The 285062-nt window shown below is 44.8% G+C and overlaps 11 protein-coding genes, 1 long non-coding RNA gene and 1 pseudogene across 42 annotated transcripts; 8 read left to right on the forward strand and 5 right to left on the reverse strand.

The window, feature by feature from the left end:
* Positions 1-13972: 13972 nt before the first annotated feature.
* On the reverse strand, positions 13973-76465 carry KIAA0753. Of its 14 annotated transcripts, XR_010153189.1 has the most exons (21): positions 76347-76465; positions 70723-70883; positions 63832-64456; positions 60474-60580; positions 59238-59300; positions 58611-58826; positions 56513-56723; positions 47671-47900; positions 45743-45909; positions 44098-44214; positions 42949-43038; positions 42639-42728; positions 36135-36213; positions 34992-35075; positions 31920-32105; positions 30731-30812; positions 26310-26430; positions 25579-25803; positions 16776-16819; positions 14399-15689; positions 13973-14105 (listed from the first exon to the last, which is right to left on the reverse strand). XR_010153189.1 is itself a non-coding variant. In XM_063799515.1 (20 exons), the coding sequence occupies exons 2-19, from the start codon at positions 70813-70815 to the stop codon at positions 16801-16803; spliced, it is 2805 nt and encodes a 934-aa protein (XP_063655585.1). In that variant the 5' UTR covers positions 70816-70883; positions 76347-76465; the 3' UTR covers positions 14149-15689; positions 16776-16800. The 14 variants fall into 14 exon arrangements, 11 of the variants coding, with proteins under 11 accessions (XP_063655583.1, XP_063655585.1, XP_063655584.1 ...); XR_010153188.1 differs by lacking the exon at positions 16776-16819; XM_063799515.1 differs by lacking the exon at positions 13973-14105 and having other exon boundaries at positions 14149-15689.
* LOC129137653 (collagen alpha-1(I) chain) lies at positions 72371-76128 on the reverse strand. The gene has a single exon (XM_054670772.2). It carries the CDS (start codon positions 76024-76026, stop codon positions 72490-72492), a length of 3537 nt encoding a protein of 1178 aa, XP_054526747.1. The 5' UTR covers positions 76027-76128; the 3' UTR covers positions 72371-72489.
* Positions 76466-76685: 220 nt separating the features above from the next.
* TXNDC17 (thioredoxin domain containing 17) lies at positions 76686-78834 on the forward strand. The gene is made up of 4 exons (XM_511988.8): positions 76686-76937; positions 77464-77545; positions 77956-78031; positions 78659-78834. Exons 1-4 carry the CDS (start codon positions 76793-76795, stop codon positions 78725-78727), a joined length of 372 nt encoding a protein of 123 aa, XP_511988.2. The 5' UTR covers positions 76686-76792; the 3' UTR covers positions 78728-78834.
* A 1153-nt stretch (positions 78835-79987) lies between these two features.
* MED31 (mediator complex subunit 31) lies at positions 79988-87271 on the reverse strand. The gene is made up of 4 exons (XM_523838.7): positions 86974-87271; positions 86075-86152; positions 85699-85795; positions 79988-80369 (listed from the first exon to the last, which is right to left on the reverse strand). The coding sequence occupies exons 1-4, from the start codon at positions 87269-87271 to the stop codon at positions 80177-80179; spliced, it is 666 nt and encodes a 221-aa protein (XP_523838.5). The 3' UTR covers positions 79988-80176.
* Positions 87272-87385: 114 nt separating this feature from the next.
* C19H17orf100 (chromosome 19 C17orf100 homolog) lies at positions 87386-88946 on the forward strand. The gene has a single exon (XM_063799523.1). The coding sequence runs from the start codon at positions 87386-87388 to the stop codon at positions 87740-87742; it is 357 nt and encodes a 118-aa protein (XP_063655593.1). The 3' UTR covers positions 87743-88946.
* A 1759-nt stretch (positions 88947-90705) lies between these two features.
* Positions 90706-98419, forward strand: LOC750581 (polyunsaturated fatty acid lipoxygenase ALOX15). 5 transcript variants are annotated; one of them, XM_054670783.2, is made up of 6 exons: positions 90706-90791; positions 92699-92889; positions 93188-93464; positions 94234-94394; positions 95384-95527; positions 96670-98382. In XM_054670783.2, exons 3-6 carry the CDS (start codon positions 93374-93376, stop codon positions 96922-96924), a joined length of 651 nt encoding a protein of 216 aa, XP_054526758.1. In that variant the 5' UTR covers positions 90706-90791; positions 92699-92889; positions 93188-93373; the 3' UTR covers positions 96925-98382. The 5 variants fall into 5 exon arrangements, with proteins under 5 accessions (XP_054526758.1, XP_063655591.1, XP_063655592.1 ...); XM_063799521.1 differs by lacking the exon at positions 90706-90791 and having other exon boundaries at positions 92780-92889; positions 93131-93464; positions 96670-98419; XM_063799519.1 differs by lacking the exons at positions 90706-90791; positions 92699-92889 and having other exon boundaries at positions 93181-93269; positions 93348-93464.
* A 21521-nt stretch (positions 98420-119940) lies between these two features.
* On the reverse strand, positions 119941-149066 carry SLC13A5 (solute carrier family 13 member 5). 4 transcript variants are annotated; one of them, XM_016930585.3, is made up of 13 exons: positions 148933-149066; positions 148435-148551; positions 142260-142388; positions 141874-142010; positions 139111-139289; positions 138210-138378; positions 136247-136369; positions 130992-131207; positions 129366-129466; positions 128338-128456; positions 126069-126230; positions 122755-122892; positions 119941-121560 (listed from the first exon to the last, which is right to left on the reverse strand). In XM_016930585.3, the coding sequence occupies exons 2-13, from the start codon at positions 148534-148536 to the stop codon at positions 121429-121431; spliced, it is 1707 nt and encodes a 568-aa protein (XP_016786074.2). In that variant the 5' UTR covers positions 148537-148551; positions 148933-149066; the 3' UTR covers positions 119941-121428. The 4 variants fall into 4 exon arrangements, with proteins under 4 accessions (XP_016786074.2, XP_016786076.2, XP_016786075.2 ...); XM_016930587.4 differs by having other exon boundaries at positions 142260-142380; positions 148933-149040; XM_016930586.4 differs by having other exon boundaries at positions 142260-142277; positions 148933-149034.
* A 29299-nt stretch (positions 149067-178365) lies between these two features.
* LOC107969091 (large ribosomal subunit protein uL23-like) lies at positions 178366-178841 on the forward strand (annotated as a pseudogene).
* A 5445-nt stretch (positions 178842-184286) lies between these two features.
* On the forward strand, positions 184287-204501 carry XAF1 (XIAP associated factor 1). 11 transcript variants are annotated; one of them, XM_054670786.2, is made up of 8 exons: positions 184434-184743; positions 186980-187115; positions 188508-188564; positions 189248-189443; positions 190995-191080; positions 199486-199827; positions 201036-201137; positions 201968-204501. In XM_054670786.2, the coding sequence occupies exons 1-7, from the start codon at positions 184712-184714 to the stop codon at positions 201078-201080; spliced, it is 894 nt and encodes a 297-aa protein (XP_054526761.1). In that variant the 5' UTR covers positions 184434-184711; the 3' UTR covers positions 201081-201137; positions 201968-204501. The 11 variants fall into 11 exon arrangements, with proteins under 11 accessions (XP_016786870.1, XP_054526761.1, XP_054526762.1 ...); XM_054670787.2 differs by having other exon boundaries at positions 201059-201137; XM_063799529.1 differs by lacking the exon at positions 201036-201137 and adding an exon at positions 190726-190877 and having other exon boundaries at positions 184679-184743.
* On the forward strand, positions 187126-188091 carry LOC104002775 (collagen alpha-2(I) chain-like). Its single transcript, XM_009431703.3, has one exon. The coding sequence runs from the start codon at positions 187234-187236 to the stop codon at positions 188029-188031; it is 798 nt and encodes a 265-aa protein (XP_009429978.2). The 5' UTR covers positions 187126-187233; the 3' UTR covers positions 188032-188091.
* A 529-nt stretch (positions 204502-205030) lies between the features above and the next one.
* Positions 205031-216535, forward strand: FBXO39 (F-box protein 39). The gene is made up of 4 exons (XM_001168177.6): positions 205031-205130; positions 208647-209749; positions 215659-215835; positions 216189-216535. The coding sequence occupies exons 2-4, from the start codon at positions 208727-208729 to the stop codon at positions 216315-216317; spliced, it is 1329 nt and encodes a 442-aa protein (XP_001168177.1). The 5' UTR covers positions 205031-205130; positions 208647-208726; the 3' UTR covers positions 216318-216535.
* A 12255-nt stretch (positions 216536-228790) lies between these two features.
* TEKT1 (tektin 1) lies at positions 228791-261079 on the reverse strand. The gene is made up of 8 exons (XM_523837.8): positions 260464-261079; positions 259008-259214; positions 247973-248138; positions 244621-244749; positions 243948-244091; positions 241647-241869; positions 229560-229756; positions 228791-229044 (listed from the first exon to the last, which is right to left on the reverse strand). Exons 2-8 carry the CDS (start codon positions 259195-259197, stop codon positions 228837-228839), a joined length of 1257 nt encoding a protein of 418 aa, XP_523837.2. The 5' UTR covers positions 259198-259214; positions 260464-261079; the 3' UTR covers positions 228791-228836.
* Positions 261080-265966: 4887 nt separating this feature from the next.
* Positions 265967-280598, forward strand: LOC134808937 (uncharacterized). Its single transcript, XR_010153195.1, has 3 exons — positions 265967-267060; positions 270962-271106; positions 280253-280598. It is a non-coding gene; the product is annotated as an uncharacterized LOC134808937 (long non-coding RNA).
* The last annotated feature ends 4464 nt before the right edge of the window (positions 280599-285062 follow it).

Genomic DNA, 285062 nt, shown 5'->3' on the forward strand with positions numbered 1-285062 from the left:
AACCATCTTGACTTTGTTTTAACCTAAGGTGCACATGGTAGGCTATCACAGGACTGGTGGTACAGTGCTACCCCACATGGCATCTCCCCCCAGTCTGGGCACAGTCTATCATTGGTCCCCAAACCTCATTCCATTCCTCTCCTCCAGGGGTCTACTTTGAATTTGCACATTTCCCAAACTACTTTCATTTTTTTTCTTTTCTTTCTTTTCTTTTCTTTTTTTGAGATGGAGTCTCATTCTGGAGTACAGTAGCGAGATCTCGGCTCACCGTAACCTCCGCCTCCCAGGTTCAAGTGATTCTCCTGCTTCAGCCTCCCGAGTACCTGGGATTATAGGCGCTGGCCACCACGCCCAGCTAATTTTTCTATTTTTAGTAGAGATGTGTTTCACCATGTTGACCAGGCCGGTCTCGAACTCCTGACCTCAGGTGATCTGCCCGCCTTGGCCTCCCACAGTTTTGGGATTACAGGCGTGAGCCACCACACCTGGCCTCCCAATCTGCTTTCTAAAGCTTTTCCCCATCTGTGTGTATGCATGAGTGTTACATACTCGTGTGTATGGATTTCAAACATTACGGAATGTCACCATGGGGACAGCATATTCTGCTTCTTACTTTCCCTTTTAGTATTGTTTTTTGAGATGAATCCACATTAGTATTTGTAGATTTGGCTTGTTCCTTTTGACTGCTGCATACTATTTGGTTGTGTGATATACCTCATTTTATTTTTCTAATCTCCTCTAAAGGACCAGTTAGGTCTCATAGTTCCTCGCTGTTACAAACGGTGCTGCAGCAAACAGCCCGTGCACTTCCTGTGTTCCCATGTGAGAACCTCTCTGGGGCTCTCACACAGCGTTGGAATTGTCGGGCCATAGGGAATTCCACATTCCGCCTCCCTAAATAACTCATCGCCGAACTGCCCTCTCGAGAGGCTGTTCTGCTGGTCCCTTCATTTCAAGGATGGTAAACCCCAAGCCCAGAGCAGGAAAGTGAGCACTAGTTTTAGAAACCAAGAGTCTTGAGGCCGAGCATGGTGGCTCATGCCTGTAATCCCAGCACTTTGGGAGGCCGAGGCGGCGGGCGAATCACCTGAGGTCAGGAGTTCAAGACCAGCCTAGCCAACATGGTGAAACTCCACCTCTACTAAAAATAAAAAAAAAATAAAATAAAAATTAGCAGGGCATGGATGGTAGGCACCTGTAATCCAAGCTACTGAGGAGGTTGAGGCAGGAGAATTGCTTGAACCCAGGAGGCAGAGGTTGCAGTGAACCGAGACTGCACCATTGCACTCCAGCCTGGGCGACAAGAGTGAAACTCCTCCAAAAAAAAAAAAAAGAAAGAAAGAAAGTGTCTTGCAATCTACCTAGGGCTCCCCTGGCCAGAACACTCCAGGGCCCACTGCCTCTCCTCAGAGTCTCCTGCAGAGCCAGCAGGGTGGCTGCAGTCTCACTGAGCAGGAACCTCTGCCCTGGGATAGAAATTTCATCTCTCGGCCGGGTGCAGTAGCTCACGCCTGTAATCCCAGCACTTTGGGAGGCTGAGATGGGCAAAACACCTAAGGTCAGGAGTTCAAGACCAGCCTGCCCAACATGGTGACTAAAAATACAAAAATTAGCTGGGCACGGTGGTGGGCGCCTGTAATCCCAGCTACTCAGGAGGCTGAGGCAGGAGAATCACTTGAACCAGGGAGGCAGAGGTTGCAGTGAGCTGAGATCACGCCACTGCACTCCAGCCTAGGCGACAGAGTGAGACTCTGTCTCAAAAAAAATTAAAAAAAAAAAAAAAAAATTTCATCTCTCTCCTCCAGTTTAAGTGCAGTGGTGCCCACCACAACCCTCCCAGAAGGCAGGGGAGAAGAGTGGGTTGTATGAGCTGATGTCGGCATGGAAAGGCATCCTGTGCAACAACAGAAATAAGTGTTGGTGCCCCCCAACCTCCACCCCACTATCACACATTCACATGATGAAAACTCCTACTACAGCCCACCCTGCAGAGACGGAATCTGTGCCATTGACCCAGACCTGAAAGTGTGCTGTTGCTGACTCCTAAGAGAGGACCCTACACTGCTGGGAGCACAGGCAGCTGCTGAATAAAAGCTAAGACAGTCGTTGTGGGGAGCAAGCCTCTAAGAAAAGGTCATTCTGGGCCAGGCATGGTGGCTCACGCCTGTAATCCCAGCACTTTGGTAGGTCAAGCGGGCGGATCACGAGGTCAGGAGATCGAGACCATCATGGCCAACATGGTGAAACCCCGTCTCTACTAAAAATACAAAAATTAGCTGGGCATGGTGGCGAGCGCTTGTAATCCCAGCTACTTGGGAGGCTGAGGCAGGAGAATCGCTTGAACCCCGGAGGCGGAGGTTGCAGTGAGCCAAGATGGCGCCATTGCACTCCAGCCTGGGCAACAGATCAAGACTATGTCTCAAAAAAAAAAAAAAAAAGAGTCATTCTGTTCTTCCCTCCTTCTCCCCGATTCCGGACTTTGTGAAAACCTTCAGATCTCTGATGGCTTAAAGCTTGTAGGGGAGAAACCCCTTCACTTATTAGGAGGCCATTCCAGTTCTTTAACTCTACCAGCTGGGAAGCTCTTCCTGTTGCCTCTACTTCCCTCCTGCTGTAGAGCAGCAGCACGCTAAGAAAAATAACAACCGGCCGGGTGTGGTGGCTCACACCTGTAATCCCAGCACTTTGGGAGAGCGAGGCAGGCGGATCATGAGGTCAGGAGATCGAGATCATCCTGGCTAACATGGTGAAACCCCGTCTCTATTAAAAATACAAAAAAATTAGCCGGGCGCGGTGGCAGGCGCCTGTAGTCCCAGCTACTCCAGAGGCTGAGGCAGGAGAATGGTGTGAACCCGGGAGGCGGAGCTCGCAGTGAGCCAAGATCACGCCACTGCACTCCAGCCTGGGCGACAGTGTGAGACTCCGTCTCAAAAAAAAAAAAAAAAAAAAAAAAAGAAAAGAAAAGAAAAATAACAACCAGAAGAACAACAGGAATAGATATTTGCTGAGTGACTATTATGTGCCTGGAAGTGTTTTAAGTGCTTTTCACGTGTTTCCTCTTTGAATCCTTATAGCAACATTAGGAGGGAGGGATTCTTAGAACCATTCCCATTTTACAGATAAGGAAACAGGCTTAGAAAGGCCTCACAGCTAATAAGTGGAAGAGCAAGTATTTAGGTCACACAGCTAATAAGTGGTAGAGCAGGTATTCAAACCCAGTCCCTCTAATGTCCACACTCCTGCCTTCGCCACGAGAGAAGAAGAAGACAGGAAAAAATAAGACAAAAACCAGACACAGAAAACCAAGAGGCTGAGGTTCTGCCACTAAGTGCTGGTGCAACCTCAGGCAATTCACCAAAGCAAGCCCCTCCTTGTCTATACAGTGAGCCTGCTAGACTCACCGGTGTCCCTGAGCCTTTGGGGCTTGGCTGCGATCCTATGGTTTTCCTAATCCCTGTGCGAGGTGCCCTGACAAGTAGAGGGGGTGAGGGAGGAGCTGAGTTGGCAGGATTCTCCAGGGCCCAGAGGCAGCTGCCTTTGCCTGGGCAGGGCCTCCCGAGGCTATCAATGCCTCCCTCCTCTGTGGCTGCCAACCTAGTATCCCGGGCAGATCTCCCGGGGCTGCTGGGGCTATCTATTCATATTGCAATTTGAATGCTTCTGGTCAGAATGACTAAAAGGCTGAATTTTACAAGGGTTTTGAAAGTGAATTGACTCCACTTATTAAAGATATACTAGATTACACGCCGAGTGAAAGGACACTCTGGGGACTCCAGGCATCGCAGCCTTTCACAAAGACGGAAACATCCCTTTTCGAGCCATTCCTGGTAAACCACAGTGGGAGACATTGCACCAAGCAGATGCCGATTAAATTACCGGCTGAAGGACACAGTCCATCAGAGAAACATCTTGGCCCAGAAGGGCCACTGGTGAATGAAGACGCAGTTCCAGAAATCCCTTCTGGTTGTTTTATGTAAATCAGTTTCTAAAGGCAGGAAGGCAAAGGCAAAAAGGTAAGTATTCCTGGGAAGCCCTGACCTTCAGTCATGCAGCTTATAAGGGGGAGAGAGGAAGAGAGGTGTGACGGGTAGGGAAAGTGATGGACAGGGAGGGGCACACAACTGCTCTTTGTTTTCAGGTTCAGAGCACCTGGGGAGGAAGTCTCAACTGGGTGGGGGCTTCCTCTGTGCAGATGAGGAAGCAGAATAGCTGGAAGGATTTCCTAGACTTGGAACCTGGCGGCGGAGGAAGGCCCTCCCGAATCCACGGGATCCAACCCCGGCACCTCACTGTACTGATGGGGAAGCTCAGCACTGGGTAATGAGGGTGGGGGGGAGTCAAAAACAGGGCATTTGGTGGCACAACTGGGACTGAAAGACAGTCCAGGCTCTTAACTCAAGGCTCTCTCCTCCCACTCTCCCATGGAGATGTAGGTGGCTGTCCCTGGCTTGTGTCGGTAAGTCTTTCCTCTCTCTCTGTGTTGCCCTGAGAAGCATCCCCTTCCACCCATCGCTGTCAAGAGAAGCAGCAGCATGTAGCAGGTACACAGATCGCAGTTGCTTGCAGATGTCATAGAAGGTCCGGGCGATGTGTATGCAACACCAGTTGCTTCCCTTTGTAAGTAACAGACACAGATTCAGTCTCTCTGAAGCAGAAAGGGAGTTTATTGGCAGGCTATCGGGGTCTCAGAGAATCAGAGGAGCCTGCAGGGATAGGCTTGAAAAGCAGATGGGGCTGGACACAGTGGCTCACGCCTGTAATCCCAGAACTTTGGGAGCCCGAGCTGAGCAGATCACTTAAGGTCAGGAGTTTGAGACCAGCCTGGCCAACATGGTGAAACCCCATCTTTACTAAAAAAATAAAATAAAATAAAATACAAAAATTAGCTGGGTGTGATGGTGCATGCCTTTAGCCCCAGCTACTCGGGAGACTGAGGCCAGACAATCGCTTGAACCTGGGCGGCAGAGGTTGCAGTGAGCAGAGATCACGCCACTGCACTCCAGCCTGGACAACAGAGCAAGACTCTGTCTCAAAAACGAAAAAAAAGAAAAGCAGATGGGAACTGAGGCTGCTGGAGAAGGCCAAGAACTTTCTAGAAAGCACAGCAGTCACCTTTTAGCAGAAGGACTTTAGTCTGATGGCCACTCTATTTGCTGTACACACCAGCCCCTGAATGAATGGGTTATAAAGAAACATCAGTTTTGAATCACTCATTCCAGCCAAGCATGATTAGCCAAACCTGGGACATGCATGCCCCAGCTTCCAGGTGTGGGAGACAAAGATTGAAGGGTCCTATCTTGGGAGGCAGAACCCTGTATCCACATAACCATATTCCAAGGGCATGGAGAGTGCAATAGACTTCTGAGGGTTGGACAATTCTCATGAGGGATTGCATCATGAATTCCAAATGACTTCAACAGTAGGGGCTGTGTCATCACACCTACCCAGCAATCCCCCCAGAGCTCACCCCAAGACCCTAGCCAAAGTTAAGGGTTCCAGAAACCTTCAGAAGGGTGCAGCTGCCTTTGTTTAGGGGTGTGTGAGCGAGGGACTTTTCAGCCACCTTGATGGGCACTCCTCCTGGCATGAGGACGTGAGAGCATCCTCTGCAGGAAACTGCACAGAAGGGGCTGGGGGGTCTCCCAGATTGATCCCTCCCCGCCTCCCAGGGAGGAAGAGGCTGATGGTCCTCCCGTAGTGCTTTCCTGTTGGGGCTGCTGCAGGCTGTGTGCTTTCCAATGTTTCGACATTGCAATATTTCATACTTGGGAAGTAAGAACAACCATGATTTTCAGAGTTCTATTTCTTGACATTCTATTTCAAGCTGTAGAAAGTAATACTTAACAAAAGCCTTCTGAGCCTAAGATGCAGTGAGGCTCCACTTGGGGAAGTGGATTTCTGCTCCCCTCCGTACACAGAGGGGAAGAGTTATTGGACATTCCTGGGGTGGGGGGATGAGGTTTTCTGTTTTGGTTTGTCTGGGGTTTTTTCATGCATCAAAAGAGAGCACCAGACTGGGAATCAGAGGACCGCAGGCCTAGTCCCAGTTTTGCTTCTGATTTCCTGTGAGACCTGTTTCCACTCTGGGTTTTTGCTCTCATTCACAGAAAAAGGGGTAGTAAAGCCTCTGCCTGCCTCGGAGATTGGAAAGTGTATTGTGACGAGGACACTGCTAGGTACATGAACTGTTCTAGATAGTTGTTTTTGTTTTTGTTGTTGTTGTTTGTTTTTTTTTTTTAGATGGAGTCTCGCTCTGTCGCCCCGGCTGGAGTGCAGTGGCGCGATCTCGGCTCACTTCAACCTCCGCCTCCTGGGTTCAAGTCATTCTCGTGCCTCAGCCTCCCGAGTAGCTGGGACTACAGGCATGCGCCACCATGCCTGGCAAATTTTTGTATTTTTAGTAGAGACGGGGTTTCACCATGTTGGCCAGGCTGGTCTCGAGCTCCTGACCTCGTGATCCACCCGCCTCGGCCTCCCAAAGTGCTGGGATTACAGGCGTGAGCCACCTCGCCCGGCCCCTATGTGTGTGTCTTTATTGAAGAAAGGGTCCACAGCATTGTCCAGGTTTATAAAGGGGTCCTGACCCTTCAAAATAGCAAGAACTCCAGTTTTAGTCAATTCCTTTGTTCCGATGGGAAACAGGCCCCCTAAGTCAGTGTGAGGAGCCTGGGGCTTTCATGCCTAAAGCTGTGAACAATTATCTGAGTTAATTAAAAGCTTTGGCGGCCAAGCCAGCAGCCCCCGCCCTCATGCCCAGGCGGCCTCTGTCACACATGCTGCAGGTCACAAGTGATGCATGCCAGTCCGAGGCCCCAGCCCGGAATGGGGAGCCCACTACGTGCCCCTCCAGAGGCTACACCACGATCAACATGGACAGAAAGAGCCCAGGCCCCCAGGCCCTGCCCGGATTGTCCTCGCAAAGACCCAGCCACCCTGTCGGCCCCGCATCTGTTTCAAATCCCATGCCTGGGATTTCTTTTTGACATTAAAGTAAATGTTGGCCAGAGAGCCACCTACAAGGGTGACGAAGGCTGCCGGCTTCTCATTGGAGGGCTGGGAGGAGACTCTGCAGGTCTCTGAGGACTGCCAAGACTCCTTCATCACACTGAGCAGATATAAAATCCATTACCAAGAGCTAATAAATGCGGGGAGGCCGGCAGAGGACATGCCCGCCTTGCTGGGAGGGCACACACTCAGGCCAAGAACAGCAGGCTCTCCAGGCACAGCCACTCGCCCTCCGATATTTGCCCCTCCTGCACGCACCTCTCTCGGAGTCCCATTGTTCTCGATTCAATCATTTGGGCACCAATTCTGTTTCTCTTTGACTATAAAAGCCCATGCCTGCAGACCTCTCTGCACATTTATTGTGCGGCTGGAATTTGTGACGGATTGGATTTCAGAGGAGGGATTGATTAAATACAGATGGAGCACTTGGCAAGGGCCTGGGGGTCCTGGTAGACTCCCCCATTTAGAAACAGAATAAAGATTAGAAAGCGTGAGCAAGGGCAATCCGAGGTAAGTCTTGTTTTCAAAGGGAGGGAGGGAGGACAGGATGGGGGAAGCTGTCTATTCCTACTCAACAGCATCTTCTTGAAGCTGGATGAAATTCTTTGCCTGGTGGAGTAATGAGCTGTTGAGGCCACTCCTCAGTGCCTCCAATGCATTCAGCCTCCTGGGGTACAGGGTGCTCTCCTGCTCACCTGTGTAGGGCTGAGATGGCAGTGTGGATCTCTCGGCTCTGGTAAATACCGCCAGCACCTTTACTGTCTAATCGCACTGTGTTCACACCTATGTCCCCCACTTTCAAGACTTCACACTTTGGAAAAGCGTCAACTATCTTTCAAGGCCTAATTCAAGTGCCACCTCCTCCATGAAGACCATCAAAACCACAGCCCTCACTCAGTAACAGTGAATCGCCCCTTGCAATGTACAACCACAGTACGCTAGCTTCCCTCTCCTCCTGCTTTGTTTTTATTCTGCTTTGAAAAGGTCTGTGTCTAAACTCTCTTTGCATTTCTTTTTTCTTTTTTTCTTTTTCTTTTCTTTCTTTTTTTTTTTTTTTTTTTTGAGACAGAGTCTCACTCGGTTGCGCAGGGTGGAGTGCAGTGGCATGATCTAGACTCACTGCAACCTCCACCTCCCAGATTCAAGTGATTCTCCTGCCTCAGCCTCCTGAGTAGCTGGGACTACAGGCGTGTACCACCACACCAGGCTAATTTTTGTATCTTTAGTAGAGACGGGGTTTCACCATGTTGGCCAGGCTGGTCTCAAACTCCTGACCTCAAGTAATCCATCTGCCTCGGCCTCCCAAAGTGCGGAGATGACAGGCATGAGCCACCACGCCCGGCCTCTCTTTGCATTTCTGTAGTATGTAGTGAACCTTACATGAATGGTAATGCAAATTGAAAACTGTCTATGACCAGGCGCGCTGCTTTTTATACGTGCAGTGGCAGCTTGTGCCTGTCCAGTGTCAACTCCCTCCGCTTCAGGTAACAGGGTCCCCATCTTCCTCGGAGGAGCTGCCTGCCCCACGTTCAGTCCCTGTAGCTGAGATGATGCTGATCCATCCCCTTTTCCGGGGGTGGACATATGACTCCCATTTGACCAATCAGAGCATATGGATTCGACGGGAGATGGGCTTGTTACTCAAGGTGGGCCAATCAGAGGCAGAGACCAGTAACCCAGGGGCATTGGCTGGCTCTCTTGGGGATCACGGGCTCTTCTTTTCTGCTGTGATTGCTAAATAGAGAGAACATCAGGCTGAGGCTGCTGGGCCCATTTTGCCACCACGTGGGGAGAGGCTGCCTGAGAATGCTGCCTTTGGGAGGCAGGTGAGGAAACTAGACAGGAGCGCTGGGGATACTGGCTTTGTGTAGGCTGGCCTGGGTGCAGCAGAAAGTCACCTGGGGAACAGCACTGCATGGGCACAGCCGGCCCAGAGACAGCCCAGGCTAGGGCTGGTACTGGCACATCCAATTCACAGTCAGCTGGCACAGGCGGGCAAGGCCACAGGTGAGACCACAGCACAGCATGCGGCCGCTACCTGACTTGTGCCTTCAGAGCAGAGCCCCAGCTCCTGGCAGAAGACTCTGAGATGGGGGCCTGGCCAGCGGCAGGCTGGATGCCAGGGTCCAGGGAGCAGCTCTGCAGTATGCTGGGAAGAATATCAAATCCATAACGAGACCCGGTGACAACCACTTTCCAGATGGGAAAATCTGCACTTTGCTTGGTTTCTGTTTCATCTGTAAAATGGGATGATACTCTGTATTTCAATGCTAGTGTGAGATTCAGATGAGGTGATATAAATAAAGCACCTAGGACACAGCACCCGAGCAGTGGGGTGATCACTACTCTGTGGGTGGGGTTTCCAGCCCCAGCAGGAGTGTAGGGGCTCAGGAAAGCAGACCCTGATGGAGTGGCTAGAAACTGAGGCTGCAGCTCAGCTCTGACCTGGTCACCGTGCTGGGCCATGTTAGAAAGTGAAGCAAGGGCGTAGTAGGCGCCTGTAATCCCAGCTATGTGGGAGGCAGAGGCAGGAGAGTCACTTGAAACCAGGAGGCGGAGGTTGCAGTGAGCTGAGATTGTGCCATTGCACTCCAGCCTAGAGGACAGAGCGAAGCTGTCTCAAAAAAAAAAAAAAAAAAAAAAAGAAAGAAAGAAAGAAAGAAAAGAAAAGAAAAGAAAAGAAAAGAAAAGAAAAAGAAAATGAAGCAAGACATCTCAGTCCTCTTTATATGCCCAGAACTAAGCACCGCTGTGCCCGGCGAAGAGCGGGACCATAGAAAATATTTGCTGATTTTTTAAAAAATGGAGACTGCCCTTATGTTTGACATCTGCTAAGATTTCCCAAGCCATCTAAGAATCATCTACTTGGGAGAAAGATCAAACTGTGTGGCAGAATGGAAAGGCTACTAGACTTGAAGTCAGAGGACCCAGGTTGAGTTCTGGCCCTGTCCCCATGTCTGCATGACACGGAGCAAGTCCCTTAATTTCTACAAACCTCAGTTTCTTCGTCTGTAAAATGGGGCTAATACTTCAACTACCCCATAAGGACGCGGTCCAGTTTAGAAAGTTCTGGTGGCACCGGAAGCCCTAGAGCAAGGGCGTCCACTGAGGCAGCCCAGGCGGACCAGCTGGAGGGGGAAGCCAGATGTGTATGTGACTCAGAGCAGCCAAAGGCCAGGCCAGGAAAAGTGTTGCCGAGTGTCTAGTGTGACAGGTGAGGCAAGGAAAGACACAGGATTGTGAGCGGGAGAGAGAGTGCAATGGGTGGAAGGAGGCCAGGGACACACTTCGGAACCAAGCCTGCGTGACAAGCTGAAAGGTTCCCTCTTACGAGGTTCTCAGTGGGGAGTCTAATAGGTAACATTTATTGAGCACTTACTGTCTGCCCAGCGCTATTCTAAGTGGTTTCATGGGCATTTCCCTTATCCTCACAAAAACCTTGGGTGGGTGCTATTTTTTCATCCCCATTTCACCTATTAGGAAACCAAGGCACAAAAATCACACAGGAATTTAACTTGTGGCTCAAATTCTTAATGAACTGAACTACTGTTGGTATACAAAACAGGAGTGGTTATAGTGATGTAAGGAAAGAATATATGTAAATGCATTTTATAAATTGTTAAGTGCCAGCTAATACGTGAGCTGTTGTTCAAAGCATTCAGGGAACTTTTTTGACCTCTAGTAACTCTCCAGAAGCAGTGCGTTGGCTAATTATGGTTAAGAAAAGCCAAATCTCTTATTGAGCCTGGCCCTGGAGATGCCACTCTCCCCCGGGAGGTCTTTAGGGCCACACAGGACGGTGGCTGCACAAGTTTGGTGGCCAGTTTGATCTCCACGGCTCCCTGGACTCCCTGCTTCCTGTATGCACTCGAGAAATCAGTGTCTGCTGAGGGCTTCCTCGGTCAAATTCAGCTCAGGCTTAGGGACCACTGGGGCTGCAGGGCAGATGGCAGAGCCGATATGTCTGGGATCTGAATGCTCCTGCCCCTCGTGATCGCAGCATTTCAGAGCCGGAAGTCTCCCTAGAATTCTCCCCAGTCCACAAGACTTGCCAGGCATGGATAGAGCTATCTCGGAGCACTGAGGGCCTCCCTGTGGCAGGTGGCAGGAACATGCTGTGGGCTTCCAGGACACAGGCACGGTGACCTTCTGCAGGGCTCTGCAGGCCAGGAGTGAGAGGCCTTAGGCTGACCTCACCAAGACCCACAGTGAAGACACAGGAACGATGTGTGGGTGGGAGATTCTGGGGAGCCAAGCCGACCAGAAGGGAAACGCATGACTAAGTTCAGCGGGGCAGGCAGAGAGGAAGTGTGGGGGTGGAGGAGGCCGCAGAGCAACACAAGAGGAGAGATCCCCAGTCGGGAGGGTAAAAGGGGACGGGGTGGAGGGCTGCAGTGAAAGCAAAGGGCCAGCAGTGACCAGAAGGGGTTTTAGAGGACATGGAGGTGGACGGGGTCTCAGCTGAGATAGTATTTAAGGGTGCTCTTTGGGGTAAAGGTGCCCCAGAAACGACTGGGTAAGACCTTTGAAGGTTCTCCAGAAAGGATTTTGAGGTGTTGGAATGAGTGGAGGGAGAGATAAACCTATGAGACCCAGAGTGTCATGGGGAATGACACCACCAGGGAGAGAGAGGACAGCACATGCGAGTGGCTTGGACTCCCCAAGGGGAGTAGCCAGCTGTGACAAGGTGGGGGGCTGGAAGGCAGCCTTGGTGGAGGGAACGGATGGACCTAACTCCAGGCCACAGGCAGAAGTCCAGTTGGATGGATGGAAAGCGAGCCAGGGAAAATAGTAAAAGCCTGCAGGTCTGGTTCAAGGAAAGGATTTCCAGGTATATGAGGTCAAGAACAGCCAAGGGGACTCTAAGGAAAGCAGCAAATAAAGGATAAAGGGGTCATCTGGGAAGGCAGGTGCAGGCTTGGGGAGAAGACTGGGGAAGGTGGAGCAAGGTCCTGGGCAGGCTGGCAAGAGGGGAACCCAGCACTGGAGCTGAACCGGGAGGGGAGCCCTGACTCTGGAAGCCAGCTGTGCACTCCAAGTGGGGAATGATCCTGCTGGGTCTGTTGCCTGAGTTCACTTGGGCCTGACAACCAGCCCAGGGTCCCTATCTGGGATTTCCTGGGGCCCTTACTGAGGACTGATAGGAAGTACACAGGACGTCAGGTGGAAGCCCCTCCAATCCAGGCCCACGTTATTGGACTCAGTCAACATGCCAGTGTGGAAACAGATCTGAGATCTCGGCTCCTGAACTAATGGAGCTCAGTGGGGCAAGGCCACTGCCCTTCTGCTGCTCTTCAAGAGCCCAGAGAACCAGGAGCCCTTTCACAGGCTGGCCCCTCCCAAAGGGCACTTCTGTGGTGATAATAAGCCCATGATGATGTGGACACCCCTGAATTTACAGGCTCTGCAGGGAATTCTCACTACTGTCTCACGTTGCCAAAATAAAGAGAGCTCCTCTCAGAAACACAGAAGCGTGATGGAAACCTACACTGTCACAGAGAGCACAGGGGACTTTCTGACTTGGACCCTTCCCCTTGCTGTTGGCCCTGGGGCTTCCCTCAGGCCCTTCCTTCTGCCTTTCAGACCCACTGGCCACAGTGCAGTTCATGCCTCCACGTCCCCCACTCCCCCAACACACACACACACACACTTGGACCACCTTCAGGAAAGCAGGAACCGTGAGCCCAGGGAGGAAGTGGAGCGAGGAAAGCACTTCTCTCCTCACCATCTCTCCTCCAAACCCCAGCACCGGCGGGCAGAGGGAGAAGGGACCACAGTGCTGAAATAGTGACAGAACACAAGAGGCAAGGGGCTCCCATGCACATCCTTCTGTCTTCTTCTCCAGTCCCTGGGCCGCCCCAGCTTAGTCCCCAGGAGCACCCTGGCCAAGGCTCGCTCAAGGTCAGGAGCAGCATGAGGCTGAGGCCCATCCCCTGCTCTAGGAGGAGGAAGCAAGTTCTTGCCATCTGAGCTGGAACTGCAATGGCAGCAGTACCTCCAAGATGGAATTATAGTTCTCAAATGGCATTCTATCTCGGGGTCACAAAAGGACATCATAGATTTCTGTGGACTATATGAGATGTGACAGACCCCCCCGTGTAAAATCAATCAGTCTGCCCTTCACCTTTCATTAATTCAGAAGAATTTACTGAGCACCAACTACAAGCTAGGCAGGGTCCCTGCCCTCAAGGAGCTAAACAGACTAGAGGTAAGCACAGAAACAGACAGAAATCCCGTGTGACCAAGCTGTGCTGGTGGAGCGCTCGGAGTGCATTTTCATGTCTCCGTACACTGGGGATGGCCTATGCAACACAGAAACACTGAACTCGTGTGTTTCTGCTTCTGAAATAGTACACGAATAGTTCGTGAGAAAGCTGAAGGGAATTACAGGATGATGCGCGGTCAGCCCTTGTTCATGAAGAACAAAAAATTCTAGATGTCTGGGCTGGCTGCGAGGCGGTAAACGGGAACTTTTATATTCTAAGGATTTAGCTTCCATTTGCAAAGAAAAATGTTTATTTCTTGCAGTATATTTTTGTGTCTTTGGAGAATGCTCTGGCTGTGGATGTTTGCGATAGGCCAGGGATATAAAGTTGACACCTGGACACTGGGGCTGGTTGAAGCTCCACCCACATGAGTCAGAGAAAGGCAGATCCACCTGGTGGGAGGAGCAGGAGAGAGTGGGAAGATCCTGAAACAAGGCAAAGCCTGGGCTCGGCCTTTCAGGACACAGGCTGCAGCAGGAAGTGTGAGGAAAGGGACTGCTCCAGCACACGCTGAGTGGGGATAGGGAAAGGCAGGAAGATGCGCTCAGGTGAACTCCAAGTTTGTTTGGTCAAATTATCTCCTCCTGTGCCACGTTTTATTCATCTATACAATGGGAACAATGATGCTCTCCACCTCACAGAGATGAGGTGAGGATTAAATAAGTTACTACATGGCAAGCACGGAGAGCAATGCTCTAGTAGGTGCTCAATAAATGTTAGCTTTTATTGTCATTAATTTTTTTCTCAGGGGGAAGGGGTGGCAAATAATCCACTATAGTCATATCACATATAAAAGTATTCTCAGTGGTTTCTGTAAATCGCATTTCACTTTGCCTGTGGGAAAAAAAGGAGATGTAAATTATTTCAAATAGGCACATACTTTAAAATATTGGGTTTATTTTAAAAAATCAGCACAGTACAAACTGCCACACAAATTACTTCATACTAGCAACAACAGGTGCTCCTATTAATTCAAGTGTACACATTTAACTCCCCAGGTTAAACACCTTGTAATTTACCTTGAAGCTCTTTACATTCTGAAGTTATATAAAATTAAGCAGGAAAACATTAACATTAAATGAAAATCAATTTTGCACAAATAAGTGTGATCAAGCAGCTTAAATCACCTGAAATTCTTGTACTTCAGAGAAAAATCCCAGATGACAGCACTGGACAGGTTATAAAGAGTTCCCTTATTCCCTGGGGGCGTCTCAGGCATTCTTTCTGCATGTTTCCTTCACTGAGCCTCAGGCTACGAATTGAGAGAAAGTCTTTCCAGGCAGTGGCCTGATTCTTACGCACATTCCGTTTCTTTTTCTGAATTCAGAGTTTCTGAAAACACAGGCTTTTCTCTTGGAAAACATGATCTGTAAGATGTTGGAGGACCAGGCTATGATGGTTCTTAAGTTTCTTCCTTTCTCTGGGGAGACACAGAGGTCTTCGCGCCATCCATCTGTTCCCTACTCCCACTTGGGGTTCCTTTGTGGTATGAAACAGAGACACTTCTGACCTCATCGGAGACACAGCGAGGTCTGTACCTTCACCCAGGCACAGGAGAAGGCCTGGTCCTCTCCTGATTCCTCAAACTTCCTCTGAATCCAGAGAAAGTTTTTTATACCAGATTGTGTCAACGCACAGCAATAAAATATGCTGAGGAACTAAAAATGTGAAAATCACCTAGGAATGGAACGTTGAAGAAATGCGTGTCTATTATTGTGCACTGACAGCCAGGGGGTTCCTGTTTGGAATAAACTGCAGCAGAGGAGAGGTTTGGCAGCACAGCCAGACTGTGCTCTCCCTGAGTCTACAGCCTAGTAGGGCCAGAGGTCCCGACAGGAAATTGCCAAAGATGCAAAACAGGGGCCCCGCGATGGGACCAGCTAGTAGCCGCACTTGTGTTGGTATCAATGCCAGCAAGGGTTCAACAGCAACCTGAATCCTTGTGTGAAATATACGTATCGATTATCTTTCAAAACATTTTCATCACCAAACTGAGCCAGAGGAATGAACATGGTATTTCAATAGGAAAAGTACACATTCTGAAAATATTGCCATAATCAAGTTGTGTTGCCTGGGCACTGATAAGTGTGATACATTGCATCATACATTTCCAGAACCATTGCCATGACAAAAGAAAATGCCAAGTGAGGATGACCTCCCCAGCACTGCCTTCCTTTCAGTGGGCAGCACCTTCTGGGCCCGGATGGACAGCTGAGGATGAAAATTTCCTGTGGTCCAAAACAAAGGGTGGTGCCATCCCTTCTCCAGTGTGACACAACGGGCCTCGCCTCAGAGAGCCTTTATGTAGCAGCCTCTAAGAATTCTGAGGTGAACACAGCTTCTGCATAATCTTCGCACATATCCTGAAGTTCAGCAGCCACAGCACCCAGAGCTTCATCTACCAGCTCTTCTGAAAAGCTGGAAGACAAACAACACAACTAAAGGTATGTACAAGGCCAGGCGTGGTGGCTCACACCTGTCATCCCAGCACTTTGGGAGGCCAAGACGGGCAGATCACCTGAGGTCAGGAGTTTGAGACCAGCCTGGCCAACATGGTGAAACCCCGTCTCTACTAAAAATACATAAAATTAGCCGGGCGTGGTGGCATGCACACCTGTAAACCCTGTTACTCAGGAGGCTGAGGCAGGAGAATCGCTTGAACCTGGGAGGTGGAGATTGCAGTGAGCAGAGATCACACCACTGCACTCCAGCCTGGGCAACAGAGCAAGATTCCGTCTCAAAATAAATAAAATAAAATAAAGGTATGTACAGCCATATATGGGAGCCATTCTTTTACTCAGCTGTGGAAATTAACAAGTCAATTCTGAAATCTAAATGGAAATTCAGAAGGCCAAGAACAGCCAAGATACTTTTTTTTTTTTTTTTTTGAGACGGAGTCTCGCTCTGTTGCCCAGGCTGGAGTGCAGTGGCACCATCTCGGCTCACTGCAAGCTCCGCCTCCCGGGTTCACACCATTCTCCGCCTCCCGGGTTCACACCATTCTCCTGCCTCAGCCTCCTGAGTAGGTGGGACTACAGGAGCCCGCCACCACGCCCGGCTAATTTTTTGTATTTTTTTAGTGGAGATGGGGTTTCACCATGTTAGCCAGGATGGTCTCAATCTCCTAACCTCATGATCCGCCTGCCTTGGCCTCCCAAAGTGCTGGGATTACAGGCATGAGCCACTGTGCCCGGCCAAGATACTTTTGAAGAAGAAAAACAAGGTGAGAGGCCCTGCTCTCCTAGACAGAAGGATGGTGGTGCTTAGATCCCAAAGTCCTGCTAGAGGGACAGGCCTAAAACATACACAGGATGGACTTCATCCTCAATGTGTTTGAAACTAGAGGCGACCAGAAACTAACCAGCTGCAACCTAGCCCCACCTCTAACAGCTGCCTGACTGGCTGACGGAGGAAGGGGTGTGCCTTCTCTGTAGGAGACGGGGGAGGACACTAGGGGACTCTGCACGGGTGCTCCTCTGTACAGACACACACACACACACACACCTTCATTTTCTGAACGGCACAAGCTTCATATCTCCCAAGTAGCCCTACAAACAAGGACATTCTCTTAAATAACTATGGTACAATTATAACAATTATAAAATTAACATTGATACAAAACTATTATCTATTCTACAGGCCTATCTATCTACAGGCCTTATTCAAATTTTGCCAACCATCCTAATAATTTCCTTCAAAAGAAATTTTTTGCTAGTCCAAGATTCCAGTCTGGGATTCCATGTCGCATTTTGTTGTCACAGCTCTTTAGTCTACTGTAATCTAAAATAGTTCTTCAGTCTTTCTTTGCCTCTCATGACCTTAACATTTTTTAAAGAATAAAAGCCTTTTTTTGGGGGGGTGGGGAGAATATCCCTCAATTTGGGTTTTTTCCTTAAGATCAGATTCAGGACATACGTTTTTGAAAGAGATGCCACAGAAGGATAGTGTGTCCCTTCAGTGCACCATGATATCTATTTGATATCCGTTAATGATGTCAGTTAATTTTGCATCACTGGGTTACGGTGATGTCTGCCAGGTTTCTCCCTTGTAAAGTTACTGTTTTCCCCTTTGTAATTAATAGGTATAGTGGAGGGAGATACTTTGAGACTATGTAAACTCCTGTTTCTCATGAAATTCACCTAAATCAATTATTACAGGGTTGCCAAACACGGATTTTCTACTTCCGTCACTTCTTCTCCATTTAATAGCTGGCATTCTACTGTAATGAAAGCTTTCCCTTGTCCTTTACTTATGTATTCATTCCTATCAGTTTGGCCTTATAGAGTCTTATTTTATTGTATAGTTTGTAATCCATTACTATTATTACGTATTTTGATGCTTGAAAATGTCCTGGATTTGGCCCGTAGGCGCCTCTTGGGAACTCCTGTGAACTCTCGACATGTCCCCATCTTTCTTTGAGCACTTCCTTTCTAGCACAGTATGTCTGAGGCTTATCTTACATTTTTCCAGCCCCAGGCTTATAGTCAGCCATTCTTCCAAGAAGCCCTCGTGCCTCTTCATCTGGTGCCTCTTCACGGAGAATGGTATTTAGAAACCAAGATGTGGGTACCGGGTGTGCTCACTGCTACTGGCATCTCTGCTTCTGGGCCTTCTCAGCAGACAAACTAAGAAACACCCTGTATCTATTTCTACGTCTATAAAAAACCATATATTCATCCCAGCCTTCCCCTAGAAACCTTGCTCCCATTATTCACAATGTACTTACTTATTTGACCAATCCTAAAATATAGAGAAAATAGTTTTCAACTATTAACCCATGCCACTGTATAAAAGAAACCTACAAACTAGAATCCAGTTATGTGTTTACAGTTCTTTTTGTCTTTAGCCAGAGGTAAAGAGTCAACATACTGTGTTCAAAAGTTATTTAGGCTTCATGCCATTAATGTGATTATATTATTTATTTGAAATACAGTTAGGTTCATGTTTCTGTTTGTATTCGACTTAAGGCCCCCGCCCCATCCCTGTTGACTAAGGGGATGTATAAGAAACATTAACATGGTTTCAAAAGTCAGAGTTACACAAAAATGGTAAATGCAGATAAGTTTCACTCCCTCTCTCCTATTCCTTCTACCCCATTCCCACCCAGTTTTTGTTTTTTCGCTAATCTGACAAATCTTTTGTCTTTTAATTGGCATGTAAGGTCCTTTTTCATTTAATGTTATTCTGATATATTTGAGTTTATGCTTCTAAAATAATAGGTATTTTCTATATTTGTCTCTTTGTTCTCTCTTCTTTCTTGGTTTCCTTTAGATTTTGTAATTTTTAAACTACATTTGCTCTTCTCTATTGACTTGGACATTACACACACTTTTATGATTCTTTAAGTGGCCACCCTGGATTACAACAAGTATCCATGACTTGACATCTAACATTAATTGATATTCTTACCTTTTTTCCCATACAATGCAAGAACCTTAGAATACGAACTCTATTCCCTTCCTGACTTATATTCTTACATGCTATTGTTACTGTATATTTTAAACGTGTGAGTACACATACACACGCATCCATAAAACATCAGTATTGTTTCATACAGCCAATATTCACTTTAACCTACCTATTTACCTATTTTTAAAATTCATGCCTCCCTATATTTCTGACCTTCCATCTGTGACTGTTTTCTTTCTTCCCCCAAAATACCCTTTTTAATATTTCCTACAGTGAAGGTCTACTGCTAATTCAGCTTTGTTAGGAAACTCTTTTCTCACCTTGCCTTTTGATGTATCTTTCACTGGGCTTAGAACTCTAGACTGGTGGTTCTTTTCATTTGGAATTTTAAAAGATGCCAGGTCTTCCAGTTTCCACTGTTTTTGTTTATCTTGATTTTTCTTCCTCCAGCCGATTTTAAGATTTTCTCTATCTGTGATTTTTCAGCAATATTAAGTATGGATTTCTTTTTATTTCCCTTGCTTGGGGTTTTTGGAGCTTCTTGAATCTACGGCTTGATGTCTTTTGCTACTCTGGGGAAGTGATGGCCATTATCTCTTGGGATGTTGTTTGTGACTCGTTTTCTCTCTCTCCTGACCTGAGATTCCAACAACACGTTAGACCTTCTTACCTCCTCTATGTCCCTTTCCCTCTCTTCTTCACTTTTCGTTTTTGTGTGTCTCCAGGAATCACTCTGGATATTTTCTTCTGTCCTATGTTCCAAGTCTCTAATTTTTTCTTCTGTTGTGTCTAATTTGCTATTGAGCCCAACCAATGAATTCTTCATTTCAGAAACTTTATCTTTCATTCTAGAATGTCCATTTGGATTTTGTTTAGTTCCCAGTTCTATGCCAAAGTTCTAATTCATGTCTTTTATTTCTATGAACGCACTAGGCACAGTTATTTTAATGTCTGTGTCTGATAGCTCTAATGTTTGTATCTGCCGTAGGTCTGTTCTTGGTATTGTCTTGTCTCTCTGTTGCCTGGTTATTTTTCACCATATACTAGACAATGTATTCAACAGTTGTAGAAATAAATTGATTCCTAAGATGATGTTATCTTCCTCCAGAGAAAATTTATGTTTTCTAATGCATGGTGCCTGTGGGGCAGTAACAATCTAGAATCACCTCAATCCAATCTGAGATAATTTGGAGCTGAGTAGAGTCCCTGAGAAGGCCTATTTACATGCAGGTCACCTGTACTTCCAGAGTGCAATCTTTTAGGAGCTCAATTAAAAGTAGGAAAGTTCACCAGGACAATTCCCCCACTTTAGCAACCCGTGAATTCCAACCTCTGTCCTCTGATTCCAGCCTCTGTCCTCTGTTCTGAAAAGGCTGTCAGAAGTGCTGCTCATCTCCCTACAAACTGACTATCCAGTGCTCAACAAAGGGCTAACCTCCCCAGGGCTCTGTCTTCTCCAGGACCCTGGCCCAGTTATTCTTCATTACCTAGTTAACTTCTTGATGCCTTCAAGAATATAGGTTTTATTTTTAATACAGCTTTTCTATTAACAGTTATCCTCAGTGGGAGAGGTGGTCCAGATTACCAAGTGCGTCATCACTAGAAGCAGAAGCGATTACCTCGTTTTTATGTTTGCTTCACTTTCTATATTCCTATCACTAATTTATACCCAAACTGTGAGAGAAATACAAGGGTACTTCTGCTACATTCCAACACATTAGGTACTGTATCTGTTTTTCTTCTTCTTCCTTCTTTAATCTTCCCCGTTCTGCATTTCCCCTTGTGGAACCATCCCCGCTGGAGTGCTCTTTCCCACTACTCTAATCTGGATTAGTTCTTTTCTATGCTCACTGAAAAATCTTGTCCTGGAAAGGTTTTTGCCATTCTTCTGGAAGTTCCACGGTAGAGTCTAAGTTTACTAAAACTCAAGTCTTCCTCTTTATGTACATCTTGCGTTGGTAATTTAGATCTTCCAGTAGCATGTGAACTAAATTTTTAAACACTTTGCCCACCTGAAAATGTGTTTTTGTTTGGAGTGCAGTGGTGCCATCTCAGCTCACTGCAGCCTTGATTTCCTGGGCTCAAGCAATCCTCCCACCTCAGCCTCCTGAGTAACTGGGACTACAGGCATGTACCACCATGCCCAGCTAATTTTTCGTTTTTTGTAGAGAAGTCTCACCTTGGGCTGGTATCAAACTCCTGGGCTCAAGCAATCCTCCCACCTCAGCCTCTCAAAGTGCTGGGATTAGATGTGAGCCACCATACCCGGCCCTAAAAATGTTTCTATTCTATCTGCCCTTATCTTTAATTGATAATTTATCTGAGCACATAATTCTAGGTTAAATTTTGGAAGTAGGCTCTAATATCTTCTAGCTTCTGGTGTTGTTATTAAAAACAATATGCCATTCTCATTTCTGATTATTTGAATGTGTACAGTTTTTACCCTCTGGAATCTTTTGTCATCTTTCTTTTCCTTATATTGAGATGCTCAAATTTCCTTTTCATAATGATGTGCCATGGTGTGTTCTGTTCTATTCATTTATTCCTTCACTCACTCACTCACTGACTCACAAGTAGACAACTGATGAACCCTTTCAATCTAAAGACTAACAGTCTTCTGGGAAATTTTCTTATAGCATTTCTCTGATAATTTCCCATTGCTCCTTTTTCCTTTTTCCCACATTCTGGAACTCCAGTGATTCAGATGTTGAATCTCCTAGAACGGCTTCTAATTTTAAAAATATTTTCTTCTCTATTATCTAGCTTCTTGTCTTTTTATTCTACTGCCTGAGACATTTGACATTTTCTTTGGATCCTTCCAGTGAGTTTACTTGAGCCATCATGTTTTTAATTTCTAAGAACTTTCTTTTCATTCCCTGGAAGTTCCTTTTTTATAGTATCTTGTTCTTGTTTCATGATATAACAGTTTCACTTAGCTCTCTGAGAATATTAATTCTAGTCTGTTTTTAATGTTTTATTCTTCTCACTGTATTGTCTGCTTTGCTTCCTCAGAGTGCTTATCTGATATAATAGCCTATGTATCTTTTATCAAATATCTGGTCATCTCAGCTGTCCGCTCATTTTCAAAAATAAGAATGTCAACCAAGCCTCCTATTTCCTGACTCATCTATTGATACAGTTTGTATATTTGTTCCCACTCAAATCTCATGATGAACTGTAATCCCCACTGCTGGAGGTGGGGCCTGGTGGGAAGTGTTTGGATCACGAGAGAGGATCCCTCATGCTTTGATGCTGTCTTCATGATAGTGAGTTCTCATGAGATCTGGTCATTTAAAAGTGTGTGGCATTCTCCCCCACCCCTTGCTTGCTCCTTCTTTTGCTATGTGATGTGACTGTTCCCCACTTTGTCTTCTGCCATGACGGTACATTTCCTGAGGTGTCCCGAGAAGCCAAGCATATGCCAGCACCATGCTTCCTGTAAAGCCTGCAGAACTGTGAGCTAATGAAACCTCTTTTCGTTATAAATTACCCAGTCTCGGGTATTTATAGCAATGCAAGAATGGCCCAATACACCTACATCCATGCATTCATAAGCATCTGATGCTTCTAATTCCTGAGTCTCAACCAATGTTCTTTACAGATAAACTTGGTTCTTGCCTTCATCCTCATTAGGCACTTAGCTTTCTCTAGCCTGCTAAGTCAGTCACCATTGTCTAACTGCTTTATGGCTTCCAAATTTTTATTGATATTTCTTGTTTGCTGTCATTGATGGTTTCATGTGTTTTATTCATTCTTGTAGTGACATATAGTGGGATAGAGATATAGGAAGTAAAGAGAAACATATACATTCATCTGTCCTTTTCAACCAGAATTCACTTGATTGTTTTTCAAGCCAGGAATTCTTAAGAGTTTGCTTTCAATAAGAGCACTGTCACCTTAAGCCTTTCCTTTCATATCACTCTTTTATTTGCATTCAGTTTATATCACCTGCTCAAGCTAATTGCTGGAACAGTGCTTTTCTTCAGGTATAAAGAGGAATAAAGACATTAAAAGAAAGGAAAAAACTCAGCTTTCTCCTTACCCACGAGGCTTTAGATGAAGTCAACTGTCTTTGGATGCTTTTTAAAGATCTGATCAATATAACTCTCATCTTTGGAATATTCAAATCATAAACTAAAAAAGAAGAGATAGTGGCTCATGCCTGTAATCCCAGCACTTTGAGAGGCTGAGGCGGGTGGATCACCTGAGGTCATGAGTTCGAGACCAGCCTGGCCAACATGGTGAAACCCTGTCTTTACTAAAAACACAAAAATTAGCCAGGTGTAGTAGCCAGTACCTGTAATCCTAGCTACTCAGGAGGCTGAGGCAGGACAATCACTTGAACCCAGGAGGCGGAGGTTGCAGTGAGCCGAGATTGTACCACTGCACTCCAGTCTGGATGACAGAGTGAGACTCCATCTAAAATAAAATAAAATAAAATAATAAAAAAAGAAGAGATAAAAATGAAACAGAGCTAGACTCTTCATATGCACTGTCACTTGGGGTCAAAGAACAGCAGAGGAAAATATTGTAAAAATCCAGGCATATTTTAATAGCTCTGTCCTCTACATTTTAACCTGTTATTCTTTATAGGCTGAGAGATTTTCCCTACATCCACCTAACAACTGTGAACAAAATGTGTCATTTGATCAGGTGGTAAGAACACACAGGGAACAGTCTATCTTCCTTGGCTTGCTTTTGGGTTTCCCAATATCCTGGGGTTAGCCTAAGCAAGCCAGACAGGTTACAAGAAAACGAGTACATATGCTACAGGAGCGTGTGTTAACAAAAGGAAGCAAGTCGTGTTTACTTCTTCTCTTCTCCCAGATAATCCTTCAGAAAACATGTGAAGACAAATTTGTGTCTCTACCAGAACAAAGCATCTTATATACTTTGAAGGGTACTATCATATATACCAAAGAAAAGTCTCAGGACTTCAGGGTCAACCTGAGGGCTTAAACACGAGTGATTATCCCTGATCCCACCCAAAATCCCACTTAAATACAAGGAAATAAATAAACAAATACATAAATCTACAAAAAGAGACACACGTGGGTGAGAAATGCCCAAGATTTTCAGAAGATAAACGCACACAGAAGAATCATAACTGATTTAGCAGCATAGAGGGAGCTGAAACCTAAGAGTCTGTAAGTGGGGGTGGGAGGGATGCCAGGCAAAAACAAGCTGATTTGTCCTATAAAACATCGTGAAGGCTCAGGAAGTTAAGAGTGCTGAGAATCATGAAGGCAGAGTGCAGTATGGGGTAGAAAATGAGGAGACTGGCTGAAAATTTGCAGAACAAGCTGTTGGACTGACACACTCCACCCCTATTCGCAGCTAAGTGACAATCCCTTCCTCACCCCCACAAAAGAAGGAAGGTATATTCTTTGGAAAAAATAAACCAGTAATTTTAAATTCAGCCAAGTAATCAATCAAGTATGAAGGAAGACACTTTCACACTTGTAAGTTTCAAGAAATTTCCTCCAATACACAAAACAGGATATGCGCCATCAAAATAAGAGTGTAAACCAAGAAAGCGGAAGACAAGGGCATCAGAAAACAGGGAATCTATTACAAGGAGACGTAACCTAACAGGAAGGGTGATGAGGAAGGGAAGCCCCAGGATGAAAACCATCCAGTAGATCTGGAGAGCAGCCGCCTGGACTCAGGTAGGAGGAAAAGGGGTCTCAGGAGAAAAAGTAAGGGTGGGGCCGATCACAGAGATTAACTGATACTTTTGATCCAGACAAAAATTATATTATTAGAGGCTGGCTACTGCGTAGGTAAAGTTAACAAATATATAAAATAACTAGCAAATAAAAAGAAATGCAATCATAGTACACTACTACGCTACTATATAAATGTAATTATAGTATACTACTTAGCTCAATGATGAAAAATATCTTGCATGTTTGTAACAAGGTGATAACTTGTGAGGAATTTAAATGTGGGCCCTGTTTAAAAAGAATAGATTTACACCTATCTTTTAATTAAGTATTTGTACATAAAAAAAGGGCTACCCATTCTTCAAAATTTAGTAGCTACAGGATCTTGTTTTGTGACTCCACAAAACTACCTTACCCACATAAAGACAGAAGGAGAAGGGTTAAAGAAAATGTTGCAAAATCAGAGGCCTGCTACTGATAAAAGCAAATTTGTCCCCACCAAGAACATGCCATGGTCATGGCTGTTTCCTGCCCAGGAATATTTTGTGTTCTCTGATGGGACAACATTAGCATTAACAGCAACAGGAAATCAGCTCTAACTGACTCCTGAGTATTGTACTTCTATTGTTAGGGGCTGAATGTCTGTGTTTCCCCCATATTCATATGTTGAAGCCCTAACCCCCAATGTGGTAGTATCTGTGGTGGGGCCTTTGGGAGATAATTAGGTTTAGATGAGGTCATGAGGGTGGAGGTCCCTCAATGGGATCAGTGCCCTTCTGAGAAGAGGAAGAGACCACAGTTCCCCTTCTCTGTCACTTGAGGACACAGCAAGAAGGTGGCCATCTGCAAGCCAGGAAGAGGGCCTTTGACAGACACTCAATCTGCCATCACCTTGATCTTAGACTCCCCAGCCTCCAGAACTGTGAGAAATACATTCTTGTTTAAGTCACGCAGTCGATGGTATTCTGTGATGACAGCCTGAGCTGACTGGGACCCTCTGCCTAGAAAAAGAAGGCTGCAGAGCACCCCTGTGGATGGCACCGCCTGTGCTGTTTTACGGTTCCCTGTGTCTGAAAATAGAGAGCCTGTCTCCTAGCCCAAGAACAACCACTGAAACTCCAGGGCCCAAAAGCATATGGGATAAGACCTTGGCTAATGCTTTCTCCAGCTTTTTCTAAGTCTAAAATTTCGCAATTTGGTTCCTAAACAGAGGACCGTAACATTTTACTGACCTTTCAGCTATCAGCCACGGGTTGAAGGAGCCTACAGCCTCATGAGATATGATCCGAAGGTACTGCTCAAAACGACTACAGTAGTCACCGATGCTGTGCCGCATACCCGGTGGGACAAAGAGGGGAGCTCGGCCTTCTTTCTGTTGAGAATCTTCGGCTAGGGAGAGAAGAGGGGCCTCTCTTTTCTCTGATCCTTCCTCTGTTCCCACACTTTCATCCAGGGAACTGAGAACAAATAAAAATGATGAGAGCATTCAAGATCATCTGCAAGCAAGACTAAACTGTTAATTTACCCTCATGGTTTGATAGCCAAAGGCTCATCTTGATCTCTCTTTCTCACAATGAACAAAACTGAGCAACCTAACACCATGCATTGCTTCCCCTTTTCACGGAACCAACCCTCAACATGTGGGACTATCTGTCCCTTAGACAACAGCATTCTTAAAGCAAATCGTGCAGTAAATATCACTACAACCCACATGTACTGATGTGATGCTTTCCACATTAAAAAAACAGCTAAATGTTATTGAATACGGAAAAGCTCCTTAAAATGCAACACACTCAATGCCCATCTTGTAAACATGCTATTTACTCAGCCATCTTGGAGTTTGGCAAGATCTTGCTCAAAGGAAGAATTTCTGTCTGTCTTATGGGAACTGAAAGAATTCAAAATCTAATAACATCAAAGGTGACTGACTAGAATGAAATCAGAAAGTGTCTTTGCCACTTACTTGCCATTACAGGGCCTTTCTAACATGATGTTCACGGCTGGATCCTTGCGATCCACTGTCTTCGTGATTCTGATTGGATGAGGAGACAGAGGCTTTTCACTTATTGCTGAGATTTTTTGGTCTAGAAAAGGAGGGTCATAAAATGACTGCATATAAAGAACAGTTGGTGTCCATTTTAGAGCTGTTCTAGTGGCCAAGAACCTGAGAGCAAGTTACATGGACATCTCTTAAGCACGACAGGGTTGGCTAGCAGTGCAATGGGAAAATGCTCATTTTAAATGCAAAGGTGAATTTATATGTTACAAAGAAACCAATGAGGAATACGTTTTAAGAAATAATGAACTCGCTCTGAGGAAGGTTTCTTAAGGAGGTCTATGAAAAGCCCCAGGCTACATGGCTTCCATTAGGACCCAGCCACCCACTCAAGGAGTCTTAAGCAATTGGGTTTTTTAACCTTTAAATGCTTTGATTACTGAAGAAGAAGAAGAAGAAGAAAAAAAAAAAAAAAACACTCACACCTGAACACTTAATTAGTTGATTTAATTTGTCTCTGGGCAATGCTGAAAAAATCTGCATGATGATTGTCAAAACATTAATTTATTAACTATAACTTGCAGGCTTGACAGCTCTTCTGAGTGTCAGATTATTTATAATTTTAAATGTATTTCAAGTGTAGGAGGAAAATTTGTCCTTTTCTTAAGTAGGGAGCATCTATATGTCAAGCGACTTGGCTCACATTTATATGCTTACGATTTCTTGCTGTCAGACAGAAGTACGATATAAGTCAGCTTTTGTAAAACTATTACTGAGAGTGCAATCAAAATTTCAATTGTTCTCAGAGGGGATAACAGACACAGATACTGCACAATGAAAAGATCACTTTAAATTGGGTTTTGTGATGAAATTAAACAAACAGAACAACCAGAAACAGAACTCTTACTACGATTCCATGATTCCAGAATGTGTCCAAAACCTCATTTCAGTTCTTAGTGTCCTAGAGAGCTCCTTTTAAATGCATACCTAGACTCTCGGCAGAGTCACAGATAGTGACTAATAATTTAAATCATCCTTGAAAAAAGAGAACACTAAGTTCTCTGTAAGACTGTCTTCTACATGATGCAACCTAACTTTGTGGCCAGTGGCCAAACCATCAGGGAAACGAATTGCCCTCCAACCTTTACCTTTCCTCTGCTTCCACACAGAAAGATGCTAAAATGCCCAAGGGCTGACTAAACAATGATGAAAAGGGCCCTTGCCGGGCCAGTCCCATTCTAGGCACAGTGAGGAACACACAATGACAAACTCTCTGCTTTCAAAGAATCTGTGGCTTAGTTGAGAGAGATGAGACACCTTCACAAATACCTCGAACACATGGTAGGACATGCCAGAAAGTGCTATGGGTGTTCACAGGCCAGGAAGGGAACTAAATTCCAGTGCAGAGATGCCAGGGAAAGCACAGGCCGAGTAGGATCATTGAGCCTGGCCTTGAAGAACAGCTTGACTGTTATGTGAGAATGAAAATAGAGGCTGGAGGAGGATTGAGGGGAAGAGAGAACAGCAGTAGCAAAGCACAGAGCACTTGAAAACAGAGAGCACACAAAAGCTAACACATTAGTGTTTTGTTTAGATGGCCCATCTTTTGGTGAAAATTTGAGAGGGAGAGTACTTTTTCTAACACGATACCTCCAAGTCCTATTTTACATGATGACACGCGACACAGGCTGCTGTGGTAAACCTTCCATCCCCCATTTCCTTTTGTCTTCATGAGGGTAGTACTCACGGCGCTTACATTCCTTAGAGGTAATGTTTAACCACACTTTACTCTCCTTTTCTAGAGTAAGGCAGTAACCGATAAGCACGAGTCAAACAGAATTTGAGTAACGTTTCCCAGCCAAAGTGATGACAGTAACCTAGCCATTGCAGCCCAAATACATATATATACATTCTGAAAAGCGGAGGAGAAAATCAAAAGTCTTTTCAGTAAATGGAACTAGATCACATGGACATCCATTAGGAAAAAACAAAATGAACCCCAACCTCTACCTCAAATCACAGGCAAACTTTTATGCAAGATGGATCATAGACCTACACATAAAACTAAAACCATAAAGCCTCTAGAAGAAAACAAGAGAATCTCTTCCCACTTAGGAGTAGGTAAAGGTTTCTTAGGCCATAGAAAGCAAAAACCACTCAAGAAAGAATTGATGTTAGACTTTATCAAAATTAAAAATGTCTGTTCATAATAAAACATTTTTGGAAATAAGCAGCTGAGCCCATTTTTTTTCCATGGGAAAAAAAAAAATTGTAAAACCTCTATCTAAGTAGACTGGTGGCTGCCAGGGTGGGAGAAAGAAGAATGGGGAGTGAGGAAAATGTTCCAGAATTAGTTGCACAACTATGTGAATATACTAAAAACGAAAGAATTGTACAGTTTAAAAGGGTGAAATTTAAGTATGTAAATTATCTCCTTAAAATTATTTTAGAAAAACAACAAAACAAACAAAAACATGTATCTGGAAAAGAACTTGTACTCAGAATACATAAAGAAGTTCTATGACTCAAAAAGACAAGCAACCCCCCAAAAAAACTGACAAAAGATTTTGGACGCTTCACAAGGGAAGATATACAAATGCCTAATAATCACCTGAAAAGGGGCCAGGTGACGGGGCTCATGCCTGTAACTCCAGCACTTCGGGAGGCCGGGAGCAGTGGTTCACGCCTGTAATCCCAGCACCTTGGGAGGCCGGGAGCAGTGGTTCACGCCTGTAATCCCAGCACTTCGGGAGGTCGGGCGCAATGGCTCACACCTGGAATCCCAGCACTTCGGGAGGCCGGGCGCAATGGCTCACACCTGGAATCCCAGCACTTCGGGAGGCCGGGCGCAATGGCTCACACCTGGAATCCCAGCACTTCCGGAGGCAGGGCGCAATGGCTCACACCTGGAATCCCAGCACTTTGGGAGGCCGGGCGCAATGGCTCACACCTGGAATCCCAGCACTTCAGGAGGCCGGGCGCAATGGCTCACACCTGGAATCCCAGCACTTCAGGAGGCCAGGCACGATGGCTCACACCTGGAATCCCAGCACTGTGGGAGGCCGAGGTGGGTGGGTCACCTGAAGGCAACATGGCGAAACCCTGGCCAACATGGCGAAACCCTGTCTCTACTACAATTAAAAAATTAGCTGGGCGTGGTGGCACACACCTGTAGTCCCAGCTACTTGAGAGGCTGAGGCAACAAGAATCGCTTGAACTCGGGAGGTAGAGGTTGTGGTGAGCTGAGATTGCACCACTGCACTCCAGCCTGGGGAACAGAGTGAAACTGTGACTCAAAAAATAAAAAAAATCACTTGAAAAGGTTCTAAATATCATTATTCACCTTCACCAGGATGGTTACCACAAAAAAGACTGATGACACCAAATGTTGGCAAGGATGTAGGAAATAGGAGCAAGGCCGCTTTGATAAAGATTTGTCAATTTTTTATGAAGTTAAACACAAACTAATATAATGATCTGGCAAGTTTGCTATTAGGTATTTATCCAAGAGAAAAACTTAAGATATACACACAGATTATACACATGAATATATTCATAGCAGATTTATTCCTAATAGCCCAAAATTTAGGAGCTGAAAGAAACAAGGAATAGATCCTTCCCTGGAGCCTCCAGAATGAACTTGCCAACACCCTGATTTCAGTCCTTTACCACTCACTTCAGATTCTGACCCCCCCCCCCGCAGAACTATAGGAGAATAAATTTGTGCTTTAAGCCACCAAATATGTGGCTTAAACTTGTTACAAACTTAAATTTGTTAATAACAGCAAGAGGAAATAAGCAACACAGATTTAATGTATTTATGACATAAATATAGTATTTATAAAACACTATGGTGAATGAAAGAAGTCTAGGCAAAAGAGTACACACCGTATGACTGCATTTATATGAAACTCTAGACAATCAAAGCTAACTCAGAAAGCACAGTGGTTGCCTACGTGGCGGGGCATGAGGGAACTTTCTGAGGTGATATGTTCTATGTCTTGATAGGGGTTTGCATAACAGACATGTATCCAGTTGTCAAAGACCACCAAATAGCACAGTTAGGATCTGTGCATTTTATTATCTGTAAATTTTATCTTGAAAAAAAGAGCCATAAGTAAATATTAAACTCTAGTTGATAATAAGCATGCTGAATATTTAGGGGTAAAGTGTGCTGATATGTGCAACTTTGAAATGCGAAGATAAGATGAACTGATGGATGGATAGAGGGATAAATAGATAGGTGACAAAGCAAAGAGAGTGAAATGTTAATTGTAGAATCTAGAAGGTGAGTATAGCAGTGTTTACTATACAATTTTTTCAATTTTCTGTATGTTTGAAATTCTTCAGAATAAAATGTTAGGGGAAAAACATGGGGAAACACTCACCATTGTTTTCTTCCTGCATCCAAAGTCGAGGATCAGCATATGCGATTTTATTATATCTTTGACGAACAGACTCCTGGTATTTCTTTAAAAAAAAAAGAAAAAAGTTTAATTTATGAGAAAAAATGAGTTTAATTACAAACCAGAACTGGTAAAGATGTAAAAGTTCAGCAGACACAACTGATACGGACGTACTGCCAGACATGGGCATCTGTCAGGCCAGGAAGTAATTAGTTCATGAGACGAAGTCTAAAATAAAATGAAGCAATTAGCATAAAGGCAATCTAGCCCAGCACTGGCCACTAGAAGCTGCTGCAGTGAGGAAATGTTCTATATGTGCCCTGTCCAATACAGTAGCCACTAACTACTGACTCCTTAGAGTGTATTTAATTTTCATTAATTTACAGTTTAATAAGCACCTGCGGCTAGTGGCTACTGTTTTGAGCACCCCAGGCCTAGACAACTATCACCAAGGGGAGATTTCATGACTGGGGTAAACTGCGGATCTTTAAACTTTCAAATCCAAAAAAAAAAACATTGTTTTCCTTCTAATGTTTCTATCTAGCAGCAAAGCAGAAATTAGATTTAATCATGGTGCGATGAAAAAGAAAACGCTGAATTGAGAGTCAGGAGACCTGGATTCTCGTTCTGGCTCTGCCAGGATTTTTTTGTGACCTTGGCCATGTCACTTACTTCCTTATTGTACCTCATTTTCCTGCACTGAATAATCCAGGGGTTAGGCTGGGTGAAGCAGTATCACAGAAATTGAAGAAGATAAAATTATCTGTGATTTGATAGGATCACACTCCAGCTGGGAAGAGGAGGCAACTGAACAGTACGTACAAGCTGACAGATGCAAAAGCCTATGATTCCATTTGTGGGCCCAGGCCCTGGTCTCAGGGTCTTTGGAATTACACATCAGTGATATCGGGCGATAATAATAATGGTCACTTACTGGATTACATGGCAAGCAGTGCGCTGAATACTCTATGCCTCTTTTTATCCTTAAAACTCCCTACTTATCAGAGGGGTTGACGATACCAAGGTCATACGGTTAGTTGGCAATAGAGCAGGGATTTAAAACTGGGACTGTGTGACTCTAACAGATGAGGCTGCAGAGGCATGAGGAGAAACTGCACTCGGCAGAGGCCAGCCCTCAGCAGCGAACCAGACCCGGAGCCCCAGACCTTACCTCCATCTCTTCCATTCGGCGCATCATGATCTCCAGATCTGGGCTATCCTTGCTGTCCTCAACGGTGGCTAAGGTTTCAGACCCCAAGATCTTAGCATGAGTCACAGCCCAGAGCTCACTGGCAGAATCTTCCAAAAAATCATCAAGCTGACGAATGTTGTTGGATTCAAAATCAACAGCTGCAACCTACAAGATGGGGTGGGGTGGGGAGGAGAGGCATGGGGTGGATTAGGGGTGGGAAGGCGATATAATGAAAACAGAAAAACATAAAAATTATTGTTAATCATAATAAACCAACAGCATACAGATCCAAATGGCAGAGTTTCTATGGTAAAACAAGATTCTCCTAAGTCAGTAAGTATCAAAAGCAATAACATCAGAATGATTTTTGTCACAGTCATTTAAATGATAGCATTAACCAAGTAATACCATTATTGTCCATGCAAATTATCATTATCATCTGTGTTTCCAGTTGGTAGAACAAATATCTTCCTTTTGCTACATTCAGGAGAATGTCCAATATTTTACACGTCACACATTCCAGAGGATGTAACCATTCTCTTTTGGTGCAGTGCTTCTGTGAAAACGTCTGCTCATATGACATCACAAAGTTCAGGATTCTGTCTTTGAAACTCTGTACCTATCATCTGGGAGAGCTCTACCAGCCTTTCTTGACCTGGTATGTTGTACATTCAAAAAGCATTTTCCAGTTTCCAAAGCAATTTTACATGCTCTGTATTTCTCTTGATTTGAATGTATGTTTATAATCTGCCCTGAAAGAGGCTTTTCCAAAGAATGTTTGCTGGGGGAATTAATTATATCAGGCAATAGGATGAAATATTTCTAGAATTAAATTCTGGTTCTGCCCATTCATAAGCCTGCAAATTTGGGCAAGTTTACTTGACCTCTCCGGGCCTCAATCCTCTCATGTGTAATATGGAAATAATCTTGTATTTCAGAGCTGTAGGGATTTCATAAGAGCTTGCACGCTGAGACACTTAGCATAGTGCTCGGCATGAAATAAGACACTCAATGAATGGTTACAGCTACGGCAATTTAAGAAACCTTTAATGATTCACAGAAGAAAACATGTTAATGGCCAACAAAGATATGAAAAAATGTCCAACTTTCATCAAAAGTTAAAGAAATAAAAAACTGAATAACCAATATAACAAAATTACAAAAAAATCAAGAGACAACCAATAATGCTTGCATGTGTATATTTTCCATCTATAAAGAATGGAACACCAAAAATACTATGTCCCATTAAAAAGGATAAGGAAGGTCTCAATGCAATGATACAGAAAGAGCACAAAAATATATTATAAATAAAGAAGCAGAGTATAGAACAGCATATGGCACCTGCTTGTGGGGAACTTTTCATATACTTCTTCTGAATTATTTAAAATTTTGGCCATGTGTATGTATAACTTTTAATTCTAAAAGAACTCATACATTTTGGAAAAATATATATTTCATGTGCCAGTTCAGTTAATGACAACAGTAGCAGCAATAGACAGATACGTTATAATGGTACCTTTACAAGAGCTTTTTCCTGATATGAGAGATAATCTTGCCTATAAGTAAATCTACAGAGAGCTGTATTTTACTTGCAAATGTCTCCTCCATTTTAAAAATGAGAACACTGAGAATTTGTGTTCAAGGTCTCCCAGCTCTTTTATAAGTTAACATAGTAAAAACAGTTTTCTTCTTCACCATGCCAACTTTGATGAGTTTGTTTGCTTTTGTTTGTTTTCATTCAGTTCTTTGTAAACACTGACTCTTGACGGTGCTGCCTGGAATACTCTGCAGTGAAGCTGCTATTTAACAACAGCCCAGAATTCTAAATACTACACAGAGTTACTTTTCTGTTTCAATAAATTGTATTAAACATCATGTAATGCCTACAAAATAATTCTAATATACAAGGCTGATCATTCCTAGTATACTCAAACATGTCTATTTCACTGCCAGCATTCATAATCACTTCATTTTCCTTTCATATTAAAGTGCAGTATGGAGTGGCCTCTCTGGGTTAAATGTTAGCCTTACTATTCCTCTAGAAAAAAAAATATATCATTTAGTGGCCAAGCTGCATGAAACACCAAGCCATAACAGCTGAATTTGTAATGGCCAAATGTAGGCTTTTAGCTTTCAGTCTTAGAAGCCTCACCTCACATCAGATTATGTCATAAAACCTTGGTACGATAAAGTATAATCACAGAGATTATGAAAATACGTTACAGCTGAAATATTGCTTAATAATCAGAATAGGGACACATTCTTGAAATCTACCTTCTTCCTGCCCTTAAGGTCACTGGGCCAATGGAGCTTCATTCCAATTTCCTTCTGCTCTGAAACCTAAGAAGGAAGTTGGAATGAAGCTTCTTTTCTTTGCTCTGGGCAATTAAAGCTATAAATATTTTTCCAAACTCCACAAAGATTAAATGGATGCAACTTGCACCTTCTGCTCTGCAGCTCTAAGCCTAGGCAATGCAGAAACATTTCTACAAATATTAAAAACAGGTCCTCCAGAGGAAGAGTACAGAGTGGACAACAAGAAAATGTGTTTTTATTTTTCTCAAATGTTCTCATTTTTTTCCTGGGTCACCTTTTTCTCTCTGCTAGACCAGATACTGGTCACATATTAGGCACTCAAAACATGCTTGCCTAACAATAAATATTAGGTCCCAAGTATAAAGAAAATTAGGACAATAATGAGTGAAACTAGGCTGAATGAAAGGAAATGAGGGCAGGCAGCCATTCTTCTGCCGCAGGCCATCAACATTCAGGGCCACACAGGGCACCCACACTCTGTTATCCAGAGGAAGGATAGAGCCACTAACAAAAACCTGTGGCTCTAAGATTTTTGTGCTCTGTTTGCAGGGATGACCTAAGTCATAATACTAAATATACACTGGAAGAATTAACATGCCAAATGTGAAAAATAATATTCATACTTCTTGAGTAGGATAATCTAGTGTTTGCAAAGTAATCTGTATTTCATTTTCATTACAACTAAAGATGTTATCAAGCAATAATACCAGAATGCCAATATCACACAACGCATACCTCCTGTGCAGGCTGGGCTTTCGCTGTGTTTACTGACGAGCCATCTTTCAAATGAATATTTGCTTCTGTAGTAGAATTGACTCTCTATTAAAACAGACAAATACATTCATGGAGTATAAAGACTTATAGCTCCTATTAGTACAAATGAATTCTATTACCAGAATGACTTGTGTGGAACTATTCATCAGCTTTAGCTACATTAGGCTTTTTGCAGCAATTCAAAGCACTTTGTCTTCATGGAAACAAATGCCATGTGTTGATCTTGGCTTTCCAGCCTTTTTCTTCCCTCAACTCTGTAAACATTGTCAGAATAGCTGCATGCTTTATGCAAGTCATTCAACTTCTCTGTTCCACAGCTTCCTCAATGATAAAATGAGGAAGTTGAACTACTTGATTTCTTTTTTTTTTTTCCAGCCACTCTACAGCTCAAGACTACTTGACTTCTAAGAGTCTTCCTAGTTCTATGCTACTGAGATTTCCATGGACTCTAATACAAATTTAACATTTCTCTAACTAAAAATAGAGAAGTTCAGTGGCCTGTTTAGGGACCCCGAATGTCATTCATTCCATTTAAATTTATAATATTCTTCTGTGGCCTCATCTAGTCATACACACAAGATTGCTTCTATTTACAGGGTGGAGCTACAGGGTCTGGCTATAGAATTGAGCTTACTGCTTATGGGAGGATGGCACAACCTCTTGGTGGTACCATCTATAATTTCATCCTCAAGAAAGTACTGGATTGTGCACAGAAGCTGTCCTAACATCTCTCTCCTTTGGAAAAATAGAGCTCATCATTCCAAACCACTGAGGTGAAAAAACACAGCATTCGAGTGAAAGCTGCTAATGGAACACTAACTTCACCAACAGATCTATTTCATTCGGAACAGGGATTACAATCCCAACTTGTTTCCCAAACTAAAATCTCAACTTTCTCAAAAGGAGGACTTTCCCCTTGTCCCTTTATCTCTAGCCCTTTTCCACAATGGAGGGCATATCAGTAGTGTGTGGTGGTCTGGGGGTATCTTCCAGATGCCACAGAGACACTTAGCCCTATAAAGGATCAATGAGACCTCTGCAGCAACTCATTTTAAATCCAGAACTTCCAAAAAGCAAGCAAATGAAACGAACTAGATAGATTACCTGGGCCTTGACCAAGAGAGGCTTCAAACGATCCAGAACTGCCTCCTCTACCTTGTCTGCTAAGTGGGTAGCAGAATCACTATTTAGAAATAAAATTGAAAATTAAAATCAAAGGCAATAAAATATCCTATTTTGCATATTTATTTGCCACTCCAGGAGAAGGCAAATAAAATGACCACGAGCTTCTCTAACCGTTCATGGCCATACCAATCTCCTGGGGATCTTGTGAAAATGTAGATTCCAATTCAGTTGGTCTGAGTAAGGCCTGAGAGTCTGCATTTCCAACAAGCTCCTAGGTGATGTGACAGTGCTGTTCCTAGGCCTTACTTTATGCACAGGGATTTAGGTAACATCTGAAGTGTGAAAGGCACTGAGTACACTTTAAAAAAATAACGGTTGCCATTAACAGCTAAAGAGGGTAATCAACTAAACAAAAGAAACTAATTTTGTTCCCTCTCCAAATCCCACTAAAACAACCATAGAGTTAGCTTTACACCCACAAGGATAAGGAAGAAAAAAATGGTGCTGGAAAACAAAGGACAAAAGTGATAACTAACTTAGCTGATCTGAGAAAGCTGACTTCTCCCATCCAAGTACTAACCAGGCCCAACCCTGCTTAGCTTCGGAGATCAGATGAGATCGGGCACATTCAGGGTGGTATGGCCGTAGACAGGAAGTTGACTTCTAGGGCCAGTAGTGGGAAAAACTAGAACCCACACAATTTGTACTGCTGACTTAGGCACATGACTGGTAGTACCAGGTACATCTAGGCCTGGGCTAAGCTGGGAGGGGGTGGCTTAAAAACTGACGACAACAGCCAAATGATGTTTGAGAAATTAAGACTCCTAGATCCCTTTCCCTACTTCACACAACTATACAGCCGCCTCTTTCCAACTCTAGGAGAAGTCTGATGGCTCATTCTTTGTGTGAGGGTCTCTTGACTAGGGGCACCCAATCACAGTTGAGGCTGTAGGTACCATACTGAAAAGAGGCAGCGGTCACGTATGCAGGCTAAATGCTGTGTTATTAGACTCACAGCCCTCTTCCCCAACTCAGCTCCTAGGAAGCAACATCCTGATCTTACTCTCTGGGCCAAAGATCAGAAAACTTCTCTGGGCAGTCTGACCCAGGCCAAAGGAAAGACCTAAAGACCAACATAAGTGTCCTTAACAAACAGTCCAGGTGTTACTTTCATCAGATGGTGTTGGAATAGCCAGATAGCCATTAAAGAAAATGAATTTCGACCAGTATTTCATCTCATACACAAAAATTAATTCTAAATGGATAACAGACACAAGAATAAATGGTAAAACTATAAAATACTTAAAGGAAAACATAAGAGAAAATCCTTGAGACACTAACATAGGCAATGATTTCTTAGCTAGTTCACCAAAAATGACTAACCAGAAAAGAAAAATTGATAAACTGGTCTTAATCAGAATTTAACACTTTTAGTCATCAAAAGACACCATTACAAAGATCTATGGGCAAGCCATAGTATTGCGAGAAAATATCTGCTGCACACATATCTGGCAAGGGGCTCATATCCAGAAAATACAAAGAACTCAAATCAACACTTAAAAAAAATTCTAATAGGCAAAAGACTTGAACACACACTTCATAATAAGCACTAGAAAAGGTGCCCAACATCATTTGCCTTCAAGGAAACACAAATTAAAACCACAAAGAGATACCACCACATTCTCACCAGAATCACTAAAAGACTGACAAGCTCAATTGTTAGCAAGGATGTGAAACCAATAGAAACGAACTCACATGCACTGCTGATGGGAGTATAAAACGCTACTACTCTGGATAATGCATATGGCTCATTTAATAAAATCAAACAACTGCCTATCCTATTACCCAGAAATTATACTCCTAGGCATTTACCCAAGAGAAATGAAAGCATATTTCTACAAAAAGCCTTGTGCAAGAATGTATGTAACAGCTTGATTCATACTAACTATAAATGGGAAAGCCCAAATGTCAATTCACAAGAGAATGAACAAACAGAATGTGGTATATTCCCACAGTGGAATACTACTCTGCACTAAAATGGATGAACTATGCTGATACACACACAATGTGGATGAATCGTAAACATTTTCTTGAGCAAAAGAAGCCGGACACAATGGGGTAGATCTTGATGATTCTATTCATATAAAGTCTGAACAGGCAAAGCTACTTACAGTAAAAGAAATCAAAGCAACTGCCTCCGTGAGGGATGGGGGTGTGGAGTAGAGAACGACCAAAAAAGACATGTGGGTACTTTCTAGGTTGAAGGACAAATTATCTATCTTGATTAGCGTTTTGGTTACCCAGGGATATGCATTTGTCAAAATTCATTGAACTGTACCTTTAAGTTCTTTGCATTTTACTATATGTAAATTATACCACGATAGAAACAATTATTTAGAAAACTAAAGTACTAATTCCAACCCACATACTCTGAGTTTTTGATCGGCAATCACTCCCCCTACGTTTAAACATGAGAAGATAGCCAAGATTACTAGGTATCTGAGGAAGGAAAAAAAAGATTATGTAGGTCAAAAGGCAAAGGAAATGTGTTAATATATTCAGAAAGAAAACAGCACTGTATCCATGAAAGAAGGACAGGCGACCACTAAGTAAGAGATATTTGGAGATATTTGGAGAATATAATAGAGCTCTCAACATTTTTAAATTTTAAAATTTAAACACTGGCAGAAATGACAAACTCAATAGGTTAAATGTTAAAGTTGGAGGAAATCTCCTACTGGGGGAGGGTAGGGGTAGAGGTAGAAGAGGGAAAAGAGAAAGAAAATAGGAAAAAACAGATAAGAAAATCAGAGGACCAATCAAGGAAGTCCAACATCAAAGAACAGGAGTTTCAGAAACAGAGAATAGAGAAAACAGAGACAAGAAAAAAAAAGTACAAAATAAAGCCCGAAAACTTCTCAGAATTAAAGGAAATAAATTGCCAGGCTGAAAAGGTCTACTGATGAATGAAAACACACCCATAATAAGTCCTATCATTATGAATCTGAGATACCCTGGGGAGAAAGCAGAGTCTGTGAGCCTCTAGAGAAGGATAAAAAGCAATTCTGATTTCTCATTGGAAACAAGACAATGAGCAGAAATGCTCAGATTTTTGCTTCTGAAGAGGTTGAAAAATGTACTTTCCCCTCTTCTTCCTGTTAATTACAACTAAGAATCCTGGACATTAAATATATGCAAACATAAGAGGACTCGGAGAGAAGTAGAGAAGGCACATCACCTAGGGACACTGGGACCAAAAGAATGACAGAGCAGTGAGTTCTTTGGGATTTCTCTTTGCCTTATATTTCCCAGAGTAGGTACTGGAGAAGCCGGCAACCCAGAAACACCAATAGGCACAGACAAAAAATAAGTCTCCAGTGCAAATAAAGTCTGCTCTCTCTATCAAAAGGACCAAGAAAGGGGCAGCCTAGAAAGATGGAAAACTTAGAAAATAATTGCTCTACTGCAGCCAAACACTGCAGAAAAACCCATGGCCACATGCCAGCAAAGACTGAGTGGAGAGCAAACAAGTACATGAAAAGATGTTCAGAGGCCACTATACACCCATCAGAACGCCTACAAAAAAGCAGAGTGATACCACCAAGTGCTGACAAAGATGCAGCACAACTGGATCCCTCAAACACTGTTGGTGGGAACAGACAGAGCCACTCTGGAAAACAGTATGGCAGTTTGGAACAAAGCGAAACAAAACATACCACTAGCATACAACCCAGCAACTGCCCTCTGGGCATTTATCCCAGGAAAAAAGGAAAACTTATGTTCACACAAATACTTCTACACAACTGTTTGTAGAAACTGTATTCATAATAGCCCCAAACTGGAAAGAACTCAGATGTTCTTTTTTTTTTTTTGAGACAGGGTCTTGCTCTGTTGTCCAGGCTGGAATGCAGTGACATGATCATGGCTCACTGCAGCCTCGACTTCCCAGGCTCAAGCGATTCTCCTACTTCAGCCTCCCAAATAGCTGGGACCACAGGTTCAGATGTTCTTGAAGAGGTACATGGTTAAACTATGGTTTGTTTGTATCCACACCATGAATACTACTCAGCAACAAAAAGGAATGAACTACTGATACATGTGATGAGCTCCATGAATTTCCAGAGAATGATGTAAAGAAAAGAAGTCCCCAAAAGTTACATACTATACAATTCCACTTATAATAACACTCTTGAAATAACAAAATCATAGACAGGGAGAGCAGATGAGTGGTTGCCAGGAGATATTTAGCCAAGCAGTGAATGGGGGCAGGAGAGAAGTGGGTGTGGCAACATGAGGGCTCCTTGGGGGTGGGAAGGTTCTGTATCTCGACTATACCAATGTTAATATCCTGGTTGTAGTACTGTGCTGTAGTTTCCCAAGAGGCTAACATCTGGGGAAATTGGGTCTTCGTGTGACTCTACGATTACCTCACAATAAGAAGTTTAATTAAAAATTTCCAATAAAAATAATCTTCTATACCCAGTAAGGCTACCAGCAAATATGAGACGGTTTATCAGCTAATAAAGACATTTTCAGACTTGAAAGGTCTGAAAGGATTTACTTCCCATTCATCCTTTCTCAAGAAGCTAAATTAACCTATGCCTAACCCCAGCCCTCCGGGAGGCCAAGGCAGAAGGATCACTTGAGCCCAGGAGTCCAAGACCAGCCTGGGCAACATAGTGAGACCTTGTCTCTAACTTAAAAAAAAAAAAAAAAAAAGCAGCAGCTACATTAGCATGTGCTCCATCAAAACAAGCAAGTAAACTGAAGAAGATTACAACACAATATGGGAAATGGGAGGTCTAAGCCTAGATTCCTGGCTTGTCTTGCCCCTTTGCTGATGAAGTTTCTCCTACTCACTGCAGACCTGCTGTCTGCTAAGGATAGTCATCCCATCCCCACAGTAGCTGACCAGAAAGAGCTGAGAAGCCGTGCATTACAGCGCAGCCCCTCTCCTGACAAGGCTTCCTCCCGAAGTCCAGTGGACCTGGCTCACCAACAGGCCCTCCAGATGGAGGACGCCCTGTGTGTGCAGGACTCACTCCCGACCCTGCTCAGTGACCTCCTGAGAGGGGCACCTACAACTCTCATGAAAGCACAAATCAGATTAGGATCCAGGCTCTGTTCAATCTGTCTTCCCCTAGGAGTCTTCATCTGATACTACCAGAAACACTGCCCTTTCCATGTTCAGCTAGATTTGTGCCTGTTTCTCAGTTTTCAAAATTAAACAAGATATTGTTAGGGATACACACATAGTTGACAGATTTATGAAGAAGAGTAATGAAAAGATCAACACAAGAATCAGGACAGTGGCTGCCTCTCGGGGGAAAGGGGATGCAACTGAGGAGGGATACACTGGAAACTTCTGCAGCAGTGGCAACGGTCGATTCCTTGACTTACGATGGTGGTGCGTGGATGTTCATTCTGTAATATTTTGGATTGCACATGTGCATTCAGTATGTTCTTCTATATGTGTGATATGTTTAATTTCTGAAGTAAAAACACACAGAGGAATAAACGGGACACAGAGGATGAAGCTTTTGCTATATGGCCCAAAGGACAAGTGGGTAAGAGTCACAGAGAATCAAACTTCAACACGGCCTGAGGTCACACCTTCTTAGCTATAAATGACCATGAAATGTATTCCCTCTGACAGTAGTGACTATCCCATCACAGAGGGTGTGTGTAAATATACTGGACAGTTCCTTGGTGGAGATAGTAGAGAGGAGCCAAAAGCCTCAGTTGGGGGGAAAAGATCCTTCAAATCCCAAGATTCTGGGATTGTATGACTTGAAATCTTTACTACAGACAAAAAGTCTTGGCCTTCTAATGATAAACCCACAGCCCTTCTAACCTGACACTGAACACTCCATCATGAATGGTGACAGAATGCACAGATGTTTCAACGTGTGTTCTGTTAATGTGACTATAGGATGATTTATTATCAGAGTTGGAAAAATGAGGTAATTGCAGCAGCAGCTGAACTAAATCTTTTAACAAGCTTCTTTATGTCTATAGTGCCTATAGTTTAAAAAACACTTAAGGAGTGAATAGAAAAAGGGAACCGCATTTGAAAACCATAGCCTGCACTCAAGCTAACATGCGAAACTGAAGTAGCTATATGTTGATTCACATGAGCAGAACATGTATGTGCATCATACTCATCTTCTGCCCTTAGAAGGACTGACATCTGGCTAGAGAAAAGTACCTTTGAGGGTAGTCCAAACAAATACACATAAGACTCTGATCTTTCAGACAGAACTTCTCTACAATTACAGATTTTTTTCAGTTCTCCTTCAAACTCCACACAAAAGAAGCATTTCCTAGCAAAAAAATATGGTATAATATACAGGTAGACATGCAGCTATTCATTCATTCATGTAATGAAGTTAGGCCTTAACAGTCCAGGTTGGTTGCTAGAACTATCTAGACCAATTAGAACAGGCAAACATCCACTATTCTTCCTAAGAAGCAAACACATACCTCAATTGTTGGAGTCTATACATTTCTTCAGCTTTGAGCTCATTCAGTTCCTTTGTTCTTCTAGAAGTTTCAGCATCAAGCCAATCAAGCCTAGAGAACAGTATCAAGAGTCACCCCAACTCTCCTCAAGGCAGAGTCGGGGCTCCCTTGAGCTCCAGTCTTGGCTCCCCCCTTGGCTTCTTAAGTGACTTCACAGTCTTTTAAGGAGGCAGAAGTGTAGCTAGACCTAAATAATCTCTATTTATCATTAATGTATAGAGATGTAGAATAGGCCTGCTTACCTTTTCCTAACTCAGGAGCAAATATTTACCTCTGTTTTTGCATGTTGTCAATTTCCTTGGCTTTTAACTCTTCTAGTTCCTTCAATCTTTTGGAAGTTTCAGCATCAAGCCAAGCGAGCCTAGCAGACAGTCAAAAGAGTCAAACCAATTCTGCCTCGACACTGCAGGGTGTCATCATCACGGAAACAGACCAGAAATCAGGACCACTGCAGAGCAGAGCACCAATCCAGGCTCTATTAAGCTACTCAGTAAGTAACATAATCTCTCCGTACCCCTAAAGCTCTCTAGAACGTGTTCCATGTCAAAAAACATTAATGCACAACCCAATGAGAACCTGTCTCAAACGTTCTCAAGAAAACCAGCTATCACTTGGACTTGGGGTTTCTTATTAGACTCAAACAAAACCCTTGCTATATCTTCAGGTTGAGACAAACAATGAGCCCCCAGGAGCCATATAGGCATGGTGAAGTCAAATAAAAACAAAAGGGAAAAGTTAACTGTGAACAACTCTGCTGTATGTAAAAGTGCTTTGATTCTTTTGGTTTAGGATATATGAATATTGTCAAATTATTTAATGGACCGCTTTCATTTTTGTTTTCCCATAACTGTAAATGAATACACAGAAACCTGTTCTCACTGTTCTCTTCTTATGGAGTGTTCTCACCTCATCTCCCATATTGAAATCCTGCCTGTTCTTCAGGTCCTAGTTTAATTTCCATCCATGAAGCCTAGACCTCTGCAGCCAGAAGTAACCCTCCCCCGTTTCTAAACTCTCAGTTCCTAGGTTACATACCGTGTTCTATCTTAAATTATAGTTAATTACATAACTTCTCTATTGACTATAAATAAGCAAGGGCTGGGATTATGGCCTATTTGCCCTTTTTAAAGTCTCCATAGAGCTCATAACACTGTCACATACAAAACTAGCAAGTGATATATAATTGACACGTATATAATTTATGAATGAATAAGAAAAAATAGAAGAGCTCACTATAAGCTATATAGTTTGACCAAAAAGTTTAATAAACTACATTTTATGTATTTATTCTATTTTTTAAAATAATCTACATTTTAAATAACCAACTTTAAATGTAGGAAAGAGAAGAAAGGGTTCACTTCCAAGTCTATGTAAAAGGAGCTCTTTAATTCTCAAAGATCTGAAAAATACCAGCACAAACCTGGCTGCTTCATGCTCAACAGCACCTGTCAGGTGACTCTCCTCTTGAGGATCTTCTTGCTGGAGAGGCTCTTTTGTGGCATCTCTGGGGCTAGTTTTCACCTTTAGCCATGCGGCACTGAAATAAATGGAAAAGCATACCTTTGTCATCATTCACTCCGTATCCAATGACTCATCCAAGTAGGTGCCAGCTCAGAGATGACAACAGCATTAAATTAATGGTGATCTGTAGCACGGGGCCCTACAGTAGAAGCTGAATGTGAAGAAAAGTGAGATCCTCCCGCACTCAGGCACAGTGTCAAAGGGCAGAAATTCTCCTTTGCTTCAAAGAAGCCATCACCGTTTTAAATGAGAAACAGTGATCAATTACAGAATATTGGGTGAGTGTCAACAAAACTCTGTTACAATATATAGATTTGGATCACTAATTACATTCCATATTATAAGGCAACTCTGTATCTTTATAAGGCCTAACAGCACTGTGAGCCTAGAAGCCTCACCCACCCTCCTCTACCCACCACACATGCACTCTAAAAGACAGTCCATTGTATATTTGGTTTGTAATACAAACTTCAACCATTGAGCTTACCAACTGAATGTAAATCTCCATATTAATACTTGTATACAAAAATACAGAAAACAGAATAGAGTAATAAAAACAAAAAAAGCACATTATGAAGTCAGAAGACCTGATTTTAGGTCTGGCTGTTACATGAATAAGACATTAAATTCTCTAAACATTGTTTCCTTAACTTGAAAATGAGAGTGGATGGATGAGCACGGCCATTCCTTCACACTCATTCGGAATCTTAGGGGGCTTCTCTTCCACCGGGCTGCTCACCCTGACTTCTGATGGCTCCAAAGACAGAACCCTGTGGTCACCTATCTTCTCCCTTCTCCCCTGACATAACTGCTTTTTACTTCTTTCCTTTTTCTGTTCCACCTCCTGGTCCTTTCCATTGTGTTTTCAAAAACTACTGCCTCATGGCAAACGAGCTCCCGTTTATCTTCAACTGATTCCCCTAAAGATTATTTCCACCTAACTGGACCCTGCTCCTCTTCTCTCTAACCCTGTGAAATGGCAGCTTCTCATTCTAATGTGCTATGAGTGAGGATGACAAGACAGTAACATCAACATTATCCTAATTGCTCCCTGCAGCTAAGACAGTGTTGGTGAGATCTATATAGTTTTATAGTTCATAATTATCTTGACTTAGAGTTAGAATTATTTTAAAATATTTATTTACTCAGCAAAGATTTACTGAATGCCTACTATGTGACTAGCACTGGACATTCAAATATAAAAAAGAATATAAAAAAGACACAGTCCCTGGCCTCAAGTTACTAGAATCTATTGGCAGAAGAGACAAGTGAAGGGAAGCCCCCCATCTTCCATTCAATCACACATGTCCCGGTGTTGGGGTGGCCCATGGAAGGGTGTTCCAACCACAGTCAGGCAGAAGAAGGAACCAACAAGCTTCCAGACAAAGACTTCTCATGTATGACTCACCCAAAAAAGGATTTCTGCTTAATGGAAAAAATTAAGGCTACTACTTAATTTGCTCCTTATAAGCTACAGGTCGCCTTTGATATATGGAGGAAAAAGAGAATCACATACACAAACGGTCCCTTGAGTTTTCACATACCATTTAGGAGACGCTGGTGGGGATGTGGGGTTTGGGGGTATCCATGGTGCCTTGTGGTCTTTCACAGGCTGCCGGTTCATTTTTAATCTGGATGAAACTGTTGTCTGCTGCACTCTGCTTTTACTGTGAGGTTGGCTTTGTCTACCTCTTTCAGCTTTGCAGAGTCCCTGTGAGAGATAAGTAAGAATTATAAGGCCACACAAATACCAAAGAAACTATGGTTTAACCTCTGACTCACTGAAGCTCCAAGTTCTCCATGTTATTCATGCATCCATTCGGTAAAACCTGAGTAGAAAGCACTGTGGCAGAAATTTGGGGGGGGTGTAAATTTCATTGAAACAACCATGGTAGGGGGCGGGGGGTGGAGGGTGTAGAACTGAAATCCCTGGCTCTGCCTGACACCTTTAAACATATAAACAATATATAAAATATATTTTTATTTATTCACAATTTGTTTCCTAATTAAACAAAATAAATTCATACCATATTGTTAAATTATTTTTCTTTTTTCTTTTCTTTCTCTCTTTTTTTTTTTTTTTTTTTTTTAAGAGACAGGGTCTTGCTCTGTTGCCTAGGCTGGAGTGCAGAGGTATGATCATAGCTCACTGCAGCCTCAAACTCCTGGGCTCAAGCGATTCTCCTGCCTTAGCCTCCTGAATAGCTGGGACCACAAGTGTTAGATACCATGCCTGGCTAATTTTTTATTTTTTGTAGAGCCAGGGTCTCACTGTGTTGTCCAGGCTGGTCTTGAACTCCTGGGCTCAAGTAATGAGTAAAACATTCTTCATAAAAATACTTAACCTCTCTGGGCCTTAGGTCTAAATAGAATGAATCTAGCGATTTAAAAAATGTTATCGAGAATGCGGGCTGTCTGTGGAGAGGCGCACCCATCTGAATTCCTACAGGTTCAATCTTGACATCTCAATGATTCATGGTCGCCCCCTGCCATAGAAGTTTGGGAAGAAACAGACTTGATCCTAATCCATTATCTGTCAATAACTTGGGATAACTGCTAACTCTCCTTTTCTGGAGGCCACCTGAAAATAAACAGATTTGCTAAAGAAGTCTTTGGGCAAGACCACCAAATGTCACTAATACAATAAGGGTATTCGACCAGGAGGTGGTCTTTTGGCCAGTTTTCCACTGATAGGGCCATAAGTAAGTTTTAAACAGAAGCTTAAAATATAATGTAGTTTCAAATCAAGTTGTACCCTGCTGGCTCCCAAAGCCATATTAGAAAGCACTCACCCTAGGATGCCCTTTTAATATGCAGTAATTATTATTGATCGATATTTATCTTTAGCAGGAACTAATTTTTTTTTTTCTTTAAGACAGGGTCTTACTCTGTTGCCCAGGCTGGAGTACAGTGGCTCGATCACAGCTCACTGCAGCTTCAAACTCCTGGGATCAAGTGATCTTCCTGCCTCAGGCTCCCAAATAGCTGGGACTACAAGCATGAGTTACCACATCTGGCTAATTTTGTTTTTAGTAGAGATGGGGTCTCACTATGTTGCCCAGGCTGGTCTTAAACTCCTGGCCTCAAGCAATCCTCTCGCTTCCCAAAGTGCTGGGATTATAGGCCTGAGACACCACACCCGGCAGGAACCAAATCTTAATCCCCTCAAATCTCACACTTCCAAATCAGAAGCAGAAAAAAAACTGAATTTTAAAATCTCCTGCCCAATTAGGATATTGGTATCATATTAGTTAGGATCTTACCAAACCAGGAATAGAAAGAATTCTCTATTCTAGTAACAATATTAAAAATTGTTATTTTTTTGTTAAAATATATAAACAACTTAAATAGCCAGACTCAAGGACTGCAGCATCCAATTGCCTGAGAACTGGCTCCACCGTATACCAGTTTATGTGACCTTGACAATGTCAGATTAACACAAATGGGCCAAAAGAGAGGAATGATTTCATACTTGCTGTCTTGCTGGCACCAGAGTATCTTTCTTCCTAAATGGCACATTCTCAGTCACAGGCTTCTTTTTCACTGCTTTTGTTTTTGCCACGGCTAACACCTCGTCTTTGAAGCTTGCACTTTGGTCTAGAATAAATGGTCCTTCTTCCGGAACTATATCCGCATCTAATACATCAAGCTCACTCTGCAACCTCTGGGTCTCCGGAAGCTCCATATCGGGCTGATACTTATCTACATGGAAATTTTTGAAAAACAAACTGAGGAAAATGCTATTCAAATCAAATTGCTGAGAATGATTATCTATACACAGATCGGCTCCAAATACCTATCCTAGCCCTGCTGAGAAGCAGATGTTTTGTTGTCAACATTGTTCCTCCTCCTATGAATATTACTGCAGGTTTATAAGCAGAAACCTAGGTGTCACGGTTGACTCCCTGAATCTTTGCTATCATATTTACTCATTTACCTGGTCCCTTTGATCCTAATTTTAAAATAGCTCTTACATTTATCTCTGCCCTTCCTTCCCTTTTGCTATTACCCAAGGTCAGGATTGCAGTATCCTGTGACTGGAATAACAGTGTCTCCTAACTGATCTCTTGTTTATCTTCACACTGTCTTCTGGCTACCAAAATTGTGCTTCTCAAATGTAATATTTAAATGTCACTTCTGGCCAGGGGCGGTGACTCACGCCTGAAATCCCAGCACTTTGGAAGGCTGAGGCAGGCGGATCACCTGAGGTCAGGAGTTCGAGGCCAGCCTGGCCAACATGGTGAAACCCCATCTCTACAAAAACTATAAAAATTAGCCAGACATGGTGGCAGCCACCTATAATCCCAGCTACTCAGGAGGCTAAGGCAGGAGAATCGTTTGAACCCAGGAGACAGAGGTTGCAGTGAGCCAAGATCATGCCATTGCACTCCAGCCTGAGGGACAAGAGCGAGGCTTCATCTCAAAAATAATAAAAATAAATACATACATACATAAATAAATAAATGTCACTTCTATACTCAAACCCTTCAATGGGTCCTAATTTGATGGAGAATAAAGTCTGAACTCCATATAAGACATTCAACCTGCAATGGGAAAGGAAATAAAGCTGTCTATTTGAAAATGAGACAATACAGAAAATCAAAGAGACTTTACAGACAAACTATTACAGCTGAGAAGAGGGGTCAGCAAGGTTTCTGGATATAAGAAGACGAAAACATAAAATCAGTATTATCTCCATATATCAAAATAACTAATAGAAAATATAAGAAAAAAATCTCATTAACATGACAACAAAAACTACAAGGCACGTTGGAAGAAATCTAATGAAAGAAGTACAAGGCTTTTACAGAAAAATTTATAAGGTAAAGGACACGAAAGAAAATCTAAATAAATTGTTTTCATGAATGAAAAGACCATAAAGATGTCAGTTCTCCCCCAAAATAATCCATAATTTCAAGTGCATATTCAATTAAAGCCCTAACAGATTTTTTTTCAAGGATCTAAATAAGTTGATCCAAAATTCATACAGAGTAAAATCCCAGTAGCCCAAATAATTTGGAAGAACAACCAACAAAGTGGGGAGTGGATGGAGGCAGGAGTCTAACTCAACCGAAGATAAAGTCTTAGTGATAAAACATTAAAGGCAGTGTGGGAGTGATGCAAACACAGGCAGAAATCAATGAGACATCATGGATGTGACAAAGGCAGCATGATAACTCAGTGAGTATGAACTGAATTGTTCAAAAAACAGTGCTAAGACCACTAGCATCCACAGAGAAAAAAATAAAACAGAATCCTTGCCTCACATTGAACACTTAAAGTTTAAATGGAATGAAGGCCTAAATGTGGAAAGAAAACTTTAAAACTTTAATTAGAAAATATAGCAGACTATCAGTATAACACCAGGGCAGAAGAGACTTCCTTAAAGCTCAAATATAATACTGACATATTTGAACTTAATTGGACTAAACTACAACTTCCATTTGACAAAAAGATATCCTTAAAGTCAATAGACAAGCCAAAGTCCAGAAGTAGATCTCTGTATAATTAACATAGGACTAATATCCAGACTATATAAAGAACTTCCACAAAACTATAAGACAAATAAACAATCCAATAGAGAAATAGACAAAGAACAGAAACTGGCAATTTAGACAGAAAATCTGAATTGTCAATAAAAATATGAAAAGATGATTGACTTCACTAGAATCAAAAATATTCAAACAATGAGATATCATTTTAAATCCATCAAAAGATGTGGAAAAACAAGTACTCTCACAGACTATTAGCAACTTGATTGTTCTAGTAAAGTTTAAGATTCATATACACTGCAACCCAGCAATCTCACTCCTAGGTATATACTCAGGCTAGAGGAACTCTCACACGTGCACAGAGGAAGCCAGGAACACAGATATTCACTTCACTTCATCATTGTTTATAAAAGCAAAAAACTGGGAACAACCAAAATGTCCATCAATAAGAGCTGAAAAATAAACTATGGTATATTCATATAAGGGAAACCTATACAGCAGTAAAATTAATAAATGAGAATTCATGTATCAATGTATGTATCAATATGAAAAAACCTTACAAACGTAAGTGGGGGGGTAAGCAAACTGCAAAATGATGCACACTGTAAGATATTTACATAAAACAATACTATATATGACAGATACACAAGCAGTACAAATGTAAAAACAGAACTCGTCTATAATAGAATAACAATAGTAACTTCTAGTGAGGGAGAAAAGAGAATGGAATGAGGAGAAAAATACAAAAGGGGCCTCAACTGTACTGCCATCTGGTTTCACTTTCCTCAGTTTCAGTTACTCCTCATCAGCCCTGGGTCCAAAAATATTCAATGGGAAATTCCAGAAATAAACAATTCATAAGTTTTATTTTATTTTTGAGACGGAGTCTTGCTCTGTTGTCCAGCCTGGAGTGCAGTGGTGTGATCTCGGCTCACTGCAACCTCTGCTTCCCGGGTTCAAGAGATTCTCCTGCCTCAGCCTCCTGAGCAGCTGGGATTACAGGCATGTGCCACCACGCCCAGCTAATTTTTGTATTTTTAGTAGAGACGGGGTTTCACCATGTTGGCCAGGCTGGTCTCAAACTCCTGACCTCAAGTGATCCACCAGCCTCGGCCTCCCAAAGTGCTGGGATTACAGGTGTATGCCACCACGCCTGGCTAATTTTTGTATTTTTCAGTAGAGATGAGGTTTCACCATATTGGTCAGTCTGGTCTCCAACTCCTGACCTCAGGTGATCCACCCACCTCAGCCTCCCAAAATGCTGGGATTACAGGCGTGAGCCACTGCGCCTGGCCCATAAGTTTTAAAATGTGTATCCATGCTGTAGATGCTCCCTGCCTGTTAGTCACCTAGCAGCTGTCTTGGTGATCACAGCAACTGTCTTGTATCAAACTGCTTGTGTTCAAGTAACCTTGAACTTGACTTCGTAATGGCCTCAAAGAGCAACTACAGTGATGCTGGCAATTCAGATATGCTGAAGAAGCTGGAAAATGTCCCCTTTAAGTGAAAAGGTAAAAGTGCTCCACTTAATAAGGCATGTTGGCAGGTGCCTGTAGTCCCAGCTACTCGGGAGGCTGAGGCAGGAGAATGGTGTGAACCCGCGAGGCGTAGCTGGCAGTGAGCTGAGATCATGCCATTACACTCCAGCCTGGGCAACAGAGCGAGACTCCGTCTCAAAAAAAAAAAAAAATCTAAATCCTCAGTCTGTAATTTATTTAACTCCCAAGCTTATATACATCAAAGCAACTCTGACTGTAAGTCCTGTTACCTTTCTAGTAATGATTTGCATAAAACAGCATGTTTCAGGAGTGAGTTTGAGGACACTGCTGGTGGTGGGAAGGGAGCCACCACCCTCATTGCTGACAAGTTACACTAATGCAATCAACCAATTTAAGAACAGTTCAGAAGCTGCAAAAAAACTGCACCAGCCAACTATTATGTAAATCACAAGACAGCTGATCAAATCAGGCTCAGGAGTATATTCCAAATGAAGAGTACACAGGGAGGGTTTTCCATCCAAGTGGCTCCCTAGAGTATTTTTTCAGGGGTGGGTGGGGAAGAGGAAACCTTAGGAAATCAGAATGGAAGAATAGGGTAGAGTGATACCTAAAACAGAAACAGGAAAATGTAACCTTCTGAAATCCAGATAAGGACAAGAAAAAACAACAAATATAAAATAAAACTAAGAGGGCTACCATAATCTTAAGTGTTTTACTCAAGGTTCCCAAAGAGTGGCAGAGCCAAGTCTTCTGGCTTTCGGTCCCAGGCGAGTCCCATTCATTCTGCCTTGTCAGGGCCCATGGAGCTGTTCCCCATAAATACATTTTCCAGAGAACTTAAGTTTACTTCTCTATGGCCATGTAAAACTACTTTTAAAATAGCCACCAAAGATTTGTTTTCTTAGTTAGAATATGCCTAACACAATCTAGCATTTTCTTAATAACTTGGTGCTATTATTAAGAACTAAAAATGCCACCTTACATTTTTACAGCAGTTAGCAATTAGATAATTTGCCACTTACAACAACTAAGTCAGTCACAAAACACAAAGACTATCCTTCCCATTTTACAGATAAAAAAATTAAGATTCAGGCTGGGCGAGGTGGCTCACACCTGTAATCCCAGCACTTTGGGAGGCCAAGACAGGTGGATCACCTGAGGTCAGGAGTTCGAGACCCGACCAACCAACATGGTAAAATCCTATCTCTACTAAAAGTACAAAAAATTAGCTGGGCAGGGTGGCACATGCCTGTAATCCCAGCTACTTGGGAGGCTGAGGCAGGAGAATCGCTTGAACTCAGGAGGCGGGGGTTGCAGTGAGCTGAGATCGTGCCACTGCACTCCAGCCTGGGCGACAAAGCAAGACTACGTCTCAAAATAAATAAATAAATAAGATTCAGACAGATTAAGTCAACCCAGATTCACAAACTGGCAGAGGTGGGACTAAAATCTAGGTCTCCTTGGTCCAAGTATCCCCCCTTTGCCTCCCAGCTTTCCTACATTTGTTCCTGTAATGAGTTTTAGGTTAGCAGGTTTTCCAGCTTCTCTCTGAAACTGGTGTCCATTTTTCACTAGTCAGCTGATGGGCACCTCAAATCTTCTACCTCATTTAGCAAACACTTCTCTGTGTGCAGGCCTGGAATGCTCTCTCCATTTCCTCCAGTCTATCAAAATGAGCTCCCTAGCACCCAGAACTCAAGTTACTGTGATTTGCTGCTCAGAGATCTTTTCTTATTCAATTACACTTCTTCACAGAGTCTTTCAACAAGCACTTAAGTGCCTAACTGTGTGGCAGATGCTGGGCTCATCAGAGAGGATATAAGGACAAATAAATCTGACACCCACCCTCAAGGGAAAGGCTGGCAAAGGCAGACTTCTAATTAGAAGGAAGATACTATATTACTTCTACCTGCCTACCAATGAAGGAGAGCGAACATCCCATTAAAGTGAATAAATATCTAACAGTAAATGAATAAATTAGGTTTTTATTGTAATATAATAAAAAATATACATCTGGTCTCTAGCCCAGTTTCTGGCCCAGAGCTCCTAAAACCCTTCTAATTTCCCAAGCACTAGGGGTGCTAGGTTCATCTTTTTTCCTAATATTTGGTCTTTAACCCTAGTTCCTGACACAGAGCTCTTATCCCTTGGAATTTCCTAAGGAAGCATTTTGTTTTGTTTTTTCTCTAATAAGGTGACTCTTGGAGGACTCCTGGATGGGAGCTGGTCACCAGAAAGACCATGCCATGATTAGAAGCTTGGAACTCCCACTCCCATCCTCCATCCTCCAGGAAGGGGAGAGGGGCTGGAGACTGAGTTCGACATCGATCATGCCTATGCGATGAAGCCTCCGTAAAAATTCTGGAACTAGCTGGGCGCGGTGGCTCGCGCCTGTAATCCCAACACTCTGGGAGGCCGAGGCGGGCGGATCACCTGAGGTTGGGAGTTCAAGACCAGCCTGACCAACATGGAGAAACCCCATCTCTACTAAAAATACAAAATTAGCTGGGCAAGGTGGTGCATGCCTGTAATCCCAGCTACTCAGGAGGCTGAGGCAGGAGAATCACTTGAACCCGGGAGGCGGAGGTTGCAGTGAGCCAAGATCACGCCACTGAACTCCAGCTTGGGCAACGAGAGCGAGACTCGGTCTCAAAAAAAGAAAAAAAGAAAAAAAAAAATCCCACAACTACAGGGTTTGGGGAGCTCCCAGGATGGTGAACATGTGGGGGTTCCTGGAAGGTGGCTCCCCTGCAGAGGGCATGGAAGCTCTGTGCCCTTCCACATATTATAATTTGTCCTACGCATCTCTTCCGTCTGGTTGTTCATCTGTATCTTCTATAACACCCTTTATGATAAATGGGTAAACATAAGTAAAGTGTTTCTCAAAGTTCTGTGAGCCATCCTAGCAAACCCCAGGAGGGGGTCAAGGGAACCCCAATTTTATAGCCTGTCGCTCAGAAGCATAGGTCACAACCTGGGACTTGTGACTGGTGTCTGAAGTTGGGGTCTCTTATGGGACTGAAACTTAACCCGTGGTATCTGACTCTAATTCCAGGGAGATAGTGTCAGAATTGAGTTGAATTACAGGATACCCAGTTGGTGTCCCCTGGAGAATTGTTTGGTGTGGCAAAAACCCACACATTTGGTGTCAGAGTATTGAGAGTCTTAAGTAGGAAAAACAGTTTGGTTTTTCTGTCTCTTACAGTTACACTTGTAGTAGAAGTGGAACACTAAACTATTAAGGTTCCACAGAATAGTGGCAGATTGAGAAATAAATCAACTGAATTCTGGACTGATATATATAACTTTCAAATCAATGAGAAAAAAAGAAATAAAATATTGATTAATGTAGTAAATTACAACAAAGAAAAAAACTTTGGCAAATGAAAAACAAAATCAGGTAGAAAAAAGTTCAAATATGTCATTAATCTCATTAAATGTAAGTAGATTGAATATAGAACTCTTAAAACAATTAAAAACTCCAATAATAGGCCAGGCGCTGTGGCTCATGCCTGTAATCCCAGCACTTCGGAAGGCTGAGACAGGTGGATCACTTGAGGTCAGGAGTTCAAGACCAGCCTGGCCAACGTGGTGAAACCCCGTCTCTACTAAAAATACAAAAATTAGCTGGGCGTGGTGGCACACACCTGTAATCCCAGCTACTCAAGAGGCTGAGGCAGGATAATTGCTTAAACCCGGGAGGCAGAGGTTGCAGTGAGCCGAGATCACATCACTGCACTCCAGCCTGGACAACGGAGCGAGATTCCACTTCAAGAAAAAAAAAATCAGAATAATCTGGGGAAGATGAAGAAGATAAACATTGGAAGGGGTAACTCAAGGGGGGAATTTCTTAGATGCCGGTAATGTTCTATTCCTTGACCTGGATAGTAGTTATACAGATGTTTTTGTTTTCTGGTAATTAATTCAGCTATAAATCTATATTATTTTGTGTACTTTTCTATCTGTAAGTTCTACTCTTTTTTTTTTTTTTTAAATCAAGGGTTCACTCTGTCACCCAGGCTGGAGTGCAGTGGTGCAATTTCACCTCACTGCAACCTCCATCTCCCAGGCTCAAGTGATCCTCCTGCCTCAGCCTTCCAAGTAGCTGGGATCACAGGCATGAGCCACCACTCCTGGCTAATTTTTGCATTTTTTGTAGAGACAGAGTCTACTTATGTTGCCCAGGCTGGTCTCAAACCCCTGGGCTCAAGCGATACACCTGCCTTGGCCTTCCAAAGTTCTGGGTTTACAGGCGTAAGCCACCACACCCAACTTGTATGTTCTACTTTAATTTTAAAAAAGAAAAAAAACAAACTTTACTGGACTTGTCCATACATATTTATAGGTGATCTCATCTATCTAGAGAAATAAAAGAGTTAACTAACAAAGTCCCGTATTTCATCAAATCTAAAACATCAATTATAAGACACATCAGTATTTTATACATCACTAGGAATTTTTAAATGTTTAAAATGTTTACAATTTTAAAATGTTACAATTAACTACAAGTTGTCATCAATTAATAATGATTTCAGGAGCATTCAAATGTGTACCTCAGACCAACAAAATGCAGTATCCTAACATATACATCCATAAGCAAAATACTTAGAACCCAGCAGGGAGACGGATAAAGAATATGAACAGGCAAATTACAGAAGAGGAAATAACATGGCTAAGGAGCATGTGAAGAAACGACAACCCTCACCAGGATTCAGGAAATGTAACAGAAAACAAGAAGATGCCACTGTCCACTGATACTGGAAAGCTTTTAAAATTTTATTATACAACATACTTGGTGAAGATGTGGGGAAATATATACTGATGTCACTTCTAGTCAAGACATAAATGTGTGCCCACTTTTAAGGGGCAAGTTGGCAGTATCTGTTTAAATGTACGTACTGTTATCACCTAACAATTCCACTTCTTAGAATAACAAAAATTTATCTGAGGAAAAAAAAAATATATATATATATACATATATATAGAGAATGTGTGTGTGTCTCTGTGTGTGTACATATCTCTGTCATTAAAATAAAATAAACTTTTTTTAAAGTAGGGTTCTAACTTCCAGCTCTATGGGAATTTGCCTTGGGTAGCCCAAACACTATGATGTAGCAAAGGAAATGTTACTTTCTCAACCTTCCTCTATAGAATGCCTCCAGCCCCAGGAAACATCTTGGTTGCTATTTACTGATCCTAGTTAAAGTTCATCTGTTGTGGGCTAGGTCCTAAATCCTGACTTTCCCCTCAGTGCAGTAACTGTTATAGCCCAGATAATTGTAATGAATAAAATATCTTACAATAAACACTTTAAGACACATACCGGCAAGAAGCTGCTTTGCTACAGAAGGTCGACTTGTTTCCTGTGGGAATGTGTCCTTTGCTGTGAGGGGCCTCCTCTCACCCTTTGGTGATGTACTTGGCCATCTCTCCAAGGCCTTTTGGCTACCGCTAGGAAATCTGCTCCGAATTTCACTGAAACATTTTTTCACCTTTTTTGGTGACAGTTTCTTTTCCAGGAGAGATTCCAAAGCCTGCCACAAAAACAATCAATTATTCTCTTAGTTTATCTCACAAAAGTATGACTTTTAATCACAAAACTGAAAATAAGGACTCCAGGGAAATGGGTTATTAAATGGCTATCTCTAACAGTCAACACAATCTTAATTAAAACATGTTATTATTTAGGATATCTAATTAATTAGTAACAATTTCTGTGAGTACTTTCAGATGTGTAGCTCACTAAAGCCAATAGCAAAGACATAATGAATATGACTACTTTTAAAGGCATTCAAATCTTAAAGGATCATCATTTTAGAAATTAACTATAGTCTTCAGAATATTATCCCATCTGCTTCAAAAGCATTTTAATCATCAACAAAAATCTCATAAACTCAAACAGTCTTTTAAGTGGGCACACATACTGCATTTAACATACATTTTCCTGAACTAAAGACCACTTAATAGGTCAATAAGAGTGGAGGGTCTGTGTCTCACCTTCCTAAAAAGAGGCATTTCCTCTAATAAGTTCCTACCCATCCATTACTGGGAAGTCAGGGCCCAGTCTCCACCTGGTCAGGACAGATTAAGGACAACTGAACACGGTCAGGAAGATTTAGTTCAGAGGACAGTAATATAGTAAGAAAACACGCTGTGAAATGATGTAGGGCCACAAGAGGAAAAATAACACATTTCTTGCATTTTGAAAAGTAGGGGAGATAAACATTCTGTTTAAGAAACATCAGGTTAAAGGTACTCTTACTCAAGCTCAAAATGTAGGAGAGGGACTAGAGAGTCTCTTAAGATCCTTTATAGGATTATGAAGATGTGTACTCTAAATTATTTTGGCCAATAAATGTTTCTTATGGATACGTTAAAAAAGCATCACATGACTTGAGATGCTGCCTAAAATTCTGAGGTCTGCATTTGACAACAGCATTCCTCACAGTGAGTTCTATATACACGAATGTAACCAATGAAAATCACAAACACATTTGCTTGATAATGAAACTGTGAAAGCAGAAGTGGCCTTAAAGACCACCAAGAGCTGGTTAATGGTGGTAGAACTGGAGTGTCATTTAGTCTAGAATTCTCTCCACTATCCACCTTTCTTCTACAGCTAACAGCTTACTATGCCATGCTAACATAAAGATCACCTTCCTATTTGTGGACGAAAATGTATGGCGTAGGGGAACTAATACTAGCATGGGAGTCAGAAAATAGAATTTGATGCCTAGCTCTCAAGAAAAATAACTGTCATCTCTCCGACGTTTGCTTTTCTAAAAAAACTTAACCTGTACAACAGCAGTAAAACCCATTGCAAAGCATACTGCCATAGAAAGGGTCAAATGGCATAATTACATGGAAACACCACGCAAACTTCAGAGAGCTATAAAATTAATGTGTCTTTGTCACCAATGAAAACTAAGAACACTATCAATTCCTGTCTAATACATGCCAGCTGTGATTTCTAGACGTCTCTAGCTATATCACAAGATTTGAGGCTCTGATTCCATATACTGTACTTTTAAGTGTTTCTTCTTTTCTAAAATCCATCTAAATTAAACACTGATATTCTAATCTAAGAATGCTTTACTGGTTTCCTTTTCTATGCTAATAAATTTTTTTCTCAAATGGCATGGGCCAGGGAATGGGACATTCTGTTTAGTTAATGAACCTGGTTTAAAGTTGTTACATGTTTTATATTCAAGTTACCAATTTTCGAAGCAGTGAAATACGATAATACAGACTAGACTGTAAAAATAGCAAAACAAAAAGAAGTGTTTCTTCTGCCCTCTGCAAAGCTTTAATTCACTAGGTAATGGCTTTGTCTTGTATTCTCCATAAATCCTAACGAAACTAGGTAATAGTAAGCATTACTTCCAATGCACCTCTAACAAAAATTGGAATTAATTCCATACCTCAATTTGTTGCAGAATATCTATAACCACATCAGGAACAGAAGGGTCTGCATCCAGCTTGACAGAACAAAGTGAAAGCTGGCGAATAAGGCTGCCCAGTTCCTTACACCGAGCAGGAAGTGGATGCTCCCCTCGGTCAGTAAACTGAGTGACAAACATCTGTAAGGCCCGAATGGCTCCTCGATGGGCAGCCGCCAGCTTAGACATTGCCCATGACTGGTAATAAACAAGATGAGAGAAGTTATTTCCATACTCAGAACTTGCTAACATTCACCCAACTTCTAAGAATATTTATAGCCTGTCTTCTTTCTGTATAAAGTGCTTTCTATTGTGAAAACTTTTTCATAGTAAAGGGAGTTGTAAAGTTTAAAGTTTTCTAGCGGCAGTCTTTTCCTTACTACTTCCAATTTTTTATACCAGCAGCAACAACAACAAAAATCTATTTTTTAGAACCTGTTCCTTGGAAGGCAACCATATTCAGAATATGTAAGGTGCTCACTCCCTCACTAACAGGTTTCTGCAAGTACTGAAAATAACATCAGTGCAGAGGGCCCTACACAATACTAACAAAACACTGGGAAATGTCATTTATAAGCAAGTATTGATCATAATTTAATTGCAGCATACCTTCTTAGTGTGTTTAATTTTATGTGGACTCAATTTATCCAATGCTTCCTGGATTTCTTTTACCTGTTTTGTAAAGGGGAAAAAAGAAAACTTCATACCTTTCCATTGATCTTTTTTGTAGAAAAGGATACATCGATATATCTCCTCTTGTCCAAATATAACCATTATTAATTCAAGTCACTTGAAAATGAAAAAAAGGCTCTTCATTCATGCACCCAAAAAACAGTTACTGGTTTCCAGTTCAAGATGGTGAATAGGCAGTGTTCACCTTCCATCCCTTGGTCCCCAGTGTAATAGGAATTTAGCATGAAGGAGTGAAGGTGGAGGTGACTCTGGAAATGTAGGCGGGCCGGATCGTGAAGTCTTACATGCCACGCTGAAGAGTTTAGCTTTCATCCTCTAAGTTACAGAGAGCCACTAAAGTCTTTTAAGCAGAGGTCTGACATGGTAAGATTCATGTTTTAGAGCAATCTCTATGGCAGCAGTGTAGAATAAGAACTGAAATAGAACCCAAAAGAATACACTGCAAAACCTAACTTAGGCATTTTCTTTTAAATGAAAAAGTACAGCTTTTGGTTCAAGCAATAAAGGCTAACATGTGACTTCAGTGACCAGAAATGAGTAAAAGGCTTACTAATGTATAAGGCATGAAAGTCACAACAAACACTTTTTAAAAATCCATCACAATGTAAAGAACGTAAATGCCTGTGTATCAGCTACTAAAGATGTCCTCAAAGACACTTAACATGGTCTTTACTCTTTGCTGTTTACCAAATTATTTACTATTACAAGCTTCTATACATTATAAACATGAAATAGATGGGAAACTAACAAGGTCCCTTTCCTCTAAGACTGGGGTCCATAGCTAGGACCAAGGGTTCAGGGTAACTGATCCACCTGACTTCCCATGCAAAAATATGTGCTATATAATGTATAAGCATCTTGGGGGTGGGGAGGAGTGGCTTTTAATAGATTCTCAAAGGTCTATGACCTCAAAAAGTCAAGAACCAGTTTAAGGAGTTTGGCGCCACACACACACACACACACACACACGCAGATTAGAAAAAGAAAGAGAATTATTTGCCCATGTGTTCAAGTAATTGAGCCTCACAAATCTGTCAGAACTCATATGGGATACTCTAGTGCTAATCTTTCTGAGACAAAAGGAAAACAGAAACTCTCTAAGGAAGCGGTACACAAGGCTGACTGCCCTACTTCTCCCTGAACTTTTCACACCTGCTGCTGGAGGACGTAGAGCATTCGGGCAGAGCGAGCAGCTTGCTCCTGTCTCCTGATACGGATTCGACGTTCTTCATCTGGATCCAAAGCTTCTTCTAGTCTATCTGAAAATATTAATAGTTTTCCCCAAAAGTGGATTATAAACCATATATTAAAACTTACAAAGACTTCAATTACTTACAGAAATTAAGTTGAAGATCTCTAGTTTTATTAAGAAAAAAATGAGGCTATCATAACAGAAAATTTCATTTTTCATCAGCCAAGAAACCAGCAGTAAGTGGAGCTGTGTACTGACTGAGAGATGGAAGGGACATAAAGACATTTACTCCATCAAGCTCCCCTCCAGCCAGAATTCCCACTGGACAGCGATTTCACTATGAGGCAACTCTTACTATTTTAGAATTCCTTATATTGAGCCAAAATCTGTTATTCTTGCTATTTTTTCAAAAACTTTTTATTGGCCTGTTTTTATGTTTAGCAAGATTAGTTTTACAATGTAAAGAAGGTATTAATAAATGCCTATTGATCAGCCACTAAATATGTCCTGAAAGACACTTAACATGGTCTTTAGTCTTTGCTGTTTAATAGAGAATAATCAAATGTTGAATTCAAAAGAGAAATCCTGGCCAGGAGTGGTGGCTCACCCCTATAATCCCAGCACTTTGGGAGGCTGAGACGGGCGGATCACCTGAGGTCAGAATTTCAAGGCCAGCCCGGCCAACATGGCAAAACCCTGTCTCTACTAAAAATACAAAAATTAGCCAGGCGTGGTGGTGTGCACCTGTAATCCCAGCTACTCGGGAGGCTGAGGCAGGAGAACTGCTTGAACCCAGGAGGCAGAGGTTGCAGTGAGCTGAGATCGCACCACTACACTCCAGCCTGGGTGACAAAATGAGACTGTCTTAAAAAAGAGAAGAATAAAAAAAAAGAGAGAGAGACATTAAGATAGCATCTTATTGTAAACATTTTTTTTCTTTTTCTTTCTGAGGCAGAGTCCACACTGTCACCAGTCTCACACAGCAACCTCCACCTCCCAGGTCAAGTGATTCTCCTGCCTCAGCCTCCTGAGTAGCTGGGATTACAGGTCCACACCACCACACTCAACTAATTTTTGTATCTTTAGTAGAGACAAGGTTTTGGCCTCTTGGCCAGGCTGGTCTCAAACTCCTGGCCTCAAGTGATGCACCTGCCTCAGCCTCCAAAAGTGCTACGATTACAGGTGTGAGCCACCATGCCCAGCCTTAATCTTGATTTCAAAAGACAAGTCTTTTCTCTAACATATTAAGATAGCAAGTCTCAAAATTATTTGAGTGTCTAGAGTCTTCATGTATTTCTCAGGAAGCATACCCTTGTATACACTGGTACTCTATATCTTGAAAAGATTGGTTCAAAGAAATTGTTTCTGGAAAACTGTTTGAAGAAGATGCAATCTATCTATTCCTTCCAGGCTGTGGTCTTCAAATACACTTATACAAACAAATTCTTATACAAAACTCCAATATACTCCAATTATCAAAGAAAAGGGAGTCTTCAATTAGTAAAAGTGTATTTTATAAGTTCAAATTTTTAATATTTACTCTTTAAAACATCAAACAATGCAAAGAGTATAAGGCTGTTTTGAAGAAAGCAAAAATCTGAAGTCAGGGGTTGTAGATACAGATGCAGTCTCAAGAGACCCTATATGTCTAATTACTTTCATCTCGTTTGGGCTGCATGGTAGGGGAAAATCCGGATTCACATACTTCTATGAACATAAATGGAACGGGCTTAGGTGGGGGATTTGAAGGCTCACTGCAGATGATTCCCATGCAGCGCTTGCAGCTGTCTACAGAGCAGCATTGGGAAGCACAAATGGGCCTTCGGGGCTACTTCAAAGGGGGTCTGCAGCCAGGGGCAATCGCAAAATATTATTAATCCATGAAAGGTAAGTACAGAAATTTAAAGTATATGTTTACATGTTTCCATAGCAGTTTGCCGCTACTGTGACATTTTTATTATAGTTCACAAAGTATTGACTTATGACACACTGAAAATTCATGTAAATAAAATAAACCAACCCAGTCCTTCCCCACAGAGACTTTGAAAGCTCTGTTCTAACAGTTCCCCGGTATTAGGCCAGATCACCAGAGCAGTGGGCCTTGTGGCTTTGTTCCCCTCGTCGCAGGGCTTCCAATCAAAGTAGGTAGGGGTCCATGCCACAGGCTGACACTAAGGAATATCAAGAGAAACAAGCCACAACATTTCTGTTATTTTTATGCTGGAATGTTTTTGAATTGTTCATGATATTATACAACACACTCTTTAAGAAGACCTGCAGGAGAAATTTCTTTCTGGCCTTAATATGTGGAATAATTGTTTTCCTTACACAATTGTTTTTTTCTGTCTTAGACTTTGTAAATTCTCCAAGTGATTGACGTTCCCTCTTTAGCTGGCTCCTAGGAAGCTCAGAAGCAAATCTGTGACTCATCCCTAGTAAATGTTTTTCCTTTCCTTATTGTTTCCTTTGCCACAATATCCTCCTGTGCATTTTTGTTTTATCTTATTCAATCACAGGTATTTCTTAAGGTACCTTAAATTCTTTACATAAGATGCATATATGTACATATGCATATATTAATTAAATTGAAAATGCAAAAAATAATTCTAGACTATGTACTACCCTAGTGCAACAGTTTCTTTTGATGCTCAACTCCATACCCCTTGCAATCTGAAAGCTGGGCTTGGTTCCCTACTTGTTAGTTACGGTAACCCCAAATTCTCCACATGGAACCAGTCTTCTACTCAGCAGGGAAATACAAGGGCCCTGAGAACACTGCAGAACTGTAGAAAACCATATATGATGATTAAACTCTTTCCTTCCTACCCTGTGCTCACTTTACACATATACCCACAACTTCCCTTGTCACTGGTGTGTACTCACCTAAATACTGCCCAAGTAAGAACTGGTTTTACCTATAATATAAATACATTATGCTCTCTTTTCAAGCAAATTGAAAAATAATTTTCCCAGAAGAGGGAAAACATTATAGGATAATTTGCACTCAGGTCCCAGAAGACCTAAGGTTCAGCCAACATTAATGCCACCTCGTAGGCTGGGCCCTCAGTCAGTGGACATTTGAAGGGCAGCCACAGTGAAGAAGTTCTTTCATGTCCCTCCGCTGGAAAGAGGAGCTGGGGCAAGACACTGTTCAAACTCCAAGCCTAACTGTCTTGTCCTGAGTACTCACACTCCAGTGAACCAACTCACAGAAGGAAGGAATGAAATTGCTATGGGGTGGAGGGTCCTCAAGGAATGCATTTAAACTACCCCATACTCACAGCCTTAGGTCGAAGTAAAGAATCTAATTTTTCTCACCTTTTTTAGTTACCTCTTCAATTTTGTGGATACAACTACTCAGTTCTTTCTGGAGTCGCTGGACTTCTAGCAGGCTTTTCTGTTCACTTATGTTTTTGTGGTCACCTATCCTGGGATGAGGCTGAAGTCCCGGATCATGGGTGGGTGGCGAATTTGGCACAGTAAGATCTGACTGGCCTGGATGAGATGAGTAAAGGTATACTTTGGCACCGGAGCTGGAGATTTCTACTTTGGATGGCTGGTGGCTGCACTGACAGGCTGCTTGACTCTTTGATTCCTTCCTTTCCACCCTGTGGTCGGGTATTTTATACTTAGTATGTCCACACTTCTGAGAGCTTTGAGGCTGACTTCTGAGATGATGTTCTTTTATATGTTTTTCAAATTGTCTTCGTTTCACATCTCTTCTGGCTAGGTGGACAGCATAGCTAAGTCTCTCTTGGGATATGACGGAAAATGAAACAGAACTGCCTAGGTCAGGACCAACTCTACAATCTGCATCTTTACAATGGTATGATTCATTGTATGAGTGCTTCAGTTTTTCAATTCTAATGGCATGTGGGCAAGAATATCGGATCGCCAAGTTGCTTGAATGTGTAGGAACATTCCTATTAAACTGCAGCTGGTTCTTTAAAAAGCAAATAAAAGTAAGCAGACATCAGAAAAATTTCATATTGCACAGTTGGTATACGTCTATAATCAAATTTCTAAAATTTTGCCACCAGATCATTAGTGCTAAGAGGCATTTTTCTGTTTTACTGATAGACACAGCCACGCTCCTACACCCTTGGGTTCATCACATACCCCTGGTTCTATCCTACAATCATCCAGTCCCATACTATTATCCTTCTGTTTACTAATGTCATACTGGGAACCATCTCTAAAAGTCAACCCAGAAAGCTTCAAGCAGCAACCACTAAGTCCTTCAATTTCCCAGTTATGGACTTCCGTCCTATTTCAAAATGTCAGGCCCCAGCAAGTGACCAATATAACTCATTGAAGCTTTCTTAAAATTTGCTCCACGGATAGATCCAAGCCATCTGATAGTACTTCTTCAGGTCTTCCTGAGACTTCATTTGGTGGCTGGATCCATCTTTTACCCTGCCCCTAAGTGTATCTCACTTGAAACAGTCCGCTTATGCTTTCTTACACAGGCTCAAGTTTTTGTCAGTTTTCCTCATAATAAATACAAGTTTTGTTTCGTTTTGCACTTAAACATAAACATGTTTCTATATCCCTACAGCTTTTATTTATCATTGTTGCATTTTCCAAAATCCAATGAATGGTCTTTTCATGCCTAACTATAATGTTAATATTAAACATTTAGATTGTTCCAGTTTTTCCACTAATAGAAATATTACCTCAATCAATATCTCCATGCATTTAGTTTTTTAACCTTTTAAAATTATTTCCTTAGGATAAATGATCTGTTCTGGGATTATCAGGTTAAAGGAAAGAAACGCTTTTATGGCTTTAAATATGTACCCTCCTTAGGCCTACCAGAATGAACCTGTCAAAGACCGGTCAATAACCTGAGGAGAATCCATGCCTACAAATTCAATGAACCCAGTCCTGTGATGCCGTGACCTTGGAGATGGCCTCCCCTGCTCTCACAATCAATGTGTTTATATAATTACAGGCATCAAGAGTCACTTAAAAATAATCAATTGTGACAAAACTTCAGGGAAGTATTTCGGATTTTAAAAAAGTAGTTAAAAAGCTCACTAAAGAAAAAACAAATAGGTACCATCTGAAAGATACACAGACTGATGAACAGTGTTTGTCATTTGAGGTCAGGAGTTTGAGACCAGCTTGGCCAACATGGCAAAACCCCATCTCTACTAAAAAACATATAAAAATTAGCTAGGCGTGATGGCACATGCCTGTAATCCCAGCTACTCAGGCGGCTGAGACACAAGAATCGCTTGAGCCTGGGAGGTGGAGGTTGCAGTGAGCCGAGACTGAGCCACTGCACTCAAGCTTGGGTGACAGAGGAAGACTCTGTCTAAATAATAATAATAATTATAATAATAATTATTGAAGTATAAAAAGATCAAAACTGAATAAAAACAGGGAAAAACATATGACCAATTTACCAGAAAAGAGGTCCTTAAGTACATAAAAAGATGTTCAATCTCATAACACAAATTAAAAATACATGGAAATACCATCTCTTACCCAACCGATTAGCAAAAATTTAAAAGTATAGCAATATATGCTGTTGGTGAGGCTGTGGGAAGCAGGCGCCCTCACAGAAGAGGTGCTGGTGGTCATGCAAATTGGCATAATCCTCATGGCGGGGAATTTGGCAATCGCTAACAAAAACACATGCATTCATCACTTTTTTTTTTTTTAATTAAAAAGATTTAGCACAGGAAAGAAAGAAAAGACACTTGAAAGAGACCCAAGCAGGCAACTTGAAGGACAAGTATCACATTTAACTTTTGACCCAGGAGTCTCACTTCTAGGAATTTACCCTGTAGACACACCTCCAACAATAAACATGTATAGGGTTACTCACTGCTATATTGTTTGTAACTGTGAATTATTAGAATCAATCTGAGTCCCCATGAAGGAGAGTAGCTGAATAAACAATGGTCTATCCACAAACTGGAGTAAAATGAAGATATAAAAAAAAAATGAGGAAGATCTCTGTGACACTTCTATGAATTAGTGTGGAGAGATTGGAATGTATTGTTCAGCAGAAAGCACTATGCGCAAAAAGTATATTTATAATACACTACCCTTCATATAAGAAAAGAAGACATGAGAAAATATATATACATCTGAACCACTTGTGCAAAAAGAAACAGAAAACAAAAATCAGAGACTAATGAGATTAGTTATCTACAGGGAACCGGTAGGAACAGGAAGGAAAGGACAGAGGGAATGTGGTAGCAGATAACTTTTCTGAATATACCTTTTTGTATATTTGGAACCATGTTAATGTTTCACATATACACGAGAGACAGGAAGAAAGAAAGGAATGAATGAAGGAAGAGGGAAAGGAAGGAAAAAAAAATCCATAAGGATAGTGGAAAACCCCCAAATAAATACCAACAGAAACCAATGAACCAAACTGAATCTCAGATAAGTAACATAACCACGCTAAAAAGTGAAGATGAAAAAAATTAACCCCAGTAACTTTTGAATATAGCATTTGGACTATATGCCGTCAGGCTAAAGACAGATGTACTCTAAACAAATACTGAACTCTAATTTTGCAGGCTTCTTCTTGAGCAGAGACACGGATTACAATTCAGAAACTACCTTTTGTACATTCCAGAACTGAGCAAAAAAGTAAATATATTGTGGATAATGATAGCCAGTTTTCATGCTCTGGGACAAGGGAGTTGGAAATATGTAGTGTTGGATTTGAATTGGAGATACCTGTGTGAACTTGTGAGTTTTAACACAGACATATAGGCAGACAGACACAGAAAGATACATAGACGGCAAGAGAAGGAGGAAGGGAAGAGAAAGAAAGAAAGAGGAAGGAGATGAGAAAGTGTAGCTACAGATATGTGAGTACGGGTGTGCATTTATGAATGTGTGTACATGTATGTATATGCACACAAGTATACATCTATTTCCTAGTTCTGTCCTCTGAGAGGGCCTAAAACAGTGACATGATAGTATCAAGGAGCACATCCAGCCCCAGATAGTGATTTTTTAAATTTCATTCTCCACTGAAGAATCAAAGTCTCCTTGGATAAATGGTTAATTCCAGGGCCAGGACAAAGAAAAGACAAGTTGAGCCTGCAGTATCTTTTATTTATTTATTTATTTATTTATGAGACGGAGTCACCCAGGCTGGAGTGCAGTGGCACGATCTTGGCTCACTGCAACCTCTGCCTCCTGGGTTCAAGTGATTCTACTGCCTCGGCCTCCCAAGCAGCTGAGATTATAGGTGTGCACCATCATGCTCAGCTAATTTTTTTGTATTTTTTAGCAGAGATGGGGTTTTAGCAACATGGGGTTTCACCATGTTGGCCAGGCTGGTCTTGAACTCCTGACCTCAAGTGATCCTCCTGCCTTGGCCTCCCAAAGTGCTGGGATTATAGGCATGAGCCACCACGCCCAGCCTTGGAGTGTCTTTTTACACCATAAAGTGGTCAAAGACTGATGAGATCATGTCAAAGAGACACTGGGGCCAACTAGAAGTGGCTCTCACTGGCTAAATCAAAGACCATTTGAACATCAAAATAAATATCTGCACATCAAAATAAATAATGAGAATAAAAATAATAATGAGTCTGTGCTGAAATAAATAAGTAAGTACTAGGAAAAGAAGGGGTTTCCTGGAGCAGTGGGAAAGAGCCAGATTGCAAGGAGTAAGGCAACAAGTAAATGTAGAAGGAAGGGTAAAATTAGAAATCCCCATTTGCCAACCACCATAATAAAAAACTGATTCAGGCAAAAATGCTAAAAGTAGTTGGTGAAAGTTTGAGGTGTTAAAAAGACATTAACATAGTCTCTAAGACAAATAATTACAAAAAGCAAAGGAGTAACTTTACAATGAAAAAACCAGGCAGATACCACCTTAATCAAATGATGAAAGTCAACACTGCTAGTGCTGGGACTAAATTGGCAGCATGTACTTGCTGATAGGGTGTCCTGAGAAGCACTCAGTATCATTCAGTGGTTCTCCTGCCAAAAGTGCATTACCTGAATGTAACTGTGAGAAGACATCAGGCAAATCTAAATTGAGAGAAAATCCACAAATAACTGGCCTATATTCTTAAAAAAAATCAATGTCACAAAACCTAAAAACAGACTCAGAAATCAGATTAAAGGAGACTACAGAGGCATGACAATGTAATGCACCTTATGATCTTGGATTTTCTTTTGCTATAAAGGACACTATTGGGACAACTAACAAAATCTCAGTAAGGTCTGCAGATTACATGATAGTATTAATTTACTGTTAATTCCCGATTCTGATCATTGTACTATGGTTATATAATAGAATTCTTTATTTTTAGGAAAAAAATACTTAGAGGTAAAAGGGCACTGTGTCTGCAATTTACTCTTAAATGGTTTAGAAAATAATTTGTGTGTGTATAGAGATAGTGAGAGAGAGAAGGAGGGAATACGTAGCAAAATGTTAGCATTTGAGGAATCTGGGAGAAGAGTATCCAGGAATTCTGTGGACTATTCTTGCAACTTTTCTGTCAGTCTGAAATTATGTCAAAAAAATTTCTTAAATTTCTTTGTACACCACGATAAGATATTATTAAACACCCACCAGAATGGCTAAAAAGACAACAACAAGTGTTGGCAAAGATGTGGAGCAACTGGAGCTCTCATACATTGTCAGCAGGAATGTAAAACGGTACCACCACTATGTAAAAAGGTCCAATGGTTTGTTATAAAACTAAATATACACCTACCCCATGACTCAGCAATTTCACTGTTGGATATTTACCCAAAAGAAATGAAAACATGTTCATAAAAAGATCTGTATAAGAATGTTCATAGCAGCTTTATTTATAATAATCCCAAATTGGAAGCAGCCCAGGTGTCCATTAATTGGAGAACAGATAAACAAACTGTGGTATACTCACAGTATGGAATGAGAAAAAAGGATTAAAAAGGAATAAACTACTGATACATGCAATGACAAGGATGGATCTCAAAAACTTTACAGCTAGTGAAATGTCTTAACACCAAAAAAATATAAAATCCCATTTATATAAGGTTCTAGATCAGGGAAAACTAATCTGTGGTGGAAAAAATAAGAATAGTGGCTGCCTCTGGAGGGGAGGAGTGGGGGTTATCTAGCAAGGGGCATCAAGAGAACTTTCTAGGATAACAGAAATGATCTGTATCTTGATAGAGGTATGGGTTACACATATGTATGCATTTGTCAAAACTCAGCAAATGTGAAAAGATGTACACATTGCAATGTGTACATCTTTCACCATTTCTGACGTAAAATGTATATTGAAAGAAAAAATCAGTAAACAGGGTGAATTCTTTTTTTTTCTTTTTCTTTTTTGAGATGGAGTCTCGTTCTGTCACCCAGGGTGGAGTGCAGTGGCACAATCTCTGCTCACTGCAACCCCTGCCTCCCAGGTTCAAGCGATTCTCCTGCCCCAGCCTCCCAAGTAGCTGGGATTATAGGTGTGCACCACCACGCCCAGCTAATTTTTGTATTTTTAGTAGAGATGGGGGTTTCACTATGTTAGTCAGGCTGGTCTCGAACTCCTGACCTCTGGTGATCCGCCCGCCTGGACCTCCCAAAGTGCTGGGATTACAGGCATGAGCCACCGCATCTGGCCCTAAACAGAGTGAATTCTAATGTACAACATGCATTATGGAAGTAGTTTGGATACTCATGCCTGCAATTGACTTTGAAATGTGTCAAAAAATGAGATGGATTGATGGATGGATCTCTAGAGGGATGACTGAGTGACAGACATGCAACGAAACAAGTAAGTGAAATATAATGGAATCTAGGTGAGGTGTTCATTGTAAAATTCAACTTTGCTGTATTTTTAAAGATTTTCATAATATAATGCTAGGGGAAAAGACATTTTTGAGACAACTGAGTAAAGCTGAATAAAGACTGGTTATTGGATAACAGGGAATTTTTTGGGTCCATTTCTTATAAGATATGGTATAAGAATAGTATGATTAAGTAGGAGAGTTCATTTTTAGGAGAAGTATTCTCAAATATTTAGAAGTATCATGTTGACTGCAATTCGCTTTGGGGTGATTCTGCAAAAATTTTAAAGACAGATGGTTGAGTAGGTAGAAAAACAGAAAAAAATTGTTAGCAATTGCTGAATCTAGGAGGTGATTTCAAAAGTGTTCACTGTCCTTTTCTTTCAAATTTTCTTTATGTTTGAAATATTTAATAATAAAAATCTCAGGCAAAAATAGAACTACCTGGGTCTGAAGTACTTTGGGGTCGCTCCTCCCATCAAGTTGGGTCCTAGGTGCTAGATGAACACAGGTTGAAGCTGGCTGGCCTGGTCCCATAATGTCAGGTAGTACAGAACAATAGTGACAGCCTTGTCATCCGGCAACAGTCTTCCCTAAAACCATTCCTAAAACGAAACAAAGCTACTTCAGACCAACAGTGTTGAACAAGGGAAAAGAACAGATAAAACACAGTGCCATGTGCATGTAGCAATATACTAGAAGTAGCCAATAGTAACCTCATACTGAGAGTGACTGCTTAACGACAGGTAAATGATAGTTTCTTCCATTTATAAAAGCAACCACACTTTGGAAGTTCCCAATTTCAAAAACAAAAAAAAAAATAGGGGAACACTTACTATTTTAATAATAATCTCTTGAGCCCTTTCCATTCCAAATTTCAAATCTCAAAGGTCTCCAGCAAGGCGTTATTCCCAAAACAGAGCTTTGCCATGGTAAACTAGCATGTTCCAGCAGGGTGGTTTTTGGACACGCAGTCTACATTAACAAGTCTTAATACTAGTCAGAAAGCAGTATGCTTCACTCTGTCAGGTGGCCCGAAGGCATATAACTCTCAATGACTCTAAGTAAACCTGTAGCATCAGAATTCCTCGATTCAAGCCAGGATCTGCCATTTGGAGAGCTGAATGATTTCTCTCAATCTTCATTTCCCCCCATCTTTCCCCCACCCTACACATATGTACACAAGATAATAGATATGAAAGCACTCGGTAAGCTATCAAGGGCTACACCCTTATCATTGCCTTGCCCTATTCTGAAGGCCTCATTATAGACTTTACTATCCCTGCCACTCACGTACTGATCACGTATAGTATTGTCTCATACTGTTATTTACCTATTTCACATGTCTCATCTTCCCAGCCAGACAAGGCGACTTGAGGGGAAGGGCCTTGTCCTGCTCTTCTATTTCCCATTACAAAGTGCTCTGAGCATAGTACACAATTTAGCATTTGTTGAGTTAAGCTGATTTTCTGTGAACTGACTAGTTTTAAATCTCTGGGGAATTTGTTCTCTCAAAAAATCCTACAGTAAATCAATTGGGAAATTCAAGGTTTATTAAAAAAAAACCCTAATTTAAGCTTTTGAATAAATCCAAAATTTGCAGACTAGATTTGCTTAAAGACAGATACTTCTTGGGAACATAAAGACAGCTGTCTAAGAGTCCTTATTTCTAAGGCTGTAGACACACGGTGAAAAAAGCAGATGGGAGGAGGCACATGAGCAAGGCAATCCCAACTGGCTTGACGTTGGCACAGGTGGGTGGCTGGAGTTGCAGAATGAAGGCTGCAGAAATGGGGCCCGGAGATCTGCCACTTTTAAATGGTCAGTACTTCCCTCCTGGCTGCTTCTAGGTGCCAAGGGCCAAATAGTCCATTCTCCACTAGAAAAAAACTAGGTGATCCCCACAGTTCCAGCATGCCTCAAGTGATGCTACACACACACATACACACACACGCACAAAGTCCAGGGACACCCACCCCTAAACTGTCCCCCTGTACAAAGTTCTGGGACTCTCCTTGCAATCTGGCCCTTTCCCACTGCTCCAGGAAACGTCCCAATTTGTCCCTCTACATACCCTGGGGCATCTCCACGAAAACCCTCTCTCCCCCATGTTGAGATGCCCTTACAGCCTGTGCCTTCATCCGCAACCCATGACAAACCTACCCCGAACCTGTTTCCTCCCACACAGCCCCAACTTCTTCCCTACACACACTACTGGAACGCCCCCCTCAATCTAGCCTCCCCCACATAACTCTCTCCCAAATTGCTCCCTCTCACTCTGACTGCAGACAATCCCCCAGCCAGCCTCCTCCCACTTGGCTGTAGGTGGTCTCTGAAATGGCCAAGGCCTATTTCCTCCCTTGAAACTGAGGGTACCCCCACAGCTGTTCTTGTCCCTGACATGCCTAGAGCATTCTCATAGGCTGTTTCTTCCCCCACAGACCTTGGACAGCTCCATAACCTGGCCCCAGGCACACAGGTGTGAGATGTCCCCACAGCCTGGCTGCCCCCGGCCAGTCCCAAAATATTCCCACCTCCTGTCTCATCCTCTGAAGCCCCCACTCCCCCTGTGGACTGTCTCCTCAGCACGGTCAGACCTGAGACACCCAAGTCCGCTTCTGCTCCTGAGGACCCAGTCACCCACACCGCAGCAGGCGCACGCCCTGCCATGGGAGCTCCTACAGCTGCAAGCACCCCCAGAGGCAGAGGCACCCTCCCGGCCTCGGGAATGGCTCCACCGTGTCTCCTTCTCCACAGGCCTGAGACACCTTCAGAGCCTGTCTCCCCCTCCACAGGTCCAGGAACCCTGGCAGCTGTGGGCCCCTCAGTGGCCAGTCTCCTTCCCCATATGCCTGAGCCGTCATCCCCAGAGCCAGTATCCCCTACCATTGGCCCAGGAAGCCCGGGAGCTGTGGGCACTCCCACGGCCATGGAACCTCTAGCAGCCACAGGCCTCCCAGCAGTCTGCCTTCTTCCAGACAGGCCAGAGACATGCTCAAAGATGGTCCCCTCCCCCACAGACCCCAGCAGCCCCACAGCCATGGACACTCCTGTAGTCTGTCTGCCTCCCAACAAACCTGAGACACCCCCAGAGCCAGTCTTCTCCGCCATGGGCCCAGGCATCCTGGTCGAAGTGGGCACCTCCATCCTTGTGGGACCCTTGGCATCTGCAGGTCCGCCCACTGTCTCTCTTTCACCCCACAATTCTGAGCCAGTTTCCTCTTGCACAGGCCTAGGCACCCTGGGAGCCACGGGCACCCCACTAGCTGCAGACAGCCCCACAGTGCCAGGCATTCCTGCAGTTTGCTGCCTCCCTGACAAGCCTGAAAAGCCTCCAGCACCAGGCTCCAGCTCCACAGAACCAGGCACCCTAGGAGCCAGAAGGACTTCGGTGGCCACAGGAGCCCTGACCCTCTGTCTCTGTCCCCAGGGTCTTGGGATACCCCCAGAGTCAGTCTCCCCCGCAAGCCCAGGCCCCTCAGGCACCACAGGAACCCCAATAGTCTGTCTCCTCCCCCATGGGCCCGGGAAGGCCCCAGAACCACAATCCTCCCCGCCAGACCACAGCTTCTCCCGAGCCACGTGTCCCCCTGAAGCCACGGATTCCTCCCCGCCTGACCACAGCTCCTCCTGAGCCACGGGTCCCCCTGAAGCCACGGATTCCTCTCCGCCAGACCACAGCTCCTCCCGAGCCACGGGTCCCCCCGAAGCCACAGATATTCTGGCAGCCCGAGTCCTTTCCCACAGGTTCAAAATGTCTCTAGAGCTGCCTTCCTGACACACAGGGCCAGACGCCCACACAGCAGCAGGCACTCTGGCAGGCACCTTTCCAGAGCCGGGCACACCCATTGCCATGAGGACCCCTGCTGTGGCGCACCCCTGCCGGGGCACATCTGCTGCCCTGGGTATGCCCACCGTCTCAGACACCCCCACAGCCTGCCTCCTCCCACACTGACATGCAACATCTCCACAGCCAGCCTCCTGATCCACTGACCCAGGGACCCCTAAAGCTGGAGGCCCCAGACTCTCTGGCTCCCCCACAGCCTGCCTCCTTTCCCACGGGCTCAGAACATTCCCACTACAGGTCTCCTCTCCAAGCCCAGGCACTGTCTCGGCTGGGGGCCCCCCAAGAGCTTGCTGTCCGTCCCACAGGCCCAGGCCCCCGCTGTGGCTCAGCTCTTCTCCCAGGGCTCCAGGTACCACCACAGCCTGGGGCACCCCTACCATCTGTCCCGCTCCCCACAGCCCTGGGACACTCACACAGCCCGTGTCCTTCCCCAAGGCCCTGGGTACCCCTGTAGCCTGTTCTATCCCCCACAGGCCTGGGGCACCCCCAGAACCTGCTGCCTGCTCCCCAGGACATGATGACTCTGCAGTCTGCGCAGCTCCCCGTGACCCTGGATCACCCCCAGAGCCTGTCTCCACCCACACAGGCTGTCCCCTTTCCCTGAACCCTGGGTCACCTCCACATCTAGTTTCCTCTTCAGTAGCACAGGGCACCCCAACAGAGTATCCTGTGCCCCACGGGCCGGGCATACCCACAGAGTCTGTCTCCTCCACAGCCTGTCTCCTGTAACACACACCTGCGGCACCCACAAAAGTAGGCTCCTCCTCCACAGCATCGGACACCCCCACAGCCTGTCCCCTCCCCCATACGCCAGGGGTGGCCCCACAGACTGCTTCATGTGTCAGAGCCCCAGGAATCTGCGGGGACTGTCCTCTCCCCCACAGACCTGCAGCACCCCCACAGCCGAGCTCTCCCTCCATGGCTCTGGGCGCTCCCACAGCCCCAGTCCACCCCACGGTCCCAGGCTCGCCCATAGTCTGTTCTTTTTCACAAGGGCCTGAGACAAACCCATAGCCTATCTCCTCCCCACAGCTTCTCCCCTCCACAGCTTCTCCCCTCCACAGGTGCGGGGCCATTTCAGAACTTGACGCCAAAGCCCCAGGCACACTCGCAGGAGGCACCCTCCCAGCCTGTCCCTGTCCACAGAAGCTTAAGGCTCTCTCATAAGCTGCCCCTAAGCCCAGAGCTGTGGGCCCTGAGGGGGCCCGAGGGATCCCCCTTGCCTGTCCCTTCACCCAGGGCCCTGTAAGACCGCCGCGGCTTGTCTCTACCCAGGAAGCTCGGCCAGGAACACCCCTTTCGACAGGTCCCTCTCCTGCAGGCACGGGATGGAGCTCGACTCTACTTCCTTCCCCACATCCCGAGGCGGCCCTCATAGCCTGCACCTTCAGCCACAGGTGCAGAATGCTCTCATGGCCCAGAGATCCCGGGCGACCTTTTCTCTCGCAGCCCCGGGGACTTCTATCTTCGGTCTCCTCCTCCCCAGACCCGGTCACCCACACAGCCCCGGCAGGCCCCACCACCTCGGGCTCCCCCACAGCCCCGTTCACCCACACAGCCCCAGGGTCCCTTGCAGCCTCGATGGAGCCTGGGGTCCCAGGAGCTCCCAAAGCCTCATTCGCCCCGGCGGCGTCGGCTGTCTCCGCCGCTTGTCTCGTCCCCCATGGCCGCTGACAGCCCTGTGGCCTTTCTGCACTCACACAGCGCGTCTCCCACTCCGAGGACTTCGCCCGGCGCCTTGCTCCACGGCCTCGGGACGTCCCTGCGCCCCGTCTCTTCCCCCACAGCCGCCGAACCCCCCGCCCCGACCTGCTGGGCCCCACGCAGCGACCCGGCATCTTAGCCGCCTGCTCGCCCCGGCGCAGCCTGGGCAAGGCCCCACGGCGAGTCTCCCGGCTCATAGCTCCAGGGCAGTTCCCTTCCTCCCTACCGCGGCCCTGGGGGTTGTCTTAGCACCTCGCTCCCTAAGCTGCTCCACACACGCACTCACACACTCCGCTCCGGCCTTGCAGCCTTTCTCCCTCCCAGCCCCTCACCCATCCCACCCCCGCCCAGTCTCGGGAACCCGCCCCCAGTCCCAGACCCCCCTAAAGCCTAGACGGCAGAAAAGGTAACTGGGGGGACAAAGCAACAAAGACTTTCCGAGTCAGATCTCCTCTCCCCCAAGTCCATGACTCTATGCGGCTTCCCAGAATCCCCCCTAGCCCCGGCCCGAGCCCACCTGGCCTGGGGTGAGGCGCGGCTACTGGGAGGCGGGCAACTGGGGCCCCCAACAAGGCCGCGCTTCCGGCCGCCTGCCCAGTCGCCATAGCAACAGGCGCAGGGCGGCTTGGGAGCCTTTGAGGCCCCGAACTATTTAAGGATCCAGGTGTTGCAAGGCGGTAAGTTTTGCAGCCAGTGTCCATGAGGTCGGGGCTGGGACTAGATTAGGGTAGATCTAAGCCTGGGCTTGGGAGTGCAGCTAGCGCAGAAAGATCTGAGGAACTAGAGCAAAAAGCCATGCGGATGGATTGTGGTCGTCAGAGGCTCCCGTACTCTTCAGCGTCGCTGGCTTCCGCAGGCTCCGCCCTCTCTTGCCCACCCGGAAACAGCCTCGCCCCGCCTACGCAGGACCCAACCGCGGCGACCAGACGTGCACTCCTCCAGTAGCGGCTGCACGTCGTGCCAATGGCCCGCTATGAGGAGGTGAGCGTGTCCGGCTTCGAGGAGTTCCACCGGGCCGTGGAACAGCACAATGGCAAGACCATTTTCGCCTACTTTACGGGTTCTAAGGACGCCGGGGGGAAAAGCTGGTGCCCCGATTGCGTGCAGGGTGAGGCCGGGATTCGGGGGCTGCTGTCCAATGGAAATGGCAGGAAGGTCGAGCCTACGGCCAGAAGGGGGGCTTAGCGGAGGCAGAGTCTTGGTTCCAGACATCCGCGGAGCAATCTGAGCTGTCCCCAAGTCTCCTTCTATTAAATCCTACCTCGCCCTGCCAAGAGCGCTCTTTCTTTTACCATCTTACCCGGATGATCTTGGAATCTAGTTCCTTAAAACTTCTCACTCCCCCAGTACCATTAGTGTCTTACAGGATACGTGAGTTGGTCAGCAAATACATGTGCTTTCCATTGTTATGGGCGCGGTGGTGCAGGGGCAAATCGGGACTGGGATTTGGTCCTTACCCTTAACGTGGCTCTAAGACCAGAAGGGAACACCTGACTTCTGGTGACCTCTTCAGTTAGCTGCAGGTTAAAGTCTGAGTGCTTACCAAGACTGGGGGAAGGGGGAAAGAACACAGTTTATACGTGCCTGATTGTAGAGGTGACGTGCGATTATTTTATCTCAACTTTTTTTTAAAGCTGAACCAGTCGTACGAGAGGGGCTGAAGCACATTAGTGAAGGATGTGTGTTCATCTACTGCCAAGTAGGAGAAAAGCCTTAGTAAGTGGCAATGTATAATCTACCTCGCAGACGTGCACAAATTGCATACTTAGGAGGGAAGGGCCTCAGGGACTTACCCAGTTTGTCTTACAAGGTAATGTCTGACAAGTTAAACTATTAGAAGCTATTAAATACAAATTTAAAATGCCCACCTGAATTAAGTAAGGGTAATTCAACGAATTTGGTCTGGTGTAAGCCCAGAACTTAGCTGGCTTTACTTTTATATCTTAGTCACACTTTGAAACTTTGCACAGGGTAATTAGTAGATTAAGCCATAGTCCGCAAGGTTTTTTAAGTGTTTGCAAGAACAGTGATTACTAAAAAATTAAATGTAGGACTATGTCAAATATTAAGCAAACTGTAATAAACCAAGTAAATTTTTTTCATGATCACTTTTTCTTTTGGAATAGTTGGAAAGATCCAAATAATGACTTCAGAAAAAACTTGAAAGTAACAGCAGTGCCTACACTACTTAAGTATGGAACAGTAAGTATCTTTAAATATGCTGGGCCTGTAATCACTGTCAGAACTCTTTTAACTTGCTGTGGATCCAGATTTGAAAAGATCTTGACATTTCATCTCAATTCCATTGTTGTTCAGAGTGCTGCTGTGAAAGTCCATTCCTATGGCCAATCCCAATAAACTGATAATGTAAATATCTAGCTATTAGGTCTTTTTCATGTTAAGTCACTCTTAAAAAACCAGAAAGTAGATTGACTCATAATTCCTTAAAACATTTACATCAACAGTTGTTTTCTGTTTAATTCATAATTCTGGTTAAAAAGTAAGGGCATCTCTTCTAGTTCAGTCATGCCCCTGGGATCCTAAATTAAAGAGTTGAGGGGAAGAAGAGGGCACTGGGCTTGCTGTCTCCTGTTTTAGTCTGTGGAGCTTCCTGGTATTTGGGGTTTAAGTCTCTTGAGCCAAGTATGTTAGTGATTCATCTTACAGCAAATATATTGATTCTTTCATAAAACTTGTTATAACTAGATGATAGTTTCTGAATTGCGTAATTTCTGTGTTCAAAGATTAGTGTCATTCGAGGCAGAACTCATTCCACTCCTAATAACGTTTTATAGAAGCAGTGAAGATTTGACTGTTCTTCTCTTACAGCCTCAAAAACTGGTAGAATCTGAGTGTCTTCAGGCCAACCTGGTGGAAATGTTGTTCTCTGAAGATTAAGATTTTAGGATGGCAATCATGTCTTGATGTCCTGATTTGTTCTAGTATCAATAAACTGTATACTTGCTTTGAATTCATGTTAGCAATAAATGATGTTAAAAAACTGGCATGTGTCTAAACAATAGAGTGCTATTAAAATGCCCATGAACCTTTAGTTTGCCTGTAAATACATGGATATTTTTAAGATATAAAGAAGTCTTCAGAAATAGCAGTAAAGGCTCAAAGGAACGTATTCTTGAAGGTGACGGAAATACCTAAAAACTCCTAAAGGTGCAGAGCACACCTTCCAAATCTCTCAAAAGATCAGTATCTTTTATTTTAAGTTCTCTCCATCTGCAAAGCAACTGATGATATTCCTGAAACCCCTTCTTTGATTTTGGAATGTAGAACCTAACCTCACCACTGAAGGAAAGCACATGACCTCTAATCCAGCCTCTGCTTAATTCAGGCAGTTTTGTTTTGTTTAATAAAAAACAGACTCCTGAGCACTAGAGGTAGTTTGTTTTGCAGCTGTCTCAGCGTGCTTTACTTGGGATGAGGCAGGTGGCGGAGAGCGGCTGGAAAGACTATATAACCCAGTTGTGGGAAGAACTCCAAGCTGGGAGTCAGTCATACTGATTCTACCAGTTACTAGCTGTGTAACCACAGGCAAGTTACTCACCCCGTCCAAACCTCAGTTTTCTCTTCTATAAACAAGGTTCTTAGAATAAAATGAGAATTCAAGGAAGCACTTAACATAGCACCTGGTTTGTGGTACCTCCCAAATCAATGTTAGCTTTCCCAAATGAACACAAGTATTTGAGGCTCCTCATGTTTGTTCTAAAGTCAAGAGTCCAGTTAGTAACTAACCACTAGTTGTCCTGCCATGACTAGGTCAAGTGAGGCCACAGTGATTCAGTGATTCTTAAAGCCACCTTGCAAAGCAGGTAATACAGTTATTTCCTGTCCTGTAGAATTCAAGAACCTTTATGCAGTTCCTGTCCTATGATTTAAAGAGGTCAGTGACTCCATTACTCTCACTACATTTTAGATAAGAGTGGTAGAGTAGTTGATCTGAGAGACAGTAAGGTTCCAGGAGATGGTCTTGCCCTACTATATGTCAGGAACAGCTAGCCTTAGAATTCAGTATACTTGGTGGCCCACCCCTACCCCATGCCCCAGTGCCTTATTTGGTCTAAAGCACCTAACTTTTCCATTCTTAGTCAGCTGATTATGCTAAATGCGTAAAAAAGAAAAACACCTTACAAATCCACAGGGAAATCAAAGAACAATTCAGGTTTAACAGAAATAGTCTATTAACAATAAAAAGTTGGATTAAAAAGCACACTAAAGGTTCTAGGGGCTACCATAATAAAGGTAGATAGGAAGAGTTTTCATTTTTTTTGTCTTCACTGTACAAAAGAAATACATTATATACATGTATTAAGTGCCTCGTTTGTATCCAGTTTTTCATTTTCCCGATGTGTTATTTTGCTGTTGCTGCTCTGCCAAGGCTTGCTGAAGGCGCATCCGCTTCCGGGAATAGTGCTGCCAATGTAGAATCTGCTGTTCATCAATAAATTTCGCACACTGAGCATTCACCAGCTCCTTTCGGAAGTGTTCATATTGGAGCAGCTCTAACATGTGTAAACACTGAGGGTACCTGGGTTTAAGTTTGTAAGTGAAGGAACAACATAATTTAGGTAAATAATGCCAAGGTATAATTCAGTTATTCTCTTAAAAACGATCTTGTAGCCTACCATTTCTATAACAGTAACTTAGTACACTCTGGTAGCATAGGGTTTTTTCCCCGATTAGTCATCAAAGGTCAGTGTTCAATATTTTCGAAAATGAGAAGGTTTAAGTTCAGAAAGATTAAATTAACTTGCTCAAGACCACACAACACAGTAACTGGTAAGCAGAGTGAAAATTTAGGGACAAACCATGCTATTCCCTTCTAGTGGTTTCCAACGTGAAGAACATGAACATATTTTAGTAATTATGTGTTTAATTGATAGTTACTCATTTTTCCTTCAATAGGGATAAAAAGACAACTTTCATTTAAAAGTGAGTGTGAAAAAGGACTATGCACATACATTGTACTCTTGTTGTCCACAGGGATATACCAATTCTGAAATTAGATATACTCTAGGATTGGACAAGTAAATATACTGTGGATAAGGACAGCCAAATTTCTGGCTATCAGAAAAGGAGTTATAGACATAGAAAGGAAAAAGGCTAGAATGAACCCTGTGTTACTGAGCTGGTATTGAAAACATCAGTATGTACTTAGGCTTTTAATATAGACAGACATAGAATAAACAGATGTATATGTGTGTGCATGTATACACATACATACATATATACATAGTTCTTGAGCTTTGTGTACTGACAGGGCCTAGAAGCAATGACACTGTGGTACTAATGAACACACAATGACCAGATTGTGGTTGCCAAGGAGCAGGTTTCCTTGGAGAAAAGGGTGATTCAGGGATAAGACAGGAAAAGTACAAGATGAGCCTGGAACATTACGTAGTGCCAGAAGAAAAAGTGCTAAAAATTCTTGGGAGGATCAAAAGTATTCAGGAGTCAACTTGAAAGGCCTCCCAATGGCCAAATCTGGAATACTTAGCGCAAGAAAATACATAATTCTAATTCACAATTCTACTAAAAATAAGAATCCAAAAGTCCACACTAAATGGATGTAAATTTCTTTAATAAAATAATAGAAAACAAGGGAATATACTTCCTTACAATCGAATTCCAAACTAATAAATGCAGAATGATAGAATTAGAAAATCATCACAGTAAAAAATGTTTCAAGCAATTATCTTCAAAAGATGCTAAAATAGGCAAAATACATGTAATATGATATTTACATAGTCTCAAAGGATTTCCCTATAAGATACTTATTAAATACACAAGGAAAAATAGCAACTTAATATGGAGAAACCTAGACGGTACCACCCTCAACCAAGTTACCAAAATTTATGTCACCAGTAGTGGGACAAATAGACTTCATGTGACTGCAGATATATGAAGGATACAAATCATTTCTGTCATAGTCATGGAAAAGAAAAGACCACTGAGATGAAAGGAGACTAAGAAGACATGACAGCAAAATGCAACATACGGGCCTAGACTGGATCCTGCACTACATACAGGACACCAGCAGAACAACTGGCAAAATGTGAATGAGGTCTGTAGATTAGGTAATAATATTAATGTGCTGATTTTTGCTGATTGTAGTGTTACACATTTGGAATACGTGGGTGAAGAAAATACAGGAATTATCTTTACTATTTTTCCAGCTATTTTGTAAGTGAAATTATTTCAAGTTAAAAAGACATAAAAGCTAACAGACAATTAAAATACATTAACATATAGGAAGTGTGGGGAAAAGAGAGATCAGATTGTTCCTGTGTCTGCGTAGAAAAGGAAGACATAAGAAACTCCCTTTTGATCTGTACTAAGAAAAATTGTTCTGCTTTGAGATGCTGTTAATCTGTAAATTTAGCCCCAACTCTGTGCTCCCAGAAACATGTGCTATATTGAATCAAGGTTTAATGGATTTAGGGCTGTGCAGGATGTGCCTTGCTAACAATATGTTTGCAGGCAGTATGCTTGGTAAAAGCCATCACCATTCTCCATTCTCGATTAACCAGAGACACAATGCACTGCGGAAGGCCGCAGGGACCCCTGCCCAGAAAAGCCTGGGTATTGTCCAGGTTTCCCCCAACTGAGACAGCCTGAGATATGGCTTCGTGGGAAAGGAAAGACCTTACATCCCCCAGCCCGACACCTGTAAAGGGTCTGTGCTGAGGAGGAGTAGTGCAAGAGGGAGGCCTCTTTGCAGTTGAGATAAGATGAAGGCTTCTGTCTCCTGCTCGTCCCTGGGAATGGAATGTCTCAGTGTAAAGTCGACCATTCCCATTCGTTCTATTCTGAGATAGGAGAAAACCGCCCTGTGGCTGGAGGCGAGATATGCTGGCAGCAATACTGCTCTGTTGCTCTCTGCTAGTTAGATGTTTGTGTTAAGTGAAACATAAATCTAGCCTATGTGCACATCCAGGCACAGTACCTTTCCTTGAACTTACTCATGATACAGATTCCTTTGCTCACGTTTCCCTGCTGACCTTCTCGCCACCTGTTGCCCTGCTGCACTCGCCTCGCCAAGATAGTAAAAATAATGATCAATAAATACTGAAGGAACTCAGAGACCGGCGCTGGTGCAGGTCCTCGCATGCTGAGTGTGCCGGTCCCCTGGGCCCACTGTTCTTTCTCTATACTTTGTCTCTGTGTCTTATTTCTTTTCTCATTCTTTCATCTCCACCTCACGAGAAATACCCACAGGTGTGGAGGGGCAGGCCCCCTTCAGGAAGTATGCAGATAAAGCCAAAGTTGCACAAGTGATATGCAAATGACTAAAGTGTGGAAAATAGGATACTACAGCAATGCTTCTAAAACTTTAATGTGTATATGGGTCACTTCTTAAAATGCAGATTGAATCCTTAGGCCTGGAGTGGGGCCTGAGCTCTGCATTTCTAAAAAGCTCCCAAATGAAACCAATGCTACTGATGTGAACACCACATTGAATAGAGGGCTTAATACCATGCTTCTAAGATAGTAACTTCCAAGACAGCAAAGATTTGCTATCCACACACTAAAAATACACAGTTGCTCTAATTGTTGGCTGCTTATGCTAGAATGCTCTATTCACACCTGCCCTGGCTAACTCCCTTTCATGACAGCATTAGTAGTTAAAATGACCAGGATGTTATGTTCCAGCCAGGTGGCCTTTAACAAGGTACTTAACCTCTCTAAGGTTCAGTTTCTTCAACTGTAAAATAATGTGACAACCAAGAGAATGGTCTCAAGTAGCATTTAGTTAATAACTAGAATTTAGACATGCAGTGATTATATCAGAATACCTTAGATGACAATAAAGAATCATACTCTGATAGGCTACAAGTCAACAAGATGAAATAGAAGCAGTATAAAAGGGAAGTTCTGCATTTGGTGTTTTTAAAAAGAAACAACATAGGGAGAACCCAACAGCATTGATGAAAATAAGAACTGAAGGATTTTAGTTGACATAATGCTTCCAGCAAGTCAACAATGTGATCCTCTTCCCCACTCTCACCCCCAAAAGTAATATAAACTTTAATTGAATTAATAGAGGTATATGACCACATGAAGAAAAGAAAGGACCTCTGGCCCACTGTACTCTGACCACACCTGAAGGCCTGTGTTTAGTTCTTGGCTGAACTGCATAAAGTACAACTGCCAAATATCCAAAGGAGGGAACCTCAACTCATGAGATCTGGACACCATGGCACAATGGCGGAGGGTAGTTGAGAAAAATAGATGGAAGAGAGATGTTATAGTGGCACCTACTGGCTATCAATGAAGCAGGCCAAGTGGTAGAAAGTGTCTCTTCCACCAGGTGGAAAGCAGCTAGTAGTGACAGCTGCTCTCAGCTTCAGCCCAGTTGTTGACTTGGGAGAATTAAGATCTATGGTTACTAGATCTTCCAGATTTGAAAGAGTAGCTGGAAATCTGCATTTGTTATATACAACTTTCTGATCTTTAAACGTTGGCAAGTATTAAAAAAACTAAAATCTTCTGCAGACTGAATAAAACGCCCAAAAGGGGCTAATTTGCAGTCTCTCTTGAATGTAAAATCTGGAAGGCTGTTGTCCTCAAGAGGGTATAGAATGGTTCTAGCTTAATCCAGGGACAAACAGACTGGGGCTACAAGGAGGTACATTATATCACAATATAAGGAAGAACTTTCTAATATCTGGCTAACAATTGAATCAGCTGTCCCTGACAGAGAAACACAGGCTCAATGGAAACCTCCAGAGTGTAGATGACCATCTCTCGGCAACGTTGTGGGTAAGATTAAACTTGTTGGTGGCTAAGGCTTCCAACACTGAGTCTGTAAATCTACATACATACAATATTCGTTGAAGTCTACTTTTCTTAAAAGTCTTTTCTTTGGATTATTAAATGGATAAAAAGCCAGAAAAGGTGCAAACGGTCCTGCAGGCAACATAAGACGTACATGCTTCATGAGTCAATTGTTATTGGACACAAAAAAGTGACTTTGAGAGAAGTTTGAAACATTTTCCTCTCAAACTTTTTTTTTTTTTTTTAAAGGTTCACTATTGCTTTCTACCTGCTTAAGACAAAGCAGGGGTGTGAGTTCAAGGTGGGTTGTTTTTTTTGTTTTGTTTTGTTTTTTTTAACCATTAAAAGGGAATTGCTTTGTGGTTATATGTTTCTTGCAACTTAGTAAGCCTTAACATGAAAGTGTCTGCTGAACGACCTGAATGGTAAATATATATATATAAATGAGTTAATGCATATGAAGCATTTAGCACTGTTCCTGGCAAATAAGAGGCCTTAAATAAAAGACAGCAACTCTAAGACTCAGGTAAGATCACCTCCTTCAAATAACCCCAGAAACACCTTCCTTACAGATACCCTCTTTTAATTTCAGCCCATGGCTTATGCTACTACATTTACAGATTGTGAGTTCTTAGGGACCAGAAACCTGGTGAGATGGGAAGGGTGGTAAAAGACAAGGTCAGAAAAGGCAGGGCCAGATCGTATAGGGCTTTAGCCCAAGAAAAAAGACTGGATTTTATTCTGCATGGAATGGAAAGCCATTGAAAGGTTCTAAGCAAGAAAGTAAAGTGTTCTGATTTATATTTTTAAAAGATTAAGTTGGTTTCTGTGTAGAAAGCTGTTTTGCTTGGTTTGGGTTGGGGTGGAGATGGGGGCAGGAAGGTAAAAGTGGAAGCAGAGATAACCAGGGAGTAGATTACTGCAGTGTTACAAGTTAGAGATGAGGGTGTCTTGTATCAAGATGGTGATAACAAAAAGAAGTGGAGAGATTCCAAATACATTTTTCCCAATGTGAAACTAAGAAATCTATTATATAATAAAGTATACACATGCTTAGGATTATAAAAAATTAAACTTACTTTAGATACTTGGCATATTCTGGGTCTTTCCAGTAAAGCAAGTATTTAAGATAATTAACAAAAGCTTTGTCTTTGAAGTAACCTCTTTGGGCAAGAACTGAAAAGCATTAAAAAAAAAAAAATCTGTAGGTCAAACCAATCCTTAAACTGTGATTTGTTACCCCTAATATAAAGGATCTATTTACATAACACCCCCACCACCAACACACACTGGATTCAAAACACAAGTCCCAGTGCGCAATTATATCTATATACCAGCATAAGTGTAATGTCATTCAACTGAGAATGTGTAAAAGTAGATACTATTTTGAACTGCAACTCTTCTGTCAGAAATCATTAATAGCTACTCAATTTAATGAGGTGCTTAACAACTTACAATTAAGGTAATTTGGGTTGGCTAAACATTGCACAAATTCCAACTCCAACTGAAACCGAAGTCGATTTCCAGCATCATCTAGGAGACAAGACAGCAAAAATCATGGAAAACAAAGGTCACTGTATATAATACTGATTTGTAGTAAGGAAAGAGCAATAAAGAAACCTGACTAATGTTGAGATGGTCTTCCTAAACTAGGAGTGGGAGGAGATAAACCTTCCTTCGAAATCTAAGAAAAGCGGAGCCCTGATTAAAAGGAGTAAGTTAGAAGTTTCTCTAAAGTTAAAGAGAAATCATCAAAGAAAACAGCAACACAAACGGAGAATTCCTACCACTCGTGGGCCACTATGTAGGAATTTTAACAGTGATCACTAAGGTAGGCTGTAATAACTGTGGCTTCCCCTATTTTAATAATGCGTTGTAACAACTGTTAACAGTGATTAAGTTTCGCAAACGCTAGGGGCTGAATCAGTAAAGAAAAACTTAGGATGCAAGAGACTGCGGAGAGCCTAAAAGATCATGGAGCGCATGCATATAAGAAGCACCAGTAGCAGAATGATACACAAATCTGGCGACGATATTTCAAACTTAGGCAAGCTCATGTGAGAAGCAGAAAACCAATCAAGGAGGACACGGTTTCACACACAAGTCCTCTCCCTTAGTCTCACCCACGCCGGGGAGCTGGTGGGGTGGTGTCTGAATAGCAAAGATGTGCGAACAAACCAAATTAGGAAAACTGCAGAGTACCTTAGTCTTTCTAGACGCTACAAGAGCCTTCTCTCCTCTCTGTCCAAATATTAACCCTGCCAAGAGTAAGGCCTGGAAGGAGGCCACGGGGAAGAGGTCTGGGTCAAGGAGAGTTCCATCTGCGAAGACTCCAAGATCAGACAGCTACTCACCTGTCTCCATAGCGACGGCAGCAGCCATAACAAACGAAGACACCAAAACGCCACCAGCCTGACCGAGCAAAAGCCCAGAGAGGCGGGCGAAGTTCCGGAAACCACGGCTCCCTCTTCCGGTCCCGGGGCACTGTGGGATATGGGGCGGGGCGGCTCCGCCCATCCCCGACCAGCCCTGGATGGCTCCACCCGCGCTGGCTCCAAAATAGCGAGGGGGCGGGGCCCGGGCCGTGGGAGCGCCTGAGGGGCAGGAGTCCAGTGTTTTAGCCTTCGAAGGACCATGGTGCTTCCACGTCATCGTGTTGTGGCGCTCCCGGCTATGGCAGTACCGTAGTTTTCCTCTCTTCTGCCTGCGGTGACCGTTGGGCTGTAGGGTGCCCCGAGGCCTCCCTGGCCCCCTCACGCCGGCAGAATGGCCTCAGCCCGAGGGGCCAAGCAGTCTTCGCCCCGGGTGGGGACCACCCGCTACACAGAGACGTCCACGGTCCGCGTAGAGACCTCGTCCCACCGCGTGGAGACGTCGTCCCGACGGGTGGAGACCTCCCAGCGCCGCAGCGAGGGGCCCTCCCTCTCCCCCTCGGGGAAGCGGCTCCCTGGCATCCTCGAGGCGTCCTCCCGGCACGTGGAATCCTCCTCGCAGCGCACGGAAACGACCTCCCGCCACGTCAGAGCCTCGTCCCTGAGGGTGGAGACGTCTCTGCACTGCGCGGGGAGCCCGACCCCGCGGGCCAAGCCGGCCGCCCGCCAGAACGAAAAAACGGCCCGATGAGATGCTGCTTCCCAAAGGCCACCATGGGGCCAGGGCCCTCAGCCAGGACAGAAAGGCCTCCAGTTGCCAACCAGCCAGCCAGCTGCCAGGTGGACCAATCATTTTCGGTTTCATGGAAACAAACCATAAATCAATGTAAGAAACAGCCAAGCCGCAGTTTCTAAACACAGCCAACGTTTATTGACCGTCCTGCGTCTTGGACCAGCCTACTTTTGACCCAGTGAACTATTTTCACTTGAAGCCAGCACAGAAGGTTTTCAGGCCCAGGATGCTGTCTAAATCGGGTTGATGGACAAAGAGAGGCTGTTTGATCCTCTGAGCCAGGTGAGTTTGGGATCCACAGCCCTCAGAAAACCTTCACCCCTTAGGAACGGAGACCAAACTGAAATAATGACCTGTGGAATGATTCCATGCCTGCTAAAAACTTGAGGGGCAAGGAACAGACTCATAAATTATTAATTGGCCTTTGTTTATGTTTCAAAGTAAATGGTTGTTTTCTTTATGCTAAGTCTTTGTACCTGGCACCCCCATCCATACACTTTTTTAAGGTAGGTTAGATGTGGTTAAAAATGACAGTAAACCCACCAGCAAGCAAAAATAATCTTAGAAGAGAAAGTGAGAGGAGGTCATTGAAACCTGGCCTGAGGTTTGAAGAAGATGGAGAAGAGTTATATTTATTGAGAACCGGCTCTGTGCCAGGCACTAGACGTTCCTCCACTTACGATGGGGTTACCTCCCGTTAAAACTATTGTAAGTTGAAAATATGGTAATTTGAAAATGCACTTAATACCCCTAACCTACTAAACATCATGGCTTAGCCTAGCCTACCTTAAACATGCTCAGAACACCTAAAGTTGAGCAAAATCATCCAACAGAAAGCCTGTTTTATAATAAAATGTTGAAGATCTCATGTAATTTATTGCATACTGTACTAAAAGTGAAAAAGAATGGTTGTATGAGTACTTAAAGTACTATTTCTACTGAATGTCACTTTTGTACCATTGTAAAGTCGAAAAATCATAAGTCAAACCATCTTAAGTTGGGAACTGTCTGTATTCTGGGAACTTGGGCTATAGCAGTAAAAAAGGCAAAGTCCCAGCTCTAGTGGAGCTTACACTCTGGTGAAAAGGCAGACAAGCAATGATGAAACAAGACAATTTTCTATTGTGATTAGCACTATGAAGGAAATACATGGGTAATGTGATAGAGAATGGAAGTAAGTGGCTTCTTTTGATAAAATGGTCAGGGAAGGCCTTGCTGATTAGTTAACATGTAGTCTGAGATATGTGTGAATGAACAGTGATCTGGAACAGGTGCATTCTAGGCAGAAGAACAGCAAACACAAAGGGTGGATGGGAACCAGCTTTGAATGTTCAAGGAACAGAAAGAAGGCCAGTGTGGCTGGAGTGAGAGAGAAGCAATTATATAGACATGGAAGCAGAACGGAAGAGAGGAGTTAAAAGCAAGCAGGGGCCAGTCCACAGAAGGCCTTCTAAGCCACAGTAAGGAATTTGAGATTATTCTAAGGTCAACAGGAAAACATTGAAGGGTTTCCAACAGGGGAACGACATGATGCCATTTACATTTAAAAAATATCCTTTTGGCTTCTGTGTGTAGAATGTGGGACAGTGGTTCTCAACTAAGTGTGATTTTGTCCCCCAGAGGATATATGGCAACCTCTAGAGACATTTTAGTTTGGTTGAAAAGTTGTTGGGAGGGGGTGGGTGGCACATTAGGTGCTACTGGCACCTAGCGGGTAGAGTCCGGGGATGCCACCTGACATCCTACAGTGCACAGGTCAACACCCTCCCCTCTGCCAACGATGAAGAATCACTGGTCCCAAAATGTCAATAGTGCCAAGGCTGAGAAACACTGACAGTTCTAGCAGCTTGGAAAGCTAGAGCATGGTCCACTGGGACAGCGCACCACTTTAAGGAACAGTCATGGAAGAGGGTTACCTTTAAAAGTAAAGAGAAATCATCAAAGAAAACAGCAACACAAACGAGACACAATACCTACCACTCATGGGCCACTATGTAGGAATTTTAACAGTGATCTCTAAGGTAGGCTGTAATAACTGTGGCTTCCCCTATTTTAATAATGCATTGTGACAATTGTTAACAGTGATTAAGTTTCGCAAAAGCTACGTGCTGAATCAATTAAGAAAAACTTAGGATGCAAGCTGAACAAGAGACTCCAGAGAGCCTAAAAGATGATGGAACATATGCATATATGAGAATCACAAGTAACACAATGATACACAGGTCTGGCGACGATATTTCAAACGTATGCAAGCTCATGTGAGAAGCAGAAAACCAATCAAGGACACGCTTTAAGACACAAGGAGGACACGCTTTAAGACACAAGTCCTCTCCCTTAGTCTCGCCCACGCTGGGAAGCTGGTGGGGTCGTGTGTGAATAGCAAAGATGTGCGAACAAACCAAATTAGGAAAACTGCAGAGTACCTTAGCCTTTCTAGACGCTGCAAGAGCCTTCTCTCCTCCCTGTCCAAATACTAATCCTGCCGGGAGTGAGGCCTGGAAGGAGGCCCCGGGGAAGCGGGAGAAGAGGTCTGGGCCAAGGAGAGTTCTATCTGCGAAGACTCCAGGCTCAGAGCGCTACTCACCTGTCTGCAGGGCGACGGCAGCGGCCATAACAAGCAAAGACACCGAATCGCCACCTGCCTAACAGAGGAAAAGCCCGGAGGGGCGGGAGGAGTTCCGGAAACCACGGCTCCCTCTTGCGGTCCCGGGGCACCGAGGAATATGGGGACGGTGGCTCCGCTCATCCCCGGCCAGGCCCGCTTAGCCCGCGCTGGCTCCGGAATGCCGAGGGGGCAATGCCGGGCTGTGGGAGCGCCTGAGGGGCAGGAGTCCAGGGAGGCAGACTTTTACCCTCAAAAGGAATGAGTCCCAGAGCCTGGCACAAGGAAGACAAGTGTGCAAAGTTGGTGGAATGAATTCGGTGGCCTAAATGTACCTTCCTCAAATGCCACGGCTGACTGGGTCTCCTCGCCCACTTCACCCTCTCTTGCAGTCCAACTTGTGAGGTGTGTGTGTGTGTGTATGTGCATGTCCGCGCTTGCCTTTAGATGGAGGTTGGCTTCCCAGCCATCCAGGCTTGCATACACGTGCATAACTCCTACCCCTACCTCGCCTGCCTGCTGTACCAGGGGTTGATTCCTTCTTCCTGCGTGTTTTCTGTCCAAATCCTTTTCTGATTTGGACAGAAAACACGCAGGTGGCACACAGTAAGCGCTTAATAAATTTTCCGGCTACCTGATCTCCTTGGAATTGAGGGCATGCTCCTGTGCTCCCCTCATTGCACAGAGCTCCCTTGTCTGGAAACTCAGCAGACACCGGAGCCGCCGTCGGTCCTCTCGCTTTCTCTATTTTAAAAAACGTTTCAACCGCTAGCGCTGTTGGATCTCTGACCTTTCAGGCTTTATCACCTGGGGTGGAGTGGGTGGTGAGAGGGAAGGGATGGGGAGTCGAGACAGGAGAACGCTCTCGATTTCCCGACCCACCTCCCGTCATATCTCATGTCATATCTACCGGGTGTTCTACCCGGTCCTGTTACTTTTTTTCTTCCTCGAAAGCCCAAATTCCCATCACTGCTCTAGCTCTCTCCCAGATCCCCAAATCCGGATGTCTGTCTCAGGGAACGTCAAAGCAACATGCCCGGATGAGGTCCTCCCCTCTCCCCACCTCCCAGCCCTCTCCTCCTGCCTCCCCCGGTGTCACCCGCGCCTCCTTCCTCTCTTCACCTCCCTCTAAACAAGAATCCGGCGCAGTCAGTTCTAGACCCTGAGCATCTCCCGCGTCCCTGCCCAATATCCGTCCCGCCCCCGACCGCCCGCGTCCTCTTGAACCTGCGGAGCCCTGCTCCCCGCACCCCACGCCCTTGCTCCGAGCTTCCGAGAAAGCGGGGCAAAGGGAGCCAGAAAGAGAGAAAATGCGCACGGAGCAGGTGGCCCCGCGACTCCATGGTGAAGGGACGGGGCACGGAAGGTGGAAAGGCGCGCTCCCTCCTCCCTTTTTTCCTCCCTATGGTGGGCAGTTGGTGACACACAGTAAACGCTCAATAAATGTTTCCGCTACTCGATCTCCTTGGAATTAAGGGGATGCTCCTGAGCGCCCCTCATTCCACACAGCTCTGGTGTCTGGAAACTGCGGTCGCCGGAGCGGTCGTCGGTCCTCCCGCTTTCTCTATTTTAAAAGCCATTTCAAACCTCCAGCGGCCTCGCCACCTCTGCTGCAGACCTTCCAAGCCCTTCTGAAGCCGGAATGATTTCTCCCTAATTCACTCCCCCTGCTTAACACATTCGAACGGCTCCCGCTTGTTCTCGGGACCAAATCCAAAGCCCCTGGCGCCACCTTCGAGAGCCTCCGGACCTGCTGACCCCCCACACCTGGGCTCTGAGCTCCAGCTCCAAGATGCTGCTCGCCCTCCCTTCCCCGCCGCTCTCTCTGCCCTGCGCGCCTTTCCCCTGCCTTCCCTTTCTGTCACTCTCCCTGGCTGAGCCCTCTCCGCCTCCAGGTCTCCGGGAAGGTTGTCCCCAGGCCGGTGGGGCCCCTGCAGGTCCTCAGCCTCGGGCGGGGTGGGGTTGGGGGGTCGCACAGCGGGAATTGCCACCAGCGCGTCCGGGCTCCACAGCGCGCTCGTCCAGGGCGCGGCAGCGCTCAGCCCAGCGCTTGGCACAGTCAATGACCACAGGGAGGAGAAAGTGAAGGCAGGAGCGCACCTTCCCACCTGCCGTCCCCGTCCCCTCAGAACCGAGTCCTGGGGCCATCTGCTCGGCGCGGTCCCTCTCTCTCTGGCTCAGTCCCCCACCCCGATACGTCTCCTCCTCTCAGAGGCTCGGAGGAAGGGCATGGGCGCTGGAGGGAGCAGGGCTCAGCCGGGTGCCCCTCCTGCCAGGCCCCACTGGGGCTGAGCCTCTTCTGTCGCCCGCAGGAGACAGAACTCAAGGTGGAAGTAGCGGAGTACCTGGGGCCGCTGCTGTTTGTGAAACTGCGCAAACGTCACTTCCTTCAGGTTCTGCAGCTGGATCTCCGTGTAGGGCCCCGGAGCCGGGGACGAGGTCAGGTTCCCTTGTTACCGCTGGGTGGAGGTCGACGGCGTCCTGAGCCTGCCTGAAGGCACCAGTAAGCGCGGGGCTGGGGGGTGTCAGGAGGCCTCTGGGGTGCGAGAGAAGCTGGGGGGATGCGCGTGTGGAGAAGAGGGTGCAGGATGGGGGTGCTGGAACCTGGAGCGCAGGGCTCTTTGGGAGTGTCGAAGGGGCGGTGGCTGCAGCTGGCACAAAGTGGCTGGAGCCTGGGGGAGGGGCGTGATGCTCAAGAGGCAGGGGCCACACAGAAGGACGGAGTGATGAGGCTCTCCTGGCAGGGGCGAGAAGAGGCGCTCACCAAAAGTCACTGGCCAAGCCCTCCTCTGGCCTTCTAGGCCGTACTGTGGGCGACGACCCTCGAGGCCTGTTCCAGAAACACCAGGAAGAGGAGCTGGAAGAGAGAAGGAAGCTGTACCAGTGAGCCCTCCTCCCCTGACCCCACGTGAGCTGCTGATGCTTCCAGCACCCACGCCTGATTTCTTTCCTGCCCCACAGGTGGGGAAAGGATGGGTTAATTCTGAATGTGGCTGGGGCAAAACTATGTGACCTCCCTGTGGATGAGCAATTTCTGGAAGACAAGAGTGTTGACTTTAAGGTTTCGCTGGCCAAAGGGTGAGAGCAAGGGGAGGCTGGGTGAGAGGGAGGTGTCCTGGTCTAGTGGAAGCCAAGGGGCTTATGGGCTGCACTGCACTGCCCTGGACCGGCCCGAGGTCGGTGCCTGTGGTTGTCATGTTGGAGTCTCAGAATGATGCTCAAACCCTTTGCCCCATTCTGTCCTGAAGGCTGGCCGACCTCACTATCAAAAACTAAATGTTCTGACACTGGGCATGGTGGCTCACGCCTATAATCCCAGCACTTTGGGAGACTGAGGCGGGCAGATCACGAGGTCAAGAGATCGAGACCATCCTGGCCAATATGGTGAAACCCTGTCTCTACTAAAAATACAAAAATTAGCTGGGCGTGGTGGCACGCGCCTGTAGTCCCAGTTACTCGGGTGGCTAAGGCACAAGAATTGCTTGAACCCAGGAGGTGGAGGTTGCAATGAGCCAAGATTGCGCCACTGCACTCCAGCCTGGTGACAGAGTGAGACTCCATCTCAAAAATAAAATAATGTTCCGACTTGCTAGAATGATCTGAATGACTTCAACCAGATTTTCTGCTGTGGCCAGAGCAAGCTGGCTGGTCAGTCCCCCACCCCAATATGTCTCCCAGGACGCTTACCCCCAGATCCCACCCAACCCAGGGGAATTGAAAGAAGCAGGGTGGGGAGACCAGAGACTTGGGTCCCTCTGGTGGGCTGGAGTCAAGGGGGCATGGTTGGTGGGGTTGGAAGGACCAAGAGCTCAGATCCCACAACTTGCTCAACAACTGCCTTCCCCAGAGCGCGTGCGGGACTCCTGGAAGGAAGATGCCTTATTTGGGTACCAGTTTCTTAATGGCGCCAACCCCGTGGTGCTGAGGTGCTCCGTTCACCTTCCTGCTCGCCTAGTGTTCCCTCCAGGCATGGAGGAACTGCAGGCTCAGCTGGAGAAGGAGCTGGAGGTATGGACATCAGAGCCCTGAGGAAGCTCAGCAGTGAAGTGGGGTGGCCTAGTGCCAATGATGCTGCTGCAGGACCCACTGTGGGCCTGGCTTGCTGCCAGCCAGCAAGGACGGATTCTGCAGGAGAGGTCCTGAGGGACCCTGGAGAAGCTCAGCTGCTCGGCCTCCTTCCCACACGAGAGTAGCTGTGGAGGGAGGGCGTGCAAGATGGAATGGTTGACAGAAACAGGGTCAAATGAAGAAATGTAACTGGCCCATGGTGCTAGGGATTCGGGGAGTGTGCAGAGTAAGAGAATCAGGATCAGAGTGCTGTGGCTGTTCATCAGGAGGCGATATGGAACAACAGAGAGGAAATTCATGGGATTAAGGGCAGATAGGCTTGGATGTGAATCCTGGTTCTGCTATTTGTAAGCTGTGTGACCTCAGGCAAAATACCCAGCCTCTCTGATTATCTGTTTCCTCTTCTGTGCAATTGAGGCTCGTTCAACTAGGTATAAAAATTATAAGGCTGGGCACAGTGGCTTGCACCTGTAATTCCAGCACTTTGGGAGGTCGAGGCAGGAGGATCACCTGAGCCCAATAGTTGGAGACCAGCCTAGGCAACGTGGTGAAACCCTGTCTCTACAAAAATACAAAAATTAGCACCTGTAATTTTTGGTGTAGTGGCATGCACCTGTAGTCCCAGCTATTTGGGAGGCTGAGGTGGGAGGATCACCTGGGCCTAAGGAAGTCAAGGCTGCAGTGAGCCATGGTGGTCCCGCCATGGCACTCCAGCCTGGGCAACAGAGTAATACCCTGGCTCAAAAAATAAACAATGATATGAGGCAATAAGCACATGATCCATTACCTGGTACAAAGTAGGTGATGGAGACAAGTTAGCTTCTCTCTCTCTCTCTCTCTCTCTCTCTCTCTCTTCCCCCTTGGAGGAATCCGAGTGGGAAGAAGATGCTTTATGTTGATAGCAGCCTTTGACCTCTTCCTGCACCCAGGGAGGCACATTGTTCGAAGCTGACTTCTCCCTGCTGGATGGGATCAAGGCCAACGTCAGTCTCTGTAGCCAGCAGCACCTGGCTGCCCCTCTGGTCATGCTGAAACTGCAGCCTGATGGGAAACTCTTGCCCATGGTCATCCAGGTGAGAGGTCTCAGGATTTCTGCTCCCAGTCTCCAGCCTTCTCAGCTCAGCCCCTTATCAAAATGCACTAAGCACCATCTTCAAAGGCGCTGGGCTAAGGCACCCGGGAGACGCGAAAGGAGGAAATGCGCCAAGTCTCTATTGGAGGGCCTTGCAATGTAGCTGGAGAGACAGACTGGGCCAGTCTGCAGAAGCTCCGGGACTGAGGAAGTCCCTGAGGACAGAGACAGCCCAGGAGGGATCGGGGAGTTGGGATGTCGCCAGCCTTGGACGAGGGCCAGGTCTCAGACAAGCAGGAGGGAGAGGAAGGACCGGTCCTCAGGGGCAAGACAGACTGGGCAGAGGCTGAGGTAGAGGAGTCAGGAGATTCCTAGGGGACAGTTGGACCGGGGCCAGACTAAGCCAGGCTAAGGAGCATGAAGTGGGAAGCTGGAGAAGGCTGTGATGAAACATGCTATAGGCACGCGGTGTGGGCGGTGGTGTTTAGGGTGGGTTGGAGAGGGGAGATGCTAGAAACAGGGACTGGGGCAACATGCCGCAGCACTGACCCCAGGAGGAGGGGAGCTCGGATGTGGGTAGTGACCGTCGGGATGGAGAGGACCGGTGGATGCGAGTGCAGAGGGAGATGAAGGAGAGGGGAAAGGGGAGCCAGGCCAGGTGCCTGCAGAAATAGCACTGATAAAGAGAACAGGGTGCCCAGGTAGACTTTTGTCTGGCCAATGTTGAGGTAACGGGAAGACATTTAAATTGTCCAGCAGGCAGCTGAGAACAAGAGATTCAGTCATTTGTGTAGAGGTGGGGCCAAAAGATGAGATTTCAAAAAACAGTGTGGGATGAAGGAAGCAGGCGGTTTGAATCTTGTCCACAATGCAGGGACTGAAAGGGGAAGTGGAGGCTGGAGGAGGCACCAGAAGAGCAGTTTCTGCAGAATGCTGGAGGCAAAGCAGCTTGCAGGGTGCTAATGCACTGAGCTGGTAGGAAGGGGAGTGGAGGAAATGGGAGCTGTAGGGAGAGGCAGGAGTGGGATGGGGAAAGCAGAACAGGTTTGGAGGACGAAGGGCGAGGTTAACATGCAAGGGGGGCGGGAATCGCTGAGTGCCCGGCACTCATGCCTTCTCTCCCCACACTTGTCCCTGCTCCAGCTCCAGCTGCCCCACACAGGATCCCCACCACCTCCCCTTTTCTTGCCCACGGATCCCCCAATGGCCTGGCTTCTGGCCCAATGCTGGGTGCGCAGCTCTGACTTCCAGCTCCGTGAGCTGCAGTCTCATCTTCTGAGGGGACACTTGATGGCTGAGGTCATTGTTGTGGCCACCATGAGGTGCCTGCCGTCGATACATCCTATCTTCAAGGTAACTCCTTATCCCCTTCTCTCCTGTGTTCAGCTGAATACTTGATGGGGACCTTTGTTTCTCTAGAGTTCTCTTTCGGTACAACACCCTCAATTTCAGCATGCTGCCCTGTGAATTCTGGCTGTATTGGCCTGCCAGTACTGCCAGCTCTCTCTGTCCCCTTAACTCAGGAAGATGATAGGACTCTGCCAGGGTTGCTCCTCCCTACTCTGCAGCTGGAAAGCTTTCTCCAGGCAGTAAGCTGGGGCAATTGTGGGACCCACTTTTGTCTGTTTCTTCAGTTATTTCAGGCAAGAGGGTAAATCCAGTTCCTTACTTTACTCCAGCTGGAGGTCTCCTCCTCATTATTTTATATACGTTTTGTGGAAGATTAACTTTACAATTTAGTTTTTAGATAACAGAATATTCAGACAGGACTGCGACTCCATTCATGGAGTAATTATCATAGCTCAGAGATGAATATTATTACTCTCTCCCAGAGACGGATGCAGTGACTTTTGGGACTTTGTGTGTCTCTTTTCTCAAGGAGAGACTAATAGCATCTTTATTTCTATGAAGAATAGTTGCATTGTGTTAGATAGAAAAGAATATTTTATTTTATCTTATTTTATTTTATTTTATTTTTGAGACAGTCTCACTCTGTCAGCCAGGCTGGAGTGCAGTGGCACAACCTTGGCTCACTGCAACCTCTGTCTCCCAGGCTCAAGCAATTGTCCTACCTCAGCCTCCCAAGTAGCTGGGATTACAGGTGTGAGCCACCACGCCTGGCCCATTTTTTCTTTTTAGTATGGAAGTTTAAATATAAATGCTGATTAACCAATAGAACTGACTGTGGGAGTTAGGCTTCGCCCTTGGCTCCAACCCTCTACCTTCTAAAGTCAGCTTCCTGTCTAAGGCTAGGTCTCTGCAAACCATATTCCTGCCTTCTTACCTGGCTCCATGTCGAGCTCATACCAGTAACTAATTCACCCTGGTAGCAGATGTTCCTTCCCTTAGTGGCAGCTGAATCCACGTTGCAACTTTCTAATGTTTGAAGAAGCAGCTTTATTGCATCCCTGTTCAGAATACCAGCACCAGCCAAATGGCACCCCTTATCAAAAGTCTGAGTTTCAGATCTCCAGGGTCCTTCCTCCAAGTTTCTGAAGTTTTAATAATTCCAGGTTCTGTTCTTTCCTGTCTACTGGTAGGGTAGCGCATCCTTTCATATGCTTATTACCCCTGTGGGTTTCTTTTTCTGTGATTTCTCTATTCATATCTTTGCTCGTTTTGCTTCTTTCATGTCTTTTTCTTACTTGAGTCCTTTAAATATTCTGAAGACAAATTCTCACTTATTTGCATTGCAAACATATTCTCAAAGTTTTTGGCTTGCCCCCATCCTTTAATTTTTTTTTAAATTTCAGAAGACAGTATCTCAGCTTTCACCATGTGCCTTTATCTTTCCTGGTTTCCATCTCTGATTTTATTTCATAATGGCAACAATGTGTTTCTGTCTTAATAAAGTGGTCCACCAGGATTGCTATCCCAGTGGTTTTTAAACTGCAGTCAAAACGTTAAAGACTGGTGAAATCAATTTAGGGGGTCCCAGTCAGCATTTCAAAAATTAAATAGAGTAGAATAAAACATATCAGTAGAGCAATATCAGAATACATCACACTGTTTAATAGGAAGGAAGGAAGGAAAGAGGAAAGGGTAAGAAAGGAGGTGGGTTTGGACAATTTTATTTTATTTTTTATTTATTTATTTTTGAGACAGAGACTCGGTCTATCACCCAGGCTGGAGTGCGGTGCCCAGCGTCTGCCTCCCGGGTTCAAGCGATTCTCTTGCCTCAGCCTCCCGAGTAGCTGGGATTACAGGTGCCCAACACGCCCGGCTAATTTTTATATTTTTAGTAGAGACAGGGTTTCACCATGTTGGCCAGGCTGGTCTTGAACTCCCGACCTCAGGTGATCCGCCCTCCTCGGCCTCCCAAAGTGCTAAGATTACAGGCATGAGCCACCGCGCCTGGCCAGGTTTGGACAATTTAGTTATGACCCAGTGTCAAAGTTCTTATTACAATGTTGCGGCAAGAAATGAGGCTTTTGCTAAGTCAATTCAACAAGTATCTATAGGTAAGGACACTTTACAGGAAAAGAGAATGACTAGATAATCATTGTTAGACTGGATACAAGAAAAGAAAGAAAAGTTCTAGTTAAGGATTATTAGATTTATTAAAAGACAGTTAAAGGCCCTTGGATTCCTTCCCTCCAGGGTTGATATTAGCTGAGTGCATAGGTAACTGGTTTCTAACAAGAGGTCATAATCTCATTAAAATTCATCAGAAAACGGCTTAAGCATTTAATCAGGCATACAATTGATTTCCAAGAAGAGTTTTGTGGCTTATATTCCCAAAACATCCTTGTCCCAGCCAGCGTGTGGGACAATCTTTTATTTTACAGTGTATATATTTTATGAAAACTTGTATTTCACTACATATGTACCATATCTTGAAGCAAACTTTATTTTTGACTGTGTGTCACTGTCAATGAGGTTTGAAAAACACTGCTGTTCTTAAGAGCTGAGATCCAATCAAGGCCTCAGGAATTCCTGGGGTCCCTAAACCTGTCCTTGCCGGTAGTAAACCTCTCTATCTCTGCAGGCACCTAGGGGAGGTTCTCCTGTATGTCTTCACAGACATCCTGCATAGCGGTTAAACTCAGAAGTCTATCCATCCCACGTCTGCTTTTTGCCATATAAGATTTCATTTGCAAAAGGGCCCCAATGCTAAAACAAAATCTTTGAACATCATCAAGCTAATCTAATCCCATTGTTTTACTTTGAGGAAACTGAGGCTCAGAGTGAGAACACCTTGCCAGTCGCATGGCATTTGGCCCACCTGCAGTGGTACTGCCCCCACCAGTCTACCAGAGTAGCAAAGATTTCACCAGTAGGAACTCATGTATTTAGTGTTAATGGCCTGTCCACATTTCCCTTTAAAAAGACCAGGAGAGGCTGGACATGGTGGCTTATGCCTGTAATCCCAGCACTTTGGGAGGCCGAGGCAGGTGGATCACAAGGTCAAGAGATCGAGACCATCCTGGGCAACATGGTGAAACCCCGTCTCTACTAAAAATACAAAACTTAGCTGGGCGTGGTGGCACATGCCTGTAGTCCCAGCTACTTGGGAGGCTGAGGCAGGAGAATCACTTGAACCCAGGAGGCAGAGGTTGCAGTAGGCCAAGATCGCACCACTGCACTCCAGCCTGGTGACAGAGCAAGACTCCATCTCAAAAAAAAAAAAAAGACCAGGAGATAAGGGCTAAGCAATTAAATTTCTCCTTAGTGTATATTCATGGATCAGATTTTTTTTACCAAGGCTACTTCACCCATTAGTCATGATAGGGTATAGTTCTAAGGCCTGTGAATTGTTCAAGGGCCTACAAAAATGGCTGAGGCCCAAAAAACTCGTTGCCTTCAAAATACAAAAAGAAAACAAAATTGAAATTAATGAGTGATATAGTTTGGATACTTGTTCCTTCAATCTCCTGTTGAAATTTGATCCCTGGTGTTCGAGATGGGACCTAGTGGGAGGTATTTGGACCATGGGGGCGGATCCCTCATGAATGGCTTAGTGCCATTCCTGCAGAATTGAGTTCTCACTCCTGGTTCCAGCGGGGGATATCGCTGCTAAAAACAGTCTGGCAGCTCCCCTCTCTCTTGCTCCTTTGCTCTCTCCCTGTGATGCCTGCTCTCCTTCACCTTCTATCATGAGTAGAAGTCCCCTGAAGCCCTCGCCAGAAGCAGAGGTGGTACCATGCTTCTTGTACAGCCTGTAGAATTGTGAACCAAATAAATCTGTTTTCTTTACAAATAACCCAGCCTTGTATGTTCCTTCATAGCAATGCAAAATGGCCTAAAACAGTAAGTCCCAATGTGCATAAATTTTAGTATGTATCATATGATATGGATCAGGATCTCCAAAAATAAGAATGTGTATGATCTAGGAAGGTCTCAAAATGGCTCTGTCAGGGTGTCTATACACTGATATCCAGGCTCCAAGGAGATGATAGTGTGGAGCCTTCTCTCTAAAAGTCCTAAGACTGATAGATTCAGCACAGTATTTGGCCCGGAGTGGCCTGAGACAATACATTTCTTTCTTTTAACTTTATTTTTTTTGAGATGGAGTCTTGCTTTGTCACCCAGGCTGGAGTGCAATGGCACCATCTCGGCTCACTGCAACCTCCTCCTCCTGGGTTCAAGAGATTCTCTTGCCTCAGCCTCCTGAGTAGCTGGGATTACAGGCATGCACCATTACACCCAGCTAATTTTTCTTTTTGTTTTGGTATTTTTAGTAGAAACGGGTTTTCACAGTGTTGGCCAGGCTGGTCTCAAACTCCTGACCTTGGGTGATCCGCCTGCCTCTGCCTCCCAAAGTGCTGGGATTACAGGCATAAGCCACCGCCCCTGGCCCCAAAGTGTTGGGATTACAGGCGTGAGCCACGGTGCCTGGCTGGTAAACATTATTTCGTGAAACTTTTTTGTTTGGAATCACAGTGTAAAATATATTTCTGGGAGTCATGGTCAAAAGAGTTGGAGAAAAGTGCGTCTCTAAGGTTTCTCCCAACTAGCGCCCCCTCTTGAGTTCCTGGCCATCTGTTAAGCGTGTGCCATGACAGACGATGGCCAGTAGAGGGCAGACAATCCCCGCACAGCAGCAAAGGCTGGACTTCGGAGGAGTTGGAAACCACAGGCGAATGCCAAGCAGGACAGAAGCCTGAAGCCAGGCCTGAAGCTTCTGAAAGAGACAGAGCACACGTACCTGGTCCTCCTAGGCATCGCAGCACTCTCTGTGTGATATAACTGCAGCCACTTTCCAGTCTCCATCCACAGGCTGGATCCTTGTCTTTGGATATTTTTCACCTCCCTGGGAGTACTTCCAGGTGTCTAGTTACTTTTAAACCAAGGTCCTGTAAAACCATCTTTGTTCTGTCGCCCAGGCTGGAGTGCAATGGTGCGACCTCAGCTCACTGAAACTTCCACCTCCCAGATTCAAGCGATTCTCCTGCCTCAGCCTCCTCGAGTAGCTGGGACTACAGGTGCGAGCCACCACGCCTGGCTAATTTTTGTATTTTTAGTAGAGACAGGGTTTCGCCATGTTGTCTCCAACTCCTGACCTCAGGTGATTCTCCTGCCTCAGCCTCCCAAAGTGCAAAGGGATTACAGATGTGAGTCACCGCACCTGGCCTGGCACTTTAATATCGTAGAGCAGAGAACACACACTGAGCTCTCAGTCTCCCCCAGGCACTGTTTGCAGCACTCTACATGTACTAACTCATGCACTCCTCACACCTAGATGAGGTAGGTCAGGACACTGGGGATTGAGAAGGTTAGGTGACTTACCCAGCTTTCCTGGCTAGGAAGAAGCAGAACCAGGATCCAAACCCAGGCTAGCTGGCTCCGGAGCTTATGCTCTTAACCACCAGCTGCTGTTGGTACAAGAGGAATAAATGCCTAGTCTTCTACCTACTGTATCTACTCCTAAGGATACTGAGGGTGTGATGTGGTTAGGAGAAACCCTGGAGGCCATCAGAAGAGCAGGGGATATTCAAGCCTAAGACAGGAAGAATGGGTAGACACCACTTCATTCTGCTATCTGAAGGGCTGTCTTTGTCAGAGGCATCCTCAAGAGCAGAACTAGAATCAAACGGGGAAAAGCTAGGAGGATTTGGGCTCAGAAAAAAAAAAGACTTTTAAAAATGTATTATAAAATCTGGTCGGTCGTGGTGGCTCACGCCTGTAATCCCAGCAATTTGGGAGGCCAAGATGGGTGAATCACGAGGTCAGGAGTTCAAGACCAGCCTGGACAAGATGGTGAAACCCCGTGTCTACTAAAAATACAAAAATTAGCCGGGTACAGTGGCAGCTGCCTGTAATCCCAGCTGCTCGGGAGGCTGAGGCAGGAGAATCGCTTGAACCCAGGGGACGGAGGTTGCAGTGAGCCGAGATCGCACCACTGCACTCCAGCCTGGGCAACAGAGTGAGACTTCGTCTTAAAAAAAAAAAAAAAAAAAAAAACTTTATTCTACAGACAAACATAGGAAGCCCCATTGAAACCCCAACACTGTGCCACGTCTGTGTCAGATCTCCAGGGAAACCATTTCTCACAGTTGAGCCAGCCCTGTGGCGGTGAGCACTCTGTCTTCTAAAGCAAGAGCAGACAAACGCTGGGCAACCACTGTGGGGGCAGGTGCCACAGAGGGCATTTAGCTTGGCATCAGACAGGAAGCCTGGGGGGTCCCAGGTAGCTCGAGTTTGAGGGGGTGGGAAGGAAGCAGTGGGAAGTCCCTGGGTTACATCTTCCTCCTTGAAGTCTTTAGCTTTTCCCTCTCCTGGTCCCTTGCCTAGGTCAACAAAAATGTCTCATCTCCCCCTGCCCTAACTGGACTCCCATTTCTCTGCCTCTTGCCCACCCCTGCACACCCTAAGCCATTATTCATTTTATTTCCCAGGCTCTTCAAAGAGCTCTCTACCCTCGCTGCTCACACGTCCCCGTCCTGATCGTTTTTCCCTGCCCTTGCACTGCAACCTCACCAAATCTGTCCTTCCCAATGTAACTTCGTGCTGTTTCCCCTTCCCAATCCAATGGCTTCTTCTCGACCCCCAATTTCTCTGACCTTTCCGTAGCATTTGGCTCTGGGGACAATTCCCTCCTCATCAAAACTTTTTCGTCTGTTGTTCTCCATAAGCCTGAACCTCTCTCCCCCTCCCCCACACCCGGCAAATGTCAGTGGTCCCCAGATTTCTTTCCTCCGCCGTAGCTTCTCACTTTGCACACTGCCCCGGCGCTCATATGGCAACCGCTGCCTGACTGCGGATGTCTCTCTCGCCCAGGCCTCCGTCCTGAGCACCAACCTCTCACAGGCTGGGAATCTTGTTCTGGATTAATTAGTTTCATTTTTCTTGTTGTTGTTGTTTTGAGATGGAGTATCACACGGTTGCTTGGGCTGGAGTGCAATGGCGTGATCTCACTTGCTGCAACCTCCGCCTCTCGGGTTCACGCGATTCTCCTGCCTCAGCCTCCTGAGTAGCTGGGATTACAGGTGCACACCACCATATCAGGCTAATTTTTTGTATTTTTAGTAGAGACAGGGTTTCACCATATTGGCCAGACTGGTCTCGAACTTCTGACCTCATGATCCGCCCACCTCGGCCTCCCAAAGTGCTGGGATTACAGGTATGAGCCACCACGCCCGGTCAACCTTTTCTATTTCTCTATAGCACCTACTAAAATGGGACTTGAGATTATTTATTCATTGCTTAATTGTTTATGATCTATGTTCCCCACAGGAGGGCAAGGACTTTGACTTGTTTACTCCTATATCCCCAAACCTAGAACAGCGTCTGGCATAGAGCCAGCATGCAGTAAGTGTTGGTGGAAGGAACAAATGAAGGAATGAAGGAATGGTCAGGATGAATTTCTTGCCTGTGGTTCACTGATGAGAAGCTGGGGAAGGCTGAAGCAAACTCACACGTGCCCCTGACCTCGGTTGCTCCTTCTGTCAGATAAACTCCTGTTTGTCCTCAAATTCCTGCTCCATTTCCACCTCCCCAAGGAGACTTGCCTAGTCCTTGACTCTGAGCCCACTTCCTGGGTGTTCTCACTCCCCACCGCTGCTGCCTGTTTTTACAGCATCCATGTGGTCACTCCGTGAATGATTCTTTGTTGTTTCCTCCTGTCTCTCCCGTGAGATGGAAAGCACATCAAGGGCAGGCCTGTCACAAAGCCTCTTTGTGTTCTGTAGCTATGCGTGGAGCGAATGAACAAGGTTGGGCTTGTCTGGACCTGGGCACGGTCACTGAATGTTCTTGGCCTCTGTAAGGAAGGGCATCCCCTTGGCAGTTAGCAGGGCAGGCACAAGGGGCATAGCATCCCCAGAACATGATGAAGGGCACCTTTGGAAAGCTAGAGAGGCTTTGGATAGAGCTGGAATTGTCTGGTGACACGTGCTCATTCATACTACATGGTCATTATACTACGTGGTCTTAGAATATGTCAAATTCTCACCTTTTCATCCACCCACAATTCACTGAGTTCCCGTTCAGTGCCAGCTTCTGTGATGGGTAATAGCGGTGGGAAACATGCAGAACTGGATGATCAAGTTTAGAATGAGATCGTGCCTACTGTCAGAGCAGTCCAGGAGGGGTGACCCCAGGATCCCTTCTTCCTTTGCCTTCAATCTATTCTAAATTGTCTTCAGCTGGTGATGCACCAGCTGGGCGTCCAGACGTCAGCTTAAACAGACCGCTGTGCTTGCAACAAGCAAGACACTGCAGAACTTGCAGAATCACTGCATCCCTTTCTTAAACCAAGGCCCAACCCCACCATCCCTTTCTTTTCCTTTCTGGTTTGGCCTCTGTAGGTGTGACATCAGAGACACACCTCAGCGGATGTGACTCAGTGAGCACCATTCAGACTCCCCAGGGCCACTCCCATGAGCTGGCCAGGTGGGCAGGCTTTGCTGAGCCTGTCTCCCCACCGGTCTGAGGTCTGCGGATTAGGCTTCCAGACAGGGAGCGGCAGGGCAGGCCCCTCAGTGGGAAGACGAGTGTCTGTATGGCCAGCCGGGAATCAAGAACCGTTCACCCTCCACCAGCAAGGGTGGGGCTGCCCTGAGCTTTCAGGCAGCTGTTTTATGGAATTATTAATTTTAATGCATAGATGGTTTTATTTTCTGCTCATTTTCACATATTCTAAGAACCCTTAAATGTTCCACTATATAGTCTTTTTTCTTTTGAGACAGAGTCTTTCTCTGTCACACAGGCTGGAGTGCAGTGATGCAATCTCAGCTCACTGCAATCTCCACCTCCTGGGTTCAAGCAATTCTCCTGCCTCAGCCTCCTGAGTAGCTGGGATTACAGGCTCAAGCCACCGTGCCCAGCCTATAGTCTTAATATTCCCTATTTTAAAAAATATTCATGGCGGCCTTACTGGAGCCCACGGGATATAGTGGAGAGCACTGCCCTCATGGTCTTTAGATACACATCGTTCATGGTTCTGTTGAATGACTTCCTTACAACACATTCCCAGGAGCAGAATTACCTCATTAAAAGGTATGAACATTTTCATAGCTCTGGAAGCGTATTGCCCAATTTCTTCCCTAAAAAGGTGGTGTTAATTTACACTGCCACTGGCAGTGTGTGTAAGCTGGTTTCAGCACAGCTTCAACAGCATGAGACATTATAATTTTTTTAATGTTTGCTAATTTCATAGGCGTGAAATGAATGGCACATCAGGGGGACTTTAATTTGCGTTCCCTGGTGATGGTGAGGGTGAGCGTGTTTGGAGGTGCTGATGTGCACAGTCTGCCTAGTGGGGGCCTCTCCGCCCTGTCTCAGGCACTGTCTGTTTCTCAGCCTGTGTCTCCCCACAACTCTGCCTGCCTCCCGCCGACTGTTGTTCTTACTGTCCCTCTAAGCCTGTCTGTCTCAGTGTCTTAGCCTCTGATTCCTCTGAGTTTCTCTAGTTTCTAACTGGCCAGGTGTGGAGCTGGTTCATGGAGGTCCCAGCCAAGCCCTGACAAGCTGCAGTCTAGAGGCGGGGCGCAGGGTTCTGGGCACGGGGCTCCAGGCTCCTGCCTCCAAGGGCTCCCTCCCCAGGGAGCTCCCTTCGTGAACTCACATGGTGCCCTTCCTTCCACCAGGGCCTCACCAAAGGCCCCTTTCATGTCTCCAGGTAGCCTCACCTGGGCTGACCTGCTCGATTGGATCCAGTGATTCTGAGATCCCAGAAGTAGCTGGGAGTGAGCAGGCTGTCCCTCAGTGACTCCCTCTTAGGAAGTGTTCCAGATGCCCCACCCTCAGGACAACTCACCAGACAGTGTTGTGTGTCCTGGCCGTTGGGGGTGTGTGGTCTGAAAGAGCCAGAAAGTGGTGTCCCCAAAGTCCAGATGTGTGGACAGTAGAGAGGTCCACAGAGGTGACAATGGCGCCGCCTGCCTACCTTCTCCAATGAGCCCCTTACCTGAAGTGGCAGAAAGAGCTCACCTCTCAGGCCAAACCCCACTTGGCACCAGGTGGACGGGGGGCCACCGAGGCCCCATGGTTTAGCAGGGTCAGAGTGGGGCTGTCACACTGCCCACTTTCGATGGCATGGAAGAGTCTTCAACACTTGGGAAAGTTTCAGAAAGACTTTAGAGAGGCAGCTGGCTTCAAGGGAAGTCTGTGTAGATGTACTGGTGAATCCTCATGGTCAGTGAGTTGCTGACTCCGGGCTCTGGACCTGCCCTGTTGCTGCTTGTCTTTGAGGCAGGTCTTGAGGGCTCTCTACGGTCATCTCTCAGGCCCTTTGGGTGGTCCCAGCCCATTAGAATCGTAGATTGATACCAGCTAGAAGGGAAATCTGACATCAAGTTCTCTCTCTCTTTTTTTTTTTTTTTTTTTTTTTTTTTTTTGAGACAGAGTCTCTCTGTGTCGCCCAGGCTGGAGTGCAGTGGCGTGATCTCGGCTCACTGCAACCTCCACCTCCCAGGTTCCAGCGATTCTCCTGCCTCAGCTGCCCGAGTAGCTGGGACTACAGGCGTGCACCACCATGCCCGGCTAATTTTTGTATGTTTTAACAGAGAGGGGGTTTCACCATATTGGCCAGGCTGATCTCGAACTCCTGACCTCGTGATCCACCTGCCTCAGCCTCCCAAAGTGCTGGGATTACAGGCGTGAGCCACCACGCCCAGCCCTACCCTCTCATTTTATTTAACATTTTAAAAAATTAAAATGTTAAAAGTTAAGCTTTTAAAAAATTATACAAGTAATGAATGTCTGTTTCTAGGATATTTGGAAAATACAGAAAACTATAAAGGAGAAAATATTAATCCTTCTATCAGTTCATCAAAGATAACTGCTATTCTATTTCAATATCAACCTTTTCTGTGCTCATATATTTTTATTATCACTAAGATCATACATTATACGTGATTTATTTACCTCAGATTATATGCATTTTCAATATAACGAAATATTCTTTAAAAACACTGTTAATGACTGCATAATAGTCTTTTGAGCTGACACACCTTAACTAATATTACCTAAATGTCAGGCATGTATGTTTTCAGTTTTTCAAGGATATAAAAATATACCAAAGTAAACATCTTGGGACAGGCGTCATGGCTTACGCCTGTAATCCCAGCATTTTGGGAGGCCAAGGTGGGCAGATCACTTGAGGTCAGGAGTTTCAGATCAGCCTGGCCAACATGGTGAAACCCCGTCTCTACTAAAAATACAAAAATTAGCTGGGCATGGTGGAGGTGCCTGTAATCCCAGCAACTCAGGAGGCTGAGGCAGGAGAATTGCTTGAACTGGGAGGGGTGGAGGGGTTGCAGTGGGCTGAGATCACGCCACTGCACACCACAGCCTGGGGGACAGAGTGAGACTCCATCTCAAAAAAAAAAAATACTGGGTGTGGTGGCTCACGCCTGTAGTCCCAGCTACTTGGGGACTGGAGTAGGGGAGGCTGAGGTGGGAGGATCACTTGAGCCCAGGAGGCAGAGGTTGCAATGAGCCAAGATCGCCCCACTGCACTCCAGCCTGGGAGACAGAGTGAGACTCCGTCTCAAAAACAAAACAAAAAATACTAAAGTAAGCATCTTTATGCATAATTTTTTGTCCACAATTTGATTTTTCCCTTAGCTTAGATTCCTACTCATAGGGTATAGGTATGTTTTAAGATTTCGCATGTGTATTTTTATTTTACTTTTGAGAAAGGTTGAACTAACACAAGCCCATCTCGCCACACACCATCAACTACACCAAGAAATATCATTCAAAGAAACATCGACTAACTCGAAAGACAGTATTTCTGTTGCCTCCTTTCAGTGATCGGTCAGCTAAGGCTTGGAGAGGAAAAGGGACATGACGAGGGTGGTTCTAGGAGTGTGTTATTTCATTCTGTCTTCACAGCAACCCCATAGAAATAGCAAGAGGTGGAGGAGCTAAAGCACGCAGATTAAGGTTAAGGAACTTGCCTGGCCGGGCACGGTGGCTCACGCCTGTAATCCCAGCACTTTGGGAGGCCGAGGCAGGTGGATCACCTGAGGTCAGGAGTTCGAGACCAGCCTGGCCAACATGGCGAAACCCCGTCTGTACTAAAAATAGAAAAATTAGCCAGGCATGGTGGTGTGCACCTGTAATTCTAGCTACTCAGGAGGCTGAGGCAGGAGAATTGCAGGAGAATTGCTTGAACCCAGGAGGTGGAAGTTGCGGTGAGCCGAGATCGCGCCACTGCACTCCAGCCTGGGCAAGAAGAGCGAAACTCTGTCTCAAAAAGAAAAAAAAAGAACCTGCCTGGACTCACATTCAGTTACTAAGAGTGGGAGCGCAAGTTGGAGCCTGTGCCGTTGGGCCCCAGGGCCCTTGTACTTCATGTCACCTCCATGCCACAGCTCCTGTTCCCAGCTGTGATGCTGGAATGTGGATTGGAACCAAGTCATAAAGAAACTTGGAGTTTGGATTTACCCTATAGACAGAGAGAGGCCCTCGATGGGTCCTTAAGCATCAAAGCTGGGTTTTACAGAGATGTTTCTGGTGGACTGGCTTGAGGGAGACGGGAAATAGGGAGGCCAGCTGGGAAACGCAACATACAGATAATGCGATTGACAAACAGGGCTCGCACGGAAGCACACGTGCCTGTGGTTGTGGGAAGTGGGCAGTTGGGAATGCTGAGGGTCTCAGAGGCCTCCCACCATGCCCTCTTCACTGAGCAAAGGCCATTTTTATCTGCTACACGTCAGGCAAAACCTGCGCCAACTGCCAAAGCCTCCACCTCAAATCTAGCAAATAAGAGAGAGGACGGTATGGATTACGTTATATTTAAAACAAGCCCACACAATGCCTGTAATTTTTCATTCTGACGCCGTAATTATAGCTCAAGACCAGTCAGATCATAGTTATCCCCACACCGACCTGCTGTTGGGACACATGGAATTAAAGGCTTTGCTCCCTTCAAATTCTATTTTGGAGGCCGAGCACTGGCAGGTAACGGGCCTTTCTCAAGGCCCGTCTTGTTGGAGCCCCTCCCAGGGCAGCCTCCATGAAGGCCAAGTCAGCACCAGGGTTTCGGGAAGACCACGGATGGCGTGGGAGCAGTTGAGATGCTACCGCTTTGCCCGACCTGAGCCCTGGGCCTCGGGGCTGAGCCAGGGGCCTGGAAGCAGAGGTGAGCACCGTCGTTGGACCAGACCTTGGGCAGGTCTATCCCAGAGCATCTGCACCCTCAAAGATTCCCAAATGCTGCTCTCCCCTGGCCCTGACCAGGGTCCCAGGGTCAGATGGGCCAAGCCCTGGTTGTCCGGCACACTTGTCACAGACAGGCTGCTATTGCCCAAAGGGGCCTAAATTCAGAGAAGAAGAAGAAGAAGAAAAACATCCAAGGAGTGTGAAGGGGCCAGGCTTCCATGGACAGCCTGGCTAACCAGGCCTAGGCCAACTAAGGTTTTCTTCCAGTGTGAGCACCACCCCTCGGCCCCACAATGGCACCCTAGACAGAGCCAGAGTGGGACTGGCTCCCTGCTCGTGGACTTGGGTTACCAGCAGGAGTCAGGAGGGCCAACTGCCCTTTCTCCACATGGCCCTCCCAGGCCCAGTCCCACCTCCCCATAGCCTTGCGGGGGAGGCAGAACAGCATCCTTTCATCCAGGCGCTGCAGGACCTGCTCTATCCAGGCCCTTCATGCACCATCTCATTTACTCCTCCCGTCACTCTGCCAAGGGGGTGTGTTAGTGTTATCACAATTTCCAGTTGAGACATGAACAGATGGAGCTCAGAGAGGTGGCGTGACCGAGGCCACTCAGGTCATAAGTGAGGAGGTCAGAGCTGGGACTGAGTTGTCCTAACATCCCTGGACCACACAGTGCATCCACAGGCAACTGGCCTGAGACCGCCAGGCCTGCTCCTGGCTGTGCCTCAGCAACGCCTTGGTGGTCCCATGTCCTTGGGCAACTTGCTGAGCCCTTAGGCCTAAGGAAGCTCAGGCCCAGTGCCTGTCTCCCAGCCCCCGTCTTCTCCTGGTGCACACTGCACTGCTTCCTTGCCTCAGCCACACCAGAGGACAAGCCCACTCCCTGCACAGGCCCTTGTTCTCATGTCCCCACGTCGATGGTTCCCTCTTCCAGCCAATGGTGCAGCTTACACATGCTTCTGTTTTAACCCTCAAGACATTGTACTGTCACTATTCTTATCACTGTCTCCTGCTAGACTTCTCAAGGGAGGACCTGTGTCCTGTCCCTTTGTTGCTAGTTTTATGCATAGCATGTAGTAGGTGCTCAGTAACTGTTTGTGCAAGAAAAAAAGAAGAATCTAGAAAACTCCCATTTGTCTTTAAAACTCTGCCTAGAATAGATCTGATGAAGACTTTGCTGATTCACACAGACCAAGCTAACCCCATTTACTAGGCTGTATCCTCAAGGACAGGGACAGAGCCTGATTCTTCTCTGTGACCCCATCTCTCAGCACAGAAGAAGCGTCAACCAAGGGTCAGTAAACGTAGAACTGAATTGCTCTTTGCAGTTGCAAACACACACACACACACACGCACACACATACTGCACACTGCTTCAGCCCCGGATTAAGGGCATCATGACCTGAACCAGCCACGTGCCCGTGTTATTGGGCTGAAACCACCCCAGGCTGGCATGCCAGGGATGTTTGCTAAGGAAGAAAACACTGAAATCCTAACTTTAAAAAAAGAAACACAGTGAATGGGTGTTCTATTTATATGAAAATCAGGCCTGTTTTTAGGTAACAGCCCTCCCATCTCACCTCCCCAAGGTGGGTCCTGTCCTTACACCAGTTCCTTCTACACCCCACCCAGTAATCACAGCCCTACCTGCCCCACCTCCCCTCCCCTGTTTGCTCTCTGGGGTTTCCCTCGATTGCAGGGTTTGAGCTTCCAGACATCACAGGGGCCTGTCTCAGACTGGCCCCTTCCCTCCCTCCCTGATGCTGGAGTTAGTGAGAAGGAGGCCAGAGCCAGGGCTCTGTGAGAGGAGAGGGGGCAGGCAGGGAGTCAGTCTGTCGCAGGATCTGTCCCTTACCTGATCCAAAGCACAGAAGATGGATGGCTGGTGCACAGAAGGAGCTAAGCCCTGCTTCTCCCAGGCCTCTGTCAAGCCAGCAGGGTCCCACTCCTTAGCTCAGATCATGCACGGGTGTCCCGTGGCGCAATGCAAAGAGCAGAGGCTTTGGAATCAGGGTTCCAGTCCTGGTCCTGCTCCTCCATTTAGACAAACCCCTGCAAGCCTCAGAGTCCTCAGCAGCCAAAGGGGGGGCATCACCTGCAGAGAGGGCCCACCACGTCACACTGTGGGGCAGGGATGGCACAGGACCAGCCACTCCAGCAGAGGAACTGTTTGTGGAACCCAGCAGGGAAAGAAATTCGACTTTGAGAGCAGCAGCTTTGGCAGCTTAGAAATCATCTGGAGGCTTCCCGTGCACACATTAAACCTCAAGCTCCAGGTAGCCCAGCCCTGGTTCTGTAAGCGGCCAGATAGGCCCACCCGGGCTCTTGGCAGCAGGGGAGGAGCTGGTGGCTCTGAAAACAGCACTGGCTATGGCACCACAGGGGCCAAGAGGACTTTGTCACCTGGCTCCTGCTCTTTCTCCAGCCTCAGGACTCCCTCACCTCCTCCGTCCATTCCCTTGCCTTCAGGAGTCCCACTATGGCCTGAGGAGCATCCCGCTCTCTGGCAAGGTTCTGCTCCTGCTGGAACACCAGATTAGAGCAGGGGTGCCAGGGGCCCCTCAATATGCTGGCAGCTCCTTCCAGCTTCAGTCAGGTTCCAGGAAGAGACCAGGGCAAGCCTGAAGCTGCGGGCTGGGCCTCACCATCCTGGTAAAATTCTGAGCCTCCCTCACAGCTCAGCACTCAGGCAGGCACCCAGCAAACCACAGCTGTGGTTTCCAGAGAGCCAGGCCTCCCACCGCAGGGACAGTAAGCTGAGAGGTGCTGTAGCTATAAATGTGAAGTGGCGAACCGCAGGACACTGCCGCAACCCAGCAGCGGGCGGGAGCCTGCTCCCAGCCTCCCTGCAGGGCCAGCCCACCAAGCCTCAGACCTGCCCTGTCCCCAAGGTCTCTGGGCTCTGAGCAGAGCTGTTTTCTACACCCCACCCGGTATTCTCCCATGGGGCCGCATGGAGGGGGTCCCCGAGACAGTGCAGGGAGAGGGGCAGGCAGGACCCTACATAGCATTTTCTCCACAGTCAATGGCGCTGGTCTCCTCACAAGCATAGTCTTGTTTTCTGTTGACTTATGCAAGAAGAGGGAGGGGGCCACATGATCATTTTGGTGCTTGGTGCTTCTAAAAGTCTTACTCCTTCCCTGGGTGGCACCAGGTCACAGCTACAGCCCCATCTGCAGGGTGCCTTGGGGTGGACCTGGGACTCGTCTGGACCTGGTGGGCATCCTCAGAAGCACTGCAGAAAAGGACAGCCTGGGGAGGAGACGCAATGGCTGACATGAGCCCCCAGAAGCTCAGAAGGGTCATTGTGCCCATTTCACAGGCAAGGAACTACACCCAGCGAGAAGAGCCCGGAGCTCAGCTGTGCCTCCCGGTCTCCCAGACACTCCTGCACTGTGGACGGGGTTGGCCCATGTGGAAGAGTCAGGAAACAGAGGAAGGGAAGGAGAGCCTTTTCCCCCTCTGTCCTCTCAGAGCCTGCCAAGGAACAGTCTCTCCTCCAACATCCTCCTCCACTGGACCATGTAGGGAAAACATCACAGGGTGAGGGGCCATCGGTATGGCCCTTCCTGTTAGGCTGGGGAGCTGGCCAGGTAAGGTAAGGTCACCTCAGCCTGTGTGTCACCAGCCCCCACGGGAGAACTCAAAGATGAGCATCAGCCCTCTTCTTAAAGGAAAGAGCCTAGAGCTGTTCCAAGGAGCCCCTTCCCAGAGCCTGACCCTCTGGGGTTGGCAACAGGAGTGAACAAAACAGACAAAAATCCCTGTCCTCATAGGGCTTACATTCTTACAGAGGTGGGAGAGACAGACCAAATAAAAAGTAAATTGCATAGTATGTCAGAAGATGAAAAGTACAATAGAGAAAAGTCAAGGAGGCTGTAGAGAGAGAGTGTGGAGCAGATGAGGGAGTTGTCATCTGAACTAGGCTGAGAAGGGACCACTGAGCAAAGATTGGAGCAGCGAGGGAGCAGGAGGAGACCCCGCATGCTCCAGACAGCAGGGGCCAGGGTTCTAGGTCAGAGTGAGTCAGTGACTCTCAACTACAGGCAATTTTGCCTTCCAGGGGACATTTGGCAATGTCTACAGACATTTTTCATTGTCACACCTGGAAGGGGAGAGGGTTGCTATTGGCCTCTACTAAATATTAATAGAAGCTAAGATTCTGCTCGGTATCCCACAGTGCACACAACAGCCTCTTACAACAGAGGAGTATTCGGTCCAAAATGTCAATATTGCTGAAGTCAGGAAATCCTGGAGTGAGTGAGGGGAAGAGGAATAGGAGAGATAGCCAGGGAGATAAATGCCAACCCATTTTTTTTTTTTTTTTTTTTTTTTGGAACTGAAGAAGCTGACTTAGAAATTCTTATGGAAAAATATGTGAAAATAGCGAGGCAAAAATAATGAAAAAGAAGAATAAACAAAGTAGCCTCAGCAGATCTTCACATATATTATAAAAATCCCTATGACAGCTGAATGACTAATTTCTTAAATACATAAAGAATTCTTACAAATTAATAAAAAAAAGAACTCTTGGGGCTGGGCGCAGTGGCTCATGCCTGTAATCCCAGCACTTAAACCCAGCATGTAAACCTCGCTTAAACCAGGGAGGTGGAGGTTGCAGTGAGCCGAGATTGCACCACTGCACTCTAGCCTGGGCGACAGAGCGTGAGGCACCGCATCTGGCCAGAAACTATTCTTACATAGGTGCACAAAGATGTATGTACAGATATGCTTATTACAGCATTAGCAATCCACTGGAAACAACCCAACGCCCATCAATAGGGAATTTGATTATTCTGTGACGCATACTTACAATAGAAAACCTTGCAGCTTTTCACACCTGTAATCCCAGCATTTTGGGAGGCCGAGGTGGGAGGATCACGAGGTCAAGAGATCGAGACCATCCTGGCTAACACGGTGAAACCCCGTCTCTACTAAAAAATACAAAAAAATTAGCTGTGCGTGGTGGCGGGCGCCTGTAGTCCCAGCTACTTGGGAGGCTGAGGCAGGAGAATGGCGTGAACCCGGGAGGCAGAGCTTGCAGTGAGCCGAGATCGCGCCACTGCACTCCAGCCTGGGTGACAGAGCGAGACTCCATCTCAAAAAAGAAAACCTTGCAGCTTTTAAAAAGACTGGGGCTCACTCTTAGGTATGCCTCAGGAGAAGTGAAAACATATGCTCACAAAAGAAACTTGTATTATAATGGCTTTATTTATAATAGCCCCAAATTGGAACAGCCCACGTGTCCAATGGGAGACGACACAAACTGTGGCATATTCGTACAAAGGAACACTATTTAGCAACAGTGAAATGAACAGATATACAACAACAGGAATGAATTTCAGAAGTATTTCATTAAACAAAATAAATCAGACCCAAGCGTACTCCTGTATGATTCCATTTCTATGAAGTTCAACGGACACAACTCATCCATGGTGACAGAAATTGGAACGTGGTTGCCGCAGGAAGTGTTACTTGAAAGGGCAGAGAGAACTCTGGGCAGGAGGCTTGTGGAATTTGGATGTGGTTTCTAAGATGTAAGCATTTGTCAAAATCATTGGATGGAACACTGAAGATCCGTGCAGTTTTCTAAATTTAATCTCACCTCTATTTATTTATTGAGAAATGGAGTCTGTGCAGTGGCGCCATCTTGGCTCACTGCAAGCTCCGCCTCCCGGGTTCAAGCCATTCTCCTGCCGCAGCCTCCAGAGTAGCTGGGACTACAGGCCCCCGCCACCAAGCCCGGCTAATTTTTTGTATTTTAGTAGAGTCGGGGTTTCACCATGTTGGCCAAGATGGTCTCAATCTCCTGACCTCGTGATCTGCCCGCCTTGGCCTCCCAAAGTGCTGGGATTACAGGCGTGAGCCACCGCGCTCAGCCTAATCTCACCTCAGTTTAAAACTAACATTAACTGTTGAATAAAAACAATTAGCCAAACTTAGTATGTCCTGAAATAGAATGATCTCCAAATAAATTCTTAATTGGTGGAGGGGGAGGTAGAATCAAGCACAGAAAATGTGTATAGTATGCTCCCATATGTAATACAGTTAATGGATATCTATTACATAATCTTTCTAGATTATATAATATTTCTAGAAGAATGTGTAAGAAACTGTTGACAGCGGTTCCCTTTCGGCAAGGATGGTTTGGGGACTAAAGGTCTGAAGTGAGAGGCAAACATCTCAATACCTTTTGTGCCACTGGAATTTCTTTTACTGTGTTCATATTAATTTTTTACTATAAAAAGTAGTTTAAAAATTTCTTGACCAGATAACAGGGTGTTCTGAGATTGAACTTTAATATTTCTCTGCCTTTGATAGCAGGATGCAGGGACACCACTGCCGGCCATGGGTGGCCTGTGGCTCTGCAGCTGGAAGGGGGCATTTGTACAAGCAGGTCAGGGAAGCTGCTGGAAGATGCTCCTGGGGTAGAGAAGAGAGTACACCTGAGTCCTGGCTCAGGAAGCCAAGTGAGATAAATGGAATCTTGATTGCAGAGATTCAGCCTGAAATGGCAAACTTCCGGTTGAGAAATGTAAAAGCCCATCCCGTGGTATGGAGGATTTATCTTGATAAAACTTGTGTGTGTGTGTGTGTGTGTGTGTGTGAATAGATTTTTAAAAAGGTTTCTGGTAGGTTGGGACACAAACCCTTTTCAGAGGCTGTGTGACTAGGGGGAGAAAGTACCTGGAGGAAGGGATTGTGGGCTAAGAATAGGACAGCCAGCTGTAGTTTGTTTGTTTTCAGACAGAGTCTCACTCTGTCTCCCAGGCTGGGGTGCAGTGGTGTGATCTCGGCTCACTGCAACCTCTGCCTCCCAGGTTCAAGCAATTCTCTGCCTCAGCCTCCTGAGTAGCTGGGATTACAGGCACCCACCCCCGTGCCCGGCTAATATTTTTGTATTTTTAGTAGAGACGGGGTTTCATCATCTTGGCCAGGCTGTTCTTGAACTCCTGACCTCGTGATCCACCTGTCTCAGCCTCCCAAGGTGTTGCAGGCATGAGCCACCTCGCCAGGCCACTAGCTGTAGTTTTTAATCAGACAATACAGCATTTGGACTTTGTTTCCACAGACAAGAACATGCCATTACAGGTCTTACCCAAGAACATCCTGATTTGTTCATCTCAAGGATTGGGCTTTGCGCTAGTGAGCTGGTATCCTGCTTGGAACCCAGAGCAAAGAGTTGTTTTGTTTATGTGCAAGAGATGGTGGGGAGGAGAGAAGACTTCACCTGTCCCAGGTAGATGCTAGATGGGGAGACCCCAGTCCTTCTCCAAGAAAGCTCTCAGCTGATGATGAACAGGGGAGGAGACATGTGTCCTGCCCTCAGGAGCATCTCATTCAGAGGTCAGAGGCTAAGGAGCCCAGGGACTTAATTTTGGAATGCAAAGAATCTTTGTGGAGCCATAAGTCCCTGCCAAAAAAAATTAAGAGGGCAATCCTGGTCAACATTGTGTGTTCAGCTAACCTCAAGCCCAGATGTCTGATCCAAGCACTAACAAGAGAGAACTCAAAGGCCTAGGGTAGACCCTTCTTATAAAATGTCAGAGGCAAGATATAGATCAGGGAAAGGCCTGAGATGGCCTTCAGCGAGCCCCCATAGGGAAGCAGGCAGTGGGACCTTGGAACAGGCTCCAAGATGAGACAGCATGGGAGATTGGGATGGGGGCTCCATCTGGCCCAAGCAGAGGGAGGGTCAGCTGGAGTAAGAGGATCCGTGACTCTGGGGAAAGCCCTTAGAGACCCTCTGGTCCAGCACCTTCATGAAGGAAACTGAGACCCAGAGTGCAGCATGACTGATTTGGTGTCTGATTTCAGGACTGAGCTCTGTGCATGGCTCAGACTCTAGCCTCCCAATCCACGGGACCCCCTGCAGAAGGCCTACCTGTTGGGAATTGGAGGCATTGTTGAAGCTCTTGACCAGAAAACCATGTACTCACTTCCTACCTAGCAACATGCTCCTACTGAATTCTACGGAAAGAGGGCCTCTCAAGACTCATGGAGTGATCATACCAGACACTTATCATCACCTACCCAACAGCTCCTCCCACCGTTTTTTCCTGCCAGAGCCCAGATTTTGTAGTGGGTGGAAATAGCTTAATTTGGGGAAACATAGGCTAATTCCCCAACCCCGAGAGATGAGTCTTAATTGGTCACAGTATTCCAATGGGACTCCAATCCCTCTTTGTGAATCTTGGGTCTAAGGGTAGGCAAGTGACCCACTTGTGGCCCATAAGACATAAAGGGAAGTCTTCATGGGGCTTCTGAGGAAGCTTTTACTTTCCTAGTAAAAGACAAAGATGCAGTTGACACCATCGTGCCCTCACCCCATCCACCTTTCTGCCTTCAAGGAAAGCAGCTGTGTATGTAGCCTGGGGGTCAAGCATGGGGGTAAAAGTGTGAAGGCTTTAAGATGACAGAGTGGACTATGGAGCACAAGTCCTTGGAGGCTGAAATGAGCTGTTGGGCCAATGCCAGCAACCATCTACCTGCAGACTTCCTGAAAAGTAAACATTAAATGACCTTCTGGTTTAAGCCACTGTTTGCTGGGCCTTCTCTTATTTGCCATCAAAAGCAAATAAGAGAGCATGTATGGCCAAGTTAAGTGTTCAGAATCACACATCGAGTTAGTGGCAGTTACCGTTCCAACCCAGATCTTCCAACTCCATGCCCGCTGCTCCTTACACTAACCATGAAGGGCCTTGGCCTCATAGGGCTTGTAGGGAAAGGTAAGTGGCCAAAAGCAAGTCATGCCAAGGGAAGATCTCTGAATACAGGTCCCTCTCTTTTGCCTCCCCTGAGATAGGCTCAGGACAGTGATCAATGAGACAGGGTGGTCCTTGCCCTAAGCAGCAAAGGGTTTGGTTGGGGAGGCCATACACGTTAGTGCAACTCCAGCCAACTCCTAGGGTTGTTTAGGATTGGCCTCTGGTCAGCCTCTTCAGGTGGGAGCTTGGCACTCTGGAAGCCCTCCACCCAGCTTTTTGTCAGCCCTCAACCACATGGTGTCTGGAAGAGTCCTCCACCCACCCACCAGTTCCTCCCCCATTACCCCTGGCCATTCTACTCATCCTTCAGTGCCCACCTTGGATGACCTTCATTGACCTTGCCTACTACCAACAGCTTGCACCTAATTGACTGCACTGACCAATCATTTATTTATCCATCATACTAACTGTATAGCCTGCTCTGGGTCAGCCATAATGCTGACACTAGACTTGGTGGGCAGTCAGAGCCCTCAGTCTGGTGGGGCAGGCCAGTCAACAGCAGCGGCACGGAGGGCAATGATAGAGGGCTGGGGAGGAAGGAAGCCAGCAGTTGTACCTTGGTGGGGGGAGGTGGCAGCCTTTTCCCTACTTCCCTCCCCAACCAAACGCTTTGCTTCTTAGGGCAAGGACCACCCTGTCTCATTGATCACTTGTCCTGTGCCTATCTCAGGGGAGGCAACAGACAGGGACTCGTGTTTGGAGATCTTCCCTTGGCATGGACTTGCTCTTGGCCACTCACCTTTCCCTACAAGCCCCATAAGGCCAAAGCCCTTCATGGTTAGCAGAAGGAGCACGGGGTATGGGGTTGGAAGCTCTTGGTTGGAACTGTAACTGCTAGTAACTTGATGTGTGACTTTGGACACTTCCCTTGGCCTCTCTGAGCCTATTTTTTGAAAGAGAAAGGAGGATAATAATACCTTGCTATCTCACAGGGTTGCTGCAAAGATCGAATGAGATAACTAGTGGATTCAACAGGGACAGGAAGGCCTGGCACCCAGCAGGTGGGCAGGGCGTAACCGTTCATTCATCCACCTCCCTGGGCTCCCCACACTGCAGAAAACCAGAGACAAGTCAGCAGCACAGTGGAGCTTTCCGTGGGAGACAGAGCATTTAATGAGAGCAAGAGCTGGACAGTGTGGTCAGGAATCGTCCCACCCAAGGAACCAGACACATACTCGGTCCTTGATGGGGTTTCCTGAGGCTCTCATACTTTCTCCTGCCCTGGAAAATGCCATCCAGGAGCTCATCTCTTTGCTACTGCCTCTCTTCCAGAGCAGCACAAGAAGGAAATAAAATGGACTTGCGGGGGAAAGAAGATGCTTGTCTCTCATGTCTGTCTCTTACAGGGGGGTTCTGAAGATTCCCACAGCCTCTCTGGAGTTGTTGCCCCACTTTGGGGTCTTTGTCCAAGGAACTTCAAGTAGATTGGCCCACGGGCAGGGGTTGTTTGCTGAGAGATCACCAAGCACTGCTCATTCTCAACGATCCTCTGTTGTCACCAGCCATGGCTGTGAAGGCCAGTCAACAAAGGGAAGATTTTCCCCAGAGGAGCTCAAACGCTGGCATGAAAGACTCTGAAGTGGCATAGCCAGTGGAAATTAACAGCTGTGTCCACTCTGGGCCTCAGGTGAGGGAGGACCTAGATAGCCCACTGTGGCCCCCAGAGCGCCATCACTGCCCATACTTGGAGTGTGATCCTAGCTATTTGGGGATGGCAGGGGAAGCATCTCCCAGAAAAGATGACCTGCCTGGGAGAAAAGGGGGACCCCAGAGGGTGCCAGCCAGGGCGTCTCGGCAAATGTTGACCCAGACAACAGGGGACCAAGGAGTTGAAGGAGGCTCACTGGAGAGGTGGGACAGGGGGCCAGTCAATTAAAACAGAACCAAGTGATGAAGGGAGTAGGTCGGCCTGTGGTGCACTGTGGGTGGGAAGCCAGGTGTCGTCCTGAAGTTGGCAACTCAGATTCCTCATCCTTTGGTGGTGGCCACACGAGGAGTTCCCAGAGGCTTCAGGAGGCTCTGATTCCCACTCTCACTCCAGCAGTGGGAGGTTGCTCAAGACCAGGCATTCCGTCCCTGGCTGGGGTGTCCCTTCCAGAGTGACAGAGATGATCTGAGGCTGCTCAAGGTGAGCTGGAAGGGACATGGGCACTGGTAGGTGGTTGTCTTAGCTCTCAACCAGGGGATTTGATTCCCATTTAAACTACCTAGGACGAAGCGAGTGAAAACCAGAGCCCCGTGTGGGGGATGCTTGAGGCAGAGCGGGTACAGCAGCCTGCATCCTGATCCCTCGGCTACCTGGCTTCCCTCACAGAGATAATGGCAAGGCTTGGGAAAGATGGGTCCAGCAGCCCACTGAGGGGTTCCCTTCATTTCTGAGCCTGCCCTCCAGCTGCCCATGACCATCTCTGCATCCAGGCCTGGAGGAAGAGGTGGCCCATTGGCTGGGTTTTGGTGGTGTGTGGACATCGTTGGGTCATTTTGGGGTGTGAACCCCAAAACTCTGTACAAGGTGTGCCAGAAGGTTCGGTAGTCCTGAGGAGGGCAAGGGCTGTGTGTGTGGTCTTGTGGCTCTTCCTAAGTCTCAATATGTGTCACATTAGCCCAGTCAGGGAAATGATCCAAGTCAAATATGGCCCGTCCCCAGGTGTTGACAGCCAAAAACACACAGAAGACTCCAATTATGTTCATTATGACTCCTGTTTTCACCTGGAAAAGAGACAGTGTCAGAGTTAGCACCCTGAGGCCTGCTGGGGACTAGCGCTCTCAGAGAGGAGGACAAAGGGTCGGCTCACTGGGCCTCGATGTCCCTGTGCCATGCTCCGTCCCTGGCTGGGGTGTCCCGACCCCCAGGACAGTGCGACTTCATGTCCCCCAGGTATCCTCAGTGCTCAAGGCATCCCTGGGAAGTAGGCAGAACGGATGGGTTCTCTATGCCCGTGCGCATTTGGAAAAGGACCTCAGAGAAGTGACAGGAGGCAACAGCTTAGGCCATTCAGGGAAACGGTCACAGAGCCCAGTGTGTGAGTCCAGGTTCATTGCTCATCCCAGTGCCTTAACCATCCTACAAGGACGTGCCAGCTTCCCTGTGGACCTCCTCAGGCTCTTTCTGATGCCTGCTCTGCAAGCTTCCCTCATGGTCACTAACCATCGCTTCACTACCCTGTTGTACATATTTTACTGGGGATTGGAGTCAAGTTTGCAGTCCATGGTTTCTGGGACCCACCCTTTTTTTGAAAATGCTCCATGGAGTCCCCGAGATACCCAGCAGAGGCTCTGAGATAACGAACACCCGATTGGTCCCAGGTACATTTCTGGCCTCCTGGGCTCACACACTTGCCCCTTTCCCAGCCCAGAGCTGCAAAGCTGCCCTTCTCCCAGCAAAGGTGACAGAGCCAATGAAGAGTTCTTCCTCTGACTACATTTGTTTCCAAGGCATCATCTACTCCCAGGCAGTGCTCTCTCTCTCCCTCTCCCTGCTTCTACCTCTTCAGGCACCCCTACGAATCTCTGTGACTGTCATTAGCATCCCCCTGCTGCCTAAGCCTGCCCTGCCTATCTTCATGGTTCTTGCTAATTTGTCAAGTTCATCCTTGGCCACGTGAGTCCCTCAGCCCCACCTTCACCCCTTCCAAGGACTCCCCTGGTGCCTGCACAGGCTTCTCCAGGTGGGAGAGTCTATAACCCACCTCAGAGAAAGAACAGTGTGTGAGGCTTGAGATCATCTCAAAAAAAAGAAGAAAAGCTGCATTATAAATGTCAACAATGGCTACAGGTCTGGATGTTCCGTGGTATTCCCAAGTCACATGACATCGTTTTGAAACTCTGTCATTCATAAATGGGGCATCCCTTATGACAACAGCATTATAGTCCGACGGGAGTAAATAAAAACAGCTGTGTTACCATGTCAGCAACCTTGAGGTGCCCGTAGGTGAACACGATGGCATTCGGAGGGGTGGCCACAGGCAACATGAAGGCAAAGGAGGCACTCAGGGTACAGGGCAGCATGATGTACAGCGGATTGAGGCCGATGGAGCGAGACTGCGGAAAAACAGCACTGCAACATCACCGTACAGAACACAGAAGCTCTTGGGGACGTGATTCTGAAAAGGATTCTCTGAATGTGCTGGGTACGTTTGAACCTCTGTGCCTCTGTCTTGGTTCCTCTCCCTTTTGCCACGTCTCTGGCAGATAATTCCACCTACGGAACACTGAAGGCTGAGCACAGAGGCCACCTGCCCTAGAAGGCCTTACCCCCTCAATTCATTCGACATGTATTTCTTGGGCACCTACTATGTGCCAGAGACCATGCTGAGTACTTAGACTGTGCTCAACCTTACAGTGCCGCGTGCACATGTCTGTGTGTCCTGCCACAGACTGAGAGAGCCTAGAGGCCAGGGACCACATCTCTCCCGCATATAAATCTGTGGATGTGTGTGTTTTTATACATGCGTGGGGTCATTTTGCACATGGAATTTGGTAGCCACCTTTTAAATTCTACACTTTAAAATTTAGCCACATCCAACAGCACCTATCAGAGAGTAGGCACTCATTAAATATTTGCTGAGTGTATGAATGAATGATGTAATTCCTAAAATCTATCAAATCAATCATGTATCATGCACATGAGGGCAGACACATGCAAACATGTTTGTTGCAACCATGTAACAGCAAAACACAGGAAGCCAACTCAATGGTCACTAATAGCAGAATGGTTAAATAAAATATGATATATACAAATAATGGAATAGTATGCAGCTGTAAAGAATTGGATTTTTTTTTCTTTTTGTGCTAATCAGGAAAGACCTCCAAGATAACCAAGGCTTCATGGTTAGATTTTTTAAAAATTAAGATGAATGGCCAGGCGCAGTGGCTCACGCCCGTAATCCCAGCACTTTGGGAGGCCAAGGCAGGCGGATCACCTGAGGTCAGGAGTTTGAGACCAGCCTGACCAATTTGGTGAAACGCTGTCTCTACTAAAAATACAAAAAATTAGCCAGGCAAGGTGGCAGGCACCTGTAATCCCAGCTACTTGGGAGGCTGAGGCAGGAGAATCTCTTGAACCCGGGAGGTGGAGGTTGCAGTGAGCCAAGATCACACCATTGCACTCCAGCCTGGGTGACAAGAGTTAAACTCTGTCTCAAAAAAAAAAAAATTAAGATGTGTAATGACTATAGAATGATACCCTTTATTTAAAGAGAGAGAGAGAGAGAGTGTGTGTGTGTGTGTGTGTGTGTGTGTAAAATATCCAGAAAAATATTTGAGAAATTAACAGAGGTCATCTGTAGGGAGGAGGCTAGAGGATTAAGGTCTGTATACATCTTTGCATTATTAGACATTTTTAGCCATATACCATCTGCAATTAAAAAAAACTATACTATGAGCATGTTCCCATTTTATTACTCTTTGAAACTGTGATTTTTAATGGCCTGATAATGTCATATTATATGAATATATGATAATTTATTTCAGCAAACCCCCTGTTACTATGGATATATTTGTATAATAATTCTGTCATACATCATCATCACATATGTTGGTAGGCATCTCTGCTTATTTTCCTAAGATATATTCCCAGACATGAAATTGCTGAGTCAAGGGGTCTGAGCAGGTTTAATGTTACGGTTCCTGTTGGTAAACAGCCCTCTGAAAGGACTGCGCAAGTCCCACGCCCCCTGGGAATCACTGAGGGGTCCCACGCAGGGGCCCAGCTCTTCCCTGGCGCCTCTCCCCCACCATCCTCATTTTCCTAGCTGTGGGTACCTCATGGTGTCTGCACCTCACACTGCTCTGCAGCCCAGCTCAATGACCATCACCTTTTCCTTTCTCATAGGTGGGCGTGAGACAGGAGTGTGATGGGCCTTAGAGGTAGCTGGGGGAGTTTTTACTTGAGGTTCCTGGTTCTAGAAAAGCCTGTTTTCAAAGAGCCCGTTAGGGCCTGCATTTGCCTGGTTGGAACCCTCAGTGCTCCCAGTTAGGGCTGGAGATGACAAAGCCACGGCCTGTGCTAGGAGAGAGGAAGCATCACCACCACGTGCCAAGCATCAAAAGGTGCTCCTTCTACTGGGCGTCTGTTTGGACAGTCTGCTTAGGCGAAGAGGAGACAGGCCACTTTGCTATTTTGAACACTTTCATCTCCTTGCTATTTTTAACACTTTCATCTTCACTTGGAGGAGAAAAAAACCACTTAGGTTTGCTTTTTATACATGCAGACGCCCAGGCAGCCGAATGGAAATTCACCACCTTCGATCCTGTGTTCAGGCCCTCTGTAAATCTGTCTCCCAATTCCAGAATAATGACAGCCTCTCCCATGCTCATTTTGCAGTCTACAGAGGCTTTTCATAGCCCTCATCTTACTTGGCCATCAGCACAGCTCTCGGAAGAAAGAACTGAAGGGCCATGTTCAGAGATCCCACATCTTGAACTCGGGTCTTCTGACTACGAGACCAGGGATCTTTCCATACTACCCTGAAGCTGGTATGTCTTGCAATGGATGACAGAAGGAAATGCAAAAAAAAACAAACAAAAAAACACCCATAGCCACTGATTTTCCTATAAGCTCTGCTTTCTTCTCAGTCCCAACTCAAAAACATGCTAGTCCACAGAACAGAATGCCTTAGCCTGGCACTCAGCAGCTTTTCCCACAACCGACAGCTACCTCTCTCAACTCCCCGGGATCCCTTATCCCTGTGCTCACCAAGCAAGGCTTCCAGGAGTCCTCAGTCATGTGCACCATTGCCTTTCCTTGCGCTGCTCCATCTTCCCAGAATTCTCTCTCCCTTCCTACCTACTCCCAAGTCCCCACTCCTCCAAGGCCTCTTCCTGGGGTTTCCAGCCAGTGGTGCTCCCGGTCTGCAGTCCTCCTGCACACCTGTGCTACATGCTCAGAGACCACGGCACTGGCCTGCTCCTCCTTAGCCCAAGTCCTGTCTCCCCAGCTTGAGAAATAATCCAGTTAGATTTATAAAATAAACTTGAGCACTTGGTCCATGGTTGGTGCTTTAGTCAGCAGGAGGGATACAAAGAGGAGTGGCAAAGCAGCGGAGGCCTCAGGGGCAGAGGCATCCAGGGTCCACAAATCCACGTCACAGTCAGACCTGGGTCTCCAAAGCCTGGTCTGAGTCTGGCCTGGATATTGCTGCCTCGTCAGGGACCCACAATATGGCCATGTGTTCCTGTGAAATGGAAGGGCTCCTCCCCACTGTCAGGTTACTTACCATGGAGGCAAAGATGGGCAGGAACAAGGTGGTGGTGGCCACGTTGCTTGTGCACTCAGTGAACACGGCAATGAGCAAGGACAAGATCAAGGTGATGGCTGCCGGGGGCACTGCGTGCAAGGGCTCCATCTGCTTCCCCATCCACACGGACAGCCCCGAGGCCTGGGAAGCACCAGGAGGGCAGTCATCTCAGCGCTCCCAGCTTGCAGTTCCTTCAGGGCCAGAGCAAGCTTGGCCCATCCTCCCCTCCCGACCCTCTCTCTCTACACCTCATAGGTGACCTCATCCATTCCCACCATTTTCATCCCCGTCCTCACTCTGCTGTCTCCTAAATCTGTATTTCCAGCCAGCTGGCCTACTATGTGGATTTACATACCCATACACCTTCTGGAAATGTCCACCCAGATGTCCCAAGAGCACAACAGACTCAACATGCTCCACCCTGCATTCATCCTCCATAGCCCAGAATCTGCTTCTCTCTCTGGGCCTCCCAGTTTGGTGAATGGACACACCATCCACCAGCCATCCAGCCCAGTAGGCTGGGAGTCATGCTGCCGGTCTCTGTTCCCCTCCTTCCTTATACCCAGTCAGTCACCAAGTCACCCAAATGTCTCACATCCATCTCCTCCTCTTCAGTGCTCCACAGTTTTGGAAGCTCAGGAGAATGATTTCAACCAGACATTGAGGGTTTAGATTTAGGGCTTTGGGCTGAGAAGAGATTGTCCAGGGAGAGAATGAAGTGTAAAAAGAGGAGAGGCCAAGGACAGAGCCTGGGCAGACACTCCTGTTTCAGGGAGAACAGAGAAGTCAGCAACGAAGGCTGAGCAGGAATAGTCTGAGTCCGAAGTAAAGCCGGAGACTGTGCTGAGCTGGGGGCCAGAGGAGGAGAGAATGTCTACAGAGTCCAAAGTTCTGAGCCTGAGTGAGATGGAAGGCTGCAGACTCTCAGCTAGTTCTCCTTCAAGCCCTACCCAGCCCAGGCCCCTACTCCAGACATCAGAGTGATTTCCTCATGTGCAGATCTGACCAACTCACCCCCTGGCCTCAGTCCTTCAGTGGCTGTCTACTGCCTTCACGATCAAGTCCACACCCCTCTATCTTGCGGCCCTCAGAGAAGTGGCTTCTGGTAGCCTCACCAGCCTCATCTTCTACTTCTCCTCAGCTAAATACCTCACATTTTTCCCTTGCTCGTGTGCTACTTCCTGAAATGCCCTTTCATATATGTGCCCCTCCCTAGTCTGTGAAGTCTGCCACGAACAGGGACCGTATCTCAATCTCCTCTGTAATCTCTGTGCCTGGCCTAACACTAGGGACATAATAGGAATGTTGGATGGATGGATGGATAGATGGATGGATGGATGGATGGATGGATGGATGGATGGATGGATGGATAGATGGGTGGATGGATGGATGGTTGAATGGATGGATGGATAGATAGATGGGTGGATGGATGGACAGATGGATGGATGGATGGATGGATGGATGGATGGATGGATGGACGGACGGACAGACGGACGGATGGATGGATGAAGACATGAATAGATGCATGGATGATGGATGAAGAGGTGACTAGATGGATGGATTTGTTCACCTCCGCAAAAACTTAGCACCCACTAGGCACCAGGCTGTGTCCTAGATATTGAAGAAACAGCAATAACAAGACCAAGTCTGTCTATTACACTCCGGGATACTTGGGTGGGTAGATGGTTGGTTGGAGGACAGCAGCAACAAGCTAGCTCATCCCTCCCTCTGGCTCATTTCTTCCCCAGGAGGGAAAGAAGGAGGTAAAGAAAGTTATATTTTTGTGTGTTTTCCAACATGTTCCTCACCTCCTACGCTGCTACATACTTAGCTAAAGAAAAATTTTGAAGTAGCTACCATGTTAAGTAGCCAGTAGAAGGACCAAAGGTAGTAGTAAACAATATTGACAAGGACTGGAAAGAAAGATTTCCCTCAGACAAATCAAAGCAGAGATTATTGTGATCAAGCCCCAGAGGGTGCCTGACAGTGTCCTCTGCCTCTCTTGGCTAACCACGGTCACTCATTCACTCATTCCTGCAATCGCTCAAAGGTTACTTTCTGTCTTCCAGGCCCTGTGTGTGGTGTAGAGTTCCTAGATGACAAGACAGAGTCCATGTCCTCAAGGAATGTGCGGTTATACGAAGGATGCAGGCACAGAAACACACAAGCCCAGGGATGGAAGGGTGGAGAAATGCCACCCTCTTGACGAAGAAGAGGGCTCTGGGCAGCCTGTGGCTGGAGAAGTTACCTCAGATCCTTTAGCCAGAGCAAATCCGCCCCCTAGTAGCAGCACAATGCCCCAGGGCACTTTCTCCTGGGTTACCTTCCAATCCAGCAGGGGAGGGGGATAAAATGGAGTTTTCCTTTCTGGGAAGAAAAAGAAAAACACACACACACACACACACACACACACCAGAGCAGCATTAGAAGACAAAAGAAATCTAATCAAGGGGGAATAAAGCTAATAAGGACAATGAGGTACCATTTCCTACTTATAAATTAGCTAAAGTTTACAATAATATACACATTGCTGGTGAGGATATGATCAAACTATTACACACACTGCCAATAGCATCGTAAATTGGTATGACCTTTTTGAAAAGCAATTTGGCCATACATTTTAAGGGCCATTAAGACTTTATATTCTATCACCCCAGCAATATTACTCCTAGAAGTTTATCCTAAAGAAAAAATACCCTCAAAGGAAAAGCTATATGCAAGAAAACATTAATTTATGAAAATAAAAAATTCAAAACAGCCAAAATGTTCTATAACAGGAGAATGATTACAACCCCTCAACGCAATATAATGCCATTATTAGAGAAAATATATTTGAAGACTGTAGCAATAGTGGGAAATGTTTATAGTGTAATATCAATCAAAAGTGGTAGAAGAAACAACAAAGAAATAGGATTCAAACTGTGTGTGTTGATTATAATGTAATATACAGCCATATTAGCAAAGACTGGGAGGAAGAGAGAAAACAAAAAATTGCTGAATGGAAATCAGTGTTATGGAAAATTTGAAACATTTTCTGTTCCTGTTGTAATATAAATAAAATTTCAAATGTTAAATTCAAATGTTAAAAAGCAAAAAAGAGATTTTGCACTAAATAATACCACCGGTGGCTTGAAAGCCACTGTTGCCCAGGCTTTTGTAGCCAATCCTCTTAGATATGATGGGATTTTCTCCCTCTAGGCCCAGGGCATCCCATAGTGACCCTTTGCTTCCAGGGCTCTAGTCCTGATGACTGGGCGATCGGAACAGGAGACTTACCTTCCTCAGTCTGGCTGCGGAAGTTAAACTTGGGCTTCTGTGAAGGCACAATGAATAGCAGGGTGGCCACAAAGATGGCCACAGTGGCATCGGAGACATACCTAGGTGGGGAAAAGCACAGCTCATCTGCGACAGAGACAGTCACTCAACAAACCCATCCCAACTCCAGCAGTTCTGTGTCCAAATGCTCCTATGCAAAGAAACAGGCTCACAGCCTTAAAAGTCAAGGTCAAGAGTGGTGGCCGGGTGCGGGGGCTTATGCCTGTAATCCCAGCACTTTGGGAGGCTGAGGCGGGAGGATCACAAGGTCAGGAGTTCAAGACCAGCCTGGCCGACATAGTGAAACCCCGTCTCTACTAAAAATACAAAAAATTAGCCAGACATGGTGGCGGGCGCCTGTAATCCCAGCTACTCGGCAGGCTGAGGCAGGAGAATTGCTGGGAGGTGGAGGTTGCAGTGAGTTGAGATCATGCCATTGCACTCCAGCCTGGGTGACAGTGTGAGACTCTGTCTCAAAAAAATAAAAAAATAAGAGTGGTACGGGAGACTGAATCCTGGCTAGAAATCAAGATGCCCACACTCTTGACCACCAACTTTGGGTGATCCTAAGCAGTCTACTTCCCCCTCTCAGCGTGCATTCTCCATAGGTGTATTTCAGGACCTCTTCTTGACCAGGTTCTCTAGAATTCTGGGTTCACCAGGGTGACCATGAGGACTTTGGTGCTGACCTAAGCCGACCTTCAAAACGAAATGGCCATCATAGCAGCATCTCCCTGCCCACATCTTCTGCCTTTTCTAGGATGTACATGTTTCTCATCCTTTCTTCCATTCTGACAACGTCTTAGCCAGGAGAGAAACTACATGTACCCCCTTTGCCAAGTCTCTGTCTATGAAGCTTCCTAGATGTGTGCCTTTGGAGGGATTTGACCAGATGTGAAGATGAGAAAGGGAAGATGGCAGAGCAGAGATTTGGAAACTAGAGCTCTGGGAACCCTACTCCTAGCCCAAGAAATCTCTCTCATCACAGCTCTGGCCACCCTGCCTGGCCAAGGATTTTCTGCTCAGCCTACTCAGGGAGGAGAGGATACCACAGGAACACATTAGGGTCTTATTGTGGAGCTTGGTCAGAAAACAAAAATGAGTCATGAAACCAACAGAGTGCTCTCTGAAACCCAGCTCCCAAAAGAGGAGAAGTCTTGACCAAGCATGAGTGCCTGGCCCACATTCCTCTTGCCACCTGTAGCTGAGAACAGCAGCATTTAGGCACTAGTGCACTAAGCCAGCGGTGTCTTTCTTTCTTTTTTTTTTGAGACGGAGTCTCTCTCTGTTGCCCAGGCTGGAGTGCAGTGGCACGATCTGGGCTCACTGCAACCTCTGCCTCCTGGGTTCAAGTGATTCTCCTGCCTCAGCCTCCCAAGTAGCTGGGACTACAGGCATGTGCCACCACGCCTCGCTAATTTTTTGTATTTTTAGTAGAGACAGGGTTTCACCATGTTGGCCAGGATGGTCTCGATCTCCTGACCTCAAGTGACCCACCCACTTCAGCCTCCCAAAGTGCTGGGATTACATGTGTGAGCCAACGCGCCTGGCCCTAAGCCAGCGATTTCTATTGAATCCAAGACTTACTTTGTCTCACCCTCCACCCAGGCGACAGTCAGCCAGCCGGGCATGAAGCCGGGGTCTCGGGAGAACCACAGGATGACCAGCAGGAAGAAGCAGATCAGCACGTTGATCTCCGCGAAGGACAAGGGCCCCAGCTTCCGGTACTCCTCCTGCAGCACCTTGAGGACAGCCTTCTCGTTTTTCTTGCTCTCTAGCCCGCAGCCCCAGGACTTTTTAAAACTGGAGAATGCAAAGATGAGAGAAGGGCAGGGCAGACTGGTTGGCTCAGGTGCTGGTCAGATGGAGCCTAAATGTTCTACAGCAGAATGTAGCAAAAAGACACATAATGCTGTCCTCGCCTGCTATGGGGCCTGGAGAAAGGCCCTTCCTGCTTCTTTCCCCCTCCTGTTCTCCCATCCCAGAATGTACTAGGGAAAAGTCTCTGTAGAGAGGCTAGAGGGTCTCGGCAGGTGCCCAGACACCTGGAGACTGGCTGCTCCAGGGTCACTTGGGGGAAGGCCATAAGGAGCTTCGGAGCCTGCGCAAGGTGGGAACAGGGCTCCCTCACATGCTTCCCAAGTCTTCCTCCTTCCACCTCAGCCTGGAGCTGCCTTCGATGCTGTTGGGATGCCAACCCCCATCACCAAGGTGGCTCAGGGAGACGCAGGGAGTGAGTATGAACCCTGGCAGACAGGGCTAGTCAGGGGCAGAATGGGTCCTTGTGTTCCCTGGAGTTGGAGGTGCAGGATTAGGGATCCAGGAGACCCTGGGGTTAGCAGCAAGCATGGCTAGGGCAAGAAGGAAGCCAGCCCAGGATGGCACCCCCCATCCTGGATGGGCCCCCTTGAGACCAGTGTCCATTGTCCAGGGTGTCCTGTAGGGCCTCCCCTAAGGTGGTGTTGGCATGAGGAGGCAGGGAGGAGAGGAGGTTCTTGGAGGAGGTGTAGAGGGGAGCTCAGCTGTGGAGGGGGGATAACTGGGGCCACTGTGCAGAGGACTAAGGCCTCAAGGTATGCTGAAGATTCCATTCACACATTCCAGTTCCAGCCACTGTTGGTTTGAAGGGGTGGGCAAGGCCAAGAGTATTGTCCTGGAGAGCCCTCCCTCGTGAGAGCCCTTCCGGGGGCCATGAGACATAATCATAGGAGGGCAGGGGTTGACGGAATAGGAGCTCACTCCTGAAGCCAGTGCTGGATGTGAACAGCCTTGGAGAGTGTGAGGGCCAAGTGTTGGTGTGATGGTGGCTTGGCCTGGAACATGGGGACACCAGGACATCAGGTCACAGCTTTCTGGGGTGCTCAGGGGTCAGAAAAGGAGGCAACACTGATGGGACCTCAGGTCTGCACGGCTGGCTAGGATCTCCCTGCTGGGCAAGGCCGTGTATCCTGAGGGTCACCTGCTAGGGACACTCTCTAGACATCCGGCACAGGGATGGCTCTGCTGGTGTAAGACGGGGCCTCTCTGCTGCCACACCCTTGGCTTAGTAAAGTTTGTGCTCTACCAAGCACCTCTCTGCTGCCAACTGTCGTCCTAGAGACCCTGGGGCTCAGCCAGGGGCTGCAGGGTTCCAGGATAAGGGGTGACCTTGGTATTACTAGTGGCCCAGGAGTCAGAGCCTGCATTTGGTGCTGGCAGCTCATCCCCAACACCACAGTAGCTGCAGACTCTGGGGCTGCATGGAGTATGCAATCGTCCAATGCCAGTGCCCCACAGTGGTACCGCCAAGCCTTCAGAGTCTCTCGTGCTGAGCAGCTTTGCTCTCATCTCTGGGTTAATTTCATCTGGTGATGACCAGGCTGGCATGAGATGCAAGTAAATGGATCCAGTTGGCCTGTGAGGGGCCTAGGTCAGGGTCAGGGGTGGGGACCACAGAGTCCTCCTACAGCAGAACAGCCTTCACCATGATGCACCATGGTGAACTTGGACTGAATATGCTGCAGAGCCAACAAGAAGGGAGAGATCCTTGAGTTTTGTGTGCCTCTGCCCTGGCAGGGGTCCCAAAGAACCCTCATGGCTATTACAGGAGGTGAGCCTGGTTGGGACAGTTAGGTATAACCAGTAATAATATCCCATGTAGTTCTTGGTGGTCCTGGGGTGGGTCCTGGGGTGGGGTCTGGCCCCTTTGGCTAGATATAGCCTAGGAGGCTGCACTAGGCTCTTCAGCAAGATAGTTTTCCTGGATTAGGCTAGAGGCCAAGACCTTAACCTCGTTCTCCAGGATCGTTCAGATGAGGAACTCGAGTGAGAGCAAGAGCTGACAGTGGAGCTGCCTCCTGCCGCTGAGACAGGTGCTCCCTGGCCTCAAGTGGGGAGGTCCATGAGGTCACAAAGGCAGGCAGGGACCACCAGGTCCTAGTTTGTGGCAGGACGTGGCCTGGGCCAGAGCACTGTTCCCACCACTCAAACCGAATGTAAAAGCTGTCCTCCACCTTCCAGATCTGGAACCAAAACAAAGCTCCTGTGAGGTACCCCGGCCAGCCACACTGCATGCGTCCAAACTAGAGTGCCCCGTCGGGAAGGGGAAGGGGTGGGACTGGACTGCAGCCACGCACCCCACCACGAGCATGCTCAGAAGCCCCCTGCTGCAGACACTCTCAGGCTCCCCTGCCAGTCAATGAGAGTTGATGAAGGCCGTGCCAGGCTGGGTGGACTCAGCTTCAGGTTCTTGGCTGTGAGTCTCCAGGGGCCTGACATCTGCCTCTGGCCAGACAAGAAGCTGATGGTGCCCTTGTGGCCCCAGCGCCATGCTATCTCCCTCCTCTTTCTCAGTAGGCCTTGGGGTTCTAGGGCAGCCCCGGGCCCTAGCTAGTGCTTCTGACACCTGGTCATGCTTAGGTCTGGAGGCAACTAAGTGTAGCAACCCTCAGCCTCCCCAAGAGGGGATGCCACGCAGTGGGAGCCAAAGGGCCTGGGTTCAAGTCTCAGTCCCCCACTTCCCTGTTACAAAGCTCTGTGTTGACCACATCACCTCTCCATGCCTCAGTTGCCTTGTCTGTAAATTGGGAATAATAATAATAGTGCCGACCTCACAGGTTGTTGTGAAAATTAATTAAGTTTAAGAGTGCTTGGGCCAGGCGAGGTGGCTCACATCTGTAATGCCAGCACTTTGGGAGGCCAAGGAGGGCGGATCACCTGAGGTTAGGAGTTCAAGACCAGCCTGGCCAACATGGCAAAACCCCATCTCTACTAAAAAATACAAAAATTAGCCAGGCATGGTGGTGGTGGGTGCCTGTAATTCCAGCTACTTGGGAGGCTGAGGCAGGGGGAATTGCTTGAACCCAGGTGGTGGAGGTTGCAGCGAGCCGAGATCGCACCACTGCACTCCAGCCTGGGTGACAGAGCAAGACTCTGTCTCAAAAAAGAAAAAAAAGGAAAGAAAGAAAGAAAAAGAGCACTGGAAATCATGTCTGGCACATGATGAGCACTGAATAAATGCTGGTCATTATTATTTCTGTTGCCCCATGAGGAGACACAGATGCTCACCTGCAGCAGGTTCAGAACCATCTCCTGAGAGACCTGTTCGATGGATGTGAGCAAATGAACAGGACTTTGGCCCTGGTGCAGATTCAAGAGGCAGGGCAAAGAGAGCTACTGTCAAAGCCAGGCTGGGTGGCCAGGCAGCCATGCAAACAGTTTCCCCTGCCCCGTCCACGGGCAGGACAGAGTGGGGTTTGGGCAATGATCATTAATATTGTTATTCTTGCTATCATTATTATGATTGTTTTGAATGTGTATAGCAACTTTTTTTTTTTTTTTTTTTTTTGAGAGGGAGTCTTGCTCTGTCGCCCAGGCTGGAGTGCAGTGGCATGATCTTGGCTTACTACAACCTCCACCTCCCGGCTTCAAGCAATTCTCCTCCCTCAGCCTCCCAAGTAGCTGGGGTTACAGGCGTGTGCCACCACGCCCGGCTAACTTTTGTATTTTTGGTAGAGATGGGGTTTCACCATGTTGGCCAGGCTGGTCTCGAGCTCCTGACCTCAGGCGATCTGCCCTCCTTGGCCTCCCAAAGTGCTGGGATTTCAGGCGTGGGCTACCACGCCCGGCTAATTTTTGTATTTTTAGTAGAGACGGGGTTTCACCATGTTGGCCAGGCTGGTTACAAACTCCTGACCTCAGGCGATCTGCCCACCTCGGCCTCCAAAAATGTTGGGATTACAGGTGTGAGCCATCGCGCCTGGCCTGTATAGCAACTTTTTAATGGAAGTTTTCAAAACAGTTCCTCCTTCAGAAGAAAACTTAGGAAAATTCCCTATTTTCCCCACAAAATCACAGGTTTCCGTGGGCACTTTTGCCTCTGAGCTCTGCAGTCTCTTCCCTCTGGTCACACATTCCCCTGGTTTGACTTGGCTCGAACTCCCTGTGGATGGAGGCACAGAGCACAGGCACTTAACTCAGAGCTGAGTACTTTCTATCCTGGTGTGGCCTGATCACCTTTGCACCACAGATAAATTTGTGTGTTTTAGAAAAACAATAACTTTTTTTTAGCTATTTGTCAGCCACAGGTCATGGTTTCTGTCCAAAGTCTGGCTGCCATCAAAGGTGACCCCTGATGAACTTGCCTGTGTGCTAGAACAGGAAGGTAAACTTTCTAGGACCTGTACGCTGCTGGGAACACCAGAGGTATTCAGTAAATGTCTGGGTTTGGATGGATTTGGTCATAATCACTGCTGGTTTTAGTCGACTTAAACTCCCCGTGCATTGAGGCACAGAGCATACGCGCTCAGCTCAGAGCTAAGTCACAGGTTTGCTGTGACCTGGCCTGATGGACCCACACAGCCAAGAGGAAGCTTGTCCAGCAGTGTCGAACTGGCATGTCGGGACCAGCTTATCTTTAATTGCTTTAACCGGCCTGCTCTTCCTCCCTGTGCCGGGAGCTGTGCGGGGTGCCCAGCATCAGAGTGGCTCTGGAGGAATTCAAAGTCACGGGAAGCCACATGCAGATACTAAAGGACAGGCCTGTGATATGCCCAGGGGCCGCTCAGAGATGGAATGGGGGGTGGGGGAAAAGTCAGGGAAGCAGCATTTGAACTAGCCTTGAAGGCTGAGGAGGTGGGAAGGTAGAGAATGGCATTCCAGGGAAAGGGGACCACGTGTGCACAAAGCTCAGTGAGCAGCCTGGGTTCGAAGGAACAGGAGGGCAGACTAGCAGGAGACAGGGCTGGAGAAAGATCAGGGCCAGACACGAAGGACTTTGTAAACCTGCCTATTGAGTCTGAAGGCTCTTCTGCAGCTTTGAGGCATAATTAGGCATAATTAGGCTGTGAGCAGCTCAAACTTACTTGAATCTCATGTAAACAAACTGGAGCCACAGCCAGGCGAACACCAGCATCACCAGCATGTTGGGAAAGGCAAATGCAAACCAGGAGGCAAAGTTCACGAGGTCCTTGCTGTCAGGAAACAACCTACAAGAAGACACCGGTCCCCACCTCAGATGCTGAGCTGTGGGAGCCAGCCTGGCCCTGTGCGTGGGGACGGAGCAGCAGCTGGGCCCTGAGAGGCGCGCCTGTGTGGGGGCCACATCCTCCTGAGGTCTAGCCACCAAGTCCATTGCCAAGCATTGTCCCCTAATCGAGTGGGAGCCTCAGAACCTGGCCACAGCACAAGACAAGGCCGAGAAATGACCCACTGACTCTTCTGTGTGTCCAGGCCTTGCTAAGAGTCTCATGGAAGTTATGGCCCATCCCTCCAGAAAAATACAACTTTGTGGTCGGGCGCAGGGGCTCACACCTGTAATTCCAGGACTCTGGGAGGCCGAGGCAGGTGGGGCACAAGGTCAGGAGCTTAAGACTAGCCTGGCCAACATGGTGAAACCCCGTCTCCACTAAAAATACAAAAATTAACCAGGCATGGTGGCGGGCGCCTGTAATCCCAGCTAATAGGGAGGCTGAAGCAGCAGAATCGCTTGAACCCAGGAGGCAGAGGTTGCAGTGAGCGGACATCACGCCACTGCACTCCAGCCTGGGCGACAGAGCGAGACTTGTCTCAAAAAGAAAAAAAAGAAAAATACACCTTTTATACACATGCATGTAATTTGGCTGACATCTTTGGGGATCTGCAGAGACCTCAGCAATCTCACCCTGTGGGTTTCTGCGAAGGATGGTTCCCCCACTTAGCAAAGTAAACCTCAAAAGCTTCCCAGAGCGGAGGCTGGAGGAGGGTCACTTCCGCCGCAGGCCCCGCCTCCCATCCCTGGGGCTCTGCTAGCCCCAGGGGCGCCCCCTTTAGCTCAAGAGTGTCAAAGCAGGCGCAGAGCTTTCCCCACTCAGCCCAGACGGGCTGCTCTTCCCAAAGAAAGTTATTGGAGAACTGTAAGGCTATCATTACAGAAAACACTCCCGAAATTAAAACAAACGGGTTGTTGAACCTCACGTTTCTGTCCAGCCAGGCTCCAGACCCGTCCTTTCCACCTCCCAGCTCCTGCGCCCACTGCCCTCCCCACCCCTGTCCAGGCTCCTGTCTGCAAAGGATGGCATCACCTTATTTTTGTGCCTGCCCACTGCAATTAGTACACACCTCAATTAGTACATTTATGTACCAGACGTGCCTGGAAGCCCCAGGCATCTTGCCACCCTCAACAGACCATGACTACCCCGCGGCAGGGCCCAGGTTTCTCTCCCTCTTGGGGTCCTCATGGCCTGCATCCCTTTGTGGCCACGGCTAGAAAGTTCCAAACCATCCCGTGGTTCACCTGATACCTCACAAGGGGACTATAACGAAGCAGTGAGGCAGTGAATGACCCAACCCCAGCCCTTCATACCATCTGTAGACCTCGGATGCCATGGGGCCATCACCATTAGCCACCAAAGGCAGTGAGCCAAGGGAGTGGTGGGGAGTCTTTTAGAGGTGTCTGTTTTCTACAAGTTTCAACCAAGGACCCAGCGTCTGGAAGTACATTGTCACCTGCCATGCCTTTAGCTCAGAGTTCAATCCACACTCCCTCTGTGAGCCAGAGTCCCTGACCCCAGGGGAGGTGGTGGGTCTTGCGTCATAGCAGAAAGCAGACTGGGATGTTAGCTCCCCTGGCATCAGCTGCCTATCCTCTCTAAGATTTCTGTGTGGGCACAGGGGTGCCAGGACACAGAGGCTAGATGGGGCCACATCTTTCCACCCCTGCTAGGCTCCCAGGCCAGGTCTGGCTGCCCCGAGCTCCAGGACTCTGCAGAGGAGCCGAGAGAGGTGGGCAGGTCCCTCCAGCCCCGGTACCCACTTCGTTGTCCCCAGAAGGTGTGACCAAGGACTCACTCGTTCATCTGGCCCAGGAGCACCACGTTGGGTCCTGTCCCGGTCAGGGTGGCGGTGCCCCCGATGCTGGCCGCGTAGCAGATGCACAGGGTCATGGCCTTACACAACCTCTTCCGCTCTTGGTCCTCCTGCTGCCCCAGAGTGGGGCCTTCAAAAATCACTTGGCTCCCTGTGGTGGGCACAGCGCTGTTAGCTGAGCCAGTCATGGGGGCTGCCCACCCAGCCCTAGGTCCTGACTCTGAGGCTGACCCAAGGATTGGGAAATCCCAGCTCTGCTGATTTAGCTGCCCCACTGGGCTCCATAAGAGTTGCTGGCAGGGATGTGCCCGATTCCTCTCTGTAAGCCCCAGGACCTTGCCCAGGGTCTGGCAATCAGGCCATCAGCCACAGACCCTGAGTCTACTGCACTGGCCTGGGGGATGGTAAGGGAACATTGCAGACGGCAAGGCAGATGCTGACTTGCCTTCCCTGAGCTTGGCACCTAGTAGGGAAGCCAGCATGGCCCCAGACCTATAGGAGCAGAGAGTGGAAGGATTTGAGCTGCTCTAGGAGGTCAGAAAAGGCCTCCTTCAGGATGAGCAGGAATAGCAAGGAGTGAGGGGCATCCCTAAGTGCTCGAAAGATGCCCAAATGAATAATCAGGTGAACACACTGATTTCTGCAACTGATGGGAACTGAGGGTGGGACTTTGTTCAAAGCTCTATTAAAGGATCTAAATTGTATGCAATAATCCCCTTCCTAAAACTTATGACAACAGTATTTTCTATTTTTTTTTCTCCATGCGTGTTTAAAGGAGGGCTCCAGGAAGCAGACAGGGAGAAGGAGGTGGCCAAAGCATTTGCCAGCAGAGGGAGGGGAAGGCTGCTGTTGTGGCCTGGCAGTGCCCTGGACAGGGGCTCACCTGGCAGCTCCTTGGCCTTGCCCTTGTCCACCAGCTCCAGGCCGGCCTCGGTGGCTGCGCTTGTGGCTTCCATCTGCTGCAATATGGCCTCCACGATGGGCACCATCATGGCCGTGGTTGCCGTGTTACTGATCCACATGGACAGGAGGGCTGTGACGCCCATGAAGCCCAGCATCAGCCTGCAGAGGAGGGGCAGGGAGGAAAGCCAGAGAATCCCCACCCCACCCCCGTACTCCCTGGGAAGCAGCTGGGGACTGGGTCCACCCCTGCAGGGATGCACAGGTGTTGAGGCCAATTCAAGATTGGATATTGGAATAGGGATGACAGTTTTAGAGCCTCCCCTCCCTCCCTCCTTCCCTTCTTTGCTTCCTCCATTCCTCTCTCCCTCCTGCCTCTCCCACACCCATGACTGATGTCTACTCTGCTTGCTTCTGGGGTTACCAAGAGGCCTCAGATCCAGTCGTGGTTCTAAGGAGCACCCCTGCCCCACCATCTAGCAGGGGAAGCCCAGGCATCCAGATGGTGCCAACTCAATATGAGCTTGCCCTAGGGTGTGCTGGAATACCCCTATGTGCAGGCAGCCCCAGCTTCCCACTTCTGGCTAGGAAATTCCCACCCACCCCCAAACTCTGTTGCACCTCTCAGAAGTTCAGAAGGGCTAAGCAGAGTAGGGGTAGGGTGAGCTGGGGAGGGAGCTTGGGAAAGTGTGACTCTTCTCCTGGCTGCCACTCCGACCCTGCCATCTCCCCTCTGCCCCGCACATACACTTTGACCCCTCCATGCTGCAGTGGAGCTATCACACAAACAGTATTCAGAAGAAACACTCCCTTTGCTTGTAACCCCTGATTCCTTCTCTGCTGTCTATCAGGAAGACTCCTCATGGTCCTTCAGAGCCTGCTCAAACAATGTCCCTCCTCTGGGACCACCCTCTCAGTGTGCACCAGGTGGGGCTGGCCTGACCCTTCTCAATCCTCTCCCCTACTCTCATCATCGCTGTGCTGGGTTCAAAGCACCTGTTTCCATGTCTGCTCTCTCCTTGGGCTGTGAGCAGGGCAGGGCCTGACTCTGCTCTGTGGCTCTACATGCCCCAGCTGTCCCAGGCTAGGGACAGAAGGAGCTCGGCTACTCTCAGTGTGTGGGCCTCGCTGCAGCCAGGCTCCTCCTCAGGGCTCCTAATTCACCTGGGGGTAGGAGCAGGGGCAGGGGTAGGAGCCTGAAGAAGGGACCTAGGAGCTATTCTGCACCAGGGCCCAAGCTGCTGTCCACCCAGGCAGACATTATGGATCCATAAAAACAAAGCCTGGGACCCAGGCTAGGAGGAGGGGGAGAGTTTGCATGAATCGAGTTGCCTGAGAAGAACCAAGGCTTCTACATGATATCTCAAGGCACCAAGGGTGCCTCACATATAGGTGACTCCCAGGACAGGCAGTGCCTTGGACAACCGGAGACCATGCTCAGAGGAGCAAGGTGGCAGGAAGGAGACAGAAGCATGTATGAACTTGGGTTTGGAAGTGGAAGCTCTCCAGCATGCTGCGGAATGAGACCCACTGGAGTGGCCTCCCACCCAAGCTGGCCACTCAAGGGGGCCAAGAAGAAGAATTCTGAGGGCCCTGAGGTCCACTTTCCTGGGGTCTCTCATTTCTAGAAAATATGATGGCTTTTGATTTGATGCTAAACCAATTACTGGAAGGAATCAATGCCAGGATGTGTAACAGATCAGAGAGCCACAGAGTCCCCTGCTCAGGGGAATCTGAGGCACCAAGGGAGCCCCGGGCATGGGTCGCCTGCAGGGCAGGCTAGCGTCTGTGTGTGCTCAGGGTCTAGCACAGCCCCTGACACAGGGGCGCCTCAGGAGGAATTTACCATAAACTGACCAGCAGCTGACTCCTGAGGGCTGGGCCAAGGATGTGCCATCATTGAGGGGACACATTGTCTCAAAAGGAAGATATGCCCTGAGTTTCTGATTAGAGAGGACACAGGCCTTATCAGAGAAGCTGGGTCCAATCCCCGTGTGTCCATGAGCAAATCACTTTACCCCTCTCTGCCTCCAATCCCTCATCCACAGAATGTGGGCAGTAAGAAGAATACTCAGCTCTCAGAGTTGTGGTAAGAATTAAATGAGGCAATGCATAAGCTCCTGGTATCATGCCTGGGGCCTTGTAGACACTCAATATACCCATTATGATCATGATTGATTATGGTTATGATTATGATTATATTGACTCCATGGCTTAGCTGGAAATGGCTAGCTAGATTGGCAGGAGAGATCCTGGAAATGGAGAGAGAAGCTGGGGTACTGAGTGATATCGGGGAAGATAAGAAGCTTCTTTGCAGTGGGAATAGATGCTCCAGCTTGGAGAGAGGACCTTTCTGCTTCCCCATGAGCTGGGTAGTTGAGCCACTTCTGGCCTGCTTCCCTTATCCCATCAGACACAGCTTGATCCAGCCTCTATCCAATTTGTTCCCTGTGGAACCCTGCAGCTAGCTGCCTCCCCCAGGAAGCCTTCCAAGCCTGCAAGGACTCTTGCTGACCCACCTCCTCTGGATTCGAGGACCCTTACTTACTGCTGCTCACCATGTGCCACCACCACGCATGCATCTGGTCTCTCCTGCTAAAGCTATAATGCACCCCACCCAGCCAAGTCCAGGTAAGCCCATGGCCAGCCCTCACCAGTGGATGGCCTGGTCTGTGCCACCCTCCACCACCTTCCAGCCCTGGGGCTCATGCAGAGCCACGTGGCAAGAGAGAGAAGGCGTAATTACCGTGCAGGCTTGGCCCCCACCCAGAGGAGCGTGCGCAGGGCGATCCTCTTGTGCAGGTTCCAGCGCTCCACAGCCACGGCCACGATGAGGCCGCCCAGGAACAGCATGTTGGTGTCCTTCATGTACTGGACACACACCTGGAGCGTGGCACGAAGGCCTCATCAGGGCTGTCCCTTGCCACACACTAGAGCCACCCAGTCCCCAGATGCTGACTTCAGGGACAGCTTGGAGTGGGGATGCAGGCTCGAGTGGTGTCTCCCTGCCAGGGAGAATCCACAAATGAGGGTTTTCTGGTCACCCCCAGGCCTGTGCGACTCACAGTGGGGACTAGAGAAAGAGAGAAGGGGAGAACCAGAAAGTCACCAGGATCCCCTGGGTCTGCTCACCTGCCTGGAGTCCAGAATCTGGAAGAGTGGGAAAAGCAAGACAGGCATGAGAGAGGTGACAGCCAGAGGGATGACTTCTGTGCACCAGTAAATGGCCATGAGGATGATGACGTAGGCACACCTGACAAACTGAAGAGACAGTCCTGAGGCCTCAGCGTGTGGCCGCCTCCCTCTCCCCACCCCCAGAACACTCCAGACGGCGGCTGGCATGGATTGTCAAGACACAGTGCTGATCTCAGAGGGATTCCCCTCAAAGTCATCTTGTTCCCCAGCCCTGGTCAGCACAGCTTTCCCGGGTCAGGCCAGGGATCTATTCGCAAAGGACTCCTGCCCCATTCCCACCCCTCCTCCCTGCCTCCCTCCTTCCCAGCTGTGTGGTTCTAGGCACGTTCTTTCATCTTCTCAAACCTTGGATTAGCTGCCTCTCAAAAGAAAAGATCAAGAATAGGACAAGGAAGAAAAGGAAAAAGAAGGAGAAGGAGGAGAAGGAGGAGGAGGGGATAGAAGAAAGAGAGGAAGGGGGATGGAGAAGGAAGAAAAGAAAGGAGGAAGAGGAGAAGGAAAAGAAGAATAAAATACCTGGTTTTTTTGGTTTTATTATTATTTTATTTTTGAGATGGAGTGTCGCTCTTGCCGCCTAGGAGGCCATTGTTCTAAGAGAAGTGACTTAGCAATGGAAAGCCAAATACTGCCTGTTCTCCCTTATAAGTGGGAGCTAAGCTATGGGTATCCAAAGGTATATAGCGTGGTCGAATGGATACTGGAGACTTAGAAGCAGACAGGGTGGGATGGGAGGGAGGGATTAAAATCTCAGACTTCACCACTATACAATTCATTCATGTAACCGAAAACTACGTGTACCCCTAAAGCTATTGAAATAAAAATAATAATAATTATGTGATAAAACTAGCCACCTCCCTAGGTTGCTTTATGTTTCATCAGCTTTCTTTTTTTTTTTTTTTTTTTTTTTTTTTGTGACAGAGTTTCGATCCTGTTGCCCAGGCTGGAGTGCAATGGCACAATCTCAGCTCACTGCAACCTCCACCTCCCGGGTTCAAGCGATTCTCCTGCCTCAACCTCCGGACTTGGGATTGCAGGCACCTGCCACCACGCCCTGCTAATTTTTGTATTTTTAGTAGAGACGGGGTTTTGCTACATTGGCCAGGCTGATCTCGAACTCCTGACCTCATGATCCGCCCACCTCAGCACCCTAAAGTGCTGGGATTACAGGCGTGAGCCACCGCGCCCAACCTCAGAGTTCCTTCTTAGATGTCTCCCTGCGCCTCCTCTGTAGTCTGGTTTGTGCCCTTCCTCTGAGTACCCTCCCCAGCCATTAGCATATGGGGTTGTCACTGTTTCCTCAACTGTCCTTCTACCACCACAACCAGTGCGTGACTCGAAAGCACAAACAGTACAGTGAGTCCTCACTTAACATCATTGATTGGTTTTTGGAAATTGCAATGTGTAAGCGAAACAACATAAGCCAATATTCCCATAGGCAAATTGCTAGAAACAACAGTTAAATTTCTACAGCATATTTCTGGTCACAAAAACATCACGGAGATCTTAAATAAAGACCAAAACACTTCCAATATTAAACACTGAAGGGAATGTGAGCTATACATATACTTAAGAAACATTGAAAACAAGTTAGATAATTATTTACCCAGTTACAGCAGGTCAGGGTCTTGGGTGACCAGAGCCTGTCCCGGCAGCTCAGGGTACAAGGTGGAAACCAGCCCTGGACAAGATGCCATCCCATTGCAGAATGCACACTGACACACACGCCCACGCTCACTCAGACAGGGACCATACAGACACTCCAATTCACCTAACGTGCACAGGTTTGGGATGTGGAAGGAAACCATACTAGCCAAAGAAAACCCATGTGGACACGAGGATAATGTGGAAACTCCACACAGACAGTGGCCCCAGCCAGTAATCATTTTCTTTTCTTTCTCTCTCGCTCTTTTCTTTTCTTTTTCTTTTTTTTTGAGACAGGGTCTGGCTCTGTTGCCCAGGTGGGAGTGCAGTGGCACAGTCACAGCTCACTGCAGCCTCCATCTCCTGGGCTCAAGGGATCCTTCCTTTTTTTTCCCTCCCTCATCAACATTATAATGAAATGATATTGAATGAATCAACATTATTCAAGAACCTGCTGTATTTGTAGATCACCGTCCTCAGCATCCAGAACAGGCCCAACACTTAGGATATCTTTGCAAATTCTTGCTTATTTATTTATTTATTTACTTATTTTTGAGACAGAGTCTTGCTCTGTCCCCAGGCTGGAGTGCAGTGGTGCAATCTTGGCTCACTGCAGCCTCTACCTCCCGGGTTCAAGCGATTCTCCTGCCTCAGTCTCCTGAGTAGCTGGGACTACAGACAAGCGCCACCACGCCCAGCTAATTTTTGTATTTTTAGTAGAGACGGGATTTCACCATGTTGGCCAGGATGGTCTTGATCTCCTGGCCTCATGATCCACCTGTCTCGGCCTCCCAAAGTGCTGGGATTACAGGCATGAGCCACTGTGCCCGGCCATCTTTGCAAATGTTTATTAAAGGAATCAATAGCATTCATCTGAGTTTAACTCTGACAATGCTGCTGAAGAACAGATGCACCTGTACACAATCCCTGCTTCTCATCACCCAGAAGAGCGTATGTATTATTTGCACAAAACAGTGCAGGAAGACTTGGAAATTCTTTGTCAGGGTTGTATTATCAGCCACAAAAAAATAAATCTTTTTTCAGCATCCCACGAGCAACCCAGGGCACCTCCCTACTGGGAGGCAGGGTCCCTCAGCCTCGGCACACTGACATTTTGGGCTAAATGATGCTTTGTTGTGGGAGCTGTCACTGCAGGATGTTTAGAGCACCACTGGCCTCCATCTATGAGATGCCAGTAAGACTGTCTCCAGGTGGGACAGCAAAAAATGTCTCTGTACTTTGCCAAAGTTCCCCTGTTGTGGGGCAGGGTGAGGGCAGGAGAAAGGATCAATGCTGGTTGACAGCCGCTGAACTAAAGGCGGAACAGCAGCGTGACTGGAAGCCCAGGCTTTGACACCAGACAGATATGATTGTCCCCCACTGTCAGCCACTGTCTGGCCTTTGGCAGCCACTAACTTCTTTGGGGCTTGGTGTCAGGGGTGTACCCTGGGCAGGCCATGAGAATGATCCCTCCAGGGGCAGACAATGAGAGGGCGCATTGGAGAGAATTTTAAAACAATAATATTAGCTAAAAATTAGTTTGCTTCTTACTATCATCAAGTGATAGCAATTCTAAACAATGTCACTCATAAATTACTCCTCCTGCTCCCAATCCTGGTCCCTGTCCCCTCTTGTTTCATGTCTTCATCTGCAAATCGTGGATTTAAGAGTGTTCATTCTTCCCATATGGCGCACAAAGTCCTCGGTAACTTTTGATTCTCTAAACTTAGAAGCAGTAGGTGGCGTGCGTCACCAATGTACACTGTGCGTTCCTGGAGGAGTCAAGCAGACCCACTAGGAAAGAGGACGAGACGCAAGGTTAACTGCCCCCTCACCTCCGCGCCACTATTTAGAAGCCCAGGAGGTGCCTCATCCCTGAAGTCAACAGGCTTGACCCCCCTAGTCTAGAATGCCTCCACAGTGTCAAGGGAGAGGGCAGGATGGGAAGCGGATGTTAGAAAAGTTCAACACTAACAAGGCAGGGTGTCCTGACACACCACTTAATGAAAAATGCAGGCAAAACCTACTGTGTGTGTGTGTGTGTGTGTGTGTGTGTGTGTGTTTGGGAAGAGAGAGAGAGAAGAGATTCATCTGGAAAGATGTTCATCAAAATGTGAATAACTTATGGGATTTGAGGGTACTTTTATTTTTACTTTATATCTTACAGATTTGCAAAAAAGAAACCTTTTACATTTTAATAAAATAAGTGATACAATAAATCTATCATTTATTTCATTAAATTTTTTTTAAATTAAAAAAAGACCCAGAGAAAGGATAGAGAGAGTGGAGCAGAGATGAGGCCAGGAGGGAATCCAGGTGGAGACAGGAAAACTGGAGACAGTCGGTGAGGAGAGGGGCCTGGGTGTTGGCAGAGGGTGGCGTGCCCTGGGAGTCACCTCCTGGCAAGGACTGTGTTGCTCAGGCTGCCAAGGTCCTCCCAGCTTCTCACCAGCTTCCCAGCTGCCCTGCCCGTGCTGTGTACCCTCTGGGTTTCCTTGCACAATGGGGCGGCCATGGAGGGTGGAGGCAGGGTGACCAAAACAGGCACAAAGGGAAAAAACATGAAGACAAGGTCCAGGGTCCTCACCCAACCCCGTCAGAAGGAAAGCTCGTGAAGGCAGCCTTTGGAAGGACTCTCCCTGGGTTCTCTTCTTCCCCTCCCTGGTCCTCACTCAAAGGACAGCTTAATCTCTCTCTCTCTTACACACACACACACACTGAGTTAGGGTTTCCAGTTCAGGGTGTGTGTGTGTGTGTATGTGTATGTGTGTGTTTGTGTTTTTTGTGTGTTTTGTGTGTGTGTTTGTGTGTCTGTGTTTGTGTGTTTGGGTGTGTGTGCGTGTGTTTTTGTGTGTGTGTGTTTGTGCATGTGTTTTGTGTGTGTGTTGTGTGTGTGTCTGTGTGTGTGTCTGTGTGTGTCTGTGAGTGTGTGTGTGTGTGTGAGAGAGAGAGTGTGTATGTGTGTGTGTGTGAGTGGGGTCTCCTGTGGCAGGAAGGTCAGCCAAGCTACTATAATCATTCCAGGGAACATCACTCCCTACCAGCAGAGCTGAAATCGCAGCTCTCCTGCCTGGCTACTTCCCCTGGACAATAACAACCCCAGACTTCTTGCTACAGAGGAAGTGTGGCTGCCCACAGTTGGTGTGGCAACTGCACAGCCTCCACAGTTGGATCTGCTGTCCTTGACCCATCCAGGGCCTGTGCTAGGCCCACCCAAGGGCTCCTCCCAGTCTCCCCTCCCCCATCCTAGGAACTAACGTTAATCCCTTTTGATTCCCAAAGCCTTAAAGTGTCAGAACCAAACCACCTAGCCCCATTGTACAGATGAGAACACCAAGGCCCAGAGAGCACAGGCACTTGGCTAAAGTCACACAGATGACAGAATGGTGGAAGTCCAGTTCTCTTGCAGGTTGGCTTCCTGACACCCCAGTGCACTCCCTTCCTCTAGAGCTCCCCCCCAGAGCATCCCCTGAAGAGCTCCTCTGTTTCCCAAACCTGCCTGGGGAGGGGAGGTGGGGAGCTGGAGGTTTCCTGTCTGGGCTGAGAGTGAAAGGGCTGAAAGAAGGAACGAGGAAGGAGCAGCCAGCAGCCACAAAAGGCTTCAAAGGGCTTGGGCCTCTGCCAAACTGGCTGTGCACAGCCCAGTGGAGCCTGCCCCCACCCTGCGGCCAAGGCCATTCATTCTCTCTCTCCCTCACAGAAGCATTAGGAGACTAGGGCCTGGGAGGAAGCTTCCCTGCAACTCCAGGTCCTGCCACCCAAGGCGTGAGCTCTGGGAATGTGTCCCGCCTCCTGCTACAGCCCCAGCAGGCAGGAGGCAAAGCAGGCCAACCCCGACCTGCCTGCAGCCTGGAGCAGGATTATGAATCAGATGTGGCTCTCCAGGTTGGAAGGAATGTGGATCATAGATAGAGACACTAAGGCCCAAGGAAGGGCCAGAGAGTGGCAAAGACAGCGCAGGATCCACGTGGGTGATGATTTTTTTCCTGTAGGTCCCTCCTGACGGCAGAAGCCACCTACAGCTTGAAGCCTTCTTTGGCGAAGGGAAAAGACAGCAGAGAGAGAGGGAAAGGCAAGCTCCCAGGTTCCCTGTTGGCGCAGGTGGCATTTTGGGGGGAAACAGGGTTATGCACTGTGGGAGATTCGATTCGGAGCCAGGGGCTGAGCCTAAGGCTGGGATCTGTGTGGCTGAGATCTGTGCTCACTTCGAGGTTTCCGTGCTTGCCTGGACGGCTCTTGCGCCCTGGGATCTGTAAACCCCAAGGGTGGTGCGCCCTGGGGTCGCCATGCCCCTCGGATTCTTTACAGGGCACCTCCCATCCGGCACCTGGAGCTCCTGAGTGCGCGCGTCCCGGGAGAGCTGTGCTCCCCGCGAAATCCGTGCGCTCCAGCTCAGGGCTCCCGGGATCGGTGCCCGTTAGTGGGCACAGGACGCCGGGTGTCCGAAGGGCTGCCTGGAGATGCAACTGACCTTGGCGGGCATCAGAATGACGAGTGGCAGCAGCAGGAGCGGGGTGACGAACAAGATCACGAAGGACTTGAACTTGGAGACATAGCTCAGCGCCGAGGCCATCGCGCGGGAGGGAGACTGGCGGGCGAGACGAGTGAGGGGCAGCTAGAGGCGCCGCGGGCTTAAGAAGGGGCCACAGTCCCCGGGGATTGGGGAGGGGGCGGTGACAACTCCGCCCCGCACGGGGGCGCCTCCCCGCGGCCCTGGGGCGGGGCCACCCCTCGGGGTCTGTGGGACGCGCCTGCCCCCAATTCTGCCACCCGGCGGCGGTGGGAGGCCTCTTTGGACTCCAACGCTTCGGGCCAGCCCTCTAGGGGCAGCCTGGGCCCTAGCATCTCACGCTCTCCAAGCCTCTCCTGCGCTGCCGAGGCAGAGGTGCGTCCCGGGGCTGCCAAGCGGGGCGTGTTTTGGTCACTGGTGCTGTCCGCTTTGGCGTAAGGCGCCCTCCCGCGTCCGCACCTGCTCTTTCCTGGGCTCTGAAGGGTCCTGGATGAAACTCTCTGCAGGCCTCTGGGTCTCTCAGATCTGTCTCCCCGATCTCCCTCTCCTTTCCATCTCCTTACTTCCGCCCCTCCGGTGTCTCCCCGAGAGGTGTCCCCCCACGCCCCGCGCCCTCCGCACCGCGGGCCTCCCTTCCCGGTCCCCCCTGGCTTCCTCGCCACGTCCGCCCCACTCTAGGTGCAGGACTCCTTTTCCCCGCTCGCACTCTCCGGCCCGGAGCTCCTGGGCGATCGCACAGGGAGGCGAGGCCACTGTCCTCCTCTGTCCCAGGGGCTTTCGCGCTCCAGTGGACGCTGCACCCCGCAGAGGCCCGGCGGGCAGATGCGGACACGCGTCTTGGAGGGGCCCCACCGAGCCTCAGCAGCCGCAGCTGCCCGCCCGACCCAGGTCAGACGGAAACGGAGGTCTAGAGAGGAAGGGACACAACTAAGGCGACACTGAGACAGTCGCCCATGTATTCATTCAGCCCGCCAGGCAACAGACAGGTGCCGAGCACCTCTTCTCCGCGAGGCCCTGTTTTGGGCACTGGAGACACACGGCTGCAAAGACATCCCCACCTCTGTGATTTTCTTCTTTCCTCTCCTCTGCCTGCCTCTCATTCTGCAGCTTCCTTTTGGGGAGTCTCATCCATGCTGGTGGCTTAACCACAGCCGGCTCCTTAGTGATTACCATCCTCTGCCTTCAACCCAGCCGTGATGCCAGAGTCCCAGATGTCCAGCCTTCCGCAGACTGGACGTGTCTCGGCCCGAAAATTCAACACATCCTGAATCAAGCTCATGAGTTCCTTCCTGTGACCTGCACCCAAGGACATGCATTCTCCCAAGCCCCTCCTGCAATTGCCTCCCTCCTGTCCTTTTCCCTTTGTAACTCTCATGCATATAGCCCTGGGTTTTCTCACCTTTCCTCTTGGCCCCAGGGCACTTAGCACAATTTGTACCTCTTATATTTATTGGTGTAATTTTTACTTTTTACTTTTTTATTTTTTAAGTGTTATTTCATTTTTAATTGACAAATGATTGTCTATATTTACGGGGTACCATGTGATTTTTCAATGTGTGTATAATTGTGGTGTGTTCAAATCAGGCTAATGAGCATATTTATCACTCAAATATTTATCATTTCTCTTGTTTTTGTTTTTTGTTTGTTTGTTTGAGACAGAGTTGTGCTCCTGTCACCCAGGCTGGAGTGCAGTGGCACGAACTCGGCTCACTGCAACCTCTGCCACCTAGGTTCAAGCGAATCTCCTGCTTCAGCCTCCCAAGTAGCTGGGATTACAGGTGTGCACCACCACGCCCGGCTAATTTTTTGTATTTTTAGTAGAAATGGGGTTTCACCACGTTAGCCAGGCTGGTCTCAAACTCCTGACCTCAGGTGATCCGCCCACCTCGGTCTCCCAAAGTGCTGGGATTACAGGCATGAGCCACCGCGTCTGGCCCAAATATTTGTCATTTCTTTGTGGTGAGAACATTTAAAATATCTTGTAGCTATTTAAAAATATATGACACATTATTATGATGTAATTTCTATTTACTGTCTGTTTTATTCATCACCACCTGTCCAGTTAGTGCCTTTCTCAGTGCCTAATCCAGGGTGTGCACTCAAACCTTTTTCTCTGGGATACATGAATGAGAGCAAGTAAACAACTTCAGTTCTTTTTTCTTTTCTTTTTTTAAAATTTTACTTTAAGTTCTGGGATACATGTGCAGAACGTGCAGGTTTGTTACATAGGTATACATGTGCCATGGTGGTTTGCTGCACATATCAACCCGACATCTAGGTTTTAAGCCCCACATGCATTAGGTATTTGTCCTAATGCTCTCCCTCCCCTTGCCCTCCAACCCCCTGACAGGCCCCCGTGTGTGATGTTCCCCTCCCTGTGTCAATGCGTTCTCACTGTTCAACTCCCACTTATGACTGAGAACATGTGGTGTTTGGTTTTCTGTTCCTGTGTTAGTTTGCTGAGAATGATGGCTTCCAGCTTCATCCATGTCCCTGCAAAGGACATGACCTCATTATTTTTGATGGCTGCATAGTATTCCATGGTATGTATGTGCCACATTTTCTTCATCCAGTCTATCATTGATGGACATTTGGGTTGGTTTTAAGTCTTTGCTACTGTAAATAGTGTGCATGTGTCTTTATAGTAGCATGATTTATAATGCTTTGGGTATATACCCAGTAATAAGATTGCTGGGTCAAATGATATTTCTGGTTCTAGATCCTTGAGGAATCGCCACAGTGTCTTCCACAATGGTTGAACTAATTTACACTCCCACCAACAATGTAAAAGTACAACTTCCGTTCTTAATACAACTGCTTCCAAAGGGATTCACCAGAGCATGGACTCTGAGGCTAGAGTGCCTGGGCTTATATCCTGCCCTAGCTCATCCTGGCTGTGTGCCTCAGACAAGTTGCTCTCTATGAGCTTATCCCGTCATAAATGGAGATAATAGCACCAACTTTGATTTTAAACGGCTGTTTTGGAGATTATATGAGTTCATGGTCAGAGCTTAACTCAGTGTGTTGGCATATAGTCAGCTGTTAGTAAATATCCATTCTTGCAATTGTATGCAAAAGACCCTGGTTGGTGAGGCCTTAAGAGAAGGATCCACCAACTCTGCCTAAGTAATGAAGGAAGGTTTCACAGAGGAGGTGGCAGAGCTTGCAGTGAGCCATGATCGCGCCACTGCACTCCAGCCTGGGTGACAGAGCCAGACTCCGTCCCCCCCCCCCAAAAAAAAAAAAAAACTTAATGGCTAAGTAATAATTTGCCAGGCAGCAGTGGAGGATAGTCAAAGTTAGCACCAAATGAAAAAGAATATTAAGATTGTTAAGAAAAATTCCAAGGCCAAAGTGCTACAACAACAACAACAAGCTAAATAAATGGAGAGATTATACCAAGTTCACGGATAGGGAGACCGCACATTGTAGGACTATCCATTTCTCTCAAATTAACCTATAAATTCAATTCAATTCCAATTAAAATCCCAACAGGATTTTTAGTTAACAAGCCTAAAATTCAGGTAGAATAGCAGGTAAGCCAAGAATAATTACGACACTTCTGGAAAAACACGGGGGAAATTGCTATTTAGACTTCAAGAATGACTAACTTGTAATAGTTGATGTAATCATTAACTATTGACATGAGGTTAGAAAAAGAGTAGAATAGAGCCTAGAAATAGACCCATGGTTGCATGGAAACTTTATTTACAACAGAGATTGAGTGATCTATCCAAAGTGTACTCTCAGTTGCTGGATCAATTAGTTTTTAGCAATATAGACATTTTTCTTTCACTAAGTATGCTAAATACATGTAGGAGAAGTTTGAGCATAATTTCTAATAATAAGGTTATTTCCGATTTTTTTTTTTTTTTTTTTTTGCGATGGAGTCTCGCTCTGTCACCCAGGCTAGAGTGCAGTGGCGCAATCTCGGCTCACTGCCAGCTCCGCCTCCTGGGTTCACGCCATTCTTCTGCCTCAGCCTCCTGAGCAGCTGGGACTACAGGCGCCCCCCACCATGCCCAGCTAATTTTTTGTATTTTTATTAGAAACGGGGTTTCGCCGTGTTAGCCAGGATGGTCTCGATCTCCTGACCTTGTGATCCGCCTGCCTCGGCCTCCCAAAGTGCTGGGATTACAGGCATGAGCCACTGTGCCTGGGCTACACACTTTTAAACAACCAGAGCTCTTGAGAACTCTATCATGAGGCAGCACCAAGGAGATGGTGCTAAGCCATTCATGAAAGATCCACCCCACGATCTAGTCACCTCCCATCGGGCCCCACCTCCAACATTGTGGTTACAATTCAACATGAGATTTGGGGTGGGGACACAAATCCAAACCATATTAATGTGATCTGGCTTCCTGCTACCTCTGTCCTCTCCTCCTACCTCTCCCTGCCTCACTCACTCTACCTGAACTGCTCCTCCTTGCTCATCCTGGAACATGCCATGCCTGCTCCCACCTCAGGACCTTTGCAAATGCTGTCCCTTCGTCCTGCAATGCTGTCCTCACAGATATCCACACCGCTGGCTCCCTTACTTCTTTCAGATCTCTAAATAGTCTCATCTTATAAGAAAACCTTTTCTGGGCTGGGCACGGTGGCTCACACCTGTAATCTCAGCACTTTGGAAGGCCAAGGCCGGTGGATCACTTGAAGTCAGGAGTTTGAGACCAGCTTGCCCAACATGGTGAAACCCCGTCTCTACTAAAAAGACGGGGATGGTGGTATGCACCTGTAATCCCAGCTACTTGGGAGGCTGAGGCAGGAGAATCACTTGAACCTGGGAGGCGGAGGTTGCAGTGAGCTGAGATCACTCCACTGCACTCCAGCCTAGTGACAGAGCGAGACTCCATCTCAAAAAAAAAAAAAAAAAAAAAAAAACCCTTTCCTTACACTTTATACAAAAATTAATTCAAGATGGATTAAAGACTTCAATGTTAGACCTAAAACCATAAAAAACCCCAGAAGAAAACCTAGGCAATACCATTCAGGACTTAGGCATGGGCAAGGACTTCATGACTAAAACACCAAAAGCAATGGCAACAAAAGCCAAAATAGACAAATGGGATCTAATTAAACTAAAGAGCTTCTGCACAGCAAAAGAAACTACCATCAGAGTGAACAGGCAACTTACAGAATGGGAGAAAACCTTTGCAATCTACCCATCTGACAAAGGGCTAATATCCAGAATCTATAAAGAACTCAAACAAATTTACAAGAAAAAAACAAACAACCCCATCAAAAAGTGGGCAAAGGATATGAACAGACACTTCTCAAAAGAAGACATTTATGCAGCCAACAGACAATGAAAAAATGCTCGTCATCACTGGTCATCACAGAAATGCAAATCAAAACCACAATAAGATACCAATGAGACACCAGATAGAATGGTGATCATTAAAAAGTCAGGAAACAACAGATGCTGGAGAGGATGTGGAGAAATAGGAATGCTTTTACACTGTTGGTGGGACTGTAAACTAGTTCAACCATTGTGGAAGGCAGTGTGGCGATTCCTCAAGGATCTAGAACTAGAAATACTATTTGACCCAGCCATCCCATTACTGGGTATATACTCAAAGGATTATAAATCATGCTACTATAAAGACACATGCACACATATGTTTATTGTGGCACTATTCACAACAGCAAAGACTTGGAACCAACCCAAGTGTCCATCAATGGTAGACTGGATTAAGAAAATGTGGCACATATACACCATGGAATACTATGAAGCCATAAAAAAAGGATGAGCTCATGTCCTTTGCAGGGACATGGATGAAGCTGGAAACCATCATTCTGAGCAAAATATCACAAGGACAGAAAACCAAACACCGCATGTTCTCACTCATAGGTGGGAATTGAACAATGAGAACACTTGGACACAGGGCGGGGAACCTCACACCCCAGGGCCTGTCGTGGGGTGGGGGGGCAGGGGGAGGGATAGCATTAGGAGAAGTACCTAATGTAAATGACGAGTTAATGGGTGCAGAAAACCAACATGGCACGTGTATACATATGTAACAAACCCGCACATTGTGCACACGTACCCTAGAACTTAAAGTATAATAATTAAAAAAACAGAGGAAACCTTTTCTGCTCATCCCACACAAGTAGCAATCTCAAGCATAATTCACAACTGCCTTCCATGCTTTGTTTATTTTCACCACCTGATAGAGCAAAACTATTTTGTTTGAATCTTCTCTCCCCTAATAGAAGATAAGCTCTATTAGAGCAGAGACCGTCTGTTCTGTTCAATGCCATAGCACCCATCACCTGGAATTTTCTCTTCCATGGTAGGTGCTCAACAAACACTTGTTGAAGAAATGAAGGTGGGAAGAAGAGGGACACGCTGGTGTGACTTCCAGGTTTCTGGTTTGGGTGGTGGGAGGCTGGTGATGTCATTTACTAAGATAGGGATATATCAGAGGAATGGAGGTGAGTGGAGGTGGGGAGGGCAAGCTGGTGAAGTTTTATTTTTGCCTGGTTGGACTGGAGTCACCTGCTGTCTGGAAGGCAGATAAGTAATTTAGATTTCACGAGAGTGGTCCTGCTGGAAATGGAGAGTTGGAAGTCATCTGACAATGATTTCCCCAGAGAGAAGATTTTACCCTGAAAAAAAGGAAAGGGCTCTGCCAGAACCCTGGGAGACACCTACCTTTAGCAAATGGAAGGAGGAAAAGATGCTGATGGAGAGGACAAAAAAGGTGCGCCAATGGAAGAAGGAGGAAAACAAAGGCGGAGGAAACCAATGGAAATCAAGGATTGGAAGGGATTCAGGCAAGAGAACCAATGGAAATCAAGGATTCAAAGGGATTCAGGAAGGAGAACCAATGGAAATCAAGGATTCAAAGGGAATCAGGGAGGAGGGAGGGGCCTACAGTGCTGACTGTTGAGTGCATGAGGACTGGGCAACAAGATCATTGCAGATGGAGTGGAGTTCAGTAACAGTGGAGGCAAAAGCCAGGTTGAAGCAGAGTAGGGAGAGAATGGGAAGCGATGCAAAGCAACACCAGCAAGATTAGATGGCTCCTTCCAGAAGTTTGACCGTGAGGAGAAAAGAAAAGCGAGGTGTACTTGAAAGAACTAAAGGGTCAAAGGAGATTTTCTGTTTGTTTATTTGCTTTTTTAATGGGAGAGACATGCACAAATTTATATGTGGGGGTGAGAGGAGAGAAGAGGCTATAGGAAGTAAAGAAAAAGAAAGAAGAAATAGGAATGGGAATGCTATGAAAGAAAGCTATGGAGGGCTGAATAGAATTGCCTTTGATGGGAAGAAGGAGCTTGGGTAGGGATGAGTGAGAATGCACAGGTGCAGGTATCAGGGAAGATAGAGCTATATCAGTAAATAAAGCCAAAATGAAAGCAGAAAAAGCTATGCGTGTTACCACAAAGCTAGTGATGGGAAACTGGGACCTCTGCTGATGTTATACTCAGAAAATCCCAAAGCCTCCAGGACTGGGCTGGCCAACAGAAAGAAGAAGGAAGCCCAGACTCCACCTTCCCTCTTTCTTAGAAATCTCTTGCAATGCATCTGATTGTCGAAATGCGAATCACAGCTGAAGCCCTAGCTGCAAAGAAAACTGCAATGCAGGGAAGTACACAGGAGGAGGGTAGAATGGATGTTGGGTCCCAGTGTTCCCTATCCAGCCGTCCATGTTTTATATATATATACACACACATACATATATACATATACAAATATATATTATAATGCATTTTTACATAAAATATAAAATTATAAAACAATGTATAAAATATATAAATATAAAATTCTAGTAATATATTTTAAATTTAAATATATGAAGATATTTTTACATGTACAATTATTATGCATTATATGTTATATATATACACACATATATTTTTTTTTGAGAGACAAGGTCTCACTCTGTCACCCAGGCTGTAGTACTATAATGTGGTCATAGCTCACTGCAGCCTTGAACTCCTGGGCTCAAGCAATCCTCTCAGCTTGGCCTCCCAAAGTGCTGAGATTACAGGTGTGAGCCACCATGTCAGGTCTACATTTATTTTTTATATGTAAATGTAATGTATTTAGACATATATCATCTTCTACTGAGATATAATTCACATCTCATATAATTTACCCATTTAAAGTATACAATCAATGGTTTTTAGTGTATTGACAGAATTGTGCAACCATCATCATGATCAATCTTAGAACATTTTTATCACCCCAAAAAGAAATCCTGGAGGTGGAGCAAGATGGCCAGATAGAAGCCTCCACCAATCGTCCTCCCTCCTGTTGCCTTCTGGACAGCAGGTGACTCCAATTCAACCAGTCAAAAATGATATAGGTTCTGCTATATCATTTTGAGTTCTGGTTTCTACCTCCACGGCTACTGAACTCCACTCCATCTGCAATGACCTTGTTGCTCTGTCCTCATGCTCTTGACAGGAGGTGGTGCAAGATGGCCGAATAGAAGCCTCAACTGTCTACACACAAAAAAGCACCATTGTAAGAACCAAAAATCAGGTGAGTGATCACAGAACCTGGTTTTAACTTTATATCGCTGAAAGAGGCACTGCAGAGGGTAGGAAAGACAGTCTCAAGTTGTTGCCATCCCTCCCCCATCCCTGGCAGTGGTCATGTGGTACAGAGAATTTGTGCATTTCAGAGAGGGAGAGTAGAGTGATTGTGGGACTTTGCATCGGAACTCGGTGCTGCCTTATCACAGCAGAAAGCAACACTGGGGAGAACTCAGCCAACGCCCACAGAGGAGCATTTAGACCACCCCTAGCCAAAGGGGAATCATCCATCCTGGCGGCTGGAAGCTGAGTTCTGGCGAGCCTCACCACTGCAGGCTGAAGTGCTCTGGGGTCCCAAATAAACTTGAAAGTCAGTCTAGGCCACAAGGACTGCAACTCCTAGGCAAGTTCTGGTGCTATGCTAGGCTCAGAGCCAGTGTCTTACTAGGGCATGAACCTTGTGAGATACCAGCCAGGGTGGCCAAGGGAGTGCTTGTGCTACTCTTCCTCCAACCCCAGGCAGTGCAGCTCATAACTCCAAGAGAGACTCCTTCCTTCTGTTTGAGAAGAGGAGAAAGAAGAGTAAAGAGGGCTTTGTCTTGAATACCAGCTCAGCTACAGTAGGATAGGGCACTGGGCAGAGTCCTGAGGCCTGATGCCAGGCCCTAGGTCCTGGATGACATTTCTAGACATGCCTTGGGCCAGAAGAGAACCCACTGCCTTGAAGGGAAGGACCCAATCCTGGCAGAATTCGTCATCTGCTGACTAAAGAGCACTTGGGCCCTGAATAATTAACAGTGGTAGCCAGGTAGTACACACCATGGGCCTTGGATGAGACTCTGAGATGTGCTGGCTTCTGGTGTGACACAGCACATTACCAGCTATAGTGGGTATGGAGAGAGATTCCTTCTGCTTTTCTAAAGCAGAGTAAAATGGACTTTGTCTTACAGCATAGGTACCACCTCAGCCATGGTAGAGTAGAGCACCAAGCAGGCACTTATGGTTCCTGATCCCAGGCTACGCCCTTAGATGGCATTTCTGGACCTGCCCTGGGCCAGAAGGGAGCCCACCACCCTGAAGAGTGAGACCCAGGCCTGGTAGCATTCACCACAAGCAGGCTGAAGAGCCCTTGGGCCTTGAGTGAACATTGGTGGTATCCTAGCAGTACCCCACCTTTGACCCTGTGGGCCTGTGGTGGTGGTGGCCATGGGGAGAGACTCCTCTGCTTGTGGAAAGGGAAAGAAAGAGTGGGGAAGATTTTGACTTGGGGCTTGGGTGTCAGTTCAGCAGCAGTACAACACCAGGTAAATTCCTAAAATTTCTGACTCCAGGTACTGGCTTCTAGATAGCATCTCTGGACCTCCCCAGGGCTGGGAGAACTTGCTGTCCTGAAAGGAAAGACATGAGTCTGGCTAGCTTTACTACTTACTAATTGCACGGCTCTAGGGCCTTGAGCAAACATAGGTGGTATCCAGATAGTGGTCACCGTGGGCCTTGACGAGACCCAGGGCTAGGCTGGCTTCAGGTCTAACCAAGTGCAGTTCCAGTGGCGGAGACAACAGAGGTGCTTGTGTCACTCCTGCCCCAGCTGCAGGCAGATCAGCACAGAGAGATAAGCTCTTTATTTGGGAAAAAGTAAGGGAAGAGAGCAAGAGCCTCTGCCTGGTAACCCAGAGAATTCTTTCGGATCTCATCAAAGACCACAAGGCAGATCAATTCTGCTATTAAGAGAGTCTGATGCTTTCTTGAGTATGACAGATACATTTTTCAACTCCAGGATTTCTGCTTGATTCTTTTTAATTGTTTAAATCTCTTTGTTAGATGTATCTGATAAAATTCTAAATTCCTTCTTTGTGTTATCTTAAATTTCATTGAGTTTCCTCAAAACAGCTATTTTGGGGCACATGTTCTCAGGACCTCCTGAAGGCTGTGTCATGGGAAAAAAAACCCAGCTATTTTGAATTATCTGTCTGAAAGGTCACATATTTCTGTATTTCTGGGATTGGCCCCTGTTCCTTATTTAGCTCATTTGGTGAGGTCACATTTTCCCAGATGTTCTTGATGCTTATAAATGTTCATTGGTGTCTCGGCATTGAAGAGTTAGGTATTTATTGTAGCCTTTGCAGTCAGAGCTTGTTTGTATCCATACTTCTTGGGTAGGCTTTCCAAGAATTTGGAGGGACTTGGGTTTTCTGATCTAAAATTTTGGTCACCGCAACTGTATCTGCACTTGAGGCATCCCAAGCCCAGTAACACTGTGGCTTTTGCAGGATTGGCCAAGCAGAAGAAAAAATCAGTGAGTTTGAAGACAGGCTATCTGAAAATTCATAGTTGAAGGAGTCAACAGACAAAAGAATGAAGCACACCTACAAGAATTAGAAAATAGGCTCAAAAGGGCAAATCTATGAGTTATTGGTGTTAAAGAGGAGGTAGAGGTAGAAAGTTTATTCAAAAGGATAATAACAGAGAACTTCCCAAACATAGAGAAAGATATCAATATTCAAGTACAGTAAGGTTATAGAAAAACCAAGCAGATTTAACCCACAAAAAAGACTACCTGTAGGCATTTAATAGTCAAACTCCCAAAGGTCAAGGGTAAAGAAAGGATCCTAAAAACAGCAAGAGAAAAAACACAAATAACATACAATGGAGCTTCAATACATCAGGCAGCAGACTTTTCAGTGGGAACCTTGCAGACCAGAAGAGAGTGGCATAGCATATTTAATGTGCTGAAGGAAAAAACTTTTACCCTAGAATAGTATATCTAGTGAACATATCCTTCAAGCATGAAAGACAAATGGAGACTTTCCCAGACAAATAAAAACAGAGAGATTTCATTAATATCAGAGCTGTCTGAAGGAAATAAATGCTAAAGAGAGTTCTTCAATCTGAAAGAAAAGGACATTAATGAGCAATAAGAAATCATCTGAAAGTACAGAACTCACTGGTAACATTAAATACACAGAAAAACACAGAATATTATAACACTGTAATTGTGGTGTTGAAACTACTCATATCTTAAGTAGAAAGACTAAAAGATGAACTAATCAAAAATAATAACTACAACAACTCTTTAAAGACATAGCAGAATAAGATATAAATAGAAGCAACAAAAAGTTAAATAGTGGAGGATGAAGTTAAAGTGTAGAGTTTTTATTAGTTTTCTCTTTGCTTGCTTGTTTGTTTATGCAATCAGCATTAATTTGACATCAGTTTAAAATAATGGGTTATAATGTATTATTTGCAAGCCTCATGGTAACTTCAAACCAAAAACCAACAGATACACAAAAAGTAAAAGTGAGAAATTAAAACATACCACCAGAGAAAATGACCTTCACTAAAAAGAACACAGGAAGGAAGAAAAGATCACAAAGCAACCAGAAAACAAATAACAACATGGCAGGAGTAAGTCCTTACTTATCAATAATAACGTTGAATGTAAATGGACGGAACTCTCCAATCAAAAGACATAGAGTGGCTGAATGGGTGAAAAAACAAGACCCAATAATTTGTTGCCCACAAGAAACACACTTCACCTAAAAAGACACACATAGACTGAAAATAAAGGGGTGGAAAAAGATATTCCTTACCAATGGAAACCAAAAAAGAGGAGTAGCTATAACTATATCAAAATTATATTTCAAGACAAAAGCTGTAAAAAGAGACAAAGAAGGCCATTACATAACAATAAAGAGGTTAATTCAGCAAGAAAATATAATGATTATAAAAATATATGCACCCAACACTGGAGCACCCAGATGTATAAAGAAGATATTATTAGAACTAAAGAGAGAGATAGACTCAATAAAATAACTGCTGGATACTTCAGTACCCCACTTCCAGCAGCAGACAGATCATCCAAACAGAAAATCAATAAAAAAAAAATTGGACTTAATCTGCATTATAGACCAAATGGACCTAATAGATATTTATAGAATATTTCATCCAATGGCTACAGAATATGTATTCTTCTCCTTGGCACCGTTCTCAAGGAGAGATATGTTAGGCTACAAAAAAATCTTTAAAACACTCCAAAGGATTGAAATAATATGAAGTATCTTCTCCGACCACAATAAAATATAACTAGAAATCAATAACAAGAGAAATTTTGGAAATTATAAAAACACATGGAAATTAAACAATATGCTTCTGAATGACCAGTGTACCAATTAAGAGATTAAGAAGAAAATTGAAAAATTTCCTGAAAAAATAACAGGAACAATATGCCAAAACCTGTGGGATACAGTGAAAGCAGTACTAGGAGGAAAGTGTGTAGCTATAATAAGCGCTTACATCAAAAAAGTAGAAAAACTTCAAATAAACAATCTAATGATACCTCTTAAAAAACTAGAAAAGCAAAAGCAAACCAAATCCTAAATTTGTAGAAAAAAGAAATAATAAACATCGGAGCAGAAATAAATGAAGTTGAAATGAAGAAAACAATACAGAAGATCAATGAAATGAAAAGTTGGTTTTTTTGAAAAGATAAACAAAGTTGACAAAGCTTCAGCCACACTAACTGAGAAAAAAAAATACAGAAGACCCAAATGAATAAAATCAGAGATAATAAAAGGAGTCACCACAACCAATGCTGCAGAAATCCAAAGGATCATTAGTGGCTATAATGAGCAATTGTACGCCAACAAATTGGAAAATCAATTAATAGAAGAAATTGATAAAACAGCATGGTGGTGCAGGATATGGGGTCAGTATAAATACCAAAGCATAGTCCCTTTGCAAGAGTGAGGGCCCAAGTTAAGGTAATGAGTTCGGCTTGCTGAGAGGTAGTGGAGGTGGGGCACAGCGGTAGCCTCAATGATAGATGTGGAAGATACTATAGCATAGCCTGCCTTTGCTGCTGTTTGGCGATTAGGCCTGGTGGAACTGCCATCAATAAACCAAGTGTGATCAGGGTGAGGAACAGGAAAGAAGGAAACATGGGGAAATGAAGTGAATGCCAAGTGTATCAGAGAGATGCAGTCATGGGGGCCAGGTGTGGTATCAGGAATAATGTGGGAGGCCGGATTGAAGTCCGGGCCAGGAACAATGGTAATTGTGGGAGACTCAACAAAGAGTGAGTACAGCTGAAGGAGCCGGGGAGCAGAAAGTGTATGTGTCAGGTGTGAGGAAGAAAATAGATTTTGGAAGTTATGAGAACTGTAGAGAGTGAGTTGAACAAAGTTTGTGATTTTGAGGGCCTCTGGAAGTATTAGGGCAGCAGCAGCCACCACACGCAGACATGAGGGCTAGGCTAAAACAGTAAGGTCAAGTTGTTTGGACAGAAAGGCTACAGGGTGCGGTCCTGGCTTTTGTGTAAGAACTCCGACTGCACAGCCCTGCACTTTGGCTGTGTGTAATGAAAAAGGTTTGGGATGAGTTAGGGAGAGCTAGTGTGGGGGCAGCTTCTAGGGCTGTTTTTAAGGAACGGAAAGGAGTGGCAAAGGGATTTAGGATCTATGGGGTCAGCTGGGTTTGGTTTTGTGAGTTTACATAATGCTTTAGTCAGGATGGTAAAGCTAGGTATCCAAAAGCGGAAGTACCTAACCATGCATAGGAAGGAGAGGAGTTGTTTTGTAGAAGGGATTGGGGTTTGGGGAATTAGTGGGACACGATCAGCAGGGAGAGCATGTGTGTTTTCGTGAACAATTATGCTGAGATAGGTAACAGATGAGGAAGAAATTTGGGCTTAACTGAAGTCATGGGGGCTGTCCGTGAAGCCTTGCAGCAGTACAGCCTAGGTAATTTGTTGAGCCTGATGGGTGTCAGGGTCAGTCCAAGTGAAAGCGAAGAGAGGCTGGGATGAAGGGTGCAAAGGAATAGTAAAGAAAGCACGTTTGAGATCCAGAACAGAATAATGGGTTATGGAGGGGTTGTGGAGGGAGGTATTGAGGATAGGAGAGTATATGGCTTTGGCATCACGGGGTGGATAGGCCAGACAATTTGGTTGGTAAGGCCAGATCCTGAACTAACCTGTAAGGCTTGTCCAGTTTTTGGACAGGTAAAACAGGGGAATTGTAAGGAGAGTTTACAGGCTTTAAAAGCCCATGCTGTAACAGGCGAGTGATAACAGGCTTTAATCCTTTTAAAGCATGCTGTGGGATGGGATATTGGCATTGAGCAGGGTAAGGGTGATTAGGTTTTAATGGGATGGTAAGGGGTGCATGATCAGTCGCCAAGGAGGGGGTAGAGGTGTCCTATACTTGTGGATTAAGGTGGGGGTATACGAGAGGAGGATGCGAAGGAGGCTTTGAACCGGGGAAAAAGCAGCAATGAGGTGTGGCTGTAGCCCAGGAATAGTCAGGAAAGCAGATAATTTAGTTAAAATGTCTCGACCTAATAAGGGAGCTTTAGGTAGGTGGGGATAACTAAAAAAGAGTGCATAAAAGAATGTCCATGTTGGCACCAGAGTTGGGGAGTTTTAAGAGGTTTAGAAGCCTGGCCGTCAATACCCACAACAGTTATGGAGGCAAGGGAAATACACCCTTGAAAAGAAGGTAATGCGGAGTGGGTAGCCTCCATATTGCTTAAGAAGGGGACGGACTTACCCTCCACTGTAAGAGTTACCCAAAGCATCCGCGATGGTCCAGGAGGCTTCTGAGGCGATCGGGCAGTGTCAGTCTTCAGCTGCTAAGCCGAGAAGATATGGGAAGGAGTCAGTCAGAGCCTCGGGCCAGTTGGACAGTCCAATTTCCAGTGGGGACCCACATAGATGGGACGCAGCTTAGGAGGAATCCCAGGCTGCAGGCATTCCTTGGCCCAGTGGCCAGATTTCTGGCACTTGTAGCAAGCTCCTGGGGGAGGAGGTTCTGGAGGAACCCCTGGCAGCTGCGGTTCAAGTGTTTGGAGTTCTTGTGTGCTGGAGATGTGGCTGGGGTTTGTCTCACAGCGGAGGCAAGGAATTGCAACTCAGAAATACATTGCTACTTGGCTGCCTCTACTCTATTATTGTACACCTAATTAAGTCCTGTTGTGGGGTTTGAGGGCTGGAATTTAATTTTTGGAGCTTTATTTAATGTTGGGAACAGATTGGGTAATAAAATAAAATGCATACTGAGAATAAGACAGCCTTCTGACCTTTCAGGATCTGGGGCTGTAAAGAGTCTAAGGGTTGCTTCTAAGCAGGCCATGAACTGGGCTGGGTTTTCGTCTTTACCTTGAGTAGTTTCTTTACGTTTGTCTTAATTAACAGCTTTGTAAGCTGCCTTTTTAAGCCCTTCAACTAGGCAGGAAACCATGTAATCTCGCCTAGCTATACCTGGGGAATTTGCCTGATAGTTCCATTGGGATCTTCTTGGGGAACTGCTCTAATGCCTTCATGGAGGTCTGGCTCATGAAGCTGGCAGTTATCAGTGTGAAATTGGGCTAGAGAAAAAACTCTTTCCCGTTCATTTGGGGAGAGGGTAGAAGTTAGGATGACATTTAAGTCATTCCAGGTTAAATTATAAGACAGATTTAGATATCGGAATTCCTGTATATATTTAGTGGGGTCTGATGAGAAAGAGCCTAAACGCTGGCTGATTTGGGAAAGGTCTGATCGAGAAAAAGGCACATGTACCCTGACTATGCCTTCAGCTCCAACCACCTCTCTAAGAGGAAATTGTTGGGCAGGTGGGGAGGGCTAGTCGTGGGAACAAAATTGGAAGCCAGACTGGTGTGAGCTGGGGAGGTGATTGAAGGATTTTAGGGTTGGGGAGCAGAGGCTGAGGAAGAATTGGGACCTGGCTTGGCCTGGCAAGGAGCAGCCTGGGGAGAAGGGGAGAGGTCAGATGAGTCCATAGAAAAGAAGGATTCAAAGGACTCATATCTTGGGGTGGAGACTGAAGGAACAGACAGGAGAGAAAGAAGAAAGATTTGGGACAAGTCTCATTGGGAGCAGAGACTAGGGAGGGACCGATGTGTAAAAGAATGCCTGGACGTCAGGCACCTCACACCTTTTGCCCATTTTCGATGAAAATTATCTAGATCTTGTAAAATGGAGAAATCAAAAGTGCCGATTTCTGGCTATTTAGAACCATTATCGAGTTTGTATTGGGGTCAAGCGGTATTGCAGAAGAAAATAAGACACTTAGATTTTAGGTCAGGCAAGAGTTGAAGAGGTTTTAAGTTCTTGAGAACACAGGCTAAGGGAGAAGGAGGAATGGAGGGTGGAAGTTTGCCCATAGTGAAGGAGGCAAGTGTAAAGAGAAGGGTAGAGACACAGAGAAGGGGGGTGGGGAGCAGCCCTGGGCTGCAACGTGGGTGAGCAGCCAAAGCAGACATCCCCGCAATTGACTTGCCACCAAGGGAATGTGGGTGAATGACCAAGGCAGGCGTCCCTGCGGAGATCAGACACCAATGGAACGTGGGTGAATAATCAGAGAGGCGTCCCCGCAATGATTAAACACCAGGGGAAGGCTGCCTTCCCGAGTCCGTGACCAGCGCCGGAGTTTTGGGTCCACAGATAAAATGTGTCTCCTTTGTCTCTACCAGAAAATGAAAGGAATTGAAATTAAGAGAAGGGAGAGATTGAAGGGTGGCACCAAGATTTAAAGGAGAAAGAGATTGAGGGATAGTGAGAGAGGTTGAAGAAGAGAGTAAAAAGAGGCCGCTTACCCGATTTAAAAATCGGCGGGATGTTCCTTGGGCTGGTTGGTCTGAGGACCTGAGGTCATAGGTGAATCTCTTCACGGAGTGAGGGTGAAGACAGGGGACTGGTCTCCTGAAGGAGTCCCACTGACCCGGATCTTTGGCACCAAATGTTTCACGTGTCCATGTGAAGAGAGGACCAAACGGGCTTTGTGTGAGCAACAAGGCTGTTTATTTCACCTGGGTGCAGGCGGACTGAGTCCGAAAAAGGAGTCAGCAAAGGATGGTGGGATTATCATTCGTTCTTATAGGTTCTGGGATAGGCAGTGGAGTTAAGAGCAATATTTTGGGGACAGGGGGCGGATCTCACAAAGTACATTCTCAAGGGTGGGGAGAATTACAAAGAGCCTTCTTAAGGGTGGGGGAGATTATAAAGTACATTGATCAGTTAGGTTGGGGCAGAAATAAATCACAATGGTGGAATGTCATCAGTTAAGGCTATTTTCACTTTTTTTGTGGATCTTCAGTTGCTTCAGGCCATCTGGATGTATATGTGCAGGTCACTGGGGATATGGTGGCTTAGCTTGGGCTCAGAGGCCTGACATGCACCAACAGTGACCAAGCTGAGAGTCAAATAAAGAACTCAACCCCTTTTACAATAGCTGCAAAAAAATAAAATACTTAGGAATATACCTAACCAAGGAGGTGAAAGACCTCTACAAGGAAAACTATAAAACACTGCTGAAACAAATCATAGACAACACAAATGAATGGAAACATGTCTCATGCTCATGGATGGGTAGAATCAATATTGCAAACATGACTGTACTGCCAAAAGCAATCTACAAATTCAATGCAATTCTCATCAAAATACCACCATAATTCTTCACAGAACTAGAAAAAACAATTATAAAATTCACTTGGAACCAAAAAAGAGCCCACATAGCCAAAGCAAGACTAAATAAAGAGAACAAATCTGGATGCATTACATTACCTGATTTCAAACTACACTATAAGGCCATAATCATCCAAACAGCGTGATACTGGTATAAAAATAGGCACATAGACCAATGGAATAGAATAGAGAACACAGAAATAAACTCAAATACTCACAGCCAACTGATCTTCGACAAAGCAAACAAAAACATAAAGTGGGGAAAGGACACCCTTTTCAACAAATAGTGCTGGGATAATTGGCCAGCCAGATGTAGGAGAATAAAACTGGATCTTCATCTCACCTTACACAAAAATCGACTGAAGATAGGCTGGGCACAGTGGCTCATGCCTGTAATCCCAGCACTTTGGGAGGCCGAGGCGGGTGGATCACGAGGTCAGGAGATCGAGACCATCCTGGCTAACATGGTGAAACCCCATTTTGTATTCTCTATCTGGGTGGCAATCATGGTCATTGTGGTAGCCTTAAACTCCTGCTGTCCCTGCCCCCTTCTACCACTTGAGAGGGTTGAGATGGGCCCAAGAGAGCACTAAGGAAAGATGTATAGCAGCACTAAATAGATTATCCAACGATAGAAATTTAATCATTCTACCCATCTCGCCTCATCCCACTTGTTCTCCAGAGACAAATACTTGCAGTGTAGCAGGATGAGCCACAGACAAAACTCCTCAGACACCAAGTTAAAGAAGGAAGGAGTTTATTCGGCTGGGAGCCTCAGCAAGACTCCTGTCTCAAGAGCTGAGCTCCCTGAGTGAGCAATTCCTGTCCCTTTTAAGGGCTCACAACTCTAAGGGGGTCCATGTGAGAGGGTCGTGATCAATTGAGCAAGCAGGGGGTATGTGACTGGGGGCTGCACACACCAGTAATCAGAACAAAACAGAACAGGACAGGGATTTTTTACAATGCCTGGAATCTATAGATAACATAAATGGTTAGGTTAGGGATCGATCTTTAACTACCAGGCCTAGGGTGTGGTGCCGGGCTGTCTCCCTGTGGATTTCATTTCTGCCTTTTAGTTTTTACTTCTTTCTTTGGAGGCAGAAATTGGGCATAAGACAATATGAGGGGTGGTCTCCTCCCTTAGCAGCAGTGCTTCCAACATTTTTTCCAGTATTAACCTCCATATTTCTAAGTAAAATAAACTCCTACTTATTTTATGATTTCTCAATTTTAATAATCATTTGCTGACTTCATATCATAAAAGTTGAATATTCAGCTCATTATTTCTCAGTTTCCTCATCTCTTCTCAATAGAGACTATAATAATTTTGGTTAAATTGGGATTCAGATTATTAGAACCATGAAATGTTGAACCAAGTACTATAATTGTTTCATTTCTTTTGTACCTTTTTAATTTTTCTGAGAGATAGTACTTGTTTTCCATTGCTCCATTTGTTAAAGTACTTACCACTTAGTCTTAATCTTTCTGCATTCTCAAATAGTCTCTCGACACAATTTTCCACATAGTCAAACACCTAACATATCAGTTCCCCTTTCTAATTAAAAATAAACAATTCCCTTCATTCTGCTCTAATCTGAACCAATAACTCCCTAGACTTGTTCACACAGCTCTCATCTGGGACTTTTCTTGGCTACATCCTGAAAATTCCCTTTGCGTCTCTCCTCTGTTCAATCCCCTAACTTTTGGACCCTGGGCCAGACACCTTCCTGATAGAGTATATCCTGCATCAGCTTCCCAGAAAAAGAGTTTATGAGGTCAGTGTGAGTGGCCTGAGAGTTTGGGTAGGTCTATAATTCTAGGTTGAAAATCATTTTTCACTCAGAATTTTGAAGGCATTGTGGTGTTATCTTCTAGTGCCAGTGTGGCTATTGCTACCTCCTGGTCTTTATATGTGATTGGATTTTTCTCTCTGGAAGTTTTGGAAGCTTTTCAAAAATCACTGGTTTTCTGGAATTAGTGCCTTGATATTGGTCTTTGCATGTTCCTTCTGCTGAGAGCTGGGTAGCCCCTTTCAACCTGTAGTTCTTTCAGTTTTGAGAACTTTTCTTGAATTATTTCTGCATTTTCCCTCTCCAGTTCGTCCTTTTCCAAAACATCTAAGGATTAGATCTTGGACCTCCTGGACTGGTATTATATCTTTCTTTTCTCTCTCATTACCATCTTTTTGACTTTTTGTTTTGAGTGATTTCCTCAACTTTATTTTCTACTGCTCCCACTGGATTTTTTTTTATTTTAGTGATCCTATTTTAATTTCCAAATGTTCTTTCTTATTGTTTCTTTTGTACAATGTCTTGTTTTCTTTCATTGATGCAATACCTTCTTTCTCTGAGGATTACTGTATGTGGCTATTAGGGTTGAGATTTTTCCCTGTAAGTTTTCTTCTCTATATCTACTTTCTCTGAAATGCTTTTTTGGGAGGATATTTTTCTGTTTGTTTTTCTAGTTCTGACTAGAGACCCTTCTCAAATGTGCAATGATCTTTGGCTGTTACTGGTTTTTAAGAGCAAGGCACCAAAGAACAGTCCAAGGGTGGGATTTATTAGCTTACTATAGAGGATTGGGTAATTGACTTCCTTCACTCATCTAACTGACTCCCAGATGTCAGTATCTGCAGGTCTATTCTCTTGGGCCACTCAGAGAAAGATCTTACAAATGCTTGCCTGGTTAATATAAACCTGAGAAATGCATGGGGATGAGGAGCTACAGACCTCACTGTTCAATATGTAGACTTTCACTTAACCTCCATGTTTGCATCCAGCCTTGCACAGTACCCGGTGTTCTGAGTCCAGGGATTTTCTGGTTCAGCTTCTTCAAAAATGAACTCGCTAGTATTGGAATAGTGAACCTGAGGTCTAACTAATATATTTGCAGATTTTTCTACCAGTCACGCAGTTTTCAGCTCTACTCTCACACCTAGTGTCCATGGAAATCGGTGGCCCCAATTTCTAAGCCTTCCAAAGTTTTATGGGGCAAAATCCTTTCTCTCTAACTGCCAACTTGACATCTCTACTTTGATATCCAATAGGCTAGCTAATTTAACATATCCAAAGCTGTCTCCTGATATTCCCCAAGTGGGTTCATGGCATATTTTTTTTTCCAGTTGCTCAGGCCAAAAACCTTGGAGACATCCTTGCTTCTTCTCTCACATCCCACATCTAGTCTCTCAGCAAACCCTGTTGGCTTGCTTTCAAGATATACTGAGAACCTGATCTTTTGTCATCTCCATTGTTACCACCTTAGTGAAAGCCATCCGTATCTCTCACCTCGATTGTTGTAGTGATCTTCAAACTCTATCCATGCTTCTGTTCTCACTCATAAGTGGAAATTGAACAATGAGAACACATGGACACAGGGAGGGGAACATCACACACTGGGCCTGTTGGAGGGTGGGGGGCAAGGGGAAGGAGAGCATTAGGACAAGTACCTAATGCATGTGGGGCTTAAAACCTAGATGACGGGTTGATAGGTGCAGCAAACCACCATGGCACATGTATACATATGTAATATACCTGCACGTTCTGCACATGTATCCCAGAACTTAAAGTAAAATTAAACAATAACAATAATAATAACAAAACTCTAGCTATGCTTCTTTTCTTGCCCCCTAAAGTCTATTCTCAGTACGGCAGCCACAGTGATCCACTTAAAATGTAAGTCAGAACATGTCAGGTCTCTGCTCAAATCCTCCAATGGTTTCCCAGCTTACACAGAGTAAAAGCCAAAGCCCTTACTATAATCTGCAGGGTCCTACATAACCTTCTCTCACCTGTTGTCTTTCTCATTCATATCTCATTCCTACCCACCATGCTGACTCCACTGCTTCCACACTGGTCTCCTTGCTGTTTAAGGAACTAATCGTGCATGCTCCCACTACAGTAGCCAGCTGCATTAGCCGTTCACTGGGAAGTCTCTTACCCAGGAATCCGTGTGAACAGTTTCTTCACTTCTTTCAGGTCTTTTCTCAAAAGACACCTTCTCAGTAAAGCCTTTCCAAAGCAACCAATCTAACATTTCTGCCCAATTCCATTATATTCTGTATTCTGCGTCCATGCTTCAGTTTTTCTTCATAATACTATATATTTGATTTGCTTTTTATCTATGTTTCTTAACTAGAATATAGCTCCACGAGGAAAAACATTTTTGCCTATTTTGTTTACTGCTATATCCCTGGTGAACTATATGCCAACAGCAAACAATCTGACAAAGAAATCAAGAAAGTAATCCTGTTTACAATAGCTACAAATAAAATTAAATACCTAGGAATTAACCAAACAAGTGAAAGATGTTTACAATGAAAACTATAAAACATTGATGCAGGAAATCAAAGAGGACACCAAAAATGGAAAAATATTTCATGTTCATGGATTGAAAGAATCAATACTGTTAAACTGTCCATACTACCCAAAGTATCTACCAATTCAGAGCAATCCTTATCAAAATACCAATGACATTCTTCACAGAATTAGAACAAACAATCTTAAATTTATATATATGGAACTACAAAAGACCCAGAATAGCCAAAGCTACCTGAGAAGAAAGAATAAAACTGGAAGAATCACATTGCCTGACTTCCAATTATACTACAGAGCTATTGTCACCAAAACAGCATGATACTGGCATAAAAACAGACACGTAGACCTATGGAACAGAATACAGAACCTAGAAACAAATCCACATACCCACAGTGAACTCATTTTCAACAAAGATGCCAAGAACACACTTTGGGAAAAGGACAGTCTCTTCAATAAATGGTCCTGGGAAAACTGGATATCCATATACAGAAGAATGAAACTAGATGACTATCTCTTGCCATATATGAAAATCAAATCAAAATGAACTAAAGACTTCAATCTAAGACCTCAAACTATGAAACTACTACAAGAAAACATTGAGGAAACTCTCCAGGACATTGGACTGGGTAAAGATTTCTTGAGCCATACCCCTCAAGCACAGGCAACCTAAGCAAACACAGACAGATGGGATTACATCAAGTTAAAAAGCTTGTCCACAGCAAAGGAAACAATGAACAAAGTGAAAAGACAACCCACAAAAAGAATGGGAGAAAATATTTGAAAATTACACATCTGACAAGGGATTAATTACCAGAATATTTAAGAAGCTCAACTAACTCTATAAGAAAAAATCTAGTAATCCAATTTCAACGTAGGCAAAAGATCTGAGTAGAAATTTCTCAAAAAGACATACGAATGGCAAACAGGTATATGAAAAAGTGCTCAACATCATTGATCATCAGAGAAATGCAAATCAAAACTACAGTGAGATATTATCTCACCTCAGTTAAAATAGCTTTTATCCAAAACACAGGCAATAACAAATGCTGGCAAGTATGTGGAGAAAAGGGGACCTTCGTACTATTGATGGGAATGTAAATTAGTACAACTACTCTTGTACTAATAGTGGAGAACAGTTTGGAGGCTCCTCAGAAAACTAAAAATAGAGTTACCATATGATCCAGCAATCCCACTGTTAGGTATATACCCAAAAGAAAGGCAGTCAGGGAGAAGGCTGGTCAAGATGGCTGACTAGAAGCAGCTAGTAGGCGCCACTCTCATGGAGAGAAATAGAAACGGCGAGTAAATACAGCACCTTCAACTGAGTCATCCAGGTATAAGCATTGGGATTTATCAGGAAAACAACTTAACCCACAGAGAATGGAGAAAAGCAAGGTAGGACATTAGCCTGCCCAGGAGTGACACAGAGCTAGGGGAGCCTCCGTGAGTGAGTGAACAACCCCAGAGACCCATGTGTCCCCGATATATTTTTGCAACCCTCAGGTCAGGAGATCCTGTTATGAACCCACTCCAGCATGGTCTGCATTCTGACACGCAGAGCTACGTGGAATTTTGGCATAGCAGCCACTCAGGCATACATGGATCCCCAGGAGCTTTAGATAACTGGGCCTCCTGGCAAACGCAGCTGCAACTCTAGCAAAGTGGGAAGTTCTACCCCTAGAAAAGGAGCTGAATCCAGGGGGCTGAGCAGTGACTATCTGTAGGCCCCGCTTCCATGGCACCTTGCAGGATAATGCCCACTGGCTTGGAACTCCTGCCAGCCACAGGTAGCAGCGTTACACCTCCCTGGAACAGAGCTCCCAGGGGGAGGGACAGGCCACCATCTTTGCTTTTTCACAGCCTTAGGCATTATTGCCTTCAGGATCTAGAGAGTCTGAGGTTACTAGGGACTGGAGGCAATCCCATTCACAACTGCCACAAAGAGAATAAAATACCCAGGAATACAGCTAACCAGGGAGGTAAAACACCTCTACAATGAGAATTACAACACACTGCTGAAAGAAACCAGAGATGACACAAATGGAAAGACATTCCATGCTCATGGATAGGAAGAATCAATATCATTAAAATGGCCATACTGCCAAAGCAATGTACAGATTCAATGCTATTTTTATCAAACTACCAATGATATTCTTCACAGAACTAGAAAAAACTATCTTAAAATTCATATGGAACCACAAAAGAGTCCAAATAGCCAAAACAATTCTAAGCAAAAAGAACAAAGCATGAGGCATCCCATTACCTTACCTCAAACTATACTACAGGGCTACATTAACCAAAATAGCATAGTACTGGTGCAAAAGCAGACACATAGAACACAGTAGAAAGCTTATAAATAAATCTGCACACCTACAACCACCTGATCTTTGACAAAACTGACAAAAATAAGCAATGGGGAAAGGACTTCCTACTCAATAAATGGTGCTGGGATAACCAGCTAGCCATATGCAGAATATTGAAACTCAACCCCTTCCTTACACCGTATGCAAAAATCAACTCAAGATGGATTAAAGACTTAAATGTAAAACCCAAAACTGAAAATCCTGAAAGACAACCTAGGCAATACCATTCTGGACATAGCAAATGGCAAAGATTTCATGATGAAGATGCCAAAAACAATCATAACAAAAGCAAAAATTGACAAATGGGATCTAATTAAATTAAAGAATGTCTGTTACTCAACAGAGTAAACAACCTACATAATAGGAGAAAATATTTGCAAACTGCATCTGACAAAGGTCTAATATCCAGCATCTATAAGGAATTTAAACAAATTTACAAGAAAAAACAACCCCATTAAAAAGTGGGCAAAGGATATGAACAGACATTTTTCTTTTTTTTTTTCTTTTTCTTTTCTTTTTTTTTTTTTTTTTTGAGGTGGAGTCTTTCTCTGTCGCCCAGGCTGGAGTGCAGTGGTGCGATCTTGGATCACTGCAAGCTCCGCCTCTTGCATTCAAGTGATTCTCCTGACTCAGCCTCCCATGTAGCTGGGATTACAGGCATGTGCCACCACACCCAGCTAATTTTTGTATTTTTAGTAGAGACAGGGTTTCACCATGTTGGTCAGGGTGGTCTCGAACTCCTGACCTCAGGTGATCTGCCCGCCTTGGCCTCCCAAAGTGCTGGGATGACAGGCGTGAGCCACCATTCCTGGCCAAACAGATACTTTTCAAAAGAAGACATACGTGTGTCCAACAAGCCTGCAACAAAGAGCTAAATATCACTGATCATTAGAGAAATGCAAATGAAAACCACAATGAGATATCACCTCACACCAGTCAGAATGGCTATCGCTAAAAAGTCAAAAAATAACAGATGCTGGTGAGGTTGCAAAAAACACGGAATGCTTATACACTGTTGGTAGAAATGTAAATTTGTTCAACTACCGTGGAAAGCAGTGTGGCTATTCCTCAAAGAGCCCAAAAAAGAACTCGCTTTTGACCCAGCAATCTCATTACTGAGTATATACCCAAAGGAATATAAGTTGTTCTACCATAAACATACATGCAGACTTATGTTCATTGTAGCACTATTCACAACAGCAAAGACATAGAATCAACCTAAATACCCGTCAGTGGCAGATTGGATAAAGCAAATGTGGTACAGAAACAACACAGAATACTATGCAGCCATTAAAAAGAATCAGATCATGTCCTTTGCAGGAAAATGCACAGAGCTGGAAGCCATTATCCTTAGCAGACTAACACAAAAATGGAGAACCAAATACCTCATGTTCTCACTTATAAGTGGGAGCTAAATGATAAGAACACATGGACACAAAGAGGGAAACAACAGACATGGGGGCCTACTTGAGGCTGAAAGGTGGGAGGAGGGAGAAGATCAGAAAAAATAACCATTGGGTACTAGGCTTAGTACCTGGGTGATGAAATAATCTGCACTACAAACCCCTGTGACACAATTTACCTATAAAACAAACCTGCACATGTACCCCTGAACCTAGATACATTTTTTTTAAAAAAGAAAGGAAATCAGTATATCAAAGACATATCCACACTCCTATGTTTATTGTAGCACTATTCACAATAGCCAAGATTTGAAAGCAACCTAAGTGACCATCAACAGATGAATAGGTAAAGAAAATTTGATAGATATACACAATGGGGTACTATTCAGCCATGAAAAAGAGTTATATCCTGTCATTTGCAACAACATGGATGGAACTGATAGTCACTATGTTATGTGCAATACACCAAGCACAGAAAGACAAGGTTCACATGTTCTCACTTATTTGTGGGAGCTAAAAATGAAAACAATTAAACTTATAGAGACAGAGAGTAGAAGAATGGTTACCAGAGGCTGGGAAGGGTAGTAGTGGGTGGGGAGAAGTTGGAGATGGTTAATGGCTACAAAAATTAGTTAGAAAGAATGAATAAGATCTAGTATTTGACAGTACAAAGGGTAACTATAGTCCATCATAATTTAGTTGTACATTTAAAAATAACTAAGAGCAGCCGGGCACGGTGGCTCACGCCTGTAATCCCAGCACTTTGGGAGGCCGAGGTGGGCGGATCACGAGGTCAGCAGATCGAGACCATCCTGGCTAACACGGTGAAGCCCTGTCTCTACCAAAAATACAGAAATAAATTAGCCAGGCGTGGTGGCAGGCGCCTGTAGTCCCAGCACTTGGGAGGCTGAGGCAGGAGAATGGTGTGAATCTGGGAGGCAGAGCTTGCAGTAAGCCAAGATCGCACCACTGCACTCCAGCCCAGGTGACAGAGTGAGACTCCATCTGAAAATAAATAAATAAATAAATAAATAAGAGTATAATTGGGTTGTTTGTAAAAGAAAGTATAAATACTTGAGATGATGGATACCCAATCCCAATGTGAATATTGTGCCTTGCATGCCTATATCGAAATATCTCATGTATTTCATAAATATATACACCTACTATATACCCACAAAAATTAAAAATTAAAAAAATTTCTCATCTCCAAGTTACTCCCCAACTCATTGCAATCATACCGATATTCTCATAAATAATAACTATAAATTCTGGACAAGGTACCACAATAAACAACCTGAATGCACTGGAGGATAAAAAAATACACATTCTGGAGGGAGTCAACACTTAAGGGAACTGCACTACCCAACGCTTGTGAAAATCCCAACATTAGTTGACAGGTGGAAGCAGGAAACTGCATTGAGTGAGTTTCTATTTTCACAGCTTCTAGTCTAAGGGCAGAGCACATAGGCTATCTAAAGCTCTAATAGGGAAGTCACTGTCTTTCTGTCCTAAAGAACCTGAGGACAACCGCAGCAGCTGGAAAGTAATGGTGAAATCTCAGAAAGGAGAGTGCAGACAGGGGAAGCCTTAAATTCTGCGAATAAACTCTGCCCAAATCCCTGGATGACCCCTGAATTACATACGCAGGAGAGAAGTTCTAAGTAACCTAGTTAAAAATCTAAACTGAGTTTGAGGAGATGAATATCTCAATTATACTGATTTAATTATTACACATTGTATACAGGTATAAAGATATTACATGTACTCTCAAAATATGTGTAACTATTATATGTTCTTTTTTTTTAAAGAACACAGAAATTTTAGTCAAGTAAAATAAAGAAATTGTTTTTTTTTTTTTTTGAGACAGAGTCTCGCCCTGTCTCCCAGGCTGGAGTGCAGTGGCCCGATCTTGGCTCACTACAACCTCTGCCTCCTGGGTTCAAGCAATTCTCCTGCCTCAGCCTCCCAAGTAGCTGGGACTACAGGCATCTGCCACCTTGCCCGGCTAATTTTTGTATTTTTGGTACAGATGGGGTTTCACCATATTGGCCAGGCTGGTCTCGAACTCCTGACCTTGTGATTTGCCTGCCTCGGCCTCCAAAAGTGCTGGGATTACTGGCGTGAGCCACTGCACCCGGACAATAAATTGTATCTTGATCTTGGAAAGAAACAAAAAGAGCCCAAATTGAGATTTGAGAATCAAAGATTGCCTTTGCATCCAGCCAGTTAACTGCCTGCAACAAACAAACAAAAATCAATGGTTTTCAGAGGGAGGTAAAAAAAGCCAGCATCTATACAACATAATATTCACAATGTCTAGAATTCAATCCCAAATTACTTGACGAGCAAAGAAACAGATAAATGTGATCCCTTCTCAAGAGAACATACAATCAAAAGCCCAATCCAAGATGACCCATATGTTGTAATTATTAGACAAGGATTTTAAAACACCTGATGTAACCATGCATAATCATGTAAAGAAAAATATATATCTGTAATAAATAAACAAATGGAAAATCTCAGCAGATAAATAAAAACTATACAAATAAACCATGTTAAAGTTCTAAAATTGATTAAAATATCTAAAATTAAAAATTAACAGCAGAGAGAAGATGACAGAGGAGTCAGTGAATTTGAAACTAGATCAACAGAAATTATCTAATCTGAAGAAAAAAAATAAAATAGAAGAGATCCTCAACATCAAAATGTCTAAGATACTTTTAATGAGTCCCAGAGAAAGAGACAAAGAATGGGGCAGAAAAAAATCTTGCAGAACAATGGCTGAAATTTTCCCCAATTTGGTGAAAGACATTAATTTACAGGCACGAGAAATTCAGCAAACCCCAGTCAGGATAAAGATGAAGAAATCTATGTGTAGACAAATCATTATGAAACTGCTGAAAACCAAAGATAAAAAGAAAACCTGATGCCTGTCAGAGAAAAATGACAGATTACATACAGGGGAATGACAACTCAAATGACCATGTACTTCTCACCAGATACTATGGAGGCCAAATAACATTTGTAATATACTGAAAGAAAAAATAAACTGTCAACCCAGAATTCTACTTCCAGTGAAAATAGCCTTCAAGAATTGGGGCAAAATAAAGGAATTTTCAGATAAAAGAAATCTAAAAGAATTCATTGCCAGCTGGGTGTGGTGGCTCACTCCTGTAATCCCAGCACTTTGGGAGGCTGAGATGGGCAGATCACCTGAGATCAGGAGTTTGAGACCAGCCTGGTCAACCTGGTGAAACCCTGTCTCTACTAAAAATACAAATATTAGCCAGGCCCAGTGGTGGATGCCTGTAATCTCAGCTACTCAGGAGGCTGAGGCAGGAGAATCACTTGAACCCAGGAGGTGCTGGTTGTAGTGATCCAAGATCATGCCATTGTACTCCAGCCTCTGTGGCAGAGTAAGACTCCATCTCAAAAACAAACAAACAAATAAACAAAACAAAACAAAAAACACCACCAACAACAAAAAGAATTCATTGCCAAAAGACCTACACTACAAAATAAAAAGTGCTTTAGGCTGAAGGGAAATTAAAATGTATGGAAAGACCTTCAATAAAAACTCTGGACACTAAAGCTCAGGTGAGCTACCTGGCAGGTGATCATACACCAATGTGCTAGGAAGGTGATGCATCCCCAAGCATAAATTAAAATGGAATTCAAAAAAATATTCAAAGAATCCAAAAGAAGGCAAGAAAGGAGGAACACGGGAACAAAACACAAGAGGCATACAGGAAAAATGACAATAATGTTGCAGACCTAAATTCAACCATATCGACAATTATATGAAATGTTAATATACTAAGCACTCCAATTAAAATACAGAATTGGACCCTGTTCACAAGATGGCGCCAAAAGCGAAGAAGGAAGCTCCTGCCCCTCCTAAAGCAGAAGCCAAAGCAAAGGCTTTAAAGGCCAAGAAGTGTTGAAGGGTGTCCACAGCCACATAAAAAAGAAGATCCACAAGAAAAGAAGATCCACCCACCTTCTGGCCGCCCAAGACACTGTGACTCCTGAGGCAGCCCAGATATCTTCAGAAGAGCGCCCCTGGGAGAAACAAGCTTGATCACTATGCTACCATCAAGTTTCTGCTGACTCCTGAGTCTGCCATGAAGAAGACAGAAGGCAACAACACACTCATGTTCATTGTGGATGTTAAAGCCAAAAAGCACCAGATCAAACAGGCCATGAAGAAGCTCTGTGACATTGATGTGGCCACAGTCAACACCCTGATCAGCCTGATGGAGAGAAGAAGGCATATGTTCAACTGGCTCCTGATTATGATGCTTTGGACGTTACCAACGAAATTGGGATCATCTAAACTGAGTCCAGCTGGCTAATTCTAAATATATGTATATCTTTTCACCATAAAAAAATATGGAATTGGAAGTAGCTCCCCAACTTACTGCTTGCTGAAGAAAAGGCATAGATCATCCATTCCCATTGCTTCCATACTCTTATGAAATATTTGGTATATATCTACCCAAAAGTAATATGCTGTTCCACTCCCCTGAACTCTGCCTTCTGCCTCAAATGTCCTTCCTATCTCATACCACCCTCACCTCCAGCATTCAACACACACACACACAGATTTAGACTCCCTCATGTCTTACCTTTCCATGAAGGTGATATGATCTGACCACTCCACTTACTCCAATTAAAATAGATCATATCTATGCATGGGTGAGATTATCTCTTGCTATGCAAGCTCACTAGGAGCTGAGACTTCATTTTGTTTGTGATTGTAGCCCCTGAGCCAGGTGTACATAGGTTATTTAGCTATCAAAAACATTAATCAGCAATCAAAATTAAGTAGTGAATATGGTAGGCTGTTCTCCACGAATACAATTTGTAATAACAAACTTGAATAGGGGAGTAATTCAACCCAGACTATGCCCTCTGCTTTATAAAATAATATCCTGCCAACTTGGCGTGACATTGAATTTTTTTTTCCTGACCAATACTGACATATTTGCTCAAACAAATTAATATCCTTCCTTTGATTCATTTTGTTTTGGAGGAAATAAGTTCACATGTCAATGTAAAAGCTGATCCTTACAACCTCTCTTCCAAATGAATTTTTGTATCTTCATGATAACAAGATAATTAAGGAACAGTAAACTTTTCTTTAACTTTGTCTTTTTCTTTTTAGACATAACCCTGGCCTTCTGCATGGAGCCGTCGCTACTGACATAGAAAAACAATGATGTGCCGCTAAGTATTTAACAGCCAGATCTTGGGGATGGGGAGATACTCGATTTGTAGCATTTGCCCATTTCCACGGTTTAAATACTCTCACTATGGCCAATTTTAAGGTATCAGCATGACCTTATAAATGGAACATTAAGAAGAGATGGACAGGTCGGGCCCAGTGGCTCATGCCTGTAATCCTAGCACTTTGGGGGGCTGAGGCAGAAGGATCACGAGGTCAGGAGTTCAAGACCAGCCTGGCCAAGATGGTGAAACCCCATTTCTACTAAAAATACAAAAATTAGCCTGATGTGGTGGTGGACGCCTGTAATCCTAGCTACTCGAGAGGCTGAGGCAGAGAATTGCTTGAACCCGGGAGGTGGAGGTTGCAGTGAGCCGAAATGGCACCACTGCACTCCAGCCCGGGCGACAGAGCGAGACTCCATCTCAAAAAAAAAAAAAAAAAAAAGAAGAAGAAGAAGAAGAAGAAGAGATGGACACAATATCTCGGAACCAGTGTGAATCATTGTAAGAAAGACCACGTGATGTCAAGGACAGGGTAGGAAGAAACATAAGTTTCCATTTTTAAAAATTAAAACACTAGTTATTCCCTAAAATGAGAGTCTGAGTGGCTGTTCATTACCACAACTTAACCATATGAGTATGTTCACCCCAAATTCTGAGTGAAAAGACCCTGAAGCTCTAAACTTTTTCTCTTTCACCTCCCCCGCTCCACCATAAAAAGCAACAACAAAAAAATTGACATATATGGTCATTTGTCCTGAGTTCCATGAGATTTGCAGCAACCAAGGGGACCATACCATGATCAAGCTATTACAAAATTGGTTGGATGCAGCGGCACATTTCTGTAATCTCAGCACCTTGGAAGGCCGAGGTTGGAGGATCACTTGAGGCCAGTTCAAGACCAGCCTGGGTAACATAGTGGGACCCCATTTCTACAATTTTTTTTAAAGTTAGCTAGGTATGGTAGTGTGTGCCTGTAGTCTGTGTGAAGGCAGGAGGATTGCTTGAACCTGGGAGTTCGAGGCTGCAGTGAGCTATGATCACCACTGCACTCCAGCCTGAGTGACAGAGACAGACTTCATCTCTTTACCCAATATGTATAATCTGGGAAAAGGAGAAGGCTCATAACACTCACCCTTGTAAACATCAGGGAAGAGACCTTGACATTTGGACTGTGATTGCTGATTGGACGGGAATGGGTTGGCAGGGGAAGTGGGTGAGATGTTTTAACCAGGAAAAAGAAAAAAAACAAAACAAAACTATGAACGTGTGAAAAGAGACTTCTCAAAGAAAGAAAGGAAGAGAAAAGTACTGGTCACTCCCCACACAGACAGAATGCCATGGAGTTGCTCTTTCTTGCCATGAGTTTAATGACAAGTTTCCTTCCCCTTCATATGCCAACTAAGCAGCAGCCAGCAGGTCATTCCCCGTCTTTGCTGCCCAGCCAGGCCTAGAGTCTTCCCCAAACACAGTCACAGATATTCCCAGGCTTGAATGCCATCCAGAGACTAGTCATCTGATGCAATTGCCTGTGGTCTGACAAACGAACTCCCATCCAAACATGTTGTGCTTGGGGAGTCTGACTATATGATCACATCTCCCAGGACTCAGGCCCACTCTGACCACAGGATTCTTCTAAAGACACCACCGACAGAAGTGTGTGCAATTGCACCATATAATTTTTGTCTGGGAAGTGAAATATCTCTGTCGTTACATCATCTTCCTTAGCATAGTGATCCCTTAAAAGAAGAAAGCCTAAATAAGATCCCTTCTCAAAGCCAAACTATTAAAACAATCCTTTTTAAATATTCTTTCCTGTCTTCCATGCTGTACAAGTACAGCTTTCACACAATCTCTCTTCTGATCTTCAAAACAATGCACGGAGGGGTGAGGGGTGTATTATTCCTGTGTCCTAGCCCAGCCAGGACTTCCTGCTCCCCTTTTCCCCCCATTCCTGCAAAGGTGACATGGCCAGCCCGGCCAATTCACGTCTGAGAGACTGGCTTCCTGTGACAACCTTCACCCCCCTCCCCTGACCCACAGGCCTGACACAAAGAGACTGCCGGAAACTCCCAACAACGGCCAAGCGGGTAGCCACAGTGTCCTGGAAAGGAATTCTAAGCCCACAACAGAGCATTTCTCATCTAGTTGTTTTTTGTTTTTTGTTTTTTTTAAATGGGATTGGGGTTGGCGACCAGCCAAAGACGGGTGGCAGAATGATGAAATCATACAAGCCCACAGCACCGATTGATGTTGTAGTGGAAATGGGGACAGGCTTTTGTGCTAACCAGAGTGTTCCTGCATACACTCTCTGATTAATAATAGTGATGGCCCAGGAACAGCCGTGATAGTCAAAGAGAAACATTGCTGTATTTGTAACATTCCATTTTTTTAAAGAGCGTATATTCATATATTCTTTATGAAATCTAAGTTATCTTGAGAAATGAAAAGAAAATGGCCATTGCTGCCACTTTGAGAGCCCTCCGACTCGGGGGTGTTGTGTGGGTTGGGGGAGATTTCTAACTCCCTGCTTAATTATCTCAAAACACCCCATCCATTCGGGTCAGCCAGCATTTGACTGCCTGCTACTGCAAAGCTCAGTACTGCACTCTGCCTAATAAGCACAAAGCCCGCGGGTCTCTCCAGGAAGGCAGGGGTGGTGGGTCAGAAAGAGCTGGCTCTCAAATCGCCCATGCCTGTGATTGGACGGGGAGGAGTTGAGACAATAAACACACAGCCAACTAACCAAAGCCAGAGACGAAGGAGGTAGATTCTAGATCAGTGTTGGCATAGGAGTTGGTCCTGAAGAACTGCTGGGATTTTGATGAGGAAGGGAAGGGTTGGCGTGGGTGGGACAGTCTGCAGGAGGAAACATCTTGGACGAAAATTAGGATGTAAATGAGAAGCAACTTATGGTCACTTCTAATTCCACTCCTATCCCCTGGCCACACATTCCATTCCTCTAAGGTGTCCAGTCTACACACCCCTGCCACCACCCCTATCCCATCTCAGCAGGAGACAATATGTGAAAAGAAAGCTCTTCGTTTTTCCTTCTTTTCCATTTCTTTCTTCCTTTCTTTCTTTTTTTTTTTTTTTTTTTTTTGTAATGGAGTCTCGCTCTGTCGCCCAGGCTGGAGTGCAGTGGCACGATCTCGGCTCACTGCAGGCTCCGCCCTGGGTTCACGCCATTCTCCTGCCTTAGCCTCCCGAGTAGCTGGGACTACAGGCACCCGCCACCTCGCCCGGCTAATTTTTCGTAGTTTTTTAGTAGAGACGGGGTTTCACTGTGTTAGCCAGGATGGTCTCAATCTCCTGACCTCGTGATCCACCCGCCTCGGCCTCTCAAAGGGCTGGGATTACAGGCGTGAGCCACTGCGCACAGCCCTTTTTTTTTTTTTTTCTCTGAGACAGAGTCTCGTTCTGTTGCCCAGGCTGGAGTGCAGTGGTGCAATCTCGGCTCACTGCAACCTCCACCTCCTGGGTTCAAGCAATTCTCCTGCCTCAGCCTCCTGAGTAGCTGGGATTATAGGCAAGCACTACCATACCCAGCTAATTTTTGTCTTTTTAGTAGAGACGGGGTTTCACCATGTTCGTCGGGCTGGTCTCGAACTCCTGACCTCGTGATCCGCCCACCTCGGCCTCCCAAAGTGCTGGGATTACAGGCATGAGCCACCACGCCCAGCCCACTCGTTTTTCATTCTTGATATTGACAGACTGCCCAGAGACAGACAGGAGTGGGTAGTGAGGGTCAGAAGGATTAAGGAGCTTGTCTAGCCGATGAGGAAGGGAACAAGATAAGATGCAAACCTTAGTCTCTGACTCTCAGCCAAGTGCTCCCTACCCCAACTAGCTGTCAAATGAGGTGGATGGGGCCTTGGTTAGGTACATAGACACCTGAGTCATATCAACCTGGTGTGAATCCCAGCTCTGATGTTGAGCAATTGACCTAGCCTCTCTCTGCCTCCATTTTCTCTTTTTTTTTCTTTTCATTTTTCTTTTTTGAGGCAGAGTCTCACTCTGTCACTGCCTCTGTTTTCCATAGCAAAATGGAGTTAATAATGCTTACACGAGGGATTAAAACGAAGACAATGCCTACCTAATGCTTAGAATGGTGCCTGGAACATAGGAACAATGTTGAAACAGTCTTTCATTCTTCCCTCCTATCACTGTGATCATCAGTACCACCACACACTGCTTCTCATATAGTGCCTGAATTTTAGAGCCTGCCTGGAGGCTGGAGCCCTGCCTGGACTTTCCCTTAATCTTGTTATCCTCCTCAGAGAGGCGGCACCCACCCCATTGGCAGACGCCACGGGAATTCTCTGGGCCTGCTTGTCATCACTCCAGACGTTGTTTAGAGTTCTTCTGTTAGCACAGCTGTTTCTAGGGTCTGGAAAAACTCTAAGGACCCCCAGGAGGATACACACCAGATTGGGTCTGGGCTCACACCACCCTGCATCCCCAGAGCCTCCCTGGACGCTGTTTGCAAGGTCCTCACCGCCTGGAAGTCCAGGAGCCATTTTTAGGGAACAGCATTCAAACTCAACACGGCAAGTTCCCTCTTTCCTGCAGGGGAGGACCAGAAGGGAGCCGGAGATGGGGGAGAAGGGTGGGAGGTGGATGGTTTGGAAAAGGGATGGAGACCCAGACAGAGCGAAGCCAGCCAGCCAGGGTGAGGGAACAAGCTGCTGTGCTGCCCAGGAGAGGCCTGGCCTCAGGCTGCCACCCTCAGGGAGGTAGACGCGGCTGTGACAGCAGCACAGAATGACGGCCAAGGGCGACAGCAGGGGCTGGCCATGCTGTAAAGGGGCTTCCTGGGAGGGTCCAGCCTCAGGAATCAACGGGAAATCCTGAGCCGAGAATTCTGAAGATCTCCTCCCTCCCTGAAGCTGTGGGCTGGGCCGTCGGAAAACTTTCAGTTTTGTTTCCTTGCCTGCAAGAAACGAAACTCAACCGAAAGCCTGCAGAGAGCAGAACATGGAAGGAGACTTCTCGGTGTGCAGGAACTGGTAAGAAAGCGCTTTCTCCAGCGGCAGACCCGGGCTGGCGAGGGAGAGACGCAGACGACATAGGGCTGTTTCTGAAGGGAGCAGAAAGTGGTTCCTGCATAAGAACACTTAGGAGGACAAGCAGCTGGAGACCGTGGGCCCCAAGGGTAGGAGGGTTTAAACTTGGTAATCTCTGGGTGGGGGCGGGCAGCATTACCTCCACTTCACTGCAGCCCCTTTCCCCCAAATGTTAGGCTTTCTGGGACAGTTCTGAAGCCAAATAGCCCGGCCAGTGGTCCCAACTGGGCTACTCATACCTGTGAGACCTTGGGTCCTAATTTGGGGTTCTGATACTATGACCTTCACACCCATCTGTGAAAGAAAGTGTCCCACGGAGATTCTCCAGGACTACTCTCACCCTCCTTGGAAAGGGAGCCGTGGGGCAGGGCAGGGGGGACAGAGCAGGGGGCTGGGACCACACCTCTAACGGGGGGGGGGGGGGTGGGGCGGAATCTGACCGGTCAAAAAGCCCCATTCTCAAAGCTCCCTACCTGTGACAGGGACCTGAGTGGACCCTCCCCAGAGAGCTTTGCTCCAGCCAGACCCTTCAAGTACTCTGGTTTCTCAACCAGCCCAGGAAGAGCAGGGGGAGAAGGGGCCAGGTCAGGCAGAGGAGAGACAGCAGAGGAAGGGAAGATGATGCTGCCTGTGTGCCCGCTGCCTGGGCAGAAGAGGAGTGAGGCTTTGACAGTCCCTCTCGGAGCACGTCCCATGTGCCAGGAACATGGGCATGTAACTCTTCTCGTCCCCTGGGCCTTTACGGCTACAGCCACCCCATTTCCCTTCTCCCGAGCTGCCACAAGCAAGAGCTGATGGAAATGAAAGGGGTCATTTCTTTCTTTCTTCTTCTTTTTTTTTTTTTTAAGATGGAGTTTCGCTTCTTTTTGCCCAGGCTGGAGTGCAATGGCGCGATTTCAGCTCACTGCAACCTCCACCTCTCGGATTCAAGTGATTCTCCTGCCTCAGCCTCCCGAGTAGCTGGGATTACAGGCGTGCACCGCCATGCCCGGCTAATTTTGTATTTTTTTAGTAGAGATGAGGTTTCACCATGTTGGCCAGGCTGATCTCTAACTCCTGACCTCAGGTGATCCACCCGCCTCGGCCTCCCAAAGTGCTGGGATTACAGGCGTGAACCACCACACTTGGCTAATTTTATAGTTTTTAGTAGAGACCGGGTTTCTCCATGTTGGTCAGGCTGGGCTTGAATTCCTGACCTCAGGTGATCCACCTGCCTCGGCCTCCCAAAGTGCTGGGATTACAGGCATGAGCCACCACACCCAGCCAAAAGGGGGCACTTCTTGGCAAAAAGGACGGTTAGAGAAAAATGCCCTGGCCAGGAGGTGGGAGGCTCAGAACCCTTCCTTCGCTGTGGTCTCCAGGAAGAACCTCGGAGTCTCTGTGAGTTAGCGCAGGTGAACCTGAAGGCAGGGGAGACTTGGGAAGCTCTTGCTTTGGAGATTTTGGAAGTTGGCATGGCCCTGGCAGGAAGCGTGAACCTAGCAGGGCTGCGTTCCTAACACTGTGGACCAAACAGGGGCACCAGAAAACAAGAAAAAAGATTCAAGAGAATTTGGCACTTCTCTCGAATTATTTAAATTGAAATAATTTAATTATTTACATTATTTAAATTGAAATAATTTAATTATTTACATTATTTAAATTGAAATAATTTAATTATTTACATTATTTAAATTGAAATAATTTAATTATTTACATTATTTAAATTGAAATAATTTAATTATTTACATTATTTAAAACGAAATGTTTCATTTTAAAAACAGCCTTATAGAGGTATAATTGACCTACAATAAACCTCACATTTTAAAGGGTAGCAATTGATAAGTTTTGGCCTAAGTTATATACATCCATGAAACACCATCCCCGTAATTGAGATAATGAAGCTTCCTGTCACCCCAAAAGCTCCCCATGCCCCTTTGTAATTCCTCCCTCCTGCTCCTTCCCATGCCCCGCCCCAGCAATGTAAGAGCTCTGTAGATCATCCTTATTCTTATTAGATGCTGCCTCACTGTTCTGACTTTTGGACCCACACAGGGAGTGTGGGGCAGGTGGTGTCATCATCATCATCTGTTCAGTGCTTAAGGCCTCTGGAGATCTAGCCCTGGGTATGAAATACAGCTCCATGTTTTATAATACGAAAATAAGTCTATTTTTCTATCCCCACACCTTGACCCTGTAGTAAAAGACATGTAGTCTCTGCCAACTTCACCCTCCATGAGGCTTACTGCCTGCGGTTCCTGGTCCTGTGTCCGGAGTGTGAGGAGCCTGTCCCCAAGGAAACCACGGAGGAGCACTGCAAGGTGGAGCACCAGCAGGTGAGGAGGCGGCAGGGAGGATGGGGTCTGAGAGTCAAGGCGAGTGTTCAGTCCTCCCTGCAGGAGAGATGGGGTCTGAGAGGTGGGGGATGAGGGTCTAGTCCTCCCTGCAGGTGAGATGGGGTCTGGGAGTCAAGGTGAGTGTTCAGTCCTCCCTGCAGGTGAAATGGGGTCTGGGAGGGGCAAGTGTTCCATCTTCCCTGCAGGAGAGATGGGGTCTGGGAGTCACGGAGTGGGTCCAGTCCTCCCTGCAGGAGAGATGGGGTCTGGGAGTCACGGAGTGGGTTCAGTCCTCCCTGCAGTTGAAATGGGGTCTGGGAGGGGCAAGTGTTCCATCTTCCCTGCAGGAGAGATGGGGTCTGGGAGTCACGGAGTGGGTCCAGTCCTCCCTGCAGGAGAGATGGGGTCTGGGAGTCACGGAGTGGGTCCAGTCCTCCCTGCAGGAGAGAGGGGGTCTGGGAGTCACAGAGTGGGTCCAGTCCTCCCTGCAGGAGAGATGGGGTCTGGGAGTCACAGAGTGGGTCCAGTCCTCCCTGCAGGAGAGATGGGGTCTGGGAGTCACAGAGTGGGTCCAGTCCTCCCTGCAGGAGAGATGGGATCTGGGAGTCACAGAGTGGGTCCAGTCCTCCCTGCAGGAGAGATGGGGTCTGAGAGTTGGGGGACGAGGGTCCAGTCCTCCCTGCAGGTGAGATGGGGTCTGGGAGGGGCAAGTGTTCCATCCTCCCTGCAAGAAAGAAGGGGTCTGGGAGTCAGGGAATGGGTCCAGTCCTCCCTGCAGGAGAGATGGGGTCCGGGAGTTGGGGTGAGGGCTGGGGACTTAAGGCAAGGGTCCAGTTCCCCAGGCAGAGACTCACTTGAGGGCCATGGGAAGTCATTTATCCCCTCCACACGAAGCCCCATGGAAAGGAAATGTTAATCCTGCCTTTTTCATGCTAATCTGAGTCTACCTCCAATTTTCCCATTTCCAATCCTTTCCCTACAGGCTTATGGATCTGGCATAGGCAAGAGGTTCTGGTTTCAGGAAAGACTGGCTGTTCTCTTGAGATCTGTAAAGAGAGGATGTGAAAAAGGAAGGTCCTGGAAGGCAGTCAGATGGAGCCCTGTTTCCCGCCTTTCCATGTCCATTCCTCCTGGGGCCCCTGATCTGTCTCTCTGGAGATACTCAAGCTCAGGCAGCCGTTGCCAACTCAGACTGGTCTGAGAAACACTTCTTGAACACTGGGCTGGGTGCTAGAGAGACACTGAGGTAGCCACATCGGATCCCTGCCCTCTGGGAGTTCACAGACCCAAACCCGGAACACCGTGAGCCAAAGTGGATGTAGGGCAGGCTCTGGGTGTTGGGTGGACCCACATCTGGTGTGTGTGTGTGTGTGTGTGTGTGTGTGTGTTTAGGTTGGGTGTACGATGTGTCAGCAGAGCATGCAGAAGTCCTCGCTGGAGTTTCATAAGGTAAGAGCCCCATGTGATTTCTCCTTTACAGCCAAATAGACCAACCTGAGAAAAGGAGAGGAAGGGGAAACGGGAGGCCAGTAATAGAGATTTCCACCTGACCACTCTTTTCACCCCATTAGGCTTGGAGAGCAGTGGAGAACTAGCCCACCGCATAACACAGGTCCTCCTGTCCCCCAGATACTGGTCAGAAGGGTTTTCCATGGTCCATGAGTCCATCAGAGCTCAGATTCCCCGAAGGCAATCCCGCATTCTGGCCCTTCTCATCTGCTTTCTCGTATTGGCCCTAATTCCCTAGGGAGATGGGCACAAGTCCTTGATCTGCCTACAGTCAAAGAGGCCAGTGATCGGCCAGGCGCAGTGGCACACACCTGTAATCCCAGCACTTTGGGAGGCCAAGGCGGGCGGATCACGAGGTCAGGAGTTCGAGACCAGCCTGACCAACATGGTGAAACCCCGTCTCTACTAAAAGTACAAAAATTAGCTGGGCGTGGTGGCACACGCCTGTAGTCCCAGCCACTTGGGAGGCTGAGGCAGGAGAATTGCTTGAACCCGGGAGGCAGAGGTTGCAGTGAGCCAAGATCAAGCCACTGCACTCCAGCCTGGGCAACACAATGAGACTCTGTCTCAAAAAAAAAAAAAAAAAGGGCCAGTGATCATGCCCTTCCTGCTGCCTCCCACAGGCCAATGAGTGCCAGGAGCGCCCTGTTGAGTGTAAGTTCTGCAAACTGGACATGCAGCTCAGCAAGCTGGAGCTCCACGAGTCCTACTGTGGCAGCCGGACAGAGCTCTGCCAAGGCTGTGGCCAGTTCATCATGCACCGCATGCTCGCCCAGCACAGAGATGTCTGTCGGAGTGAACAGGCCCAGCTCGGGAAAGGTAAGCACACAAACTGGGGTGGAAGAGAGACGTTCCAAGGGCCAGAGCCTTTCCTGGATGGGATGCAAGGAAGGGAAGCTCTCAACAGGACGGATGACAAGTGTATTTGCTGTATAGGTCTCAATTCATCTGGCTATTCTAATTCTAAACCATGCCTCAGAGTGGCCTTCCTGTGTGTCTGCTGTGGCCTTCAAATGACTGGTCCAGGGAGACCAGGAGGCCGGGGCTAGAGCCTAGCTACCACAAAGTTGAGTAAAGAGGCCATGGAGAAGGCTGGGCGGGGTGGCTAATGCCTGTAATCCCAGCACTTTGGGAGGCCGAGGCGGGCAGATCACCTGAGGTTGGGAGTTCGAGACCACCTTGACCAACATGGAGAAACCCCGTCTCTACTAAAAATACAAAATTAGCCGGGCATGGTGGCGGACACCTGTAGTCCCAGCTACTTGGGAGACTGAGGCAGGAGAATCACTTGAACCCGGTAGGCGGAGGTTGCAGTGAGTCGAGATCGTGCCATTGCACTCCAGCCTGGGCAACAAGAGCAAAACTCTGTCACGAAAGAAAAAAAAAAAGGGGACCATGGGGAGTCCTAGGAAACAGGAGGCTTTCTTTGAGCACCTCTAGCACAGTCCTAGCCTGGCAGAGATCCATTGCATCCTTTTACAGATGAGAAACCTACACACAGAATAAAGCAGGGGCTTGCTAGAGGCAAAAATAAGACTGGACTCCCACACTTCCTAGCACTGAATCTAGGGCTTTTTCCATTATCGACAATGGCCAGAAGGGAGTTAGCAATGGCTCCTGGCCTGGGGGCCTATGTATTGGCTCCCTGGTACCATTTTATGTTCACTTGAATCACTCACCTCTTTATGAGGGTGTATTTACTGTCACACAACCATCAGTGTGATAGATCCTTTGGTGTCTTTGCTAGTTGTTTTGGTAACATGGTAACATGGGAGAGAGCCTAAAACTCCCCAGACAGTAACCCTCTCCTGATAAACAATCCACCCAAGGGCAAAACTGGCCAATGGAAACCTGAAAATTGTGAGAGTCATGTATATTTCCTTCAACCCAGCATGGCTGGACGTCAACAGAATCAAACACAGTCTTCAACACAACTTCAGTGCAACACAACACAACACAACACAGCTTCAACACTGTCAACAAAAATGTGTTCAACCAACACCTGGTCTGATCACAGAGTATGAAAACTGGTGCAATGAAAGAGCACAGTCAGAATGGAGGGGGTTGGCATCCACAGCTACAGCTCCATTCATCTCCTTAGAAACCAGTCCTGATCCAGGAAAATGTCTCTCCATTACGGTTGCTGCTGCCCTGAGTGCACATCTGTGGCCATAAAGGAAATGATGTGGGTGATTCGGCCAAGAGTTGCCTGTGTGGTCAAGGATGCCGGCAGCGCAGGAAAGTCAAGACCAGGCAGGTCCGGGGGGCAGTTCATGCTCATGAGCACAGGCCATGTAGGCAGTTGTGGGAGAGCTGGGCTAGCCGTTGACAAGGACAATCATTTGTGGTGTTGTTTCTCTGCTTATTCAGGGGAAAGAATTTCAGCTCCTGAAAGGGAAATCTACTGTCATTATTGCAACCAAATGATTCCAGAAAATAAGTATTTCCACCATATGGTGAGTAGCACTTAGTAATTTTCTAATGGTGCCAATAGTTCATCCACATTCTGAAAAGTGTGATAGGAAAGGCAGATTCTGGGCCCAATTTTACATAGCATGGATATTAAAGGGTCCCATATTTATTTTTTGCTTTGTTCAAAAAGATAGTTTAGTGACTTGCTTAGGCTAATCAAGCACACAAAAATTGGTCTTCATTTGTGCCCAGCCCTTCAAAGGGGCTTCCCTTACCACTCCCAACACCCCCGATCACCTCTGACCATCTCCAAACTTCATGGCCTGGACATTGCAATTTGGTCCTCAATAGGGCCTGTCTTACTGTTTTCGGTCCCATGTGGGAGTCTTCTCTATTAGACTGTGAGCTTCCTGCAAAACTGAATGACTTTTTCCATTTTCCTGACATCAGGGCTTGGTGCAAAAAGAGGACTCTGTAGAGGCGCAGTTATGTGATTGACTGACTGACTGATTTTGCCTGGGAACACTCACAGGTTCTTCCCTCCGTAGCCCCCAAGCGCCGTTTAGTGCATTGCTGTGCCAAGTTGCTCCCTTCTTTTGCACAGAACAGAGCATTTCCCCTTTGGGAAACTTACCAAGGCTTCTCTCCAAAGAACTCTTCTCCTTCTCCTTGGGCAGAAAGTTGTTTACCTTTCTTAACACTTCAGTTCTTAAAACTACAGAATATCAAAACTAAAGAAACCATAGAGACGATCCAGCTTTTCGCTCTTTTTTTTTTCTTTTTACTATTGTGGTAAACCACGTATAATGTAAAATTTGCCATCACTATAGAGACATTTGGTACATTCACAATGTTGTGCAATCTGGTTCTAGAATATTTTCATCATTCCAAAAAGAAATCCTATACCCATTAGCAGGTACTATCCATTCCCTCACCTTCCCAGTTCCTGGCAACCACTAATCTGCTTTCTATCTCTATGGATTTGTCTATTCTGGACACTTCACATCAGTGGACTCATATAATATGTGGTCTTATGTAACCATCTTCTTTCACTTATTGTAACATTTTCAAGGTTCGCCCGTGTTGTAGTTGTGGCATGTATCAGCATTTCATTCCTTTTAATGGCCTTTTCTTTTCTTTTTTTTTTTTTTTGAGACAGGGTCTCACTCTGTTGCCCAGGCTGGAGTGCAGTGGCGTGATCTCGGCTCACTGCAACCTCTGCCTCCCGGGTTCAAGCGATTCTCCTGCCTCAGCCTCCGGAGTAGCTGGGGCTACAGGTGCCTGCCACCACGCCCGGCTAATTTTTGTATTTTTTTTTTAGTAGAGACGGGGTTTTACCACGTTGGCCAGGCCAGTCTCAAACTCCTGACCGCAGGTTATCCGCCTTCCTCGGCCTCCCAAAGTTCATGGCCTTTTTACAGTCATCCCACATTTTGTTTCTCTACTTGTTGGTAAACATTCGGATTGTTTCCACCTTTCAGCTCTTTGCTTTTTGAAGTGCAGTCTGTGGACCAGCTGCATGAGCATCACCTGGAATCCTGTTAGAAATGCAGAATCTCAGGCCCTCCCCCTAGAAATGCTAAATCAGAATATGCAGGGTCACATGATTTCCCAGGCATTTCAAGTCTGAGATGCGCTGCCCCAGCCACGGGATTCTCAGCCTCGGCTGTACGTGGAAATCACCTACTGACTTGTTTTCCTTAGTACTGATGTTTATTCGATCCTATAAGTGGTCCATGTGTTCTGTTTGAATGAGAAAATACTTGGTGAGCACCAAAACAAGAGTAAAGCTGACTACTTCCCTTCAAATGTCCAGCCTGGCAACCAGGGCACCTACACACTTATTTGAAGGCTACAGGGAAGTGGGGAGCTCCAATACACATGGAACTGGATTTGTGCTCAGAAACTCTGAATTTTAGTTCTGCTCTGCCCCTTACTGGCTGTGTAACCTCTCTGAGCTTCTTTCTTCTTTTGAGGAAAATGGGGATAATGGTTTATCTCCTTGTTCAGGAAAAGAAGACATCCACAACCAGCCAACACCAGATCTATCTCCTTGGCAGCATCCACACTCACTTACTTTGCCTTCGCACCTCTTAACCATAGAGGAGCTTTCTATGTGCCTCTCTAAAGCCTATCCCCTCCTACTGGTATAATACACCCTCTCTTTTTGCCTACACAAGGTCACACAAGTTTTTTGCTACACTGCTCCAGCAATTCTCCCCTCTCTGTCCTGCAACAGAGAGAGGTTAAATGAGCTGTACACACCGGCAACAACAAAGTCTCAAATCTGTAGGTTGTCCTATCATTTCTTACAATAAGTTTTTAAAGGGGTACAACTATTGAATATTTATATATCAATGGCCTTGCACGAAAAGAATTTTTTTTTAATTTTGAAAATTAAGGATTGAAATCATGTATACTAGGTGGTTTTGTGGTTTTCAGTCTTTAACTTTGTATTCATATGACCCAAAGCCAGAAAAACATGAAATACTTCTGATCCCATTTCCTATAAGCTACCATCTTGTTTCTTTGTTCCCCTCCGTAGAAAAACATTTGAGCTAGTTGTCTATAAGTAACTGCCTCCATCTTTTCTTTTCCCATTCTTATTCCCACTCCAGTCTGGCTCTCCATTTTAACCAAATCTGCTCTTGTCAAAATCAATGACCTCTGCATTGCTAAATCCAATGCTCAGTTCTCAGTTCTCAATTTATGGGAAGCATTTACTGCTCATCACTCCCTCTTCCTCAGTGGACTTTCTCGGCTTCCAGGGTACCACACTTTCATGGTTTTCAAGGACATTGGTGGTCTCTCATTCTCTACCTCCCCAACCTCTTAATTTTGGGGGGCCCCAGGGCTTAGTCTCTGGTCTCTTCTCTACCTATATTCACTGCCTTCATTATTTCATCCTACCTCCTGATTTTTAAAAATGCCATATGTAAGGCTGGGCATGGTGGCTCATGCCTGTAATCCCAGCACTTTGGGAGGCCGAGGCGGGAGGATCACAAGGTCAGGAGATCGAGACCAACCTGGCTAACACAGTGAACTCTCGTCTCTACTAAAAATACAAAAACTTAGCCGGGTGTGGTGGTGGGTGACTGTAGTCCCAGCTACTCGGGAGGCTGAGGCAGGAGAATGGCGTGAACCCAGGAGGCGGAGCTTGCAGTGAGCCGAGATCACGCCACTACACTCCAGCCTGGGCAACAGAGCAAGACTCCATCTCAAAAAACAGATAAATAAATAAAAATTAAAAAATTTTTTAAAAAGCCATATGTAGTCAGACACTTCCAAATGTATATCTCAGTCTGGGTTTTTCTCCCCAAACTCTAGATTTGTATATTACTATTTACCGCATCTTCACTTGAATGCTTGATAGACATCTTAAATGTAACACATCTGAAATGGAATCCTCTCTGCCACAGCTTGGCCCATCTCAGTTGATGGCAACTCTATCTTTCCAGTTGTTCAGGCCAAAATCTCAGGTTCACTCTCGACTTCTCTTTCCCTCCGCATTGCTACCCTGGTATGAACCATCATCTTCTCTAGCCCAGATGCTGCAGCAGTCTCCTAAACGGTCTTCCTACTTCTCACCTTGCCCCCTACAGTCTATTCTCATCACAGAGGTCAACGTGATCCCTTAAAAATACAAGTCAGATTGTTTGGCTCCTCTGTTCAGATCTCTGTACTGATTCTTGCCCCATTTTATGCAAACTCAAAACTACAGTGGCTTTAGAGATCTATGTCATCTTTGCCTCCCTTCTTATCTCATCACCTCTTTGACCTCATGTACTACTCCTGTTCAGCTCACTGGCCTCCTGATTGTTTCTTGAGCATACCATGCCTTAGGGCCTTTTCACTGGCTACTGCCTCTGGCTGGAAGCTACCTCCTCACCTTCCCCACCTTACTCCAGGAGCTAACTCTCTCACTTCTCTCAAGTCTTTGCCCAGATGGCACCTTCTCAAGGAGATGTACCACAACAACCTATTTAAAATTGCAACTCCCTCTCCATCACATATTTACCAACCCCTTACCTTCTTCTATTACTTTTTCCATAGCATTTGCCAACTTCTAACATATTATCTAATTTACTTACTTATTATGGCCCTTGTTAATTGTCTCCCACGACCTCAGAAAAACTATAAGCCCCACTGGTCCCCTTCATGCTAACTACTCCCCAGACACAAATACTCTACTTTTGCTTTTAGCTGTTTCTTCTGGTAATCACCTTCATATGTCTAAAGCCCCTTCTTATATTTTTTCCAGTTTTAGATATTACTTATTGACTCATAAGGATTTAGGAATATAGATTTCACTTTTTTATACCACCCATCCCACACACACACCTCCAAAGTTCTTCATTTCATCCTTCCAATGTATTGATTTCACTCATTCTGGTTAAATAAATATTCAGTATTACATTAGTATAACCATGTAAACATTATAAATGGTTTTCCACATGAATTGTGATTATGTGTTCTTTCTCCTACAACTTTTTGTTTTACCTGGACTTAATAATTGCTTCGGTTTTTCATTTGCTTCACTTTCTAGGTACCTATCACTAAATCATCCCTAAAATTCTCTACCAGATCTGAAAATTCCCCTGAGTACAACTAAACACATCAGATAGTCTATCCGTTTCATTTTGGGAGCATGTTATGCCCCAGGCTTGATGATTAGCTGTTGGTCTGGAACTTCTTCCACTCTCTCCACGGTTGGAGTTCTGATTCCTAAATCTCAGGTCTCATCTTTCTCTTTCTTAGGTTACTCCTTGTTTGATAGAACATATCCCCAAATAGTTTCTTGAGAAAGAAAGCATGAGAGGCAAATTTTTTAGGCCTTATATGTCTGAAAATGATAGCTTGGGTGGCTATAGAATCTATTGACCATCTTAATCTGTTTATTAAAAATCTTATTACAATTCTGATTTGGCCACTACACACTGTATACATGTATTAGAAAATCACTCTGTATTCTATAAGTATGTATCATTATTACTTGTCCACTAAAAATAAAAGAAATAAAATTGATTACAAAAACTTTCAAATAAATATGACAGTAGAAAGTTAATACAATAAACATTCATGTATTTACTCCCCAGATACAACAGTTGTTGTTCTAAACAAGGTGAATAAAAATAAATCTACTCTTAGATACATTACAGGTAAAAGGCAAAGGTTGATTTCTTTGAAATCAACCGAAGAAGATTACAAGCAAAGGAATGGCAGTTAGGCTGAAAGCAAATATATCAACAGCAATAATAGAAGTGGGTATGCAGTGGAATAATCTTCAAAGTGCTAAGAGAAAATAGCTGTTAACACGTGGAAATCAAAAGTTTTCCAGGCTTGAACTATTCTTTGTTTGTTTTCTTTTTTCTAAAGTATGTTAAAGCAAATCCAAGATATCCTGTTATTTCACCATCATTCTTTAATATCTCAAAAATACAGTCATTTTCTTAATCACAATGCCTTTATCACTCTCAATGATATTAACAATAATTTTCCCCCATCGTTTTGGGGCCTTGCATTTACCACTCTTGTTCATTACTACTGCTGCTGCTGCTGCTGCTGCTGCTGCTTGCTTCTCCCTTGTCTTCTATTGGATTGAGCAAGATTTCTTTATTCTCTTTCTTCTTTCCTACTGATTCATCAATTTTACATTTATTTCTATCATTTCAGTAGTTACCCTTAGCATTTTAATATAAATACTTGACTTAATAAAGTCTAAAGTTAGTCATTATCTCTACTTTCCTTACAAACAGTATACAGATTTGAGAACATGTTAATACTGTAACTATCTTACATGAAAATGCTGCCAGAATTTTGTTTCATTTTGCTTTCATACTACCCCTCTTTACTGATTATTGTTGTTATTTATGTAACTCATGCCTGTGTAGACATACTCACATGTTTTTGTTTTGCTTTTTTTCTTTCTTTCTTTCTTTTTTTTTTGAGACAAGAGTCTCACTCTGTTGCCTGGGCTTGAGTGCAGTGGCATGATCTTGGCTCACTGCAGCCTTCGCCTCCTGGGTTCAAGCAGTTCTCCTGCCTCAGCCTCTCAAGTAGCTGGTACTACAGGTGTGTGCCACCACGTCTGGCTAATTTTTGTATTTTTAGTAGAGATGGGCTTTTCCATGTTGGCCAAGCTGGTCTTGAACTCCTGACCTCACATAATCTGCCCACCTCGGCCTCCCAAAGTGCTAGGATTACAGGCATGAGCTACTGTGCCCGGCTGGATATACTCACAAGTTTATCCTTCTCTTTACTCACATTCTTCCCTGGATCCTAAGCTTTCCTTCTGGGTATGATTTCTCTCTTCCTGAAATACATCACAGTAGCTTCTTCACCAAGAACCTTGAGTAGTAAATCTTTAGTTGCCTGAAAATAAGCTTTCCGTTTTTTGCATCCGTGAATGATAGTTTAGCTGGATATCAAAATCTAGATTAACAGCTATTTTCTCTTATCATTTTGAAGATTATTCCACTGCCATCCCACTTCTGTTATTGCTGTTGATGTATTTTCTTCCAGCCTAATTGCCATTCCTTTGTACGTAATCTTTATATTTGGTTGATTTCAAGATCCTCTTTGCCTTTTATCTGTAACGTGTTTAAGAGTAGTTTTATTTTTATTCATTCTGTTCAGAACAATGTACTCAAATGTGTTTGCTTTTCTCCTGCTCAGGATTTCTCTTTCCTTAATATAAAGATTTATGTCACTAATCAGGCCTGAAAATTCTCATCTATTATCTCTTTGAATTCCCAACATTCCCCAACTCTCCCACATTCTCTCAACTCTCCTTCTGGAACATAACACATGTATATTAAGCATTCTCATTCTAGCTTCATGACTCTCTTTTTTTTCATGACTCTCTTTTTTTTTTCATTTCTCTCTTTTAATCGCCTTATGTCTCTTAACCTTTCATATTTTCTCTATTTCTATCCCCTATATTCTGGGTAATTTCCTGAAATTATCTCCAAGTTCATTCATTCTTTCTTGGCCAAATCTAATTTGCTGTTTTTAGCCCATCCATTTAGGTTCAATACCTGCATTTTTCATGTCTAGAAGTTCAATTTATCTTTCTTTCAAATTTGCCTATTTTTGTTCTCACTACAAAAAAAAGATAGGTATGTGAAATGATGGATATGTTAATTAACTTGATTTAATCATCCCACAATGTATATCTATATTAAAATATCACATTGTACCCCATAAATATATAAAGTTATTATTTGTTAATTACAAATTAGAAAATTTCAAATTTACCTGTTCTGTTTTTCATGAGATGTTATTCTTTTCCCAGATTTAATCATTTTTAATTAATTTATTTTACAGTCTCTATCCTATAGTTGCATTACCTGAACTTCTTGGAGGCTAATCTGACTACTTTTGTGTCTATGACTCTTACTCAAGGTGGATTGCTTCTTTGTGTGTTTGTAATTTTGGATTGTGAGTTTCTATCTGGTGGGACTCTACCTATGAGGATCCTCTATGACCTATTTTGAGGCTGTTGTCCCTCCAGAGGAATTTTGTGATTGCTTCTGCCAGACATCTCAATGTTTATGTTAATTCTTCTGCTCAGGGATTCCCAGACCATGAGGCCAAAGTAAATCCTAATCCCACACACAGGAATGGCATGGACCTGTGATTTTGAGTTTTCAGGGGCGTAAGTTTTCGTCTCCACACTCAAATACTGACCCAAGAAAGAAAAGCTTCCTTGCCACTTTCCTTTTCTCATTAGCTGATACTTTTCCTCTTACCCACCATAATTTATCCTTTAAAGTTTCCAGCTTTATGCAGGATCAATAGAGTCTTACTTCCAAATCCCCACCTGTGTGGATGGGACTTTCCTGTCATCCAAGCCCCTAGTTACAAAGTTGACCCTACATCTCCCATAAGCAGTGTCAACTCCTGTGCTTAACCAGTCCATTTGTGCTGCTATAACAGGATGCCGCAGACAGAGTAATAATAAAGAACACAAATTTATTTCGAACAGTTCTGAAGACTGGGAAGTTCAAGATCAAGGCACCACCATTTGGTGTCTGGTGAGGGCCTTCTTGCTGCCTCCTAGCATGGTAGAAAGCAAAAGAGTAGAAGACTGTAGCCAAATACTTCATGAATCCTCTTTTATAAGGACCCTAATCCCATTAAAAAGGGAGGAGCTTTCATGATCTAATCACCCCCAAAGGCCCCACCTCTTAATACCATCACATTGGCAGCACCTGAATTTTGGAGGAGACACATTCAAACCATAGCAACCAGTCAGACCTTCATTCCTGGAATGCAAAATTTTCTTTCTTTCCTGCAAAGCCAGCTATTAAATTGAATGTCTGTCACATTTTATACACCATATAAAAGTGTTTACAGTGGGAATTTCTTGTGTTATCTAGTCTACTGTATTTTCTGACCATTAAAGCTGAAGTCATTTTAAAATGTGATATATTATTCACAATTGCAGGGTAAATGTTGTCCAGACTCAGAGTTTAAGAAACACTTTCCTGTTGGAAAGCCAAAAATTCTTCCTTCATCTCTTCCAAGTCAAGTTGCTGAAAATCAAACTTCCACGATGGAGAAAGATGTTCGTCCAAAGACAAGAAGTATAAATAGATTTCCTCTTCATTCTGAAAGTTCATCAAAGAAAGCACCAAGAAGCAAAAACAAAACCTTGGATCCACTTTTGATGTCAGAGCCCAAGCCCAGGACCAGCTCCCCTAGAGGAGATAAAGCAGCCTATGACATTCTGAGGAGATGTTCTCAGTGTGGCATCCTGCTTCCCCTGCCGATCCTAAATCAACATCAGGTACTCAGCCTCTGTTCTCTGCTTACCTTTCTGGGAACCATCCGCACAGTGTCTTAAAAAAATCCAAGACCTGAAATTCACAAATGTTGTGGCTGAAAAGGCCGTTTTCTCTGACTCCCACTTCTCTGGGTGCCCAAATGCACTATCTCGTAGCACTTACCACCTGGTTTATTTGCATCACCTCCGAGAGACTGAGTCACCTTTGACTCAAGCCAGGACTTTGAAGGTAGAGCCAGGTCCCTCTTCTCTGTGTCTCCAGCTTCTAGGCCAGGGATTGACTTGGAGCAACTGCTCCAAAACTGTGGAGTAAATGAATGAAGCAGAGGATACCCAGTCTATCTCTCTCATGGTGTAGATATGGCACTGAGGCCCAGAGATGAGATGTCTTGGTCAAGATCCTAAGCCAGTTGGTGGTGGCTTACCTCCAGCAGATCAAGGTTTGCTTCAAGAAGATCAGGGTTTGTAGGCATCTCCCTGAATATCATGATTTTTATGTCCTAGGTTATTTTCTAGTAATAATAACAACTGGCATTAGAGGTTGTTAACCATTGTGTGCCAGTTACAATACAGAGCTCTTTATAATCTTCATCATAAACAACAGGCATGCATTTTATCTCCATTTTACAGATAAGGTAAAGTAGCTTTCCAAGGAGTATACAATTAGACGGTGGCAGGATCCAGCCTGAGTCCACATGTATATAGCTCCAAAGTTTATGCTCTTAAGCTCCAGATTAAATGCCTTACTTAAAAAAAATTTTTTTTTTCAAAATACATAAGTACTAGATTTTGTTGGAGCTAGTTGATATAATATCATATAAAGAAGTATAAAAGCAAAGCTAACCCTACTTCCCCAACCCCATACCCTGAGATACCACTTTGGACAGTCTTATGGGCATCTTTTCAAAGCTCTATCTTTACATATACAAGCCTAAACAAGCATATACTGGGTTTTACTTGTTTCTTTTTCCACACATATTATCTTACTATACTTTTTACTCTGCCACATGCCTTTTTCACTTAGTATATGATGCATGCTCCTTACAAAAGACTTAGTATGCCAAAACCTTTTTTTTTCTAACTTTCTTGTGCATCTATGTATGCACATAAGCATATAATTTTACAAAAATGGGTTCATTTCATATTTGCTGGGGGTGTTACTAGTGCCATTTTTCCTTGCCTCCCACGATTTGGTATATTTCCTTTCACAGTTTTCTCCATCCTTATATAACAGAGTCGCCAGATTTAGCAAATAAAAATACAGGACATTCAGTCAAATTTGAACTTCAGAGAAACAAAGAATTGTTTTTAGTGTAAGTATATTCCATGCAATGATTGTTTTGCTAAAATTAAAATTTAACCAGGACACCCTGTATTTTATTTAGCAATTTCTTATATAACCACCATACAAACATACACATTTGGAGTCCTGTTATATACATTTTTTCACTTTTTTTTTTTTGAACCAGAAAAGCTGCCATCTTTTTTTTTTTTTTTTTTTTTTTTTTTTTTTGAGACAGAGTCTCGCTCTGTCACCCAGGCTGGAATGCAGCGGTGGGATCTCGGCTCACTGCGATCTCTGCCTCCCGGGTTCAAGCGATTCTCCTGCCTCAGCCTCCTGAGTAGCTGGGAGTACAGGCACCCACCACCACACCCAGCTAATTTTTGCATTTTAGTACAGATGGGGTTTCACCATGTTGTCCAGGCTGGTCTTGAAATCCTGACCTCAGGTGATCCACCCGCTTCAGACTCCCAAAGTGCTGGAATTATAGGGCATGAGCCACCACGCCCGGCAACATTTCTTTACATCCTAATGTAAATTCAGCAATACCCAAGGAAATCCCTACAAACCAAACAATGTGGCTTATTTTTATTTTTATTAATGGCTGCCTAAGATTCCATGGTGTGAGTGTTCTCCCATCTGTCCCTCCACCCAGTGATAGCAACAGGCCCCTGTTAAACTTTGTTGCAAGCCTCCTATACTTCTGGCTCAGTGGGCTCCTGACCTTTTCTATGCCATTACACTCCAGTCTTTGGGCAGGGCTCATGCTCTGTAACAAGGGACAGCAATATCCAGAGATATTCTAGGAGCTAGCACTTCTTACTTTAACCATATCAAACTTTTTTTATATCCATTTCTTAGGAGAAATGCTGGTGGTTAGCTTCATCAAAAGGAAAACAAGTGAGAAATTTCAGCTAGATTTGGAAAAGGAAAGGTGCTACAAATTCAAAAGATTTCACTTTTAACACTGGCTTTCCTGCCTACTTGCTGTGGTGGTTTTGTGAAAAGTGATGGGTTTTATTCGTTGGGCTTTAAAAGAAAAGGTTTGGCAGAACTAAAAACAAAACTCACGTATCATCTCAATAGATACAGAAAAGGCTTTTGATAAAATTCAACTTGACTTCATGTTAAAAACCCTCGACAAACCAGGCATTGAAGGAACATACCTCAAAATAATAAGAGCCATCTATGACAAAACCACAGCCAACATCATACTGAATGAGCAAAAGCTGGAGCATTACCCTTGAGAAGTAGAACAAGGCACTTCAGTCCTATTCAACATAGTACTGGAAGTCCTCACCACAGCAATCAGGCAAGAGAAAGAAATAAAAGGCAACCAAAAAGAGAGGAAGTCGAAGTATCTCTGTTTGCCGACGATATGATTCTATATCTAGAAAACCCCATGATCTTGGCCCAAAAGCTCCTAGATCTGATAAACAACTTCAGCTAACTTTCAGGAGACAAAATCAATATACAAAATACAGTAGCATTTTTATACACCAACGACATCCAAGCTGAGAGCCAAATCAAGAATGCAATCCTATTCACAATTGCCACAAAAAGAATAAAATACCTAGGAATACAGCTAACCAGGGAGATGAAAGATCTCTACAACAAAAATTACAAAACACTGCTGAAAGAAATCAGAGATGACACAAATGGAAAAACATTCCATGCTTATGGATAGGAAGAATCAATATTGTTAAAATGGCCATACTACCCAAAGCAATTTATAGATTCAATGCTATTCCTATCAAACTACCAATAACATTCTTCACAGAATCAGAAAAAAAAGCATTAAAATTTATTTGAAACCAAAAAAGAGCCCCAAAAGCCAAAGCAATCCTAAGCAAAAAGAACAAAGCTGGAGGCATCGCATTACCCAACTTCAAACTATACTACAGGGCTACAGTAACCAAAACTGCATGATACTGGTACAAAAGCATGGTACTGGTACAAAAGCAGACACATAGATCAATGGAACAGAATAGAGAGCCCAGAAATAAAGCTACACACCTACAACCATCTAATCTTTGACAAAGTTGACAAAAATACGCAATGGGGAAAGAATTCCCCATTCAGTAAGTGGTACTGGGATAACTAGCTAGCCATATGCAGAAGATTGAAACTGAACCACTTCCTTACACCATATGCAAAAATCAACTCAAGATGGATTAAAGACTTAAATGTAAAACCCCAAACTATAAAAACTCTGGAAGATAACCTAGGCAATACCATTCTGGACATAGGAACGGAAAAAGATTTCATGACAAAGATCCCAAAAATAATTGTAACGAAAGCAAAAATTGACAAATGGGACATGATTAAACAGAACTACCATTTGACTCAGCAATCCCATTATTGGTTATATACCCAAAGGAATCTAAATCATTCTGTCATAAAGAAATATATACACAAATGTTCACGGCAGCACTATACACAATCGCAAAGTCAGGGAATCAAACTAAATGTCCATCAGTGGTAGAAAGGATAAAGAAAATGTGGTGGCAGGGAGTGGTGGCTCATGTCTGTAATCCCAGCACTTTGGGAGGCTGAGGCGGGTGGTTCACCTGAGGTCAGGAGTTTGAGACCAGCCTGGCCAACATGGCGAAACTCCGTCTCCACTAAAAATACGAAAATTAGCCAGGCGTGGTGGCAAGCGCCTGTCATCCCAGCTACTTGGGAGGCCTAGGCGTGAGAATCGCTTGAACCTGGAAGGTGGTGGTTGCAGTGAGCCGAGATCCTGCCACTGCACTCCAGCCTGGGCAACCAAGCGAGACTCTGCCTTAAAAAAAAAAAAAAGAAAATGTGGCACATATACACCATGGAATACTATGCATCCATAAAAAAGAATGGGATCATGTCCTGTGCAGCAACATGGATGGAGCTGGAAGCCATTATCCTAAATGAACTCACTCAGAAACAGAAAACCAAATACCACATGTTCTCACTTATAAGTAGAAGCTAAACATTGAGTACACATGGATACAAAGAAGGGAACCGCAGACACTGGGGCCTACCTGAGGTTGGAGCATGGAAGGAGGGTGAGGATCAAAAAACTACCTATCTGGTACTATGCTTTTTATCTGGATGATGAAATAATCTGTACAACAAACCCTGGTGACATGCAATTTACCTATATAGCAAGCCTACACACGTGCCCCTGAACCTAAAAAAAAAGTTAAAAGAAAAACGTTTGGATTATTTTCCCTCTTTCGAACAAAGACATTGGTTTGCCCAAGGACTACAAATAAACCAACGGGAAAAAAGAAAGGTTCCAGTTTTGTCTGAAAATTCTGATTAAGCCTCTGGGCCCTACAGCCTGGAGAACCTGGAGAATCCTACACCCACAGAACCCGGCTTTGTCCCCAAAGAATAAAAACACCTCTCTAAAAGCTGCTCTTCCACCTTTCTTTGGGTTCCGCACTGGTTTTCCAGGGCCAGGAATGGCAGCAGCCAGGACCCCAGGATAAGGGCAGTGCCCAAGGAAAGGGGAGCAGAAGACGTTCAGGGAGGGAGAAAGAAATGAGGCTGGGACAGTGGATAAGGGCCAGGTGAAGGGGAGAGGGGCGGCTTCTGAAGGCTTTGGGCAGGGAGAGTGGCTGGGGGAAGCCTAGTAATGCAACCTATCCAGCGGCGGCTTCGAAAAAAACCCGGGGCTGGGTCAGGATGGGAAAGGCAGCGAACTGAACCGTTTTGAGCCCCAAGTTCGAGGCCGAATGTCTTCCCTGTGCGCAGAAGCAAGGGCGGGGGCGTGCCGTCCTCACCCGGAGCGCCGGCCGAGCCTCCCGCCTCCCAGCGCCTGGCCAGGGCCCCGTCTCGCCCTCTGCACATGGGATCCACTGACCCGGCAACTGCAGGTTTGGGGCTCTGCGACCCGGGGGCAGGAACAGAGCCTTGCAGGCGGCAGCGCGTCACAAAGGCGGCCGGAGCTTGGCATTTAGCTTGGGCCAGAGCAAGGCGCAGGCAGACCCGGGGCGCCCATGGAGTTGGCGTCGGAGCAACAGCTGCGCGGGCGGAGCAGGTAGGCGCGCTCCAGTCCCTGCAGCCCGAGCGGGGTTCAGCGAATGGGTAACGGGAGAACGCGGGCCGGAGCAGGCTGGGGTGGCGGTGGGATGCCCCGAGGCCCGCGGCGGGGAGGCGGGCTGCTCTCATCACCCCCTCTGGGAAGCATCTTTGGCTGCAGGAGTTGCCAGGCCAACTCCCCTCCCGCGGTGGGTAGGACATCTTTAGATTTCCCTCCCTGGTTGGCAGCTTTGTGATGTGGTGGACCAACCCTGGGTTCGAATCCTATCTCCCCACTTACTACACGTTCTCCCTGGGAAACTTTATTCACCTTCCAACACCTCCGTTTCCGTATTTGTGAAATGGATGTGTTTGTATTACTATCTTCCTTGGCGGGACGTTGCAGAAGTACCTCGGCACCAACTTTCTTATTAATGGCAGCCAGCTCTTGTATAGCGTTTACTATGTGGCAGGCACTCACTGTTCCCGGTGCTTTCCAGGTATCAGCTCACTTAATCCTCCCAACACTAAAAGAAAGGCACTATTATTACCCCATATACAGATGTGAGGATTCACACACAAAGAAATTGACTTGCCTAAGGTCATCCGACTGTAATGGGCATAGCTAGGATCCAGCCCACTAAGCTACACTGCCTCTGATGGGGTCTCGGGGGGTAAGGGGAGGCTCCCAGTCATTAAATAGAATTTGGAGTCTCCTTGCAGCAACTCTTCCAGACACACATATTCTTCCAACCCCACCCTTACAGCACCAGTGTCTGATGACTTTTCCTGACCTACAACCTTGCTAGGCCAAAAGGTTTCATGGAGCTTCTATTTATTTATTTATTTTATTATACTTTAAGTTCTGGGATACATGTGCAGAACGTGCAGGTTTGTTACATAGGTATACATGTGCCATGGTGGTTTGCTGCACCCATCAACCTGTCATCTAGGTTTTAAGCCCCGCATGCATTAGGTATTTGTCCTAATGCTCTCCCTCCCCTTGCCCGCCACCCTCCGACAGGCCCCACTGTGTGATGTTCCTCTCCCTGTGTCCATGTGTTCTCATTGTTCAATTCCCACTTATGAGTGAGAACATGCGGTGTTTGATTTTCTGTTCCTGCGTTAGTTTGCTGAGAATGATGGTTTCCAGCTTCATCCATGTCCCTGCAAAGGACATGAACTCATTCTTTTTTATGGCTGCATAGTATTTCATGATGTATATGTGCCACATTTTCTTAATCCTGTCGATCATTGATGGGCATTTGGGTTGATTCCAAGTCTTTGCTTCATGGAGCTTTTAAATTGGTTTAATCTCTTCTGCAGCACCTTTTAGGAGCTTTGCTTGGTGGTGAGTGCTGTGGAGATCCCTAGCCTTGGGCAGTTTGCAAGTGATTGAAGAGACCTATTTCTTCATTTGTTAAATGTTTAAGTACCTTCTCAAAAGCAGAAGGAGGATGTCAAGGGGTGTGTGGGTCCCTTGGGAGAGAAAGGCAAGGACACAGATTATACAAAGAGGGGCACTGGCAAGAGGTAGCAGAAGGAGGCAAGCTAAATATGGACACAGCCATGCTGGGAACCACTAGGGTGCCATGTCATGGGCAGGGCGGGCTGCTGTTATATCCTTTATGGAAGTCTGTTCGGATGTGGAGGTGGGAAGGCCAGCTGGAGACAGGGGCCAAATCAGTGAGTGGGTGGTGAGAGAAAGTGATGGGGTAGTGAGGACAAAGCCTGGAGAAGGTCCCTAGGGAGGCCCACAGCTGTGCTTACTTGAGGATGCTCACTGCCACTGTGGTGTTGGTGGGAGCTGGAGGAGACTTGGGGTCCATCAAAGGAAAGAGGATGGGAGACAGGCAGGATACCTGCCATGGGTTCTATTCAGCTGCTAGACGCAATGGGTGAAATGTACACAGAGCCACAGGAATAAGTCCGACAAACAGTAAGTACACATTTGGCAAGCACACATACAGACAAAAAGACACACATCAAACACACTTGAACAGTTGCCTATGGTGGGGGCAATAGAATGGGACAGAGGGTTAAAATGGAACACATGAATAAATAAAACTAGAGAGGGGTCTTGCACAGACAAATAATGTCAGTCCTGAATTGGGAAATGTGATTCACTTGCCCCTACACCCTTGTGGCCCAAGAGGTGGGGACAGGAAAAAAAAGTACAGAAGAAAGAGTCAAAAAGCCCAAGTTCCAGTCTGGGGCCTGATACTAACTTGCTGTGAGACTATAGGTGAGTCCCTTCACCTCTCTGGCCTTCAGTGTTCATCTGAAAAGAAATCAATTCTCAGGTCTCTTTCCAGCACCACGATTTTATGAGCCATGATCAATAATCTTGGGTTTATCTGGTAAAGTAGTCAGTGAGAGCTTTAAGGAGTGGTAGGGCTTGAACTTTGAACAATGGGGGTTTGGGAGGGGCAAACAACATGAGGAGAGTTTTTAGGCAAATGAAACTTTGAAAGCAAAAAACTGTAAAAAGTTTAGCAGATGGCTATAAAATATCTATGGATGAGGCAGGCCTTCGCTCAGATCTCTGCTGGGACTCTCTAGTTGGGTCAGAAAATTTCCAGCCTTCCCCACCTCTTCCTTCAACAGTTACCAAATCGTGTCTTCTAAAGAACTTGCAAACACATCCCCATTCCCACCACAATGCCTGGACTCTGCTCTTGACCATCCTTCCTCTGTCCCCCAGGAGTGTCCTTTCCACACCTCAGAACTCACCACATGGCTTCCAGACATTTGACCCATCAACCTTCATGGCTCTCTGTGACCTCAGCTGGGGTTTTCCACCCTGTTCTGCTGTTACACCTCTTGAATTTTACACAACTGTCAGCAATGTAGCTAGATACAGGAAGGGGACAGGCCATGTCAGAATTCCAGAATCTTGGGGAAAGGGGAAGTGGGACTCTCTGGCCTCTAGGACATAATCTTTATCACATCACGCAGGACCCCTTGATCCAGCACTTCCCACTGCTCCCACGTGATCCAGTTCCTCCATTTCCAGCCCACTTAACAAGTTAAGTGCCAGGTGACCAAACCATTTTTAGTTCCCTGAATGGGAACACATCACATACATTCACAGTTCTGTGGCTTTGCACGTATTGTTCCCTCTGCCCAGAATGCATCAGTTCCTCCACCACTACCACTAGGCCCACCTGATCTGCCTTGAAAATCCTACTCACCCTTCAAAACCCAACTCAGACGTCGCCTCCTCTGAGCAGCCCTCTCTGCTTCCAACCACTGTATTTAGTCAAACAGAGTAAGTCACCCTGCATGTGTGCTACCCCACACTATGAGTCCGCCTGAACCTTCCTGCTCTCTCACAGGGTTATAATTGAGTACTGGTCTGTATCCCTGGATAGACTGTGAAATCCTTGCAGGTGTGGACTGTGTCATGAATGTATCATTGAACCACCCACACCTGGCACAGTGCCTAATGCACTTGGGACCACAGGGAAAGCTGGTTCATTTGAGTTTAATCTCTGTTTGACAGGTAATGGCTCTTCCTTTTTATTCCCCACAGAAAGCAAGTGATTGCTTTCCTTTCCTCATTTTTGGAAGCCCTGCCTAACGCACAGCTGCACTGTACATCCCGGTTCCTGGATGGACGAAGAAAGTGAACTGATCCAGCCCCAAGACCAGAGCTGCTGGGCCTTTCTGCCCGATTTGTGTCTGTGCCGTGTTTTCTGGTGGCTAGGAGACAGGGACAGGTCCAGGGCTGCTCTTGTCTGCAGAAAGTGGAACCAGATGATGTATTCTGCTGAGCTCTGGCGGTACAGAACCATCACCTTCAGCGGGAGACCTTCCAGGGTACATGCATCTGAAGTTGAGTCAGCTGTTTGGTATGTTAAGAAGTTTGGTCGTTATCTGGAGCACCTGGAGGTCAAATTCATGAATCCTTACAATGCTGTCTTGACCAAGAAGTTCCAGGTCACCATGCGGGGCCTCCTGTCTTGTCTGAGTAAGAGCAACAACCGTCTGAAATCTCTTTCCATCCAATACCTGGAGCTGGACCGCCTGGTATGGAGGAACAGCATCAGGAGCTCATTCATCAGCAGCTTGAGTTTCTTCTTAAAGAAGATGGGCAAACGCCTGGATTATCTCAACCTAAAAGGGGCCAGGCTGACCGTGGAGCAAGGCTGCCAAATTCTCGACTCCCTCAGCTACGTGAGGAATGAGAATGTGATCTCAGAGCTCAACATCGAGGACTATTTCAGCCATCACCTTGCTGTCTACAACAGCCCCCAGTTCAAAAAGACCATGTCCACATTCCACAATCTTGTGTCCCTGAACCTCAACTACAACTGTATCTCCGACGAGCTGCTTGAGAACTTGTGTGAGAATGCCAGCACCCTCCGGACCATCAACATCAAATGCCACGTTCATGACCCCCACGGACAGGTCATCTGGGGTATGTCCTGGGCCAAGCTGGCCAGGCAGGCCACCAATCTGAAGGTGAACTTCTTCTTTGAACGGATCATGAAGTACGAACGCTTGGCCCGAATCCTCTTGCAGGAGATCCCGATCAGGAGCATCAGTCTGAGAAGCTGCTATTTCAGTGATCCAGACTATTCAATGAGACCCACTCTGATAGATCTCCTGCCCACCTTCCGGCACACTCTGCAGGTAGGTAGGACTTGTGAGGAGTGACTGCTGTTCAGGTGACTGGCTTCCCCGGAAGAAAGCCCACTGCTGCCTGCTCTTGGCTGGGCTCCCAAATGTTCACTCAATCTCAAATTGAAGTTCTAGGAAATACCACCAACTAAGCCTCCTGCCCTCCTCCCAAGACCACAGTAGGCAACAGAAGCTGCTACTCACTTCCTACATGTGGTACAGACACAAGGAATTATCTGGTTAGCTGTCAGCCAGGGAAAGCCCCTAAGTCCCCACTCAGAGCTATGAAGCCTGAGCCAGGAGGTGCCTTGCAGGTGAATAGCGGCTGGGCTGCCTCTTCCTACTTTTCCACCAGGTCACAGCAGCATGCAGGAGACCCTGTGGCTCCTACGGTCAGATCTCAGTGGGGGATCTGTCTGGTTATAGCAGTGCCAGTGCCTGGTAATTGGGGAGATAGAATGGGGAGGACCAGGCCAGACAAAAAGTCAAATTTGATTTACACAACCGAAGAGCTCAGAGTTTCTGGGCTGTTCCCTAATCTAGTAGCTTTCTCACCTGTAAGATCAGGATCATTTTGTCTTTCCAAGGACCTCACAGTGGTTGTGACAACTGATATTAACAGGTTTATGTATCTCTACAAACATGGATGGACTCCAAGGTGCTAATACCTCATTAGGTACCCACATAAACCAAAGGTGGGGTACGGCAGACATCATCATGATCCTTGTGTGCTGCAGAAGAACTTGAGGTTCAATGACCAGCCCACAGTCACCCAGCCAGTCCACTGCAGGCCTGGGACGAGCACCTTGTATACTCCAAGTACACTGCCTCCAAATTCCAAGTTTTGCAACCTTGGATGAGATCACCATCATTCTCAAATCTCTTCCTCTAAGAACTACATGTCCAATGTCCCTTATCTAAAAAGTCCCCAAATTCCATTAACACCAGACCTGTCCTACAAGAAATGCTAAAGGGAGTTCTTCAATCTGAAAGAAAAAGGCATTAATGAGCAATAAGAAATCATCTGAAGGTACAAGACATATACTTACTATTACTTACTGGTAATAGTAAGTACATAGAAAAACACAGAATATTGTAACACTGGAATTGTGTGAGTAAACTACTCATATCTTACGTAGAAAGACAAACATATAAGCCGATCGAAAATAATAACAACAACAACTTTTCAAGACATAGACAGTACAGTAAGATACAAATAGAAATAACAAAAAGTTAAACAGTAGGGAGACAAAGTTAAGGTAAAAAGTTTTTATTAGTTTTAGTTTTTCTGTTTATTAGTTTGTTTATGCAATAGTGTTAAGTTGTCATCAGTTTAAAATAATGAGTTACAAGATATTGTTTGCAAGCTTCATGATAACCTCAAATCTAAAAACATACAACAGATAAAATAAAAAGCAAGACATGAAACATACCTCCAGAGAAAATCACCTTCCCTAAAAGGAACACAGGAAGGAAGAAAAGAAGGAAGAGAAGACCACAAAAAACCAGAAAACAAATAATGAAATGTCCCGAGTAAGTCCCTACTTAGTAATAACATTGAATACAAATGGACTAAACCCTCCAATCAAAAGACATAGGTGGCTGAACAGATTAAAAAGAAAGACTCAATTATCTGCTGCCTACAAATAACACATTTCACCTATAAAGACACACATAGACTGAAAATAAAGAGATGGGAAATGATATTTAATGCCTATGGAAACCAAAAAAGAGGAGGAGTAGCTATACTTATATCAGACAAAATAGATTTCAAGATAAAACCTATAAAAAGAGACAGAGTCATTATATAATAATAAAAGAGTCAATTCAGCAAGAGGATATAACAATTGTAAGTATATATGCAGTCAACACCAGAGCACCCAGACATATAAAGCAAATATTATTAGAGCTAAAGAGAGAGATAGACCCCTATATAATAACAGCTAGAGACTTCAACACCCCCCTTTCTGTATTGGGTAGATCTTCAAGACACAAAATCAACAAAGAAACAGCAGACTTAATCTGCATTATAGACCAAAAGGGCCTAAAGGATATTTACAGAAAATTTCATCCAATGGCTGAAGAATACACACTCTTCTCTTTAGCACATGGATCATTCACAAGAACAGGCCATATGTTAGGTCACAAAAAAGTCTTAAGACAGTCAAAAAATTGAAATTATAGCAAGCATCTTCTCTGACCACAACAGAATAAAACTAGAAATTAATAACGAGAAACTTTGGAAATTATATGAACACATGGAAATTAAACAATATGCTCCTGAATGACCAGTTGGTCATGAAGAGATTAAGAAGGAAATTGAAATATTTTTGAAACAAACAATATGCAGACACAGCTACCAAAACCTGTGGGATACAGTGAGCAATACTAAGAGGGAAGTTTATAGCTATAAGCGCCTACATCAAAAAAGAAGAAAAACTTCAAATAAACATTCTAATGACACACTTTAAAGGACTGAAAAAACCAAGAGCAAACCAATCCCATAATTGGTAGAAGAGAAGAAATAATAAAGATTGGAGCAGAAATGAGTGAAAGTGAAACAAATAATGCAAAAGATCAATGAAATAAAAGCTTTTTGAAAAATAAACAAAATTAACAAACCATTAGCAAAAATAAGAAAAAATGAGAGAAGACCCAAATAAATAAAATCAAGAGATGAAAAAGGAGACATTACAACCAATACCAGAGAAATCCAAAGGATAATTAGAGCCTATAACGAGCAACTATATGCCAATAAATTGGAAAACCCAGAAGACATGGATAAATTCCTAGACACGTACAAACTACCAAGATTGAACCATGAAGAAATCCAGAACCTGAACAGACCATTGACAAGTAACAAGATAGAAGCTGTAATAAAAAGTCCCCAAGCAAAGAAAAGCCCTTGAGCTGATGGCTGTACTGCTGAATTTTATCAATTTTATCAAACATTTACAGAAGAACTAATACCAATCCTACTCAAACCATTCCAGAAAAATAGAAGCAGAGGGAATAATTCTAAACTCATTCTACAAGGCTGGTATTACCCTGATACCAAAGCCAGATAAAGACACATCAAAAACAAGAAAACTATAGGTGAATATTCCTAATAAACATTGATGGAAAATTCCTCAACAAATTACTGGCAAACCAAATTCGACAACACATTACAAAGATCATTCATCCTGACCAAGTGGGATTTATCCCAGGGATGCAAGAATGGTTCAAAATATGCAAATAAATCAGTGTGACACCTCATAACAACAGAATGAAGAGCAAAAAGCATATGATTATTTTAATTAATGCTGTAAAAGCATTTGATAAAATTCAACATTCCTTCATGATTAAAACTCTCAAAAAACTGGGTATAGAAGGAGCATACCTCAATACAATAAAAGCCATATATGACAGACCCACAACTAGTATCATATTGAATGGGGAAAAACTGAAAGCCTTTTCTTTAAGATCCAGAACAGAACAAGGATGCCACTGTTACCACTGCCATTCAACATAGTACTGGAAGTCCTAGCTAGAGCAATCAGATGAGAGAAATAAAGGGCACCCAAATAGAAAATGAAGTCAAATAATTCTTGTTTGAAGATGATAGGATCTTATATTTGGAAAAACCTAAAGACTCCACCAAAAACAAAAACAAAAACAAAACTATCAGCTAAACAAATTCAGTAAAGTTGCAGGATACAAAATCAACATATAAAAATCAGTAGCATTTCTATATGCCAACAGTGAACAATCTGAAAAAGAAATCAAGAAAGTAATCCTGTTTATAATAGCTACAAATAAAATTAAATACCTAGGAATTAACCGAAGGAATGAAAGATCTCTACAATGAAAATTATAAAATATTGATGCAAGAAATTGAAAAGGACACAAAAAAATGGAAAGATATTCTATGTTCATGAGTTGGAAGAATCAATGTTGTCAAAATGTTTATACTATCGAAAGCCATCTACAGATTCAGTGCAATCCTATCCAAATACCAATGACATTCTTCACAGAAATAGAACAAAGAATCTTAAATTTATATATATATATGTGTGTGTATATATATGTGTGTGTGTGTGTATATATATATATATATATATATATGGAACCACAAAAGATGCAGAATAGCTAAAGCTGTCCTGACCAAAAAGAACAAAACTGTAGAAACTACATTACCTGACTTCAAATTATATTACAGAGCTATAGTCACTAAAACAGCATGAGACTGACATAAAAACAGATTTTAAGCCCCTTATATATTCTGGTTATTTATTAGTCCCATAAAGACCAATGGAACAGAATAGAGAACCCAGAAACCAATTCATTCATCTGTAGTGAACTCATGTTTGACAAAGATGCCAAAAACATACATTGGGAAAAGGACGATCTCCTCTTCAGTAAATGGTGCTAGGAAAACTGGATAGCCACATGCAGAAGAATGAAACTAGACCACTATCTCTTGCCATATATGAAAATCAAATCAAACTGGACTAAAGACTTCAATCTAAGACCTCAAACTATGAAACTGCTACAAGAAAACATTGGGGAAACTCTCCAGGGCATTGAACTGGGCAAAGATTTCTTGAGCAATACCCCACAAGCACAGGCAATCTAAGCAAACATAGACAAATGGGATCACATCAAGTTAAAAAGTTTCTGCGCAATGAAGGAAACAATCAACAAAGTGTAGAGACAACCCACAGGAAGAATGGGAGAAAATATCTGCAAGCTACCCATATCACAAGGGATTAATAAATAAACAGAATATACAGAGCTCAAACAACTCTATAGGAAAAAAAAATAGTAATCCAGTTAAAAAATAGGCAAAGGACCTGAACAGATATTTCTCAAAAGAAGACATATAAATGGCAAAATAGGTATATTAAAAGGTGCTCAACATCACTGATCATCAGAGAAACGCAAATCAAAACCACAATGAGATATTATCTCACCCCAGTTAAAACGATTTTTATTCAAAAGACAGGCAATAGCAAATGCTGGAAAGGATGTAGAGAAAAGGAAATTCTCATACACAGTTGGTGGGAATTTAAAGTAGTACAGCCACTGTAGAGAACAGTTTGGAGGTTCCTCAAAAAACTAAAAATAGAGCTTACATATGATCCAGCAATCCCACTGCTAGGTGTATACCCCAAAGAAAGAAAGTCAATATATCAAAGAGATGTCTGCACTCTCATGTTTATTGCAGCACTATTCACAATAGCCAATATTTGGAAGCAACCTAAGTGTCCATCAATGGATAAAGAAAATGTGGTACATGTACACAATGGAGTACTATTCAGTCACAAAAAGGAATGAGATTCTGTTGTTTGCAATAACATAGATGCAACTGAGGTTGTTATGTTAAGTGAAATATGCTAGGCACCGAAGGACAAACTTTGCATGTTCTCACTTATTTGTGGGAGCTAAAAATTAAAACAATTCAACTCATGGAGATAGAGAGTAGAAGGATGGTTACCAGAGGCTGGGAAGGGTAGTAGGGGGTGCAGAGGGAAGTGGGGATGGCTAATGGGTACAAAAAAAGTTAGAAAGAATGAACAAGATCTAGTATTTGATAGCACGACAGGGTGTCTATAGTCAATCATCATTTAATTGTACATTTTTAAAAAACTAAAAGAGTATAATTGGATTGTTTGTAACACAAAGGATAAATGCTTGAAGTCATGGATACTCTATTTACCCCATTGTGATTATTACACATTGTATGCCTGCATCAAAATATCCCATATACCCCATAAATATATGTACCTATGTACCACAAAAATTAAAAATTAAAATTAAAAGCCCCCAAGTCGTCATGGCTATCAGGCCCAGAGCCAGGTCGTGGAAATGTTACAGAACAACTCAGCCAGGCTCAGCATCTCTGCCCACACACATCTTCCCTTTTGGTGCTCTTCCAGAAATTAACTTGTGAATTCAACAACAACCATGAGTCACTCGACGACGAGCTGCACCTCCTCATCATATCCTGCAGGAAGTTGTTTTACTTCAAAATCTGGGCTTTCCTTGATGTTAGTTTTGTGGAGCGGATCCTGAAGAGTCAGAAAGAACGGCAGTGTGCCCTGCGTGTATTCAAGGTAAGACTTCCCCAGGCTGGTTCCACGGTGTAGAGTGGGGGCATCCAGCAGTGGTGCTTCTGCTCTGGAACGAAGGGCAGAATAAGGCAGTGGGGGACAATCATCTGTTCATTGAAAATCAGCAGTTTCAAAGAAGGGAATCTGGAGCTCTCTTTTCTAGTAGTTGGGTTTGGTCTTTTTCTGATTCTGCCAACATATTTTCCTGATTCAACAACTGTATGTGTAGATCATTTAAGTTGCTGTCAAGCCCTGAAAAGTGTAGTCACCGTGTGTGTGTGTGTGTGTGTGTGTGTGTGTGTGTGTGTGTGTGTGTGTGCATGCTCATATGTGGATGTATTTCTCTGTTGGCACAGGCAAGAATTTATACAAACAGATATGAGACGAATGAAGAGGACAAGACCCTGCAGGAAATTTACAGGAAGTACAGAAAGCTGATCGAATCAGAGCTTAGCTATTTTGTCATCGTTTACTCTGTGATGTAATGAGCGCTCTACAGATGAAGAAAGCTGGGAGCACTTTGAACTTGAAAATCATTTCTCTTGAACTACACTTGGGCACTGCCAGCCCTTTTGCTCCTCTCTCTCCCCCCCACTTTTTTTTTTTTGTCAGCTCCACGACAACATGACCAGCTCAGCAAAGGCTGAGAGTGCCCATGACCTGAAGGCTCCAGGTAGCTTTAAAGCGCTGTGTTTACCAGCTATCCCGGTGTCATTTCTCCTTTTGTCAGTTTTGCTTTTTGACACCCTCACTCATCCACAGAGCTAAAAACCCAAAGCCACTCAGAGTAGCTTCCTTTTTTTTTTTTTTTTTTGAGATGTGTTGACGAAAAGAGTCAAACTCTGTAAAATATTTTTAGAGATTTATTCTGAGCCAAATATGAGTGACCATGGCCTGTGATACAGCCCTCAGGAGGTCCTGAGAACATGTGCCCAAGGTGATTGGGGTACAGCTTGCTTTTATATATTTTAGGAGGCAAGAGACATCAATCAAATAGATTTAAGAAATATATTGGTTTGATTCAGAAAGGCGGGGCAACAAAGCAGGGGCTTCCAGGGTATAGGTAAATTTAAACATTTTCTGGTTGACAATTGGTTGAGTTTATCTGAAGACCTGGGATCAACAGAAAAGAAATGTTTGGGTTGAGATAAAGGATTGTGGAGACCAAGTTTTACTGCGCAAAGGAAGCTCTCAGATAGCAGACTTCAGAGAGAGCAGGTTGTAAAATGTTTCTTATTGGAATTAGAACGGTCCCTGGCTCTTAGTTGATTATCTCCTGGAACCGGAAAGGAAGGAAGGAAGGAAAACAAAGGGGAGAGGAGATTCTCTATAGAATATGGATTTTTCCCACAAGAGACTTTGCAGGGCAATTTCAAGGTATGGCAAGAAAATATATTTTGGGATAAAACATTTTGATTTTCTTCCTTGTTATGCCAGAGTCAGATTGGAAAGTCACTATATACAGGGTTAACTAAAACCCATCTAATTAGAATTTGTGGCTTGTAGGGCATGATTCCTCAGACCCCTTAGATAGGAATTTGGGCAAGATTTAAAAAAAAAAAAATCAGAGCTTAGTCCTCAGACAGAGTCTCATTCTGTTGCCCAGGCTAGAGTGCAGTGGTGCAATCTCGGCTCACTGCAACTTCTGCCTCTCAGGTTCAAGCAATTCTCCTGCCTCAGCCTCCAAGTAGCTGGGATTACAGGCATGCACCACCATGCCCAGATAATTTTTGTATTTTTTGTGGAGATAAGGTTTCACCACGTTGGCCAGGCTGGTCTCCAACTCCTGGCCTCAAATGATCCACCTGCCTTAGCCTCTCAAAGTGCTGGGATTACAGGCGTGAGCCACCGCACCCAGCCCCAGAATAGACTCTTACTAGAGGACCCTGATGCTTGCTAACCTGTGCACCTGAAAGGGTGTGTGTAACCATTAAGCAAATAGAATCACGTTTTCTACTGACCGACATTATCAGTTTAGAAATCCTTTGTATCCACTGACCTTCATGGGGGAGTCTCCTGACATTGACATTGTCATTGTCTGGGCCCAATCTCAGATGCATAGAAATCTCCAGCCTGCCCTTGGGTGAAGCAGGAAAAGCCCCACTTTTAGGAGGAGTCTGCTCAGAGCTGGAACTCCCTCCCACAGAAGGAACTCAGCCCCTGACTTAATGGCATCGTGGACTCGAATCTCCTTCCTCTGTTTTTCCTGTGTCTCCTTTATTTTTCCACAAATATGCTGAGACCGGGTCTGTGATGTTGAACATAGATGTGAATGGCCAAGTTTGCTGGCCCCAAACCTGGCTTTTGGAGCCAGGTGTCTGGATGAGTACTGGCCTGCCATGAACTTGTCTTGTGCCTTGGGGCAAGAATTTAACCTCCCTGAGTTTCAGCTTCTCTGTGTGTAAATGAAGAAAAAAATTAATTACATGCATTGCAACACACACACCTGGCCCATGTTGGCTTTTATCTTGTTTGAGATATGAAGGAACAGGCTCTAAGGAAGTTAACTTACCCCGAGTCATACAGCCAGTTTGTGGCAGAACTAATACCAAAGTCTCCAGATTTAGAACCCAAGACTCTTTCTTCCACCCAAACAACAAGATGAGAAGAACCCATTCCCTCTCCCTTCCTCCACCAGCTTGTCTCGACAGTTATTGAAGTGATCACTGGTTGAGTGTTTACATGCTAGACATAAATTCACCTAGTTTCATTTAATCCTCACACAGCTCTAGAAAGCAGAGACTACTGTTATCCCTCTTCTACAGGGACCCTGAAGGATTGGCAAGTCTAACCTTCCCCGGTCACACATTTAGGAAGTTCTGGAAGTGAGTGTCAAACCCAATCTAATTCCAGAGCTCTGCTCTTAATTCCTACGTATTATCCCCACAGCAAGAGGATTTGGGGTCTGTTGTACCATAATTCTATTAAGTGAAGAGCACGGTTGGAAGAGAGGATCGATGATAATAATAAATTCCTGAGCCCATGCCATAGACATTGTATTACTTCTGGTCCTTTGGGGGTTTTGTGCATGCAGTGGCATAGAGTTCTGTTTTTCAATAGATATAAATTAACAAAATCTCAGAACACTTTTAACAAGTGACATTTCAGATTTTGTTTGTCTTGCCTCTTGTGTGCTGTGCCCATATTTTTGCTTAGCTGAGGTTTTCAGAAGTGAGAAGTGTTGGTGACATTGTCAGACAAAGGATTTGCAACTGTTATAGACTCACCATCCACCACATGGCACTCACAGGTAGCATTTATTCACAAACAGACCTCAAGGACTCCAAAATACTGAAGATTTCCCATGGTATCCAGAGATGATGAGGGAACGAGGGTCTGTGCCAGCTTGAGCAACAGGCACCCGTCAGTATGGCTTGTTACTGACACATTAATCTCCATGGCAACAGAAAGCTATCCTTTCCTTAATTTTAACCATCCCAACAAATTCGAGAAATGCTAACTCCCTCCAATAAAGAGTTTGTGAACCTAATTGAGATTGTCCTTTTAAATGCCATTTATGATATATAGCAGGCAATGGGAAGTATTCTATAAATCACTTGTCTTCTTTAAGGATTTTAAGGAATATATGCCGGGGCTGACAGCCACAACTCACACAAGCCTCAAACCAAGCTACGCTGTGCTCCATAATGACTTTATTATGTAATTGGTATGAAGGTAAACACAGAAAGAAAAAGCTGGCTCAGGCTTTTTAGGTATTAATGAGACTTCAGTGTTTGGGGTACAACTAGGTCAATAGCATTCTGCTACTTCCATTTCTGGGCTAAACTAGATACTTTTCAAAGTCTCCATTCACAGCTTTAAGGTTTGTGCCTTCAAGACACACTTATTTTTTAGGGCTGTAGGCCAAATTGAAAGAAGCCAACCTGGCATCTTATAATGCTGACTGTAGGTTTGCATGTAGTAAACAGGGAGATGTTTCACTATTTCTTCTCTGTCCTATCAGCTTTTCTCAGCCCTTGAGGCAATGTACGTACCAGAAGACAGCAGAGGTTAGTCCATTTCTTTTCAAAGTCCAGCCAAAGATAAGCATCTTTTTTTTTCTGCATCAATCATCTGGTCATTTTTTTTTATTATACTTTAAGTTCTAGGGTACATGTGCACAACGTGCAGGTTTGTTACATATGTATACATGTGCCATGTTGGTGTGCTGCACCCATTAACTCATCATTTAGGATGGATTAAAGACTTAAATGTTAGACCTAAAACCATAAAAACCCTAGAAGAAAACCTAGGCAATACCATTCAGGACATAGGCATGGGCAAGGACTTCATGTCTAAAACACCAAAAGCAATGGCAACAAAAGCCAAAATTGACAAATGGGATCTAATTAAACTAAAGAGCTTCTGCACAGCAAAAGAAACTACCATCAGAGTGAATAGGCAACCTAAAGAACAGGAGAAAAATTTTGCAATCTACTCATCTGACAAAGGACTAATATCCAGAATCTACAAAGAACTCAAACAAATTTACAAGAAAAAAACAAACAACCCCACCAAAAAGTGGGCGAAGGATATGAAAAGATTAGCATCTTTAAGCCTCTGTCACACCACTGCACTCCAGCCTGAGCAACAGAGCGAGACCCCATCTCTACTACAAATAAACAATAGGCAAAACAAAAATAAGCCTCTACATTTCTTGACTTCTTCCTCCAATACTCTTTTGGAATTGCTTTTGGCAAAGTGTCATTGGGGGCTGCCTAATTGCCAAATCTACAGGATGCTTTTCCTTTCTTAGCTGACTCTCTGGAGCCTTCGACCTGCTGACCCAGTGCCTTAAAAAGTGGCACCCGTGACAGCCATGCTGTCCTGGCTTCCTCCAGCCCCTGGGATGTCTCGCTCAACCTGAGAGTGTTGGTGCTTCTCAGGGCTCAGCCCCTCCATGGCTTCTACCACCACCTGTCTGCAGATGTCTCCCAGCCCTCTTGCTATAGCCAGACCTCTCTCCACCCACGGGCTCCTCATAATTAGCGAGAGAGCTTGCCTCCTTTGCTCTCCCACCCTCACCCTTATTTTATTTTATTATTATTTTTTAAGACAAGAGTCTTGCTGTATTGCCCAGGCTGGAGTGCAGTGGCACTATCTCAGCTCACTGCAACCTCTACCTCCCAGCTTCAAGCGATTCTCTTGCCTCAGCCTCCTGAGTAGCTGAGATCAAGGCACCCGCCACCATGTCCGGCTAATTTTTCTGTTTTTAGTAGAGATGGGGTTTCACCATGTTAGCCAGGCTGGTCTCGAACTCCTGATCTCAAGTGATCCATCCACTTCAGCCTCCCAAAGTGCTAAGATTACAGGTGTGAGCCACCATGCCCGGCCTTCACCCTCATTTTAGAAGCCCTCCTTCTCCTACATTCCCTCTCAGCATTCCACTCACCCTGCTACTCAAGCCAGAAACCTGGGAGCCACCCTAGATCCCTCCCTGTCCCTCGCCCTGTATAACAAATCAGTCTCCAAGCCACTTAGCCCCTAGACATTTCTGGACTCTGTCCCTTCTTCACTATTTCTATATTCATGTCTTAACTCAGTCTCTCTTATGTCTACCTGGATTGCTGGGCCTCCTACATTGCCTTCAGGCCTCCAGGTCCAATCTCTGCCCAGCCTCCAGCCCTCAGCCCCATCGACACTTGCCTAAAAGCACCCTGCTCTTTCAAGCATCGGTTTCTTCCTTCCCATCTTCCTGGAATGTCCTTCCTACCTTTTTCCTCAGCTACTGAATTTCTGCTCATGTTCCATAGCAGGTGCTCACCCATTGGTAATGGCTGTTTCAGACAGGCTCATCGTCATCCTTCCTGTCTCAGTTTAGGCGGCTCCTCTTCCAGGAAGTTGTTCCTGATCCCCAAGGCTGTTCTCACAGCTATCATGGTTATTGTCGCTTCACCTCCCTCCCCACTACGCCTGCTACATGATAGGTGCTCAATAAATGTGGGATATATTGTTTTGAAATTTGTACTTTTCTGTGGTCCCAGCTACTCAGGAGGCTGAGGAAGGAGGATCACCTGAGCCTGGGGAGGTCGAGGCTGCAGTGAGCCCTGATCACGCTTCTGAACTCCAGATTGGGTGACAGAGCAAGATTCAGTCAAAAGAGAAAGAAAAAGAAAGAAAGAAAGAAAGAGAGAGAGAGAGAGAAAGAGAAAGAAAAAGAAGAAGAAGGAAGGAAGGGAGGGAGGGAGGGAAAGAAGAAAAGAAAGAAAGAGAGAGAGAAAGGAAGGAAAGAAAGAGAAAGAAAGAAAGAAAAGAAAAGAAAGAAAGAGGGAGAAAGGTAATTTGTACTTTTTATTTTTATTTTTTTCTTTTTTTGAGACAGTTTCACTCTGCTAGAACGCAGTGGCGTGATCTCAGCTCACTGCAACCTCTGCCTCCTGGGTTCAAGCGATTCTCTTGCTTCAGCCTAGCGAGTAGCTGGGATTACAGGAGCCACCACCACGCCTGGCTAATTTTTGTAATTTTAGCAGAAACGGGGTTTCACCATGTTGTCCAGGCTGGTCTCAAACTCCTGACATCAGGTGGTCCACCCACCTCAGCCTCCCAAAGTGCTGAGATTGCAGGCGTGAGCCACCGTGCCTGGACAAATTTGGACTTTTTAAAGCCCTGGTACTACTTTTCAATATTTACTCTTAGTTCACAGATGCTTTTTCCCAAAATATTGGAAACTAACTCATTTAAGAAGAAACTGGGTACCATTTAATGGGAACCCAGTACATCAGGCACTGTACATACCATAACTCATTTTATCTTCACAACATCCTGGCAAGAAGAATGTTCTTCATCTGATTTACAGACCAAGAAAAGGAAGATCAGATAAGTAACTTCCCTGAAGCCTCACAGCCACTTTGTGCAGAGCAGGAATTCGAATCTCACCCTCTCCTTTCACTGCCCCACACTCTCTGCTGTTGCAGAGGTGGTATCCTGGCAAGACGCTGACTCGGCCTTTCTAGGAAATGGTGATTTGGAACTTGACAATGATCTTTCAAAAACTTCAGTCTTAAATTAGGCAGTTACCTGCTGATCTGATACGTAGAAACCCCTGCCTAGAAAGGTGCCCTTGGGATGTATCTACACTTGCTAAGAGGAAGAAATTTCCCTGACATGCATTGGTCAATTGGAAACCCCAAGAATCTCACTAGCCTCCTCTATCCCAGGGCCTGGGATGGCAAAGTGCTACACCAGAAAAGGGCTATGTGGATCACAAGGACAGTGTAGGCCTCATGACTCTGAGATAACAGAACAGAGGCACAGAGAGGCTAAGCAACTTACCCTAGGTCACACAGTAAGAGGAAGAGTGAGCCAGGATTTGAACCCTCGTGTATCTGACATAAAGGCCAGCATCCCATCTATAAAATGGGGCTAGTAATCATACCAGCCTCTTCAGGTTTTTGTAAAGATTTGATGAGAAAATATACAAGAAGTCACTTTATGAACTGTGGATCACAGCTGAGTGTGACACGTCATCACTATTGTCGCCCATCAGTCAATTATCTGGGATAGCCTGAGGTCGTGTCATACCTACATAAGCCACAGAAAAATAGACTCATGAAAGAATCAGGGCTGGGCATGAATGAATGAGAAACTACATTTAAATGGAGCCCAGACTGCATGGGAACCAAAGTGGGGTTCTAATACCATTGGGTTGATTACCTATGGCAGAAACACCCCAAGCAAATATGTGACCAAATGCTAACATCACACCTAAATGTCTAAGCTGTTCTGTAATTTTGAACATTAATCTGTTTTCAGGGGATGATCCAGGGAAAAGAATAAATCAAGCCATTGCTGTGGTATTTGGACCAGTGGCCACTTGCCATTCACTTGGTGAGAACGAGGATGCAGATTTACTTTTCATGCTCTTAGGAGTATAAGTCTAGGATCTGGGTCCACTCTGAGGAATCTTTCCTCTCCACTCCCACTGGCTATTAGGAATCTTAGGAAGCAATAAGCTAGAAACTTGACTGTTTATACTTTCCTCATTTGTTTCAGTGGATTAAGGTACCTAATTGTTCCATAACACCCTACGGTTTCTAACTGGCTTTCATTTAACATTGACACCGTTAATGCCACCACGCAAGAATGAACTGTTTACTTGCCTGAGAAATTGCATGTGGGATTTAAAACTTTTTCTAATATTCATTTTTTCAACTGATGATCTCTCAGGAGTGTTTTCTGGTGGTGTTTGAGACAGTGACTGATGTTGGCATTTTCCCAGGGTGTGGAAGCCCCCAAGTTTAAAGCCCAGCTGACTCTGTGTGCCAGATCTTCACACAAGAAGGACCAGTGATATAAGGGGTTCTCCAATTATAAAATTAACAACTGGGAGGGATAAAAAATCGCACCACTAACTTTGGAGAATTAGCTGAGAAAAATTTTACGTAGAGGAAAAAAGACTTGGAAAATTGTCTTCTGAATTAAACATATTAGTCTTCTTCAGGTAGCAGCAAATAGAACAATTGATTGTGACCGAGTGCCTTTCTTTCTTTCTTTCTTTTTTTTTTTTTTTTTTTTTTTTTTTTTGAGACGGAGGTTTGCTCTTTGTTGCCCAGGCTGGAATGCAGTGGTATGATATCAGCTCACTGAAACCTCTGCCTCCTGGGTTCAAGCGATTCTCCTGTCTCAGCCTCCCAAGTAGCTGGGATTACAGGCACCCGCCACCACACCCAGATAATTTTTGTATTTTTTTTTTTAGTAGAGATGGTGTTTCACCATGTTGGCCAGGCTGGTCTTGAATTCCTGACCTTGGTGATCCACCCATCGTGGGCTCCCAAAGTGCTGGGATTACAGGCATGAGCCACCACACCAGGCCTCCAAGTACCTTTCTTATGGACCAAGTTCATTTCCAATATTTTAGCAGTGGTGTTAGGTAGACTGTATATGATGATTCTCCTAAATAAGGTTATTCTCTTTCTGTTAAATATGGTTTTCATTGATTTATGGATGTATCTGGAACTATTATTTTGGCAGGTTTTACAAGGCCTCAGAATCAGTTCGGATGCAGGAACTGTGTTTGACGTTTATGTCGAAGTTCTCATCAAAGCCCGGAAAATGTGGAGCCTCTTTTGCAAGAGTGGAGAGTGTTGCCTTTAAGCCAGATCTTAAACACCGTTAGCTCATTGTGAAAAACACAAGTGCCAGTGATTAACAAAGAATGTTTACTTAATTTACTTCAGATCTGGTCTCAGTTAAAGGTTAGCTCATCCTTATCAGGTGGCCACAGAAACTAGATCCCAGTAGCAGAGTGACCTTTGGAAGCTAGAATTCTAGTCAATGGACTTAAAGTGAGATCGTGGGAGCCACTTCTTCACTTCATTAAGCAGAGCTGAAAGACTTTCCTCTTTCCAGCTCCCTATTTTCCTTCCTTGGGCTATTTTCTGTAAGTCAGACTTGGTTTGCCTCAATACTACATATGCCCTGGAAAAATAAATTAACTACACGAGTCTGTTGACTGTATGGCCACCAGCCCTGCCCTGGTGTGTGTCCTTTGCAACACTAGTGTCTGAGGTGGAGCCCTCCATTCCTCGTGTTTTTCATCCACTCCCCCTTTCCTTCCTCTCCCCCGCCAGTAGAGGACTGTTTGCACAAGAGACCAATGGGTTAGCCAGCAGGTCTAAGCAGCTGCAAGGATAGGTCTCTCTTTTGCCTGGGGGGAGAGAGATACCAGCTTGACTCGTGATCAGGTACTTTATTCCTTATGATAGGGAGCTCAGAATCCAGCATCCGTGTTCCTATTAATTTCTTGTTAGTTTTGTAGCTTTGGATATCTGCACTTGTCAACAGTAGGCTGTAAGAATATTTATTGGAAACCACAAAAATCTCACTAGCCTCCTCTATCCCGGAGCCTGGGATGGCAAAGTGCTACACCAGAAAAGGGCTATGTGGATCACAAGGACAGTGTAGGCCTCATGACTCTGAGACAACAGAACAGAGGCACAGAGAGGCTAAGCAACTTACCCTAGGTCACACAGTAAGAGGAAGAGTGAGCCAGGATTTGAACCTTGGTGTGTCTGACATAAAGGCCAGCATCCCATCTATAAAATGGAGCTAGTAATCATACCAGCCTCTTCAGGTTTTTGTAAAGATTTGATGAGAAAATATACAAGAAGTCACTTTATGAACTGTGGATCACAGCCGAGTGTGACAGGTCATCACTATTGTTGCCCATCAGTCAATTATCTGGGATGGCCTGAGGTTGTGTCATACCTACATAAGCCACAGAAAAATGGACTCATGAAAGAATCAGTGCTGGGCATGAATGAATGAGAAACTACGTTTAAATGGAGCCCAGACTGAACGGGAACCAAAGGTGGGTTCTAATGCCATTACTCATTACTGTTACCCAAATATGATCCCGCTCCCCTGGGAGGGTGGCTCTGACCTTGTCACTCCCAAGCCTGGCACCCCCAGAGCATGCTGGAGTGGTGGTGGAGGGCAAAGATGACAAGACATGGACTCTCTGGGTTAGGGTGAGTGGCAGGCAACAGAATCCACAGAACAGAGAAGTACCTAGATTGGGTACTCTGGGAGAAAAACAACCTTCCGGAGATTTTCCCAGTGTGCCAAATCCTGTGCTACCCGAGAGAATTCCCACTCATCACTGCCAAATGAACCACGGAAGAGATAGAAACTTTGCTCCTGTGTTTCTTTTAATTATGTGGATTACAGACACGTTCAACTTTGGTTCTATGTTAAGAAAATTCAAGTTTAAATGACTCCCAATTTAAGTGATGGTATTTAAAAATAAATTTTGTGTTATCTAGGACGAAAGTTGTACTTTATCTTAAAAAGATATCTGGCTTGGATGGGTCAGAGGGGTACAGAACAGGGTGGCCTTCATCAGTAGCTACAAAGGCTTTTGCAACCGTGGGCTAATTGCAAATGTCCTTCATGAAACACAGGCTAAGACCAGATTTCATTTGTGAAACACATTGATACCCAATAAGACCTAGGAATTGCATGAGCAGATTTACTAACAAAACATTGCTTTCTTGAAATCTTAGATGTTTCCGCATTTTATGTCTACATGTTGAGAAATGGCCTCAACCATAATCAAAATCACATTTCCCTTAAAAGCAGCATGTTCCAGACACTGTGTTGAGAGTCTTCCACACGTTATCTCGCCGATCTAGGCTTTATTAGTCTTATTTACAGATTAGGCAACTGAAGCTCGGGGCAGTTGAGTAACTTGGCGGGGATCACATCACAGGTAGAGCGTGGAGCTGATCCACCAGCTGATCTGAATCACATCTCCCTGCAGAGCCTGGGATCTGAATCCACCACTGAGGCTGGCTGCCTCTGAGAGCTGTATTCACAAGGAAGGATTTTGCCCAGTGTCTTCACACCCTGCCGGCCACATCCTCTGGGACAGACCTCAAAACCCTGCTAAGTTAGCAGAAACTCTGAGGTCTGCCCAGTGAGCTGGGAAGGCTTATTTGGACTCTTCCGAGCCAGAGCAGAAGAGCACCCAGAGGCTTCCCAGTGAGCAGAGAGGGGCCTCCCTCCTTGATTGAGGCATGGGAAGGGCTGTGTGTTTGCTGAGCACTCTGAGAGGAGACGTTCAGCACTGGGGTGGCATAGATCGGAATTAACAGAATTAAGCCAGTGCTTTTGGCCTCAAAGGGGGGTTTCTCCATCCCAGATTGGGAACATCCCTTTCTGATGGCAAAGAGTCTCTGGACCAAGGAGCACCTAGATTGCAAAGCTCCCAGGAATTAGGCCCACACTCTGCATTATCATTGTGCCCTATGACACCGGATGTGCAGCTAGACAGCCAGATTCAGGGAACAGCAAGGACAGGAAGAGTTCCAGACGATATAGTCCATTCCTTACTTTACAGGTGGCCCTAAAGAAGGAGAGAAACTTTCCTGGCAGTGTTGCAACTAGAAGCTAGGTCTCCTGAGCCCCACACCGTCAGGTGTCCATGAGCACCGGGGAACCAAATGTTAGCAGAGTGTAGCAGCAGCTTCACACATGGGAGGGTGCTGAGATGGTAAGCCTCGTCCGTGGAAAGCGTTCCTTCAATGTTAGCGGAATAAGGAACAAATGAGCAGTTTCCCACAGCAAATGTCTTCCTTTGACAGTCACCCACATAGATCTCTGACCTGCTGCAGCTCAGCGGAAGGCAGCCTCCCACAAGTTGAACTCTTTTTGGAAAAGAAACAGTAAGTATATAAAACAGTCTTGCTGAAAACTTGTAAAGAGGTACGTAACCATTAAAATAATTATAAAGACAATTTAGCAACATGAACAAAGGCTTGCAATAATTAGCAGCGAAGGAAAAAAATAATCCTGAAATTGAGTTTATGCCATGAGTACAATTGTGCAGAAATTATGTTGGTATAGGGTGGGACTGCTCACAATGGCTCACATTCATTAAATACTCACTGCCCCATGATACAGGCTCAGTATGAAGCCCTTTACGGAGGTGATCTCATTCAACGCCCCCATAGCCCTGTGAGTAGGGACTATTGGAGATCCTATACTCAGATGGCGGACTCCAGAACCTACAGTCTTAACCATTGACTTGAACCCATTGACTTGAATGAATGGAATTTTGTTCTTTTTCTTTATGTTATTTGAGTACTTAAGAGAAAAAAAAACACATTATTTTCTAGAGAAAAGAAATTTTGAGAGCCAAGAGAAAGGTTAGCATCCCATCTCATGAGCAAGAAGGGCATGGTCTACATAGGTGATCCAGCCCAACTACTTTATTGAATTGAATCTGAACTGAAATGTCTTGAAACCCTGTCCTGGGGCCCCAAGTCCTGTGATATTGTAAGAGTGGCCTGTGCTAAAATATGGAGTTGAATTGTTAGGCAAACACCACACCAGCATAAGAAAAGAAACTCGCCCCAAAATCAGCCCCCTGAGCAGGCTTGGAATGCCAGCCAAGAGGTTGCAGCAGGCTGGCTAGAGGCCCCGCCAGCCTGAAATGAGAGCTCTGTACTACTGTAACTACTGTTTACAATGTGGTTTAATGAGAATTGGAACTAGCCCTACTATTAGCAGACAGCATCAGGGCGGAGGCCCCCAGCCCAGACCCCATGGTCTTCCCCATCCCGAAGTGGGATGGATTTCCTCATCTGCATACACAGCACTTCGTCGATATAAATGGTGTTCTCTTTGACCTGGATCTCCTCCTGCAGGGCAAGCTGTCTGCGATGCAGCCCTTTCAGCTCTGCCTGAGCTTGGGCTAAAGTTTCCTTCAATCTAGGAGAAAGGGAAGAAGAGAAGAGAATAATTTCTCTCTATGCATTGCTTTTTCAAGGGAAAGAATGTTCCCCAGTGTTCAGTGCAGGAGCCAAATTGATATGTGCTCTTCCCCTTCCTCTCTCCTCATGAAGACAGAGATCTCACTAATTTTAGAATAAAATGCATACTGAAAAGGCCATGAAAAAAAAAAAAAAAAGACAGAGATTTCAATTTGGCGGCCACAGGCCAGATTCATGACGTAGACACCTTATGAAATGCTGATGTTTAAAACTGCAGATTTGACCTAAACATCTGGATTTGGGCTTCTTTAGAATCATTCAATATTGGGATCCATTTTCTCCAAGGCAACAATTTTGGCGGGAGGTGGTGGAGACTGCCCTCTAGGGGGCATTCCTCAAGCATTCCAGAGCAGGCTGGCTTCATTCACCCTGCTGGTCACTATCTAGCCTCTGCTTGATATCCAGGTTGGGATTGAGACCCGAGGGCCCTCTGCCCGCTGGCTGCTAGCCTACCTTGCAACATTGTGGGTGATCTCTTGAACCTCCTTCATTAGCCTATATTGTGCGACATCACGACACAGCTCCACGTTCGGCCGGTGTGTCCTGGTCTCCAAGCGTGTATGAGCCACCTTGGCTGGCCCTTCTTGGTCAAGGATGGCCTTTTCAAGAGCTGTAATATTTTTCTCCTGGGAAGCAATCTCTTCCATGACCTTACAAAAAGGATTAGAGTAGGTGAGGCCAAGCTGTGCTCCTCAAAACTCAACAGCTGACAGCAGATGGGTTGTGATCATGTAAGCTAGGAAGAGGGAACCTCAGATTTCTTCTTAAGCAGCATGCCAGAGTGAGTCTGATCTCTCTTCCCTAAAGCAGTGATTGCTGGTGGGCAAGGTCACATAAGACTTAGAACCTTATGGACTCAAGGGACAGGACGGGCCATTGTCACCTCATCTACCCACAGGAGATGCCCTCAGCAAAGGCCTGGCCAGAGTGGGGATCTCACTACTGCTCAAAGCTGCCTGCTCACCTTGGTACAGGGTACCTTTGTATCATGAGCAGAAAGCTGCCTATTTCCTCACCACTCCTATCCTGCTAGCACCAGCTCTGTCCTCTGGAAGCCTGAGGAAAGAAGGAGCAGTTCGGTCTGAGTTTGGTTGTTATTTTTGTGAGTGACTTTATGCACACAAAAAGACTACTTTTAGGCCAGATGTGGTGGCTCACAGCTGTAATCACAGCACTTTGGGAGGCTGAGGAGGGCAGATCACGAGGTCAGGAGTTCGAGACCAGCCTACCAACACGGTGAAAACCCCAACTCTACTAAAAATACAAAAATTAGCCGGGTGTTGTGGCATACACCTGTAATCCCAGCTACTCAGGAGGCTGAGGCAGGAGAATTGCTTGAACCCGGGAGGCGGAGGTTGCAGTGAGCCAAGATCGTGCCACTGCACTCCAGCCTGGGGGACAGAGTGAGACTCCGCCTCAGAAAAAAAAGAAAAGAAAAGAAAAAGACTACTTTTAAGTTACTTGGTTTTAACAAAATTAATATTTAACTGGTTTAAAATATATTTCTTCATTAAGCATTTTTTTTTAAAACTTGTACATCTACTTTTGCAATATACACAAAAGTAGATAGACTAAGGAACCTCACATAGTCATCAGCAGTTTCAGCAATGAGCAGTATGTGGCCAGTCTTGCTTCATCTGTACTCCTGTCCATCAGCTTAGTTATTTTAAAACTAATCCCAGATATTATGTCCTTTTAGTTAAATATTTCACTTAAATATTTGAGTGTGTATTTCTAAGCATAGGATTCTTTTTTTTCTTTTGACAAAACCACAATACCTTTATCACACCAAAAAAGAGACAAAAGACTTATTCTTTAATAGTATAACAATATTTAGTGATCACATTTCACCAATTGTTCCATATATTTTGGTAGAGTTGGTTTGTCCAAATTACATCCCAATGAGGTCCAGAAATTGCACTTGGCTTTCTTAAGCTTCTATTTAAACACTTCTTAAGGTTTTCATAAGTCCGGTTCACAGATAAACTATTTTTAAATTTGGCAGATATTAGCAATTACTTTAAGCTGCTTACGACTAATAATTGCTCCTACTTCAAACTTACTTAAAGTCCTTTGAATATTTATTTAAAGCAGCATTTATAAATTTGATACATAACTTTTTAAAATATTTGAATTATCTTTTTTTTTGGCCTGGAATTTTATTTATTTATTTTTTTAAGGTGAATTTTATTTTATTTTTTATTATACTTTAAGTTTTAGGGTACATGTGCACAACGTGCAGGTTTGTTACATATGTATACTTGTGCCATGTTGGTGTGCTGCACCCATTAACTCATCATTTAGCATTAGTTATATCTCCTAATGCTATCCCTCCCCCCTCCCCCCACCCCACAACAGGCCCTGGTGTGTGATGTTCCCCTTCCTGTGTCCATGTGTTCTCATTGTTCAATTCCCACCTATGAGTGAGAACATGCGGTGTTTGGTTTTTTTGTCTTTGCGATAGTTTGCCGAGAATGATGGTTTAGAGCTTCATCCATGTCCCTGCAATGGCTGCATAGTATTCCATGCTGCATATGTGCCACATTTTCTTAATCCAGTCTATCGTTGTTGGACATTTGGGTTGGTTCCAAGTCTTTGCTATTGTGAATAGTGCCGCAATAAACATACGTGTGCATGTGTCCTTATAGCAGCATTATTTATAATCCTTTGGGTATATACCCAGTAATGGGATGGCTGGGTCAAATGGTATTTCTAGTTCTAGATCCCTGAGGAATCGCCACACTGACTTCCACAATGGTTGAACTAGTTTACAGTTCCACCAACAGTGTAAAAGTGTTCCTATTTCTCCACATCCTCTCCAGCACCTGTTGTTTCCTGACTTTTTAATGATCGCCATTCTAACTGGTGTGAGATGGTATCTCATTGTGGTTTTGATTTGCATTTCTCTGATGGCCAGTGATGACGAGCATTTTTTCGTGTGTCTTTTGGCTGCATAAATATCTTCTTTTGAGAAGTGTCTGTTCATATCCTTTGCCCACTTTTTAATGGGGTTGTTTGTTTTTTTCTTGTAAATTTGTTGGAGTTCATTCTAGATTCTGGATATTAGCCCTTTGTCAGATGAGTAGACTGCAAAAATTTTCTTCCATTCTGCAGGTTGCCTGTTTACGCTGATGGTAGTTTCTTTTGCTGTGCAGAAGCTCTTTAGTTTAATTAGATCCCATTTGTCAATGTTGGCTTTTGTTGCCATTGCTTTTGGTGTTTTAGACATGAAGTCCTTGCCCATGCCTATGTCCTGAATGGTATTGCCTAGGTTTTCTTCTAGGGTTTTTATGGTTTTAGGTCTAACATGTAAGTCTTTAATCCACTTTGAATTAATTTTTGTATAAGGTGTAAGGAAGGGATCCAGTTTCAGCTTTCTACATATGGCTAGCCAGTTTTCCCAGCACCATTTATTAAATAGGGACTCCTTTCCCCATTTCTTGTTTTTGTCAGGTTTGTCAAAGATCAGATGGTTGTAGATATGCGGCAGTATTTCTGAGGGCTCTGTTCTGTTCCATTGGTCTACATCTCTGTTTTGGTACCAGTACCATGCTGTTTTGGTTACTGTAGCCTTGTAGTACAGTTTGAAGTCAGGTAGCGTGATGCCTCCAGCTTTGTTCTTTTGGCTTAGGATTGACTTGGCAATGCCAGCCCTTTTTTGGTTCCATATGGACTTTAAAGTAGTTTTTCCCAATTCAGTGAAGAAAGTCATTGGTAGCTTGATGGGGATGGCATTGAATCTATAAATTACCTTGGTCAGTATGGCCATTTTCATAATATTGATTCTTCCTACCCATGAGCATGGAATGTTCTTCCATTTGTTTGTATCCTCTTTTATTTCATTGAGCAGTGGTTTATAGTTCTCCTTGAAGAGGTCCTTCACATCCCTTGTAAATTGGATTCCTAGGTATTTTATTCTCTTTGAAGCAATTGTGAATGGGAGTTCACTCATGATTTGGCTCTCTGTTTGTCTGTTATTGGTGTATACGGATGCTTGTGATTTTTGCACATTGATTTTGTATCCTGAGACTTTGCTGAAGTTGCTTATCAGCTTAAGGAGATTTTGGGCTGAGACAATGGGGTTTTCTAGATATACAATCATGTCATCTGCAAACAGGGACAATTTGACTTCCTCTTTTCCTAATTGAATACCCTTGATTTCCTTCTCCTGCCTAATTGCCCTGGCCAGAACTTCCAACATTATGTTGAATAGGAGTGGTGAGAGAGGGCATCCCTGTCTTGTGCCAGTTTTCAAAGGGAATGTTTCCAGTGTTTGCCCATTCAGTATGATATTGGCTGTGGGTTTCTTATAGATAGCTCTTATTATTTTGAGATATGTCCCATCAATACCTAATTTATTGAGAGTTTTTAGCATGAAGCGTTGTTGAATTTTGTCAAAGGCCTTTTCTGCATCTATTGAGATAATCATATGGTTTTTGTCATTGGTTCTGTTTATATGCTGGATTATGTTTATTGATTTGCATATGTTGAACCAGCCTTGCATCCCAGGGATGAAGCCCACTTGATCATGGTGGATAAGCTTTTTGATGTGCTGCTGGATTCAGTTTGCCAGTATTTTATTGAGGATTTTTGCATCAATGTTCATCAGGGATATTGGTATTAAATTCTCTCTTTTTTTGTTGTGTCTCTGCCTGGCTTTGGTATCAGGATGGTGCTGGCCTCATAAAATGAGTTAGGGAGGATTCCATCTTTTTCTATTGATTGGAATAGTTTCAGAAGGAATGATACCAGCTCCTCCTTGTACCTCTGGTAGAATTCGGCTGGGAATCCGTCTGGTCCTGGAATTTTTTTTGGTTGGTAAGCTATTAACTATTGCCTCAATTTCAGAGACTGTTATTGGTCTATTCAGAGATTCAACTTCTTCCTGGTTTAGTCTTGGGAGGGTTTATGTGTCGAGGAATTTATCCATGTCTTCTAGATTTTCTAGTTTATTTGTGTAGAGGTGTTTATAGTATTCTCTGCTGGTAATTTGTATTTCTGTGGGATCGGTGGTGATATCCCCCTTATCATTTTTTATTGCGTCTATTTGATTCTTCTCTCTTTTCTTCTTTATTCATCTTGCTAGCGGTCTATCAATTTTGTTGATCTTTTCAAAAAACCAGCTCCTGGATTCATTGATTTTTTTGAAGGGTTTTTTGTGTCTCTATTTCCTTCAGTTCTGCTCTGATCTTAGTTATTTCTTGCCTTCTGCTAGCTTTTGAATGTGTTTGCTCTTGCTTCTCTAGTTCTTCTAATTGTGATGTTAGGGTGTAAATTTTAGATCTTTCCTGCTTTCTCTTGTGGGCATTTAGTGCTATAAATTTCCCTCTACACACTGCTTCGAATGTGTCCCAGAGATTCTGGTATGTTGTGTCTCTGTTCTCATTGGCTTCAAAGAACATCTTTATTTCTGCCTTCATTTTGTTATGTACCCAGTAGTCATTCAGGAGCAGGTTGTTCAGTTTCCATGTAGTTGAGTGGTTTTGAGTGAGTTTCTTAATCCTGAGTTCTAGTTTGATTGCACTGTGGTCTGAGAGACAGTTTGTTATGATGTCCTTTCTTTTACATTTGCTGAGGAGTGCTTTACTTCCAACTTTGTGGTCAATTTTGGAATAAGTGTGGTGTGGTGCTGAGAAGAATGTATATTCTGTTGATTTGGGGTGGAGAGTTCTGTAGATGTCTATTAGGTCTGCTTGGTGCAGAGCTGAGTTCAATTCCTGGATATCCTTGTTAACTTTCTGTCTCGTTGATCTGTCTAATGTTGACAGTGGGGTGGTAAAGTCTCCCATTATTATTGTGTGGGAGTCTAAGTCTCTTTGTAGGTCTCTAAGGACTTGCTTTATGAATCTGGGTGCTCCTGTATTGGGTGCATATATATTTAGGATAGTTAGCTCTTCTTGTTGAATTGATCCCTTTACCATTATGTAATGCCCTCCTTTGTCTCTTTTGATCTTTGTTGGTTTAAAGTCTGTTTTATCCGAGACTAGGATTGCAACCCCTGCCTTTTTTTGTTTTCCATTTGCTTGGTAGATCTTCTTCCATCCCTTTATTTTGAGCCTATGTGTGTCTCTGCACATGAGATGGGTTTCCTAAATACAGCACACTGATGGGTCTTGACTCTTTGTCCAATTTGCTAGTCTGAGTCTTTTAATTGGAGCATTTAGCCCATTTACATTTAAGGTTAATATTGTTATGTGTGAATTTGATCCTGTCATTATGATGTTAGCTGGTTATTTTGCTCATGAGTTGATGCAGTTTCTTCCTAGCATCGATGGTCTTTACAATTTGGCATGTTTTTGCATCACCTGGTACCAGTTGTTCCTTTCCATGTTTAGTGCTTCCTTCAGGAGCTCTTGCAAGGCAGGCCTGATGGTGACAAAATCTCTCAGCATTTGCTTGTCTGTAAAGGATTTTATTTTTCCTTCACTTATAAAGCTTAGTTTGGCTGGATATGAAATTCTGGGTTGAAATTTCTTTTCTTTAAGAATGTTGAATATTGGCCCCCACTCTCTTCTGGCTTGTAGAGTTTCTGCTGAGAGATCAGCTGTTAGTCTGATGGGCTTCCCTTTGTGGGTAACCCAACCTTTCTCTCTGGCTGCCCTTAACATTTTTTCCTTCATTTCAACTTTGCTGAATCTGACAATTATGTGGCTTGGAGTTGCTCTTCTCAAGGAGTAGCTTTGTGGCATTCTCTGTATTTCCTGAATTTGAATGTTGGCCTGCCTTGCTAGATTGGGGAAGTTCTCCTGGATAATATACTGCAGAGTGTTTTCCAACTTGGTTCCATTCTCCCCGTCACTTTCAGGTACACCAATCAGATGTAGATTTGGTCTTTTCACATAGTCCCATATTTCTTGGAGGCTTTGTTCGTTTCTTTTTATTCTTTTTTCTCTAAACTTCTCTTCTCACTTCATTTCATTCATTTGATCTTCCATCACTGATACCCTTTCTTCCAGTTGATCAAATCAGCTACTGAGGCTTGTACATTCGTCACATAGTTCTCGTGCCTTGGTCTTCAGCTCCATCAGGTCCTTTAAGGACTTCTCTGCATTGGTTATTCTAGTTAGCCATTCGTCTAATTTTTTTTCAAGGTTTTTAACTTCTTTGCCATGGGTTTGAACTTCCTCCTTTAGCTCAGAGTAGTTTGATCATCTGAAGCCTTCTTCTCTCAACTTGTCAAAGTCATTCTCCATTAAGCTTTGTTCCATTGCTGGTGAGGAGCTGCATTCCTTTGGAGGAGGAGAGGCACTCTGATTTTTAGAGTTTCCAGTTTTACTGCTCTGTTTTTTCCCCATCTTTGTGGTTTTATCTACCTTTGGTCTTTGATGATGGTGACGTACAGATAGGGTTTTGGTGTGGATGTCCTTTCTGTTTGTTAGTTTTTCTTCTAACAGTCAGGACCCTCAGCTGCAGTTCTGTTGGAGTTTGCTGGAGGTCCACTCCAAACCCTGTTTGCCTAGGTATCAGCAGCGGAGGCTGCAGAACAGCGGATATTGGTGAACGGCAAATGTTGCTGCCTGATTGTTCCTCTGGAAGTTTTGTTTCAGAGGAGTACCCGGCCGTGTGAGGTGTCAGTCTGCCCCTACTGGGGGGTGCCTCCCAGTTAGGCTACTCGGGGGTCAGGGACCCACTTGAGGAGGCAGTCTGTCCATTCTCAGATCTCCAGCTGCATGCTGGGAGAACCACTACTCTCTTCAAAGCTGTCGGACAGGGACATTTAAGTCTGCAGAGGATTCTGCTGCCTTTTGTTTGGCAGTGCCCTCCCCCAGAGGTGGAGTCTACAGAGGCAGGCAGGCCTCCTTGAGCTGCAGTGGGCTCCACCCAGTTCGAGCTTCAGGGCTGCTTTGTTTACCTACTCAAGCCTCAGCAATGACAGGCGCCTCTCCGCCAGCCTGGATGCCACCTTGCAATTTGATCTCAGACTGCTGTGCTAGCAGTGAGCGAGGCTCCGTGGGTGTAGGACCCTCCGAGCCAGGTGCAGGATATAATCTCCTGGTGTGCCATTTGCTAAGACCGTTGGAAAAGCGCAGTATTAGGGTGGAAGTGACCTGATTTTCCAGGTGCCATCTGTCACCCCTTTCTTTGACTAGAAAAGGGAATTCCCTGACCCCTTGCACTTCCCGGGTGAGGCAATGCCTCACCCTGCTTCGGCTTATGCTTGGTGCGCTGCACCCACTGTCCTGCACCCACTTTCCGACACTCCCCAGTGAGATGAACCTGGTACCTCAGTTGGAAACGCAGAAATCACCCATCTTCTGCGTCGCTCATGCTGGGAGCTGTAGGCTGGAGCTGTTCCTATTTGACCATCTTGGCTCCACCCCTATTTAAATTATCTTAACAAATAAGACCTTCTGGAGTTCTTAAATAGATTTGTCAATCTAATAAATTAGTAAAAAAAGATGATGCTTTAAATTTTCTTAAATATTCGAATGCTATCTTCAAATTTAAAGTTTCAACTAAAATCATAAGGCTAAAACAATTATTTAATTATATATTTTAAAGAAATTTTTAAAAACCAGGCCAAATCTCTTAAATTTTACAAATACCTTAACCATCCAAAATACATAGATAGCAATACACTTATAATAAAACTACTACTGCTATGAGTGAGATCAAGAATCAGCAAACTATGGCCTATAAACTAAATCCAGTCTGCAACCTGTTTTTGTAAAGACTGTGAAATAAGATTTTTTTTTAAGTAATAATCTTCAATTTCTTTAGAGCCGTTTTAAGTTTAAAAAAAAATTGAGCAGAAAGTAGAATTCCCATATGCTTTCTCCCCCCATCCAGGTTTTCCTTATTATTAGCATCTTCCATTAGTGTGGTACACTTGTTATTAAGACAATTGATGAGCCAATATTGATATATTATTATTAACTAAAGTCCACAATTTACATTAGGGTTCACTCTTTGTGTTGTACAATCTATGAGTTTTGTTTGTTTGTTTGTTTGCTTTTGTTTTTTATGGAGTCTTACTCTGTCACCCAGGCTGGATAGCAATGGCATGATCTCAGCTCACTGCAACCTCTGCCTCCTAGGTTCAAGCAATTCTCCTGCCTCAGCCTCCCAAATAGCTGGGATTACAGGCAGGCTCCAGCACAGCCAGCTAATTTTTGTATTTTTAGTAGAGACAGGGTTTCGCTGTGTTGGCCAAGCTGGTCTTGAACCTCTGACCTCAGGTGATCCACCCGCCTCAGCCTCCCAAAGTACTAGGATTACAGGCATGAGCCACCACGCCCAGCCGATTCTATGGGTTTTGACAGATGTATAACTACATGTATCCACCTTTACAATATCATACAGAATATGTTTTGCTGCCCTAGAACACCCCTGGGCTGCTTCCATTGATCCTTTCTTCCTTCTTCCACCCACCCAAACCCCTGACAACCGCTGATCTTTTTCATCTCCATAGTTTTGTCTTTTCTAGAATGTCATATAGTTGGAATTATGATTCATATCATACAGTATGAGTTTCAAATCAGCTTCTTTAACTTAGCAATATGCATTTAAAGTTCCTCTATGTCTTTTCATGGCTTGATAGCTCACGCCTTTTTAGTGCTGAATAATATTTCATTGTCTGGATGTACCACAGTTTATCCATCCATTCACCTATCTTAGCTGTTTGCAAGTTTTGGCAATCATGAATAAAGCTGCTATAGACATTCATACGCAGGTTTTTGTATGAACATAAGTTTTCAGCCCATCTGGGCAAATACCAAGGAAGGAGATTGCTGAATCCTAAGAGTATATGTTTAGCCTTGTAAGAAACTGCCACCCTCTCTTCCAAAGGGCTGTACCATTTTGCATTCTCATCATCAATGAATGAGAGTTCCTGTTGCTCCACATCCTCACCAGCATTTGGGGGTGTCAGTGCTTTGGATTTTCTGTAGGTGCCGAGGTGTTGTTGTTTTAATTTGCAATTCCCTAATGACATAGGATGTTGAGCATCTTTTCGTATGCTTACTTGCCCTCTGTATATCTGTATTGGTGAGGTGTCTGTTTAGATCTTTTGTTCATTTTTGTAGTTGGTCCGTTTTCCCATTGTTGAATTTTAAGAGTTCTTTGTATGTTTTGGATAACAATTCTTTATCAGATATGTATTTTGCAAGTATTTTATCCCAGTGTGTGGTTTGTCTTTTCATTGTCTTAGGGATTTTTAAATTTTAAATGGTTGGGGAGAAAAATAAAAGCAGAATATCGTCATGTGAAAATTACATAAAATTATATTTTTAATGCCCATAAATAAAGCTGTATTGAAACACAGCCATGCTTATTCATTTATTATTGCTTCTGAACTACCATGGCAGAATTAAGTCATGGTGACACACTGTATGTGATGTTCTCATGGCTTTGCACTGTTGCCCAGAGCACTATAAATCACAGTGACATGTTTATAACTTGACAGTTTTCCAACCATGTATCACCATACAGTGACATCTTACTATTTTATTTTTATGCATTTTTTTTTGAGATGGAGTTTCGCTCTTATTGCCCAGGCTGGAGCACAATGGCACAATATCGGCTCACTGCAACCTCTGTCTCCCAGGTTCAAGCGATTCTCCTGCCTCAGCCTCCCGAGTAGCTGTGATTACAGGCGCCTGCCACCACACCAGGCTAATTTTTTGTATTTTTAGTAGAGACAGGGTTTCACCCTGTTGCCCAGGCTAGTCGTGAACTCCTGACCTCTCAGGTGATCCACCCACCTTGGCCTCTCAAAGTGCTGGGATTACAGGTGTGAGCCACCACGCCCGGCCGTGACATCTTATTTTATTGTTTTATTACCAGTATGTCTTTGTTTCTGCTCCTTAGCCTCTTCTCTTCCTCTCTTCTCTTCTCAGTGCTCTCCCATCCTCGCTTCTGTCCTATCTCAGATCCATCTTTCAAGGCCTATACTAAGTTCTTATTCCACCAGGAAGTCTCTGGATTATTCCTTGGCTATCATCATCATCATCATCATCAATCAACTATTTTTATTATTTATATGTATGATATTATATGTTAATCGTATATGCAAAATGTGTGTGTGTGTGTGTGTGTGTGTGTGAAATGTATACATGCCAGGCACTGTTCTAAATATTTTATATGAGTTGTCTAACTTAACCCTGGCTGGGGAAGACTATTGTTTCTCCCCATTTTATCAAGGAGGAAACTAAGGAACAGTGGGCTTCAGGGTCTCCCTAAGGTCACACAGCAAGTGTTGAAGCCACAGTTCAAACCCAAGATGTCTGGCTCTGACGTCTACCCATTTCCACTAGGCTCGTCTACCTCTTGGTTTGCTGAATATTGGAGTTTCACCCTCGATGATACTCTGGTTTCTCCAGCACATCACAGAAATAAATCTTGTCCACAACTGGACTCTGAGCTCTGGGAGGGAGTGTTCAGGATGTGGCAACAGGACAGGGATTCAGGGGCTGAGAAGGCCTGGGCTCCACTCCCACTGTGCCGCCTTGGGGCCCTTCCCCTCTCTGTTTCAGCTTCACCAGCAGTAAAGCGTAGGGTGGGCTGACAGTGGCCTGCTGAAATGAGTAGCTTGAAATCCACCGATGTGGGAGTATTTGTACTACAGACATCGACAAATTCTACAGGAAGGACCCTAATCTGTAGAATTTGCCGATATCTGTGGTACAAATGCTCCCACTTTGTATTTGCAGTACAAATACTAACCCCCTCTGATATGGTTTGGCTCTGTGTCCCCGCCCAAATCTCATCTTGCATTGTAATCCCCACATGTTGAGGGAGGAATCTGGTGGGAGGTAATTGGATCATGGGGGCAGCTTCCCCCATGCTGTTCTCATGATAGTGAGAGAGTTCTCATGAGATCTGATGGTTTTAAAAGTGGCAGTTTCCCCTGCACTCTTTCTGTCTCCTGCTGCCTTGTGAAGAAGGTGCTGGCTTCTCCTTCACCTTCTGCCATGACTGTAAGTTTCCTGAGGCCCCCCCAGCCATGTGGAACTGTGAGTCAATTAAACCTCTTTCCTTTATACATTACCCAGTCTTGGGTAGCTCTTTACGGTGGTGTAAAAGTGACTAAAACACCCTCTGAGAGCCAGTTTACCAGCGCAACACTGGATAACCAGGAGAAACGACCAGCTAGAGTCCTAAAGCTCCAACCGGGTTTGGAAAAACTGGCTGCATCAACTCCTGTAACTTCAGAGTCCTAAAGGGCACGTGAGAGCATGTAGTCCATTTCCGTATTTCACATACGGAGGAGTGGCAACTGGAGTCGGAAGACAGCCAGGCACAAAGCTGCAACCAGCCCCTAAGCCTCCCGTCTCCTGCCTCAGGGTTCTGTTCTCTGCATTTCTGTTCTCTGCAGCAGTGAGTGACAATGGAGGCCCAGAGTGGGGCAAAGTCCCGCTCCAGTCCCCAAAAATGCAAAGCCTGCTGCTAAGCTGGAGAAATATGAATGACCCTTACCCACGAGTTAACCCAATATCTCAAGCCCAGAAGTCTAGCGGTCTGGCCCAGGGGGCATTCTTGTTTTCCATGGTGAAAGCTCCTGAATCTGCTCTTCTTCCATGCTCCCTCAAGGGACCTCACCTTGGCCAGATGATCAGCCAGCTTGTCCCTGGCATCCTTTGTATCCTTCAGCCCATTCTTGAATGCCGTGTCCACCACATCACACTGCTTGCGCAGATCATTGGCTGTCTGGGACAGGATTCGATCCACCAGGGCTTTCAGCGTCAGGGAGTTGTTCCGCTGCTTGTCAGCCTTCTCCACATTGGTGCTGGAGAAGTCCAACCAGTCTTCCAGACTCACGGAGCTGAAACAGACCCCACGCTTTCATTCACAGCATATTTGGGGTGGGGAAGGGGGTTGGGAGAGAGGGACGAGCTACACCTTCCTCTCATCAGAAGCACCTAGAACGTTACCCTATCTCTAGGCAGAGCAAATAGTGGTCTGTCAGTATCAATAGCTGTCACTTTGGGCAACCTCCCTACTCTGGCATTGGGCTGGCACCTTATAGACATTATCTCATTTAATCCTCATGACGGCCAAGTGAGCTAACTTTTCTAATCTCCATTTTACAGATGAGGGAAACTGAGCTCAGAAAAATGAAGTAACTTGGGTGAGATTGCTCAGCTAGAGATAATTTGAGCATCAAAATAAATACTAATGTAATAGATTACACTGAATAAAGTAGAAACCATCCATCTATACAGATTTAAATAAACAAGTGAATAAATTACTCGTTTGAAGAGGAACTATCTTCTGGAATGACACTGATGAACTTCAAAATAATGTTAATTGGAAGAAACCAGACACACACACACACACACACACATATATCTAGTATATAATGCTGTTTAATGAAAAGCAGGCAAAACCATCCTATTACAAGCCAGGAAAGTTATTACCTTCAGGATGGAGGGAGGGACTATTGATTGGAAGAGGACAGGATGATAGGGATGGTGATAATGTTTTCTTTCTTGACCTGGTGGTGATATGAGGCTTTGTTCAGTTTGTGATTAGAAGCAGCCTCTGAGATGGCCCTTAGTGATCCCCACTCCTGGTATTCATGCCTTTGTGTAATCCCCTCGCCTTGAGTATGGGATGAATTTATTGACCTGCTTCTCACAAATAGAAGGATGTCACTTCTGGGATTAGGATATAAAAAAGACTGTAGCTTCTGTCATCCGTTCTCTCTCTCTCTCTCTCTCATCACTCATTATGGGAGAAACCAGTTGCCATGTCATGGGACATCCCCATGGTGAAATTCACAAGGCAAGGAACCAAGGCCCACCATCACCCACAATCAGCTTGGAATTGGACCCCACCCGGGTCAAGCCTTCAGATGGATTGCAACCCCAGCAGCTGGCTTGACTACAACCTCAGAAGACATCAAGCCTGGGGCACCCAGTTGAACAGGGCCTGGCTTCCCCACCCAAGGAACCATGAGATAATACATGTTTATTGTCTTAAGCTGCAAAGTTTTGGGATAATTTAGTATACAGCAAAAGTTAACTAACACAATGAGAATGCTTCGAACTTGTGCACTTTTCTATATGTATGTTTTATTTCAAAAAGAAGGTTTTAAAAATTAAAGTGAGTTAGGCTGTGATATAATGTTAACCGAAAAATGCAAATTAGATGTCACAGAAAAGGTACATAGTATAATCTCATTTTTATAAACTAAACAAAGTTTACCGTATGTGTGTGAGTGCACATGTACATATGTTTGTATGAGCATGCAGCTAACACCAGTTATCTCAGTGGATGTAAAAACAGAAAGGGGAGGCCGGGCGCAGTGGCTCACGCCTGTAATCCCAGCACTTTGGGAAGCCAAGGCGGGCAGATCACGAGGTCAGGTGATTGAGACCATCCTGGCTAACATGGTGAAACCCCATCTCTACTAAAAATACAAAAAATTAGCCGGGCATGGTGGCGGGCGCCTGTAGTCCCAGCTACTTGGGAGGCTGAGACAGGAAAATGGCGTGAACCCGGGAGGCGGAGCTTGCAGTGAGCCGAGATCGCGCCACTGCACTCCAGCCTAAGTGACAGAGCAAGACTCTGTCTCAAAAAAAAAAGGGGGGAAAATTCACTTGCTCTTCATACATTTTTAGATTATTTTACTTGTTAAAAACATGTATAGATGAAGGAATAAAATGTTTTATTCTTTAAAGGTTTAAAGGTTTTATGTCAGACTTTCTTAGTTAGTGAGCCTAACCTGGAGAATCAGGAGCCTCTGGGCCCAATATCAAGGTCACCATTCAACGCTGCCTTTGCCCCAAGCCCACCACTTCCAAGCTCTCAGCCAGCTGCAAGGACGAGCCGCTAGGTCTTGCCTGTCTGAGAAGCACTGGGTCACCCGCAAGGAGGAAGACGGCAAGGCCCACTCACTTTGGCTCAATCCTCACGGCGTTCTCAGAATATCTGATGTTTGGTGAGTTGTTGTTGAGCGAGAAGCAGATATCATCTATGGTCAGGGCCACAAACTTGTCCTTCAAATCCTTCTCAAGATTGTACTTGGCAGAGCGGTTCATCCTGAAGAGAGAAAGTAAACTGGGTTTCTGCCTCTGGAGTGCCCAGGTGGCACCCACAGGTCCTCAGAGAGGTCCTGGAAAGTGAAGCTGCAGCTAGGTCTGGTGCAGGATGATGGTACTGCCCCCCACCCATCACCCCAACACTCATGCGTATACCATTTGATGCCCGGTGACAAATCAACGTAACCAAATGTGGACTTGGAGATTCTCCCTTCTACTGTGACATTTTCCAGTGTCACCATTGCAGCCTACTATGTGTGAGGGGTCAGCCTCACCAGTGGGTTCCAGTGTCCTCCAGTTTATAACCAGGGTGAAATCCAGCTCCAGCCCCACCCTTACCAGAGGGCGGCTGCCATGTATGAGGGATGTGGCCAGCTCTTACCCTGAGTGCTGGGGCGATCTGGGGACACAAAGTGGGAGCGGGAATGTTGAACCCCTTTCTTTCTGTGCCATGGAGCCCAGCTTTTGTGGACACTGCCTTTTCTCAAAATTCCCAGTGGAGATTTGGAGGGCAGGCCGAAGAGTCATACCGAATCTGCTCGGAAGTCTCCTCCAAGGTACGGGTCAGCAGAGCCATAATGCCCCGGATGATCTCAGCCTCCTTTATCAGCTCATGCTCCACTGTGTCGTGCACCAGGTCAATGCCAATGCGCTTCTCCCTGGCAGGGGGAAAGGCAGCCAGTCAGCCAACACGTGCAACATGAGGTGACTCAACATTGGCTAATGGCTGCACACTCAGAACTACCTGCACGACTGATTTGTCACCCGATCCATCCGATGACACAGTGGGTGACAGATATTAGTTGGTGTCTATGTGACTTCAAAATATCCAAACACAATGAAGAAAAATTGATTGATGACTGGTCACTTGGTCTGAAACATGCCAAATGGACTTTTTTTTCTCTCTCTCTTTTTCTTTTCTTTGTATTTTTTTTAAATTATACTTTAAGTTCTAGGGTACATGTGCACAACGTGCAGGTTTGATACATAGGTATACATGTGCCACATTGGTTTGCTGCACCCATCAACTCATCATTTACATTATGTATTTCTCCTAATGCTATCCCTCCCCCAGCCCCCCACACCCTGACAGGCCCCGGTGTGTGATGTTCCCTGCCCTTTGTCCAAGTGTTCTCATTGTTCAGTTCCCACCTATGAGTGAGAACATGCGGTGTTTGGTTTTCTGTCCTTGTGATAGTTTGCGCAGAATGATGGTCTCCAGCTGCATCCATGTCCCTGCAAAGGGCATGAACTCTTCCTTTTTTATGGCTGCATAGTATTCCATGGTGTATATGTGCCACATTTTCTTAATCCAGTCTATTACTGATGGACATTTGGGTTGGTTCCAAGTCTTTGCTATTGTGAATAGTGCCACAATAAACAAACGTGTGCATACGTCTTTATAGTAGCATGATTTATAATCCTTTGGGTATATACCCAGTAATGGGATTGCAGGGTCAAATGGTAATTCTAGTTCTAGATCCTTGAGGAATCGCCACACTGTCTTCCACGATGGTTGAACTAATTTACCCTCCCACCAACAGTGTAAAAGCGTTCCTATTTCTCCACATCCTCTCCAGCATCTGTTGTTTCCTGACTTTTTAATGGTTGCCATTCTAACTAGCATGAGATGGTATCTCATTGTGGTTTTGATTTGCAGCCAGATGGACTTTTTTTCCCAAGAAGTGGAAAGTTTTAAATAATAATAATAAATTCAAAGACTTGTTTCCTTCCTTGATCCTCATTCAGTGTTTAGACAAACAATTGAACATAGAAAGATGTTTTAGGGTGGGTGCAGTGACTCACGCCTGTAATCCCAGCATTTTGGGAGGCTGAGGCAGGTGGATCGCCTGAGGTCGGGAGTTGGAGACCAGCCTGGCCAACATGGAGAAACCCCGTCTCTACTAAAAACACAAAATTAGCCAAGAGTGATGGTGCATGCCTGTAATCCTAGCTACTCAGGAGGCTGAGGCAGGAGAATCGCTTGAACCCGGGAGGTGGAGGTTTCGGTGGGCCGAGATTGCACCATTCCACTCCAGCCTGGGCAACAACAGCGAAACTCCATCTCAAAAAAATTTTTTAAAGATGTTTATAGTAATAATAACTACTAATAATAATAACACCAATAGTAATATTGCCTCTGCCAGTAAGCACTTACTCCGTGACAGGCATTGTGCTGAGCTTTATTAATATATAAACATTCTTTCTTAGCCCTTTCAAGTACAGATGGGGAAACTGAGTTTCAGAGAGACTAAGTGATCTACCCAGTGTCACAGAACTGTGTGCCACATGTGCTTCTAGCCAAGACGCCATCCTCCTCCCAAACTGACCCTGCTACACAACGTTTTGCTCTTTTTCAACCTCCATGATAGTGCTTGGAAAGGAGGTTCCCCTACTCACTAGCTGGGTGCCCTTAGCCACTATATAACCTACCTGTGCCTTGGTTTCCTTTTCTGTAAAATGGGGGTAATTATTAGTACTTCATAGGATTGTGGCACACTACAAATGAGCTATAAAAGCATAAGCTACAGTACCTGGCACATAGTACATGCTCAATAAACTTAGCAGCCTCTACGTTATCATTATCCTTAGGCTTAGACTTGAGCCAACTGGGTGTTGAGCTCTTTGATGAGCTGCTATTTCTCTTTGCTTCATAGATTTCTAAATCTGGCTGGGGAGACTGCTGCCTGGTTCCTGCAAAGGGTCCTGTTTAAGCTTATGGAAGGAATAGGGCTTTCCAGGAAGACAGGGGCATGGTGCATTTGAGAAACTGCAAGTAGCTCCACACACCTAAGCACATCCCACTACTGGGGACAAGATATGGATCCAGAGAGGTCACTGGGGGCCCTATCATGATAAACCTTGGTTTGCTAAGCTAAGAGGCTTAAAATTTATCTTGAAGCCATTGGGGTTTGAAGGATTCTAAGCATGGCGGTGACCGGGAAAAATCTGCATTTGGAAAAGTTCACTCAACAGCCAGTGTGCAGGGTGCACTAGATTATAGGGGACTATGCTAACAGCAAGAAGACCTGTTAGGGCACTCCAGCTAGGTCTGCGGCAGAACCCAGGTCTGGAAACCAGCATCACCCCAGAGTAGAAAGGTTCATTCTTTTCACTGGATTTATAGGAGGGAAATAATAATAAAAAGCATGTTCCTATAGTGCTGTCTGGATTACAAAGTGCTTCCGTGTGGCTCTGCATGGGAGAGACATACTGTCCCCTGGGAGCTATAGTGTCTGTTCTCACCTTCTTCCTTGGCAACAGAACCCCTGGTTTTTTAGCTGAGCACCTGGCTGCCCAAAGTAAAACCAATCATTTCCCAGCATCTGTTGGTGTGGCCATGTGATTAAGTTCTGTCAATAGGATGCAAATAGAAATGACGAATGCCAGACCCCACTTACTCCTACTTGCTGGAATGTAGACATAATGGCTGGAGCTCCAGCTGCCATCTTAAACCACAAGGTAACATTAGGAGTGAAAGCCATGTGCAGTAGAACAAGAAGATAGACAAAGCCTGGAACCCTAAAACTGTGGCCCACCATTCCAACCCTGGACTGACTATCTCCAGACTCTTTGAATGTAAGAGAGAAAGAAATCGTTTTCTTTAAATTCAATGTTATTTTAAAGTTTTCTGCTACCCACAGCCAAACCTAGTCCTAACATATTTGAGTTGAGTTAGTCAAGAGCAGAGTTGAGGCATGAACCAAGTCCAGCGCCCCTTGCACTGCCCAGCACCAGGGGCATGCTGGGATAACTTCAGGCTCTAAAATAACACCTGTTCAAGTGCTGTGTTCTAACTCACCATCGCGCACAGCTGGCATTTACTACCCAGCATCTCATTTGTCACAACACGTGAATCATTTGAGGGACCTTCGCTCCTACCTGTATGCCAGGCATGTCTCAGTGATGTGCAAGGGCTCTTTCAAGGTCTCCAGGGCTTTTTCCAATCTGATCTTATATATGAGTAGATTATCAGTTACATTCACAAGCTGCTCAAGTTTGTCTTCTAATTCCTTCTTCCAAAACTGGACTTCCTCGAGTCTCTGTTCTGAAGCACGTGGGGAAGTTACACCAGGGTTAATCTATCCCAAGGTAGCCAACATTTGAATTAGAAACTTGAAGACTGTTGTAAAACCACCTGTGACATGCTCTTTTCCTCTTAGTGCTGTGCTATTTGGGGCATCTTTTCATCTTTTTAAATGTTTATTTGCAGGAAGGAAGGAAGATATATTTTCTTACAGTCCACATCAGATTTATCATTCTACACCCACTAGTTCTTCAGTGCCCACTGTTTTTAATAACTTTTAATTTTATCAAAGATATAAATGTGTGTTGTTAGAAAAGTCAAATAGTATCACAGAATTAAAACTCTCTGACCTGTCCCCACCCATTTGAGATGGAGTCTCACTGTGTCACCCAGGCTGGAGTGCAGTGGTGCAATCTCTGCTCACTGCAAGCTCTGCCTCCCAGGTTCACGCCATTCTCCTGTCTCAACCTCCCGAGTAGCTGTGACTACAGGCATCCGCCACCACACCCGGCTAATTTTTTGTATTTTTTAGTAGAGACTGGGTTTCACCATGTTAGCCAGGATGGTCTCGATCTCCTGACCTCGTGATCCGCCTGCCTCGGCCTCCCAAAGTGCTGGGATTACAGGTGTCAGCCACTGCGCCAGGCCCCTTATCACTTCTGACATTTGCTTATACTGCTATTCACTCATTATCAGTTTTGATATTATATGTTGATTTCCTGTGATGAAAGATAATGATTTGCTCTTAACCAACTCACACAATATACTTCCATCTCCCAATATAGTTGTATCACCATTTTGTTAAACAATAAATAAGTAAACTTATTATTTATTTACATTTTGTAAATATATAAATGTTATTTACACCTGAGCCCTATCATACACTGTAATAAATTTCTTTTCTTACAAAATTTTCTGTTTTGGGGAGGAGTTAAAATGGCATTTTTGCTTCACTTTCTTTTTTAAATGATAATTAAAGGCAGATTTATTAGGCACCATGAGTAAAAAATGACTGATTATACTAGGAAAATAATTAAATATATATATATTTAATTGATAATGAGTAGTTCAGCATTTGAATCTTAAAGTCATAATGTACTGGTTGTAGTGTCAGTTTCCACTTCTGTAAATAGACTCTGTTTTAAAAACAATAGTTATTGTATATATTTGAGGTTTACAACATGACATTATGAGATAGTAAAATGGGTAGCATAGTGATTGCTTCAGTTTCTTTATATTATTAATTTTTTCTTAATATGCCCTCAATATATTCCAACCCATCAAGTAAGCTATCAATTTTCTTTCCTCCTTGGAGATGTCTCTCCTAGAGCATCTTCTCCTCCTGCTGGATGAGTTGCTCTCTAGTTTGCTGTGTAGCTGTCATCCTATGACTTTGCTTCCAGGAATCCCCTTCACTCTTCTCCTGTTGCTGTCCCGTTTCCTGGATTGTATTTCTTCCTCTTCCTTGATTTACTCTTTCAGTATGCTGAAGCATATCCTTCAGTAACTTCCTAAGAAATGGATGCATGTGAGGTAAAGTTTTTGAAAACCTGCAAGTCTGCAAATGTCTTTATTCTACCCTCGACATTTCATTCTATTTGGCTGTGCCCTGAGTTACAGTTTGTAACTCTTTTTTATTTAGAATTGTGATTGTGTCCCTCCATTTCCTTCTAATTTCCAGAGTTTCTGTTGAAAAGTCTGATGCCACTCTGATTCCTGATTCTTTGTATATGACCTGTTTTTTCCACTCTGAAAAATTTTAGTAATCTATTTTCCTAGGGTCCTGAAATTTCACACTGGTGTCAAACTTATTTAATTGTTGTGCCACATGCCAGATACACCCTTTGATATGGTTTGGCTCTGTGTCCCCACCCAATCTCATCTCCAGCTGTAATCCCCACCTGTTGAGGGAAGGACTTGGTGGGAGATAATTGGATCATTGAGGCAGTTTCCCCCATGCTGCTCTCCTGATAGTGAGTGAGCTCTCTTGAGATCTGATAGTTTTATAAGGGTCTCTTCCCCCTTCATTTTCTCTTCTCTCTCCTGCCACCATGTGAAGAAGGTCCTTGTTTTCTCTTAGCCTTCCACCATGATTGTAAGTTTCCTGAGGTCTCCCTAGCCATGTGGAACTGTGGGTCAATTAAACCTCTTTCCTTTATAAATTATCCAGTCTCAGGTATTTCTTTATAGCAGTGTGAAAATTGACTGATACAGAGAATTGGTACTGGAAGTGAGGCACTGCTATAAAGATAACCTGGAAATGTGGTAGTGACTTTGGAGCTGGGTAACAGGCAGAGGTTGGGACAGTGTGGAGGGCTCAGAAGAAGACAGAAAGTTTTGGGAAAGTTTGGAACTTCCTAGAGACTTGTTGAATGGTTTCGATCAAAATGTTGACAGTGATATGGACAATGAAGTCCTGCTGAGGTAGTCTCAGATGGAGATAAGGAACTTATTGGGAACTGAAGCAAAGTTCACTCTTCTTATGCTTTAGCAAAGAGACTGGCAGCATTTTGCCCCTGCCCTAGAGATCTGTGGAACTTTGAATTTGAGAGAGATTATCTGAAATTGGAACTTATGTTTAAAAGGGAAGCAGAGCATAAAGGTTTAAATAATTTGCAGCCTGATCATGTGGTAGAAAAGAAAAACCCATTTTGGGGGAAGGAATTCAAGCCAGCTACAGAAATTTGCATAAGTAACAAGAAGCCGAATGCTAATTGCCAAGACAATGGGGAAAATGTCTCCAGGGCATGTCAGAGATCTTCACAGCAGCCCCTCTCATCACAGACCAAGAGGCCTAGGAGAAAAAAATGCTTCCTGGGCCAGGCCTAGGGCCCTGCTTCCTCATCTTCTTCTTTTTAGAGATAGGATCTCACTCTGTCACCCAGGCTGGAGTGCAATGGCACACTCATAGCTCACTGTAACTTTGAACTCCTGGGCTCAGGAGATCCTCCCACCTCAGCCTCCTGGGTAGCTGAGACTACAGGTACACACCACCACACCCACCTAATTTTCTTATTTTTGTAGAGGCAAGGGTCTCTCTGTGTTGCCAAGGCTGGTCTCAAACTCCTGGTCTCAACTGATCTTCCTATTTTGGCTTCCCAAAGTGCTGGGATTCCAGGTGTGAGCCACCATATCTTCTCCATTTTCTCTATGCTCTTTCTGAAACTCCTATTAGTTATTGAGCCTCCCAGACTGATCCTCTAATTTTCTTGTCTTTTCTTTGCTGTTATTTTGTTGTCCTTTTTTCCCACTTTCTGGAGATTCTCAACACTTCTTTTGATTTTTAAGATTTTTCTGCTCTTATATTCTTAATTTCTAAGAACACTTGTTCTCCAAATGTTCTCTTTTTTAAAGACTCCTCTGCATGTTCCAAGGATGCAATCTCTTCTCTAAATTCTTGATGGATTTGATAGTGTATGTCTTCTTTTTCTCTATGCACTATCTGTCTCCTGAGTTTGATTATTTGTTTTGGTGTCTGCCATGTTAGTGGCTTTCCTCAATTATTTGGTGATCATCTGATTTAGACTGAGATACTAAAGTGCTACCTGGAAATGCTGTCTAGAGGGACAGTGCTTGTCAACCAGAATGCTTTATCATACAGAGTGATCAGTTGAGACCCTGGCATCTCACAGGAGAATCCTCAAATGTTAATATTTATGGATCTTTCCTTTCGGGGCCAGTTACTTTCTACTTTCTCCACAGAAAAGTCCTCCAGTCTCCTGTCTGAGGGTAGAAGCCTGGCTACCTGTGTCTTAGGAACCAGCTGGAAGAATTACTATGTAGACATAGGAATGAATGAATCACCAAGTAGACATTCATTGAACCCTTTAACCTTTAACCTTCTGCTGGGGTGAGGGAGAGCCAGAGTGAAGAGGAAGCTCTTTATAAAGACTTTCAACCAATCTTGTTTCTGGTTCTATCCTGACCCTCCAGCTTCAGAAGTAACTGGATGCATCCAGTTTTGAGCATTACAAGATTTCTGCAGCATGAATCAGCTGGCTTCTTATTGTTCTCTACCCAGCCTGATTTTCTGCAGTCCCTAGGTCTGTTACCAGCTGACCTTTGCTTTCCAAAATCTTGATTTCATTATTTGTCTGCTGTTGCTTCCTCTCTAACTCTGTGTGTGTGTGTGTATGTGTGCACGCACGTGTGCTTGCCTGTGTATGCGTCTCAATCTCTCTCATGCTTGGGGCATAGCTTTATTATTATTTTGTTAGCTTTACTGTTATTAATTCTTTACTGCTATTTTGTTGGAATTCTAAAAGGAAGAGAAGACAAATGCATGTGCTTAATCCACCATGTAGATGGGCATCTTCCCATTGACACCTTGTAACTGATTTTCACCTCTACTGTGTACCCTCCACTATCCTACTGGACATCTCTTATCTCAAAGGTCACCAATAATCTTTAAGTCACTAGTCCAAATTTATTTTGGCTCAGCTCTCAGTCTCTTAGACATTTAGACAACCACTGATAGAATAGAAGACTTCCTCGCCTGTGAAACCTCATCTTTTTTTTTTTTTTTTTTTTGAGACAGAGTCTCACTCTTTTGCCCAGGCCGAACTGCAGTGGCGCTATCTCAGCTCACTGCAAGCTCCGCCTCCCAGGTTCACACCATTCTCCTGCCTCAGCCTCCCAAGTAGCTGGGACTACAGGCGCCCACCACCATGCCCGGCTAATTTTTTGTATTTTTAGTAGAGACGAGGTCTCACCGTGTTAGTCAGGATGGTCTTGATCTCCTGATCTCGTGATCTGCCCACATCGGCCTCCCAAAGTGCTGGGATTTGGGAGCCACTGCGCCCAGCCAAAACCTCATCTTTTGGCTTCCATAACCTTGGTCTCATCTGTTTATTCTTCCACCTGAACTTATGTTCCTCAGCTCTTCTCTTGGTCCTCTTCAACTCATGTGCCCTTTTCTTCTCTTTTGATACATTCTTTGGGTAGTCTAATCTACCCTTATGGCTCCCCTTACCCATCTTTATGTGATTACCTCCAGATTTCTAGTGTTACTTCTTAAATTCTAACAGGCTACCCAATGAACTGAACATTCCAAAATCAAGGTCTTCCTCAGGCTTGGCCCTGCTTCATCTCCCTCTCATCTTCATCATGCTGCTCTTCCTCACATACTCTACACATCAACTTGGACCTCTCTACTCATTCCCCATAAATGTCACACTCATCCTGCCTTTATTATTTTGTCCAAGCTATCTCCTTGACTTTTGTTGTTAAAATTCATTCATAAATCCAACATACATATTATCGAGCACCTTTTCTCTCCATCTTTACTGCCATTGCCTTCATCTAGGCCAGCAACTTACAATAATTTTAGTTACTTGCCTTTTTACTTGTGTTGTGTCTCTTTTACATAGTAGAATGTATCAGTCTTTTTCAATTTTATACTCCTAAGCATCTAGCACAGGGTCAGACCTATTTGAAGAGTGAATGAATTAATGAATGAATGAGCTCTGATCCCATTAACCAGGATAGGGAACTACAGAAGCAGAAGCAAGTTTTGAAGGACAATGATGAGTTCATCTTGGGACATACTTATTTTGAGGTGCCTGAAGGAATCTAGGTGGCAATATATAGCAAGTAGTTCTCTATTTCCCCAAAAAGTTCTCATGAGAAATTAGAGCTGAAGATTTCTATTTGCAAACCAATAACACAAAGAAAATAGTGATAAAATTTCTAATGAGGTCATCAAGAAAGATTGCTTAGAGAGAAGAGAAGAAAAAGCTAAGAAGACGAAGAACAAAACGCTAAAGAACACCAATAGGAAATGAATGGGGAAAGAAGCATCAATAATAGAGAAGAGGAAGAAATGGCCAGAGAGAAAGGAAATTTGAATCAGGAAAAATTTGTGCCATAGAATTCTAAAAGTAACTGGACACATCCAGTTTTGAGAATCCAGTATTGTAGAGAGATCAAGTTGGATGAAGACTAAGTGATCATTAGATTGGAAAATTGAGTAGTCATTGGATGTGACCAATTGGAAGTGATGTGCCCTCTCCTCCAATCTGACGGTGCTTTATTGGTGCCTCTTATGGGATGAAGCACACCGTATCCTGGGTATCCTGTACTGGACTCATCTCTACTTTCAGACTGCAAGCTCCCCAAGGGCAAACACCAGTCTGGTGTGTCTATATCATCAGCACCAGCACAGGTACTTGCAAGTTATTTTTAACTTTTTATTGAAATATCAAAAACCTATAGAAGAGTACACATATCATAAAATTCAATGTATTTTCATAGTGAACACACACATATAAGACCCAACTCAAGAAACAGAATATAACTGGCATCCCAGGAGGTCTCTCATGACCCCTTCCAGTTCCTATCATTCCACACACCAAGGTATAGATTCATTTTTCATTTTATTTGGTTTGTTATACTTTACATAAATAGAATAGTATAGCATGTACTCATCTGTGTGTCATTTATTGTACTCAACATCTTACTAAGTTTGTAAGGTTCATCGGTAGTGTTGTATATAGCTGTAGGCCACTCATTCTCTTTGCTGTGAGGTATAGCATATTTATCCATCCTACTGTTGATAAGCATGTGGGTAGTTTCCAGTTTGGGGCCATTACAAATGGCCCTCCTTTGGCCATTGCAGCATATATCTTTGGTAAACATATATTCCCATATGATAAAACTCTAAAGGTAGAATAACCAGGTGAAAAGTATGCATGTCTTCAACTGTAGTCAATACTGCCAAAGCTTTCCAAAGTGATTACAGCAATTTGTATTTCCACCAGCAGAATACAACAGTAACAGTTGCTCCACATCCTCTTTCCTCTCCTTTCTTCTTCTTCTCTTCCTTCTTTTTAATTGTAGCCATTCCATGGCTGTATAATGGCATCTCAACTTGATTTTAATTTGTATGTCCCTGATGACTCATAAAATTAGAGCACCTCTTTACATGTTCATCGGCTGTTTGAATGTCCTCGCTTGTAAGGTGTCTGTCAAGATTTGTCCATTTGTTTATTGAGTTATCTGCCTTTTTCTTTTGTATTCTTAAAAGTTATTTATATATTTTGGATATGGATTTGTCAGATATATATATTGCAAATATCTTTTCCTACTCTTTAGATTGCTGTTCAGCCTTTTGATGAGGTGTTTTTGTTAAACAAAAGTTCTTCATTTTAATATAGTCTAATTTATTGTTTTTCTTTTCTATGAATGCTTCTTTTCAGGCCTGCTTAAGAATAAGAAATCTTTGCCTTCAACAAGTCATAAAGATCATAAATATATTCTGCCATAAGTGTCATTGTTTCACCTTTCCCATTTAGATATGCACTCCACTTAGATTTGCAGATAGATAGATAGATAGATAGATAGATAGATAGATAGATAGATAATACGAGGTAGGGGTTGGGATTTTTTTTTTTTTTTTTTTTTTTTTTTTTTGCGACGGAGTCTTGCTCTGTCACCCAGGCTGGAGTGCAGTGGCACTATCTCACGTCACTGCAAGTTCCGCCTCCTGAGTTCACACCATTCTCCTGCCTCAGCCTCCCGAGTAGCCAGGACTACAGGCGCCCGCCACCACGCCCGGCTAATTTTTAGTGTTTTTAGTAGAGATGGAGTTTCACCGTGTTAGCCAGGATGGTCTCGCTCTCCTGACCTAGTGATCTGCCCGCCTTGGCCTCCCAAAGTGCTGAGATTACAGGTGTGAGCCATGGCGACTGGCCAAGATATCATTTTTTATGTGAATATCTAATTGGGCAATTCATTGAAAAGGCTCTCTTTTGCCCATTACACTGTAGTGTTGCTTTGTCATACTCAGATGAATGAATGTATGTGGGTTTGTTTCTGGACTCTGCCATGTTTCATTGGTCAACAGGTCTATCCTCACTTATACTTTGCTGTCTCAATTACCATAGCTTTGTCACAGCTCTCAGTACCTACGGTAGAAGTCTTCCAACTGTGTTCTTCTTTAAGATAGTTGTGCCAATTTTTTTTTTTTTTTTTTTTTTTGCGATGGAGTCTCGCTCTTGTCGCCCAGGCTGGAGTGCAGTGGCGCAATCTCGGCTCACTGCAACCTCCGCCTCCCGGGTTCAAGCGATTCTCCTGCCTCAGCCTCCTGAGTAGCTGGGATTACAGGCACCCACCACCACGCCCAGCTAATTTTTTTGTACTTTTAGTAGAGACAGGGTTTCACCATGTTGGCCAGGCTGGTCTTGAACTCCTGACCTCAGGTGATCCACCCACCTCAGCCTCCCAAAGTGCTGGGAGCCAGGCATGAGCCACCGCGCTCAGCCTCGTGCCTATTCTTGACCTTTTGCATTTCCATATGAATTTTAGAAGCAGTTTGCCAATTTCACCATAAAACCTGCTGAGATTTTCATTGGCATTGCATTGAATATATAGATTAATTTTTGAAGGGAATCAACACTTTTAAATACTAGGTTTTCCAGTCCATTAACTCATAAATCCCTGCATTTACTAAGAATTTCTTTAATTTCTTGCGAAAATGATTTTTCAGTGCAAAACACTTGCACATCTTTTGCTAGATTTATTCCTACATATTTGATTCTTTTAATGCCTAATGGCTAATTTTAAAATGATTCCATGAATCAATGAAGGTTCACTTTTTCCCCATATCTACTGAAACACAGTATTGTGAAAATGAATAATGATTTCTCTTCTTTTTTTTGTTTTGAGACAGAGTCTCACTCTGTCACCCAGGCTGGAGTGCAGTGGCACGATCTCGGCTCACTGCAACCTCCACCTCCTTGGTTCAAGCGATTCTCCTGCCTCAGCCTCCTGAGTAACCGGGACTACAGATGCATGCCACCATGCCCCACTAATTTTTTGTATTTTTAGTAAAGACAGGGTTTCACCATGTTAGCCAGGATGGTCTCAATCTCCTGACCTTGTGAACCGCCCACGTTGGCCTCCCAAAGTGCTGGAATCACAGGCGTGAGCCACCATGCCCGGGCGCCTTCTCATTTTTAACACCTACCTATTTGCACAATTACTTAGAACAGGCCTATCTACAGGGTGGTATCAATGTAAGGGTCAACCTATTAGGAGAGCCCAACATCTAACATTGCTGACCTGAATGAAGGTTTCATTTACTGGAAATTAGAAAACTACAGTCCTCAGACCAGGTTTGATCCATAAACGTGTTTGTTCAGCTGGCCCAGTGTTATAAATAAATTAAGTCAGTTACCAACATTTAAAACGTGAATAAATTCCTGCTTTCCAGATTTTCTTGAAAAAATCGGACAATCAGGCAACACTGGGCTCATGTTCTTTCTTGGAAGCAATGGGTTGAAATTGAGTAGCAGCTTCCTCCTTAGATAGGGCACACGTTCTCCAGGTCCCCACTGTCCCTACTAAACCCTAATGCCTTACATTCAATCCCTATGCTACCTGCTTGGTCCCTATAGATAGTCGAGTTGGTTACCCCTGGTTAATCCCTTTTTGGCATTTAGCCGATGTTGGTTGTTTGTTTTGTTTTATGTTTATTTTTGTTTTGATTATTTAAGGATACTATCTTTTTATTTTTTTAATGTGCTTTCCTGAGATCTTTGCTAAGGAACGCTACCTTTTAAATACTGTTTTAGGCAGGGTGCGGTGGCTCGTGCCTGTAATCCCAGACTTTGGGAGGCTGAGGCGGGCGGACCACCTGAGGTCAGGAGTTCAAGACCAGCCTGGCCAACATGATGAAACCCCGTCTCTACCAAAAATACAAAAATTAGCCGGGTGTGATGGTGCACGCCTGTAATCCCAGCTACTCAGGAGGCTGAGGCAGGAGAAGCGCTCGAACCTGGAAGGCAGAGATTGCAGTGAGCTGAGATTGTGCCACTGTACTCTGGCCTGTGTGATGGAGTGAGACTCTGTCTCAAGAAATTTAAATAAATACTGTTTTAAGTAAGGAATTGTCAAGAGAAAATGACTCCTTTTAAGACTCAAGTAAATGTTCTTCTCTAGAAAAACTTTTCCAATTTTTCACATCTACTCCACCCGTCTTTGTTCCCCTACCCCAGCACCTATCTGGTTATACACCTGTCCCTTGGTATCCTCAGAGGATTTGTTCCAGAGTCCCTGACAGACACCAAAATCCATGGATGCTCAAGTCTTTTATACAAAATGGTGTAGTGTTTGCATATAACCTATGCACATCCTCCCATATACTTTCCTTTTCTCTTTCTTTTCTTTCTCTTTCTTTCTTTCTCTCTTTCATTCTTCCTTTCTTTTTCTTTTTTCTTTTTTTTTTTTTATGAAACAAGGTCTTGCTATATCACCCAGGGTGGTCTCTAACTCCTGGGCTTACAGGATCCTACTGCCTCAGCCCTCCAAGTAGCTGGGACTAACAGCACATGCTACCACACCCAGCCAGTATACTTTAAATCATCTTCAGATTACTTATAATACCTAATACAATGCAAATACTATGTAAATAGCTGTTGAACTGTATTGTTTTTATTTGTATTCTTTAATTGTTGTATTGTTATCTTTTATTGTTTTTTTTTCCTAAGTATTTTGGACCTACAACTGGCTGAACCCATGGATACAAAGGGCTGACTGTATTCTGATGATTAATTTTTGTATCTTTATCCTCTTCAAGTTAGAAGCCCCTAAAAAGCAGAGATTCTGATCATTCCCTGTGATATGCCTAGTGTGTAGTACATAGATGCCCATAGATGCTCAATAACTGTGCATCAAATCAACAAATAAATGAATGATGGGTGGCTGAAAATCAGGCTGGGTTACCTTGTGTCTATCTTAGGGCAGTGAACTTAAACATAGAACCTGGAGAATACACATGATTTTCTCTAATATTCAAAAATAATATGTTGCCACATCTGAACATGACACTATAGCTAAACTCAACAGCCTCATCCTAGCATGTTCACGAATATGCCAAGCATGTTGTCTTACCTAGTTTCTTGTTCACATCGCTTTGAGATTTTCTTGTGGTCTTTTCAATTTCATCCACAAGCCTCTGGCTTTCTGCGACCAGGCGTTCTGATCGGGACCTTTGAGCGTCTGCTCTGTGGTACTGGTTCTTGTTAGCAATGTGCCACTCTGAGGGCAGGAACTTGGGCGGAGGTTGCAATAGTTTAGCCATTTGAGGTTTCCAAATTCCTGATCAAAAGCAGACTCTTTTAGATTAAATGAAAGCAATTTGTCCTTTTTTATGATAATTTTTATTCAAGGATGACATATATACAGAAAATTGCATAAATCATAATCTGTACACAAAATAAATCTATCTGTGTAGCCGGCACCCAAACCAAGAAACAAGCATTACCAGCATCTCTAACCTCCTCCCAGTTACTCCACCTCAAGCCCCTCAGGGTAACCAGTATCCTGACTTTTAACACTACAAATTCGTTTTGCTGTTTTTGAATTTAACATAAATGGAATAATACAGTATGTATTATTCTGTCTCTGACTTCTTTAGCTCAACATTATGTTTGTAAAATTCATCCATATTGTCTATATGATTGCAGTTTGTTCGTTCTCGTTGCTGTGTAGGTGCCGTTATATGAATAAAATCTAGCTGTCTTTTCTACTGTTTATGGATATTTTGGTTGTTTACACTCTAGGGCCATAATGAGAATGCTATTAATAGTCTCATACATGTCTTTTGGTGAACACGTGTATGCATTTTTATAACTCATTAGAATTGTTGGGTCATGGAGTAATGTTCTGCCAAACAGATGAGCCCAGAGATGTTTTCTTAAAAAAAGAAGAAGAAAAAGAAGAGGGAGGAGGAGGAGGAGGAGGAGGAGGAGGAAATGTAACATGTGTAAACTGACAACTGGGTATTGAATTTGTTCAACACATAAAAGAATCTAAAAACTTCCAGGACAAAGAAAAGGAGAGAACAGGAAGGGGAACAACACAGGGGAAGCCAGCTGGCAGAGGCTGTCGGCAGTGGAAACGCTAAAATTACCCATTTCATCTTCATACAACTCTGATGGACCATGAGAACTGCCTTCCTCAGACAGGGCTGAAATCTGCCCCCACTCCCATCTCTACCCTAAGGTCTGAGTCCCTGCTCTTAGGGGCCTCTGGATCTCTGAAGCCTTCACATACATAAGGATGAAACTAGAGTCAGATCTTGACTAGGCTGAGAATCTCAGCCCACCCAGCCCCCTCAGACAACATGGAGTTTCTCCGTTTCTTCCTAGCCCAGTCCCTTTTCTGGCTTCTACCGAATTTATCTGAGTGTGGAGCCCAGCATTTAACCCAAGACTCCTGGATAAATCTGAATAGCCCCCAGAGAGGTGGGGACCTAAATTAGGGCTCATCCCAACGTCATAAGGATTTGGTTAGGCGGGGAGGGTTGCGGGTAGGGGTCGGTGGGGTGGGGTCAAGGTTTACTTACCTCAGCGCCACACAGAACCACTACGCAAGCTCGGGATGGGAGCCTCCTTACCCCAACTGGAGCTTCCAGCTCTTGCAGAACAGAGAGGTAAACAACGCGGTCTCCATGACAACAAGTGACGCGTTGCCAGGGCAAAGAGGGCTGGTTCCGCCACTGAGCAGCCTGGCCAAAGGCTTAGCGCAGGCGCAAATTCTGCGGACCCCAGAGCCAGAGACCCAGGAGTGTGGCGTGTGGGAAGGGTAGGGCCAGATGCTCCGGCCACCTCAACCTACCGCGAAGACGCGGGGCACCACGCAGAAGACAGCGGCCAAAGCCCCGAACTGGGAGTCAGGAGACCTGCGTCTAGTCCGAGCCCTCCCGCGGGCGGGATCATCTCGGGTCGCGCTGTACCCCGGGTCTCAGACTTCCCGGCTGTACAGTGGGGTTGGGCTGGGCGATGCCTCCAGGACCTCGCAGTCGCAGGCGAAATTGAGGGTTAAAAATCAGGAAGCCAAGTTGATTGTTTCTATAAGCTACAATGAGTTTCCTCCAGAGTTTGTATAGGTCTGTTACCACAACTGGCTTATTTCTGCGTGGGGCGCCCGATGGGGCACTCTGTGAGGGCAGGTGTGAGTAGAACGCCTTCAGGCAAACACTCCAGAAGTCACTCTGCATCCACTAGGAGATGGAAAATACGGGAGAAAAATTAAATCGGAGGGGATAGCTCCAGAAGATTTAATACTTGTCAAGTAGGACTTCCAGAAGGAAAGAAAAAAGGAGAGAGAATGGCAAAACAATTGTGAAAGTGAGAGAGAGATAACTTGAGCCAAAGACTCAAGTCTTTAGATTAACGATCCACCTGAAATTAACACACACACGCCCATTCCTTACATATAGTCCTCCCTGTGGATTATACATATAATCCATAGAGTGATTAGCTCCAGGATCCCCCTCAGATACTGAAATCTGCAGATTCTCAAGTCTCTTATATAAAGTGGTGTAGCATTTGTATATAACCTATGCACATCCCTAGATAGGCATACTTTATGTCATCTCTAGATTGCTACAATACCTAATACAATGCCTAATACAATACCTAATATAGTGCCTAATACAGTGCCTAATGCAATACATAATACAATACATAATACAACACCTAATACCTAATATAATACCTAATACAATGCCTAATACAATACCTAATACAATGTCTAACCATGCCTACTCATCGCTTCATTCGCATGGATTCAACATAGCACTCAGGGTGCAACAAATTCAAGTTTTGCTTTTTGGAGCTTTGTGGAATTTTTTTCCTGAATATTTTTTATTTGTGTGTCATCGCATCCAAGGATGTAGAATCCACGGATAGGAAGGGCCAACTTTATACCTATTCTGGTGGAATTTCTTAATTCAAAGAATAAGAAGAAAAAGAAAGAATAAGTATCAAGTGTTTTGTCTCTAACACAGGTGGCTAGAAATGATGGTTGCTAGAAATGATGCTAGGATAATGCCTTCAAATTCTATAGAAAATTATTTCAAATCTGGGATTCTACAACCAGTCAAAGCGTTTCATGTATGAGAGCAAAATAAAAGATTTCTTTGGACATGCCAGTACTCAAAACGGTGAGCGTACATTCTTTATGGAAAAAAATGATAGAGCAAAAGTGAAAAATCCAGAAAGAAGAAGATATTGGACATAAGACATAGTGGAACCAACCCAGCTGTGTGATGAAAAGAAAGCTCGGTGTAATAGCTACAGAACTAAAAAGCAATCAGTCCAAATTACAACTAAAAGTCAAAAGAAGTTTTGAACAATATCTTTAAGAAGAGTTATACAAACTATGATTCATAACCCAGAAGTATAACCACATGGTGAGTTGAAATTATGTCTCTTCTGAGCAATAAAAAGTAGATAAATGACAACAGTCTCCGTGATGCATGCCTGAGGTGCCATCACTTGGAATGCCTGGGAGGGATGGCTTGAGCTCAGGAGTTTGAGACTGCAGTGAGCTATGATCACACCATTGCACTCCAACCTGGGTGACACAGACCCCTGTCTATTAAAATATTTTTTAATTTTTATAAGTTAAAAATAGACAAATACAAATTCTGAGAAAAGTTAAAAGCTGCACAAGGGCTGGGCATGGTGGCTCACACCTGTAATCTTGGCACTTTGGGAGGCCAAGGCGGGAGGATTGCTTGAGCTCAGAAGTTCAAGACCAGATTGGGCAACATGGTAAGACCCTGTATCTAAAAAAATAAAAATAAATAAAAAACCTACAGAAGAAAGTTATAAGTATGAAGAAAATTAAATTTTGATGTCATTTTCAGAGTAGTATATGAAATACAAGAGATGGTGCCAAAAGTCACCACCCCCTCATGATCATCCCTGCTGAACTCATTCATTCTCTGAACTCATTCATTCTCTGAACTCATTCATTCTCTGAACTCATTCATTGATTTGTTCAACAAAGATTTGTTGACCACTCTCTGAACTTGTTCTCTGAATTCACTCATTCATTAATTTGTCCACATACCTATTGAACATCTATGAAGTATCAAGACCTGTGCTAGACACCAAGGATAGATGAAGATAAAACACAGTCTCTGCCTTCTGTGGAGATTACAGATGCACAGCTATTGACACAGCAATTCAATTCCACATCTAGGGATTTATCCTACAGATACATCTGCACATGTGCAAAATGATGTAACTGTGTGTAAAAAGTTATTCATTGCAAAATTGTTCTTAATAGAAAAAAATTTACATATCCCAAATGTCCACCAAGAGGAGACTGATTAAATAAATTATGAAACAGTCATAGAGTATTTTTTACTGTAAAATATATAATTAGAAATCTTTTTTACATCTCTTTGATATGGAGTGACCAATGAGATATATTAAATGAAAAAAGCAAGGTTCAGAGGAATTACATATATAGTATTTTACCATTGTTATGATAGAAAATGGTAAAATGTAATTGTTTGTGTACCCATAGAATTTCTCCAGACAGATACATAAGAAACTGGTAACACTGGTTGCCTCTGGAAAGAGAACTGGATGGCTGGGGTGTGGAGGGGAAAGGAGGCTTCACTGAATAATCTTTTGCCTTTTGAGAGTTGTACAATTATTATCTCTTTTAAAAGAATATAAAAATGCAGAAACTCTTTATAATAAATGATTTCAGTAAATGAATGACACAAATACGGCAGCCGATAGAAGAGCAGGAGGTGTGAAAGCGTTGAGACAGAGCTAACTAGTTATTTTGAAACCAGAATAATTCAGAGGGAGATGAACAGAGGCAGTATGTCTAGGAGATGACACACTTAGCCAGGGGCCTGAAGACTGGCTTCCAGCCTGGATCTCACCACGGACAAGCCTCAGGTTTCCCATCCTCGATAAATCTGTCATGCTATCCTGAGTATTTTATGGATGCAAAAGTGCTACCCAAACATCAGATCTTATTCACTTCTTATTTAACTGTCATACAGTGGCCACTGTGACCCTTGACCTCTGTTTTGGTAGCATTGCCAGTAGTATTGGGATCTGTGTCAACTTCCCCACTGAACTGCACCTAGATGGCGGGGGAAAAACTCCCTTCATATAAGGGTATTGGTAAGATGTGAATTGTTTTCCATCTTAGGTTTCACTGTGGAGCAGTGAGTTCATTGATAAGAACCACCAGCCTTTTCTTCTTGCTATTCCTTATAATAAGTATCAATATCACAGGCCATTGTGCGAAGCTGGGCATTCAAGACCCTAGTGTTCTGGGTCTGTAGCAGGGACTTAGTCCCCTGTTGTATGACGCTAACCCCAAATTAGCAATTAACAAACATGATAACTTAAAAGCTTTTCATTGGAATTTTAACCTACCAAATAACTGTGGTGTGATTTTAAGAGGCCCTTAGGGGAATAAGAGGATGTAAAGCATGTGCTTCCCCTTTGAAATAACAGATTTTCACTGCCAGTAAGGATGAAGAGATGTTCTCCACCATCTTTCTTTCAGGTGTTCACAGCAAATCAACAAGGAAGAAAAAAATGGGAAAGATTCATAAGACACTGATCAATTACAGGACTGTATGGCACACACCAGGATGTCCCGGCACAGTTCACAAGCAAGGCTCCATTCAGGGTCCCCATTTCTCATTTCTAGAAGGTGGCTTTTCTCTGTAATTGACACCACAGTACAAAATAAATCAAAATCCTGAGGCTAAAAACAAGATAGTCAAGAATATGTGCAACATGTATTTGTTTCTAGAAGTCGTCACGATATTTTAAAGTAGCTTCTGGTATAGAATTAAGTGGTGAAATGCTTCCTGTTTCTCGAATGATCACCACAACCACCATTTATCAAGCATGTATTATGTGCCAGGCACTGTGCTTGGGAGATACTATCCCATTTAATCTACACACAGCCCTTTAGGGGAGCTATGATTAATGACCCAATTTTTTAGAAGAGAGGAAGCACAAAGAAGTTACTTACAGCTACTAAATGGTTAAAAAAAAAAGGAGGGGGCGGATTTTAATTACCTGACCCTAGAGCCTGCAATGTTAACCACGATACCCATTGTCTGAGCACTATATTGACTCACATGCTCCTAAGACACAGGTTAGTCCTTTTCAAAGTAGTGCATAATGATCTTTTCAATGTGTAACGCGTTGGAGGCTTGACTAGACCTTTCTTAAGTCTGGTTCCTATTTGCCTCCTGGAGTTTGAGCAAAGTGGCCATTTCCTGCCCTTCATCACATGCTGTATGGTTCTCCTTAAAGAAAAACCAGCCATGTGCGTGATCCTTTGAGCACCCCATCTGCCTCCACGGGCTCTCCTGTAAGCTTCTTCACCCAGCCAACAAGGTCCTGAGCAGAAGCCTTGTTTCCAGGCTGTCTCCTACATCTGGAAGTCTGGGCTCTTGAATCACAACAGGATCTTGACTGCTTTGGTAATTTGAATTTGAGGATGATGAGCAGTGCCTCATCTCAAAAAATTACTGGAGTAACTTTTATGAAACTATTTTGTTTTCAGGGTCTAAGGTTTTTGCTTTGGAGACACTCAAGGAATATGTATCTACTCGTTCAGGCTTAGAAGGCTTGCTCTCGGCTGCTTTGTAGGCAACCAAACCAAATGTTGAACATATTCAGGGTTTTACCAAGTACTCCAAAAACAAGACCAAATATAATCAAAAGTAAGCAAGAAATAAATGGTGAGATGGCTTTAAAATGACACCTGCATGCACAATGTTATTCATTTCAGCATCGCTGGTAATAGGAAAAGACTAGAAGCAACTTACATGCCCATCAGTAGGTGTCTTGCTAAACAAATTATGGCACATCCTTACCATTGGAAACCATGAAGCTACAAAAGAATGAGGAAGGACCTTTTGTAGCCAAATGAAATGACCTCTAAAGGATAATTTTCAGTGAAAAACAATAAAAAATCAATGTGATCCTCCTGCCTCAGCCTCCTGAGTAGCTGAAGCAGAAAGGTTGATATTATCTATTTTGTCCTCAAAAATATTTCTATAAATAAGAGGGGAGGAAGAAAACATATATACATATTTGCTTGTAAATGCATAAATATCTCTGGAAGGATACACAAGAAACTGGTGACCTTGGCTGACTCTGAAGCAAACTAGGTGTCCAGGGAGAATAGTAGAAAGAGACTTTTCACTGAATACCCTTTTGTGTCTTTTACACTTTGAACCATACACATGTATGTACTACCTTTGCAAAAATAATAATTGAATTTTATTTTATTATTATTAAAATTAGTTCTAGACCAGTATTGATAAGTAGGAACAAAATAGAAAATCTTATAACAAATAAGACAAAGGGCTAGAATATTTCAGTTACAGTGATGGGCTATGAACCGGGTCAGGACTAGCCAGTTAAAAGAGTCACTACATTTGGTCATTTGCTGTAAAGAAAGCTGAAATCAAATCTGTGCTTTGGTAAAGCCATTACATAACCTACATTTGGATTAATTCCAGTTCCTAATCATTGTTTCTTCTTGCAGTGAGGCCCAGAAGTAATTCAGGCAGAATAATGAATAGAAATTTCGTAGTTTTCCTGAATAATAGTAGTTGAGTGCCTATATATCAGAAAGTGTTTGCATTATTTATCCATCATTTAACAAGTCCCTTTTTAAGCTCTGCTCCCTGCATCTCACAGTGCTAGGTGCTTCAGGGTAGGTAGCATGGGATCAGCCTCTGGTATCAGACCCAAGTTCAAGTCCAGTTCAGACTTATACTACTTGCAGGATTTGTTTCCCTTGTTTTTTGTTTGTTTGTCCATTTGTTTGGGGGATGTTTAGTTTTATTTATTTATTTATTTATTTGCCAGGGTCTTGCTCTGTTGTTGCCCAGGCTGAATGCAGTGGCAGCAATCGTGGCTCACTGCAGCCTCCAACTCCTGGGCTCAAGTGATCTTCCCACCTCTGCCTCTTGAGTAGCTGGGACTACAGGCACATGGCCACCTGCCACCATGCCTGGCTCTTTCTTTCTTTTCTTTCTTTCTTTTTTTTTGTAGAGTCACAGTCTCCTATGTTGTCCACACTGGTGTCAAACTCCTAGTCTCAAGCGATCCTCTGGCTTCAGTCTCCCAAAGTGCTAGGATTACAGGTATGAACAACTATGCCCAGCCCCAGCTGTGTGATGTTGGGCAAACTGCTTGTCTCTCTGCATCTCAGTTTCCTCATCTGTGACAAATGAACACAATATCTACCACATAGGGCACTATAAAGATTAAATGAAATCACGTATGTGTATTAGTCCAGTTTCATACTGCTATAAAGAACTGCCCGAGACTGGGTAATTTACGAAGGAAAGAGGTTTAATCGACTCACGGTTCAGCATGGCTAGGGAGGCCTCAGGAAACTTACAGCCATGGCAGAAGGCAAGAAGGAAGCTAGACACCTTCGCTAGACACCTTCACAAGGCAGCAGGAACAAGAAGTGCAGAGAGAAGAAGGAAGAGCCTCTTATAAAACCATCAGATCTTGGCCGAGCGCGGTGGCTCACGCCTGTAATCCCAGCACTTTGGGAGGCCAAGGCGGGTGGATCACCTGAGGTCAGGAGTTTGAGACCAGCCTGACCAACATGGTGAAACACCGTCTCTACCAAAAATACAAAAATTAGCCGGGCATGGTGGTGGACACCTGTAATCCCAGCTACTCAGGAGGCTGAAGTAGGAGAATCACTTGAACCTGGGAGGTGGAGGTTGCAGTGAGCCGAGATTGCACCACCGCACTCCAGCCTGGGTGACAGAGCAAGACTCCGTCTCAAAAAAAAAAAAAAAAAAAAAAATCAGATCTTGTGAGAACTCACTCACTATCCCTATCACTATCACTCACAATCACTATCAGAACAACATGGGGAAACGATCCCCAAGATTCAATTACCTCCACCATATTGATACTAACCATATCAGTAGGCAAATTGCAACAGATGCTCAATACGTATTTTCTGTCCTTCCTTTCTCTTTAAGGTTCTTGGTGTCTTAACATACTCAGGGATATTTATTTACAAGGCAGCATATTATAACAAATAAGTGATAAAAACAGCGTATATCACAGGATCGTAGTTCCTAACTAGCAGTTCATATCAATAGCAAACAGAAACCTTCTTATAAAGTTCTTCTTAGACCTACTCACTCAGTCATTGAAGGTAGGGCTAGGGCATAAAAATTCAATATGTATCTATTTCCTGTTAAATCAGTAATACACACTGAGAATTAAAATTTTAAATAATATAAAAGGGAATACAGTGAGAAGTAAATCTCCCTCCCATTCCTATTCCTCTGGCTCCTTTTTCCCTCCAAAAGGCATTCATTTTGTCCAAAGATATGTCTCATTATTTTTTTTCTAATCTTTGTTCTATGTGTTCTTCAAATTGGATAAGTTCTATGTTTCTGTCTTCAAGCTTGCTGACTTCTTTTGGTCGTTTTCATCCTGCTATAAGCCCATCCAGTGAATTTAATATTTTAGATATCATATGTTTTTAGTTCTAGAATGCAACCATTTGGTTGTGTTTTGGTAGTTTCTATTTCTCTGATGAAATTTCCTATTTTTCATTCCTCCTGAACATATTTCCATCTATAGCCAGTTCTTATCTCATGAGCTATTTCCCCTGAATCACAGACTAAAAATATATATATTTTCCCTTCCATTTAATTCTTAGATGGATTCCCTGTCTAGAGAATGAAGAATTTAGATTCAGTGATCATCACAGAAATAAAATTGTTACAATCTTTTAAAATCCTTTTATTCACCTTGAAAGCAATTTGGGATTTTGGACTTTAAAAATAATATTTCACTTGAAAACTGTCTCAAGCATCTAATGTAAATGAAAACAGCAGGAATTCTGCTAAGTGATTTGAAGAAAGACATCAAAACACACTGACTTTTGCACATATATTTTTAATTGAGACAGAGTCTTCCTCTGTTGCCTAGGCTGAGCGCAGCAGTGAAAACATGGCTCACTGCAGCCTTGACCTCCTGGCTCAAGCAATTCTCCCACCTCAGCCTCTTGAGTAGCTGGGACCACAGGCACATGGCACCACATCTTGCTAATTTTTAAATTTTTTATAGGGACAGTGTTCCACTATGTTGCCCAGCCTGGTCTTGAAATCCTGGGTTCAAGTGATCCTCCTGCCTTAGCCTCCCAAACTGCTGGGATTCCATGCATAAGCCACCTCACCTAGCTCGCATATTTTTAATTGGGAATTTTTGGGCTCTCTCTCCAGTGCCTCATTATGTAAGGTATATAACTTGCAGGGCATGACCTCAAGGAACTTTCTAATTGCCTGAACTTTCTAATGGCAACAACTAGGACACCAGAACACTTTTGCCACCTGTCCTACTGTTGCTAGAATAATATTGGCCCTTGAGTTCATAGACAAAGAGAAAGCAGTTCTCTCCTGGCCACTCAGGGGCAGAAAAAGCATCCCCACTCCTCTGCATTAGGAGAAAACACATTTTCTATGCATGAAAGAAAAGGAAGCAGAACTTCTGTTAAAATGATGCCCAGGAAAAACCTTTTTTTTTTTAAATTAACTATTCTATCTTATATTAGTCAATAAGGAAGTGTATAATATATAATCAATATACATTATATTCACTGAAAATTGCTTTAAAGATGGTGCTAAGCCAATACTGAGAAGAGTGCCTGTAACAAAATAGGCACTCAGTAATCTTTTTTAAAATTCACAAGCAAAAAAATATATACATATATATATAGGGTTAAACTGGATTGCATTTCCCATACAAATACCAGAAGCTTCCAAGAAAAGTATATTTTGAGAGCTTTTTTTTGTTGAAGGGCATTTTTTTTCATATAAAGTTTGTGTTGAACAAACTTTGTTACAAAGAACAATTCTATGCTATGGCAGAGTATGTTTGCACATCGCAGTTGTCTTTTTTCTTTATGATGAAATTATCAAACACATTAATAAGATCTGAAGGTCCAGTTTCCAAGAAAGGAAGATAGTCATGGATGCTGGTGTAAGCCTTCTAGAAAATTTTCAGGCCTTTAGAAAAATTTGAACAACTGCCTGATCCCTTGAGTCGTGAAAGGTATTTTAAAATTAGTATTACGGCCAGGTGCAGTGGCTCACGCCTGTAATCCCAGCACTTTGGGAGGCCGAAGTGGGCGGATCACGAGGTCAGGAGATCAAGACCAACCTGGCTAACATGGTGAAACCCCGTCTCTACTAAAAATACAAAAAATTAGCCGCGCCTGGTGGCAGACGTCTGTAGTCCCAGCTACTCGGGAGGCTGAGGCAGGAGAATGGCGTGAACCCGGAGGCGGAGCTTGCAGTGAGCCGAGATCGCGCCACTGAACTCCAGCCTGGGTGACAGAGCAAGACTCTGTCCCAAAAACACAACTAAAAAATAAAAATAAAAATAAAATTAGTATTACATAGTAAAAATTATGTGTTAATTATTGTTAATAGTCTTCGGTGTTAATTATAGACTTACTAATTGCATAAATCATGACTATTCCTTAATGTTTTATTTCAAAGTAGAGCTTAGGATGCTAAACATATGTTTATTGTTTGCAAATACCTATGTGCTGGCATTTATGTGAGCCAAGCAAAGTCTGATTGGGCCAAACCCTGGGAAATGTAAATATATTTATTCTTATTTTACTATTTGGCAAAGTCTCCTGATAATTGTAATAATGTCTGCTATTGAATCGTGGCAGACACCATCCAGTGTTTCTCGGAATACAGGCAGCCCTCCTACACTCTGCATCAGAGCCCCTCCCGCAGGGGATGCTTGTTAAAGGATGGATTCGCAGGACCCGCCACTGAATCAGAACTTAAGTTTAAAAAAGGCTGCACCTTCACGGGTGCTTGCTCTGTCCTACCAGTGAGCTTCCCTTTGGTTTCGCGTTTCCACAGGAAACAGGACATAGATCTAAAATTGCCTTTGCACTTGGACTGGTTTCCTTTGCTGATCTAATACAGAATAGCTTTTTGTGCTGTGACTGCGAGTGTGTTGAACAGATCCTCTGTATTTTAGGAGAAGAAATTTAGTGCCTCGTTGCTCACCATCACCACTGGCCTTGGTAGCTCTGCGGATAAACCAGCTTGGATTTCACCCTTGAGGATTAACACTGCAACACTGCATAGGCACATAAAGCCACCTGAAAGTCAAGATGAGGCAGGTAATGTGCGCACTGGGATCTCATGTGGTTGGTGTCTTGTCTTTTGCCATTTGTCAAGCACAGCAGCTGAGGTTGCTGAAGCGGGTAACTTTCAAGAGCCGAACCAACTGCAAGAAGCTCTCCTGGAAAAGGGCATCAAGGCTGCTGACCCTCCTCCTGCCCCTCCGCTGACCAACTCCACACCTGGGATTAGAGGGGAGGAAACCTTTATCCCATACTCTCTTATGTTCTATTCCTGGGGACCTGAAAATTAAGCTGATAAAACACAGATTAACAAGAGAAAAACAATACAATTTTAATTGATGTTAATATTTTTATGTGCACAGGAGCTTCACAAAACGAAGTAGAAACTCAAATACGTGGTTAGATGTGAGAAATTATATACTACTTTCACAAAGGGTGATAAATTATGGATAAGTGACTGGACAAAGGAAAGAATGTTTGGGCTTCTGGGGTTATAAATTGTGAGAAAGTGCTTAGGAATATATGGGAGAAAATAATAGAAGATTAAAGTTCTCTCCATAAGGTTGGTTTATGCAGATTCTTCTGAATGCAACTCCCATCACCAGTGATAAGAGTCACTCTTTTTCTTCCGGGTATAGAGGGGCATCTTCCTTAAAGCAAAATTTAGGTCCTGCATTTAGGCAGATAAGGGAAGGCAGAGAATTTTACTGCATCTGTTGTTTCTTCCTTGCCTATAGCTCAAAATATTCTTCTGCCAAGGTAGCATATTTTGGGGGTGGCATATTCTGATCCTCTTTAGGATCATCAGCACCTCCAGCTGGGGTGAGGCTGGATGGGGGCTGGCACAAAGGAGGCTTTCAGGCCGTTTCCTTGAGTTCTAACCGCAACCCCTGCAGAACAATTGGCCTGTGGCCTGTGGCCTGCTCTCCCCACTATGCCTGAATTGCTGTGGACTAGTTTATGAATAGCCCTCTGAACCCAGAGGAAGCTCGAGGAACAGAATTGACATACCCATCAGGTAGAATCGCTGTAGGAAGAAGAATCAGTGAACATCAAGCCTCCAAGTTCAAACAATTGAAAATGAAATAATAATTAATTTTTAAAAGAGCTTTGTGAAATATGTGGATAAAGCATACTTTCCGATGAGCCTAATACTATGAATGATAAATTATAAATGGGAGTCCTATTTTAAATCTAAGCAAGGATTTTAACTCAAGGAAATCAATATGTTCCACAAGAGGGCAGTATGGTAACTCGTTTATAAAACAGTAGGCTCAGAAGAGCCAAGGACGTTTGTGATCAGTTTTTAAATTTGTGATAAGAACTGCTTTGAGCAGAAACAAAAATCAAACACCATTTTTACCGTAAAGAGTTTTTCTACATGACATGAAAGCTACTCAAGAAGATTGGGGAGTTTTTTAAGTGTGAATGACATACTTTTGAAAAAGTAAGCTCCTGGACTTGGAACTATACAGAATTGCTTTCATTCGTTGCTATGTTGCTCGGTTGCTACGTGGTCTAGTAAAAGCTACAGACAAAATCAAGGAAATCACATTTCCTCTGATTCCTCACCTCAAGTTGTGCCTGACAAAGTTTGTGGGAGAGTCTAAATTGGGAAAGATAGTGATCCTTACAGCTAGCTTTATCTGAACTCTGAGTAGCAGGCTGGGCGCTTTACGTGGATTATTTCTTTCAGCCCCATCGTAGCTCTATGAGTTAGGAACTATTATTATCTTCATTTGATAGATGAGGAAACCAAGGCCCATAGAGGACTGAGTGCTTGCCCATGGGACATGGCTCATGCAGAGTTGGGATTCAAATCGGGCACATCAAATCTAGATCCCAAGTTTGAGCTATTTCTAGGCAATTAGTAGCAAAGACAGAACTAGAACCCATATCTCTTTGTTACAAATTAAAGGGTGACTTTAATATTGAAAATGATGTGTATGGCGGGACTGGGTACCATAAACCTTTGGAAGACGGCTGATGGGCCAGACAAAAAGTGACTGTGTTTGCAAAAAGACAGGTTCATGCCAAGAAACGAGAACATTCCTGTCTGAGCTGGGATCCCCCATTTATGCCGATTATGCAGTGTCAGGGTTGTCAAGACCAGAGGGATTTCCCCATTCTCTTCTCAAACTCCAAAGAGCTCTGAGATCCACAGGCTGGTGGGGTTCCCAGGAGAAGCCTGCAGAAGGTGCTTCCTCCTTCAGGGCACAGAAGAGGATGGAGAGAAGTTCCCCTAAATCCCCAGAGCCCTTAGTCAAGTTCATCCCAAAGCTATCAGAATAATCATCACTGCTATCCCTTGAGAACTCAAATGCCAGGCCCTATGCTAAGCATTTGACTTGTGTTAGCTCATTTAATCCTCATAGCAATTCAGTGAGGTGGGGCCTATGTTCACCATCTGGGAATTTCACAGGCTGGCCCCTCTCACAGGAGTTTCATCATGTAAGGCATGCGTACATATATCTATGAAAAAGTATCTCTTGCACATGAATTGGTTTTCCTAAACCCTCCCTCATCTTTGAGCAATGCAGCCAACTTTGTTTTTAAAATGCAGCCCAATTCTGAGTAAGCATGGCAGATTGCTCACTTCCCCCTTCCAAAACTCCACTGAAATGGCAATAAAGGAATCAAGAATATATAAACTCATAAGGAGATAAAATGAGGGAAGAGATGAACATGGATGAGAGAGTCCCACAAATATCTGGAAGAGGGAGAGGAGCAGGAGCTGACTTGGCAGAGCTGGGGATCACTACCTGGCTCCCTGCAGATGAGGAAACTAATGAGCAGAAGCAGGGTGGTCTTATAGAACTCTAGGTGCTGAGGACGGGGAGATCCAGATCTACAGAAGGTGGGCATAAGGCATGGGACTAAAAACAGGGGGGCTAAGTGGCCTGTATAGGGGGAGGATGGACCCCCTTCCTCCTCCTACAGCAGGCGCACCCCAGCTGTCTCCACCCACCCATTGCACGCCTCCCCACCCTCACTGCCAGCAGGAGGTTTGACACATTCTCTCTGGATAACTGAATGGCTCCAGAGAAAAGACCTCCACATTCTGATATCTTGGAGTCCCGCCCCAATTTAAAAGCCAGTTTGCTGTCCAGCGACCTTGTTGTAAGTCCGTCTGTGGACAAGCCTCACCTACTCCCTCAGAGTTCTCATTCGTCTTTTTAGTGAGTCACACTTAGACAGAAACAGGCAGCCCAGGATCGCCAAATGTTTAAAGACAGCCTCCAATTTGGAAGAAAGAAATCCAAACAAATAGGAAAAAGGAACTTGGAGAAAGCAGAAATGATGGAAGACGTAGAAAAAAATGTGAAAATAAAAATTTGATAAGCAATTTCTTCAGAAAAATAAAATAAGGTGTTATATCCATTAATCAAGAGTTAGATTCTTTTTTTATGTACTTTAAGTTCTGGGGTACATGTGCAGGTTTGTTACATAGGTATGCACGTGCCATGAAGGTTTGCTGCACCCACCAACCCATCATCTACATTAGGTATTTGTCCTAATGCTCTCCCTCCCCTTGCTCCCCATCCCCTGACAGGCCCCAGTGTGTGATGTTCTTCCTCCCTGTGTCCATGTGTTCTCATTGTTCAGCTCCCACTTATGAGTGAGAACATGCGGTGTTTGGTTTTCTGTTCCTGTGTTAGTTTGCTGAGAATGATGGTTTCCAGCTTCATCCATGTCCCTGCAAAGTACATGAACTCATCCTTTTTATGGCTGCATAGTATTTCATGGTGTATATGTGCCACCTTTTCTTTATCCAGTCTATCATTGATAGGCATTTGGGTTGGTTCCAAGTCTTTGGTATTGTGAATAGTGCTGCAATAAACATATGTGTGCATGTGTGTTTATAATAGAATGATTTATAATCCTTTGGGTATATACCCAGTAATGGGATTGCTGGGTCAAATGGTATTTTTGGATCTAGATCCTTGAGGAATCGCCACACTGTCTTCCACAATGGTTGAACTAGTTTACACTCCCACTAACAGTGTAAAATGTTCCTATTTCTCCACATCCTCTCCAGCATCTGTTGTTTCCTGGCTTTTCAATGATCGTCATTCTAACTGACGTGAGATGGTATCTCATTGTGGTTTTGACTTGCATTTCTCTAACGACCAGTGATGATGAGCTTTTTTTCGTGTTTGCTGGCTGCATAAATATTTTCTTTTGAGAAGTGTCTGTTCATATCCTTCACCCACTTTTTGATAGGGTTGTTTTTTTCTTGTAAATTTGTTTAAGTTCCTTGTAGATTCTGGATATTAGCCCTTTGTCAGATGGGTAGCTTGCAAAAATTTTCTCCCATTCTGTAGGTTGTCTGTTCATTCTGATCATAGTTTCTCTTGCTGGGCAGAAGCTCTTTAGTTTAATTAGATCCCATTTGTCAATTTTGGCTTGCGTTGCCATTTTTTTTGGTGTTTTAGTCATGAAGTCTTTGCCCATGCCTATGTCCTGAATGGTATTGCCTAGGTTTTCTTCTAGGGTTTGTACGGTTTTAGGTCTTCCGTTAAAGTCTTTAATCCATCTTGAGTTAATTTTTGTATAACATGTAAGGAAGGTGTCCAGTTTCAGTTTTCCACATATAGCTAGCCAGTTTTCCCAACACCATTTATTAAATAGGAAATCCTTTCCCCACTGCTTGTTTTTGTCAGGTTTGTCAAAGATCAGATGGTTGTAGATGTGTGGTGTTATTTCTGAGGCCTCTGTTCTGTTCCATTGGCCTGTAATCCCAGCACTTTGGGCGGCCGAGGTGGGCGGATCACGAGGTCAGGATATCAACATCATCCTGGCTAACATAGTGAAACCCCATCTCTACTAAAAATACAAAAAATTATCCAGGCATCGTGGCAGGTGCTACTCGGGAAGCTGAGGCAGGAGAATGGCATGAACCCAGGAGGTGGAGCTTGCAGTGAGCCAAGATCGCACCACTGCACTCCAGCCTGGGCTACAGAGCGAGACTCCGTCTCAAAAAAAAAAATTGTTATGTGTGAATTTGATCCTATCATTATGATGCTAACTGGTTATTTTGCCCGTTAGTTGATGCAATTTCTTCATAGTGTCGATGGTCTTTACAATTTGGTATGTTTTTGCAGTTGCTGCTACTGGTTGTTCCTTTCCATGTTTAGTGCTTCCTTCAGGAGCTCTTGTAAGGCAGGCCTGATGGTGACATAATTTCTCAGCATTTGCTTGTCTGTAAAGGATTTTATTTCTCCTTTGCTTATGAAGCTTAGTTTGGCTGGATATGAAATTCTGGGTTGAAAATTCTTCTCTTTAAGAATGTTGAATATTGGCCCCCACTCTCTTCTGACTTGTAGGGTTTCTCTAGAGAGATCCGCTGTTAGTCTGATGGGCTTACCTTTGTGGGTAACTGGACATTTCTCTCTGGCTGCCCTTAACATTTTTCCTTTATCTCAACCTTGGTGAATCTGATGATTATGTGTCTTGGAGTTGCTCTTCTTGAGGAGTATCTTTGTGGTGTTCTCTGTATTTCCTGTATTTGAATGTGGCCTGTCTTGCTAGTTTGGGGAAGTTCTCCTGGATAATATCCTGAAGAGTATTTTCCAATTTGGTTCCATTCTCCCTTCACTTTCAGGTACACCAATCAAATGTAAGTTTGGTCTTTTCACATAGTCCCATATTTCTTGAAGGCTTTGTTCGTTCCTTTTCATTCTTTTTTCTCTAATCTTGTCTTCACGTTTTATTTCATTAAGTTGATCTTCAATCTCTGATATCCTTTCTTCCACTTGATTGATTCGGCTATTGATACTTGTGTATGCTTCACGAAGTTCTCATGCTGTGTTTCTCAGCTCCATTGGGTCATTTATGTTCTTCTCTAAACTGGTTATTCTACTTAGCAATTCATCTAACCTTTTTTCAAGATTCTTAGCTTCCTTGCGTTGGATTGGAACATGCTCCTTTAGCTTGTAGGAGTTTGTTATTACCCACCTTCTGAAGCCTATTTCTGTCAATTTGTCAAACTCATTCTCCATCCAGTTTTGTTCCCTTGCTGGCAAGGAGTTGTGATCCTTTGGAGGAGAAGAGGCATTCTGGCCTTTGCAATTTTTAGCCTTTTTGCACTGGTTTCTCCCCATCTTCATGGATTGATCTACCTTTGGTCTTTGATGTTGGTGACTTTTGGATGGGGTTTTGGTGTGGACGTCCTTTTTGTTGATGTTGATACTATTCCTTTCTGTTTGTTTTCCTTCTAACAGTCAGGGCCCTCTTCTACAGGTCTGCTGGAGTTTGCTGGAGGTCCACTCCAGACCCTGTTTGCCTGGGTATCACCAGCAGAGGCTGCAGAACAGCAAAGACTGCTGCCTGCTCCTTCCTCTGGAAGCTTAATCCCAGAGGGAAACCTGCCAGATGCCAGCCGGAGCTCCCCTGTATGAGGTGTCTGTCAACCCCTGCTGGGAGATGTCTCCCAGTCAGGAGGCATGGGGGTCAGGGACCCATTTGAGGAGGCAGTCTGTCCCTTAGCAGAGCTCTAGTGCTGTGCTGGGAGATTCACTGGTCTCTTCAGAGCCGGCAGGCAGGAACATTTAAGTCTGCTAAAGCTGTGCCCACAGCTGCCCCTTCCCCAAGGTGCTCTGTCCCAGGGAGATGGGAGTTTTATCTATAAGCCCCTGACTGGGGCTGCTGCCTTTCTTTCAGTGATGCCCTGCCCAGAGAGGAGGAAACTAGAGAGGCAGTCTGGCTACAGCGGCTTTTTTGCACTGTGGCGGGCTCTGCCCAGTCCAAACTTCCTGGTGGCTTTGTTTACATTGTGAGGGGAAAACCGCCTACTCAAGCCTCAGTAATGGCGGATGCCCCTCCCCATACCAAGCTCGAGCATCTCAGGTTGACTTCAGACTGCTGTGCTGGCAGCAAGAGTTTCAAGCCAGTGGATCTTAGCTTGCTGGTCTCCAGGGGGGTGGGACTCGCTGAGCAAGACCACCTTGGCTCCCTTGCTTCAGCCCCCTTTCCAGAGGAGTGAAAGGTTCTGTCTCACTGGGGTTCCAGGTGCCACTGGGGTACAACAACAACAACAAAAAACTCCTGCAGCTAGCTCAGTGTCTGCCCAAATGGCCACCCACTTTTATGCTTGAAACCCAGGGCCCTTGTGGTGTAGGCACCTGAGAGAATCTCCTGGTCTGCTGGTTGCAAAAACCGTGGGAAAAGCATAGTATCTGGGCTGAATAGTACAGTCCTTCATGGCACAGTCCCTCATGGCTTCCCTTGGCTACGGAAGGGAGTTCCTGACCCCTTGCACTTCCCAGGTGAGACGATGCCCCACCCTGCTTCTGCTCGCCCTTTGTGGGCTGCACCCACTGTCTAACCAGTCCCAATGAGATGAACTGGGTACCTCAGTTGGAAATGCAAAAATCACCCATCTTCCTCATTGGTCTCGCTGGGAGCCGCAGACCGGAGCTGCTCCTATTTGGCTATCTTGCCAAGTTCCCCCTCATTTTCTTGAATTACAGCTTTTAGTATTCTTTCTGATCCTTTGCTTTGGTTTTTGTTCATCTTTCCGTTGTGCTTTTATTTTGTGTAATGATATTATTTTGCCCTTTATTGTCTCTTTTCTTATAGTAACTTTGTATGGGATTTGACTTCACTACTTTTCTACTGCCATTTTTATGTGAATTTTGTTCTCCATGTTAATAAAAAGAAGCTTGTTCAGATAACATATCTAACTTCTTGGATCCCCATCCATTTTTGTTCTTGTAATGTTCAAAAACATGATGGCCTGCTTTTGGAGATTTCCTGGCTTTGTTTCCCCGCCCTATGCTTTTCTGGATCTTTTCTTTCATTTATTTCAGTTGAGTTTTTCCAAGGGTTTCTCTGAAGTGTTCCGCTCCATCCTGGAAGACAGCCTTGGCTGACCAGTTTCAGGAGTTCCCGTAGGTCCTTAGATCTTATCAACTGTGCCTGGCACCTACTTGCTATTACAGTGGTGATAGGCTTTGGATCTGTGTCCCCTCTAAATATCATATCAAACTGTAATCCCTATTGTTGGAGGTAGGGCCTGGTGGGAGGTGACCGGATTGTCGAGGAGATTTCTCATGAATGGTTTATCACCATCTCCTTGGTGTTGTTCTCGCGCTAGTGGGTGACTTCTCCTGACATCTGGTCATTTAAAAGTATGTGACACTGTTTTAGTCTGTTCTTGCATTGCTATAAAGAAATACCTGAGACTGGGTAATTTATAAAGAAAAAAGGTTTAATTGGCTCATGGTTCCACAGGCTGAACAGGAAGTATGATGCTGGCATCTACTTGGCTTCTGGGAGGCCTCAGGAAACAAAATCATGATGGAAGGTGGAGGGACAGCCACATGGCTGGAGCCAGAGGAAGAGAGAGAGAGGGGAGAGGTGCCACACACTTTAAAGCAACCAGATCTCATGAGAACTCTATCATAAGAACAGTACCAAGGGATAGTGCTAAACCATTCATGAAGGATCCACCCGCATGATCCAATCACCTCCAACCAGGTCCCATTTCTGACATTTGAAAATTACAACTTGACACAAGATTTAGGTGGGGACACAGATCCGAACCATATCAGGCACCTTCTCCCCCTCTTGCTCCTGCCTTCAGGATGTGATGTGCCTGCTCCCCCTTTGCCTTTTTCCATGATTGGAAGCTTCCTGAGGCCTTCCCAGAGGCAGAAGCCACTATGTTTCCTGTACAGCTGGTAGAACCATGAGTCAATTAAACCTCTTTTCTTGTAAGTGAGCCAGTCTCAGGTATTTCTTTACAGCAGTGCAAGAATGGCCTAAAACAAATGGGTATGTTCCCTCCTAGTTCCAGCTGTTGTTCCCAAATTGGCCTACTACAATTTTACCATTTTCAGTTTTGTCATATGTCCTGTTGTTTTCTTCCAAGTTCTCTTGCACAAGTGAGATGTGGATAACACATGGGTCTTATGGCTATTGGTGGTTTGTCCTGTTTTGGAGTTCGCAGGGATTACTTGTCTAGCTTTTTGTAAATGTGATTCATGAGTATCTGATTTTGCTATCTAGTTCTGTCTGTTTTTATGTGGATATCCAGGAAGATCCAAATTCTATACTGCCTCCACTGAAACTGTCTTCCCAGAAATGTATTACTTTTTATCATTAAAAGGGAGGTATAGGAAGATTAATCTATGCACTGCATTTGGAAAGGTGTTTGTTTGTTTGTTGTTTATTTTTAGGTTGCAGCGATGGCAGGGAGCCAATGTTGATTTCTGATATGGGAGGATGATGATCAGAGCAGGTCATCTGAAAGATTAACTTGGCAGAAGTTTGAAGATTGAAGAAAGGTAGTGGAGTGAGAAGGCCAATTCTGACACTACATCAGCAGTCCAAATAGGAGATGATAATGAGGGAAAGGTGAGTGGGAAGGGCAAGGAAAAGACAGCTGTGGGGAATTCAATAAACGCTGAATTAGTGGCTTGGTGGTGAGGGAAGGATGAAGAAGAGTTAGAAGAATCAGAATTGACTGAAAATTTGTACCCAAAACACCAGTGTAGATGAGGAAAATGATATGGTGACAGTAATAATGAGGGGTTAGAGGGAGAGCAGGGACTAATTTTTTTCTAATTTGCATTTCACTAGCTGGAGGTACCTCAAGAAAAAGATGTTGTGTGTGAATGTGCAGGGCTGAGGGAAAGGTCCATGCTAGACACACAGATTTGAGAGTCATCTGCAAAGTATACTCCAGGAAAGATAGAACAAATGGCACTAAATATCCACAGAAAACTTAGAAACACTATTCCTGAAATAAAGATTGCCTTTGCTCATTGAAAATGTTCACAGTGTTTCAAGTTAACAACTAGTAAAGGACCAAGAGCAAGAACTATCCTCAGGAAAATACTGGCTATAAAAAGAAAGACCTGAAGCTCTATGTGTACAGATGGTGCTTGTAAATTTTTCTGAGTAGTCTGGTGGTGATTATTGGGGCATCCCCAGATATTGATATTTGGAGATATTTTCTCTGGGGCAATTCAGAATTTTTTTTTTTTTTTTTGAGTTGGAGTCTCGATCTGTCACCCAGGCTGGAGTGCAGCTGCGAGATCTCCACTCACCACAAGCTCCGCCTCCCGGGTTCACGCCATTCTCCTGCCTCAGCCTCCCAGGTGGCTGGGATTACAGGCGCGCCCGCCACCACGCCCGGCTAATTTTTTTGTATTTTTAGTAGAGGCGGGGTTTCACCATGTTAGCCGGGATGGTCTCGATCTCCTGACCTTGTGATCCGCCCGCCTCAGCCTCCCAAAGTGCTGGGATTACAGGCATGAGCCACCACGCCCGGCCCAGAATTTTTTTTTAATAGATGATTCTTCCAATTGCCTGAATTCAGAACAACACCTGGCTCCTGATGTTCTAGGGGCAGGGAGCGGGAAAAAGGATGGGGCTTCACTGTTCATTTTGCAGACTTTGACGTTATCCCCATTTTACCTTATCCCCCAATCCAACTGATCTCTGTACCTAATGCTCTAAGTTCAGATCCTCTTCATTTCAGTTTCTCCAGAGAATAAAACTCTAGGGTCTTGACAAAGGTGTATCTTCTGTGCAAGGTGGGGTATGTGGGTTGGGCATTGTTCCATATATAGACTTTTAGCCAGTCCTGGCATTTCTCACTTTCATGTATTCTAGGAAACGGGTAACTCCAAGGCTTGGATCTTTGGGGGGTTCTCTGAGAGCTCTTTGTCTTGGTACTTACTGGTATTCCCCCTCAACGCATTGGAGAGTATAGCTTCTAATATGTAAAGCTGGAATCCATTTCTCTGTCTGTGTTAGTCTGTTTTGCATTACTATTAATATAAAGGAATACCTGAGGCTGGGTAATTTATAAAGAAAAGAGGGGCCTCCCACTTTGGGAGGCTGAGGCGGGTGGATCATGAGGTCAAGAGACTGAGACCATCCTGGCCAACATGGTGAAACCCGTCTCTACTAAAAATAAAAAAATTAGCTGGGCGTGGTGGCGCGTGCCTGTAGTCCCAGCTACTCGGGAGGCCGAGGCAGGAGAATCACTTCAACCTGGGAGGCGGAGGTTGCAGTGAACCAAGATCACATCACTGCACTCCCGCCTGGCTACCGAGCGAGACTCCATCTCAAAAAAAAGAAAAAAAGAAGAGAGGTTTGTTTGGCTCATGATTCTGCAGACTGTACAAGAAGCATGTCACTAGTATCTATGTCTGATAGGGGACTCAGGAAGGTTCTACTCATGTTGCAGGGTGAAGGGGAAGCAGGCATGTCACACGGTGAGAAAGTGAGCAAGGGAGATTCCAGGCTCTTTTAAACAACCAGCCCGGCTCTCACCTGACGTAATAGAACAAGAACTCACTAATTACCAACGGGAAGGCACCAAACCATTGAAGAGGGATTTGTCCTCATTACCCAAACACTTCCCACCGGGCCTCACCTTGAACGCTGGAGATCAAATTTTAACATGGTATTTGGTGGGGACAAACCCTATCACCAGCTGCTTTTAATATTTAAAAAAATATTTTGAGAGAGGGCCCACAGACCCTCTGAAAGAAGCAGACTGCTCCTGCAGGACCCGGGGGACACCCCAAATACTGTGAGTGCCCCAACTGCGGAAGTGGGAATGGGAGACCCTCCTTTCCGGAACACACACCCCCTACTGGAGAAGCTGAAGGTCTGCTTCCGGGAGATGCTCCCGACTTCACCTGGAGCTGAGTCAAGTTAGAGAACCCGACCAAGCGAAATACAGGGGCGGAGGAGGCAGCAGGGAGGCCCTGGGAGCTCTTTGAATCCCCAGGTAGCCTATTCCTGCCTGGCACCACTGGGATTCAGCAGGAGGGAGGCCATAGGAGCAGGAGGGAAAACCCTACCGGGAGAAGGACTTCCCTAGCTGAATTTTGTAACAATTTGAGTGGGGCGAGAAGCCTCCTGGCCGGAACTTGGGGGAGGATGCGGATCTGGCTTGCAGACTTCACAGGTGGGGGAAGAACTAAAGCCCTTTTCTTTCACAGGTGGGAGGCGGAAAGCCTCGGGCAAGTTTTCAAGCCCGCCCTCTGTCTGGAAACAGACTCAGAGGTGTTGCGGGGGACACGGTGGGAGTGAGACCGGCCCTTCGGTGTGCGTGGGATCTGGGGGAGGCCTGTGACTGCCGGCTTTCCCCTGCTTCTCTGACAACCTGCATGACTCAGCAGAGGCAGCCATAATCCTCCTGGAGAGCCCCGGTTTAAGATCTCCAGGTGAAGTAGATTTTTATTGTAAGTAACTCCAGTACTTTTTAAGTTGTGAGACATGCATTCAAGGTTGAATTCTGAAATCATGTCTGAATTAACTTCACTGGAGTCTTCTGTTGCCCTTATAGAGTAGGGAATTCTCATAGTTCTGCTAGTTATTGTTTTTTGAGGGGGCAGGTGTGGTCTAACAAGCAAAGGCTAGAGAGCAATTAGGACCAAGGGAAAGACCTTGGGCCATGGAAGGTTGAGTTCTCTGAAAGTTTTAAAAATATAAATATGTATTTTTACTCTAGACATGCAGTCTCACTAAGTTGTCCAGGCTGGTCTCAAGTAATCCTCCTGCCTTAGCCTCCCAAAGTTCTGGGATTACAGGAATGAGCCACCACACCTGGCCTCACCTCAGAACGTTTTGAAAATTTCAGTTTTGTCTGTTTGCTTGTTCAGTCATTCCGCATGACTGGATATGGTGAGGATCATGTAATTTGGGGGACAGAGGAAGAACTCTTGGATTTTTTTGGATGACTTTACTGGTGCGATGAGTTCCCTGGTCACTTGACAGGGCAAGTAGAATTCCTCAGGAGGGGAAAATTTGTTCTAAGAGAACAAACAGTTGTAGCTGTGGGCTTCTTACGTGGAAAAGCTTCTAGTCAATAAGTGAACATAAAAACAATGGCCAGGGCATATTAATAACACTGACTTAGGAAGTTGAATAAAATATCTTTGCCAATAGAGAAAGAGTCCTGCTAGAGGTGGCTCTCTTCCTTGCTCTACCTTTATAACTTTTCCAGGATTCTATTGTTGGCAGATATTCCAAGTAAGGAGTGAAGTTTCCCCACAAATGATGATGAAGGCATTGAGTCAGTATTTTTCCCATGATGAAAAATTTTGTGAAGACTGAACTTCAGGTCAGGGACGAAGGAGAGACCAAGTAGCCTTCTCAGTGTCTTCAAAGCCTATCTTTGGACTTTTTGGTGGGTAAAACATCCACCTTGTTTTCAATTAGCCTTTTCATCTTCAGGGGCCTTTAACTGAGATATTTTAATGTCCTCAAATAGAGGATAAATTGGCAAACTGAGTAGGTTTAATATCTGGTCTGATTACAGTGGGACTGGGACAGATTTGTAAACTGTTACTTAGCATATTTATCAGCTGAGCTTCCCCTTGCCTTAGGGGTCTCATTGCCCATATAAGCTTCTATCTTGAGTATGGCCAGCCCTTGTAATAATAAGGCCTCTAGGAGGTTACCCACATTTCCCATTTTAAACTAGTAGTCACAAATTCCCTGGCTTTCCACAACATGTCAAAGTCATGTAATACCCTAAAAACATATCTGTTATCTGTGTTGATGTTAACTCTTTGATTCTTAGCTAAAGTGTAGGTTCTTGTGAGAGCCACAAATTATTCTATCTGATATAATTTGCACTGGGTAAAGCCTCATATGTTATGCAATGGCATATTCAGCCTGGAAACCTCTTTCTGAAGTCAGAGGTATGAACTATCAACAAAGAAAATGAGATCTGGATCTATAAGAGGTACTTCAGAAAGATCAGGACGGGGAAAGGTTAGAGCTTAGGTGGCTGAAATACAGTCATGGTGGTTGTACTTCAGTTGGGAGAGAAATTGTAACAAGGTTAAGATTTTGGTAATGGTGAATAGTAATGTGAGAAGGAGCAAACAAAAGGATCTCATAAGAGGTAAGGTTAGAGGTTGAAAAACGTTGGGGGTTTGCAGTCAGGACAAAGATGTGAACCACTTGGGCACAGAAGTGTGCGAAGTATGACCTAGCACAAAATCAACTGTGGCTTGA

Source organism: Pan troglodytes, chromosome 19, assembly GCF_028858775.2.
Source record: "Pan troglodytes isolate AG18354 chromosome 19, NHGRI_mPanTro3-v2.0_pri, whole genome shotgun sequence".
Taxonomy (NCBI): Eukaryota; Metazoa; Chordata; class Mammalia; order Primates; family Hominidae; genus Pan; species Pan troglodytes.

What these genes read in the sequence shown, in the direction of transcription:
- KIAA0753 (XM_063799513.1), bottom strand. Translation starts at nt 70,815, where the DNA reads ATGGGACCAGGCCAGCCAGCTTCAACCTGTGTTCATCTAGCACCTAGG. An exon ending in TATAGACTCCAACAATTGAG is followed by an intron (nt 36,214 to 42,638) that starts GTATGTGTTTGC and finishes ATTTCTAAATAG; the next exon opens with TGATTCTGCTACCCACTTAG. An exon ending in GCCGAATGGAAGAGATGGAG is followed by an intron (nt 30,813 to 31,919) that starts GTAAGGTCTGGG and finishes TTTTTTTTAAAG; the next exon opens with AAATACCAGGAGTCTGTTCG.
- LOC129137653 (XM_054670772.2), bottom strand. Translation starts at nt 76,026, where the DNA reads ATGAGCCGGGAGACTCGCCGTGGGGCCTTGCCCAGGCTGCGCCGGGGC.
- TXNDC17 (XM_511988.8), top strand. Translation starts at nt 76,793, where the DNA reads ATGGCCCGCTATGAGGAGGTGAGCGTGTCCGGCTTCGAGGAGTTCCAC. An exon ending in GTGCCCCGATTGCGTGCAGG is followed by an intron (nt 76,938 to 77,463) that starts GTGAGGCCGGGA and finishes TTTTTTTTAAAG; the next exon opens with CTGAACCAGTCGTACGAGAG. An exon ending in CACTACTTAAGTATGGAACA is followed by an intron (nt 78,032 to 78,658) that starts GTAAGTATCTTT and finishes CTTCTCTTACAG; the next exon opens with CCTCAAAAACTGGTAGAATC.
- MED31 (XM_523838.7), bottom strand. Translation starts at nt 87,271, where the DNA reads ATGACGTGGAAGCACCATGGTCCTTCGAAGGCTAAAACACTGGACTCC. An exon ending in TGCCGTCGCTATGGAGACAG is followed by an intron (nt 86,153 to 86,973) that starts GTGAGTAGCTGT and finishes CTTGTCTCCTAG; the next exon opens with ATGATGCTGGAAATCGACTT. An exon ending in CAACCCAAATTACCTTAATT is followed by an intron (nt 85,796 to 86,074) that starts GTAAGTTGTTAA and finishes AATGCTTTTCAG; the next exon opens with TTCTTGCCCAAAGAGGTTAC.
- C19H17orf100 (XM_063799523.1), top strand. Translation starts at nt 87,386, where the DNA reads ATGGCCTCAGCCCGAGGGGCCAAGCAGTCTTCGCCCCGGGTGGGGACC.
- LOC750581 (XM_063799518.1), top strand. Translation starts at nt 93,990, where the DNA reads ATGACTTCAACCAGATTTTCTGCTGTGGCCAGAGCAAGCTGGCTGGTC. An exon ending in AGCTGGAGAAGGAGCTGGAG is followed by an intron (nt 94,395 to 95,383) that starts GTATGGACATCA and finishes TCCTGCACCCAG; the next exon opens with GGAGGCACATTGTTCGAAGC. An exon ending in TCTTGCCCATGGTCATCCAG is followed by an intron (nt 95,528 to 96,669) that starts GTGAGAGGTCTC and finishes TCCCTGCTCCAG; the next exon opens with CTCCAGCTGCCCCACACAGG.
- SLC13A5 (XM_016930585.3), bottom strand. Translation starts at nt 148,536, where the DNA reads ATGGCCTCGGCGCTGAGCTATGTCTCCAAGTTCAAGTCCTTCGTGATC. An exon ending in TCATTCTGATGCCCGCCAAG is followed by an intron (nt 142,389 to 148,434) that starts GTCAGTTGCATC and finishes CTGTCTCTTCAG; the next exon opens with TTTGTCAGGTGTGCCTACGT. An exon ending in ACCTCAAGGTTGCTGACATG is followed by an intron (nt 121,561 to 122,754) that starts GTAACACAGCTG and finishes TCTCTTTTCCAG; the next exon opens with GTGAAAACAGGAGTCATAAT.
- XAF1 (XM_016931381.4), top strand. Translation starts at nt 184,712, where the DNA reads ATGGAAGGAGACTTCTCGGTGTGCAGGAACTG. An exon ending in ATAAGTATTTCCACCATATG is followed by an intron (nt 191,081 to 199,485) that starts GTGAGTAGCACT and finishes TCACAATTGCAG; the next exon opens with GGTAAATGTTGTCCAGACTC. An exon ending in CGATCCTAAATCAACATCAG is followed by an intron (nt 199,828 to 201,967) that starts GTACTCAGCCTC and finishes TCCATTTCTTAG; the next exon opens with GAGAAATGCTGGTGGTTAGC.
- LOC104002775 (XM_009431703.3), top strand. Translation starts at nt 187,234, where the DNA reads ATGGGGTCTGGGAGTCAAGGTGAGTGTTCAGTCCTCCCTGCAGGTGAA.
- FBXO39 (XM_001168177.6), top strand. Translation starts at nt 208,727, where the DNA reads ATGGACGAAGAAAGTGAACTGATCCAGCCCCAAGACCAGAGCTGCTGG. An exon ending in CCTTCCGGCACACTCTGCAG is followed by an intron (nt 209,750 to 215,658) that starts GTAGGTAGGACT and finishes GTGCTCTTCCAG; the next exon opens with AAATTAACTTGTGAATTCAA. An exon ending in GTGCCCTGCGTGTATTCAAG is followed by an intron (nt 215,836 to 216,188) that starts GTAAGACTTCCC and finishes CTGTTGGCACAG; the next exon opens with GCAAGAATTTATACAAACAG.
- TEKT1 (XM_523837.8), bottom strand. Translation starts at nt 259,197, where the DNA reads ATGGCTAAACTATTGCAACCTCCGCCCAAGTTCCTGCCCTCAGAGTGG. An exon ending in GAGACATGCCTGGCATACAG is followed by an intron (nt 244,750 to 247,972) that starts GTAGGAGCGAAG and finishes TCCCCCTGCCAG; the next exon opens with GGAGAAGCGCATTGGCATTG. An exon ending in GAGACTTCCGAGCAGATTCG is followed by an intron (nt 244,092 to 244,620) that starts GTATGACTCTTC and finishes TTCTCTCTTCAG; the next exon opens with GATGAACCGCTCTGCCAAGT.